Source organism: Patagioenas fasciata, chromosome 8, assembly GCF_037038585.1.
Source record: "Patagioenas fasciata isolate bPatFas1 chromosome 8, bPatFas1.hap1, whole genome shotgun sequence".
NCBI classification, from domain to species: domain Eukaryota; kingdom Metazoa; phylum Chordata; class Aves; order Columbiformes; family Columbidae; genus Patagioenas; species Patagioenas fasciata.
This window is the reverse complement of record NC_092527.1, coordinates 10,160,998-10,404,790: the sequence shown is the minus strand read 5'-3', so window position 1 is coordinate 10,404,790 and position 243,793 is coordinate 10,160,998. Positions and strand designations below refer to the sequence as shown.

The window sequence follows — 243,793 nt, the reverse complement described above, 5'->3', positions numbered from 1 at the left end:
ATTGCCATGGCAACAAACACAAGAAAAATGGCTTTATACAAAATAAAGAGTGTTTTTCTCTTAAACATACTCCGTATGAAATAAAATATGCTGCTATGGAATTAATGTATATGCTACCTTGGACAGTGAAAAAGTATCAGTGTCTTCCTGGAATGGTTCTCTGAGATCGTATCAAACATGCAATTGCTTGCAGTGAAGAAATCTATTGTACGCTTATTTAGTACACTATAAACTAGAGCTCTCGTCTTACAGTTTGCTCTAGATGGACTGGAATGCCACAAACTTCAGTGGAGTGTTACGTAGGCAGCAGGATCTGTCTGTGCAGTAGTTTACAGAACTGGAGTCTAAAATGTAATCTCTCCCAAGTAATTTATATTTCAAATGCTTTGCTGCACAAGTTTGTTTTGTATGCTCTACCACTGGAGAGGTTTGTTATTCAAGGGATGTATATAACTCATGGTTCAGATTTCTCCTTTCATTGAATGCAACAACGAATACATTCAGGTTAGACCTGTTTCAAAAATAAGATGGTGTACTCTAGATTGCCCACGAACAAATTCCTCTCTACCTCTTTCTGCATTGGTTACCCCTACAGAGGTCAAGGTAAGGAGAGACCCAAGATGGTCAATATCATTATTTTCAAGAACCAAATCCTTTCATGGTAAAAAATATTTTTCTATTATTGTATACTTTCCCATTTCAAGCCTCAGATTTCACAGTATACAACTAGAGTGACAGTTCTCAAACACTGACAAATAAAACATTCTGTACTTGTTTATTTACCCTCTCCTTTCTCTCCCAAGTCACTCTTAGCCTTCTGACTTCATGTGTTATGTTTGAAGGGTTCAGAGAAGCAAAGATGCCTGTGCCTGTGTTTTACTGGTTCGAATAGAGGAGGAATTCTGGAGCTCGCCTGTGGAACAGAAACCATCCTGCATTCACCAAGCACCTCTCATCTGAATAAGACAATAGTTTATGAAGCTTAAGCTATTTCTTCTTACTGTATGAGCAGGAAAACTATGGATTATCCCCACTTAAATACATATTGAATTTCTGCTACAGACAGGGATTCTGACCTTGGCACCTCGTTCACCACGAGAGTCAGCAGGATCGGTGCTGAAAACAGTCACCTCTTTCCCTAACTTCACTGCTGAGTGGCACATTAAGAAGCACTGGCATCTATTGCTTCAGGTATCACTCTTACCTTTGTTGGTATCAGAAGAATACATTTGAGTGTTTCCAGCGGTGGCATGGGCAGAACTTTCTGCAGCCTCCTCTTCTGAGAAAAGACGAAGCAGTCTGTTTCAGCAAAATATTATGCTTTTATGTGTATGAACAGTTCTGCATGAAGTGTAAAGCTGGTGTGTGGAAATGGATTAGCTGAGGTATCAGGGAGTATTCAGCATGTCTGGACCTGCCAGATCACAAGCTTGTCAAGAGTATCTGGATTGGGTCACACTGTGGAATGTCTTGCCCAGTGTCCTGCCCTGGGCAGCGGCTGATAACAAGGTGGCACGGGACAAAACAAAGGAAACAGCGCACATGGGTGCTAATCCTTCCCACTTGTATCCTCCCGGTCACCTGAAGTTTTGGATTGACCGCACGTAGCAGCTTGTGCGGCCCACATAAGGACATGTCCTCAGACAGCCTTTGGGATCAAGTGCTTGTAAACAAGCGCTGAGGAGGAAGCTGGAGGAGCTGGCACCTTCCCATGGTGGCTCAGACAGGTGCTGGAGCCGTGGGGAGCCAGCTGGCCCCACAGCTCTGCTGGGAAGGGAGGCTCCAGCCCAGCTGACGAGCTGTGCCCCGAGCTGACCCCCTGGCACGCAGCCGGGGCTTGGGGTGCTCCTTTCCACGGCAAATGAGCAGCCTCTGGGGCAGCAAGGCCTGTGCCAGGCGACTTCAATGGCTGAAACAAATGTTTTGATAGGTCCTACAGCAGAATGTAAGTACATGGGGAACACAAGGAAAAGGTGAAGGTGAGGGGCGTACATCCCACCTCGCCCTTCCTGCTGGACTTGGTCACCGTGCTTTGAAGGGAGGAGATGAGCAGGGGAGAAAGGGTGGTTATTGCATTCTTAATTTGGTTATATCTGTTCCTATCTCCGTCGTGTACGGGTCCCACGGGTGTTGCGCAACGGCCGCCTTCGCGCGTCAGCCCACGGGCAGCCGGCACTGCCGCGGGACGGCGGGGGACGAGCCGCCGCGCCCGGGTGGGGAACAGCCGACACCTGTGGGCAGGAGCCGCGGGCTACTCCTGACGGTGGGGCGCTGCCTGCAGCCCCTCGCGGCGCGCAATGTCCCCGGCACCGGACCCAGCCACAGTGAACACCCACCGGGACCATCCCACCCGCTCCTCCTGCCGCCGGGCGGGACCGAACCCGCCAGCCCCGCACCGCCCGCCGCGCCCGGGCCCGCGTGGCCGCCAGGGTGCATGCGCGCAGCCTCCGAGCCAATGGGGCGGGTGGAGGCGGAGCCGCGGCCATTCGGGCCCGGCCGGTGAAGGGGACGCGCCGCAGCCGCCGCGATGGTCTCCTGGATGATTTCGCGGGCTGTCGTGTGAGTACCGGGCTTGGAGGAGCGGGCAGCTCTGGCACTCGGCGGGGCATGGGCACTCCCGGGGCTTCCCGCGGCAGTGCTGGGAGGGAGGCGGCGCCCCTTCCCTCCTTCCCTTCTGTTCCCCTCAGCCGGTGCCTCGCACGCCCGTTGAGCAGACGTTGAGCTGCCGTTGGGCTGCGGGCGGCCCGACGGTCTCTCCGCCCCGGCACGGCTCGGCCTCGCTGCTCCCGCCGCAGGTGGGGAGGCGGGGCGGCTCCCTGCGCTGCGGCGGGGCCCGTACCGTGCGGGGCGGGGAGGCGGGCGGGTGTGTAGGCCGAAGTGCCGTCGTGCTGCGCCGACCGACGGCTTAGAGGTGCCGTGTCAAAGCAAACCGCAGCGCTTCTCGGAATTTAATGGTTTCAAAGCCTTCTGTCGGCCCTCCCCACCCCCCCGAAAGGAGTGAGGTAGCGGGAGCGGTGTTCCTGCCCAGGAGCGGCCCTGGCCTGGCTGCGGTTGAGCTCTCCTTGTGCTCCCAGAACCAGCACCGGGCTCTCGGTGGGCACAGGTGTGTGCTGGTTGCACCCCGTGTCTCTCGCTCTAAGTGCGTGTTTCCTATGGGTACAGAGCCAAGAAGGTCAGGCTGCTGGTGCCTGTCGCACATACGTCGTGAGCCTTGCTTATAAATTGATCCAAATTAATGCGTACGATCTAGTTGGTAACTGTTTTTAACTTGTGGCAAAGCAGAGAGAGCTAGGAGGACTTTACAGTGTGAAATGGAGGTCCTTGGTAAGTATAGGTCATCAGCAGATGAAGAGAGAGACTGGACTGTTATCGTGTACCCATGTTTCTAATGCTGAGTTTTTGGCAGCCAAAGGGGCAAACTTACTTAGATGAAAAGTGTCATCTTGCATGTTGTCCTAGTACAGCTTCCAGTCACTTTCTTAGGTGTTGTACTGTTCCTTCGTGAAACTGAGGAGTAATTTTGCTCTTTTGAATGTGAACAATATTTTGTAATAAATGTTGAGTAATCGAGCAACTGAGTCGTCCTCATGCTCCTTGCTGAGTAGCTCTGTGTCTGTGGGGACCTCAGTGCTTAGTCGGTCGCTCGAGTTGAGATTTGCTGTGTGTACCTCTTTGCTGGGCAAATGAAGTGAATCTGCTCACACAGCAGTGCAACAAACATCTGAATTAGTGCAAAGTATGTAGCAGGAGTGTGTAACCCAAAGCAGGGCATAATAGAATTCCCCCGTTTTGTTGGTGACAAACATCTTCCTTAAGCCATCTGCCATAACTTCATCTGAAGCCTTCTCATGCTGCCATGTGTATTTTCCTGCTGTGCTCTGGTCACCTAGATAAGTAGCAGTCCTTGTCCTTCTCCCCGTCCTCCCTGAGAATTGTCAGGTAACTGAAACTTGCAAAGTAGATCGTGTTCCAGGGTTGGCAAAGGGTGACACTGGTTTGGAATAGAGAGGCTGTGGGAAGAGTTGCTGTTTGTGCACTCTGTCAGCGTGGTCTTCCCAGGGGCAAGTATGCAGCACTAGAGGGGAGAGGCATATGTTTACTGTCTGTATGTCACATGTAGTTGCTGAACCTGCTTCTGCTTTGTTATGTAAAAGCGCCAACCGGAGAATTTTTATTTTAACAGCAACTTGGACTGTGTCGGTTGTAAGGGTAATGTCAGCGATGTTGAGCACCTCGATTTCTAATGATCGAATTCTTGTGAAGTTAGTTATGAATTGCTAAGGGTAGCATTTGCGTTTTGAGGATTAAGTCCTCTATGGGCCTAACCAATAGCACAGGGAATGAAGAGAATAGCTGCTGCTATTCATAGATTTATTGCAAGAGGGGATAAAGGAAAGTGTATTGTGCGGTTCTACGTAGTTTGGTTTTCTGGTTGATATTGGTCACTCATTTGTGTGCCCTAATTATTTTTGCTAAAAAGGGAGTCCTTAATAATATTTATAAATCCTCTCCACCTTCTTGTGTCCTTGTTTCCTGGCTGTGGGACTTAAATAGTTTGCCAGTGTTCATCTTCCCAGGAATGAGAACTTGGACGGCTTCAAGACTATTGTTTAACTTTGCTTAATAGAGCAAAATTCACATGGAAAAGGAAGGTAGAAAGCACAGGAGTCATTGTGATGTGATATATTTTACTTTCAATGGTCTTGAGACTGTTCTTCTTGTCCTCTTCTCTCAGTGCCCATTATGCTGTCTTCCTCTATTCACTTTGTTTTGCTTCCTGGTCTCATTCCAGGCATACCTGTTCCAGTAGTTTTGTTTCTCTGACTTGCGTGTCACGAGTTCGGAAGGCGAATACTGCATTTCCCTTAAATGCCATGAGAAGGATGGAAATATTTTTAACCACTACGTAGCTGCTAAGACCTGAGGTTCCCTCTTATGTAGTGTTTCAATTTTGGTGTGGTCACTTTTTGTTGGATATGAGAGCCATGGATATTCTACATAGTCTGTAGTAAGCTGAGGAAGCCGTGTTTGGGCAGCCATCAGGACTACTTGTTGTCTTGACTGGTGATTAGAAGGAGCAGCAGTTGTTGTAGCTGCAGCAGAATTCTCTTCAGACTGGCCTACTATATTTCAGGACCAAAAGAGAAGCAAAATATTAATTTGTGGGTGTGTCACAGTGCCCTCTGCTGACTTTTGACGTGTTGGACTTGTTATGACACGCATATCCCAAGCAAACTGACTTCTGATTCAGTCTGAGAGTTTGCAATTTGGGATTAATCAACTCCTCTAAAATAATTTGGTTAAAGCTTTAAGGAACCTAGGGAATGGAACTAGTAGAGAATTAGAATTCTTAATTGCATGTGAATTGTCTTGAAGAGTCAGGCACAGGAAACAGGGAGTGGTTCAAACTCGCTGTTCTACATAATAGTCTTTGGCAAAACTTCGTTTTAATGAAATATTTTCCCTTACTATATACATACTATTATACTTAAGCATCTAAACATGTGAAATACATTATGCTAAATGCATGTCCTCTCTTTTCTGTCAAGAAGACGACTTGAAGCACATCATTAAAACATCTTTTAAAGTTTTGTGTCTATGCGGTGCTGCTGTAGTATGCATAGGTCATTATTAATTGTAAAATGCACTGGCTACTGAAACAGTGTTCAGAATGAATGCTGCAGGGTTTTTCCTTTTTTTTTTATTTTTTATTTTTCTAAAACCAACAAGAGGATAGTAATTTCTTTCAGAGTCTCAGAAGACTTCCTAAAGTGGGTACACCTTGTCAAGCCCTTAGTCTGTAATGGTGGGAATAGCTTTCTAAATTTGTGGCTGCCCATCTTGTAAGCTTCTAGTAGAGCCTGTGCCTGACTTCTAGTCTGCTTTGATTGCTCATGCTTCTCATTTGTAAGGTCTGAGCAATTGTGTACACATCAGTTGCTGAGACAGTATTTAATAGTAAACACATTGAGCACTTGTCAGTCACAGCCTGGTATGGATGAGATCAGATTATCCTCTTGTGCCAAGCAAAGATGTGAAGCATCCTGAAAACAAAGTAGATGGCCATTTTGTATTTGCAATCTGTTAAAGCAGACTGTCTGCTGTAATCTGTTAACTTTTTTCCCCTCCTCACTTAAAAATGAAAGTTCCCCCATCTGTGTTGCTTTGCAACACTCTCTCTACCCTCCTGCCTAAGTACATGCTTTGTTTTCAATAAAGTTGGTCAGCAGTCATGACTGTTGAAAGTGAGAGTCGCAGTGGTCCACAGGATGTCTTTGTCTTGGGTACTAGTAGTTACTTTTCTGTCCGCTTGTACTTGCAGTACTTGCCTTCCCTACCCCCTTTTTAAAGCCTTGTGAGGAACAAAAGATGTATGAGTAAAGGATTCAGCAAGCATTCCTTGGTTCTGATACTGGATTATAACTGTAACTACATTAAGGGGAACAAAGACTGTTTGGGACACACAAGAGGTGACCTGGAGGTAGGTAGAATTAGTCTCTTTCAGCTTTTACTACTTCACAGGTTGGAGCTGTTTCTTTCATGGTTGTTTCCAAGGCATTTTCTTACTCTACTTTTAATACTTTTGTTGTTGTGGTTTGATGTTTCCAGATGTGCAGTTGCCCCCAGAATTACTAGACATCTGAGAACGAGTGGCTGAAGCCATAGCTTCAGTATTGAATGAACTGTTATCAGGAATATCTGGCTTAGTGTGGTGGTGATGTTTTATGGAACTGTGTATGCTTTGTTTGTAAACCTGGATTGTGTCTTGCTCTTGGAATAATTTTTTTTTAATTAAAAGCAATAAGTACAGAAATTTTCACCCTCTTGTTTGCTAATCAACATGCTGTCAAACATGTTGTCTTGAAACAGGTGTAATTAAGTAATGATACCACCACATGCTGTATGGAAGGAATAGTTGCACAGGGCCTCATCTTCCAGTCAGAAGGGCTTATTTATGGGAGAGTTTCTTTGACTCTTTGTAGCCTGCTCTTCTCCTGGCAACATAGTTCTAGCTGAAGTTTCAGGGACGTTGAATGCTGTTGGATGCTGAATGCCTTCTGATATCCTTCCAGTTTAAAGGCCTATAAATTGCTGCTGCACCTGTGGGGAAAAAGGACTTCTTGTCGTAGTGTTAGTGACTGGGATGGAGAGATGTGCTGAAATGCCTGTCTCGCCACAGAACCGCAAAGATTCAGTCATCATGTATCAGTTATCCTTGGCATTTCACGTTATGCTTAGACAGATCTCGCTGGCCTGTTGCTGAGAGGGGCCATCCTGTCCTTCATGCTCTCCTCGTTCTCCACTTTCCACAGGGTCCACAAATTGTGTGGCAACACAGAATCACAGAATGTTAAGGATTGGAAGGGACCTCAAGAGATCATGTAGTCCAATCGCCCTGCCGGAGCAGGAACACTTAGTGTGACTCTGATTGTTTGTCAACCCAAATGAAAAATAGTGTGCTTGAAAGAGGTTAATCTTCTGTTAGTTGCAGCGAATTGTACTGGCTCATGCTGCTGTTGTGTAGTTGCTAGGTAAGTGCTGTGTTGAGAATGAAAAGCTGCAGGACAAAACCAGCATTGTTTTTGGCATCAGTGTGTTACTAGGCTGGTTAAAGCGTACTCTGAAACTGCATTCTTCACTTGCATGTTGCTGCTTATTCTTCCTTGTAGTAAAAGTAGTTCCAGTAATAACAGTGCAGCTGTTCTAATCAAACAAGATGTCAGATTTTTTTAAAGGATCTTAAATTTTTATAGCTTGAAATCTGTAAGCATATGTAAGTCTAGGGATTAAGTGTATTGTCTGTGTGAAAGTTTAAAATCATTTACATAATTGAACAATGTAGTCATCAGAGCACTTCTACAGTTCAACTTCTCAGTTTGGCAATCCTAATATGTACAGCAAAAAGTGTCTGCTTGCTGAACTTGACTTGTAATACCTATTCTGTAAGTTAGTTCAATGCAAAAGGCCTACCTCTGACAATTAGAAGCATCCCCACTCCCTGCCTGGCACACCTTTCTTTAAATCCGTATTTGCTATGCAGTCTAGCTGCTCTTTTCTCTCACGTGTTTGTGGGATTGCGTAGATGCAGAGCGTGCATGGTCGGTGTTCACAGCCTATGGCAGGCGGGTGGACTAAAGCTTCCTCAAAACAGATGGAGCACAGCTAGGGCTGTACTGTGGAGTCTGACATTCTTACTTAATGATCTTGGCATGTGCTCTGCTACAAAACGTGCTGAAATCCACATCTGTGTGCTATGCGTTGTAGATAAAGATATACCAAGAACTGCACGGTCTGGCACAAAAGGATGTTTCTAATTAAAATAAACAGTCTCCACTCCTGCATGTTCCACAAACCAATGTCTGCTTCAACTGAGCGTATTTTAGGCTCTTGAGCATTTCTGCAACCTAGATGAAATGGCTTGTCTTCCCTACTTATTTTGTATGTAGAGCCAACTCTTGATATGCTCATATAAGGTTGAGGAAGATCCCAAACCAAAACCTGATATTTAAAAAAAGAGTTGCCTCGGCTCAATACGTTTTCATCTTTGATAAGAAATTAAAAAAAAAGAAGTAAAAACATATCTAGCAAAACTCTCTGTTCTGATGCTTCATGTGTAAAAAAGCGTTCTGATCCTTTTTATTCTGCTTTTGAAACGTTGGAATTTCAAAATCTGTACTATTATGTGAAAAGTATGAGGTTTTTAGAGATGAAAATACTACAGCTGAAAACGATGCGATCTCTGTGGATCTTTAGAATTTTGAAGACCTGCCAAACTGGATTGTAACAATTTACTACTGGACAAATGAGGTGTGTAGAGTCTAGGTGGGAAAAATTATTGGAGGTTTTTGCTGACCTGTCTGCCTTTAAGCATGACTGGCCTCGGTGGCACTAAATAACCAATCTGATGAGATGCTTTTGAACGTGGGGGAAATAAAATACCCCATAGTGGCTAACTCTGTATTGAGCCTTTTGCCAGCCAGCACTGTTACTTTCCAGTTCAGTTTATCACTGACAAAATAGTAGGGTGTTATTTCTGTCTGTTGTGTTTTATAGCTAGTCTGCAAGCATTGACATGGAAGTGGGTTTAACTAAATGAATGTTTTCTCTGTGATTATCATATTTGAAATATTGCTTACGTATCCTAAGGACAGTTGGAACTGGCATTAGATGTTGAAAACTAAGTGCAATTTCCTTCAGAAGTCTTTAATCCAGCATTTAAATGCAAGGGTTAACAAAGTTATTTTTTTCCTGAAGTGAGAAGTCTGACATAGTGCTTTACTTTCTTCTGCTAATAAAGCTGTTGGAACTTGCAGCGCTTAAAGGGGAAACTCTGAAAACAGTTTGTGCTTGTGCCTTCCTACCACTGCCTGGTTTTGTTATTTTGTTCCCCCACCCTGTTTTTTAACTCATTGGTCAAAGCCATGGAAAGGAGAGTGTGGAAAATGGTCACTAGCCTAGAGATATCTTGATTGGTTTTGATAGTATAGTAACGTTGCCTTAAATTGTAATGTTAAAAGCAAATTAATTATTTGGATTTGTGCTCTCATTATTTGCTTTTGTCTGCTATTTTTTTTTTCCTAGACTAGTACTTTGTCCTATAACGCGTGATTTCCCTTATGCCTAAAAACAGGTCTAGTGTTGCTCAGTTAAAGTGTATTTACTATTAGACTGTTTTAAAAGCCAGAGAAGAAGCTGACCTATTCACATTTTTCAGTAGCAAACAGCTTAAAGTTTACTTGGAAGACAATATAACCACAGAAACATAAAATACATGTTTTCAATGACTGCCTTGGCAGTCTCTAATTTGCCATGGATGCAGTATTAGCAGTGTTGGTTTTACCATTCTACATATAGAACTTTGAGTGCTAGTTTTTTTGAATAAAAGTTAACCTAGATTGCTCGAGACAAAATTGAATTTCCATTTGTATAAAGAGGATAATGTGGATCAGGCAAACTACTTTGCATTTGCATTTGGCAAATGACCTTTCTGAAAAGGCGCACTTACATTGCCTCTGTATCTTCTGGTTTCTTAGTCTCTTTAGGTATTAACCAGGCAGGCATATCTGTGTTAACAGAATTCTTCTCTCAAAAATGAACCTTTGGTTAATTAGGATAGTGTGCATTATCTGCTTTTAAGAACAGAACCTACCCCTCAAACTACTTTACTCTAGTGCACTGGGGTTCAGAAGGGAGGAAATGAAGGTATCTTTTAGCATGGCTTTTTTTGACATTAAGTTACTAATACAACTACATGAATAAGTTTGGTAGAGATTCTGCACATTGTCAGTTTTTGACTTGTTGTGTAACGGCATATTCACAGAGTTCTCTAAGTACCAGTTATAATTGAGGAAACACGTATACATAGGAATGACAAGTCCAGATGTTATCTCAACAGTATCTGCCAAATGCAAATTTAATAGAAGAAGCCTTTTCCTGTGCATAATGGGGAAGTTTGGTATTTGATTGCTTTGGGAGGCTTCAGAAATACTTCTCTGAGTCATAAGATAGATTTTTTTTTTTTTTTTAAATTAAAGACCTAAGACAAAAATTAAGATGTAAATAACTGCTGATGATTAAAATTAAAGCTGTCCGGGGAAGAGAATAAGACGGGCTGTTTTTTTACTTCAAGAATTGCTGTTGTGTGGTTGCACTTCTTTCTTTGCACAAAGTTTTCTCTCTTTGTAGTGTTTTCTTGAGAGAGGCAGGACCTTGAGGCTGGTCTGCAACAACACCCTTAGGTTCTAGGGTGTGTAACGATTAAGTAGGATTTTTCTTGGCCTTTGGGTTATGAACTTCACTTTTTTATCTAAAACCAGCCAGCTAGATTGATGTTCCATATAGTGTGGCCTGCAGCAGTGTTGTACACTTGCTAAAATTTTCATTTAAAACCAACCCACATGATTAATGTATGGTTACATGCACTGTGGTTTGCAGCAATGTTGGACACTTTTTTTTTTTCATTTAAAACCAACCCACATGATTAATGTATGGTTACATGCAGTGTGGTTTGTCTTTCACTTGAAATGGCTCAAAAATAAAATGTGGTTTTCCTTTGAATAAGCAAAAGCAATTCTTAGTTGGGACCACTCCTATTTTAAATGGTAGTTTCCTATAGCCAGTTATTTTGATGCTCCAAAAATGCTGGGAGAAGGTCCTGTCTTAGAGTAGCAAGCAATGGCATGATTGTGGATTTTAACTCGTGAGATTCTTCAAAGTCCCGAGCAGACCAATGTAAGGTGAAGAAGCAAAGGTGACAAGGTAAGAATCTGAGTGGAAAGACATTTTTTGTTAACTATATGGCATTCTGAGGTATTAGAGGAAATGAGTGTAGACTGTGAGTGATGGGGGAGGCCAGGATGGGGAAACTCCAAAGTAGTGGCTGTCTTTAAAGCACCTTTCAAAGCTGAAGAAAGTTTTAGATTCCAAAAATGGTTGAGAATGAGCATGACTTTATAGTCTTGAAAGAATGTAAACTTATTTTCCTGCAACATTGAAAATAAGTACACAATACTGAACTTCCGTAGTTTGAATGTTGGAGATGTCAGGTCACTTTTTCTTTATGCAGCTGCTGATAGAATAGAGAAAATATGATTGAACACTTTGATACAAATGTTTCTTCCCATCTTATGCAGCTGAGACTCAGATGTTTTTATTGTGCAATTATTCATGGGCTTCCTATCATGACTTCCATAGCCTGATTGAAGGTAATGTAACTTAGGGTAAATATGTCCAAGTTAATGCTAACAAAGAAAAAGTTGGCCTCGGATCCTTTCACACAATGACAATTTTCTCTTTCCAATCACTGAAAGAGGTTACTGCCACTTAAAATACTGAGTCAGCTTGCTTTGGGAATTAGTCTCACTCCTCAATGTATCTACTTTAAACAATAAGTAGACTCGCTGTAATGAGAATGTGTTTTGTTGGGTTTTTTGAGGGTTTTATTCTGGAGATGTGTTTGTGTATTTCTGACAGCATTTGTTTTAGCTTGTTTCTATCAAATGCAGAAATTTTGTCAGTTAATTAGTATTGTTATTCTTCAGCTATGCTATCTTACTGCTGCTTTTCCAATTTTGGACCGGATAAAAGGTCATCTTCATATGCAAGTCTGATTCTTACCTGGTCATTTCATCAGAATTGGAATCTTTGAGGTCTCAGAGCTGAAGCTCTGACTGTTAAACATTTTAAAAATGTGCAGGAGTTGGCAGTATCGAGATGATAGTATTTGCTTTATTCTTTTATGCCAGCTTTGGTGCTCCAGACATTCATCTTTCTTTGCTTGTCTCAAAATTCACTGTGGCATGGAGCAGAGAAACCTTTAAGAAGTGACCACTGACTTTACATGAGTTAGTCGAAGTTGTTATGATGAGCAATTTTTCAGCGTACCAGTTAGATTGAAATGGAAGGTGTTTGCAAGGTCTCTCCTGGATTTTTCTAGAGTATCCTTGATATGAAGGACTTCATAGCTTTATACAGAAATTAAGACCTAATTAAAAAATTGTAGGAGCTTCCAAAATTATTGTGAAGATACTAGACATGAAACTAGGAGTAGTGTAGGTAAATAGGACAGCAGGTAATTTACTTAAGTTTATCAAAACCAAGAAACTAAGTATCAATTGTATATGTAACTTTAAACCATATTACAAAATTGAACACCTCATTCTTGAATTTGTAATGTTCGTGTTAATCTTGTTCAGCAGTTTATCTGCATTAAATTAGTGATGTCATTTAGGAGCTCATCAGAAGTATCCTAAATTGAGAGGACCATGTTGCTTGTGAACACTGTATGTGTAGATTGTAGTACCTCCAAGAGTAGTAAGTGTAAAGAACTTTTTCAAAAACAAGGAAGCTCATAAATGTGTTTCTCTGTCAATTACCTTTATTATGTAAACTCTTTTAAAGCATAATCACCTAAAATAGAGTTTATGCTAAGCGACAGTTTCTCTGGACATCCAGGTAGGTATCAGCTTTCATCTTTAAACTTAGAGAATAGTTGTGGTCTTACTTGTGTTCTGGCTCGCCTGCTCCACAGCAGTACACTCTGTATTGAAGGCCCTTCCATGTTTGCTCTTAATCATGTGGAAGTGTTATAGATGCATCTTGTTTCAGTTCCTTGGTGTAGGTGGTTGGAAATTATGAGCTCACTTGCTGACTGTTCTGCACACATGTGGAGCTTAGTAAGTCTGTAAACAGGAAATAGTACAGGGATGGTCAGGACGCTATTACAGCAGTGGTTAAACACGTATGTTAAAATAAAGCTGTGAATAGGTAGGCATGCAGAGAAGTGACTAAGAGTTCTATAACAATTTCTGTTCTTACTACGTTGTCTGTTTTGCTTTCCAGTACTAGCTTTGGAATTCTCTGTACTACTGGGTTTGTTGGGCCTTTTGACTGTGTGTTTTGAATAGGATTTGAGAGCTGATGGTTTGATGGTGTATTTTTTGGTTTTTTTTTTTTTTTTTTAATGACATAGTGGTAGTTTTTCCAGGCTTAAACCCTTCTGTTAAAATATGCCCAGGCTATCCAGCAACACAAGAAAATTTGGTCAGTTTTGGACACCATCTCCAAACTTAGGCGTAGATTCTTCTAGTGAGATAGAGATGCAATATCTTCTCCCCAAGGACTTCTGCACTGTATGTTATCTATGCATGAACAAGAGGCGAGTTGTTTCACAAGGCTTGTGTACCAGTAATGGCCTGTCAACTCTGAGAGTGACTAGGAGAGCTGCGATGTAGGGTACTGATGCAGCTTGTCCATGTGAAAGCATCTCTGGGCTGACTCTGTAGTGAGAATAGCCTGGATTTTCCTTTGAGAGTTGCTTTTCAGCAGTACCTTGTTCCAGACTGCCCCAGCCCCCGAGAGAGGGCTGGTGGGACACACATGCAGTAGCTTTGTTGCTGGGAGGGTGGTGCTTGTGTTGGGGGAGTATTGCTGGCTGGTTGAACTGGCCTCATAGGCTGCAAGCTGTATGTAGGTTGTGAGTTGGAAATTCAAGGTTAATTCTCACTGAAGGAAGTAACGCATCTAATGTGTGTTCAGGTATAATTAAGACCACTTTCTGATCTTTATTGTGTTATGAAGGGTCTTGTAATTGCAAGTTAGGACAATTAACAGGCAACCATGAAAATGCTATGAAAGTTTCCAGTGCTTTCAGCTCTTTTTGAGCATAAGGAGAAAAAAAAAAGGGGGGGGGAATTCTGAGCAGTATGCATTTATAGGTGAATTTTGCTTAAGGTAATGGCAGGAAAGGAAAATCCTTATCTTAGACTCAAATTTCTCTGCAGAGAAAATGGTTTAAAGATCAGAATGTTCTCTTGGTGTATAAATCTTGTTTTCCCTGAGAGAACCTGGTGAGCCTGTGCAAGTAAGTGATGAACCTTACTGATGTATCTCGACTCTAAGTATACTAGTACTTCACACAGATTCCAGTACAACATTGCCCTTAAAGAAGATAATTTCTTTCTGATTTTTTTTTTTGTATGCTCTCTTCAGACTTCTTTCAAGATTCAGACAGAGCTGTTTCTGTGTTGAGAGAACTTGAAGAGTATCTGGTAACAGGTTCCATATTTTGAGTGAGTCAATGAAGTAGAATTCTACAAATGCAAGTGGATAGGATAAACATATTGGAGACTGGAGCTCTGCTTTGGAAGAAAGGCTCAATTATCTCCTATCAGTCTGCTTGCAATTGTTATATTTAGGGCTTCAATAAATGTTCCTGACATAGGAGAGTCCCACTTTCTAGTGGGATTTGTTGGGAGGTCACTTTTCCTATTAAAACCTTAGGGTGATTTTTTTGATTGCTTGAGTAATTGCATTACTTTTGGTGATGATGTGATTTGGAAGAATCTGGCAGCTGCTTTGGAGAATTCCAGCTTGCTAAGTTGGAAGGTTAATAGCCTTGCTATGCTCAAGAATGTGCTTTATTAAGATCTGTCAGTGCTTCTGGGTGTATTCTTTAACTGTTAAGACTTTTTCTCTATGGCTTTCGTGGATATTGTCTATATAAGAATGCTGTGAAGATTTTAACAGACCTGTTTCTTCTGATCGCATTCCTTCCTTTTGGTAACCGTAATCTGCTAAAGAAGTTGCTGAATTCGAAGTTTGCTACTGTTAGCAGACATGTTATCTAAATGCCATTTATGGGATGTTCCCTGCTTCTTGCCCAAGGTGGGGAGTGGAACAAAAGATAGGATATAACTTGGTGTGAGGTTCAGGAGCTTACCTGCATGCCCTCCTGTCCCTGTAACAGACTAGCATTTTGGTCCAAGTGTATCTTTGTAATTGCTTGAATACATAGTCTTAATGTAGATTGTTGTGGTTAGTGTTGTATATCTGAATGTTGTCTGGTAACAAAATGGAACTAAATTCTGTCAGGTGCTGGATAGGAAGACTGTTTGTGTAGTGCTTTTCAAAAACATTCAGGACAAAAATGCCAGTGTGAACTTTTGTTTGTCTGGACATGTAAAAAACTAGGAGATAGCTGGCTTAGTCTATAACTTACTACCCAATTGTAACCCCCCGGCATGTTGGTGGGCATGACTGAGCATCTTGCTTTTTCCATTTAATTGCAGGGTTTTTTCCTGAATAGATTTTTTACAGATACTTGTTATGCCTTCTTTTGAGCATGAGGGTACCACACAGAGATACGTAGTAGTTAGAACTTAGTTCATAACTCATTAGCCTTACTGGTTTACACCTTAAAAAAAAAAAAAAAGGGGAAAAAATCCAAACTGCGGATCCTTTATGGGAATGGCATACAAGTGTATGAGTAGCATACAGTCTAAGCAAAAATGGTTATGCTTTTCTGGTGTGTGCTGATTGAAACCTCAGTGGACACATTGTTAAGGAGTACGGCCATATCTGCCTTTTTGGAGCCAAGAATAGCCAGCCAAGCACTTGAGCATTGTTCTTCAGACTGGATTTCATTCTGCTGTTTAGTTTCCATTAGAAAACTTCCCTTCAAAAGAAATCTTGCTCAAACTAAACTTGCTACCCATAACATGGAATAGTAATTTTAGTTCATATAGAAGCAACATAATACTAACAACATGAGATGTAGCTTCTGCATAGCTGCTGCAGTGCAGTTAAGGATTTCAAACCATGTAGAGAGCTGGGAGTCAGCTGGTGTCTGACCGGCTCACAGGAAAGCTTGTGAGTGTATGTGGCAGGAGTGGAAGGTACTCCTGTTATAACTTGCGGGTAAAGAGGATTATTGGGAAGGGGAACTGGGCATGGGGAGCAAAGTGAGGAAGTGTATCAGATATTTATATTTGCTTCTATGGTTTTGTGTAAGTGGGGAGGATTCTTTTATTCCTCCACCTGCCAAATGCTTTCAAGTGATCCTTCAGGATGTAGACCCGTATTTCCACCGTAGACGCACACGGAAACAAATGTCTGGCTCTGCAGCAGTCTGTGCCAGACCGTCAGTCTGTCGGTGGGTGGACAAATTGGTGTCATCCCTGTTATCAGACTTGTGAAAGAAAGGGAGCTTAGCACATGGCAAAGTATCCTGCATGGCTTTTACTCTAAGGGAACACTTGTGGGCCTTGTCTTTCTGCATTTCAGAGGAACAAAAGAATGAAGTGCCAAACGCTATTCCTTGCTCCCAGCAATTCTTTGTCCATGTTCTTTCAAGGTCCCTTCCAATCCCTAACATTCTGTGATTAATTCACGGTTGGTTTAATGGCATAGTGTTGTGGGAGTCTGGCTGCAGGTAGTCTTTTTGAGCGACTTGGTGGCTTTTGTTTGTATGTTTTAATTTTTTTTTTAAACATTACATTCAGAGTTGTTTACTGTGCAGATCAAATACCCTCAGTGCAGAACAATGTGAGTACAGGTGACTTTTTTTTCATTTATCAGTCAAATGCAAACTCTCTTGAGAAATGAATTTTCATATAGTTGTGTGCTTTAAAGCTATTCAGATTGTAAGACCGTAGATAATGTGATAGAGGCAGTAGGTTATATTTGTTTTAATACAGCTATATGGATACACAAATATATTACTTTATTCAGATTTCAAGGCTTTTTTTCTTTTTTAGCTTTGTCTTTTGATCTTGATCTCCTAGTATATTTGAGAAACTTTTCTCTGTCTGTAGAGGAAGCGGCTGTACCAAAAAGGAATGCTACATTCATTGCTGAGTATAGCTGAAAAACTGAAATAGCTGTAGGTGTACAACTGGCAGTAAAATGACGTTGGTAGGTAGGATTATCCATATACCTACTAGTAAAATAGAGTAAATGACATCACACTCGGCTGAAATCTGTTTCCATCTGTGGAAACTGGCTGTGTTTTTGTCTGCTACATTAGTGCAGTGTGCTGACATCCTGTGTGAAATACAAACTGCACTTCATAAACGTAACACTTAAGCTTCTAAATTTGCAAAACCTTGGAATAATTGGGCAGATCTTTGAAGTGTATTGTGTAGTTACTGTAGAATTACACACTTATGCATAGCAGTAGGTGTTGCTAACAGCTTGAGGTTTTGCAGGATATTGATGCAAACATGGAAACTATTAGAAAATGCTCATCTGTTGTAGCTCTGTGTCAAGTGATACTGATTGTGCCCAGGCTCCCTGCTGCCCCTGTTCTATATGCTGCTGCTTCAGTCAGCTCCAGTGATCTCTTTTATGCCTGGATACTAATCTATCATGTATAGATCGAGGCTAGAAGTGAATTTGCTGACCTTCAGCTACACTCACTGGCGACAAGTTGGCTTTTCTACTGTTAAATTGCCTGGTAGCTGTCACTAAGATTAGATGACTTTGCCCGTGTGAAGGGAGTTTGTGATGCCAGAGTTGGCAGCATCACTTTGCCGCACTTAAAATGTCATCTCTGACTGGAAGGCGACTGCTTCCTATTGTTACTGGCTCAAAGTGCTGGTGTTCTTCAGTTTAGTCCTATCGACTCACTTCTAGTGAACAAGTGGCAGTTTCTCTAACTCTTCAATGTTACAGCAGTATTGAACGCTAATAAGTAATGAGATATTGTGGTGCAGAGTTTCTTCTCCTTTGGTTTAAAAAGTGTGTTCTAGAGGAATTCTTAAAAATAAAGAAGTGAGTACCAAAAGAGGGATTTTTCCAACTCCTGATATCACCAGTATTGAGTAACATAAAGATTCACTAGTGGGGGAGAACTAGCTTCTGTTATTGTGTTTGCCTTGCGCTACTGTTCTCATTTAACTTGAGGTTGTCTTTAGCTTTATGGTCTTACTGTAATAAACTTTTTGCTTGAAGATCAATTGTTTCCAAAGCAGTGTTCTCAAAATTCTGTTTTGTCCCAATTCTTGTTTCTACCAGATTTTAGGTAAATTGCTGTTTAAATTAAAAAATATGTTGTGGGTGTTTTTTAAGTAGATGTGGTGCTACTTGACAGAAAACTGAGTGGAAAAGGATAGACCAAAAATCTGTTAAGTGAAAGATGCAAACTGTTTCTCTTTCATATGCTTTATAGCAAGAAATTTGCATGTGTGGGCTACTAGCAGCTATTTAAATAACTTTCGACTATTTTTTGAGAATCTGGGAGAGGTGCATAGCCAACCAGTAACTGCTGGCATATAAAAAAGCAGCCATCTGACACCTCGTCGTGGTTATGATGTTTAGGAACCTCTTCGGTGTTTCTTCTTTGAACAAAGAAATTTCTGCCCCTATAAAGTCTGTGTTGTGTTATTAGGATTAACGAGACTTTCCTTATCTCTGATACTTAATGGTTGTAATTTCAACCACAAGAACAGGGAAAGGTGGGAACCGCTAGCGCCGATGAGTTACTGAACAGGGTGTTCTACAGGGACAAAAATGAGAGGAAGAGCTATTGTCTGCAGAACTTCATCAAAATGAAGGGTGCTTGGCCTCATATTTCTTCTGTTTCCAGGTCTCCTGTTATTTGGGTGAGGTGAGGCTTTTAACTTGTGCAGTCAGGCTTTTCTCCTAGTTGGGAATAAAACCATTCTGGGTTTTTTTTTGCTGTTGCTCTTCTTGGCTTGAGAATGAAAGGTCTTTGGATTGTAGCAGAGCTGTATTTGGACAGGCTTCTACAGATTAGTATGCTGGACTGGAATTCATGTAGTCTGGACTCTTTCAAAAGGCATTTCAACATCTGAAACGTGTAGGTAAGCTCTGCTGCATTGGAGTAGCAGCTTGCCTATACATATTAAAAGAGCTTCAGTATCCATATTCTGTTAAATCCAGGTCAGCATGAATTGTGAAATTCTGAGGATCTAGATCCAGGTTTTAAACTACTGCTATAGTACAGCAGTTCTGCTTTAAGTGATCTGCACTATACCATCCCTTCCTGCTGCAGAGGAATCTGATCTCATGAAGACCCGCTTGAAGTGCCTCTGCAGCTATCAGCCATTAACAATTCTGTGGTATGCATAAAGGCTGAATGTACACAAAGATTGCAGACATGCCCCAGAAGATTTGTTCATATCTAGTCTTGTGTTGTGGAAATTAACAAAGCCTAGAAGAGAGCTGTACATGCTTAACTAGCTTTGACTCTTACTTATAATCAGGTAGTAAATATTTTTGTCCTAAATGCAATTAAAACCAATTATTTCACTTTGAGCCTTCTTTGTTTTTTTTTTAAAGATAAAAAAATATATGGTTCAATGTTTGAGGATTTTTCTTAAGGTGAGTTTTATAATTAAATTATGAGGAAAATATTGGGAAAATATATACATATTACACACTGGGGAGAGGATGGGGATGTAGATGTGAGATTTATACATTAGACTGTGTCTGGCTTTGGGCTTTTTAGTGCAAGAATGATGTTTCTTTGAGAAAGTTCAGTGAAGGTCACCAAGATGGTCACAACACATGTCTTGTGAGGGGACTCTGAATGAACTGGGCTCGTTCAGCAAGAATAGAGAAAGCTTTGGGCAGACTTGTTGGCAGTCTTGCATAACTTTTGGAGGTTGCAAGCGGCAGGCCCATTCTCTTGCTGTGCTATTCAGTCAAGAGAGACAATGGTCATAAACTTCTGGTTCTGACTGGATATAACTAAGACTGTGCACTAGGAGGCTTGTTAAGCATTGGAACAGGTTGCCCAGAGAGGATGTGAAATCTCTTTGTAAGTCTCCAAGACCTGACTGGCTGCAGCCTGAAGCAGCCTGGTCCAAATCTGATGCTGACTTTGGTTTGAGCAGGAGATTGGACTAGATGACTTCACAAGGCCCCTTTCAAACATGAAGGGTTCTGCAATTATGCCTGCATAATTTTGTTCTTCTCTCTCACTTGTGGTGTTTATAGCTTAACATCAGTACCTCTGCCAGTATCCCCTTGTCCCTCCACCAGACTTCCTTCCATGGGTAGCTGTGTGTTTGTCTTCTGCTAAAGATGGAGAAACTCTGTGTGGTAGCTGTGATGTTGAAGAAAGTGCCTTTGCTGTTAACAATTCTATGTATTTTTTCACTTACGTACTCTATGCTAACTGTTGGAGATGACTTAAGTACTCTAAATTTGCTTCCTACCAAGCAGAAGACTTCTGCCTACATAGCAGAGTGCTGCTTGGAAGTTGGTGAATATCAAACAGATTGGATTGAAACTTACATTGATGTCTTGTATACTAGGAAGGTTTTGTGGTAGTCTTTGCAAACAACATCTTGTAGAAGATGAAGGCTCTTGGAATAGTTGCTTAAAAACAAACAAAAAAGTAAATTGGGCTGCAAGTTCTTAGAATTCTTTCCTGGGTCTAACAGTAAAGCTTGGTAGTGTTGTGCAGTCTTCCGCAGTGGCTTTGTAGGTAGAACCACTTATTTAAAGCTACCTGACACAACTATAAAATCTTTAATTTTAATTGATTATTTACTTGGGCAAACTTCAACCATCTGAGTTGAAATTTTACATGCCAGATCTGTTCCAGGTGGGCTCTTATTAAAAGAAACAGATGGTGTGTCGTCCTCTGCCCAACTGTGAGAAGTTAAATTACATAAGAGTTCTGAACTGTCTTAGAATATCTCTGGATATCCCTACAAGCATGAATTTCTCCCACATAACCATCCTGAGCAAGTTTTAAGTGATGCTGCAGAGATGTAACCAGACTTCTCTCTAATTGCTGCTTTAGGCCAGCTGGAACAGGCTTTACCAAGCCTAACAACCTGGTGAAATAAAATTATGGAGCTGTTGTGTTTGTCAAGGAGACGACAACTATTGCTGTTCAGCTTCTCAAAGAAGTAGTGTGCTGGTCTGTGACCAAGACTCTTCCTAGAACATGTTGTGTTGTAATAAGTTGTATTAGGGCAAACCTTTTTTCTGGTCCTGCTCTCAGCACGTATTGCTTGGCACCCTCTCACCCTGCTCTGCACCTTACTTTTGATGAATTCTAGCAGAAATTGACCAAAACTGGATTAATTCCCACTTGCTTGCATTTCCATGTGTTGCTGTTGCAGAGTTCTAGCAAAAGGAGGTGGAATTATGTAACTCATCTTGTCTTAAAATTGCTTTTGAAGAATCTTGTAGTAATCTGATAAAAGTAGATGATTCTCATTGCCAACCAATAGTTGTTAGAGGCTCTTTAAGTGTGACAGCGCTGCCAATGCGGAAACAGTCTTTTGATATGGACAGACTGCAGGACTGGTTTTACTGGTAGCTGAACCAGAAGAGCTACTAGTTTTACGTTATCTGTCAGAGGGAGTCTTATGAAACTGTTTGTCTTCAGGGCGTCCAGCCTTCACTGTTCCGTGGTGTTCTATTTTCGTGTATTGCTATACTTCCTCCAAGAAACCTATAACATTATGATTTTTTTCCAAGTTAGAGAATGGGATTTTTTTCAAGTTGGCTGCATTGCTCTAATGATGTATTATAAACGTTTTGTCATCCACAGTATACCAGATTCTGAACGCTCTCTTTATTTTCCAATAGGCTGCTGTTTGGGATGCTGTATCCTGCATATTATTCATACAAAGCTGTGAAGACAAAAAATGTGAAGGAATATGTAAGTAGCATGCTGAATTAAATGCCTCAGACATACAACTGTGAAATTCTCGTAATAAATTTTCATACTAAAAGTGCAATAAACTCCATGAAAGCTTGATTCAACTCTTACTGTTAGCGACAACACCTGTGTGAATCTAGTGTTAATCCTGTGATTTTGTGATAAAGTTAAGGCTTCTCAGACATTTCACAGACCTTGCTGAAATGTGTCCAACGCACTATTCTGTATACAGATATTTTTAGGGTGATTTTTAAACATAAACCTTACAAGTGTTGGCTGCATTTCAGTGAAGTTTCCAAAATAATGCACTTTTGGGCTGGGGGTAGAAAAAAGGTTTTCTGATTCTTTCAACACCTGCAGCATAAGCAATGAGTAATAGATTTTCAGTGACCACTTGAACACTAGCAGCAGTTTAATTGCCATTCTATGGAGCTTGACAGGGCAGTCAAAATCTGCCCGAGAAAAGGGTAGCTCTGGTTAATCTATCGTTCCCCAAAGATGAGAAAAAAATGTAACAAGGGAAGGAAAAGATTTGGTTAAGGTGATGTGGAGGAAAGAAGCGGAACAGACAGAAGAGGAAAAAATGTTGCTACTGCAGTTTAGAATTAATCTGTTAAATTAGGTACTTTTTAGTGTGAGCAATGATTACCACAAGAATGTTACCCAGCTGCAGCCACAAGGAGCATTGGTCACTTCCCTGTTTTAAGAGGCAGCCTGACTTGATTTTGGCAATTAACCTGTATTCTCTCCTGAACCTTGTTCTTAACTTGGCTGCCTGACTCAGGATGGAGTCAGCGCTGTCATTTACTCCAACTCAGCAGCCGTAGCTGTGACCTAATGCTGCTCTCTGCATGGATGCTGTCTCCACTTTGTACTTGGTTTTAGTAGTAGAATGCAGTCGGTGTTATTCCTCCCCTTGTATATCTTAGGTTTAGTCTGAGCACCCCATCAAGGCTCCAAAGCGGACATCGTATTCATACTGCTTCTCTTTTCTGTGAACGAGCTGATGAGAGCTTATTCGTGCATACAGAGCCAGTGCCTGCCAGAGCTAAGCTTCTGGGAGAAAAAAATCATCAAAAATAGAAGAATTTCCTCTGTCTTATGCTTACTTTTACCCTGTCAGGGAAGTATATAATGCAGAGAATTTATAATCTGCTTTTCTTCCATGCTCCCTCAAAAAGAATCCACAGGCTAAGTAGAGGATAGCAGTTTCAAACTCTAATAGAAGAGATCACTTCAATTAAAAAAGGTTACCATTGCCTCCTGCAATATGTTTTCTAGAAAAAGAAAAGTAATATTTGTAGAATGTTGTGATTGTCTGGTTAGCTATGACTTAGCTGTGTTTCTTGGGCATCCTTTTTTAGAGATGCCTGTCATTTACACAAGACTTTCAGTAGGAGCTGTAACCATATTTTTCCAGCTGTGTATTTTCATTTGGTGTGAAAACACTGCTTTTCAGTCATCTGTGATCTTTGAGCAGTCCCTGAACTTGCAGTTGCACACAAAGTACTCATGGGCCTGAGATGAATGGGACTCATCACAGGGACTTTTTCCTGGGCAGGGAATGACATTGATTCATTAGTGAATAACCACTCAATTGCTGATTGGGTTGAGTGTCCAGATAGATCTTAGGAACAGTCCATTGTTTTCATCTACCCAGCTGGGGTCATTTTCTTTCACGGAGAGGGTGTAGGTTTAACTGGAAGCCCTCCAAATGGCTCAGCTCTGCTGCCAGTCACATCATGGCCTGAGCACAGCTTCCTTTCCAGGGCTGTGTGGCTCTGGAGCCATCTGCTTTTGTTTGCTGGATTGAAAGAGCTTTGTAACAGTGCACATTTTTTACTTAACCACTACTTCCACCAGTAAAAAACAAAAACCCCAAGAAAACCGCCAAACCAAGACAACAACCAAGACCAAAAAACAACCACCAGAAAGTACAGATGTCTTGACCTGCTGTGTAGGTCGTGATGCAACAAATTGTTCAAAGATTATTTCTGGGGAAAAAAAGTGTTGCTGTTGGTTTTGGTAATTTAAAAGACTTATGGACCTTGATCCTAGAAATTAGGATCTGTGCCTTTGAGGAGTTTTATTTGTTCTTGTAATTACCCTGGTTTAATGGAGTTGACTATGGTCTTTGAGGAGTTTTTTCACTGTGTTACACCAAAGTGCTTGTAATAAGCATCTGAAATGTAGTTTAGAAGTCTGAAGGACCAGTCTTCTCAAATCCTGGCTTCAAAATCCTGACTTGAAAGGATGTGCTTCAGCCAAAGCCAACAAAGATGAGCTTAACACTTGGATGATAGGAAAAAAGCTCAACAAAGCGAATCTGTAATCACCCTTTTAACATAAAAAGCAAAACTCAATCAAAGCTTCTGTAACTTCATCTTTAAGAGTTAAGTAGATGATAGTCTTCTGAGCAGTGTCAAATATGACCTTTTATTTTTCTTCTCATCTGGTATGAAAACCACTGTAAGTCACTCAGGTTCATTGTCAAGGATACCTTTGGTACCTAATGCATTAGTGGTACTAGAATATAATCTGTGGTTTTGAGCATCTTTGCCCAGAGCTCAGCAGCACTCCTGGCAGATCTCGGGTACCCTTCTGCAGAGCATTTCTTGCTGTTCCTAGCAGCCCAAGAGAAACTCCACTTCTGCTGTTTTTCCAAACTGGGTGAATAGATGTTGATTAAAGACCGAATAGTCTGGATAAAATATATTGGAAAAAAAATCAGCGTTGCCTGGCATATTAAAAATTGCATTGCATCATACTTAGGGTGATAGGGCAAGGGTGGATGTTATTTGTGTTTTTATTCAGGTGTTGACTCTGGTTCATGGAAGGGTCACCAGTCTAAATAGTCACATGGCCTGTCAGAGATGACTTCAGCTGTTGTGTAGGTTTGTCTTAGTTTATTCAAGCCTGAAATATCTAAATCCTCTGAGAGACTGAAGTGAAGAATGTCATCACATGACTGACTCGCTTTTGAAATTGAAATGCAGAAAGGCATTTAAGATAAATGGGTCTCACGTTGTGACAAAGGAAGCGCTTTTAAAGCATAATGCACAGCTATAAGGCAGGCAGCAGTGTAGCATTAGCTTTTGAGTATTTATTTAAGTCCACATAAAAAAAAAAAATTGCTTTAAAAGTTAAAAGACTAAATCTGAGCCACATCCTCTTTAGGAAAGTATATATATTCCTCCTTTTGAAAGAGGGTACATGAATTTAGGACTCGAACTAGTGTCTAACAAATGTGGTGTTTAATGCTTTATGGACATGCCAGAAGAGTTAATAGTCTGTGTATCACAGATGAAATGAGGTTACTGCATCTGTTTGGAGGTGATGTTTTTCTTCTCTTTTATTTCTTTTTTAAACCTGTGGGGGTTTTTTCTAGCATAGATAGTGCTGGAATTTAAAAAACATGTGGGTGTTCAGCATGAATAACCAGTGGTGGTTTGCACTGACCTATATTGGAATTTGACCACTGATAAAGAAGACAAATGCATGGAACTATTTGTATAGCATTTATTCTGAAAGATTTAATCAGTTTAGATAACCAAATTTGAACAAATGTTCAAGAAAAATGGGCTACTTAGTTAATTTTTAGAAAACTTGTATTTTAAGAGTATTGTCTGATTTCAAAACTATCATGTATGGTGTAAATCTTAAACAAAAAAGTATATAGGTGTAGACCCTTGAAGCATTAAGATGCTTACATGTGAGCTCTGTTATTAACAAGAATCTTGTCGTTCTTGGCATTAAATTTCCATGAAAATGCTTTTTTCCTGCCCTGCTGTTAATACTGAAAACTAAGCACACACATAGAATTTATCTGCAAAGCATAGCTGAATGAAGTATATTGTGAAATAAAAACAAGGGCTACCTGCCTTAATAATGCTATCATGTGTGATATAAACATACGGATGAGCATTGGAGAGAGTGAAATATCCTTTAGTGCTGTAGTGGGAGTTGCATTTCATCCTAAACGATAATCTACTAACTCTTTGCAGTGTTTTTTTTCTTATCACTAAAGAGTCTAGAGGCAGAATCCAATCTGTGAAGCCAGCCTAGGTGAGGTTGTGACCATGGTGACCCAGCCATTTCACTTAGCTTGTCACAGCTGCCACCAGTTCTATTTATGAACAGAAAACCCTTAGGACCTTCATATATTTTTCACTTGTAGCCCAGTATGTGCAGACTGAGATACTGTTGGAAGTCTTGCTTTGACAGCTCAGAACTGACTGTGTAGTGTATGGTGTATTCTGTGAAAGGTGGAATCTAAATTCTTACTGAAGATGGTGTTTTAATTTTCAGGTTCGCTGGATGATGTATTGGATTGTGTTTGCTCTTTATACAGTTACTGAAACAATAACTGACCTAACAGTCTCTTGGTAAGAGCCTGCTTTTTATGAACTCTGGATGAAACTGTATTTCTTTCTGATGTTCTTTGATTTGTAATGTTTTAATTTTTATAAAGAAGTTGATAGCCCTTTTTTGAGGAAAAGATCTCAGCATATGTGAAGAATAACATCTGTTTCCAAGCTTGCTGTACACTCTCACTCAAAGGACGGACTATAGAACTTCCTACCACCTTTGCTGTAGAAACTGAACAGAGGCATGGAACTCTTAAAAGGGTGGTCTGCAATTTCTCTGTGCAGAAATGTTTAATGCAAAACAAGTATATTAACTGTTTGCATTTCTTAAATGACAGTAGAATCAAAAAAATAAATCCATACGTCTATAACTCATGTAATTTTTGTCTAATATAACTTGGAGGATTCTTCACATCCAATATGTTAATATGTAATTGTGTTATTTGAAGAGATCTCTTTATTATGATTAATTACTGTGCATTTTCTTACTGCAGTTGTTGATTTCATGCAACCTTTAACTTGTCTGTAGGTTTCCACTGTACTACGAACTGAAGATAGCTTTTGTAATTTGGCTCCTTTCTCCATATACTAGAGGGGCAAGTTTAATCTACAGAAAGTTTCTCCACCCACTTCTTTCTTCTAAAGAAAGGGTAAGAAATAACTTCTCATATTTTTAATGCCTTATACTGAAATACTGTTGCTAGATACATGGTAAAAGCAGATCAGTGTGTTACTGGTCTCCAGGCAGCGTGAACCCAAGTTCAGAGACAAGTGCATTTGATTGTCCATGTACGTTCTTCTGTTTAACTGGCATGAGCAGATATTGTACTTCTTCCTATTGACATGAGATAGCTTGGTGTTCTCTGGTCTGTGTGCACTTTGGGGAAGCCAGTTGAGTGGAAGTGATGCAGTTTGACTTTCTACTGAAAGAACATGTGCAGTGTGTATAGAAGCATGAATGCAGTTTTAGCAACAGCTTTGCGTGTTAGCGTTTTTTGTAGCGTAACCTGATAAAAAACTTCTTAGGGTAAGCAACACTGACTTTTCTGGTGTGCAAACTGAAGGATAAGAGGAGAGACTTTGTACGGAGGTTTAAGGGAAGACTAGGCTCCAACAGAAAAGACACAAACAGAAAAGAGCTAAAGGATATTTAGCTTTAGCCAAAGCATGACAGGGCTATGGATGTGCTTAGCTCTTTTTCAGTACCCTGTTTGGATGTGTGGCAAGAGTGATTAGCAAAGGTCTAAAAACCTCACAATACAGAAAATAACATTCATAAAGGTCAGTGCTGGGCTTGGCCTTTATTAGGCAAAACAGGTAGCCGACATGATTGCCACCAATATGAACAATAAGGTCATGTTGACCTTCTGAAGGTTGAACTATAGACTGTTTGCAACTTCATGAGCTAAAGGGATTTTTCCCTGTAGTCTGAGAGCTGTTTTGAACTACCTGGCAGCCTTTATCTCCAACTCCAGGCATTAACCACAGCTGGGGATGAACGTCATTACTGGATTGTCCTTGGTACTTAACTGTGTCAAAGGTCTGGCTTCAGAAGTTCTTTGTCAGCCAAGTCTACCTTTCTAAGGAGCTCTCTGATTTCATCTTAAATGTTTTCTTGAAAAACTTTTGTCTGACAAGTGAAGCTTACTCTCTATAAGGTACTTGCTGGGTAGCTGCCATGTTTCTGAGCTGGAGGAAAGTGATCTGTTTTATCGTCTTGTTTGACCAGACATAATCCTTTTTTAAATGGGAGTCTAAGTGAATGGAACACCAGGATACAAAGGCAAGAGTAATTATTCCATTAAAATTTTTCTTAAAGATTTCTTCAGTCTTCTGTTATTGATGGAAAAACAGTGCTGTGGGGTAACATGCCTCTTATGCATAGCCTTCTAAAATATGTTTTCCTTTTAGGAGATTGATGAGTACATCGTACAAGCCAAAGAAAGAGGCTACGAGACCATGGTGAATTTTGGAAGGCAAGGGTTGAATTTGGCAGCAACTGCTGCAGTGACAGCAGCTGTAAAGGTAACTTCTGCTTGCATTAATTGCTTAATTGATATAGAACAGTGTAATTGTGCTGAGGATTTGCCATTCCTAAACAAAAAGATCAGTTCTGCAAATGTGTTGAAAACCTGGAGCATCATTAATGGGTTGCAGCTCTCTAGTCCTCATATTTATGTTGTTTGTTTAAGATGGCTTGTAGTTATTTCTTGGATGATGAGGATCAGTTTACTCCAAGTCAAAAGATACCATGCAGTTTTCTGTGCAGGCTTTTGGTAAAGATGACCATTGTTTCTTTTCTGTCTCTGTGCTTTCTTGTTGGTAAACAAACTATTTAAAGGATTTCTGGCTTTTCTGCTGTTTTTCTCCAATCAACTTGAGGTAACTCCAAATTTGAAGTAAGGCATGAAAGATTACTACCACAGATAAAAGTTATCTTGACACAATTAACTTGTTTGCAACTTGTTGATTATTAAATTAATACACTAAGCATAAGCTTGCATATCGCTGTTTAGCATACTCTTGCTTTATCATGCAATTTCCATTAAATCATGAAGTAACCTGTGGTTGTTCTCAAATGTTCCTACAAAACTCATGACCTTCAGTTGAATTTCAGAAGGTTCGAGGTCTAGGAGAACAAAATACAAGCTTATAAATAAGTTTCTTAAGTAATTTGTGGCTCACCAAAAGGAGTATAACTTGAGGCAATGTATATCCAACCTAATAGTTTTTTAAACCAAAAGACAAAAAAAGTATGGAAGGAAAGATGCGTATGTTCTACTTAAATGATAATTTTAAGGCTATCCGGATTAATATCTACCTGGGAAGAAATGGAACTCCTGTCTTTGTAGTAATAGGACTGAAAAGCTGAATACTGTTAGTAGATAACAGAAACTGATGTAGAGATCCCTGGCAGTCAAAGTTAAGTAGGTACAGCTAACATTTAACTTAAATTTCTGTGCTTCTATGTGAACTTCTTGCTTTATAAATCAAAAACATTTTGAAAAACTACATTTGCAAATGCTATCTTGAAAAGGGTTGGAAGAAGTCATTAATATCTTCTTTGTTCGTCTTCTCTCTTTAAAAAGATACATGTGGGTGTTAATGTAAAAAAGATGACTTTTTGTTTTAAAATATGGACATAATGAGGCAGAAATACAGAGGATGTGATGCAGTTTGACCACTGGTTCTTTTTTATTATTCAAATTCTTAGTATTGCCTTGAGTCATGAAATAATTTGAAATGAAATAGAGTGTACCTCTTAAGGAATGAAAGTATCTAGGTGATTTAAAGCAAAACAAAATCAAACCAACCCAACAAACAAAACCTCAAAGTACTCTACAAGGAAAAAGTTAAAGAACTGTGCTAAATGCTATAGTGCAAATTCTTTGCCAAACAGCAAGTCATAGTTTATTACAATGTGCCCCTCTAATGATGCTTATGCTCTGTGTGTTTTCCTTATGTCTGGCTGGCCAAGGTTGAATATTTCCGTGTTAATCCTTATGGTGTTACAGAAATATTGTTAAATAAATAACAGAAATATCTCCTCCCACTTTCTTCTGAAATAACGAATAAGTTTTTCCTAAATGTCTGTGCTTAGACTTCATTGCTCTTCAGCTTTGACTGGCAAGATGCCTGCTCTATTTGTTAAAACTTGTTAAACATGCTCATGAATATTTGTACAGAATTAGTTCAGCGCAGATGAGATGCCTGCGCAAAACAACCACCACAATACCAAACACCTAAAATAGGCATGATTTTTGAGCAGTATGGAAGAGGATACTCTCTGAAAATCTTTATTTTGGCATGTTGAACATCTCTTTGGTTTGTCATTCCAAAAAGCTGAGCGTGACTGTTCCATGCAGGCAAATGGAGACAATGCACGTGTTCTTGATTTTTGTTCTGTTTTTCAAGAGTTGACTGCTGCCTCCAGCAGGTGACGAGATTATCCCTTCAGCACGAGCTGGCGGAGCATGCGGTAGGGTTTCAGGAATGGAATCCTATTTGTGGCATCAGTTTTGATGGGAAGGAGAGACGCTTTTGTAGCTTTTTTTTTTAAGGAGCAGGCATGCTTCTTCTGACATATCAGATCCCAAATTAGGAGCAGAGAATGTGGGATGTTAAACACAAGAGGGAGGTCCAAAGAAAGCTTCTGTTCACTAAAGTGACCAAGGCACTGTGTAGTGTCCAAGGCACTACATTGTCTGCTTATGCTGACTTTAAGAAGGTGGTAAAATTGTGTGGAAACTCTGGAGTATTTTCAAGATAAAGTGTGGGAAAGAGTGGTTTTCTCCAAGGGCTGTCAAAGGAATATGAGATTAGTATTAAAAGGCTAGTTGGCTGTGTAGGGGGGCTGGAGGAGCCAGCCAGGTCAGTCTGATGAAATTTGGCATAGATATTTAAACCTGCTCCACTGTAGTTATGCTGAAATGTAATTGGCAGTAGTCATGGCTTATTGCTTACATTGCCATACAGATATTTTTAGCAGGTACTAGTTAACCACTCTTCATATAAAGTTCAATGTTTTGAAATTTGCTAAATACCATACATTAGGAAAACAAACACTTGTAAAATCCTGATTTCAGGAGACTTAAGGATGAAATGCGGCCTAGACCGTCTTTTTTATTTGACTAATAAAAATTTTCTTAGGAGTGTAAAAGAGTCAGCAACAAGATACCTTTAATGCCAGGAAAGTTGTTGGAGGTCTTTCAGCTCAATAGTGTATGAATTTGTGGAAATCATGTCCAAGGCACTAAGTACCACTGATTTTATCTTGTATTCTGATGCATCTGCTTTCCAGATATTCTGAGGTGCCATTTACACCTGTCCATTCCAATTTTTGCCAACACATAAGTTCTGACTTCCCAAGCTACTAGCAAAAACAGTTTTCCGTATCACCACACATGGGATGGCTGCTCATTAAGCTGTGAAATGCACTGTCGTCCTTAATGAGGTCACACAAATATTGTTCATTTGTAAAGTATAATTTGGTGGCGGTGGTAATAATATATTTAGAAGGCTGTTTTTCTGCATGTCTTTCAGTCATCCTGAATCTGCTGCCTCCTTGCTAGTTGCATATTATTCTAATGGCCTTGCTCAGGGCACGGCAGAGGGAGGAGGGATCCCCTAGCCGGCTGTGGCGGTCAGCCGGTGCCCATCTCGGTTCCCCAGCAGTCTTGCTTTCATCCCTCATCCCCGCCGAGTGCCTGGCATGCTGCAGGGGTCAGCCACGGGACAGCAGTCCCGCTCCAGGTCGAGAGGGAACAGGAGTCGTTCCCTGTCAGCCGGCATCAGATCAGGGGGAGAACAGCTGGGAACGCGGGTGCTGCGGCTCCGCGCCCACAAAGTGCTGAGCAGCTCTGCGGACACGCTGCCCATTGAGAACTTGTCCAATGAAGACAAGCGGCTTGTGCAGTGAGCCTGAGCACTGAGAAGAAAGTCCCTGAGGCAGATATACTGTGTGGTGTCTGTTTACAGCAGCTTCCCTGGGTTAAGTATATGGGTTGTAAAAATACATGCCCAGTAACAAAATAGAGAAGGGCATTTCATATATGAGGGTCAGCTGGTGAGATGGCATACTAATAGCTTAGTAGAGCCCGAGGAGTCTCAAAAGGAGTCCCTTAAGTAGGCCAGATTTATCAAACACTAGATTTAGAAACCCATTACAACTTAAATTAGCGCTTCAGGTTGGTCACTGGTAATGAATGTGGTCTCTGGAAAGGGCTTAATATGTTTTAGGAAACACTATTGAATAAATAAGTAGACTAATTTTTCAAGACTTGCATTTAGTTTAAGACAACACAAACTTCACAGTTCATCTCTCTTGAGCGTTCATTTACAAAGAAATTTGAGCGCTGAAGTCCTCTGCTTTTTTTTTTCCTGCATTGTAATTGTAAATTCATGTCTCTCGATCTTTTGTGGTGTAGCTTAGTTGGCAGCCGCTGGGCTGGATGCAGCTTCCTGTATTTCTTCTTTACTGATAAGAACTGTTGAAATGATGGGACAGCAGGGCAGACCTGGCAGCTGCTCTGCCATCTTCTCCGGAATAGCACCCTGGGGACAGGTGGTGGCCGCTGTCATATCCATGGTGTGAGTGTGGAAGCAGAAGATGCCCTTCCAGCTACACCTGCAATTGGATTGCTCTGTCTCCCATTTTGTGGGCAAATATCTTGCTTTCAAGCTGTGGCTTTCAAACAAGATAGCAAAGCTCCTAGTACATTAATAGTCTAAGTGTGAATGTTACTCTCACGTTTCCTGCAGTAGGAGGGTATTTAGTATTTTTCAGTAAAACTTTCATTCTGAGCTGATAGTAATCCAGATTATCGCAGAATGCTTTGTTTTGACAGAAAGCAATTATCTGCTTCTTTGGGGCATGAGGGGTGGAAGAATCTTCCTAAATCTGAAGTGCTGTGCAAGCATAGTGATGTGTGTTAGGCTTTTTTTTAATAATTAAAAAAATGCCACACCCACAGACAGCACCTTGAAATTTTTCCTCCAATTAGTCTATGCAGTGGTGGGAAGCAGAAATCCATCTCAGTTTGGCCAGACTGGATCTTCCTAGGGATGGGCTGGAGGCTGCATCCAGGCAGGAGGAGACTGGGGGGCTGCAGGGGGTACCTGCATGGGACCAGTGTGATGTGTGACCACGACTGTAGAGTACAGCAGTGGTTGTGCAGCCCCCAGTCCTACTGTGACTCTCAGGCTGTGTTCTGCATCTCTTATTTGTATATGTGTCCTTTCAAACTTCATAATATTTGCGGTGTGTAATTTGAGCAAAACTTTCCGTCTTGGAAGCAGTTTTGGAATGAAGGGCCCATTGTATGAATCTGCTGTGTCCTTGCTGAATGAGGCAGTGCTCTGCAGGAGCTCTAGCTTCATTGAGCGTGCAGTTTGGTTAAGGGCACAATGTTATTTTATGGCACATAGCGTGACTTTTTTCCCCTTTGAAAGACAAAATTCTGTATTCAAAAAGGTGCACTGAAAAATAAAGCTAAGCATTGCCAGCTTGGATCTACTCCTCTGTATCTACAGTGGAATAGGAAATACAGGCTTGTAGTGTGTTAGTTATACATTATTCTGTACAATTTCCAAATGTCTTTTTGTGATGCTGAATGAACTTGCTGTGCAACTGTTACGCCATTGTCTTTCTGTACTTTTGCTTCTGGCTAAATCTAGCTGCTGTCACTATTTTATAGTAGATTCTGTCCACAATTAGTGTGGACTTGTGCTGAATTTATGTGGATTCTGCTGAGAACCAACTGGGTCTGTTTTGTGCATTCTTCAGTGTTCAGTGGTTGAGACCTGAGCCCACTTGTGTCACTTCAAGCAGTGGATGCAGATCGATCAACAGCCTTGTGTTGTAGCAGACACTGTAAGCTGTTACTTGTCAAAAGCAGCAGCCCTGTCCCTGCAGTTCTCTACTGTCCTACCAGCTGACTGTTTGCTCTCAGGCATAACTGCTTCCTCATCTGGTTTGCTGTGCAAATGCTTTTCAATACAAGAACTGGAGTGGTGGAAGGGCAGGCCTGCCTTAAGCCATTTTAGGGAATAAAATTTGATGTCAGAATTTCTACAACAGTTGATACACAGACTGCAGTGTTAGTAGTGCATCCTAACTCAAAGACAAGCTGTAGTTGTGTTCTTGAGAACTGTCAGTCATCCTACATGTACGCAGGAATAACTAGAAAACTAAAGGCTCCTACTTCTCTCATAAGGAACTCTTTCTTCATTATTATTTACTGGCAATGTATGAATGGAGTTGTAAGTTGCCTGCGTAGCACATTTAGTTTTATATGTTGTACTAATGACTAGTCAACAGAAAATGAATATTAGGTTTCAGCCACTTATCCCCTCCTCCTGCTGCCCCCAGCTTTGGTGGCTGTGCAAGCTTAAGGAGTATCACTCTACTGTCTCTTCACTTTACATGGCTATTTTTAGCATGAAATAGTTTAGTGTGCTCATCTACCATCTGCAACCAGTTGTTGCCATGAGAGTGAGAACAAATGGCTGTAGCCAGTGGTGCAAGAACTGTTTTACGCTGGTGCTGCTGCAGAGAAAGGTGTGTGGAATTGTACCCAGATTTCTGCTACTGTTAGCTAGCATAATGCTCAATGAGGAATTTTACCTGAAAACTTCATTTGTAAGAATGAAACCATTTTGAACCCTTGCTTGAAGTGGGATTCATGCACAGGCTTATCAACCTTCCTCTGAAACAGTTATTTTTTGCCTTGTATGCCAGAGAGGGAAGAATTAAATGTTATTTTAACATGACATTGAGTAATGTGCTTGTCCTTTCAGTTGCTTATACAATAAATTAAACTTCAGTGCTTTAATAATATCATCTGGTGTAAGATGAAAGAGCTGCTTGACAACCCTCCTTTCCAAAGGGTAACTTTCTGTATGTCCCATGTAGAAAAGATGTAGAGACAATCAGAGAAGGAATACTAATGATCAGTTGTGATCAACTGTCCTTGTGTGTAGCATTAGCTTTTGGGTTTGTTTTATAGCAGTAAAGCTACATGAGTAAGAGAGCCTGGCAGCCTGTAGTCCAGGCAGGACTGCTTTGGTTTGTGGTTTCAAGTTTCTGTCAACTACAGCTTTTGTAGTGCTGCCAGTTTCTCAGTTACTTGAGTTCATGTTACAGACTGTATTTTTAACAGCTTTTTCCTTCCATAAGAATACTCAAATTTGTAGAGGGTAAAATACAAAATAGCGGAAATCTTTATCTTCAACCACATTTCTTGAAACACAAGTGTTAAAGCTACTGTCATGTTACCTAGCACTGCTTTGTTTGAAGTGAATTGAGCATTTCTGATTTTTTTTTTTCCATTTAAACACTTCCCCTTGCCCAAAAAGCCTTTATTTGCTCAGATTAAAGGAGTGAAATGAGACATTTGTAATGAAATCATTAGCTTCCCTGTAACTTTATCTAGGAGCAATATACAGTTAAGCTTGGGTAAAAGCAACACTTAAAGCAAATGCGAATCTACTGCATGCTAATGTTCAGTGAATTTTGTAGTGCAACAAGGATGCATGGCCTTAAACATCTGAACCCAAGCTGAACAGCAAAGTTACATCTCTGCTTTGTTTTTAAAGATGTTGTTGTTGTATTTCAGAGTCAAGGTGCGATAACTGAGAAACTGCGAAGTTTCAGTATGCATGATTTGACTTCTATACAAGGAGACGAGCCAGTAGGACAGAGAGCCTGTCAGTCCTTACCAGAAGCAAAAAAGAAAACCAGAGCCTCTGCAAGTGACTCTTCAGGTAAGTATCTATTTTTTATAGCTAAAAGAACAATTCACCAAAGGCAAAAGTGGGAAAACAGAAATACATTTATCCCATTTAGGAAGAATTCTAGTGCACTTGAACACAGTTGACTTGAACAAAATATGACAGTTGAAAAATACTCCCTGAATTATTTTCTTCTTGCAGCCACTAATCGTGTGGTCGTACTGTACTCATTACTCCTACCTTTGCCAATTAGCAATGACAATTCCTTGCCAAAGTAAAGCTTAATTGGAAGTAAAAAAATATGTTAAGTGGTGTTTCTGTGACAAATGTATGAAAAATGAAACATGAAAATTCATGGAAGCTCAATAAATAGGAAGAGAAAATGAAAAAATTAATTCAGGAGGTCTGTAATGATAGTTCAAGATGTAAAATTGCATGTGGTGATAGGAATAATGAAAGCATTAAATTGTCATAATGGACTCATGCACATCAACACTGAAAAGATTGTGTAGTGACCAATATATGTTTTTGCAGAGATTTTATTATTAGTCTTATTATTTTATTATTACATATATTATCAGCATCACTTTGCCCTTGCACCTATGATGCTTGAAGGAAGGTTTCAGTCGAAGGTTGTCAATTGCACCTTTTAAAGTGGTGAAGCTACAAGGTAAAGAAATAGCTCTGGTCTATTTATTTTCTTTTCACTTAAGCCTGTCAGTGCTTCTGAGGGGTGGTGCTTGGAGAGTACGAGAAATTTCAGGAATTGCATCAAGTCCATGGTGTTTGTGAGGAATCAATGTCCACCTGAGTGGCCCTAAGCTGAATTGCTCATTTTGCCCAGGGGATTCTGTGCTGCTCAATGTAAACACAGGGGGTGCTGTGAGAGAGCCCATGAAATCATCACCAGTTGCATTAGGGCTGATGTCACTGGAGCTGTTGGGCAGGGGCTATTTCTCAGTAAGAGAGCAGTAGTTATCTCTCTGAAATAGCTTGAAAATGCTCAAGATTCCATTTAAAAAAAAAAAAAAAGTCGGGTACAGTTTATACTATGTGAATAATCACCAGTAGTGAGATTCAATCTCGCATGTCAAAATGCTTTCTTAGAGCTAGTTTAACTTATTTGTTTCTATTCCTGGACCCAAACCTAGTGTACACCTCTCCTGTTTTCTTTATTTTCTTCAGCATTAGAGATTTTAAAAAGGAACAAACCACAGGTACAGATTTAGGAACACTATGCAGTGATATTTCATTGCACTTAGCAGAATGTTATTTTTTGTGATCTGAGCTTGGGAGTTTTTGTGCAGATCAGTTGAAAAGCCCTAGTTGTAGAAGGACACTGATCATAGGATGGCTGAGTATGGTTGCTGTGAAAAAAGCAAATGTGATTTTGATGCATCAGAAGAGGTGTTACAAATAGACACAAGGAAGTATTGGTGTCACTGCAAACAGAAACTATATGAGTAACAGATGTGATTCACATATTTTGTACTGAAAAAGATGAATTGAAACTCTGTTGGAGGCAGAGACACGTTGCCTCTAGAGTGGCAGAAGAGGCAAGTCTGCCTTAAGGAGCTGTGGAGTAGGTGAGTGTGATTCTAATTTCAGAGGGAGAAGATGGAGTGACCAAAGTAAAATAATCTAATTAAGCCTAAATATTGCCTTAAGATGAGATGTACATTGATCATGAATAAAGTTGCGTTTAGAGGCTAAAAGGTGTCCCTGCGTGTTAGAGCTTGTATGTTCTGGAATGGCCATATAAAAGGAGAGCTTGGCAGGGAGGAAGAATTGGATTACATTTGGGGGTTTCTGATAGATAGGGCTGTGGTGGGGATTCAGGGCTTTTGGACACCAAGGATCTCTTCAGGACGTGTTTTTAGGCTCTTTGCGCCCTCTCGTGAGTAGCTTTGGTAATAATCTTGGCCTTGTTTTTGCAGGGATGTAAACAGCCCTTGATAGTGTTTTGGTATTGTATCGATCTGAAAGGAATTTTGACACTAAATATGCAAAGATATGCAAGTATGACCCTATGAATACTAGAATGATTTGGGTTGGGAGGGACTTTTAAAGGTCATATAGTCTAACTCCCTTCTCATGGGGCTTGTGGCCAAAAACCCTAAGTATTTCTCAGGATGACCACTGAGGTCTCAGCAGTTCAGTGTAAAGCAGAAAATGGTAGCAGACTGATGGTTTAATTTTGGACAACTGGGGAACCACTGCATTACATACCTACGGACCAAAGTGGCTTGTTACTTACGAAGGGCAGAGTTAGAGGTGACAAGCTCCTGGCAGACGGGGTGTTTAGCTGTTCTGAAACAGCTGGCAGACTGGTTAAAAGAATAAAGGATGTGTGTTAGAGATGAAACTCATGGCTTTCTTGGAAATCTAAAAGTTACAGCTACTTCTTATTAAAGATTTTTGTAAAACTGTTTTTTAAAGGTTACAAAAATCCACTGGAAAAAAATCCTGGGGATGATAGAACAGATGAAGAGATGGAGGGGACACATTCAGAGGATGAAGCATTTGCTCAGAGAGGCCTTCGAAGAACTCAGAGCATGAAATCTGTGAAAAGTATTAAAGGCCGTAAAGAGGCAAGTATAATCTTAGTTAAGTATTGAGTTTGTTTTTAACAGTGTACTTTGACTTTTTTATTAGTGCAGAATTTTTTTTTTCTTCATCTTAGATGGGTTTTCAACAATAGTTGGGTTGTAGAATGCTAAATGGAGGAGGAAGTATGTGATAATATCTAAGCTTGGAGCTTTTGTACTGTGGGGTTTTTAAGGGAAGTATGTGAATGAAATAAACGGACGAAAAAGGGAGAAGGAGAGATGAAATAAAGTCTGTGCTTGTAATACAAATTCTGACACCACTAAGCCCAACTGCTCACCTTAAGGGGTCTAGATAGTGGTATTGTCATCTGCATTGGTGTGTCTTGGTTTTGCACATTTAAACATCTGGTGTTTAATGGATTAAAGAAGATTCAGAATGTTTTAGTTCCCATAGACATATGGCCTGCTTTGACTTGTAATGCACAAAGAGAAGATTGTATGTATGATTCAAAGTGCTTTATACTTGCATGTGTCATAAAATTTAAAGAAAAGGACAAATGTCTATGGGATCTCACAGAAGTTGTTGCATGATTCTGGGAAACCAGTTGAGACCATGCTTGCCCAGTTCTGTTGAAACTAGATCTCATTCAGTTGTAGATTCTCTTAGTGAATCTGTGGAGTGTCCAAAGCACATTTAAAGATGTGCTAGATTGGATTAGTGGAATGTAAGCACTATTTCTGCCTAAAGTGATCTCAGCTCCTTCTTAAGTTATGTTTTTTTTTTTCCTCATCAGATACGGTATGGATCACTGAAATACAGAGTAAAGAAGAGGCCCGCTGTGTACTTCTGAGTGTATTGCGCAATGCCTGCAAGACAAACTGCTGTATTATAATGACTTGAATTGAGTGTGTCGAGTGTTAAAGACCTGTGTATGATTCATATAATGAGTAGATACGAATAGATATGGTAGGACTTGGTTTTATGAACCTAAATGGTCAGATAAAATATTACTCTGCTTTTCTATAATTGCTTATTGTTTAGACTTAAATCTTTGTCAAGTTATAGTAGGAATTTCAGCACTCCTTAAATGGGAATTAAATGAGTAATAGGAAACAGCCTTTTACCACAGCTACCAAACAGACCGAAATAATTACAACTCCAATTGAATTAACAGAAGTTGTAAGTACTTGGAGCTTGTGAAAATTGAACCCATAGTGTCTCCAGGTTTACACAGAACAGTAGGTATACTTTAAATATTTTTTTCTCAACTACAATTCCTGAAAAGGCCTGTGTGTAATTTAAAAATGTACAGTTTAAAGGACAGTGGATGATGCTGGGGAAGGAAAAGGAAAGATGATGTAGATATGGTACATCTTTAGGATGATCTTCTTGCATCATATTGTCAAGCTTAACAAATTTATATAACACTAATAGGTGCAAACTGAGGGTACATTTAGCACTTTATGCAAAACTGTATAGTTTTGCACATTCTTACTGATTTACAGCTGCACACGTCATTTTAGTGACTTCTTAGGTTAGACTTATCTTTTGAATTCCAGCAATTCTTGTATTTAATGATCTTTTTTTAATTAATCTTGATTGCTTAAGAACACTTAGGATGCTGTAGATAACTGCTACTAACACTTAATATTATCAGGTGCCTTTCTATGTACTACAAGGCTGTGTGGGGTTTTTTTTATCTGTATTGCTGGTTTGGTTTTTGTTGCTTTGTTTAGGTCTCTCTCCTTCACCTACAGAGATGTAACATGATTTAATTCAGGTTTTGGTTAAAATGGTGGTAACTAAAACTTATAGCAATTCCAGTGATAGACCTCAGGGATCTGATCAGCCCATCAGCTGTGTATTAGAAGTCATGCTGAGATGAAGGCATGTATGATAGATTATTCAGGCCCTGGTTTGGTTTTGCTCTGCATTGCTTTAAGAATGAATATATATATATTAGAACATGTATGTGTGTATATTTCATATCAGATGTGGATTCTAAAGTTGGCTGTGTAGTAGTTTCTTTTATTGCTCAAGGTCTATACTAAAATATTTACATACAGATAGCTTTTTCTAAAAGTCTAGTTGATTTAGTCAGCCATTTTATAACGTAGAGTCCACGGCATCACTCTCTGCACAGAGATTAATTTTGGAATACCATTCAATGCAGGGACTTGTCAAAATGACTTTTTGAAGTCCGCTTTGGTTCTATTTTCTGCAATTCTGAGAATTAGGCTGACTTCAGTTTTCCGTCTGTCCATATTTCTATTGTGCATTCAGGGAGAAAACATCCACTTCTTGTAGATAGTATTTTATTACTTGGCATGGGGAGAAAGGCTGTTACTTTTGGAAGGAAAGCGGCGTGATCCCTCTTCTCCTCGGATCTCAGACTCCAGTCCTTAGACCTTCCCCCAGGTATGAGAGCCAGCTGCAAGTCTACTGCAGCACTTTTAAACATATTCTTAAGGCTTGGGCCTGCTGCAGTTCTTTTTCTTTCTATTACAGCAATAGCGGGGTCATGGCTGGTAGGCCTGCTTGATGGCCTGTTGATAAATACTGGGTTCGAAGTTGTCTTCTGGAGACTTTGGGCCAGGGTTTGAATTGTGTGGATAAACATGCAGCTGGTCTGTATTGGCATTGTGTTACTTGCTATTGTAGGCGTTTGCAAGCAAAGTGCAAAGCCTTGGTCAAATACAACAATGCTGATGGCGCAGTGCTTCTGGCATCTCTGAGGAAGTTAAATCCTTTATGAAGAAGTTGCAGCAGTTGGTATGTGATTAAAAGGCGAAAGCTTGTATTACTTTACTCAAATATGCAGTTTCATACCAGAAAACAGGAAGGCTGCTCTCTTCCAAATGAGGGTAGTGCAAAAATCGTATTCTCTAACCAAAACTGCACCTTGTGATGCAGCTTCTTTATGGAGCTGTCTGAGGGGGAGGCAGTGATCAGAAGGACTGCTTCCCCGGAGCATGGCTCATCTCTTGTGCCTCAGGAATGCTTGTGCTTGTCATCTGCTTCCCTGAGCGCAGGGAAAGGTTGGCTATGTGTTCAGGTATATAAGACATTAGAGGAAACTGAGGCTTTTGTATTTGCATCTCACCCCTCTTTGAAAATTAGACTAACCTGGGCCTTGGTTGGAATCTCTAATTCTTACTTTCCAGTTGAGCATCCTCCTTGAGCACTTGCTGCCACATCGTGCTTTAACTCATCATGTTTGTTTTATCAGCGAGCATGGCAATGAAATTGCCATCTTCTTACAAATCAGAATACTGCATGAAGGAGCAGGATAAAGCTCTTCTTTCAGAGTTACAGTTCCTGATACAAGTTCACGGTAGATCCTATTTTGGGGGTTGTGTTATTTTCACATTGCCAGGGCTAGAGATCATTTGAGTAGTTCAGGCTCTACCACACTTACCATGGTCAGTAAGTTGCTCTTCTACTTGTGATGTACTTGAGGCTATACATTCTGGCAAATTTAATTTGCTAATTAAGTAGTGACAGAGGCTAAATAAACTCTCCTTTTTCTGAACTATGCATGGAACTAGGCAAGCTGGCAGAATTATTCATGTTCATTACTGTTTGCATATAAATGTACTTGCGTTCTCTCAGATATTATCTAAAGTGATAAAACTTCCAGTGTTTTTCTAGCTGTTGTTTTCCATCTAATATCCTACTGTAAAATTATTTTCGTGACAGTTCGATTTTGCTCTTGGAATTAATCTTGGAACTGGTTCACTATTTTTTTTAATTCCTTGCTGTTCACTGTTAGCTGATGCTCAGCAGGGTACAATGGCATGATTAGCTTTCATCCCACTGATATGTACTTCTCTCTGCTTGCTGAATTTAGTTTAGTTTGGCTTTGAAATATTACACAATCTTTTAAACTTTGTGTATAGGGAATTTTCAAACTTCTTTTGCCTTAGCAACTACCAAAGTGATCTGTCTAGCTCTTGCCAGTACACTCACTGGAAAAATGGTAAACAAAAATCAAAATTTAACTTAACATTCTTTTTGGTTTGGTTAGGTGTAGTTCACATCAAATTATATCATCTTATGAAGAAAGTGTTTCCTGAGAACTGACTGACTGACTGCTACCAGTAGGACTAATTTAGTTAAACTTAGAGGTTTAAGGTACTTTAAAAGATAATTGTTTTGTTCAATCATATAAAGGTTTCAAGCCTTTCTAAAATATAGCTGAACTGACTCAGATTTCTTAGCAAGAGCCTGCTGTACATGCTAAAGTACAAAATTTGAGATGAGTATTAAATTGATGGTCTCAGTTGCAAATAACCATAGGCCAGACTGATTACAAGGTAACTGCCAATATTAGCTACTTAATGCTGATTGCTTTGCTATGTGAATTAACTGAATATTACACAAAATAATTTTTGCAAACTATAATTAATTTTAAAATGAACAGAAGATAATTTTGGTTAAACTGAATGGTGGAGTAAATGCTATAGATGCATTTAACATGCCGTTCATGACAACAGATGCATTTTATTTTGGTGTTGCTTTCATTCATGGGAAGTTGGTATCTTAAAGTATTTTTCTACAAAAATGTGTATGTGCAAAGGCAATACTTTAACATTTTTCAAGGACTGATGTTTTTAAATGCTACAGACCAGAGACTGTCTACATTGAGACTGAAGTTAGTAGCTTTAAAAAAATGCAATGTAAGCTTTAATTTTTATATTGTAATAATAACTTGCTGTCAACTTGTTTACATATTTGTAGGAGGGAAAGCTTCATGATGCATTGACTTATCTTGATACTATCTTTAATAAATGCTGCTTTGAGCAGGATGCAGTGGCTATTTTATTACCTGAATTGTGGATAACAAACCAGTCACTATGTAATTTGTATTGTTATTATAATGATTCTAGTATTGGAACAAGCTATCTGAATTTTGAAGACACTTAGAAAACTGTTCAAAGTATGGCTGAACTGTCATTGAGGCTTTGCCATGGAGACTTAAATGAAACTTCCTCTGCTAAAGGCAAGTTGAAAATGCTGTAGTGTTACCTATTTTGATTCAGTGGACTGTTTGGAGTAAACTCAAAATAAGATGCTTAGTCTCCCCAAAGAGTATGGCTTCCTGGAGAGTGTTTGTGCCAACAAACAGACTTTGCTTTCTATTTCCTAGTCAAAGAGAGTTGTTCTGGTAACCAGGAGGAGATGCACAGGGAAACCTGGGCCTTTTCTTTTTCAAACCTCACATCAAGTAAGCTGACGTCACCCCTAGCAAAACCTAAGCAAAAAAACTCAATAACCACATTTGCTGGACCTTTTTCACAAGGCTTCCTGACTTATTGCCTCAAAGGAAACAATTTATTGATATGGCTAATTGAGGAGAAATACTTAAACTGCTGTTAATTGCTACTATCTCCTAAGCATTATGAAAGCACATCCCAGAAGCCCAGACTGGGGACCTTGCAGTGGTTCAATTCCTAATGTCAGAACAGTTCATACAGTACAAATCCCTACCTGCTGAAGAAACTGTGGATGTCAGAAAACAATGCTGATTTTTCTTTTTCCTTGTTCACCTAATGCTTAGCAGGTAGCAGGAGCATTTGTGAATGTGGACTAAAAGCTGTCTTCCTGCTGTTTAACATGATGTTGGTGAGACCTGCTCAGGGAATGATCATCTGGTGATTGTAAAATAGTGCTGGTACGTATGTCCTAGGCTAAAATGTTCATGATGAAGTGGATGCAGCAATGGTGACTTTTCTATTTTTTTTTTTTTTAAGAGAACTTAGGTGTTGTGTATTTTCCACACTAATGTGGGAAAACAGATGATGGAACATGAGGGGGAAACCTAATAGGTAGTAGACTTCCAAAATTATTTAAATCCTTTCTGTAGCTCTATTCAGGAACAAAACGGGAGCCTGTCTTATTTGTGTCTGCCTGCCTTTGCCAAGGTTCAGCAACAGGTCGCTCTGTTTGAATTAGGGTAGGAAGCATGAAAGCAGCTGGAGGAGAGACTCTAAGGACTTCAGATAAAACCTAGGATTTCACCACTCCCCACTAATGTGTGGTGACTACATGGATGAGGAGGCTCCGAAATTTAGAAAGTCCTTTTTAGCTGCGCTGCCCCAGATCCAAGGTAAGCAGCACTTTGACCCTCACTTAGCTCTTTCAGGGCAACATCCCTAGTACATTGTAGCACTCACTGCTTTCTCAGTGAGCTGTGCTGTGCCATCCAGTCTTGCCACTAATTTTAGTTTTCCTGGACTAAGAATATTAACACAAGGTCATCCTAACTTAGCACCTCAATGGAGAGAATTTCTTGGTATGGCTAACTGGGGAGAAAGGCTTAAAAAAACAAACCTAAAGCAAAACAAAACCCCTGTATAAACCTAGTGTAATAATAAAGCTGCATCTTCCTAAGTAATGCTAGGAGAAAAGCAAGCATAACCACGTATATTATTAAAGAAGTCCATTAACTGTGGTTTTGTCAATGCCCTTTTCCCCAGGCCTAATTAATAATAGTTTTCATTCTTAATACTAGAATTTCTAAGTTCACCGGAGTTTCTGATGTTGTCCATAGGATGTGGAGCTTTTAGGTGGTACTCTGTGAACTGGATGAAAGCCACAGGGTGAACAGTGCATTTATGGTAGTTTAATTTGGTTTATTGACTCAGCAAGCAGAGCCGAACTTGTTCTGTAGGTGCCCGATTACCAGATTTGGCCAGAGACAGCAGTCTAAAGAGAAGACTGCAGAGTAAAATCAAACTTTGATAGTAGCCTGCAATTATCTAGGCTAGATTAAATCCTGGTGAAAAATCCTGCATCTCTTAAACTCAAGGTCATGGAAGGAGGAGAGCTGCTCCCATTTGACACAGCTCCGGAGCAACTGCTGCGCTGTTCTGCTCCCCCCTGGGGTGACTCCTGCCGCTCTGCTTTGGGTGCTTTTTTGCGGAAGAGATGTGGCCATATCCCGTCGTATCCTACCTTGAGCAACCTTGTGTCTGGGTAGCCTTTCCATCCTGGAGTAGCGGTGAGGCGGTTCCCACCCCGCCTGCTGGTGCTCTGTGCTCAGCTCGCACGCTGGTTCTCCTGGATCGCTTTTTTCAAGCTGAATTAAGGAATCTGTCGAGCGCAGGGCTGCGGAGCCGCCTGTCCCCGGTCGGGCCGCAGGTGGTTCGGGGCCGGCGGGCGGGGCGGGGCGGGGGCGCCAGCTCAGCGCGGCGGGCGGGCCATGGCGCTGGGGCTGGAGGAGGCCTTCGGGGCGGCGGGGGAGTTCGGCGGCGGGCAGCGGCGCCTCACCGCCTTCCTGGTGCTGCTGCAGGTGAGCCGGGGCGGCGGCGGGAGGCGCTGCGGGCCGAGCCGGGGGCAGAGGCAGCGGGCAGCGGGGCCGGCCGAGCAGGGTGCGCCCGGCGTCCCCCGTGCAAGCCGCCCCGCTCCGCACGGCTCTCCCGCTTCCGCGTCTTCTGGTTCCTGTTAGCGTGCTTGGGGCTGCTCGGGTTTGTTTTTCCGTGTCCTGGGGAAGCGCCGGGGGCTCCCGGTGGGGGGCTGCACCGCACACGCACTGTTCCCCGGGGTGTCCGTGCGGACCCCGCTTCCTGACCCGGCCGGCAGCGGGACGGGACTGCCGGGCCGGTGGGGGCCGGGGATCGTGTCCCCCAGCCCGTCCGCCTCGGAGCGCCTGCTGCTCACTGGTCTTGGTCCCTGCGCCTTGGCCGTGTGCTCCAGGTAGCAGCTCTTACGGAGGACTGCAAAGCATCCCTCCCCTGCTGCTCCTCTGGCAAACATCGCTCAGAACCCCGCTCATCATGGGCGCTACAAAATGGATTTGGTGGGTTTTGTTCCTTTTGCAGGTTGTTTCTCAAACCTCTTTCCAACCTCAGTGCAGTCATATGCTTAACTTTTCAAAGTTTATGATCTGTTTTCCTTTTTTGTATGCACATCTTCCACTTTTTGAAAAGTGCCTTTTGAGCTTCTGCTGAGCGGAAGGAAGCGGAGTATAACCACAGCAACTGTTTTTTGTTTTTTAATTTGTTTGGGTTTTTTTGTTTTGTGTGTGTGTTTTTTTTAAATGTATCTTTGTGAAAAGTGATATGCAGGGTGCTGTCTTTAAATAGTGTCCACATCCAAACACGTATCTCTGTCACTCCTTTTATTTCTTCATAGCAGGCTTCCTCCTGTTAGTGCAGTTCTACATTTTGAATTAAAACACGGTTGTGAGGGAGGGAGATTGTGCTGATTGCAGGTTTTTTGTTTATAACTTGTTTCTGCAAGAACATCCAAGGTACGCACAGCATAAAATGACGCATTAAAACAAGGTCTAACCAAATCCACCATGAAAAGACTTGTGGCCCAATGAAGGAAGTTATTCTAGATTCAAGACTTTTCCGTCAATGATAATGTGATGAAAATCATTAATATGTGGATATGCTTGAAAATAACATTATTTTAAGCTGGAAAAAAGAAAATCACATGCGAAGCCCAGAAAGTCAAAACAACTTTAAGCCCGTATTAATGAATAAATATTCTTATAAAGGTTTCTTTAAAAAAACAAAACAAAACAAACCCATACATTTCTACGCATTCTAGTTTTCCTACTGATCAGGTTAAGGTTTTAGTCTCTGCAATGGAAAGAAATAGCAAATACTTGAAAAATATAATCTTAGTTGTTTTTTTCTCACTTGTCACTGCAGGTTGTATTCTTTGAGTATAGTAAGCAATTTTTTAAATTACAATAATAATCTTAGTCCAAGTGTTAGATCTCGGCTATGAAACTAGAAGTTCTTAATATCTTCCTTTCCTGTGCCTGGCTGTGAAACAGCAAGAACAAACTGAATGACTTTTCAATGGGAAGGAAGGCGTCAAGACGGCACTGTCACTGAAAGTGTCCCAGTGCCTCTGGAGTGGTGCTTGCTGCTCCCAGCTGCCCTGATGGTCGCATCTGGGGATTGAAACACCGTACACTGATTGCATTTGCTTTGTCATGCTGGGTAAAGGGAGATTGTTAATCGTTAGTGTTTAATGAAAAGCTTAGAGCAGGAGTGTCAAACTCATCTTCACAGTCATTTTAGGACTGGATAAATGCAACTACTACATTTATCCAGTCCTAAAATGACATTCAGACCTTTGAAGTTGACTGGGAGGCTGATGTGGCCCCTGGTGAAAATGAGTTTTGATGCTCCTGGCTTAGAGTATTCCAATAGGTCTCCTTGGGATTGTTTACGGTGAATGATTGTGTCTTATTTTAAGGTATATGTGGCTTGTCAGTCGATGCTTATTGTTCTTGTGGGAGCTGTGCCTGAGTATCACATAGACCAAGAAGGAACTCCAGGGAGCAGAACTGAACTTGCCAAGCGTGTCCATTTTGCAGACAACTTCACATCGATAGTAACCGAGGCAAGTACTCCTGTTGTGCCTAACCATTTCTTCTTTTCTTGGGATTTACGCCACTACTGTGGGACTTGGTGCTTGTAAAAGCTGAGAAGGGCTTACTGTAACGTTTTGCTTATACTATTAAAAATTATTGGAACCCGCCCATCTGGCTTTTTATTTTATTATTATTTTTAAATCTGAAAGTATATGGTTAGTTTAGCTTTCCTAGTGTAAATCTAACATTTATTAGCTTAGGTTAAATTTTATTTTGTTTCCAATTTTCTTTACCTTCAGATGTTTTAGAAAGTCATTACTAATGGATTAGAATTTACTACAGTTTGTAAGCGTGGAGTTTAGAACGCACTCCTCCTAGTGTCTATTTTCGACCACAAAAGGTTCGATTTGTTGCGTCTGCACAATCTGCTGTGCCATGTAAGCTTTACAGTGAGTTGCATTAGTTTCTCACAGAAGAGGTTAAAACTAGTATGAGAATGAAACTCACGCACCACATGTCTGGGCATTTCAATGTGCGCTGAGAGCGGGCAATGGAACAGCTTGAAGTTCGAGCGGGACAGAAGTGTGACCCTTCCTCCTCACGCCTTGTGAATTCCTTGCAAAAGGCTGCGTCTGCTTTTTGCTGGTCCCGGGGCTGCAGTCGCTCAGGCGAGCGCCAGTGAGCTCAGCGTGGCTGCTGGTGCCAGAACGAAGGTTGCGTGGGTGACTTGGCTCGGAGTGGGAACCGTCGCGGTTCTGCCGATGGAATCCTTGCAGCGGTTGTCAGTAACCTCGTCTAAGACAGGGGAGCGCTTAGTGTAGCCACTGCCAAATTTGTGCTTCCTTCCCATTATCCCAAATGTGACTGTGTAACGTTTCTAGTGGAAAAATGGAGTGCCTAGACATAAGAAGGAATGAGGCAATATTGGATCATATCCTCTGTCAGGAACAGATTTTTTTGATTAGCCTGTTTTCGAAGATCACCCTTCTGTTTCAGTCTTTTGGCAGGCTGAGTTGTATGGGATAGTGCTTAATTTCTCATCAGAAATCAGCAAAATTTAACAAATACTGTGTTTTTTAAACATAGCAGTCAGTGTCCCCATTTCCAAAATACGTAGCAGTTCTCAAGACTCATCAAAACAAATTTGTGTTCTCATTCATCTCAGTAACTTTATTTTAAGTTGTTGTTTTTTTTTTTTTTTTTAATTGTTAACAGTAATTTCATGGAATCTTGAGATGCTGACAAACGTTTTGCTGTATGGTAGTGGTCTGGTAACTTAATCAAAATGCCATGTGGATTTAAAGAGCTGAGATGTCTGCTTTGGTGATAACAAAATCGGCGATGTTTTTGTTGGCAAGCTACAGCTAATTTTGACAAATACTTAACAAGTTCCTTTTGTGCAAATAAAGTATATAGACGCATTCTTTTAGGAGTTACATTCTTCACAGATTATTATATCAGACTTGTTAAAATCTGAGCGTCTTCCAGTGACACGCTAAGCAGCACAAGTAGCAGTTTCAAAAGCAATCTGCTCTCTTGTTCTGTCCTGAGAGAGGAAGCTGCTTTTGTCAAGTTTATTTCCTTTATTTTGGTGATGGAACTTAAACTGTACATATTTTCAGTTCTGTTCAGATTTGGCAGGGGAGCTGTTCCGCTCTGGAACTCAACAAAACTTCAGTGCAGCTCTTTGGTTCTGCTTCAAGAACTAATCAGTGTAATTAATGTTGGTGTAGCTAAGGCTTTGTAAATAATAACTCAGGCTTGGTTAATGGGAAATATAGCTGTTGGAATTCTTGGTCTGGTATCAACTCAGGCCCCTGCTTTATTTAACAGGTGATGATGCTTAGGAAGGTGAATTCAGGAATGTCTTATGTTTGGTGTAGAACTGGTCCTTTACCTTTGAGAAGCTGCTTTTTTTTACAACCATATCCAAGAGCATAAAGTTGTTTTGTGTCTTGAATCAACATGAAACACCAGGCAGACGAGGACTGTGAGTTTGAAATCTGTGTGCTGTGGAGCGCTAGCACGGAGAACAGCTTACGCCAGTGGTGCTCTGTGACTTGGAGAGCGCGTGCTGTAATATTTTTATACTTGAAGTTTCCCGAGGATTCGTGCCCAGGCATATTTAATTGTCCAAGTCTCCTCAGAAAGCTAAACTATAAGTTTTGGGGCTGTGTCTTTCTCCAGTGTAATAGAGTAGAATCTACTACCTAGCACGCTATAGTAGAAACCAGCTGCAAATGCTGCTGCAGTGGAGTTTTACCTTCCCAGAGTATCCAAAAGTCCCCCAAAACTGTGCTGGAACGCTGGCCACATGGGGCTAACAAAGGTGTCCTGGTAACATGTTAAATCTTGTCCTGCTCCTGCAAACCCGTGTCTTGCAAGCCACTGGGTGGGTAGAGCTCGGGTAACTCTTGGGTAACGGGGCAGATGGAGCTGTGTCTTCTCAGTACTTTGCCACTATTTTAGTTCAGATTGAGGAGAAGCATATGTTTCTTAAGATTGCTGTAATTAAAAGCTTCAGTAAATTCCTCATATTCTTTGGCGATCTGTATATATTCAAGGCAGACGTGTCAGGGCTGAGCTCCTAGTGTGCTGTGTTGGATTTTGGGCATGGGCCTCTTCTCCTAGGCTTTTTTTCTTTTTCAGCCTTCTGCTTCTTAAAGGAAAAGGCAAATGGGATTAGGATCCTTCTTCCTTTCCCCAAAGGACATACTGCACATGTCAGTTAAAGTCGGCATGATGCTCACCCACTTTTTTGAAAGTAAATTTTCCAGTAAATACACTGGGAATTACTTTAAATACTCAAATAATGATTTATTAATTCTTTGGGTAAAGCTTTGCATTGAATTAGTTCAATTATTTTCCTGCAAAAGCACTTCAGATTTTCTTTTTGCAATTCTTTCCCAAGTTCCTGATGTTTGTAATCTCAACACTGCATTTGAGTGCTGTCTCTCCTTGTTGGCAGCAGGGTTGTGCACAAGCTGCCTGTGTGCCTTGCCCTCTCAGGAAATAGTATAAGTTTCATTCCAATTTCAACCAGCTGTCAGTTCAGTTTCTTTTCTGACAGTTTTTGATTCTGCTGCCTCAGCTTTTGAATGAGGCAGAAAGTACGTTTGATAAAGAAACACAGCTCTTATTTCTAACTTCTGTTTGCTTATAAATGCATGTGCACAATACGATACTAAACTATCAATAAGTCAATGAGCAGGTCTTAGAGTTTTTATAAAACAAGGACATCTTTCCATAGTCCCTTCCTGCTTCCGTTCAGCAATTCAACGTGTGTCTGAGAAGGAAGGGCACCAGGGATCACTCACGGTCCAGCAAACACAGCTGCACAGCATTAACTTTCTATGGACTGCAATAGTCAACATGCTTTGTTCTTGTTAGTGAATAATTTTTATTACCTGTTCATTGAAATAGTTAAGCTTGTTCAATATTGCCATGGCTAAGCTGTTAACAATTCAGACTTTCCTTGTTTTAATACCTTAAGTTGCCTTGCTTGGGAATTGGAGTGCGACTAATTATAGTTACCAAGTTGAAAGCTTATAATGTATTATAATGAAATTTCTTGAAGGGGGGAGAAAGTAGAGATGTGAGAGTCTGTTAGGAAAAAACACGACTGTTGTTGGCTTACCTGTCAAGCTTAGAACAAAACTTTAATTGGATATGAAATAAGAAATGGGAAATGGCAAGAGAAGAATTTTGATAGATTTTTATTATTTTTGAGAAAGCTAGTGACTTGATGTTAATGCTTTTAACAATAAGGAAATTATCTTTTTGACAGTGGTACCTGATTGAACAAGAAGCCTACAAAGTGAGCCTTGCATCATCCCTGTTTTTTGCTGGATTGCTTATTGGAAATATCACATTTGGTCCCTTGTCAGATAAACTGGGCAGGAAACCAGTGTATATCTCAGGTAAGATTGGTTAAAAGGTTTTTCTTAAGCATTCGATGTGGATAACGACATCCGTGTGTCCTGCCTGGAGGCTGCCCTTGGGCCAGGCTGCTGCCTCCATCTTGTGGAGTCAACAGACTGTGCAAGTGGAGTAGAGCAGCACTAAAGTTTGTTAGTATGAGTGTGCTGGGCTTAGTGGTCACTCGGATATCAACACAAGATGGAAAATAACCTGGGTTTGCTATGGCTATCACTATATGAGTGCAGTGTTCCACACATCGCATCACTACATTGTCTCCAATAAAAATAATTCTCTTTTGGGGAAGAAGAGGTGTGGGGAAGATGATTACCCAAACATCTTTCAAGTGGGCAACTCGTATCCTGGTGTGTTGTTTTCTAGCTGCGTTTGCAGCCAAAGGGTCTTTTTGTTTAATGATAACATTGTCTCAAGGAAACATTATCTTTGGCATTACACACCTCAAGTGTGTGACTTGAAGATGATTGTAATTTTCATATGGTGACTTCAGAAAGCCAAACGTGAGAGATTAGAGACAAAAGTACTATAAACTACTTATTACAGTCTGTAACTGTGCTCCCTGCCTTTCTTCTGCATTCAAGCAGCATAGCGTAAGTACTAACTACATTCTATTCTCTCTCTACAGGTCTATTTTTTGATGTCGTTTTTGGGTATGTCACAGCATTAGCTCCAAATTATGACATATTTGCAGTTTCACGTTTTTTTGTTGGAATTGTGAATGGTGGAATGGCTCTTGTGTCTTTTGTCCTGACACAAGAATATGTAGGAAAATCATTTTGGTCATTTACAGGTGGGATTTGGGAATATTTAATCATTATTACTGTGCAATATATTGTTCTGACTATCAATACCTTTCATTTTAAATTCTTATGTTTGTACCAAGTAAACTCAGTTTATAGTATAAGTCAAATAAGTTTGATATATCGAAGTTCTAAATTTTGTGGAAAAGGTGCCCGAGAAGGAAGAAGGAATCGAGTTTGTTTGATAAATAGCAAAACTGAGGTTTTAAAAGGTGTACATAGATTCCTAAAACTTCTCAGTTTGTACCCTGCTGAACTTCTGGACAATGCTCTATGGTATTTTGGGCAGGTATCGGTGAAAATATTCTTCAAAATTTCCTTGCACCACAAAATGTCTTGATGCCTGGATGTGTTTTTTTTCTACTGTGGAATGTTCTGACCATCCAGTATTTTTTAAAGTCCTTTTTCATGTGCCTCTGCCAAGGCTTAAAATGCATGTTAACGCTTGCACGTCAATCTCTTGTAAAGCTGGAGTGGCTCAGACTGTAACACCCTTTTGGCTGGCGCGACATGGGGAAAAGCTTGGTCCAAATGCTGACTTTGGCTGTGAGCACCTTTCTCTCTCTCATCTACCTCATTCTGCTATTTTTCTGATTTTTTCTCTGGACTCCTGGGGTTGTATCAGACAGTTGCAGTTTAGTTATGGCTTTCCACTTTTTTTTTAAGTACTGAATTTTCTTTTCCTGAGTACACTTTTTTGACTCACACCCTCTCTCTCCCCCCACCGCCATCCTTCCCTCTTGCCCTGTTGTTATCCCTACTCTTCCCAGCCTTTCTCCCTGCAGAGCCAGCCGTCTGATGGACCAGAGAGCATGTCGTGTGTCCATTCCCTGTCGCTCTAGGTGCTTTGTTCTAGTTCTGCTCAGCTGTTGGGAAAGAGGGGCTGAAGGCGAGGGTTTGTGTTTGAGCAGCTCTGCTACATGCTGGCTGGGAGCTGGGCTTTGTGTGCGATGGCTGAGGGTTTCTGGGTTAGTACAAGATCTCCTGTGTTAGGCTGCAGAGGATTTGTTGTTAGGCTTTTGGAATTCAAGTTAACCCCATATTTTTAACATTTTTATTTATGCTTGTTCATCAGAAGCCTGCTGTAATATACCTCTGGCTTGCAGCTGTTTTTTTACTGGACTCAGTCCTTGTGTTTTTATAGCTTTCTTCTCATTTCTGTTTCAGCCTCTCACCTCTATTCAAGATTACCTTAATTGATCTAAAAAAATTGCTCTTGACACTTTCCCTTCCTGTCCTCAGGTTTTCTCTTTAGTCTGTAAGTTCCTGTTCATTTTTTGTTTTCTATGTACCACCTTTTCTTTTTGAAAGGGGAAAAAAAAACCCAAACCCTCCATATGTTACGAAAAGTTATTTTTCATTAGGACTGCATAATATATTTAAGTCAGCTAATTCACAAATGCTGTAAAGATACTTGAAAGAGTTTATTGCTATTTTATTTAGGTGTATCACGGGCTAGGAATTTCAAGCTTCTGCTTAAGAAATGTTTTTACCTTTTGTCAGTGGTTTCTGTAGTCACTTTTTTGGTCTTGTATTTTCAGGTTCGTTAACTAATTTGACATTTGCGGTTGGCATTGCTGTTTATGCTTTACTGGGTTACTGTGTAAGAGAATGGCGCTACCTTGCCTTGGTATCGAACACTCCAGGAGTCATCTTCCTCCTCCTTTCTTTGTAAGTGATTCACGTGCATTGTAATGCTAAGAAAAATATACATTGATTTTTAACAGGTACTTTTTTCTTGTCATCATTCAAGAAAGTGGTACAAACAGGGATGATATTTTTCTGTATAGTTTTGTGAACCAGGAAAGAAAAGAATTGTATTGCGAAGGAAGAAACGGCTTTAAATGAAGCGGGTCAGGGTTACCCAGAAGACAAGCCCGTGTTTGTGCGTGCTGTTCCAGCTGTGGTGGCCAGCGTTGCAAAGAGCAGCTGTGTGCCAGCTGTTGAACACGTCTCGGTTCCAGACCTGCCTGGGAAGGGGAGGGAAGGGAAACCCTGCCAGAGGCTGCAAGCGGAGCCTCGGCCAGGAACACTGCCTGCTGCCAAGGACGGGCTTCAGCGCTTGCACGGCTTTGGAAGGGCTCCCAGAGGGGTTGTTGTGGAGTTGCCTTTCGTGAGACACATGCAAAGGGAATTAAGTGAGAGCACTTTGGATTGCCTTTTTAGCATGGTACGCTATGTATCTGCTTGCTTTTGAAGTCTTGCATGTCCATTCCTAGCACTATCGGGTGCTCCTGTTTAGAATTCCAACACAGACGTGTTCATAAAAATTATTATGAAATGCATTGGTATGTACGGAATTAAAAGTACAAGCCTTGTCTGCCCCACGGTGTTACAAAATATTCTTTTAACATATCAAGTAGTACACTTTGTGTAATTCTGATTATTAGTTAAGAGCTGTAGAAGAAATAATTAGTGTAGGAGGTTGTCTACACAGTAACACAAGCTATGTCTAACATCCAGCATAGGTGTGGAAAACACTTCTGATTTTTATTTCTATTTTTAAAATTTCAGTTATTTTTTAGATAGATCAGTTCTTGAAATAGGTTCAGCTAAAGAATACACAAAAACCCGCTCTTGCTGTAGTCAAGAAATACGAAGTCTCTGGCTTGAGGAAAGAATTTCTGCATAATGTATTTTCCTTTTTGGTGTTCTGTTTCTGGTGGAAATACAGTTAATTTCCCTAAATACTAAAAATACTGAGATCCTCTGAAGTAATGAAAGTTTACTTTGGTTATAGGATATGTATCTCTGTTAGGAGTATCAGAGAAAATAAAGGTTCAGCAAAAAAATACTCCATTCTTTGTTTTATGACTTGTGTAAAAGCAGCAGCACACTCTGCAACCTAAAAAAAACCCAAACAAAACCCAACCAAACAAAAAACCAATACCCCAGAGGAATCATGAACTAAAGTTGTCATAAGCAAGGATATTCTGATTATACTTGGGAACAAGAGATTTAAAACTTACTCAGTAGTCATGAGCTTGTACTGGAGCTTGACAGGTGATTCCCCAGAAAGGTTTTTTTTGCTCTTGTCTCAACTCAACTGAGAGCTCTTCCCATAATGGACAAACTTGAAATAAATTTTGTGAAAACCAAGTTTTGTCCTGGCTGTTCAGCTAACTGGGATTTGAGATGCTCCCTGGACAGTGCTAGTGAAACATTTCCTAAGAAGGCAGTTCAGCAGAAGTCAAGATTTAGATTTCAACTCCTCTTGCATGACTGCATGCTCTGTCAAGCATCTCCAACAGGTTAACTGTATTTATTATTGGAGTATGTAGACTTTAATATGCAGAGCAGTGCAAATAGAACGTTCTCTGAATTTTGTATTGGTACATTTTTGGTTTTAGGTATTAATTTGCAGAACTGGAAGATTGACTTCAGCGCTTTGTTCTTAAGAATGAACTTGTGGTCATTGATTTTGTGTTCTTTCCTGTAAGCATGCTCCCGGAGTCACCACGCTGGCTGTATTCCCAAGGGAAGACGGCAGAAGCCGAAGATGTGTTGCAGTATATTGCACTTGGTAATGGAAAAGAGAGATTGAATCTAAAATTAAAACCAAGTGTGGGAACTTTGAGAAAGGATGAGTCGGCACCTGGTATCCTGAACTTAGTAAAACACGCGGTCCTTCGGTGGCGAACCATCATATTGATGTACATCTGGTACGTAATAACAAGATGCTGTGAATCAGTCAGACATGAGGAAACAATTGAGATTTCCATCCTTTTCTTTTAAAAATCCTGTCCTCAAAAACTAAATCGTAGATTTGTCAGTTAATGGCAGTGAATAATGATCTAAAATGATGTGTTGTGAAGTTGATGTTTCGTTATTATTGCTGATGCGTTTTATTTTCAGTGTGTTACTTAGAAACGGCTTCAAAACCTAATAAGAAATAATAAACCTAATAAGAAATAATTTGGTGAGAACATAATATTTACGTTGACTGAAATGAAAAGCTGAAGCTGAAATTAATGAGAATGTGTTTTTGAATCAGTCTTACAGAGAAAAGGTCTACATGGATTAGACAATGACAGCTGGAATAAGAATAAGCATTAAGAGCCCAAAAGCACATTATGCCAGTTCAGTGGAGGAAGACTGTGGCCAAGATAAGATGCTGATTGCATAGGTTTATGTTAGGTGGCTGTCTTAAAAAGTGGTACAAGTTGGAAAAAAATCACCTTGAAGTGTAGGAGGATGTAACATAATATATTGGCAATAAATGGCAGCAGAGAGGGACCCCTGGGGTGGGGAGGGTGCTGTGTTTGTTGTTGCAGCAGCTGTTAGAAATGGGCTTGAGCTAAAAATCTGTTAGGGGAACAGCTCTTTTCCAAAATGCCAAGGTCACGTCTTCCCTTTAAAGTTCAATATCATTTGAGGTGATTATCAGGATGTAGATTAGGAAAATCAGTAGTTTGTGTGGGGTAGGCAGAGATGTGCATGACATGGGACAACCATCAGGAATGTCTTTGCTAAGTAGGACCTTTCAGAAGTTTCTTAGACTCTTGAGTTGCAGGTAGGTAAATATAATGACTGTGATGAGAAATTATGCTACGAGGCATTCTTACATTTTGGAAGAAGAGGCCACAGCACTGTTTTCCCCTCTCAAACCCTGTTGGAGATAAATGTGCGCAGAACTGTTGGAGTGGGGTCACCCAGCTCCTCATTGCTGTTGCTCAGGAGCCTTTAGATGCGAGACAGGACAAACTTCTGCCTGGATCAGGCAAAACTGTCCTGCCTCACTTGGCCCAGACTCTGCTTGGGCACCAAGGTAACAACTAGGGCATAGGCAAAATGTCTTGCTGTAACATGCAGTGGCCTTTCCAGCCCAGTGTTTTATGGGTCAGGAGTGTGAGGGCTTAGTTCTTTCCAAGGAAGTGATGATGGGTTTGTTCGGGAGCCTTCGCTGAGTTTGGGGAAGATGCTCTCTGTTAAGCAGTGGATGTACGCATCATTTTCTTTCATAGGTTTGCTTTTCAACAGCTAAGTATCATCTAATACAGTTAGGCTTATTAGATTTGCTAAATAACCTAGAAAAAAACACTAAGGTAATACAAAATCCTGAACGTTATACTAGGCATATATATGACCATTTGCTTTCTTTCAGTAAGTTACTTTGTTTAATTAAATAAGTTGTAAGAGTTCTCCTAGCATGCAATTCAACATTGCTCATCCATAACTTGGCATAATTTGCCTTTTAAATACTTTCTTAGCCCTAAAGACTAGTTATGTTAGTAATACAACTTACGTGGTTATTTTTAGGTATGTCTGCAGCTTTGTATACTATGGACTAACTTTAAATGCTGGTGAATTAAGAGGAAATCTGTATTTAAATGTGGCTCTTTCTGGTCTTGTAGAAGTTCCAGCATTTCCTCTCTGCATGTTTTTTATTGAGAAACCCTGGTAAGAAAAACTTATTTTCTAGTTTTCTGCATATATTTGTAGCTAGCCTAGAAAAATATTAACATTTTTCTCAGTACAGCTGATTCTTTGGGGATTTGGTCTGCTGCAGGGTTTCTGCAGTCGATAGAGAAATGGGACTCCGATTTTTCAGTTTTGTTCATCGTTTGAATTATTCAAGACGTGAGCATTTCAATGATTAATGTTATTTTTTAAAGTTTAGTCTATAGGGAAAAAATGTGAGTAACGTAGTTATTTAAGTAACTATAGCTTGTATATGTCTCTTAGATATATTATTCAGAATGACGTATTTTTGTACTGCCTACCAACTTCACTTGAATGCATTTTTTGACAATGTTAATTTTTACTTTAAACTCTTCAAAGAGGACTTCAAAGTGAGAGCCGTTCGGTTTGTGTTAAGGCACGAGTGATGGATGTCCCATGCTCTCACTCTTTCTGGTGTGTTTGGTGGCTACCCTTTATGTGGGTTCTCATTTCCAAAGGCCAAACAGTCTGGCAACCCAGAGCTGCTCAGGGTTTGGTCTCGCCTTCTGTTTGAGTGGCTTTGTAGTGGTACCTCGGTCTCGCTGAGATCGGTGGTGAAAGTCCCGCTTTGTTCAGGCAGCTGAGGATGTCGCCTTTTGGATTTTTGGGCAGCAAAAAACTGTCAGCTCGGTCAAGCTAAAAACCAAAATAACTAACGAATCTTCACCCCAAGCCTAAAAAACCTGAGTCAAGAGCATGTATTTAAACCATAAACTGCGCAAGTTCTTTTCTATGTGTTTTTTTGCATTGTAATTTGAGATTTACAATTCGTTTGACAAGTTGTTTCCTGAAGTAAGGATATATGTAGCTTCAGGTACTTAAGGCAAAACAGAATGTGACAAGCCAGCTACTCTGTTTTCATTCTGGTTTAGTGAGTAGCATGGTTAAATTATAGCGTGGTGGTGGTTGTTGCAAAAACATTTAGAAGATTTTAGAAACAAGCATTGTATGTTACAGATAAGCTGTAGTTTTACTAGTATAGGGTAGTAGTTAGAAATAGCTGTGAGAGTTGATGAAGTAACAGGCATGTATAGTATTCCTGCATGCCTACAAATTGTTACTGAGTATTGTTGTTTGTGGTCCTTTGCAGATAATTATGAAATATTTAAATATGGCAGATGTGAAAATGGGCTGGTGATTTTCTATCCTTTTGCCTTTTAAAATAAAATACTAAGCGGTAGAAAAAACCCTTGCTTACTTCTGGTTGTGTACTATTAGATGGAAAAGCATACAAAACACTTTGTGGTATGTCATAACTCTATATTCATTCAGAGTTGTAAAAGAGAAATACAGATTAAGAAGCATTAGAATTACATTTTCATGACCAGTATTAATTTGATCTTTGTGTGTATGCTCTGTAATACCCTTTTGGTGACAGGACCCATTGCCTTGCTCGGTACAGAGAACAAAAAGACTGTGAGTAGATGGGATCTTCTCAAGGCTACAAAGTCAATACTGTAAAAATTAAAACTTGGCTAGAAATACAAAAGCATTTGTGGGAGGACTTTGGTATGCAGAACTAGGAAAATAATGCAAGATTTGAAGCATTTTCCACAGTATAGTAGATTTATAACTGTAATTGATGCTCCCGTGTACTTTAGATAGTATTTTGCAGACAAATGTAAAAAATACTGAAGGACTTGGTTTCCATCCTTCGTCTTGGTGCTCTTTTCCTTCTAGGTCTGGAAGACGTAAAACTATGACGTGTTTTCTGATATTTGCAGGATTTTCCTGTATATTTACTATGTTTTTACCAACAAATGCTGGTAAGTATGTCCTGCTGCTACAGTAGATGTTTGTTAATTCAGATGAACGCTGACAAAGCAACCAAAGGAGTATTTTGTGACCGAGTCTGCCATGGCCTAAAGCCATACTCAATTGTACCTCTCTTTTTTCTGTCTTTTCCTGCTCAGGGAGCCAAGGTCTTGTCTATATTGCTTTTAACTTCTTGCTGGCATAATTTGACCCTGTTAATTGACTAAGTTTGACTGCAAGCTCTTGGCTTTTGGAAGGTCAGACCAAGCTATCGTGTTCTGTCTCAAATAATGACACTACATCCATGTATATGCTATTAAGCCGGTTAACTTAACATACTGGATTTACTAGCCACACCGCAGTGCTGTGTAATGTTGGTTTCATTGGATCTTGAGAGTGTGGGATGCCAAGCTTAGTTTTACTTTTGTTTTGGTGGCATGTAATATTTATGCGAATGGGAACTAAGATTTTCCTGAATTATAAGTGTAATTCATAATTTAAAAGAAAATGCCAAAAAACCCCAAAACAACAACCAAACAAGCAAAACACCAACCAGACAAAATCCCCAAACAAACACACTAAAAAGCTTTAAAAAATTATGTCGTACTTGAAAATTAGAAATGGATGTCAGAACTGTAATATGGAAATCAGAGGGATTGCAAGAAGCTTTCTGCCTTTCTCAGTCTCATGCTGTGTATTGCTGCCCTGTGCAGTTGAGAGGACAGTTCATGGTAACAGTGGAGTATCATCAAGTGTCTTTCTCATCTCAAAAGATGTTTTTGCTAATATAGTCAGTGACATTCATATATGTGTGGGTTTGTATTTCAGCTTTTATTTCCATTTCAAGTACAGTTTTTCTGTATTAATATTTATTTTGGCTGCTGAAAACTTTTGTCTCTATGACACTAACAAACAGAAGTGGCTGCTTTCTGCTTGTATTTTATCTTTATATTGCTTCAGTAGAAATGTTTGCACTTTAACAGTGTTTTGACCCAGGAGCAGCAGCGGTGTGATTCTAAGGTAGCCTTCTATAGATTGTGTTTATCCTTAACAGTTACAAATGCTGTCTGGCATCCGTTTCAAATTGATCTCAGAGAAGTCTCGGGAAGAAAAACAGAAAGAGATAAAAAATGGCCTGTAATCCTGTTTGCCATGCTTGTGTTAATTCGAATCCTCAGATGTTTTGTTGCTCTCTTATTGAGACCATTTCTTCCTTTGTTCTAACAGATACGCTCTTTTGGCTTCTTTTTATGTATTTTAAAACAGAATGAAAGAAAAACAGTAGTCACTAGCTGGGATAGGGTAGTAATTCCTGAAGAGTTGCTATATTTGAGGAAATCTTCTGTCTTTCTCTAGTTGAGTTGACTTTAGTCCCATTAAGACATCTTCCTTTCCACTGTGATGAGAGTAAAGCTGGTTCTTGGCCCAGAGTGATCTGTGTCAATAAGCAAAAGAAATTCAGCTCAAAGCATGATGAAGATGAGTCACTTCACTGGATGAAATGAGAGTTGTTGCCTCTCTAATCTGACCTTCCTATTACTAAGGAAAACACTGATGTTTGTCTAAGTCTGCATTTGCAGAGTGATTGACAAAGCCCTGATTTTATTACGAGGGATTTAAGATTTTAAACAAATATTGGGCACTCACCTCTCATGTGTAACCTTTGCTCAGTTTCTAAATAACTCTGCTAGCTTGTGAATGAGAATCTGATCCAAGTCATCTCCCCTGTGAAATAAGCCAAGAGCAGTTTGGTTACTAAAGATGTGTACTGAATTTGAAACTAAAACGTCTCTCAATGATTGAGTAAAAACTGAGATATCCCTCAGCTCTCTCTTTCCTTATCACTTAGAATTCATCATTTAATTTGTGTGAGTATCAGATTGGAAGCTGGTGAGGGCGAGTGGCAGCAGAGGGGGAATGGAGCTGTCATCTTTTATTCCAAAAGCTGCTGTAAAGCACAAACACACCTTCTGCGTTTTGTCTGCTTTACACTATAGCAAGTATTGCTTTCTGGTCTAGGGGTAGCTAGATTTTAACATTCGTTTAGGTTTATCTGCTTGTGCTGAACACATAATAACACAAAATAACTTTTTGTGATTTCATTGGTAACGCTCTCAAGAAGAAAGGAAAATTTGCAGTTTATTACATCGGTCTCAGCTTTAATGGCATCAAAACTTGTAACTCCTGCTCTAGAAGCTCTTAAACATCAGCACTGTTTGTTACCATTTCCCCCATTTTACTTCCTTAAATTCAAAAGATAAATTAGTGGAAGATAATTCTTTATCAAGAAAACTCAAATGCATGAATTTAGTAAGAACTTATGACTTTTGTCTTTTATCAAAATTTGAAACAGTTTCCCCGACTGAACTGTTTCAGGCAGAATTGTGTGCAGACCATTGCTACTGGACGTTCAGGTGAAAGGGTGTTGGGCAAAATACGGACATGCTTGGCTGGACCTAGTGAGTGACCTATAAATGGTCACCAGAATCCCTGCAGGAGAAGGTGCATTTCTGCTTAATGGCATTTTGCTTTATATATGTAAAGAAAATAATGAAATGTTGTGCAAGAATTGCTAAAATAGGTTCCAAGACTCTGAGGAAAATATAACAACTGTGTCTGGGCTTACTTACAGAAGGAAGCTGATGTGCAGTGAATTTCCAGTGTGCTTCTAATGCCGCAGCAATTCCCCACCTGGCCAGTCTTCAGCCTCCCCTGAGGGAGGGAACCTGTTCTTCAAATTCCCTCCTCAGCTTCGGAGTGCTAATTTCTCTGTCTAGACAGACTCTTCCTTCTGAAGACCAAAACTTCCCAAGTACGCTTGTGCTGCATTTCTAATACATGGATATGCAATGTTCAATTTCAGTCTCCCCGGGATAGAAATGGCAAGTTTTAAAGCACATTTGAGAATTACATAGCTCTTCTTCATCGCTTTGTGTTCGGATGGTGGAAGAAAAGGGATGTCCCAGTGTTCTGACAGGGCCCAGGACAAGGTTCAAACCTCTGCCTCTGGAAACTGTGTGTAATATTCCAGTTCTTACTGAGCAAAAGGAGAACTTGGATGAAAATGTTGCAGCTGTTTTGCATGAATTACAGAAATAACTGCAAAAATGCATCACGCTTAAAAGAAAATAAATTAAGTTTCTGGATTTCAGTTTATGTACAAATTCTGCTTCAGCTGAAATAGAATCTGACTTGATCAGATGAATAGAACTGAAAATATTTGAGGAGAAAATTAAAAGCAATTGAGAAGCAATCAGACTTTCCTGTTACTTAATCAACATCATTTGATCCAAACTGAAACATGCGTGACTCAGTGCTGAGGAAGAGAACCTGAAACACAGCTGCTCATAGCATTCATTCTTTTTTCACACTTTAAAAAATATATTAAATTCTCTATTTATTAGAACAAATGGTGTGCACATAGCCATATCCAAAATGAGGGTAATGAAAGGCAGGTTTCTTTTGGACTTGGAAAGAGCCACACATCAGGTTTGCCAGCTGGGCTGTGTTAGCGTTTGTTCTTTCCAGCTAAAGAGCTGCTGCTCTTTAAGTCCCAACAAGGTGTCCTTGGGGAACAAATAAACTCTTGAGATGAATCAAGTTTTATGGTTTAAATCTAATAAATAAGTCAAGGAGAGTGTATTGTCTCTGTGCTCCTCAAAAGATGGAGTTACCTGGTAAGGTATTCTGACTGCTAGAGCAGTGAGTGTTTTACATTTTGCCCCCAAATGGGGCAGATTTTATTGATCCTAACTATTACTTTGTGTATCTATTCTTATGCCAGCTCTTAAAAGAAGAACTGAGATAATTGGCTTGTTCTTGTAGTTGAAAATCATAGAGATAAAACATTGGTTTTGTGTGCCAGTCTCTTAAAGTGGGCTGGATGCTTTCCACATTGTGTAAAAGGAGTAAGAAAACAGACTATTTATGCTTACAGCTTGTTTGTTTGTTTGTTTCCTGCAAGGTCTGCTCCTCAGTCCCACTTCGTTGGCTTTGTGTGGAAAAATGATGGTCAGCGCTGCCTTCAACATTGTGTATATTTATACATCTGAACTATATCCAACAGTACTGAGGTAACTGAACAGAGCTTCTGGGTAAATGAAAACACTTTTCATGCACAGCGATGCTGATTGCGGCTGTGCTTTTGGTATTTATCCGTAATTATTTTTACCTGAAATACTAATATGGGTTCTTTCTGTAATTAAGGCAGCTCGCTGGGGCTTGAAAGGCCTTCTCCTATTAGGCACAGGTTTTGTACCAACGCACATTCCTGGGCTATTTGTGGCATCTTCTTCTAGGTCTGAATCCAGAATAAAAATAGGAAAACCAGCTTCTTACACTGTAATGCTAGGTGCTGTATTTCTCATTTCTACTATTGATTTTTGGGTGTAAAATTACAGGGTGCAAAAGCAAACATAATGATGTGATGGAAGTGTATGCTAACTTAATCACAGACTATGCAGTAGGGACTGTTTACAGTCCTGTATACTTAACTCTTCCATATGATTGTATTTTTACCTCCTGAAAAACAAGTGGTTTTCTGTATCTTTGTGATTTAGTTAAATATTTGTAACGCAACTGATTTTAATAGTTTCTGTATGGCAGTAATTTGCTTTATAACATTTAATTCATGAACAAGTGGGCTAAAACCTTAGTTTATTTTTCATAGTTCTCATTGGCACTGTGAGTTTAGTCTCTCTCCTGCTGTCCCAAGAGAAACCTGAGATAGGAAAATACAATATGACGTAGTCTTCTTCTCCCCCCCACCTTGGCTGCACGTGGTTTTCTGAATGGTACTTGAAGTACATGTTCAAAATTGGAGCCGTACTGAACTAGATGCTCAAGAATAGCAACTGCACAACCAAAACTACTGCAAAAACTGAGCCCTCTTTTGAGAGAACAGGCAAGCTGAAAGCTGCTGTGGAGTAGCAAGCTGTCCTGGCTGGTAGATGAGTCCTGTGGCACCATAGAGGTAATTGGGATGGTGACCTAAATCACCTGATTCCAGGACAGTGAGGGCTTTGGGGAAAAAAATAATAAAAATGTGTGCGACTCCTCAGATTGACTTTTTTATTTTGCTTTGAAATTCACAATTTCCCATATGTTACGGAGGTATAAAAGCTAGACTGTGAATGCAGGTTTTGCAGTAGAACTTGTGAGGACGGAGGTGGATTGACTGTTTCTAGCTACTGAGCTTGTGATTCTTGGCAAACGTTTAGGTTTAATATACAAGTCCCAAGCACGCTGACTGAAATTGGATGTGGGGGTTTGTTTGCATTCTCCCTCTCCAAACTTTGGTGTTCTTTAGGGTCTCTTTTACTAGTGGGTGGTTTCTGTTTTTTTGTTGATCTCTTCCCTCTGCTTTTCTGGAGTTGAGAATCAAGACAATTAAATCTGAAAATGGTTAATTTCTCAGCTTTTCCTTGTCTCACTGTGTGCTCGTGTTTCATGTTACCTTGTGTTCTGAAGTCCCGCTGATGTTTGATGCCAAGCATGGGACAGCTCATACATAGCAGTAATGGCAGTAGTGTCTCAGTGTGCTTGAAACTATTTGTGCTTAGGAAGATAAAAAAAAATCGAGTGAAGTGCTACTTCATTTGAGAATCTACACTAAAACGTGTCAAAGATGCAGAGGAGAAAACAGTAAAGACCGTTTAGAAAAATAGCAACTTTATTAGACAACTTGTTTAATGATATGGCAAATGGCTACATTAAATCACATGAAAATTCCTTATGTGACACTTAACACAGTTAGTTTACTTGATAACTCTGTGGCACTTCAATTGCGAATATTACAGTTTACACAGGAGAAGCGGTGAGGGCAAGAGTTGAACTTAAAGCAAAGCACCAGCACCATCTGGTGGGCTTAGCGGGGCTGTGCTGTGACCCTGCCATTGCTCTGACAGCAGAGCCGAGGCCTTCGTACTATCTGGTCAGACGTGGACCCTTTAAACGCACTGGAGAAGAGGTGGAATAAACTCTTTTTCCTTTAATTTTTCTGCAAAACATCCCATTGGAAAAAAAAAGTAATGTCTTGGGTATTACTGTGCCTTGTTTAAACCTACTTACTACTTTAGGCATGAGCACTGTTAGGCATATATATTTTTTAGGGTAATTGTTACATGGAGGAATGACAAATACATCTCATGCTTGAAATGGAGAGGTGCTGCCAGCTGGGGGGCATATACCTGCTTTGGGCTTTTTTCCTTTTTGATGGGCCTTTAAAATACCTGCTGGGGAACAAAAAAGTCAAAAATAGAAAAACATCGCTACTGTTGCATTTTGGACAAAAAGGAAGGTTGTCTTTGGAAACAAAATGTAATCATAGCTCTAGTAATATAGATGTAAAAACAAACTGATTTTTTTTTCATGACAAAATGTTTGGGAAATGGTGGCATCCTTGTCTGGGATGGATAGAATCAGAGGGGGGCCTAGGATAGTATAGGAACCCTGATCTCCTTATTTTTACTTAATTCAGTGCTGGTAATAGATGCTTCTTTCAAATACTTGCCCTTTCGATCTCTGTTTTTCTTCGCAAGGAACTCTGCATCGTCCTTTCTGTTGATCCCCAGTCCCTGGTGAGCATTAGTGCCACCTGAGAGCTGCGGCAGAGAAACTTTTGCATCTGCCCCGGGCTGTTTGGTGGCACTACATGTGCAGCCAGTCGGGTTTTATAGAGCTGGGGCTGTAAGGTAAGAGAGGTGGCGGGCAGTTAGCTGTCGGCAGCGCAGCACCTCGAGAATACTTACTGATGCTTCCTGGGTGATGATGTGATTTTCCTCATGGATACCATGACATTGTCTTGCATAACCCAAACTCTGCTGGATTCTCGATTAATAATATCCTAAAGACTTTAAAAAACGGCTTACATTTTGCATTGGAATTGAAGGTAAAGAATTTGCATTTAGGATCCCCTTTTCCCCTGCTCCTCTCAGCAGAAAAAAAGGCAGCCAGCGAACCTCTGGGCATTGAGAGCCTTAGGATCTGTGGGAGGGATGCTTTGAAACAAATTGTTCACACACGGGCTTGTATCTCTCATCTCTTTAGGGATTTTGTTGACAGAGGAGGCGCTTTGCCTTGTCTTACGGGATTTGGGTCAACGTTACTTCAATGTGAGGAAGGCGTGGGTTGCTCTTTCCCTTTTCTGCTGAGAGAACAGGTGGTTTTGTTTATTTTTACAGCAAAGTCACTGGCTCCTGATCAGCTCCTTCCATCAGCCGTTCCCCTTAACCTGTGCAAAGGGCCATTAGGAAGGGACGCGGGCGTGGGTGGTTTTGGTGTAGTACTGACCCATATCACCTCTGTGCTTGTCATCTTTAATCCTGGCACTGTCTTCCTGCCTTCGGAGGAGGAAAATGAAACAGAGCAAGCGGGAGCAGCGCAGCTCAGTGGTGTGACCGAGGGTGATGATGAGTAAGAGGAAGCAACTGAGACACATAGGGAGGGAGAACAGCCCCCATGAGCCAGTTCTTGCCATCTCACTGACAACTGGTGGTGCCAATGTCAGTCTCTGAAGGGACTGTAAAATACTATGTTTAGGAGTGAGAGAGAGATGGAAGATTTTGGCATTTGATCAGGAAATGAAAGGCACAGGATTTTTGTAACTTTCTTTGAAAAAGCTCTTTGAAAGGGATCCTGCTGTTCTAGCCCACGCTTTGATTATCTCAGCCTCGATGAGATTGTTTTAAACATGTCTGAAAATTGAAGGGAGCACAGAATTCAGCCTCTCAAAAACATCTGGCTAGATGTGTCACTAGAGCTTCATACTGGCAAGTAGTTCTGTTTTTAAAAACTGTTACATAAAGACTTGGTAACTTATATATACTTTTTTAAAGCTGGTTTTGGGAATGCCACCCCATGTTCATGCATGATTCAGTCGTGTATTCTGAAACTACAAATCTTCCATCCTTTGTTTGAAACAGAAACGCTGGCTTGGGCGTCTGTTCCATGTCTTGCAGATTTGGGGGCATTTTGGCTCCATTTGTGCCATCTATGGTAAGATTATTTTCTGCTTTTTTATGTAACTCAGCTTGATTATGTTCTCTCAAATCACTTTGCTGCTTTTGGTACCACATGTGTCTATATTCCTTTAAAAAAATTTGATTTATGAAAAATTAAATGAAGTTTATTCAATTCCAATAATTAATGAACAAGATGTGTAAAAAAATACCTGGTGTTTTATCATTTTTGGAAATAATCTAATGTCCTGTGTTGTGTTAATATTTCCTCTCTAAGTGAAATGTTTGTCATATAATACATTTTGTACTAAGACTCCTTCAGTATCTGAGTTCTTTTAGGCATGTAAACAAAGTTTTTGTGTGAAGCTCTTTCTGTGAAATGACATCTATTGGGTTTCTCTGTTCTACCAATACATGGATAATTGAACAGGTTGCTGGAGTAAGAAGTTGTAGTCTGTAGGTTTTGACTGCAGTTCACATGGATCATATATTTCAAGATCAGGACACAATGTTTGCTTTTTACTATGGATTTTTAATTTTAGAAATCTCTTAGTCCTTCCGTGCCGTTCGTGGTGTTTGGAATCAGTGGACTGTCAGCAGGATTCCTGACCCTCCTCCTGCCAGAAACACTCAATAAGCCAATTGCTGAGAGCATTGAAGATCTCCAGAGTACCAAATACCAGCTGCTTAAAAATGAAGAAGCAGAGTAATTGATATTTTTTTACTGTCACTTTGCATTATTTTCCCTGTATCTTATGCGAGCTGTCATTTAGTGCGTGTTGTTTAGATTGTGCGCGAACGAATGTGTGTGTGAAGTTTTTAAAGCCATCTTTCTCTTGCATTCAGTGGAGATTACATTTATTCTTTTATTGGCCCTCAAAGATGACAAGGATAGCAGGTTGCACCTGTATGTATTAAATTACATGTAAAAGAATACTGTTTTGTTTTACTAAAAGAGAACAAATTTTAGAAAGGCAATCTCAAATAGCAACATCCCTGTGCTTTTACAGTAAAACAGCTGGGTATGTTTATCATATATTGGATTGTGCTTTTCCTCATGTTTTGTAGGGGAACATAATCTAAGATTAATATACATCTGAGAAACTGTTCTGTCCTTCAGTAGTCAATAGAGCCATTTGAAGTGTGTTCCTGTTGTTGGTATTCACTAAATAAAACCTTTGAAGTTGGAAATGAAAGTTCTGTTTGTTTCAACAGGTAATAAACTAGAAAATGTCAAGTACAGCCCCTAATTTGGGAATAACTTCCCAGAAAAATGAGTTTTAAAAGATGAGAAGAAAAAGAATTCCTATAAGAAAGGAGTCAGTAGCTTAGCACTAAACAGGCTTAGTGTAGATATAAGAGAATATATGTTTTTCTTGATATGCTAGTTTGTTAATTATTTGATGATCATTGTACTTAATTGATTTAATCATACTACACACACTATTATGCTTTGGTTTTATGCCTAATACATCGTAATACTGCATTCAGTTGGAATGGAAAAAAAATTGAGCTTTTCAAATAACATTTCACTTCTAATATTAAAAAAAATCAATGAATTCTGGTTTTCAGGTTTAATATTAGCCTATGGAATAGCACAAGAAAAATAAGACATGTAAACTGTTTTTCAAGCATCATTTTTCTGTCTGACAGGCAAACCAGTTAGAAGAAAACACTCAAGTTCCGGAAGGCCTGTCTGTGGTGGAAGATGAAGCCCCCATTGAGAAGGTGCTGTAGCAGTTGAAGGGCAGAGTCGTGCTCTCTATATGCGACTGGAAATATCGGAGACTCAGGGAAGCAAATTGAGAAGATGCAAGAACTTGACCAAAGCTTGCGAGAAAAGGGGTGGCAAATCTGTGTGTTAATTTAATGACTTAACAAAAGCACACTTCGGACCTCTGGACTTCTCTACGGCTTCTGAAAATGAAGTATTAATTTATTTTACAAAATGTAATTTCTAGCTTCAGATTAAACTATAATATTGTAATTGAAGTGATGTGTGTAATTTAAAATTTAGATGGCCTTATATATTCAGGCAAGCTGTAATCGTGCAAAGTAACAGCACACTGTATATGCTAATTTTCTCTACAGGGGTTTTTACTTCTAAATTACAGTATACCTCACAGAGTGAAGAGACCAAAGATTTTTATGGGTTGTCGGCCTTAGTATGTCTAGCATAAGAAACCTGAACATGAGATCTGAAAGGAGTATAAATGGATTTTACTGTGGGAGTAAGTAATTTTTTTACTGCAGTTGTACATGAAAAGATACATGAAGTTAAAAATAATACTATATTGGAAAAATATTCGGCCCTTAAGAGGTGATGTTAAAGGAGAGGGTGAGTAACCTCTTAGATAAAGATTAAGTTCTAGCTGTAGATGTGGAACTAGAAATTACTGAACATGAGTCATATTGTATAATATATGTAATAATGTGTAATCCAGTACATTTCACATATGAATTGGATATTCTTCCATTGGGGAGGTGTTGTTGGTTAACAGTTAATATCATTACAATGGAATAAATGTACCGCAAATATTATAGTTTTTTGATGGCCAACACAATTTTGTTATTAAAAAGAAAGTTATTGAACATCTGTATTATGAGTGCTGCTTTCCCCAGGATGTTTACCCAGGCTTTTTGAAAAAGACTGGTATCCTGTTGATTTTTGCCCTTTATCTAATGCATCTGATAGGAAAAGGTTACTGAAGGGCCTCTGTATTTTGAGCAAGTTCCATGATTAAATAATAGTTCTGCAAATGAGCAGACGCCCCTGCAAGCGTGTGTGTGCAGACAGCTGATGGAATATGCTGCGAACTTTTATCTTCTGATCATTTATTTATTAACCATTTTTGTAATATTTCACTTCCATGATGATTGGAATTGAGTTTGTGGTTGTGGCGTTTTGTTGCGTGGTGTTTGTTTTTGGTTTTGTTTTCTTTTTCCTGAGTAATATGAATGTCTTCCATTATGTTAATATTTCTAACCATGGTGACTGTTTATACCTCTTCAAAGCATAATTGGGTCAGCAGGGATATGGTAAAGACCAAATTTTGTTACTGTTGACTTAATTTTTTTGTTGTTGTTACAAGATACAAAATTTAACAAGAAATAGAATGATATAAAGTTGTATTCCCAAAGCAGAGACAAGATGCAGGAACAGGCCGATTGTAAAGGTACCATTACGTGATGGAGTCTGTTTCTCCCTCCTGCCCCATGTGTTGGGCTGTATTAGTGCATTTTTCTCTGCCTTTTATGCCACCATTATGTGACAATCAGGAGAAAAAGATCATTTACATTTTGAACATGCTTATTTCTGCTTTCTTTTTATCTGGAATTAATGAAGTCTCTGCCTAGGGTGACTCCAGTACATTTGGGGGATTGATGACCAGAAGGCGGTGTGTCCCAAAACAAAGTTAATGATCTTTTCAGCAGCCCTGTTGTGACTCCCGGTACCTTCAGTGCTTTTTATGAGCATAGGCCAGTGTGGAAGCCGGTTTGGTGCTTCATCTCCAAGATCCAAAAGAGAATATGCACAGAAACATCAACTTCCATTTTTGCTTCTTGTATTTTCAATTCAATTTAACTTAGCACCTTGTTTGACTTTTTACTTTAGATATCCTTGCTGCGTTTTGCTATTGCGGGATAAAAAGATACTATTTGGAAAAAATAAATGTTTTTCCAGTTTTATGTTTAGAAATAAGGAAATTATTTGCAGCTTTATTAGAAATATTTTCAGTTGGACTAGTGTGATCAGTGCATTATACCTCAAAAGGTCCTAGAGTTAAAAAAACAGCTGTGTGATTCATTACTGTATATGTCATGGCAAATCAGACAAGGCAGCATTTTTGGTCAAGTAACTGCTTTTTTAGAGCAGGTATCTTCCCTTAAAGCTTTCGACTTCGTAGAATTAGCAATTCTTCACTTAGAGCAACTCTTTTTCCCATTATTTTTAATGAAGACAAAGCAGGTTTGGGGAGGAATGCCCTAATAAATTCTTTGCTTGGTGTTGGGACTCTTATCTACTGCTTTCGGTTTCTCTGTAAAAAGAACAAAGGGAGTTAATTTAAGTGGCTTAATTATACACATAGGGTCACAATCCCCATCCTTAAGTATCACTTCTAGCTCTTCCCCTGTGCTTTGTTTTTGTGTAGAGATTTGATTATAACATTGCATCTGCACTGTTCATCTGTTTCTGTTTTAGAACAACATCTTTAGCGCTTTAACACTTAGTTGTGAAATTGCCTTTATTTCTTTATCAATTTTTAAACTGATTTGAAGTCTTTTTACTCCAGCACTGGAGAAGACTCTGCTGCTTTCTGGATTTTATCATGTCTCAGCTGCAAATATCAAGGCTTGAGGGGGAAAAAATAAGAGTGGGCCTCTTTGCACTGTCCTTACACAGAATCACAGAATGTCAGGGATTGGAAGGGACCTCGAAAGCTCATCCAGTCCAATCCCCGTGTCAGAACAGGAACACCCAGATGAGGTTACACAGGAAGGCGTCCAGGTGGGTTTTGAATGTCTGCAGAGGAGACTCCACAAGCCCCCTGGGCAGCCTGGTCCAGGCTCTGGCACCCTCACTGAGAAGAAGTTTATTCTCGTATTTAAGTGTGTTCCAGTTTGTACCCATTACCCCTTGTCCTACTGCTGGTTGTCACTGAGAAGAGCCTGGCTCCATCCTCCTGACACTCACCCTTTATATATTTGTAAACATTAATGAGGTCACCCCTCAGTCTCCTCTTCTCCAAGCTAAATAGACCCAGCTCCCTCAGCCTTTCCTCATAAGGGAGATGCTCCACTCCCTTCATCATCTTTGTTGCCCTACGCTGGACTCTTTCCAGCAGTTCCCTGTCCTTCTGGAACTGAGGGGCCCAGAACTGGACACAATATTCCAGGTGTGGTCTCCCCAGGGCGGAGTAGAGGGGCAGGAGAACCTCTCTGACCTACTGACCACCTTCTAATACACCCCAGGTACCATTGGCCTTCCTGGCCACAAGGGCCCAGTGCTGGCTCATGGTCATCCTGCTGTCCACCAGGACCCCCAGGTCCCTTTCCCCTACACTGCTCTCTAATAGGTCATTCCCCAACTTATACTGGAACCAGCGGTTGTTCCTACCCAGATGCAAGACTTTACACTTGTTATATTTCATTAGATTTTTCCCCACCCAACTTTCCAGCCTGTCCAGGTCTCTCTGGATGGCAGCACAGCCTTCTGGCGTGTCAGCTACTCCTCCCAGTTTGGTGTCATCAGCAAACCTGCTGACAGTCACTCTATTCCCTCGTCCAAATCATTGATGAATACATGGAATAATACAGGCCCCAGTACTGACCCCTGAGGCACTGCACTAGATACAGGCCTCCAACTAGACTCTGCCCCATTGATCCTTAGATACTTCTGTTGTTCAGAAAGGAAATCTGAACTGATTTCAGTATTTTCACTGCTTTCAGCGTTTCATCTTTAATCTTACTGTATTTTTCCCTAAGGAGTGCTGGGGTTTTTTTCCGTCTTAGGCGCTAAGAGCGCTGGGCAGAGGCAAAGCTTGAACAGTCACTTATGCCGCCTACATTTTAATGCTGTTTCCTTATCATTAGGCAATATTTATCCTTTAATTCCTGGCTAGGTTTGCTTAAGCCCCAGTCTTCACCTTGTTAGAGGAAGAATATCAGCTGTAAATATAAATATTCAAAAATATTTTCTTGTTGCTCCTCCAGTTCATGCTATCCCTTGTATTTTGTTCCATGGCCCTCCTGGTGACTGTCTCAGCATGGAGAAGCAACAGGGATTTGTCTGAATCTGCAGTCCCCTGGCTGGCACATGTCCTCTGCTTTATTTTGTCATCAGCCGGTGATGACACATCCCTACACCCACGCACCGTGTTAAAAACCGGGTCAGGTATGAAGGCAGGGCTCGAGTTCCTTTTTCCAGACAGTAAACTTTGCCCAGTATTCATGTCAACCTCATCTCAGTGATCTTTTTCATTATCCCCTTTGATATTTCATCAAAGCTGTTTGCTCCTTTGTTGGAGCACTGTATGTTATTGCTTGAAGTGAAGGCTACAGATTCATTTTTAGACTTTATCCTTTTTAATCCGTGCAGAGTGAAGTACAAATAAACCTTTGCTTTGTTGACTGATACCCTTGCAGCTAAGCAGCAGGGAAAGGAGTAGGTGAACTTTTCACACCACCATCTGTAACCAGCTGGTTCTGCCATCCAGTGTTTAACTTGCCTGAGGCAAATAATTGTATTGTGTCTTACAGCATGCAAGAGATCTAATTTTTTTCCATGCAGCAAGTTATCAGTAGTTCATTGGAAAGGTCATCTTTCTTTTTATCCCTTGCTACAGGAGATGTAAGATTTCCTAGAGTATTTTTTTCATAGATGCAATCCTTCCATTACAGTGAAATTTGTGAAAATAGTGGACAGATGTACAGCTACAGGCAAACTATATGTAAATCTGGGATGATCCTTTCTTGTAGTAGCAGAATTTCTTTGTACCAAGATGTCCAAATCCGTGAAGAAACGTGTGGGCTGTAGCGTGCAGTGGGAGTTGTGTTTGTCCCCGCCTGAGGAGGGTGGCAGACCACAGCGGCTGCGGATTTTTGTGAGGGAAAGGGAGTGGGAATGTGGCTGAAAAGCAGATGAGGTTTGGGGATCAAACTGTTTCCAACTCCTGCACGCGTGTGGCATGACCCCGAATTGCACCAGGCTCATTTTAACTTGATATTAAAAAGTTACAGTACTTTCTATGCTCGATACACTCCTGTTCCTCTGAGCCGTCTCCTCGTTTAGGAAACAAACTGATATTGGGGTGAATAAACCAGAAAACAAGCACGTTGCAGCAATTTTGATAGCTCATGAAAACACAGTCTGGCTCTGTGTGGACTGGTGTGACAGTGTGGCTTTTACCCTAAGTGTGAAACGCTGCTTAAGTGACATCGTCTTGTGTAACAGCAGCCTGGTTGTGCCAATGACAAGGTAAGGCTGAACAGCCCGGATGACTCTTCAGTAATTTTTTAACAACGTCTGTCACTTGGGCTTTAAATTTCTATACCGGGCTTTTGTCTGCAAGGTAGTAGTACTGCCAGCAATCAGTTGGCTTTATTTAATTGTCCTTGTCATGAAAGGCTCCAGGGAAAAACATGTTTCTTGTTTAAATTCTTTTTTGAAGAGATTCTGCATGTGCAACGCCTCATTTCTTGTTTGCCGCAGCCTCGCTCACATGATTTTCTACTTTCCTCTGCACTTTCTCCCCTGCTGTCCCATCCACAGTGATCATAGGCCTGACTGAATTCTCATCTCCCTCTACTGACACCAGAAGGAAAAGAGAGGCTGCAGTATATTGCAGACACGCCTAAGGAAGCTACAGTCCGTGTACACAAAATGGAGTTGCTCCAGATATGTCCGGGTTGAAAGAAATTGCTATTTCTTTTCACCATCCCCTATCTCATGGTTAGTCAGGTTTAGAATTAAACGTTGGTGTCACTATTCAGTGACAGCTGGCTCTGAAGATGGCTGCAAGAAGCCCGGCAGCAGCGATGTTACACCCAGCTCCTTCCACCTGCTTTCTGCTGCACCTCCCGACTTATTTAATCCATTTCAAACCATTATGAAATCCTTATATGATAGAGATGCAATTGCTCGCACAAATGTTCAATCCTTTTTTGATGCCGCCTAATCTCTTGGTTTCAAGGCTACAATAGGACAGTTCATCAGTCTATCGTTGCGTTGTGTGTTTCCTTTTATTGTTTTAGATTTGCTGCCTCTCTGTTCCGCTGAAGATATAAATGGGAACAACGACAGCAAACAGGAATGCTTGACCTAAGGATACACCCTCCAGTTTAATGCTGTATTTTTGTATTGTCTGGTTTCTCTTATTTCTGTGGATGGACGCTTTTCCAGGGCCTCTTGTTTTTATGTATGTCTGCGTGCCTTGAAATGGGCAAGCAAACTGGTAAGCAAAGTGCTTGTGTAAGGAAACTCTCAGCAGGGGCCTGGTTTTACTTGTGCTGAGACCTGTGGGTAAACCACCAGCCGTGGCCTCTGTGAATGCGCTGATTAAAAACCCCACACAGGTAAAAATTAGCTTTGGAAATATAAAAGCAAGGAAAAACAATGACTTATGCAGCAGTCATCTCTGTTGAAGAATGTATCACAGAAAAGTAAAACTGGCAGCAGCAGGGATCCTGCAGTCATGGTCTTAACAAATTGCTATGGATCTGAACTGGCTATTTATTATCTGTAATCCTATTGGTCTACTAGGAATGAAGGAAAATAATTACTAATGACAGATTTTAGTTAGAGTTAATTTATTAGTGGTGGAACTAATTGCATGTTCCAGGTGTTCATCAGTTTAGCAAGACAACATTTAACTATCAAATGTTCCAATTACAATGTGGTTAATTAAACATGATTAAACTGGGTTTGCAAACACGCAACTAATTATATATAATTACACTTGTAGTGGGTTTATGGTATGCATCATGCAAGATATATGTGGTTTTTAAAAACTGCTTCTTGTCAGAGAGACTACCTTATGCTTATATGTTAATATATAGGTATTGATAGCTTGCTGTGTTTTTAAGCCAGAAATCAACTATGGAAAAGTTGTAGTGAGATTCTAATTTAGCAGAGCAGTTAAGAACCATTAAAAAAGGCAGAGGGGAGAGTGGAATCTGCTCAGAATTCACAACAGAATTCAGGAAGTCTTGTGTGAATTGGTAAAAGCTGGTAGTACTTGGCTATTTGAATTCTTCTGCTATTAAAGGCGCACTGACTGGTTCTCAGCCCGACTCAGGGGCAGGGCGTGGGGAGAAAGCTCATCAGTGCGCACACCAGCGCTGCAGTCGCAGCCAGTGCCTTGAAAGAGCGGGCATTGCTGCATGAAGTGCCTGCGGTGGCGCACGATTTACACCAGGCCTCTTGGGCCGCAGCCCCGCCCCGCGCGCCACCGGTGGCGCCCACAAGATGGCGCTCGGGGGCTGGTGATGTCGCCTCACAGGAGACAACACGCCAAGGTAACTGAACTCGTTCCCGCCGCTTTCCGCTGGTGAAGTGTTCTGTTGATGTTTGTCCCGGATAGTGTAAACGTCTGTGCCGACTTCATAACTTAAAAGCTGTGGCGTGGTTAAAGTCTTTGGTGTTTGTGGTGAGTTATTATCCCTTTGAGCGCCTGGCGGCTTTGTTGCGTACCAAGCCTCTGGGACTGCCCTTTAGGTTTAATTCAGGTCCTAATGGACGCACATGGAATAGAAAACATTCAAGTAAGTGCTGGCTGTAGATAAATGTTACAGGGAGAGTTATATCGAGGCTGCTTTCTAATTTGGTGTGACCAGGTGGTTTGCATTCTGGAGAAAGCAGGTCTTTCTTGCTTAAAAACCTGTTTGCAGTGATAGCGCACACACCACGGCCATGGGTTCTGCCCTAATGAATTTACTGTTCGCTGTCTGTGTGAGATTTGCAGAGCACACTTTGGTGTTTTGTTTTGTTTTTGTTAAACTTTTTAGTTCGTTCTTACATGCCTGAGTGTTCATGGGAATATAATACTTGTTTACCAGAGTAATGTGTCTCTGGTATCCATATGAATATAGTGAAGTATGTTTATGTTCCGTCCCTCTTCCCTTGCATACAATTGCGTGGCCATACAATTGGAAATCTGCAATAGTGCCAGGCAGCAATTGGAAATCCACAGTAATATCAGGCATCTCAGGTAAGAAACCATGCCCTCTCTTCCCTAGTCATCTGTGACCATTAGCCTAATCACTAGTAATGAAACTAAATGAAAGTCAGTAACAATTGCAAATAACTTTAAATTGTGATTTTTATTTGAAGCCTGTTCTATCCTGACACAGATATTTTCTGTTCTCCCTTTTTTGTGTGCCACATGTACCAGAAAGGGAGAAGAGTTCTTCCTCTAATTGAAATTCATCTTATACAGACATCTAGTGCCAGTAGGATATACTGGAAATACTAAAACTGCAATGGATTTATAACTCTCCTGAGGTGTTTTCCTGAACCAGGAGATCAGATTTCTGTCCTGCATTGAAAGTGAATTTTGCATTGAATTTTCCTGTCCTTCTCAATACGATCAGCTGAGCTGTCACATGCAGCACTGAGAAGCAGCATGGCTGTGCTAGGTGAGCAATCCAACCTGGCAAGGCCTCTCACCTGGGGAGAAGACACCTTTCCTCACATGCTGTGGACAATCCAGAGATGGCCTTTGGATGGAGCAGGTTTTGCTCTTGCCCCCTGGCCTTGCTGGGCTCCTGTTGGTTTCCCTACTAGTTGATAGAGAATTTACATTTAAATAACTTATTCCAGGGACAGTTTGTTGCCCAAAGAAACTAATGATGCATGTGACTGTGGCTGAGAGGTTGAAGTGTTACAATGTTAGGATTCAGCAGCCCTGAATTGGTGCTGTTCTGTGAGGAAATGGGAAAATGAGAAGAAGGAGGTTAGTGCTCCCCTGGCACCTTCATATTATTGTTGTGAAAAACTCAAACAGAAAAAAATAACATCGCTGGGGATAGCCACATACTCTGATTTCCCTGCAGCCATCTCCTGTATGTCTGTCTGTCTGTCTGTTTTTAGGCTGGTGAGTGACTCCGAGATGAGCTGGAGTTAGTGCCCGCAGGCTTTGTGAGCCTGGGTGCAGGATGAATGCTTGTGGGTGGCTGTGTGGCTGCCCGTGACACGCACAGTGTCTGCGATGGTCTCCACAGGAGTGTGGTGTACATGGGGCGTAGGGACTTCTGTGGTGCCTGCTGATGTGCTCCTGAACCGGGATGTGGCCCACTGGGGTTCCTGGTAGCCCCCTGCTTGTTGCTGTACTAGCCATGGAGGTCTGGAAATGGCATTAAAAAATTTAGTCTTTTTTTTTTTCTTTTCATGAGCAACAAATTACAATGAAATGAAAGAGGATTAAAATAAGATATTGTACTGTGTGTTTTAGGCGGTTTTATACTTCTCTCTGACAAGGAGGCTCAAACAGAGCAAAATAATATTGAGTAAGTCTTTACTTAAGTGCTCTTGAAAGTTAATCAATCCACTTGTGCCTTAAACAATGTTAGTTTTTCAGTTCAGAGGGTCTGGGGAAAAATTCACCAGGCTTCCCTGGCTTTAAAAAGGGAGCAGGGCTGGAAGCAAACTAAGATGAGCTTGTTTGCTGTGTCTTGATGGGATTAAGATGGGGTGCTGTACTGTCACTCAGATGATGTTTTCTGTGTATTTAATTGACCATTGCAGTTTGCAAACAACCCATTAGCTAATGTATTTATGCTTCGGGAGGCTAATGCTGAGTGGTGATGGTCTCTTCATCTTGCATTTGTTACATAAAAATTTAATGTAATTTGAAGGAGTTTGGGAAAAGAACAGCAAAAAGGCAGGAAGGTGAGTTTTCTCTTTGTGCTTGTTAATACAGATCTATAATTTGAAGGCTTTGAAGAGCATTAAAATGCATCAACTTCTAATGGAACTGCAAGGGAAAACAAATTTAATCCCTGACTTAATCTGCCACTGAAACTTTGTTCTTAAAAGTTGAAAAGGGATGTAAAAGCCCTTCTGAGCTTCAGAGCACCCCTGGTGCTGTACCTCACCTCTGACCACATCACAGCAGGGCTGGGCAGGGAGAAGGGTGACAGTAATTAGCAGATGCCTGTGTGTGACAGCTGGATTAGTGTTTTTAATCTTGCTCATTTACAGTGTGCAATACCCTTTCCTTCCCCCCTCCTGGAGAAGCTGTCTCCCTGTTTCTGTGAGCTTTGGTGGTGAGGTGCAGATGCTGATGCTTGCTGCTGCCTTCTGGGTGAGATCTTTGCCTTCAGGTTGCTAAGACCAGCTTAGCAGTGGAGCAAGCACAAGGTTATGCTTGCCAAAGCCTGCTAAAATGGTGAGGAGGGAAAAAAAATACAAAAAACTGCATGAAAATCTTCAAGAAATTGCAGTGAAGCTGCTTAATGACTGAGGAAAGGGCTAACTAAAAGATGAAAGAAAATTACTTGGAAACACAAAGTGAATTGCTACAAAATGGATATTTATGCATGAGCAGGTTTGTGAAGTCTTGCTCTCTGTTTCAAGTATGCGGTTAATGAACAAAACCTTGGATGGTTCTGTTCAGTTGTAATTATTGCATGATTTGTCTGTGTGGTGAGAGGAGAGAGAAAAAAAATAAAATAAAGGTAGCTGAGCATAGCAGGTGGTGAAGGTGAGCAGGGGGGTGTGGGGCAGCTTGGCCTCTCCTGCACCAAGCAGAGGGTGCTTTTGCCCTCCATGTCTCAAAGGAGATCGTGCCACCTACGTACGTGAGCAACGCTGCTTCATAATTACTCCTAAAATAATGAGATGTGTGATCGCACGCCCAAGAGAGCATCTGCAGACTGTACGGGTGTGCGTTAATCCTTATTTTTGTGTTGGGGGATATGTGGGGTGCCCAGGGCGGGCAGCAGGGCTGAGGGTCTCTGGGGGGAAAGGCCAGGGCTGCCCTGGGCACAGCTGGTTCTGGTGGCCCCTCGCTGGGCCCTGCTGAGCCCCTTGGCCCCACGGGGACACCTGGGAGGCAAACAGTGTGGGGAGAGGCAGAGGGGTCTGGAGTGAAGAAGGGAAAGTGAGGTGGGGAAAAGGAGCAAGGGAGAGCGATTTAGTTTTGTTTCTCATCACCCAACCTAGTTTAATTGCTAAGAAATTAAATTAATTTTATCCAAGTTGAATCTGTTTCACCTGTGACAGTAATCAGTAAGGGATCTCCCTGCCTGTATCCATCTTTGTGTCCTGACCCACCAGGCTTTTCACTGTGTTTTCTCCCCTTGCTGAGGAGGGGCAGTGAGGAGAGCAGTTGGGTGGGCATCTGGCAGCCAGCCATGGTCACCCTGCTACAGAGAAATACTCGTCAGCCTCTGAAACATAACTGGTGGGGTTTAGAAGAAGAGGTTCTGGTACTGACTGCTGCTGGGACCTTGTGCTCTCCAGCATGTGTGTGGTCATGGGGAGCGTCCTGGAGGCACTGTTCCCCAGGTGCGTCAGGAATCAAAATGCAAATTGTACCATCCAGGACCCCATACACACACTTAAACATTAAATTGTCTTCCCTGAAGCAATGACTGGATCACTTACATATATATTAATGATTTTAAACAAGAATTTTTGCTGCTTGTTAATTTTATTTATTTATTTGCAACAGGTGGTTTGGGGACAGCATTGTGTTAGCTTGGACAGGCGAGAGCCACAAGGAATAGGGTAGAGCTGCAAGGAAGATGGTGCGGCAGAAGAGACGATGGCCCTGCTGAAATTCATGCCACACTGGCAAGACCAGAGAAAGAAATCGAGAAGCACATAGATGCTGTTTGCCATCAGGGTTTGCATATTTTAATATACAAAATTTGCTTACATAATGGGCAGCAAACACTGGAAGGCCAGAGCTTTAACCTGGCAGGTCTCTGGGCTGCATCCCTGCTGGGTTTGGTGGCATTTTCTTAGATTTTTGGTGGGGTGTGTAGGTAAGAGCAAGATGCGTCCTGCTCTCACACAAGAAGCACAAAGCAGTTAAATATTAATTGTGGAAAGGCCAGTCCTCTTTGTTGCCTGGTTTGAAATGACACCCCAGTTTTGTACCCAGGGATGTGCAGCAGCTTCTGCTTGGAAATGGAGATGCTTAATCCCAAAGCGCATTTTATGGGAACTGCAGATGGCAGTAGGGGATAAGGTTTACAGAAAAAAAAAAAATTCCTTTCTCCACAGTAGCTTGGCATATGGCAAAAATTTGAATCTCTGTAAAGAAGCCTTTTCTTAAAGCCAACACTTTGTATTTTGAAGGACTCGTCAGCTCCTTTTAGGTGTAATGTTTTCAATAGCTCTGACACTTCCTGCTCCCTTTGGGATGCGCTGCACTGCTTTGCCCTGGGCTGGGTTTATGGTGGTTGTTTTGCAGCATTGGCATGGATCTGTAAATGCTCATTTAATTCTGCTTTTATTACTGGCTATGTAACTTAAGTGTATGTTAGTTACATTTACCACAATTGAAATCATGTCCATTTGAATTTAAGAAACAGGTGAATTGCTGTACATTAGCTACAGGACTTGCAAGTCCTGTGTGTTACACAGAAAGATCTTGAACAGATCTGAATGATCTTAAATACAGGAGATTTTATTAATCTTGGTTTGGTTTCTAGTCACCGAGAAAAATCTTAATTAAAGGATTTGCAAAGAAATAATGAGCAGACTGTTGTCCCTCATACTCTGTGTATTTTTGACTTAGGGGTTATCTGTCATCTAGAGCTTTCTCATTTAGGATGCACACATTTATTTGTCTGGTTCAGTCAGAATAAAGAATGTACTTATGTTTATTAGATGCCATGGGGAACTTGAGAGAGACAATGCACTGAAATAAAGGTGCATTTGTGTGGTTCAGGCAGCTCATTGTATAAACAGATGCACGCACATGTGCTGTCTATGCGCTGGGATCAGCCAGCAGTGTGTGTGGTTTTCTGTTTTTGAAGTTACGCTGTGCTGGATGATGATTAAGCTGGTAAAACTTTGCAAAACAACCAAGGTGGTTATTTCCGAGCTCTGAAGTGAGGCTGAGTACAGAAGAATTGGTTTCTAAAACGTACTAATTGTTGTTACTGATAAAGTTGTACTATAGTACAAGTGAAAATCCTAGAGGGGCTTATTCTGATACTGGTGGGGTCAGTTCAGAATCTGGAGTGAAGTTTCTTGGTAGCATGTTTTCCAATTAAAAAGCAATAGCAAAGTACTTAAATGCATTGCTGGGAATTAAATACTGCTCTAGAGCTAATTGCTTTTGTTGGTAGTTTTTCAGATGTACACCAGAAAGAAGACAGGTTGGACTGTGAAGGACTCATCTGTGTTTTAAAAGCCTACCCTGGCATGAAACTCTCCCATGTTGTTTTCTACCTTGTGCTTCTTCCTTGGCACTAAGCACTGATTACAAGACATATGTGCACATTTGCTCCTGGTTGGAGCAGGAGTGTCAGTGAATCTCTGTACAGGAGCCAGCGCTGTTAGAGAGCACGTCCCGGCCTCCCGAAGGGAAATACTAACATACAGTATGATGTAGAACTGCATTACCTATTAAAAAGCAATTATTTAGGGCATGTAGAAAAGAGAGCATATTATAAATTAAACAAAGAACAAGATGCATTTTAGTAACTTCCTGAGTAATGGGAGATCTCAGACTGTGTGCATGTAGGGTTTTACTGTCAGTATGCTGTTCTCAGGGAGGATCCTGGGCAGGGGGCTCAGGAGGGACAGAGGTGTTCTGTGCACGTAATCAATCACAATTTAAGGAGAATTAGCTCAAGCTGCACTCATGCATCCTTCCTATTCCCTTATCACAAACATTTGTCTGAATTTATTTGGCTGAACGTCTGATGAAAGCAAATGTCAGGGTTGCATTGCCTACCCTGAGTGCTGAATTTGGCTTGTGTGCAGGATCACGACTGTACTTGTCCAATCAAGGGAGAGCTGAAGCGCACCTTAACAATTATAATCAAAGCCACACAGCTCAAATTATGAATGTTTGATCCTCAGATCTTATAATCAACCCAGAGAAGAAACACCCCAGAAGCTATTTTATTGAATAAATTTAAATAATGCATTAATTTTAGAAAATAATTGCATATGAGCAAATGGCTAAGTTAATCAAAGTATTAATTTGTTCAGCTCTTAGGGATATGTAAAAACTTAAATAATGTGTAAATATCACATTTGGCATGTGCATACTTAACACTAAATATGAGTTAGATGTAGTGCACACATAGCTGAATAGAGACTATGTAAATGTGCTTTAATGATGCTTAATGGGGGACTGATATACATCGGGTTTGGAAATGGTATAGGAAATTGCACAATTCCAGTTTTGATGCACAGGTTGTTGTGTATTTCCCTCATGACCCAGCTCTTGGTGCAGAATTCCAGTCAATGTCATGGACGGAGACATGCTGGTAACACGCTGGCTTTTGGCAAAACTTTTTGCATATAGTAAATTAAATGCAGAGTATGTCCGTATTTATGAAGTGTCCCAAACTGTGCAACTCAGCTGGAAAAAGATGTCCACACCAGTTTGTGGTTTGCAGGACTCACGCAGCCCAAACAGGTTGGGGTGGAACTTCCCAGGGGCCCCCTTGGGAGCTGCAGTCTTTTCTGGGAGTGAACTAGGAAGATGAGAACATTAAATAGCTTGTGGTGGTCTGTTGGCAGATATTTTGGGCTGGCAGAAAACTCCAGTGGCCTTCACTGTAGCTGGGCCACCCCTTGTGGGCCGTCAGGGTTTGCAGCATTTGTGTCTGTGCCGAGCAGACGGCGGCTGCAGCAGGGAGCGTGGTGATATCATGCCAGTGCAAATGATAGTGCAGAAAGCCGATATTTAAAGTTGAAGTTAATGCGCCTGTGATCCTACTGTGCCTGCTTTGTATATGTGATATATTCATGGGGAAAAGTACTGTGCTCTTTCCTAGATTGACAGGAGGTTTTCATTTCTTACAATGTACCAGTCCTGATCTGATTTAGCTATTTCTACCCTGGCATGTGGCAGTGGTGTGGTATATTAACAGTCTCGCAGCAGTCTTCAGTGGGCTCAATAAAATTAATGTGATTATTAGTCAAATACTGGCTGACGATTTTCTTAGGCTGGGCTCTGACAAGAGTTGTGGTTGGGAAATTATGGTTTTCTTTTGTTATTTCATTTCACTTAATATTGATGTGTGGGGTGATGTATATGGTGGTTATTTTTTTTTTAAATAGGCTCTTTATCCTGACTTACTCAGAGACTGGAGTCTGGTATTTGTATTAAATATTGTATCAAGTGATTTGCAGTAGCTGTGGGGTTTAGTGGGATGAGAGCTATTTGTTTTTTACACAGAAACCTGTGGTTCCTTTTGTTAGGGCTTTGGATTGCTTTTATACTCTGTTATCACAGGAGAAATGCAAATGCTACTGAAAAATTATATTTTGATTACAGACACAGGTAGCAAAGAAGCATTGCAGAAGAAGTTAGGTTTGTCAGCTTTTTCTTCTTTTTTAAATATGGAAATTATATTCTACTGCCCTCCTGCTGAGAAAATAGCAGGCAGAAGCTTGGATGAGAAATGTACCATTGCAACCGCTGTCAGCCTGAGCTTTAGCGGTCCAGCCTTGTAGGAAGTTAGAGGGGAAGGCATCCCAGGGCTGGCACGTCTTTTTGAGGATTTCTGCGGTGGTGTGCAAAAACCAGACTGGGAATGGGCTGAATGTGGAGAAGCCAATGTGTGATTTTTTTTTTTGTACCCAGATTAGCAGCGATGCTGTGGCAGCTGGCGCAGCGGGAAGGCTGTGTATGAGCAGGACAAGGAGGGGAAGCAGCTGAGGTGCTTGCAAGGGGCTGCTTGTCCCATAAGGAGAAGCCAGCAGGGGCTCTTCCTGCCGGCAGTCTCCAAACTGGAGCTCCCAGTGGCTTTCCCTTCGTTTTGGTGATGGCTCTGACTCCCTGCCCAGCCCCATGGTAGTGCTGGGGAAAACTCATGGAATCGTAGAATGGCCTGAGTTGGAAGGGACCCACAAGGGTCATCGAGTCCAACTCTTCTCCCTGCAGCCTCATCGTGCTCCCTGCACACATGCTCTTCTGTTCCTCCTTGGCTTATTTATCTTAACTCATTAAAGTACATTTATGCATTTATTGCTGTTTCCCCCTAGGAGGGGGTGACCCTGTCCTTGGGCAAGGCTGTGCTCTCTGGGAGCACCTGACACTGTCTGGATGTGATGCTGGTTGGTCTTCACTGGCTGGTCTGCCTTTCTTCATCCTTGGTGGCTTCTCAAATATGCATCCTTTGGATTTTCTGTCACCAGGTAATCTGATCGATATGATGAATGGCTGCCAAAATTCAGGGGGGCCCTTGAAGCTGATACACAAAGTACATTACATTATTCACTGACCTGTTGCACCTTAGGTTATTTCCTTGCTCATGAAGAACAGCTATTTAATTCTGTCCTTCTGCAGCTCCTGAAGAAGAGCAGGGAGGAGTAATCAGAGCATTTTGTGGAGGAAAAAGACCCTTTCCAGCCAGCTGAAAGACACGCAAACTCCATTTCATCTCAGCTTATAAAACAGCACTAGAAGAGTGCTATAGTTCTGCTTTTCATGTTATCTAGTACATCAGGAACAGAAAGCAGTGCATTTAATGTTACATATTTAAATGTGTTGGCATTTATCTATTCAGCCATGTTTACTAGAGTAATTACAGGTTAGATTAGGTGTGATGCTTGGTGACCTTTAAGGAAGGGACCAAAACAAAGGGCAAAACAAGTTTTACAGATGCTAGGCAGAACAAAACCTTCAACTACTTGCCATGATCTCAGTATGTATCAGGAAAGTAAAAGACTTGATGCAGACAGAAGAGATTCTTATAGGTCTCGGTAAAAAATTCAGATAAAGCAAAAACCACCACACCAACAAAATAAACCACAGTTGTCTCTGTGATAGCGAGGGGGAAAATGGTTGCAATCCTTCAGTTATGGTTTTTGAAAACATAGAATAATCAGTGCTAGCAGCAAAAATAGGATTCTGCTGATATTTTTCAATTTTGTCTCAACTGTTAAACCCTGATTAGATTAAATACGAGTTTGTTATTTAAACGTGAAAATAATTTATGGCAGCACAAGATAGAAATTGGAACTCAAAATATTAATGTTGGCTATTTATCTACTGGTTGCCTCCCATGCAAGCCATTAATTTGAGCACTCAGGTGTTTTCATGCTTACTGTGGGAAGCTTTTATGTTATTTGCATAGAGAAATTGCTTATTTCCAAATTATGTCTCACAGACTGAAGATATTTCCCCGGCGTGGTGTTGCTGCCGTTGCCTGCGGAGCCTGCCTGGGGAGAGCCTGTGTGCCCGTCCTGCTGGCGGCTCCCCTGGCCCTATCCTGGCATGACCACGAATCCTCTTCCCATCAGGTGGTTTTGTGGAGCATAAGGAAAGCAGCTGGTGGCCTCTTTGGTCCCAGTTTGGGGCAGCTTGTGCTCCAAAGGCAGTATGCTTTGCTCGTTGGGTGAGTGTGAAACCTTGGCAAATCGAGCAGCTGGAGAAACTGCTGCTGGTTTCAGTAGGGCTGGGTTCGGGTGCTCCAGCAGGGAGGTGTCAGTGCCCCGCTGAGGATGGGCATTTGCCAACCATGGCAGCTTTGGGATGGCTCTCTTTCAGAATGGAAGAAATTTGCCCAAATGCCAGTGTTGCCACGAGTGATCCCCTGAGTTTTTCCTTGATTTGATTTTGGATATTTGCTTCATTTTGTCTCCCCTGAGCATCCATATGTATGAGAGAGATTTTATTAATTTCCCTCCATCAAATTCAGACTCCTCTCAGCACAGGTCCTGTGCCTGTGTGTCCCCATTTGAATTGCTTTAATAACAGAGTGACAAAAGAAAAATTTTGCCTGGGCAACAGAACTATCATGTAGATTTTAACTTTAATATTACTTCTAGAATGTTTTCCCTATGTCACCTGTGGTGGGCTGTAATTGCATCTTCCCTTTTACCGGGAGCACCTGGAACTGCTCTGTCACTAATATCATTGGTGTCATTTCTTTCCTAAAGGAAAAACTAAGGCTGATTCTCCTTTAGATGAGAGTCAACTTCTGTCATATCTGTGGTTATGCAAAGCTGTGTAGACTCACCCTGGGATTTTGCAGACTCTCATCTGTGACCTGTTGCATTTCCATGGCACTATTGCGTATGTTCCCAGACCTGTTTTGTTTTTCCAGGGGACCAAACAACTGCTCGCCCCCTGATGTTCCTGTTGAGGCTTGGCTGAGGAAGGACAGTGAACTGCAGGACAGCAGTAGCTTGATATCTGTGTTACAGGTCATAGAGTCTCTCTTCCTTTTTGTCAAGCAGGTTCTAGTTTCTCAAAAATACTTAATAATAAAAAATTACTTTGGATTGCTTGAGCATTACACTTTCTGAAATACCGTTTGACAAAAAAGTGGGTTCAGTGATGCCCGTGTACATTACACTTTGAAAACCAGTTCTGTAATAATTCTTGGTTGGTAGTTTTCTTTTGTTGCTTATTCTGGGTATGCTGATTTGTCCAAACACCCTCAGCTGAAGATTATGGGCATTGCAGTAGCAAAGCCTAGCAATTATATTCCCTTTTCTGTGCCAGCCTGGAGGCTAATCCCCGTGTCCTTTTGTTTCTCTTCCTTTGTTCCCTGCTAGAAAGGAAAATGCCTCGACCTGTCGCCTTGGCTTTACATTTTTAAAGTTTTGTGTGTTTTTCTAGAGATTGCCAGAATTTTCCATAGGGGACAGGCACCACATCATGTCAGCAGGACTTCTGTCCTGAGGCAGGCGCTGAACTAATGTATTTCACATGAATGAGAGGCACATGCAGAGAGGGAGAGCAGATCAATGTTTAATTATGCAAATAGTCTTCTAGGCTTTAATATTAAAATGGAATAAACCTGTCATAATAGCTATGCTGGGGACAGGCTGTGAGTGAGCTGCTGTGCCCGGGTGCTGCACTACTGGCGGAGACACGGTGGGTCAGGGTCTGGTTGGGGGGTCCCAGCATCGCTGGAGAGCTGCACCCGGCTTCTGCTGGCCAAGGGAGAGATGAAGTTTCTGGTGAAAACTCAGTATAGCTGTGTCTGGCTGTAGTAAAGCTTTGTGGAGTGTTATTTAAAGTTCTCTCAGTATGAATTCAGGCTCTGTGTGGCTCACCTGATGGTCCCCATGAAGACACTTGTGTCTAGTGCTCTCCTGGCAGCTGCAGCTGCAGTGACTTGCGTGGTGAGGACTGTGAAGTGAGAGGCACTGCGCTCTGATGAGCCTGTGTTCTGCAGGGCTTTTGTAATGAGGAGGCCATTTAGTTGTGCTGGCCTTGATGAGCTTGTGTGGGAATCTAAGTGTGAAGTTTTCTCTTGGAAAGTGCTTCTCCAGTAGGGTGGGAGCTAGCTCCCTTCCTTGAGGGCCTTCCCTGTGGTTTGTGAGCACTGCCCACGCAGCCAGCAAGCTGCCTGGAGCATTGGGATACCAGTGCAGAAGTGTTACCATGGTGGAAGAAAGCTGCACCCATTTGCAAAATTTGACATGCTTTAAAACATTGTTTCTTTTCACTCTTCAATATGGTAGCTTCTCAGTCTTAATTCAAATCTTTGTAGCAACATTCGCACTTGTGCTCATTTTATCCATCTGTTTTAGCATCCCTGTGTTTCACCTAGTTGCTGGAGGGCCCCAGGAGGAAGGAGGCTCAGCACGCAGGCAGTGTGTGCTTCCTGCAGGGTTGAGACTACCTGACCATTTGAGGGTGTTCAGATCCAGAGGAAAGGTAAAAGCTGTGCAGTGCAGAGAAGTTTTAAGGGAACAGAGACATACAGCATGTTTCAGAAAGATGGACCCGGTTAGAAATCACTATTGCTTTGAAACACGCTTTATATTTTTCTCTTTAATCTCTCTTTTCCCTTTTTTTCCAGCAGGGAGTCCCCCCAGCCATTGGTGCTTGCATCCAGTGCAGTGGCAAGCCATACAGTTAATGTGGCTGGTGCGATTCTCTTTCAGAGGGTGGTGTTGAAGCTGTGTGGCTCTGCCTTTTCTGTGCCAATTTTTGGGATGTTCTCTGCTTTTGTTGTTTTCCCTGTTTCTTTTTTACACCCTGCTGCATCCTCATGTGGGTGAGCAGAAGTGCTCACCTGTGAGATGCTCCAGGAGGCATCATAGGGAGGGCACATTTCTTCTGATACCCTGCTTGCCTGGTAGTTGTGTTGTTCAGCATGACTCTTACCTGGCGTAGTTAAGATAATGCAGGAGGAAGAGGAATACTGCCTGCTGTTGTGTTAGATTAGGTAATGATTTTCTAGCTCTCACAAGCTATATCAGGTTTGTTTCAGTGCCCACACAGTGCTTTGATTCGCTATCAAAAGAAAGTCTTGAATTATGCAAAGAGTAAGGTATAAGCAGCAGAGCTACTGCTGAGCATGGTTTTACTTTGCTTCTGTTGAATATTCATGGTAATCAAAGATCACACAACTTTGTTTTCTGGAGTTAAAAATATTGTTTGATAGCCTGGACAATTCTAACCTGCACAATAGCTATTGATACAAATATCAAATAGGGAGTGAACAGAGGGACTGAGAACATGAGTCATGTTAATATTTTGGGTATATCTGACAAAAACAAGCACTTCAAAATGTTAATTTTTATTCTTTGCCAGTTCTTAATTCAAAAGTCTTTGCTTTAATACAGTGTGAAGGCATTTTCATCAGCAAACTGAGACAGCGGAGTCTAATTGCCATCTACCTTGTTTCTGAGTTATTTGTTATGAGAAGAGCTGTCATGAGGTGCATGGTATGGTGGAGAGGCAGAAAATGAGAATATTCATCACTGCAGGTTTGTAGAACTGTCTCACGTTTTGATGCTTGCTCAGGGAGGGGAGGCTCTTTGCATGATGACCACCCAGAAAATGTGTCCAGTGGTGAAGGAGGATGGTTAGAGGTGAAACAGGGCCAGTGTCAGCCTGTTTGCTTCTATGATATGGCAAGGGACCCGCTTTTCCCTTTGAGGTCTGCATGTTTCATTGTTAGGGTTCTGTGGTAGGGAGAGAAGGTAATTGAATACATTTTGGGCTGCGACAATGAGCTCTTCCCTCTAAAAGAATCATGTTTTGCAGTTTTCACTCTCAGCTTGCTTGACAGGATGATAAAAGGTAGCATGGTGTGCGTGCCTTGTTAAATAGGCACTTTCCTTCCAAAGGTGGGTAGATAATTTTAAAAATGCTCTGCTTGAGAAAGGCAATGAGAGAGCTGTGCAAGCTCAATGTGCTGATATAGGCAGTGGGACTGATCTTTAATCAGGAGGCAGGCAGGATGTGAGAGTTGGATTTCTGGGTGTCCCTGCCTGTTGGGCCTCAGGTGTGGGACAGGCTCTGAGGCTTTTGAAGCTGCCAGTGAAGCACACCGTGAAATCACTGCTCCTGACTCAGCCTGGGGTCCCAGTGCTAGGGAGCAGCTGCATATGGTGGGGCTTGAAGAGGGCTCTGAACACCAATGACAGCAGGGAACTGCCTGTTAATTTAAGGGATGTTGATCTTTCCTAGTGGTATTGTGCTAAGCAGTAGTGTGCCGATGAAGAATAAAGAGGGCAGCACTGGCAGCCTGTTTCCTTGGTGCCATTGAGGGTGGGTGAGGGCCAAGGGAAGGATAAGGGATTATATTTATTTCTGGTGCTTGGTGGTAGCTGAAAGCTTAGACTGCAACTCCGATGCATCAGCAGATGGATGTATGTGAAGATGAAGAAGAATATAGATGTTAGTGGTGCAAGCATATGGAGAAAGCAGAGAGGCTGGGAAGGCATGAACAGATGGAATGCAGAAAAATAGTGAGCAAGGTGGAAGGGGAGGAAGAGCCTTTCTGCCAGATGCATCCCAGTTTCCCTGCCCAAGAGAGGCTGTTTCCCAGCAAGGAGCTCGGGTACCTGCAGATGGCAGCTATGACACAGGAGATGGAGTTTTTGAGGTCTCCGGCAGCAAAATAAAGACCAGTATGAATCAAAAGGGAGAAAACAGCCACATTTCTTAGTCTGTGTCTGTGCTGAATGTTCCCTCTTGCAAAAGTGCTTCCTGACGGGCAGACCAGGGGCTGTGGGGATGTTGTGATGCCTCTGTGTCAGGGTTTAATAGGAGCCACTACTACATCCTCATAATCCACTTAGTTAAAACAGCTGAGAAATCAGAGGGGGAGTATCAGGCACTGCTTCCCAGCTGGCTGATGATGGTAGTGTGGAGAATGAGACCTTGAGAACTATAAATGCTTGAAGGAAAAGCCCCTGCAGGGTTTTGCTGTTCAAACCTAAATCTTTCCAGCCTGTCACTGGGTGCAGTGTAGTCCTGTTGTTGATGGTGCAGCGCTGAGCCCAGGCAATGAAACAGGTTACTTGAAAAAGCTGAAGGGAAAAAAAAAATGGTTAATAACTTTAATAGGACAGTGGCAAAAGCTGTTAACTGAAATATCATCAAATAGTGCGATGAGTGAAGGATCACCTGGCAAACCATCTTTCATCCCACCAGCATCTCTCTCGCACTTTTCCTCTTTACTGTTCTGCTTTTATGTTCCCTTTGGGATCATGCAAACAACAGGCAATCAGGCAAGGATTTGCAGGGCAGATTAGTGTTGTGTAAGTGTGGTGTTGTTGTTGTGTTTTTGTTGGTTTTTTTTTAATTTCCTATAGCATAATAGAATAATGCCAATACTTTTTTTCTAAAGTGCCTCAATCCTTGTTGCTCTTTCTGTGGATCACTGAGAATAGAAGTGATGTGACTGCTGCACTTTGTGTGGTGCATTCAAATATATTTAAACGCATTCTGATGTTGCAAACTCATGATAAAACAGCCAGGAAATGCTAAAAGAAGGCTGTTTGGGGAAACATTTTGGATTTTGCAGACTGTTTGCAGGTAAAGCAACGTAGCTGGTTAGCCATCCAAAATTGTCAGCAAGTCAGTATCAGGCTCACTATAAAGCTGAGCGCTAAGGTAGACTTGGCAACACGGAGGGAGGATCACCTGCTTGGCTCTTCTCCCATGCATGTCTGTGCTGGACTCTGCACTCACCACTGCTTGTGGTGAAGTGGCTATTGTGTTTCCTTGACTTCTGTGGTCGGTTGGTGTCCCCTGCTTAGGTCTTAGCAGCCCACACTGTATGTGGCTGCTCTCCCCTGTGTGGTGTGATGTGTGTGCTCAACACTGGCATTGCGAGAGTGTTGGGAATAATGCATGAGGTATCTGCACCAACAACAAACTCCTCTGTCCATCCAGATGGACTACTCTCCAATCATCTCTTCCATTTCGAAAAGTATTAAGTCTGGCAACTGTTGCCTTTGGAACTTCTGATGATCAGAAACACCAGGTGCATTTTTGTATCATCAGGAAGTTAACAGTAAAAGTTGCTCTAGAGCTTCTCGGTTTTGTTGTGGTACCTGAGCAAAGGGATTTTTGGGAAGACCTGCAGTAAGCTGCCTTACATGTGCTCTGTGTGGCTCTTAGAGTGAATGGCAGAGAGGAGCAGAGCTCAGCCTTGCCACTTGAAAGCTTTAAGTGTCTCACAATAACCTGAATTTATAGCTATTTGGAAAGGATGCAACAGAGCAGAGCAAGTTGGGGAACCCCTGCTGGAGACAGAAATTCGACTTCAAGTAGCAGGCACAGCTCTTGCTGTGGTTGCTAGTGAGGAGCTCACAGCCTATATTATTTGATGGCTAAAAGCATCTTACAGCTGTTTAAACTTACAGCAGTTTGAGAGGAATGCAACAGAGTGGAACAAATTGTCTGTACGGGTGGTATGCGCCCATGCGAACCTGGGCTGTGCGTCCTGGATGAGCAAGTGTGCCCCTGTGGGGTTTGTCATCTCCAGGGCCACCTACCAGCAGCTGAGCTTGTCCCAGCAATCCTGAGCTGCAGGATTGGGACTTGGACAGTGAACAATGTGATTGTAAAAACAACAGCTTTAAGCAGAGGACATTGGCATTTGGAAAATGAAGAAGTAGGAACTCAACCAAAAATGCTTTTCTCCGGGGGAACGACGTGCCAAGGAACTGCTCTTGCATGAAATATCACCCCTGAGGAGCTCTTATCTAGGGCTGAAGATGTAGCTGTCAGGTTAAATGAGTGTGTCTGGGTCTGAGACAGTCTCCTTGCTGCAGGTGTGTGTGCAAGTCCCTTACGAGTCAGGACATATCCATTGGGCACGACAGGTAACAGCCAATGGCTTACCAAAGTGTGGAGTGCTACCTAGGGTGAGCTTAGCTAGGACATCTTGGAAGCAAAAGCATGCTGTAAGAACACATTTTAACTGAGACTTTAATTCCCTGGACTGACCATAGTGGAAGTGGCTTTAAAGGTATGATGAAGGGATTGTTTTTGTTGTTGTTGTTGGGAACACAGTTCTCTGCCAGCACACCCGGTAAAGTGCAGGGTCTTGGCTTTCCCTCCTGTTCTTTATGCTGATCTACTGCTTCAGAATGAAATCAAGGTGCTCTGTATAGTACTTTGGCCTTAAACCTTTGCAAACATTCAGCAATGCTTTAAAAAAAATGCAAACAAACAAGAAAAAAAAACACACAGTGATATGTGGTTTTTCCAATGTACCTTGAGAACTGGCGAGCGCATATTTTCAGTGTTTTCGAGCTCTTTATGGATCAGAGGTTCCAGAGATGTATCCAGGTTTAAATGAGGCTGAGATTGTCTTTTACGCATGTGGCCTAAGAAACCTGAATTTAAAGCAGGTATAGCACTGCAGCACCGGCAGTGAATCTGAGAGCTGGAAACACATCCAGGGAGCATCGTTCTCCCACCGCTCCCCTGTACAAAACGGCTACTCTTAATAGGAGAGAAATGCGAAAGCTTCTGCAGTAACCCCGGTTCATTCTCTGTATGGAAAAGGAGTACAGGGTGCCAGGAAAAGGCAGTTTAAGGGATCTCCACTGCTTATTGGTTCTGCTGCCTCTTGTGATTTTATTGGCATCATGGCATTTGGTGCTAATGCCACAGCTCTGGGGGAAATCTGAGTCTGTCAGTGTCTTGATACCTCTCAGGTGTGTGATCCTGTGGGAAAGTGGAAAGCTAAACATGAGATACAACTGCAAGTTAAGCAACATTTGGGGATGAAGGAGGGGGAAGCATTTCTGCAAAACATTTTTGAGGTTTAGGGACTTGGTTTGTGAACTCTGGTTTGATGACACACTTGCCAATAGGTCCAAAAAGAGTTTTATCTTTGTTTTCATTGCGATTTTGACTTGGGTGCAATTAGTCATCTGCTGTAAGTCTAAATCAGTGTTGTCATCTGGCCAATTTTTCTGTTTTGTTTCTACTACAGAGCTCTTTTTCTCTTCTCAAAGGTGGTATAAAAATGGTATGTACATCCTGAAAACTGAAAGAGTTAGCAGTACTTTGTGGAGAGCTGTTCAGTTGATGTGCTCGTGGCACACAGGAACTTAGGGGTCAAAGTTCTTCTAGAGGTGCTGAGGGCTATGGTCCTGCTGAAAGGTTAGTGAGAAATTCAACTATGCGTTTGTCAGAACACATAAAACTTGCAAAGACTGCAAATATGTGATGTCTGGGCTTTGGTGTTGACTAAGCACAGTGCAAATACAGGTTGGTACAAAAGTTGGAAACAAGAGGTTAGGTATGAAAAACTAAACCAAACCCAAGATGATGGAAAAGAGAAAAATGTCCTGGCAAAAAATATCTCTTTAATTGTTCGCTGACAAAAAAGACAACTTCCAGAAGAAATTGTCTCCCCAGATGCAACTGTGGAAAGAAACCTCATTACTGAACCAAAATCGCACAGATATTGTTGGCCGATAATAATGTATTAAGTATAAAATATATAAAAAGTCAGAAGAAGCTATGCTGTATTTTCTTCAGATTGTGACTCGCTTCCACAGATACTGGATGTTTACCTGGCTAGTGCCAGCAGGACTTAAATATATTTGCTTTTTGCAAATGAAATATTTGACTTGAAGGTAAAGGCTCAGGTTTATGAAGCTTTTCACTGCCAACAAAATGCCTGGGTGCCAAAGGGGCTGACTGCTCACTGGTCCTAGGGTGCAGGTAAAGCTGCTTTCTGAATGTCAGAGAAGATTCTGACTCTCAGGCATTGGCTGATGCTTCATCATTTTGGCATTTTGCTGAATATCGGCAGCAGGCAGGGAAGGGGCTTCTTGTGTCCCTGTCTGAGATGCACAACTGTGATTTCTGCTCTCCATCCGAGGTATGTGCCTGTGCAGGCAGCTGGACAGGAGCTTTCCCTCTGCAGACAGTGGCTCTCTGAGGTGTGCAGAGAATGATGTCTCTGCAGCCTTGTTTTCAGCTGTAGGCAGGTCTGGCTTTGTTTTTCAGGGGAGGCAAGGTGGCTTTCCTGCTGGGAGGGTCTTTCACTGCTGCCCTGTTCTGCTGGTATGCTGAGGTCAGTGAGTGTCCCCAGTTACAAGCAGAGGACCCTCAGTGGGACTGTGGGCTGGAGATGTGCTGCTTTTTTGCCCCTTCTGCCCCTGCTCTGAAGATCTGATAGAATAAATGCCTATGAGAAAGGATTTTTGCCCTGCTTCAGTGCAGTGATGAGTGACTGAGAAGCAGCAGTACCAGGGAGTATGAATGCAATTTTCTTTTGCATGATTTGGCTGAAGATCAGAAATGTGCTTCAGTGAATAGGAACATCGTTGATTAAAACAGCATGACGGTTGCTGCCATATTACAGCGGTATCTTGCAGTGTTGGTAGCTCAGATCTATCTTTTCTTCTTAACTTAAAGTTTAAACTCTGAAAAGAACGTAGGAATTTAAAAATCACCCTTATGCAGAACTTGAAGTACAAGCCAGACTGAGAGAGAAGCTATGGAAATGCATATTTGCTTTTCATTCACGGTTTTGTATCCAGCTGAAAGAGCTCTATGCAGCTTTAAATGCTGTTGCATCTCATCTGTAGCTGAATATAAACTGATGGTAACAGATTAGGTGTCAGGTATCTTGTGAGGGCAACTACCTGACAGTGACATATTATTAACAGCAGTTTAAATGATTGCACTTGTTTCGGAACAAAAAATGGAGTCCTGTCTATTTTTAACTGGAATTTCTGAACTATCTGATAGGAACTTGGTACTGGGGAGGCCTCTAAAGAAATAAATATTTTCTTCATGATGATCATGCTGCCATGGTCATGATGATTGTGTTTTATTTTTAGGTGGTGGTGTCAAACCAGAGCAATTGGTGGTTTCCTGGCACCACAGCACCCACCCCAGCAGAAGCCAGGGGACGGGGAGGAGCAGCATTTAGCAATACTCAGCAGTGGCTCTCACCACACCAGAGTGATTCACTCCCTAGCTTCTCTGTTAACCTGGTGGGTGGATCTACTACCACAGATGTCTTTGCTGCAGCAGCAGGACTGTCAGTGAGCTGCACTGGGACCAGATTTTGTGAAATAACAGACTAAAATGTGATGAGATTTTTACAGTAATGTTCGTGCTGCAAGGATCCAAAGGTCAGGGAGGAAAATTGCAATACCAACTTCAATTAGTAACTGAGAGTGGGAATGACTATCATTATGTGCCAGACTGTCCCTCCAAGCCATGTGAGAAGCCACTGCTCTTCTCCGCTGGCAGGTAGCGGAGCTGCCGTGGCTGCTGCGGGGCCAGGAGCAGCAGGAGGATGCTGCACAGTAAAATGAAAGCAGAGAGCCGGCGGCCTTCCTCTGCGAAGGATCTGTCATCCCATCATTCGTTCCCTGTCCTGATTCACCAGAGGCTGAATGTGAGGATCTTTGTTCACTGGGTTTTTGTTGCAGTGAGTTTGTTTTGTTTTGCTTTGGTTTGGAGTTTTTTAGGGGAGTTGAGAACTGACTAAGGGAGTCAGAAAAGATCTAGTGATTCAAAGAATCTTTTTTCAGTTGTTCATGCTGGAAAGTTCTTGTTGTTCTTTTTGTTTGTTTCCTTCGTCCCACCCCCACTCCACACCTCCAGGATGGCAGGAGATCCTGTGGCACTTTGTGCCAGCCCTTCAAGAGCTGGGAACTTGCTTGGGAGAAGGCTCAGGAATGGTGTGAAGATCTGCTGTAGAAATCCAGATGCATAGTTCAGGTGCACAGTAGGGATCAGGGATATAGTGTAAAGGATCCACAGAGGGATGTGCTTGACTGATGAGTGTTTCCTCCCACCACAGTGCTATGAAGGACCTTTGTGCCCAGGGCTTGTACCCTAAGGGACAGTCATCCCCTCCTGCATGGAGACCCCCTGGACATGCACCCTTACACCATTAACTTTGCACTGTCTGGACCAGACCCCCTTTCCTGTTTTTAGGAGGACCCCAAATTGTAAAACATTTTTGGCTTGTTTTCCTTCCTTGCGTGATGGGGACAGACCATGTCCTTACAGTGTTGCTTGGCAAGGAGACTTGGACTTGTCCTCTATGGGCTGGGCATTAACTGTACTGCCAAATGACTTCCTAGAGCTGGCTGCAATGAAGAGCTGTGCTGTCAAGCTAAGGTGGAAATAACAGAGCTACAGCTGGATGTCTCCTTCCCAGAAGCTGCAGCAGCAGAAGAGAGTGAGAAAAATGAGAGATAATTACAGACTGCTTTGCAATTATGGCAGGGAATTTAAATTGCCTGGTATAAAAGGAATGATTAGACAATGTTAATTGCTCATGACAGTGGTGTCTTTTAAAATCAAAACAGAGATTTTTTTTTTTTTTCTTCCTTTTTCTTCAAAATTTCTCAGGAAGTTTTTGGTGATGTTGGACTTTCCATTGCAGAATAATCTGAACATTGCTGCAGTGTCCTAATGATAAGACTTTTCCAAGCACTCAGCTTTAGAAATATTCTGTGGAGAGATGTTCATGTTCTGGGCACCAAACTGAGAAGAAAATAAAAGGGGGGGGGAGGGAAGTCCTCCTTCCTCCCCAGAGAATTAATTCTTCATAACTTTCGGAATCATAGTTAAAAATGTCAAATCTCTTCCCCTTAAGTTTGAAAGATGGAAGAAAGATTTGAAAATAAACATGGAAGAACACCTGGTTTGCAGGAAATTTTATGGAGAAAAGAGTTATCAAAAGCAGCTTGGTAATGCAATTTTTTTTTTTTTTTTTTTTTTTGCTATTGCCATTTTAATTTGTGTATTTTTTGTTAAAAATGCTTTCATGTATAAAATTTACATCTTGTAAGTCAAGGCTCAAATAGGCCAATATTAAGGATGGAAATGTTTATTTACTGACATACTGGGGACAGACTTTTTAGTAGGGCCTGTGGTGATAGGACAAGGGGATGATGGTTTTAAACTAGAAGAAGGGAGATTCAGACTAGATATAAGGAAGACATTTTTTACAGTGAGAGTGGGTAAAACAGTGGCCCAGGTTGCCCAGAGAGGTGTTGATGCCCCATCCCTGGAGACATCCCAGGCCAGGCTGGACGGGGCTCTGAGCAACCTGGACTGGATGAGCTTTGAAAGTCCCTTCCAACCAAAACCATTCTATGATTCCATGCTAACAAGTTTGGAACAATGTCATCTGGTTCTGAACTCAGCAGAGAGGAGTGAAACATCGCTGGAGTTGGGGTGCTATTTGTTTTCCATTAAGTATTTTGTTAGAACAATGTTCATTTGAATCTTGCTTTTCTTACTGTGGTTTTGTACAGGCATTCATCTGCCTCTTCCAGTGTTTAATATTCACATGCTGGAAGAGTAATTTAAATAGGTAATAGATACAGAGTGTAACCATTAAATCTTGTTCATAACAATGCAAACTATTGGATGGTGACAACTGCAAATATACGCCTGGCTTTGCAGGATGCCAACTCCTTGGCTTGGGACACAGAGCTCACCTTAAGTGACAGTAAACATTTTTATATTTAGAAGTTCACTGCTGAGCCAGACGAAGACAAAGAGCTGCAGCATTTCTTTTGTGGTTTTTGTGTTTTATTTTTTTTTTCCTCTCTTTGTTTTATGTAGAGGCCTTATGCGGACTGACGGCAGTCCTGGAGAGAGATCCAGGCTTGCTCAAGTGGGATACGCATGCAGCTTTTAATCAGAAACGACAGCTATAAAGCAGCACTTGTGCAGTACCTCTGAGACCTGTACCCTTGCTGGTGCTCACACTTATATGGAGGACGAGGTGAGCAGGATGCCTAGCAATAAGAGAATGATAACATTTGAAATTGCTGGAAGAAATGCAGGCATTTGTTTTTAAAGAGAGTTATTTCTGTCTATGTTTTTCTTCATTTCTGTCTTTTCTGTTCCTTCAGATAAGCTACATTGTCAAAAGGATGAGCTGTGAAGTGGGTTAAATGAGGTTTTCCTCTGAGGGGAAAAAACTGGAAGTGTCTTGGACCCATATTTTGTAGTTAAATGGATTATAGCTGTAAAAAATGGGCTGTAGCTAGACAATGAGTAAGGCTGGGTCACAAACTGGAGAAGCTGTGGGTGATTGAAGAAATCTGGAGGGTTTTTTGTGTTTGTGGTGTGTCTGTTTTTTAAGACTTTCTGGAGAGCTGAATAGCTTCAAGAGTAATGTCAGGTTGTTTTGGGGTCAAAAAAGAAAAGCTGAATTGCCACTGGAGGAATGTGTGGGGTTTGCTGTGTCTGGAAGAGCTCGTGAGCAGCGCTGGAGGTGCAGCGTGGTGTGGACACCCCAGAGGTGCAGCGCTCTGGGCAGGGGGGTGAGGGTGTCACCCCGACCTGGCTGTCGGTGTAATTCTGTGCTTGTGGGCGAGCTGCATGTGTCTAGGTGTCAGTCACACCTTCACTCTCATACCGTTTTAATGTTACCATATTTTAATTTGTCTCCCATTATTAATTAATGAATTGGATTGCCTTCAAATCAGGTCATTGTTTTTTCCCAGTACTGAACTGAAAACCATGACCAGGTCCTGTATCGAATGATACTTTATGCTGGGAAGTCATTGGAATGATTTGTGCACCCACCTTTGTGCTCATCCATTAGGGGAGGACTTCATCTGTTCTGTGCTTTGGGAAATGGGTATGCATTTATTTATCTGTTTAATTGGATTTTTGTGTGAGTGGGCTTTGTTAATGTTGCTGTATCACAAACTTTGCTGGCTTGCCATAGAAATCTTCCCAAAAAGAGTTAACATCTATTTCTGAACAAGATCCTCCAGACCAGACCCATCCTGAACAGTTGCGATGACCTGGGAAGTGGTTGTAGCCTCAGATGGGGTTGGCATTACAATCACAATAACTCAGCTATCATATTATCAAATTCTCCAACTGCCTGAATTGCTGATATCTCTTCTAAGCTTTCTCTAAGTGAAACTTCTGAGTCCCTGATGTAAGAAAAGCCTCTTAGTTATCTTTTTGGCAACTTCCATCAAAATTTCTCACTAAACTTCACAGCGTCCAGCTGCCTACTTGGCACTAGCTTTAGGGAGATGAGCCAGCACTAATACCAGCCCCATCAGGGTCCACGCCTGCCCTTGGGCTGCGGTGGCCAGTGTGATGCTGGTGGTGCTTCTGGTCCAGGAATGGACCCTTCCCATAAACACAAAAACAGGGTGTGAGTCAGCTGGCATGCTCAGCTCATGCTGCTGCAAATAAGCTCAGCTTTTCTGAAGGCTGGGCCCAAAGTGACAGCTTTTCCATTGCTGCAGGGACTTGACAGTCAATAGTAAAGATTGTAAAGTAACAGAAGTCCATAGTAAAGATTTCATCCTTGTGAAGCTCCCAAACAGTGACCTGTGTGAGGAGTCCCTGCTCTAGCCTGAAGTTACTGAAGAGCAGAAAGAAAATGTGTTAGCATTTAGAGGGTAACAATTTTCTGATATATATTGGTTGCATGAGCTAAAACCAAGAGGTACTGAATGCTTATCTGGGAAGTACAGCAGAAAATTGAACTTAAAGGGGATTTGGGAGAACTTCTGTTGGAAGAAATAAGTTCTGTTTTTATCTATGCAGTTTTCTGAAAATAAATGTACCCACACTCAGTGTTCCTTGAACTTTTATTCCCTTTTTTATTTCTATTCATTGTGGAAACTGGAAAACAGAAACTAATTTATTATCCTTGTTTAGCCAAAAGGACTTTCTAGAGGGAAGAAATGTTAAGAAATGTCTGATGTGCAAAGCCAGCAGGATTTAGCCTGAACTAGGACAGGGTTTTTCTGGCCTGGCATAGGCCTGGCCATTTCTCCCTCCCAAGGGTTTAACAGAGGGCTGAGATTTACCTGAACTCAAAGTTGAATCAGAACTGGATTTTGCCCAAACCAGGAAACAAGATTTGTAATTGTCTCAATAGATACAGTGTGATATAGCATAGAGGATACGGAAAACACAGCAATGGTTTGTGCTGATGTTATATAGAAGGAAGAAGAAACGTAAGCTGAGAGAAAACTTATTGGATAATGGAAATATCCAGTCATGATCTTACTGTTTGCAGTAGGGTAAACTGCAGCTACTCAGAACAAACATAAATGTCAGAAACCTAAGAGAGAGATGAGATCACCCAAAGGTTAGGTACAAAACCAAAGCAGCCTCAGTGGATTGAAATAAGCAGTCCTCATATCAAACGTTAAAACCTTTCTCTTCTGTCAGTTCAGTGCTAAATGGAAACAGTAAAACCAAATGCTAAAGTGAATGAAATAAAGCAGTGTATGTTTGGCTGCTTATTGCTGACAACTGGCCCTGGCAAAAAGGCTGAAATGGTTTAATGGGGCTGAGCAGGCTGCTGCATTCCTACAGTATTTGCAGTTCATGAGATTACTGGATTGTTGTGTAATGTATAAAAAGCTAATATTGTAGCTACAATACCAAGATGTCTGGTCAAGCCAGATGTGGAAAGATAAGATCAGAATGGAGGTATGGGACTGGTATATGGGGATGTATATTTCAGAGATTTTGTCCATTTACTCTACTGCTTGCAGAGAATAGAGACGATTTATTGCGGAGTCCAAAAATGCCATTAGTATGCTACATTTGAAATGCATACCCTAATCTTATTTACCATTGTCCTGTGTGAGGAATTTTAATTATTTTCTAATTTTTAAAGGAAAAATACCTCCCAGGGGTAAAAGACAAACAAAAGGAATAATGCTGCAGTAAACTAGCTTTCTTAGACATAAGCTTTCAGCAGTGACAAAAGACAAAATGTGGAAATGTGTGAGCAACATTCATTTTTTACTATGTTACCTTGTGGAAGCAGTATACAAGAGCTATTAATATTTTATTACAGAGATCTGTAACTGTGTTTGCAGTTGACTGATCTGACTGTATGACAAGAATTAAGCTGACAAAGAGGCATTTCTCAAGTAGAGGCCTGGCTTGCTTGTTTGTGTGTTTTCACGGCCAGTTGTGACTCTGTGTCAGCCAAGCCCCTATGCTGTTCTGCAGGGTTTTCCTTTGCACACCATTGTTCTTTATGTGCACATTGTGTGTGGTGAGGTGCTCAGAACAGAGAGCAATGTGCAGCCAAGCGCAGACGATGACGTTCTCTGCCAGCCCGCCTCTCGGAAGCCATGGTGTGTAGATGTGTTACTCTTCCTCAGTTCATGGTGGCTGGTTGGTGTGGAGTTGGTTTTGGTTTTCCCCTTGGTTGCTTGGCTTTTTTTACAGTAATACTTAATAGGCCTGATCCAGCTGAAAGTTCCCCACAACAAAAAGCCTCCTTTTACTTATCATTTTATGGAAGATGAGCAGAAACCTCAAGATCCTGAGTACATGGGTCCTGTTCGCTAGTTGCTCGAGGCTGGTGTGCTGGCTCGGGGCGCAGTGGGGCTGTGAAGCGTGTGGGCAGAGGTGATCTGTGCTCTGCTCCGGCTCTGTGACCCTGCGCATGGACGGTGGCTTTCTGTGTTTGGTTTTTTGTTTCTTCATTTTTCCAAAATTATATGATCTTAGGATAGATAAATAGATATATTTGTGTGAGTAGTCATGTTCAAGTCAGTGGGACCAAGAATAGCTCTTCTGGTGAGACTAGAGCTGATGTTTGCTAAGAGTAACTATGGTCGTGTAATTATGAAATTTTGTTGCTAACTGAGCGTGCCATATACACACTTTCATTTTTACTATGTTAATTTTCACTGTTTTGAGCTATCTTCTAACACAGTTGTCTGGTTCAAAAAATTTCCCCAAAGAAGCCTTTCATAATTTTCTCTGCTGCCTTTTTGAATCTTTATATAGGAAGAACCAGCATTCAGTCCCAAGCCCTTGGGATACAGTGAATTTCTCTGGCTCTGTATCACTGCTTTTCCAAGGATGAGAGTGCTAGATGGCTCATTCGAAAAACAGCAGCTGACAATTGCACTTAGTTTCAGACGGTGTTAAACTTCTGTTCCTCATTTACTTGAGTCTGTTGAAGATGTGTTTGATGTGAAAGACCTAATTCTGGTACAGTCCTGTTCTTGTAAGGTTTAGACTGTGCTGATGCAGAGACTTTGTCGCATACATAACAAGTTATTCCAATAATAATAGAAGAAAATAACTTTGAAAGAAACGCCACATATGCATGCTTAGAAATACTTGTATTAAGTTGAGGCAGATTGCTACAAGTTTCAAATGTCAAAGAAAATATCACAAGCTCAGCAAAACCAGATATATGCATATTTACCACAGGCCAAATAAGACCATCATGGAAACCTTTGAAGGGAGTTTTGTGTTGGGACACCTTTCTGTTGTAATGTCTCCTCTGTCAGTGTGGGGCCACTCTCAGACCTGAAGTTCACTGAGATGAGAAAGTTGAGACCACTCAGTTCTTGGAGAGCCCCTTTTTTCTCAGTATGTGTAGTGCTCCCCAAAATGAGCCCCAGTAGTAGTGATAATATTGCTCTGAGCTCAGAGGTGAATTTTGGTCTAAGTCAGGTTCACCTAGCTGTCTTTAAATAGTCCTGTGGAGACAAATGCTTAATGCAATGTAAGAAATAACATGTTAAGGGACTTTGAATCTTCACTTAGCCAGATACATTCCTGCTAACTGATCTGGCTGAGGGGAAAGGAGGACACTTGCATGAATAAGGCTGTCAGAAGATCTCTGACTTGCCTTAAAACCTGCTTCCTTGCCTGTAGGAACACAGGGGAAAGAAGAGTTAGGGTTTGAGAAAATACAGCAGCAACCCATCATGCCCAATGTGACCTTGGAAAGCAATTTATGCCCAAAAGTGCAAAGAATTTTAATGGTGATTACACAGAAATAGATGCATTGGGGCTGCAGTAGTTCTGTGCTTCACTTTTCCATCTTCTAATTGGGGGAAGTGGTAGTTCCTTATCTGTATTTCCCCCCTTCTAGGGTGTAGAGTGGTGAAAAACATTAGAGGTTGTAAAGTGCTTGAATGCTGGAAAATGTGGCTTCTCTGCATACCACTGATGTATTTCTAATGCCATAGTTGCTCTTAATAGGAATGTCTTCTCGTCATATGCCTCTTGCTTCATGGGCTCTTCACAGAATCCAGTACTTATCATTGGTTAAAGTTACTGTGATTTGATGTAAAACAGCCAAGCACCACTACTGTACTGAGACAGAACGAAGGCAACTGCTGGTGACAAACACTTCAAGGACACCAAGGTCATCTTGTTGTTGAAATGTAATCTAGCGCTGTGACACTGCTTTCCTTCAGGCTGTACTAAGTGTTGGGGCACAGCAGCCTTTGGCTGTTCACTTTCCAGCACTAGAGAAATACTGGTTTATATTTCACCTTTTGCAGTGTATGTTCCACTGTTCACTGGGGAAAACTATCAAAGGTGTGTACAAGAGAATCTGTATTAATATCTGGGCAGGAGGTGGGTTTGTGTGGGCTTTTGGACCTCTGTAGGAGTAACCTGGAGCATCCAGGGCAGCCTCCAGATGGATGAACACGGTGGCCAAAATCTGTGACTCAGTTTATATAAGGTTAAAATTGTGGTGTGTGCAGTACTCTGGTGCTGTTTCTTTTTTGCACATTGCAGCAGTATATTGTGCAAGTGAATTACCAAAATATCCTGGAGCCCACCCACAACTTCAGCTGAGAAAGGATTGTTTTCATCCTTTCCGCCCCCCCCACCCCCCCATCCTGCTGAGTCTACTCCCCCACAACTTAGTGGAGCAGGGATGTTTCTTCCTCTCCTGGCATAATGCAGCATGGCTCAGGAATATAGAACCAATTTGTCTGTGTGACAATATGAAAACTTGACAGAATTATAAAAATAGATTTATTTTTTTTTCCATGTAAGTGTGTATTATACTCTTCTCATCTGGATAAATACACAAAACTCAATGTAAATGCCCCTCAACATAAAGTGAAAGTGAGAGTTGGTTCCTTTAGGCATGGAATTATTCATTTTTAACTTTATACTGGTGCATGAAATTGCATGCAATTTGAGGGCTGATAAGGTATTTGTTTTTCCTTTAGACTGTAAATGCAACAGAGTTTTCAGACACTATTAACTCCTTTAAAAAACAATTCTCAGTGAATTTTGCACTTTTGAAGCATGCCAGAAAATTTATTCTCAAAACGGACACCATGTAATACTTGCTTATAGAAATCAAATGACATATTGGGAAGCTATAATAACAATTGCAGCACACAAAGGCAGGGCTTCATATTTTTCTAGTCTCTTCTCACCCAATGGTGGTGATTACAACTCTTCTTTCTCCCCTTGGGAGTACAATTCAGGGTGACCTTGTGACACTATATTTTTCCTGGGCTGCCACAGGGTAAGAAATTGTGTCATCCGATGGAGGTGCTTCAGAATTTCTCCAAATCCAAATACTGTCCAGGCATATGTTTTGTTCTGTTATCTCCCTTTCTCCTCAGCCACCCTCAATCCATGTTGTACTTATACATGAATTACATCCAGTTTGCAAAAATATTGACTACTACAGAATAGCCCTAGTTAGTAAGCAGAACCACCAGGCTGGAGAGAAGTGGGATTTTTCCCCTTCTTCTCTGTAGTGTTGATAACTTATTGATTCCAATTCCAGCTGTATAAGGTGATTTTCTGTGTGTGTTTTTCATGCATCAGTCTGAGCTCGGGTCCTGAGGCCGATAATTCCCTGCTTTGCCATCCGTCAGTGTCAGTGGCCATACAGATACAGTTTTGGGGGCAGTTGTTCACAGGGGCCATGCTGGCAGACGTGGGGGGCTGTGCTGCATCCCCTTCCCTCTCCTCAAATGGTTACAGCTGCAGAGGCCATTCCCCCCTGCTGCCTACCAATGCCTTCCGACCTTGCCTGCTGGGTGTGTGCAAATAGTTTGGGTTTGAGTCTTTTTATTGCCCAGTATGTAATTTCTTTCATTGACAGGCTACCACATTCCCCTGTACCACTCCTAGCATGGTGACTGCTCAGGATTTGACCCAGAGCAGGTGTATTTATTCTTCTCACAGCATCTCCTGTTAAATTTGATGGAGCAGAGCTTGCTTCTGGTCGTCAGCACAGGGAAACACTTGTCACAGAGAGCTCTGGTGGTACAAAGCCAGTGGAGTTCAGTCTCTTTTCCTGCCATCTCCCAGCTTGCGTCTGCTTCTGGCCTTGCGAAATGGCAGACAGATTCCCTTTGTGCTCCCACGTGTATTTAAGACCTATGACCCATGCCGTGGAGAACCCCACAGAGAAATAAACTTGGCGCTGACCCACTTCTCAGGAGTCCTCTCCTCTCCAGAGAGAGATTTCCACAGCCTTCCACGTGTCTCACTGCTGTGAGCAGGACATTTGTTGCTAGGTAAAAGCCCTTTTGCCATTTTGCAGTTCTGGAGTCCACCTGAAAGACTCAGATTCAGGAGTCTAACCCTAACCCACACATGGCAGCACTGGCATGCCAAGCCAGGATAGACCTTCCTACGTCCTCCTAAAGATGCAACAACAAAATAGCCCAAGCAGCAGAGATGCACTTTTGCATCACCTGTTGGGAAAGCTGGTACCTGCAGCGCTTGTAACCATGATGCACATTGGGCTGTGAGTTCTGTGGTGTGTAGGTAATGCCTGGGAGGTATCACTGCAACCAATATGAGAGTGCAGCATAGTCCTTGGCCTCTCAGCTGAGCTGCTCAATTTTTAGTCCTGCAGCCGGCAGCGATAGTAAAAACGGTGGGTTTGCGCCACTGACAGTGGCAGTGATTTCTCATTCCTTGGATTCAATGAAAACCTGACAGTTCCTTCACTGGTGTAGTTAACATTTTCTCAATTGCGCATCACTGTGCATGTGATCAGAATCTGGCTCCTCTGAATTAGACACTGGTCTGTTTCAGCAGCAAATTTTGCTAGGCAGGCATCAGTTGACCTAACCCATTTTCAACATGGCAATCTAGAGGCAAAAGGCACTTCTGTATACTTTGCCTATACCCTGAATCATGTCTGCTTGTTCTCCTTGTAGTTGTGCTATATGATTTTAGTAGAAGTACTATAGCTGAAGCATTTACACTCAGCTCCAAACATTCTTTGAATATTCTTATAAGAAACGGTTGCTTTAGAGGAAAATAGAGCACAAATTATTACCGGTCTGGAGCTGACATGGAGATTTGGCACTCCATCTGGAGTGCTTCCTTTCAAGAGGTGTTTTCTATAAATTCTGCCCTGTTCCTGATGAACAGACAGTCTCTGTTGTTAGTCTCAAACCGTACGCTTGTCAGACGTGATAAAGGCAAAGGAATATATACAGTGTGCGTTGGCTGATTGCACATTGTCTAGAGCTGCAGAACTTTCCTGTGCTGTTATTGCTTTCAGGTGATTTATTTGTGCAATTTCTTGGGGGAAGTCATCTGCACGTTTCAAATTGCATAGTGTTATGATCGTAGGGATTTATTCTCACTGTGTAAATGGGGACTATCAGTGTCATCTGTGAAACTACACTAAGATAGTACAGAAAAATAATCAGGACCGCTTTCAGAACATGGACCTCAGCAGGATGACTGCAGGTTTCTATTAACATGCCTGGCATATAATAATGTGACTGGAGAGCAGTCGATAGTGTATCTAACAAGAAGTATTACTTTTGGATAAAAATTGTTGAATGTTAGGGGCAATGAATAGAAGGTTTTAGAGGTGTCGTGTGTAGAATTTCCCATATCTCTTGAAAATAAATGTCTTATTTTCATGCTAAGTACTGTCTTTTTCATTCTCTACAGGAAATACTTCAACTGTCATGGAAATAAGTAGGGAAGATAATTATAGTTTCTTACTCATTTTTGTCCCCAGAGGAACGAGAACAACTTTTCTTTTAAGACTATTCTTACTGTAATTGAACCAGGGTAATTACTATGCAAACAGTACCTCCTTTTCTCATAGCTGCAAGAAATTTGTGATCTCATTATTTGTTTGCTTGTTTGCTTTCCACTGCCTGCAAGTCACTGGCCAGATTAAGCAAAGCTTAGTCTGGTGGACCTTTCGATAGTTTGGACAATACATTCCATATGCATTGGTGCGGTCCTGCCTGCAGGAAAGGCTGGGCAGTTTAACCAGCCAGCTTGTTGCTCTCTGATAATTTGTTATTCCTTGGCTGTGAGAAATACGAATAAGCACCTTTCTGGCTGATGTGGTGGAGCAGGCTGTGTGGCTCAAGCTCTCTTTTGTTGGTTGGAAGAAACCATAAGGTATTTGCTGTATAAATCTGTTTTTTCTTTGTGCTGAAATTGCATGCAGTGGTGTTGAACTTTTTCCTTAAACAAAATCGATGGTGACTTGTCCAGCTTTTGTATAATGGGTGAAGCTCTCTAAAATCTCTGGGCTGTGGGATAGAAAACATTTCTAGACACAAACCAACAGTGCTTAGCGTGGGGAAAAACACATCATTCTGTTTTTGAGGCATGTGTACAGGTAGAGACAGCGAAATCACCAGGTCACATGGACACATTAGAAGAAGTTAATTCTTTTCTCTTTCAGTCCACAGCCTAGAAATATGGTGCAGCGATATGAGGAAGCAACTTCTTTTAGTTTTCCAAAATAGCGGTTTGAATTGTGTTTCCCTCGCGCATCCAGCTGCAAGTTGTGCCCTGGAGCTGCCCGTGAGGCGGCTGCGGGGAGCAGCTCCTGTGGCTGCAGCCCCTGGCTGTCCCGCTGCTGGCTCCTTCTGAGGAACAAGCTCCATATTGAACACGCTGCAGCAGATGACCTTCCCTCACCGCTGCCTTTCTTTTAGGATGGACAGCATTGCTGGAGTGCTTTTTTTTTTCTCTTGAGCTGACACAGCATGTTTTATTTACTGCAGGAAGCAGAAATAATCTGCGTCACTTTTGGTCTGACTACCTCAAATTACATTCACCCCCTTTTTGTTTTGTTGGCTTGTTGGTCGTGGAAGTGCAATCTCCTACTGTTTTGTCTTCGTTGCTGTATAAATTACTGAATATTGCCATGTTTCATCAGTTCAGAGCCAGGCAGTTGTTGTGGTTGTAGCAAGCAGGTGTTCTGCACTTTTGTTTCCTTTACTTTCAACATAAGAGTTTGTATTTTCTGCTGACTGTGAAAAATGACAGGGACACATGGGATTCTCTGAATGCTGGATACGTGACTGTTTTGACCCAGGTAATGAATTCAAATGGATATATTCTATTTATAAAAGAATTACCTGCCAAAGGACCTGCACTGGAGCCCAGTTTGGGGTCATGGTAGAACCGCAGAAACAGCCCTCGGGAGAGGTCTGTCACTTACAGTCAAGTACCTGAAACTAAACAAAGTCCAAAGAACTAGCATTTAGGGTTACTTATTATTTCTCTTCATCACTTTTGGCAGTATCTTTTTCAGTCCTACAGGTTTCTGAAATGATACAAAGAAATAAAGTGAGCAGAAGAAATAGCTTTATTTATAAAAACTGAAGGTGTGAATATCCTTACTTTTGTACTACCATACGCACAAGATCTTTCTGTTCCCTGGTGTCTCCACAGATCCTCTCTCAGCTGAGCCCCCCTCACTCTGCCCCAAGGAAAGGATGAGGCCTTGAGCTCCTACTTCGCTCACCAGAGCAACCAGAAGTCTTTGAAAGAATGGGGAAAACACACTGTGTCCTCCTTAAGTATCTGCTAGTGTTGAGCATGTGCTTGTGAGTTCAGCCTGGACGTGAGGTGTTCTTTTGCTCTACACCTGTGTGTTCTGCACTGTGTGTTCCCTGTCACTCTGTTTTCTGCACCTAATATCCCTGTTTCCACAAGGTGAGAAATTGTTTTTCCTTACACGTTTTCAAGTGTGCTGATCCCCAACTCAGCTTGTCTGTAGCGAGTCAATATTTGTGACAGATAAAGCAAATTCCATCCTGCGTGACATGTGCACTGAAGAGAAAGAAGCAGTATCTCCAGATCTGTGTTACTCTAGATTAACTCAAACCACAGCCTTCTTGACTGGTTCAAGTCCCATCCCAGATGAGGAATGGACAGTTTATGAACTGTCTGCACCCAACTTATTCGGGCCTTCCTAGCAACAGAGTTGCAGAAAATTCAGCATTTTCCTTGACTGAGTTGCTAAGCTTCAGTCCACCTATACCATCAAAAATGTGTATCCTAGTTCCTTTAGCAACTTTAAGCTTATTTTTTTAATGACTAAAACCCCCACATCTTATTTGCTCTCCAGTCCCTCAGGCTTCTCAGCAATTCCTTCCATATCCTTTTTCTTAATCAGTGTAATTTTGCTGGTTCCTCCACAGAAAATTTGGTCTCACTGTAACCTCATAGACCTTAAAATAAACCAGCCACCCTTAGGTCCATTTCCCTCTCTCCATCCTGTCGTCTTTCACCCTAAAAGAACTGCTTTCTGGTGTTTTACTGTGGATACTTTCTAGTTTGTCCTTATTGCTGAGCTGAAACACTTCCAGCACTGACAGACCTTTACTGGAGATCTAACTACTTTTTTTTTTTTTTTCCCTGTGATGTGCTATCTCTGAAATCTCATGTATGGAGGGATCTATGCACACTCAGCAAATGCAAGCTAAGGTTGTTGCATTTTGGACAACTGTGGAAATTCAGTTAGCAAAATTCAGTCTTTTGCCCTTTCCTTGCTACGGGTCACTTTATTTCTCTTTTTTTTCTTCTCCAGGCACTGAAGACAAGACTGTGCTCTGTCTTTGTCATGGCCCAGCCTGCAATGTGAGTGTTGTTTCGGTGTCCCCCTTGTCCTCCCATCTTATGTCTAAGGCGTCTGTACTTTACTGTCTGTTCTGTGCAGCAGCATCTCTATGTCTGCAGAACTAACGTTCTGACTGGGGTTCCATCACCTCATGTTTGGAGTTACGTAGGAGAACACTCACACTCCATTTATATTTGTTAAAATGCTGCTACTGCCCAATGAGCTGCTGACTCATTTCTGCCCTGAAGATGGTGCCAATCTCTCTCGTTCTCCTGCTTCACCTTCTCTTACGTTTCTTGCCCAGGGTGAGCAAAGCTCCCTGTGACTCTGGTGGTGCCTCCTGGGCTGATGTTGCGGTTTCTCTGGGCAGCGATGCCCGGGTGACAGCGGACACCCCAGTGTGCTGCCTTGCTCTGGCTTGTGTCTGTGCCCTGGTGCTGCTGTCTTCTGGGAACTGCTATTTGAGGGGACAAAGCTCACTTTGCTCTTATCGCCCCAAAATTAAGCCTTGATAGCGATGCACTACTATAATATGAACAATGCAGCTTGCTCCTCATGAAGATTCTGCGTTATCTATATGCATAAGCTGCTCCTATACAAATTGTTTAGACTGAAAGTATCTACATTTTATAGATGTTAATTCTATAAATCAAATTGTTTTCACAGATCACACCTTCCTTTTATTGCTCTTTGTTATTTGAGGGCATATGGTAGCTTTCTGTAAAATGTTGCCTTAATTGCCTTTTGGATATACCCTATAAATCCTGACAAATGCTTTTAAAGGCAAAAACAAAGGCATATTTTTCTTCTATCAGAGCTTGCTCAACAAACTGCCTGTACCTTTTCCATGGGGCCTTGCAAAATGGTGTTATGTCAAGAAGAATAATGCTATTTAATTTACGAACCATTAATATTTATTGCACATGCAATCACATTTTGTGTGCAAGAGCTGGACAGCAGCTAATAAAATTGGAAAGAGGTTATATATTTACCAGGGCTACCCAGATAATTCATATGGGGTAATTTTTGATTAATTTATTTCTTTGTGTTGTCAAATTACTTGGTAGTGGCCAATTTTTTTTTTTTAACTTATTTGCTAGCTCATAATGAATTGCTCAATAATTACTACAAATAATTCAACTCCTTTATTATTAGGGATTTATAAGTTTGTTGCGGAAGACTTGTTTAAACCACTATGGTATTAAGCAATCAGATCTCAATCTTATTTCTGAATGGAGATCTGCTTATTTCTCACAAAGATGGGACTGGGTACTCCTTATACTGTATCCTGTGGAAGCACATCCAGAGACCTCAGTGTGTAATGCTGCTGCCCCAACCCACTCACCGGACTCCTCAGGGTGAGAAATTTGTATTGCAAACACATGTACCAGTGCTGAGTTTTACAGGGAGCCTGCTGCAAACTGTGTGTGGAATACTGGCCCGAGCAAGGGCTCTGGTGCCACACTGTCATCTTTGGAAAACAATAGTATTAATTTTGGGACATAAATTAGGTGTATCTGCAAGTCTTTATAGAACAGGTTGCCTGAAAATAAGTTTTAACAAGGTTTTAACATTCAGGTTGTGTTGGTTTCTACTGGTACGTGTCTACTCTTTTCAGTTTCTCATGAAGAATACTACTATTTTCTTGCATCAAGTTCTGGTTGCAATATAAGTTTTATTTTCTCAAGTGTTATATGTGACTTACTTTAGAATTAGCTGCTTTTAAGAAGGTTCCAGCCAACAGATGACTCTGGGAGATGCTCACAGATACATGTGTGTACGGGTGGCAGGAATCTACCTAGAAAGGGTCAGAATCATGGCCAGTTTTGTTTAATGTTTGGAGTCTGTCTGTTTTTAAAATATTGTGATACTTGCATCTGTAACAGAGTGGAATCTGTGACTGTATCACCGAAGAGATTAATAGAGGAATATTATACCTAATGCACCGATACAAATACAAATTTGATTCCTACACAAATTGGAAACCTGGAAAGCAGCAATATTGCAGCCAATTAAGAGTCACAGTTAGCAGCGCACTAGTTGGAGCTGAAGTGCTGCAGTGATGTATTGACGTAAGAACATGGAGATAATGGAAGGTTTCACTACATGCCTGTGTTATACAAAGGGATTGATCGTGATTGGATCTAGGGTATTATTTTGATGAATTATTCCGAGTAAGATATTCACAGAACAAGAGGAACTTCAGGGCTGGTGAAGCATAACAATCCTATTAGCTGGTTTGAGAAGATCTGATGTAGCTTTGTCTTCTGAATTCAGTCAGTGGAGCCTGGGAGGGTGGAGTTGGCTGCTCGGGCCGTGGCCCAGGTGACAAGGTGACAAGCAGTCCTGGCAGGAGGCAAGTTGGGCCATGCAGAAGACTCCTCCCAGCCCATCCTGGGGTTCCTCTGTGCTCATGTCCTGGTAGACAAAGTTCTTGCACATTGGAAACCAGGCACAAATGTCTGAATGTATGCAGGGGAAATCAGTATGCACAAGTAACGGAGCAGATTTTAACCACTTTTCAGACTCCAATTATACGATCTTGAGAAACTCTTCTTAAATGCATGGAGAATGTTCCCTGAGTAAGGGCAGCCAGGAAGAACCTCTTTCAGTTTTTCTTTCAGCACACTGGGGCTGGAAGAGATTCTGGTAAAACCTGGCATTGCTAGCAATAATAAACTTCAGCATGTGTGGCAGAGCAGGGTACCCCGCTTGTATTTTGAAGTTGCACTGAAATGATGGTAGTTACAAACTTTTGCATAGTGTCCCTGTCCATGAATGAAGTCAGAGCTTTTAAAGAAAAAAAATGAAGAAAAATTAGGAATATGTTGTCTTTTAACTCCTGGAAGACGTGTCCATTCTTGTGTGGAGCTGGCACAGATTTGTCAGTGAATTTTGAACAAGGAAAGCAGGCAAAGCAATGCAATGTAGTTACTGGCAACTTCCACACTAACATTTTAATGGGCTGATTTTTCTGATGTGGGCAAGCAGAAGCAGCAGCAGCATTGTATTTGTTTCCATACGGGTGCATCAGAAGCACAAAGCTGTGCTTTTGAGTTATGAGGAAACATCAACATTAATAAACAGGCAGGTCAAGAAACAATACAAAGGATTTTGTTATTCCTTCAACATTTGTCACTAGATGCAGCCCTTCAATAAATCTTGCTGTGAGCAATAGTTTTTAAAGTCTTGCTTAGATATGACAGCAGTAAAAGTCCCTTGTGAACTCTGAAAAGGCAATCTTAATCCAGCTGCTGGTGTTTAGGGCTACACAAGATGAAAAGTTCTGTAAATGACAGAATCTATCTTCTAATAGATTTGACAAATGCAGGGGCTGAACCTGTGAACGATGGGAGCTTTTTTATTGACTTGCCAAAAGCAATGGCTTTTGTAACTTGTGCAACTGAAATAAACACTAAAAGCATGCAGTGATGCAAGTCGCTGAGTAATCATGTATCCTTCCAGTGAGCAGTAAATACCTTTTTGGGAACTAAATACTATGTTCAAGAAGAACAAAGCATAAAGACGACACAATAAACTTCAAAGTAAATCTGCCTCCTGGGTATTGAGCACCCGGCAGCAGTTCTGTGTGACTGTGGGCAGGCTGCCTAGCTCAGGCTCCTCAGTGTCTTCATCTGAACCAGCTTGTTTGTAGGATCCTTCAGAGCGCTGGATGAGGGATTATTACTCATGTTGGGAGTATTTTTAGGAACTCACTAATTGTTGCGGTCTTGGTAGGTTGATCTCTGTGCTTGCTCAGTAAAAAAAGTTTGTGCGCTTTTTCTACAAAGCCTCCATAGAAGACAGGTGCTCATCATCCAGCACTAGTAGTTTTGCTGTAGTATATGTATGTATGTATATTTTTTACTGTCCCAAAATAAGCAGCCCTTTTAATTACTGTTTTAAGAACAGTGTTATAAAGGTAATATGATTTACCACTCTAGTGTGACTGCAGGAGCGTGGGGGCACGGGCTGCGTTACCTGCCGTCACACTGACTGTGGCCACTGAGCTTCAGAAGCAATGGGGTGACAGCAAAGCCTCCAGCTGAGGAATGTAAAAATTCCTTGGGCAAACATTAATCTTTCAAGGGCACACACTCTATTGGTAGCCAAGCAGAGGAATCCCCCTTTCTCTAGCAAAATAAATCTACTTTGAGTAACTAAAGTCCGCACTTAAACCTTAATAACACAATCCGTGGTATTTTTTGAGAGAGCCAGGTGCTCCCACACATGCCTTTCTAGCTAGAATTGGGGCACTGGAAAGATTACATCTCATCATTTTGCAAATCTCTAATTATATTAACTGTTTGCTATACATTGATGTTAGGTCAGCATACCGAAAGCAACGCCACAAATACAAACTGCAGTGTTTCTGTTCAGCAGATACCCACGGCTGCTTACCGGAAAAAATGATCTGAATCGCTGATCACTGGGCACGTTTAACTCCAGCCAAAGCCCATACTGCCTGTCGCATTCCCCTGCAGAGGGCTCAGCAATCTGCAATCTTGGTAATGAGTCTTTGCCCTCAATGCAGTGTAATTTTTTTTTTTTTTGGTGCTAAAAGCTTGGGTGTAAAATACTAGCTACACAAGTTTCACTCTTGTTTGTTCCCCCCATGCTTTTTCCCTTAATTGTCCCTGCCTTTTAAAAAATTCCCCTTTATTCTTTCTCCTTGCTAGTTTAGGATTTTGCAGCAGCAGAGGAGATTTTGTTGTAGTGATTATGAAGGGTATTTTCCATACAGGTATCAATGAATGTAATGGCACTACACAAGTGGCACTTTATTTTCTAGATGATCTAGCTGCTTTCTGGTCTTCGCATTCAGTAGTTCGTTTGGGACCCTACAGCAGCGAGCTGGAGGAAAGGGACGGGATGGTAAATTCAGCAGAGGAGGAGACTTTGAGGTAAAATGCTGTAGCTTGCTCTGAGCTGGGGAGACAAAAGTCATTGCCCAGCTGCAGTAGGCAACACAAGGATGGTGTGACTATCCCTCAGACAAGGCAGGGAGCCGTTCAGCATGTGGCCATCACCACACGTTCAGCTGTAGCAGCAAATTTTGGTCCCAGGACCATTTCTGCTTGACTGGCGGCGCTGTCCGTCCGGTTGCAAGTTCCTGGTGCCAGGATGAGCCTTGGAACTGGAACCGGAACTGATGTGCAAACAGCACACACGGGCTTGGGCTTGCAGCCTACCACCTACATTTTGTCTTGTATCTCTTTGTCCCTACGGAGAAGGAAAGAATTGCTGCTGCTGAGCATGGAGAGAGGAGAGTGGGGAGTGTGTGTGGAAGAGTTTCTGAATTTTGGTCCCACTGGCAGAGACCGTGCCATGCTGTAGCAGTCTTGTGCTCTGTTCCTTCTTAGGCTGGAACCCAGGTGGCCTGGGGGGTACACATGCAAAGAAAAAGGTGAGAGGGAGGGCATGGGGTATGCGGTGTTCTTCCCTTGGTAAAGAAGTGACAAGCATGATTATTTATTAATTCTGCTATATTATAGACATATGTGACTGCAGACTTGCAAAAGATATTAAATTTGCAAAGTCAGGCTCTTGGAATGCTTGTGCAACCTTGATGCAGCTTCTCTGTGCATGTGGTTAGGAAATGGCCTTTAATTACACAACCACAAAGTTGAGGGAAGCATCAGAGTGGGAAGAATGAATAATGAACATGAGTTGCAAGCTGTTTCTTGAGGCAGATAATGAAAAAAAATGAAGAATGAGGGTGTAGTCAAAAGAACGAAGCAAGGACATGCTGAATAGACCAGAGGTCTGGGTTGGATATAGCTGGAGATTGCAGGGCATAAGATGATGCCTTCCTGATGAGGGTCACGTGAATGGTGCACCAGAGAGCTGGATTTGCTCAGTGCCTCTGTTGGTGTATTCTTAGGGAACTAATTGTGTGAACTAACCACTTTTCTCATAATGTGCCCAGGTGGCCAAAAAGACCAACAGCATCCTGGCTTGTATCAGGAATAGTGTGGCCAGCAGGACTAGGGAAGTGATTGTGTCTCTGTGCTTGGCCCTGGTGGGGCCCCACCTGGAATACTACGTTTAGTTTTGGGCCCCTCACAACAAGAAAGACATTGAGGTGCTGGAGAGAGTTCAGAGAAGGGCAACGAAGCTGGTGAGGGGTCTGGAGCACAAGTCTGATGAGGAGCAGCAAAGGGAACTGGGGCTGTTTAGCCTGGAGGAGACTGAGGGGAGACCTTATCGCTGTCTACAACTGCCTGAAAAGACATTGTACCATGAAGGATGTTGGTCTCTTCTCTCATGTAACAAGTGATAGGACAAAAAGACATGGCCTCAAGTTGTGCCAGGGAAGGCTCAGGTTGGATATTAGGAAAAAATTCTTCATGGAAAGGGTTGTCAGGCATTGGAACAGGCTGCCCAGGGAACTGGTTGAGTCACCATCCCTGGAGGTGCTTAAAGGATGTATCGATGAGGTTCTTAGGGACATGGTTTAGTGCCAGAGTTAGGTTAATGGTGTGACTCGATGATCTTGAGGGTCTTTTCCAACCAAATGATTCTATGATTGTATAATCTTTTCCAGGCTGCATCATTATAGACCCTGGGCTCTGATTTGCAGAAGCACTGACTTGCAGCTGCAGATAAAGTCAGTGGTAAATGGACTTGGAACCGATAGCCATGATGTTGCATTAGCTGTTTCAAAAACTCAGGTGTGAGGCATCTCATCTGGGCTCACAAAGTTCCTGGGTGATATTGATATTATTTTCTCTTTGCCTAGAAATGTCGGGGACTGGGAGGGAAAGTCTCTTCTCTGCAAACAAATGGTATTTATTTCACACCACCTCTAACATTCATGAAATGCTGATATAATCCTGACAGGTGCTATAAAATCCCCTGAGGAAATTTATAATTCTGTCTTCAGAGCAAACTTTGAACAACAAGCAGTACATATGTCTTGGTGGGCAAGGAGTGTACGGCTTAAGTGGGAATACAAAAAAAAGTTGGGCCAATGTGGACTTTCCAAAGATATTAAACCAAAAGGCTGTTGAGGTTTAGGTTTAATCATAGAAAAAAGAAGTGGGCTGCTATGTAGAAAGGGGGTGAGCAGTGTGCTACTTGATGCATTGTCCCAAGCTAAATGGGCCCTTCACCTCAGTTTTTCAGTTAAGAGGATGATTTTGAAGGAGAAAAGGCCAAGTGAGTTGCATAAGTGAATGCATGGAAATATGAATAACAAGCCAGAAGCTGTAAGCAAGGGAAAATTCGGCAAATTTTAACCACAGCACTCTGTGGGCCAGTCATGTAACCTGGAGCAGGTACTTGCTGCAGGCTGGCTGAGGCTGATCAGGTGCTATATGGCTGGAAAGTGGTAAAGAAACAATTGGCAAGCAGGGGCAGAGGGAAAGCAGAATGTAGCCAGCAGGCACTGGCAGAAGCACAAGTGTAGGAACCTGCTGGGAGGGCGAGCCAGTGGTGGGACGATCAGCACTTGGGCATGGAGAACAGAGCTGAGCCGCTGGGGTGAATGGCTGTGGCAGTTCCCTGTGGCCGTACTCTTGGTTTAGATTCAAGAAGGCAAACTGGTGCTTTGCTGATCCTCTGCGGAGGGGGTGGCATTTGCTTCCGGCTTTTGTCTGCAGAAATGTCTGATTGTCTCTGCTGGGCATTTTCCCACACTGTTGACTGTTGGCAGCACTTACAAAGTCTGTACACTGTCCTTTCAAAATGAGAAGGACATGGGGTGTTCTTCATCATTTAAAAGTGTGTTGTTTGGTTTTGTTGCTTGCTTGCTTGTTTTTCAACACAGGAGGAATAATTGGAGCATTTGGCTTAACCTGTTCATGCAGTGCACTCATTTGTATCCTTCCAGCATGTCCCCTCTGATTCATATTCTTACTAAAATAAGCAGTCCCAGTTGTGCCTGTTTTCAGGCAGTTTCACTGGAAGAGCCATGGTCCTTTGTGAAACTCTTGGGTTCATTCAGATAAATAGTATTTTTCTTTATATGCAGATAATTTTCTGGGACATTAATGGTTTGAATGGGTTGAATTTCATGAAGTTATCACTTAAGGATTTCACATGGAAAAAAGGAGAAAAAATGGACTGGTCTGGATAAATTTGGGAGCAGTTAGTCCAGCTTTGGCCCCAGGAAAGGTTCTGGGACAAATTATTAAACAGCTAATTTATCCGCTGCTGGAGATGATGATGTGATTAAAAAAAACCACCTTTGGGTTTGTGAAGAACAAATCACATTAGACTCATCAGATTTCTTCCTTGGGCTGGATAATAGACACAATACATAGTGAGGCTATATAATTTGACTTCTCTTAAGTTTGTGACTTTTTTCTCATGGTATCTTTACATACTACACAGGGAAATATGTCCAGCGTGAAGACACTGCACAGAATAGTGGAAACCACTCAAAACTAGTTGTAGTTCACTGCCTGAGTGAGAGGGCATTTAAAGCGGGGCTGAGCCCACCTGCGTCTATTCAGTATTTTCAATAAAGACTCAGGTAATGAAATGGAGGTTATATTGGTCAAACACACAGAGGACATCGAGCTATTATGCTGTAAAGATGATGGAAGACAAAACTGGAATTCAAAAGGGCCTTGTTAATTTGAAAGGAAGTACTAAATCAACAAGACAAGGTTCAGCTTTTCAAAGTCGTCTACCTAGGGAAGATAAGGGACAAGCTGGAATGAAAAATGGAGAATGTTTGCTGCCCAGGCAGTGTGAACAGCAGGAAGAGATCTTGCAGTGGACAACAGCTGAATATATGTCAGCAATACTGTGTTCTTGCAAAAACATATTTCTTTGTTTAATAAGGATGTGGCCAAATTGGAGGTAGCTCAAGGCAGAGTTTAGAAAGCATGGAATGTAAGTTGAAAGAAGTGGTTATGTTTTAAATCAAAGAAAACAGACAGGGTAACAGGACACCTGTTTGCAACAGATTTTGTACAGTGGTTGCCAGCTAATTGCTCTCCTTTTATACTTGGAACAGAACAGTGAAACATCAGTGTAATGTTTAAGAAAGAAATTCGGGTTAGAGGTTAGGAAAAGGTGATGTAAAATGGGGACAGATCCCTCAGAAAGGCACTGGACTTCTCTTCTGGAGGTGTTGAAGGCTGGCTGGATGTTTGTTAGGAGTGGGAGATGTACTCAGCCTCTCCATGTGTACACAGGACTGGAAAGCATAGCGTCTCAAGTACCAATTTGACCCTACTTTTCTCACTGTACTTTTCCTCCATGCCCCAAGTAAATTAGTCTTTTTTTTTTTTTTTTTAAACCTTTTGAATAAAATCAGTTAACAGACTGAACTTCCTACCTGCATTTGTGAACTGTATGTTAGTGTCTTCCTTTCCAGAACTGTTATTCTTGTGGTGCTCTGATAGCTTTTTCTATATTCTGTCTGAAATCTTGCTCACTTGGGATCTTTTATCTGTGGGATGGCTGTTCCAGGTAGAACACTGAAAACGTGCTCTGGGAGACAATTTGAACTGTTTGATCCCGTGATGAGCTAAGACAAACCTCAATAAAGCTGGAGTGAGCAACTGGTGTCGATGGGAGATGCCTTGTGAAACGAGTGGCAGAAGATAAGTGGATGTGCAAGGTTTTAGTTCTGCCATCCAAAAGAGCTTTTGTTTTCAGGTTAGCAAGTCTAAGAGAAAGGGAAGGCTTGTATTGAAATAATGCATGAGAAAAGCAAGGTACATCACCAAACTGGGGCGTGATAGGGAGCAGAAGCTAGAGAGACATGTCATTGGGTTTGTGCCACTGAAGGAGTCGCCTGCTTTGTCTGTCTGTGGGCTGGGCAAGGTGTCAAGCTGTGAGTAATGACAGGCTCTGATGTTTGATCCTGTGATCATGGGAACAGAACTTCAGCCATCCTATGGAAGTAAACATGATTTCAGCTGAAAATTACTTGTCTCCATCATGATGTCTTCCTCCTAATCAAAACAAGTGTCAGGATCCTGAATTTTGGTAAATTGTCTGAATTAAAGATGATTAAGTGCTACAAAATCTCAGTTTAAAAGAAATACTGCTCACAGAAATGAAAAGTTAGCTGATACAATTATTCCTTCCTCATGGTGGTAACAGATACTGCATCTTTCTTTAACAGCATGCTCCAAACAAGCAAGCAAGCCACTGTCCTTCTCACCAGATGCAAACTTTTGCTTGAGGATTTAAATATTTTTATTTCATTTCTACTCCGAACCAATGAAGTACTAGAATACTAACATTCTTTCAGTCTTGTAAAGGACTGTAATGAAGGTGCACAAAGCTCAGGCAATACAAAGTTATTTAAATCTCAGAGGTCCATTGGAAGGCAGTTGTTTTCAAGCTGTGTTTTTTTTTTTTTCTTCTTCTAATGGAAATAAATGTTCTTATGATGGAAGAAACAAAGATTTCTCTCATTGATCAGGTTTTATATTCAGTGTCTTTGATATCACAAATAAAAAGATATTTCTAGGTATGTTTAGGTAGAGCTCCCATTCTACTGTTCAGTCTTTCATGACTGCTTTCTTGCGAGCAGATCAGTTTGTAACATGGACCAACACTGTTTCTTCTCCTATGAACTGTAATGGTTTTCCTTTTCTTCTGCCATGAACTATAATGGTTTTGTTGTTCAGTGAACAATCAGATGCTGGATTTTTTCACTCTGGATATGTCTTGTTTGGTACATTGCACGACAGAATCAAAGCTGATAGGGTGTTTTAAGGAGGTGATTTTAGAACTGCTGTTGTGTTTGAAGGACCGTGGAGCCATTTGCAGACTGTCTGTGCCCCATGGAATCAGCATTTCCTGAGTCAGGGGTAAAATATTTTTGTTTAGAGCAAAGGGTAAATAAAATGTTTTCTATGATAGCAACACAGAGATGCAGAACAAGTCTTGACACATTAGTGAAGTGGTTGTTCTGCTCTTTCAGAAATAGCATAGGGAATAAAAAGAAGAAAAAACTGACCTTTTGCCAATGATAATGCATTCGTGGGTCTGTTTGTACAGCTCAGTATGCAGTGCCTTTATAAAATTCTTACATATGAGTGACACATGTCAGATGAGGCTCTTAAGGGATATCTGGCATCATATATACAACAATTACATGTTTGATTGCACAGAATATAGAATCAAATGATGCCAGCAGTTCCTGTTAATGTCAAAAGATAAAATCAAGCCCAACTCCCAAGCGTATTTCACAGACACTCTAGAGCTGTCATTCTATGATATCCCCTCTTTGTCTTTGGTTCCTTTTCCTTCTAACATAAATGTTTCTTCTAGTTTTAGTCCTTGGTTGTCTATTTTCGAGTAGTATAATCAAGGTGATATTAAGTTGTAAAGCTCTGTATATTGGTCCCATATGGTCCATAAACTCGCAGGCTGCTGGATGTGACCCACAGGCACATCCAGAGTTGACTTTTGGGTTTCTCCTACGGCTGCTGATCACAGGCAACAGGTACCTGGGGTGGCACGGGTGTGCTGTTGGTGTGGTGGGGTTGACACTTGTGTTCTCTGTGGCAAAACCAGGTATCAGCACCTGCATTCCTGTGGTCTGTCAGCACCTTCTCTGTGATGAAATGTGTGACTTCTCAGCAAAGAATGCATAAAGTTGCTTAAAAATATTGGAAGGGCCAGACTGATTTACTGTCATGTCTTACAGTGACAGTTACTGGTACGTGAGAAATGATCTTGGAACTAGAATCAAATCAAAGAACACACATACTTCCAAAAATATGGTAGAGACTTACTGCTTCTTGATATCTGGGGGAAAGGTGTGTGCATCTATTTATGCATCCATATGTCAGAAGATAAACGTCTGGAGAGAGCTGCTTATATGTGCTTTCTATTTTGCATCGTGAGTATTTGCTAATTACTTACCTTTTGCACAACTGCAGAAGTGTTAGTCATGTTCCAGTGTGTGTGAAATACAACCAGTGTCTACCAAGAAAGGAGGAGATAGAGCATTGTACTGGTTTGAGGATGTGTGTCAAGCCCTTGAGCTGGAAAAATCTAGAAAAGGCAGAATATCCAGATAGTAGATTTGCGAAGACAGATCCAACAGTTTATTTTCCATTACTGATTTTTAACCTCATTATTTGGCATCAGGGTCTACCTAGTGATTATTTCTTTCTTGTTCCCAATACTTAGAGAATTTGACGTGCCCCACCCTTGAAGGAAGCTTTTAAAATCAACTATATCATCCCCCAAAGTGTTTTTTTGGGGGATTTCCAGTAGTTGTTTTTTCTAACAGTGACATTTCTGTTCAGTCCTCATCTGTGGCAGGCACCCAGACAACCTCTCTGCTGTCCTTTTTGTTCTGTAGCAGTCTGACAGCGGTATCTGCTTCCCAGAGTTTGGTTAGATTGACATTCATGAGCAGAAGGTATGCATTTCACCTTCACAGTGCCCTCCCCAAAATCAGCATGATGTTGTGCCATATACATAATTTATCACTTATCCCGTGACAGTAAAACTACACAAGGATGTCTCTAACATTATCCAGGGTGACAAGAGAATGATATTTTTTCTGTGTCTCTATTTCCATCACAGTGCTTATCACCATGCAGACGCTTTGTCCATGAAAATCACCCGACCTGTTTGATAACCTGTGCTGGAACATTGACCAAAGATCAAATTAAAGGATCTTTTAAGGCCCACTTATCTGCCATCTCTTATTTCAACTTGCTAATGACTTCAGTGTGACAAATGGCAGAAAACCACCCAGACAAAGGTGTAGAGATGGCATTGCTCACTGGTAGCACATTGATTTTTCTCATTTTTAATGCCCAGATCCTGATTGTGGGAATGATCCTCCTTCCTCTGAGGTCAGAGGGACAACGTTCACTGGCTGCCTGGGTCTTCTCCCAAAAGCAGAAACGGGATGAGCTTGTACACTTTGAACCATTCTCCTGAAATGTGCCATGATTTGGTGCCTGTCTCTCCTTTCTGCCACACCACAGCACTGATGTAGGGTTTTGCAGGGAAGGGGAGATCAGCGATGCAATATGGTAGGGCAAGTGTGATGTCCTTTACTGAAATGTATATATACCAGTCCTGGAAGAGAGAGGGATGTAAACAGCAGTCCTGTCTCCCATGCTTTCTTAATCGAAGCTCACAAACCAATTCCTGTTTCCCAGGAAACTGCTGGGTCACAATAATTACTTAATTATTCCAAGATAGGAGTGTGAAGCTCTTGAGCTCTGCCTCTGTTCTTTCAAAGGGACATCATGTGAAAAGCAAAAAATTGTATGGAGGTTATCTTTAGAGATGAAAACCATCTGTCTTTTAAACATAGCTTTTGAATGAGATTATATATATATTTTTAATACCAGGTAACAAACCTCCAGAAAATAGGTTAAACTGAAATAGCTTCTTTAGATTTTTCTACTAAAATAATATTGGAGAAAATAGATGATTTTTGGATAAAATGTTTCTTGTTTCAGTTTTGTAGTAGTTACAAAAACATAACCGCATAATTTTATAGAAAACAAAAATTGAAATAACGTTTCTGTAATGACTCTTTCTGAAATGTTTAATAGTTTGGGTTTTTTCTACATTCCCTTCTTCCTCTTTTTTTCCTATGGTGAGTGAAAACTCATGTGTTCTTTTGTATGACTGAAATACGCAATTTTAATTGAAAGAAAGCGTACAGGTTCTTTTCTGCATGTTGCTCTTTGCATGATTGACTATAACATTGCTTTTTCAATGGCAGTTGTTTGAAGAAAATTTTAAGAACTACTTCTCCTTGAGAGTGTCTCATATTTGGTTGCCTATTAGATTTCTTTATTATTATGTCACATTGGAAATTGCTGTGTTTTACTGAAAGAGAAAGAAAAGCTAACGTGTTGTTTTGTAAACTGCAAAGGTGATCATTTTTAAGTAAGTTCAAGTAGAGTCATTCAGAGGTAAGAAATTTGCTGTTAACTGCAATGTAATTGAAAAAAATAATCCAGTGCTTATTGAGAATGCCTCATTCAGATTGAGTCAATTATTATTAGCCAATTGCCAGAAAGGGTTTTGCAAATTGAACTGCGTTAAATAATTGTAATATGATTTTGTAAACCTTAGTTTCAGCACCCATCGCAGTGTAACAAATTACACCACTGGGAAAGTAAATACATAGTTATGCTTCAGTGGCTGTAAAGTGTGTCTGTGCTCTGATTGAGACCGTTCCATTTAAGAGCAACAATTTTCGTGTTTTGGAGTTCACATAGTTTGCCTGTATTGTCTGTGACAGAGAGGAGAAGATGTCCCTAAGGTCACTTTGATTTTGTTGCATTAAGGTAAAGGCCTGTGAAAATGGATTAAGAATGGTGCTTAAATTGCAAAAGCATCACTGTAAAGTGTATTGGAAGTGAAAATGGCTTTTTGTTCGTATGTCAGTTATTGTGCCCATTAGACACTATATTGGTTTGAAAAAAACCCAAAAGCCCGTTGGTGAATTGTGGTGGATACATATGAATCACTTATTTTCTTTCCTATTGCATTATGTATCGTTCTGCTTGGAGCGTGGCATTAGCATTATTGTCTTGAAAATAACATTTTCTTCCATTCTATTTCATTTTAATAAAGAAATGAAAAAATATTATTTGCACTTAAGCTGAAAAATATAGGTATATTCCTGCGCATCAACTTATTTAACCTAATTTAAGTACAAATACTTCTTACAAAATTCACCAACCACAATATTAAATGTGTACAAAGGCAAAATACAGATCGATGGGGAAGATTTTCAATGGCATATGTCAGTTGGCATTTCCTTTTCTTTTTGGAAATCTCCTCTGCTTCATTGTGGTAGTTCTAAGTTAATTCATTGTTACCCTATGAAGCAGAGCACTCTAAACATTATCTGCTGAGCACTGGCAAATTGGAGAGCCAAAGTGGTTCTGAATTTTTCTTTTTTTATCCACTGATGTGTTCAAGGCTTTGAACCACCTTTCAGCTCTTCCATAAGCATAAATTATGAGTTATTTGCTGTGGCATACAGTGATGGTCAGTGATTGTCTGGTGCTGTGGGGTTTGTCTCGTGGCAGCACGGAGAGTGATTCAGACAGAGCTGGAACCCAGAGGGCTGATCCACAGGGAGCCAGCGAGGTCCCTCTTTAACATTTGGGGACACAACCCTGGAGAGGCTCTTGCTAGAAGAAGGAGGAAGCTTCCAAGGACCAGTTCCTGGGGCTCAGAGAGGCCAAAGAGGGTTTGTAATTGGGGATTTCCATGGCAACAGGCCTGGGGAAGCTGCCAAGGTAAAAAGGGAAGCTCGAGAACAGAAAATGCCTGGGAGAGGCAGCAGGAGTAGCTGATGAAAGCTGTCCCAAGGGTTGGTGCAGGGTCTTGGAGGAACACATGGTCTTGAGCTGCTGACTTGACACCCTACTAGGGGTATGCAGAAAGCTGGGAGAGGGGCTTTGGTGGTGCTGAAAGGAGGGAGGTGGCTGGAGGCCCACGTGGATATGCAGAGCTGCAAAAGGGGTGACAGTGCCAGTCGCTGAAACCTTAGAAGCCAGCTGTGCCTCAGACCTGAAGCTGTGGTGCCCAAATCTCTCTGTGAGCCAGTCTCTGGGGTGTCAAGCCTTTTGTGAGGATGCTTGGGTGGAAAGTTTCAGTTGTCCTCAGGGGAGAAGAAGTGCCCTTTAGCTCAAAATTTCAGTATAAAGGGTAAATCAGCACCATGCATCTCTGGGTCCTAAGTGGTAGACATCAGATGGAGCTGCTCTTTTAACAGGAGTAGGCATTGTATTAATGTGAAAGATCATTTTTTACCTGTTTTTAATTATTTAACAAGAACTGATGGGATGAAGAAAAAAGATTGAGTGCAGTAAGTATAGAGCTTAAAGATTTCCCTGGAAATGCTTTAATATTTGATGCAGAGATTGTTTTTATGAGCAAATGCATGGTCGCAGCAGGTATTAACTAAAATGGCCTGAGAAGGGAATGTGATTTCCCACTCGCTCCCCCCCGCCATCCTCCAGCCTGGCAGATGTGCTGCTCACAGCCAGTTACATTGAGCGGCTGTGGAAATCCACAGCACAGCTCCTCTTCCATCCTCCTCTCAGATGTGGGTTGCATTTCTCCACGATCGCTGCAGCAATGGGTTTAGCCTCTGGGAGCAGAGTTTGCCTCCATAATTTATTTCTCTATTTCCAATTTCACACTGCAAACTTCCCGAGCACGGTTCCTGGACAGGGCTGGCTCGCTGTGAGCTCGCTGGTGATGGATGCCTTGGGGCGGTCGGGAGGAAGGGGAGGAAACATGCTGCGCCCCCACAGCTGAGAATGTGATGGAGAGCCTGTGCGCGGGGGACCGCTGTCACCCTTTTGCCCCAAATAAACCTCATCCCACAGCCCAGCTGTGGAGGGGTCACGCTAGTCACTCGTGGGTAGCACGTCTGCAGGGGAGCGAGCCCAGAGCTGCCTGGTCACCGTGGCGGCCCTGCGGTGGGGGAGAGGTGGCCACCCACAGCTCCCTGGGGACTGCTGCACCAGCCGGGGACTCTGAGTGCTGCTTTGGGGGTGTGAAAGGACAACTTCTCTCTTTTGGGCTGGCTGATTGCAGTGTGTCCTGCAGCCCTTGGCTCTGCAGGGTGCACCAGGCAGGAGTGCATGCAGCCGCCATTTGTCTGAGGTGGCCATTGGCGTTGATGCCCCACACATGGCGGCTGTTCACCTGGGGCAGCCATTTGCTTGCTGAGCCTCCTGTGTGGTGGCCGTTTACCTGAGGCAAATAATTGCCTGAGGCTCCCCATGTGTGGTGGCCATTTGTCCCAGGCGACCGTTTGCCTGAGGCTCTTTGTGTGTGGTGGCCATGAGGTGGCTGTTTGCCTGAGGTGCCCATGCACAGCGGCCATTTTCCTGGGGTGACCAGTGTCCTGTTTTTAATCCCTGAGGGGACAGTGTGTCCTGTGGGCTGTGACTTGGGACTCATGAGAGGAGAACAGTGCTGCTAATGATCTGAGAGCAGGAACTGCTGACAGCTAAGAAACTTGTATTGTTTTCTTTTGTTTTAATTTCAGATCAGGTCATGATTTTGCTAAGCACCCAAAACACACAGGGAATGAGAAACTTCTATTCCTTTTCCTTTTTTTTTTTTTCTTCCTGTAATGGAAAGAACCAAACTAATCTAAAGCAATTCTGTGTTTTTCTAACAGGCTTATGCTTAATTTGACAAGTTAGACTTGAATCAAATGATTCCCAGAGTGATAAAGGAGTGAGGATTACCTCATAATGGTAAAATAATGACAATGGTTAAAAAGGAAAGTAACGTAAAGCAATTTAGAATCAAAGTCATCAAATTAAACACAACTTAAGAAAAACACTGAGCTATGCTTTGAAAGTACTGCTTTTTACAAATCTTGTGTTTCTTTGTATATGAAGACAAACAGACATTTTGTTGAATGGAGATGCTGTTATTATACTTGTCTCATTTGCCTGTGGTTTAATATAAATTTCAATCACATGCACAAAAAGTTGTAAATAAATAAATGTGCATCCTTATTTTTGATCTTTTTAAGAACTCGGATCAGGCAGCGTGAAAACCCTTTGATTGCATGAGGAGGGAAGAAATCACTGAGGAGAGCAGAGAGAATAAAGTATGAGGCTTCAGTAAATAAGACAGAAGAGAGAGGAGGAAAGGCACGTGTCCAGAGGCCTTTGCAAGTCTGGGAACTAGTGATCAAGAAGAAGATAGAAGTGCATAACTGTGTAAGAAAAGAGACAATGGCCAGAGGAGAAAGCAATGAAGAAAATAAGGTGAAGAACGGTGCTGAGTGTTGCAGTGTCACAGCAGAGTCAGGCTCTCCCGTGGTGTGTGGGAGAGGTGAATTTGGGTGCACCATGCTCTGGCTCCTACAGTCCTCCCAAAAAGCCAAGCAAAATGTCAACCACAATGCCTTCACTTCTCTGCTTGGCAAGATATTTATAATTGATTTGTTGTAAGGTTTGTCTCTGTTCTCCAAGACTGCTTCCCCCTGTGTCTGGTCTAGTCTGGATTTGCTTGTATGTGGGACTGCCCTTGAAGGCTTCTCCCAAACAGGTGCAGAGCAGGTGGCTGGTTGCTTGGTTGGTCTGCATCGCTGGAATTGAGAGTACCAGCTTTCCAGGCTGTGTGCTTTAGCTGTACTTACTGCTGTGAGCAACATTAAAGAATAACGCATCTGTTTGGACAATATAACATTCTTATCCTTGTCTGGCATAAAGTGATTTGTAAACATCAGCAAAAACCGAGAGCTCTTTGCAGTGCAAGGGCTGCCTCGCTACCATTTTCCAAGAAAAAGAGATAGCAAGACTCCCACTGTGATGGGGGAAGATGATGCCTCACTGCTCCCTGGGGAACGCTGTGATATTCTCAGCTGGCAGAGCACCGTCATTTGCTGCGGGGGGGACCTGCCTCCTCCAGCTCCCATGGAGGTCCAAAATGCAGTCACCTCATGCAGAATCTCAATAATTAACATGAGCTGAAAAACAAGCAGGAAATAAACTCATCTTTACTCTTTCAGACACGTGGTCTTATCTAATACCTGGGTAGTTTCATCTGAATTTGGGTGAGATTTTCAAAAAACTCTTTAATCAGTTACTGTTTCTGTGCATTTAGGCAATTTCTCTCTCTGGTTTTACCTAACCTTGTGGATGCCTCTGGGAGGGCAAAGAAATCCTTCTAAATCATGATCACCACAATTATGCAATTGAACTTTCTTTTATACAGTAGTTGTTGCAAATGCTGTGTTGAAAAAAAGGCATTTCTTTCACTACAACAAGCTCTCAAGTCAAGTTCTGTTATCCAAGTTCATAACATTAGTTCTGTTGTACTGATGTGTGTTTGTGGGGAAAAGTAAGAAAGAATAATAAGAATTCTGTGATGATTGACTAGTTTGAGACAGCTTTGGTCTTGGCCATCATAAAAGAGAATATCCAGAGCAGTAATATGCAAAACTTGACATTTGTTTATGATGAAAGAAAATTGAGGGTAGGGAAACACATTTGCAATATAAGCCAGAGAGTATTGTAATAGTGTGATTATTGTTTTTTTAAAAGCTCATAGACTTCACCTGTGATACACATTTTGAAGAAGCTTAATGTGAACTTACAGTCTCAGAATAGCAAATGAGCTTTCCGAGCAAAGCCGTGGGCAGTGGATGTAGCAGTGGTTTGGAAAGCGCACTGAGAAACTCTTGTGGCACTGGAGTTAAGGAGAGAAGAGTTTTACCTACTTTGGTTTTTTCCTGCTGTCCACAGTATGAATTGTAGATGTGACATCAACAAGGAAGTTCCCATTGCTGGCTATAAACTGCTGAAGTCGCCTCTAATGTCAGCACCCTTAGACAATTTTGCAGCCCCCTGGGAATGCAGGCCACCGTGTCACCTCGTGATCCTTCATCACGTTTGAGAAAAGCACTGTTGACAGATGGGTATCTGATCATTTGAAGATATTAGGAACAGGGAACCTGCCATTTCTTTTCTTATTTCAGAAGTTTATCATTCTTACTATTAAAAGCATTATCCAATTTCAATTTGCCTCACTTTTTTTTGGTTGGTTGTTTTTATTGTCATTTTGTCTTGTTACACATATTCTGCAGGATTTAAGAGCCGTGATAAGATGTATTTTCTCCTTTAAAGTACTATCAAGGCAGCTTTTTTACTTTTTATTCTTTGTCCCTTGGTTTGATTCCTCACGCCTCTTCTGTGCATACTTCTCTATTTTCAGTGTCCTTAAAACGTGAGAAGTCCAGGTGCAGTATTTTGTTATGGTTCTCAACAGTACCTCAGAGATGAGCAGAACCACTTCCTGCTCTCTTGTTCCTTCTCTTTTGTGCAAACAAGGATCAAACTGGAACTTGGCCCTTACTTCAGAGTGGCTGCTGTGCGAGGAAGATCCCTCACTGTGCAGGTGTGGATGACAATCTTTAGTCATTGGTTTCTAATTTTATATTGAGATGCACACTTAGTTTTTTTGTATGTAGGCTCAGCATAACAATCATCTGGGTGTATTTTGAATGAATACCCTCTTCGCTTTGCTATTTATCGTTCTGATGGTGTTTGCTGGTAGTTTTATTTGCAGGGATGTAATATTTACCTCCAGACTGTAAATAGTGCCTTGTCAATGGGACTGATTTCTGTTGAGCCACGGTTACCTCTAACAAATGTGTTTTTCTTCTCTTTTTTTTCAACACTTACATCATTTAGTCAGTGTTTAATCCATTAACCATATAGTTTATGGCCTTTAAAAACCTTACAGAATTCTGAGTATATTGCATTTCTGTTCTTGTCTTTATCAGCCAAAGTTGTAACCCTATCAAAGAAAGAGGTATCTTTGACTCTACTGGAGCAGCATGGAAAACAGGCTACAAAGACATTTGGAACATCTGTTTCGCTTGAGAATTAAAATGTTATGGAATAATTTAAGTAAAAAGACTTTAAAGCTATACAGTCCTTTAGCGTTTTCAGATAGCCATTCAGGTTTATGTTGGCATCTTTTCTAAGTGTACCGTGCATGTAGTTTATGGAAATTTGCATGGTTTCTTTGGAAACTTCACATGTCTGGGCCTCTTGGTTGAATTTTTATTTAAACCTGGGGGATAAGAGCAATGTGTAGCACCAGCTTGACCTGTTTTCAGTAAATTCATTTCCTCTACAAAATACGACAAGTTTGCATTTTTAAAAAACCAGCACTGTTGTCCCGTGTTGCAGTCTCATTCCTCATGACGCTGGAAAATTAGAATGAGTAAATTTGTTTTTCCTTGCAAATATTCTTTTTTCTATCCATTAAGCACCCGAAGGCGCAAACTGACCTGGATTTGCGTTTTACTTCTTTGCTTTCTTCTTTCTCATAAATCTCTTCTGTACAGGTATTGAAAAAATTGAGAACGTTTTTTATGAAATAAATTAACTAGTTGCAGGTTTGTTTTAAGTCCCCATATACAAAACCAAACCAACCAACCAAACACCCCTCCCCCAAAAAATTGAACCAGAAACAAAAAACCCATGAACAACAACCAAAAAAAAAAAAAAGAAAGAAAAAAAAAAAGAAAATAAAAGCAAACACACACAACCCACACACAAAACAACCACCAAACCAACAAAACAAAAAAAATCTGCAACATGAAGGAGTTCAAGTATGGGAGGCTGACAGCACGGTCATAAGGTAGCTTTTCTCTCACCTGCGTTTATTTGGTGTTAAGGTAAAATAACGTGAATTCTTTCTAAGTCTCCTGTCCCTTTTGTTCCTTCAGCAATTAGAGGCTTAAGGCTTCAGAAGAAAAAAATTGTTTCTGAAAAGTCAGAATGTACAGACAATACGAGGGCAATGTCAGGGAAATAAGGACTTTGTTTCCTTTGCATGTCTTTGTTCATGTGATTTATTAACTGTGATTTTGTTTTTAATCACTTGTGGCTTTTTTCCCTGCTTATATTTGGGTTTTTTGTTATCTGTGCAGTGTAAGTAGCTAGAATGCTACCACTGGTAGTTCTGTTGCCTGCTGAATACTTTCTTTCTTCTGAGCTGAAAGTGCTTCAGCTGTGCAGCTGCCAGAGAACCGGGTGATCCCATCCTCATTGTGCAGAGGAAAACATCTCTTTCAGTTTATTTTACATGTCTATCCAGGCCATGGCTAACTTCTATGGAAATGAGGTTGTTTGTGGGCACACTACAGCTACAGCTTCAGCAGCAGTACAGTGCAAAACAAAGTGAAAAGTGGGAAAAGCAATTAGTGTGCAAGTTGATTATCTCTAATGTTTAGGAATTGAATTGTTTTTACTTGTTCTTTATAAAAGTCTTTGGCTAGAAAACCAAAATCATGCAGAGAATGTACACTAATTCTGTCAGTGGCAAAATGTTTTCAGCTTAAAATACTGGAAATAAGATCAAGAAATGAGCACTTCCAAGCCCTAAAAAAGCCTCTTTCTCCTTTATCATGAAGTCTTTAATTGTGGTACGTAGGACCAAATGTTTAGTCTTAAATATAACAATATGCATTTTTGATATATGAGAAATGAATGAGAGAAGAATAAGATATTCAGGTAAACACTAGCATTTACTTTAGCATGAAATCAACCACAGGAGATAGAAACATAATCCTTGATCCTACAGAGCTCAAATGACTGGTTCTTTATCCAGCATAGCACTTAAGCACATACTCTGAGCATTTCCATAGTTCTGCTGAGATCTGTGAGGAATATTCATGAACTTAGAGCAATGACAGAAATGCTTTGTTAATTCACGGATAAAATGCTTTTAACTTTGCAGGGACAAGTCTTTCTGCCTTTTTATTATTTTTTTTTTTTTAATTTAGCTATTATAATGTAGACTTTGCTGATCTCATAGGACTCTATTTTTATATGTATGTTTTATTGGATTAAAAGCAAAAGGACGATGATTTTCCTTTCTAGAGAAAAAGTAATACTTTCCCACATGTATTGTTACACTGACTTTCCAGGCAGAGAGGAGCACCAGGGGAATTGTTAGTGTGCACATTAACTCTAAAATCTGCTTGCAACCACAGATTTTTTTAATGCATTTTAGTCTAATCCTGCTCTGTGCTTTTTGACAACACTGGAGGGTCAGTCGTGTCTCAGCGACTGCCTGACATTGCAGGTCCCAGCCTCTTTTGCACACACCAGCCAAGCTGTATTTTCATTTCCGTGTTGATGTAGTAGAGGCTGTATATACATCATTGCACTAGGTGTGGTAGGGCTATGGTTTGTGCTAAATGTGGTGGGTGGCAGACTGATGGTGTGCCAGGTGATACATCAATATGGCAAAATATGGTTATTAGCCAGAGGTATCTTAGCATTGCATACCATGTTAACAGAGGTATGTTGCTTCTGGTGGCCAAGCAGGCTCACCCAGCGTCCTCTTGACTTGACATTGCTGCATACATATACACCAAGACAAAAGGAAGGCCTGAGGAGCATAACGTGTTGGCTGGGAGCTGTGTATCATTACCTCAGGGAGATATTTCTTTCTGCAGTGTTTTTCTTCACCTGTGCGGTGTCACAATGCAAAGCGGGGAGTGGGAGCTGAGGGAAGGAAGGGCTGGTCTTCCCATTTCACAGAATGAGGTGTGGAAAAATTAGCCCAATGTTACAAATAACGTCTGTTGTAGATCTGAGAATGGAAGACTTAGGAGTCCCAAGGTGGCATCTTGGCCATGGACTATTGTGTTGGAGAATGTGTGCTGCCTCTGCCTCGCACTGGAAGGAACAGGGCTGAAACCACTTGCACGCACAGGTCTACATCTTCCTCTGCTCTAGTGAGGTGCTGCACTTCACTGCTACTTCCTGGAGCCCTGCAAGGTCAGACTACAGGAGAATTGCACCTGACAAGGATAAATGGTGTAGAAATGACTCTCTGTTTACTGAATGGCACAGAATCCAAATGGTTTCCACAAAAATAGTTCAGAATTTCTATGGTAAATTGGGTAAAAGAATGCAACTTCCTGTACTGTTTTGGGATGGTCCGAAAATATGCAAAATACAGCCCTTCCTTTTGATCACGGTGGCTTTTTCCATAAAGATTTGATTTCTTGACTGCTTTATAGTATTAGTGGACAATCTACAAAAATCAGAGACTGGGCAGATGTGAGAATATACTGTCTGAAAGCAATTGGTAGCTGTTGAAATCTATGGGAAAAACAGCTCAGATAGAGAAGACTGTATCTCAGAATGGACAGGGAAGTAAATTCCCCATTTTCACTGGTTTAGTATCCAGTGGTGCCTGTGGAGATGGTCTGATTCTCCTGCTTTCAGTCCTGTTTAGTAACAAGTGGGTGTGAAGAACAGCTGGTGACTTAAGACAAACATGTAAGTTAATAGGGTGCTATTGAGTTTTACAAATGTACTCAAGAAGTGAAGCAATAAAAGATTTCAAGGTTTGGACCAAGCAATTACTTTGGGACTTGCAGAATGTATTTCAGACTGGTTATCTGTGTATGCTGTATCTGTTTCAGAGATTAAAATGTCAATGTTTTATAATGCTGATTCTTATCAGACCCGTAAGTGTTAGGTGATCGTTGTATTGCTTTATGTAAGGGACGTCAGAAGGCTTGTAAATTGTTATAGGCTGAAATTTGGAAAATGTTCTGAGTCAGAAGTTCAAAGCCTTGTTTTGACCCCTATAGTAAACACATGTTATTTCAAGTAAGATGAATTAAGCTGGAGAAAAGGGAGCAAAGAGATCAGAACACACTGCAAGCTTGTTCAGAGTAGCTGTTTCAGTCCACACAGGTGTATCAGCCAAAGGTCACTGGAGCAGCAAAAGGAACACCGACCCCTGTGGATCCAGGCATGTACTTGGAAATGGGGAGCTTGCTCTTTAGCATCCATTTGTTTTTCCTTTCATCTTCTTTAATGGTGTTTTATGATTATCTGACATGAATATTTTAAAGCAATTCTAAGAAGAAACACAGTGTCATGACTGATGTCCCAGCGTGTGCTTAACTTAGCATATGGTTTATGTTTCCTTGGAGTTTCTTTATTAGCTCATGAAGGAAGGTAGTGGTACTTCTGTGCATATACAATTCAGAAGGTTTAAATTCTGTCTTTTTTGAAGTAAAAGTATAGAATAGTGTGTTCAATTGTCGTTTCCTTTAGAGCTGGTGGGCCTGCTCTTTTTGGGTTTTGTTTTGTTTCTTTTTCTTCTTCAACAAGTCAGTGAAAATTGAAATAGGCTAAAGTGTGCCAAACTATAAAACATATATGGACACTTATTGATAGCAGTCCCTGTGCTCTATTCAGTCACAAAGATAATAGAAATGCTTCACAATATAACCTGAAGATTTTTTTCTGACCCTTTGCCATTTAGGAATTGCCCAGCCTCTGTGGTGGATGTTCATTTATCTTTCCCATTTCTCTGTAGGTTTTATATTACCTTTTTTTTTTTTTGTACAAAACATAGTACCCTTTATGTGTATAATGGATATTTTTGACAGTTTCATATATATATTGAAATCTTTCCATGGGGAAATGATCTAGTATAATGGGTTTTATGTTGGTAGGATCAAAAATTGAGCATATACTTTTGATCTGCTTTGTAACCAACCCCATGAAAAGAATTCTCCTCAAAATGTCAGAAACCTACATTTTAAGTGCTATATTTTGTTTCATTTTCACCACAGATTTTTAACTGGAAAGGGGGGCTAAAGAATTCTATTACTTACAGCATCCTTGCGGTAGGTGACATTTAGCTTTGTCTAGAGGAGTTGTGCAAGATGTGCTAAATAGGGAGAGTAAAACAGAGGAAGAAAAGTGCAGGCAGGTGCATGTGGTGTTACCCAAAGCTGTGCTTGGTGATCTGGGTTGTGCAGTGGGGACACGCTGAGCGTCCTGTTGTGTCTGTGCAGGGTCAGACTGACCTCACTGTGACCACACGTAGCTCATAAGGTTCTGCTGCTCTTCAGGTGAGATGAGAGCCTGCTTTCAAAACAAGAGAACTTCTCCTTGCAAACTACAATCACAAATGCTTTCACTTTGCATGCTCACTTTCTGCTAGATTGCCTGCAATCCAGAAATGATCCATAAGGAAAAGAAAGATTTTCCCTGGGGATGTTCAGGGTAGTACAAAGTACTACTCTAGTGGAAGGCAAAAAAAAGGCTTGATTTTGCCACTGTGGTTTTAGTGCTCACTGGGTTTGAAGTCTGCAGAAGGTCTAACATGTCTGAATATTTGGCCCTTTGCTGTGTGTCACTTGAATAAATGAAAGCTCTTGTTAGGAAAAAAGGGACCAATCTCAGCAAGTAAATGACCGAAAAAATGGGATGAAAAATCAGGCTCTGTTTTCTTTTTTCGTTTTTTTTTTTTCCAGTGCTCTCCAGGGAGTGAAGCAGTTGCAGAGGAGGACTGGCCAGTGAACATGGGGGTTGTGAAGCAGTTGCAGAGGGGGACTGGCCAGTGAACATGGGGGTTGTGAAGCAGTTGCAGAGGGGGACTGGCCAGTGAACATGGGGGTTGTGAAGCAGTTGCAGAGGAGGACTGGCCAGTGAACATGGGGGTTGTGAAGCAGTTGCAGAGGGGGACTGGCCAGTGAACATGGGGGTTTTTTGCTTGGGTGGTGTTTTTTTCTTTTTCGCTTTTCTCTGCCTCTGCAGATCCAGGTGCTACTTCTCCACTTGAGGTCTTTCAGCTTCCTTCTAGCAATGGCAGTTATGCTGGTTAGCACTTAACTGCTTTATTTCAGGTAAAAAAAAAGTGAAAATCTTATTTAGTCCTTTCCAGGCAGCTGCTGCTGAAGAAGCAGAACCATTTGTTACTATTGCTGGAGCATATACAGGAGAATTACACCAGGTTTTGTGCATAATTAGAGGTCTGTGAAGGGACAGGACCTTGAGGAACGTGGGGACAGTCATGCCTTGTTGACCAGGGCAGAGAGTGTTTAGCTCTGCCCTTGTACTTGAGGCTGACTAACAGCAAGAGAGCAGAAACGTTTTCTTAGTGGCAGCATGAAACAAATGCTGCAGTGACATGGACTTGGGACAGAAACAAATGGGCTGACAGCGATGTGCAAGTCTGCTGTGCCTTCTAAATGTGCATGTAACACTTGGAAGTGTTCGATTGTATACGCAGGAATATACTTTGCCTGGGGTTTGAACTGCGAAGTGTCCCCTCCTCTGCAGCGTGCCAGCTCTGGTTGTGCAGCCCTGCTGGGCCCGCACTGGGAGCAGTGTCCCCTCTGCCAGCACAGCGCTGGGGCTAATGGGGCAGCAGGCTTGGGGGCACACCGGGGAGTGGGGCACTGGTACCAGTGATTCAGCAAAGGGACATAAGCCCCTGGCAGCGCAGTCCGTGCCTATAAGCATCAGCAGGGTTTTTTATAACAGAGGTGTTTAAAACTGGGTCATCTCCTGCCATCTGACTCTTCTTTGTCTTTTAAACTGTGTTCGCAGTGTCTGACACTTGTCACTGTGTGACTAGTCAAAACATAGTCATTAGAGGTGAGCGATTTGAACTGGGAGAAAGAACTGGTTATTTTAGAATCATTTGAGAGACAATTCTGCCATTTAAATTTAGCAGCCGTAAGAACTGAGACACAGCTTCTTTAATGCAGTGGTGAGTTTTGGGAACTACAACTAATCCTTGTGGGTGGTGGCACACAAACTCTAGTATGAAACGTGTTGATGCATCTTGAACATCTTGGAGCTCACTTGAGCAAACATGTATATGCATTAAAAATAAATCAGTCTCTCCCCAAACAAAAAAAACTGTAGCGTGAACAAGCTGGGTGATGGAGTAATATGGTACAAAGTTATACTTGGCCCCTGAGGTGTCCTGTAAAGTCTACTTGTTTTAATACTTCATGTTTAGCAATGCGAATGTTCCAGAAAGTAGATCTAAGGCATGCTACATCACCATGTTGGCTTTTTGTACTTTGCACTGGTATTTCCACCTGCCCCCCCCCTCCCCCGGTGAGATAACTGTACTTCCCAATCTTGTCAGTGCATATATATATATGTAATTCTGTGCAAAGATCTAATCACATGCCTGTTTGCAGTGCCAGAGCTTTAATACCTGTCAGCTTTTTCATGCACTGACCCACAGTGCTTCACAGAACTAGAGGCATCCTATGGTGAGTTAATTTATTTCTGCCTTGGTTCTTAGTTACTAGAAATTAAAGGGAAAAGAGATAGGAAAAGAGATGAGAAAGAGAGAAAACCAAGAAAGGCATTTCAGGCAGTAGAAAGTACCTAGGGTCACACTTGGCATCATAAAATAGATGTCTGTGAAAGATTCAGTATTTTGTGGTCAGGCAGAGAATTGGGAGGGGCAAGACAATGTGATAGAGGAAGAAAGGAACATTCAGTGCTGGAGATACCAGAGAGGATGATGAAATACTAATCCACTGATAGTCGGATCTGTGAATCTGACCTAATTTTTGTTCTTAGAATAAAAGTAATTTTGCTGCTAGTTATTTTTGGTATGATAAAGTAGTAGGTTTAAAGGAGAGAGGGAGATCTCTCTCCTACTTTTCCTCCTGAAATACCGATGTATCAATATGACCTCAGTATGCTTTCAGGTTTCTCCTGGGACCATTCGCTTTATATACTATAACCTAAGAAGTAGCTTATTTCTGTGTGTGGTGTAGAGTTAAATGTCATGCTTTGTGAACATTTAGATCTTGAATTTTGTTGCAATACGTTAACAACTTAGAAATTATGCAGTGAAAAACAATGGTGGGGGGTTGTGTTTAGAGATATAGCCAAAGAATTCCTAACTGTTGTGCTGGTTGTTGCTGCGAGGGAACTTGACTAAAGATAAGGTATACCCTTTCTTTCTCAGTGACAAGGATTTAGGGTTCTGCCACTAAAAGTCAATCTAGATCAGAGGATGTGACCCAAAAACTTGTCAGCCTTACTTGTGATGGTAAAAGAATTCCATTTCTTGTTGTCAGCTTTTCATTACTGTGTGTCACAAAAATTGTTCACTTCAAATCTCCCATGTTCTCTGAGCTGAATTAAATTGCCTGGGTTCTGATTTGATATAATATTTGCTCTCTGTTTGCTAGATGGACCCAAACTGTTGTCATATTTTATCCTCTGAAGGAAGTTAAAGGGAAAAAATAAGTGAATGTGCTTTTTATAATGAGAGGGAAGAAAGTGCACATCACATGACAACAGAAAGCAATAGCAGGAAAGAGCAATTTCGCCCGACTTCAAGAAAGAAACCTCAAAATAACAGGAATGTTGTCATTAAAGGGAAAATCATCTCTAATCTTACTTTGTCTGTCATCTTCCACTGCAGAGCTTTCATCAGTAGCCTTCCACGTCCTATCTTATTTTAAAAACAAGAATTAACATACAATAAATTAATAACATACTATTTTATGTTGAATTGAATAGTTGCGTCAGCCGCTCAGATGTAAGCACTGCCTGGCTTTGATGGAGGTGTCGTTCAGTTGCTCCTCGTGGAAGATCAATGGCCAAAGATACATTCTGTTGGTCAGTGGGTTCATGACATCCCAGTAGGACAGTCCCACTTCACTACGGCTGACAAATTCATCTTGACTTATTGAAATATGGTTCAAATCCAACAACAGCTGGGAAATGATAAGACATTTAGAGGAGGTGACTTCTGAAGGAAGGGGGTTTGTTTCTGCTAGAGAGGACTGGCAGAGGAGTGGGACTTGGGGGGAGCAGGGGTTACATTTATCGATACATAAGCAGTTGTTAGAAATGGATTAATAATTGCTGTGTTACTGCTAGGCTAAGGAGCAATGCATTGAACTTGTGATGCTATTTAGTTTGTTACAGGGTAAAATGCACTAATTTTAATGCTAGATTTGGAAGGGTTAAAGAGCTTTGGAGATGTTGTATGACCCCTTAGGGGTTTTTAGGAGCATGTCAGACGAGCATCTGGTGATGTCAACTTATTTGATCCTGCATCAGTGATGGAGTCTCAAGAAGTCATTTCCAGCTCATAGTTCTACGATTCAGATTATATGTACATCACAAAGGGTTGAAAAGTATGAATTGTGTGAAAAACAATTGTGATTCTTGGGAGGACTGTGATTTAATGCCCTCCTCCTCACCCTCCATTGTATGAGAACCCATGCTTGTCCTTAATGGGAGCTTTTCTACTAATATTACAGAAGAAATCTACTGGAATTAATGATGCAGTGGAGGATGTTGTTTCCCCATTCCTTTAGCCCTTCATGTGCTTATGCAGGAGAACTCTTTAAATGTAGAGAGATGTGGGGTGTCTTAAGCCTCACCTCTTCTCTCTTCAAGGTGATGAAGGAGCAGAAAACCTTATGCAGGTGCCACTCCCAAACAGAATTTGCCATGCTTTGCCTGACGAGGACGTGCCCAAACTGCCTTTTTATTCTCTTCATTCAGAAATTGTTTGCCCCTTAGTGGTTCAGTGACTAGCAGTGCAAAATCATGAAAATCTTTTTTTCTGATTGAAAAAACCAGGGCACTTTGAGCAAGCTGTCCCCTGAAGGCTTATGGAAAACCAAAGCCTAAGGCGGTAGCAGTTTTCCACATAAGTGTGTCAAGACATTAAAAGTTCCCCGCATCTCTGAGAAGTCAGACTTCTCTGACTTTAAATATTTAAGTCCACCTTTTCCCTCACGACTTTGGCCTTAAATTTGTCCTTCTAGTCTTCAGAAGAACATTCTCACCTTTCCCTGAAAGACAAAACCCGCCTTATGAGATTTCCATGCATAACTTCAAGCAATTTACATAGAAATGTCAAGGTAAAGCTTGCGATTGCTTTACCTTGGGGGCTCACATATGGTAAACAAAATACAATAGGAGTAGGGTAGTAAAATATGAGTGTTCATTAGCTCAAATAAGGATTTTCTATCTCACTAGTAAAAATAAAAATATATGTTTAAATTAGTGATTTTATTAATTATTACCTGGCATAAAATGACAGCTGTAGAATGCGTGGAGTTGAAGATAACTTAGTTGGCCTGTTTTGAAGCAAATTAATATTAACAATCTGTCCATTTTTCCATCTAATTAAGCAATAATGATCAAAGCTCAGTGCTTTTCTTGGAGATTAATGAAAAATCAACAGTGTGAAGTGAAAGCGAGGACCATTAGCCATAGCAAATTGTTACGAATCCAGAAAACACACTGGGCTGAATAATTCAGTTTGGTTTATGATTATTTAAATACTGCTTTTTCCTTTATTTGTTAGAAAACAAACTGATATTAATACATGCTAAATAGTGCAGGATTTAACATTTTCATGGTACGCAACCAAAACCAGAGTAGGCTCAGGTTCCAGCCAGTGTCAGCTCTCAGAACATCATAATGACTGTTTCTGGCACTGTTACCTAAAGTCTCTACTTCTCACTCTTTTCACCACATGGATTCCAGGATTCGTTACCGGTGCTTAGTTGCGTTGCTCTCGCTCGTGAAATTACCCTCCTGCTGGGTGTTTAAAGCAAAACGAGCATGTGGCATTGGTGGGATTCAGTCCCTACATTGCTGCCTTGGTGCCTGGTAAAGGCAACAAATCAGCACTTTCACTCTACTTGTGCACAGTGGGAGAGATGTTTCTGAGACAATATTTTTCTTTTTTGAGTTGCTTTTTGTTATTAATATTTTCAGATTGAAGAGTGGACAGCAAAAAAATTCAGCAGAAACTGGCCATCTGTGTCTTTGCTCCCAGGGAATTTACTAGATCTTTGAAGATGTGTCTTATTCAGGCTCTGAGTTGAATCTGGCACTTGCTGCAGTCAGCAGCGTAACTGCTATTGAGTTCTCTGGTGCAAAATCAAGATGAAAGCTCTTCCTTTCTCTCTTTTTTCTTTCTTACAATAGCACAAATCAGAAGTAATTTAGTTGAAATCAGTGGAATTACATCTCTGAGAGGTGACTCAAACCATGCCACACTCGCTCTACTACACTCCACCATGGGAATACTCCTGTTTCAATTAGACATGCTATGAGAGAAACCTTTTTCGCCAAGGCTTCTAAAGTGAAGATACTTACTGAGATTTTAAAACTGTTCTGTAATGTTTTATTTAAGTTTTAGCTATGGGAGGTAAACAAACACCCTTTGCTCCATAGTTTGTTGTCTCGGTACTAACCGGACACCAATATTAGACATTTGCACTAATCTCCTTTTTTCGACATTCCTTTGCACTGACTGCAAGAGACAGCTTTAGTAACTCTGTGAGAGCCAGAAAAGAACAATATCTGCAGACAGCTGTAGTGGGAAAGATGTAAGTATCTCTGATTCTAAAAGGTCTGGTTTTCACTTAAAAATGCTAAACTCTTATATGTCCTGCTTATTTCTCCTGTGCATAGACAGATTGGTTTGTAAAGGTTTGAGAAATTAAAGAGAAGCCTGTTTATTTCTTTAAAACTATGGTTCTATTTGAAGGCCAGAATAAATCAATAAACTCATTCAGAATGGTTTCCTGCAGAACACAAAGAAGCATGTTGCTGGGCCAGATGGGTGGATTACAGGGTGAAGGGTTTTGTTTTCTGTGCTTCTCTTTCTTCCTGAATGAATTCTTCATTGCAATTCCTGGTTCTTTATATTTTGGTTGGAGATCGAGACAACGGAAACAATCTGTAACTTATTGAAAACCAGCCAACAAACTGATGCCTCAGTTATTTCGGTAAATGTTACCTTTGTTCTGATCTTTAAGTGTATTAGTGGAACAGAACATCGGTTTTGGCAATACTAAAAGCAAGACAATAGAAAAGTCATGTTTTTTCCTGCAGCAGTTTGCATACTACACAATGGGATCCTGCAGACATTTATGAATAGTTGTATGTGAAGATGCTAGAAGACTTGAAACATAGGCCGGTCTTGCCTTTCATCACAGTGTGGATACTGAGTCTCATTAATAATCACATAACATTATATGCTGTGTGGTTTTGTTTTGTTGTACAGCTTCCTAATACATTGATTTTTGCACATAGTCTTTTGTGGCAGTCAATCCTGACAGTGTCCCTTTAAGATTTAATTTCTGTTCCTTGTGGCTTTTTAATGCAGCATAAAGCAATTGCTAAGAGGTTTGACAAGTGTCTGCTGGAAGCGTCTGGAATCGCAGAAGTAAGCAGTAGCATTTTACTTCAGGTTTCTAATCCATTTGTAGAAGCCTACACGCTGTCATCCTGCACTTTTAAAGAGGAAACGAAAAGCCGAGCCAAATCAGTAGCTGCTTTGCGGTGCTGATAAGGCAGAAGTGAGAAGCTCAGGGAAGTCTGCATGTGTCCTGGGTCAGGTGCTTGATTAGTGGGATCTGGAAGCAGCTGTGTAGTGTGTCTCCCAGTGTAGTGATGCACAGTCTTGCTGCTTTACTTGCTGTAAGCATTGCTAACATCAGAAAAGTCCACAGAAGCAATTAATGGCAAAACAAATCATCTGTAGTAAAGCAAACCTCTGTCTTGTGCCAGTGCGGAACTCCAGTGTGGCACGTGTTTTCTCGCAAAGTGTTGAGAAAAAACAGGATTGTGGGGCAGCCAGGTCTCGCTGCATTGCAGGGATCCTGCTAGGGCATGAGAGCGCCTGACAGATGTGCACATGCTGGCCAAAGTGTAGTGCTACCAACCAGCAGGGTTTGATGAGCACAAGAAGCTTCTCTCTCTCTCTCTAGCGCGGAATAACACTGAGAGAACCTGGATAGTGCCCTGACAAGAAAATCTGTCACCCTCCCCTGTTTTGTTTGTTTCCTTCATCTTAACTGCTGTACTACTGCAACCCTGCCAGATGTGGTGGCTGTGGTGACAATGCAAATTTGTCACACAGCTTCACAAAAAGACAGCTGGTTTATGCTCACTCTTCACCCTAGTTACCCCACATACGTTCTGTGTGTGATGTGGCTCATAGAAGACATAGTTTCTGAACAAAAGAGAACACACAGACTACTCTGTGTGTGATGTGGCTCATAGAAGACATAGTTTCTGAACAAAAGAGAACACACAGACTACTCTGTTTTGTCTGTGAGTCACTGAACTCAATCAAATTATGACAAGCAAGGGTTAAAGCAACTGCTCTTGCATGTAACACATGTACAGAAACTCCAGCTGTTTACCTGTAGCATCCGATGTGATGTGCAGGGAAAATGCAGTGGAATCAGAGCAACGCTGCTGTCAGCTTTCTAAAGGCACTAATGCTGCTGTGAGTGCCCCTACCACTGTTGGGGCGGTGGAGAAACCAGGTCACAGGAAACACTGCAGAGACCGCAGCCTTGTAAAGGGAGATAAAATCTGTTATTGCACTGAGAGACAAGCCTGAGCAGTCCTGGTGTAGCTGCCTGTTAACCCAGGTTATGCAGTGAATCCTGGCATAGCCCTTCCTTCTGGGTCCTGAGAGTTTTAACTTGGCTTTTTGAACCCTTAGACTGGCTGCATTTTAACTACAGTTAATTAGGCCATTGGGTCACTCTCAGGGCATAACTGCTAGGTCCAAAGCACTTCGCCTTTTCTGTCACTGGAGCTTTCTGCAGTAACAGCTCCAGAGAACATTGTGCCACAGAAATGCTCATCTTCCCTTCACCACCACAACTGTCGTCTCTCAGCACTCCTTGGAGTCAAGTCAGAGATTCGTGCCCCTTGTGTAAAACACCATGACATGTTCCCTTTCAGACTCCTCTCAACTCAGTGGAAAAGCAATGCAAGTACTACTCTGTCCCTAAGCTACTATTTTGCAATTGTTGCACAGTGAGGCGGGAGGAGGAGTTGGTATTTGGCTGTCTAAAACTTTGGTATGTGTGCAGCTCATTGGTGAGAATGAATAAGCTATCACTGAAATCTGTGATTTAAATACAGTTGAGATGATGTCTTCTCTGCTGTGGTATCCACTCTGTTATGTGATGGCAAGACACATTTCATTTTGAAATTTGTAATTTTCTAGTGCTGTTGGTAATACAACTGCTCACTGAGACATTCGCTGTGTTGGGAAAAACAGAGACAAATGTGCTTCATTCCTCATTCTTTATCTTGCTATGAAATATAAAGACAAATTTATCCAGCTACTTCAAACAAAATCATTCTCTCTTGTCGAGTCCTGCAGAATCCTTTTCCCATTGTTAAGTTTTACTGCAGCAGTTTCCACACCAGGAATTTAATCTAAGTTATTAAGCAGTTCTGTTTTTACTCATTTAAAAAAGGAAAAAAAAAAGTGGCTAATCCTTCTCTTGTTACTCACAGTAAGTGAAATGAATGTTAGATGACAGTATTATGACTGCTGTGAGGGTCTAGGCTGCTAGGAAAGCTGTGCTGTTATTTTAATACCTACTAAAGCTATAGAAAAACCTATTAAAACTATAGAATAGAAATATTAGAACGTGATCAGCATATCCATACCACATGTAGCACTAGCTCTTCATTTGAGCCCTCTTCTACATTGAAACAGAAATTAGCCAGAAAAAACAGCTTTCGGGCCTTGCCTGTGATGACTGCTCACACTAAACTGCTATAGAGATCCTGGTAGGTATAACACCGGGTCAGACTGCGTGGATTATATTGGGTAAAAGGACTACTTGGCATTTATTTTTTTATATCTGTTGACGATGAGCCTTTCAAACTTTCTCCTCAGGATTAAGGGAAGAATAAAATAGAAATTATTTTCATTACTCTTTGAATGAGGAATGGTAAAGGTCTTTCCAAAAGCTTCATTAAGTTTAAAGCAAATGTTTAGAAGTTCTGTAGGTGAACATTACAGAAGTTATTTTTCAATGAGTTTGAAAATGAGGGTGCTATCTCAGGCCATTACGCAAATCTGAGAAGTCAATTTTTTTTCATTTATTTTGCCCTTTGCCAGGTGTGACCTGTTGCTATTAAATCAATGACTACAGTAAAACCTCTTTTTACTCAGGTCAAGATCAGCTTCATTTTTAGGAATGTCAGGCTTCCTAGTTTGGAAAAAGGCCATTTATACCAGTTGTTCTTTTAGAGCAAATATTAATGAACACTTTGATGTGGCAATTTTAGGTGTGTGTGTGTTTTTTTAAATTCATTTTATGGTTAAAAGTGATTATATTAGAAATGAACAGTTTTCTTTTACACTTCCATGGGGAATTCAACACAGCCTACAAATCTTGGAGTCATTTGGGGCATTTCAGAGTTAATAATCTGCCAGGAGCTCACTTGTCAACATTTGACTCCAGCTTCCCTGGCTGGAACCTGAACAAGTTTAAAAGATAAGGGTAGATGCTGGAAGTAAAACGCATTTGTTTCAGATGGTTCTGTGCTTGGGAGAGGCCACTGCTGGTGGCCAACTCGGGGCAGGTGGGGCTGCAGTTTGGGAGGAGGATGCCCACGGTCCCTGTGCTGGGTGCCTGGGTCTGAGGCCAAGTGCTGGGATTTGCATCACCCGATTATTGCAGGTCTTTAGGGAGTGTAGTTCTTTGCTTTGCTGACTGGGATAACACTTCAGCCTTGCTGTTATCTGTGGCTCTTTCCAGAAATTTAAATGTGACTTCCGAATGTTATTTTAAATGTTAATTTTTGTGACTGGGAGATGCCTTGCCATCCCTCTTGACCCCATTTTCCCCAGCAGTAAAATACAATATTGCTGAGTGCATTTGGGTTGTTAGTTAACAGTTGTATATTTATAAATGGTCTGCATGCTATGGTGAAGCTAAGGCTGAATTTGCTGTATGGTCCATTGCCACAAACTCAAAGAAACAAGGTCAAGTCTGGGAGAATGCCATGGCAATCAATGTGTTACCCAGGGAGGAATATCAGACAGACTTATGACTGCATTGGAGGTGAAACTCGAGGGAATGCTATAGACGAGACAAAAGAGATTTTACGAGTGATCCTGTGTGGCAGGAACCCTCCCTTGGGCAGAAATGGCCTCAGTGGAGGACTGCTAGAGACTTGTCAGGGCAAGGAAAGAACTGATTCCCTCTCCCTCCATGTGCAAGGTCATCACTCAGTGCACAACTCTCTGGGGCATTGAAGCAGCTGATGTTACCGGTGCCGCTGGCTGTGGAAGGATCCTGGCTTTGCTCCGGCCGAGCAGGGTGTTCGCTGCTCGGTCCTGCTGTGCCTGCGCAGCCCCCAGGCTGCTAACGCATTTGAAGAAGGGGTTGCAGCATGGGATGTTTGTGTAAGTTGATGGCAAGGGAAAGGACAGCTTCGCAAAGGCCTTGAAAGTGAAAACAAGTAGCATACGTTTGTGCTAGAGAAGTGGGAACAAGTAGAGAGAAAGTGTGATGTGAGTCAGTGACAGGTGAGGAGAAGAGTCTTTGCATGTATCAAACAAGGAAGGGGTTGTCTCCAGTGCGCAGATGAATGCTGAACGAGAACTTGGGTGAGGATTTTGACTATGTGATCTTGCAGGTTGGCACCTCAGAGATGGTACACAGGAAGAATTTGCAACTTGTAGATGTAGTCTGAGTACAAAGACTTTCTGCAAGCTCTTGATCTGAGCTCTGCCTTTAAAGCCTCTTTAAATAACACCCACAAAGCTGGTCTGCTGTGGCTTTTGCTGGAAGGTGAATTACTCTCTTCGGCTGCCATGCCCGGTTCCTTTGACACTGCCGCTGGCTGTTACGTGATATCACCATAGTCTGTTCTCGGCGCTCCACCAGAAAGAACTAAATCAACTCTGAATGAGTTTCCCTTACCCTTAAGGAGAATCAATGTTCACAGCAGGGAACTACAGCTATATGAGTCATTTTTCTCTATAAAAATGGCCAGAAAGATTGGCTGGTGATGAAAGGGGTGTGTGTCGCAGTATTCAGGACGCTGCAAATGCCCGGAGAGAAGAGACCTCAGTGCTGTGATTTTGCTACTGAAATCTATCCTCTTGTTTTCATCTTAAAAAGCAGCATGTGCTTTGCATATGTCTTCTGTTCATTTTTCCAGGAGAGAAGTGTAAGAGTTATGGGCTGATTGATCATGTGCAGACCGTAAGATCTTTCCTAAGCGTGAAGTGCCACCGCATGTCCCGGTGGTCTGTCACACACCACACTCATGTTAAACTCTTACCTCAAGCTAAGTGTTTAGTCCATTATCAGCCCTTCTAAACAGCGTAACACAAAAGGAAGGAACAGGCATGCACACAGTGATCACAGAACTATTAAAGATATTGTCAGGAGTGACAGCTGGCTTTTAGATTGCACTGAATGGCGAGAGCGTGAAGATGGTGTTCACTGACTGCAGTCAGAAAGTCGTGTACAGGAGGATTTACCTTTGCTTCCTGCATTGACTGTAGGGGAGAATGTCTGTCTTGGTCCCAGCACAAGAACTACTCCAATTTCTGCGCTCCAGAGAGCAGAAATTCTCCTGTCAACAGTAAAGCGTTGGCAAAGCCACAAGACTGCAGTCTTTTTTCTGTTCTTTCCACGTAAACCAGCAAACTGTGTGTTGGGGAAGGAGCATGTGGGAAGATGTGCATTGATGCTACTTTTAATGTCCACGCAACCAACGCAGCCGTTTAAATCAACTGAGGATCTCATACAATAGGCTGGCCATATGGAGTTTCAGGAAAATACTTTTACTGCCCATTTAGACACTTTATAGCACAGACTCTTAATGCACAAGTTCTGCATTTGCAAATCTTGTGTTCTTGCTTAAGAGCAACTGAAATGACCCTTGTTTTTTGGAATGCAGAAAGAGGCTGCACACATAACTGTTTGCTTGATTAGCTAAATTAAACTTCTTCCCTGGCTACCTGACTGTACCTGCAGTACAGTTTGCTAAGCATGTTTTTAGTAGTTATTCAGTACCTGCATTTGTTCAAAAGAAGCATTGCCTATAGGAAGGGGAAAATATATTCCTTAGGCTGTTTTAATCCTGTTTCAATTTCTCTGCCAAATTTTGGTTAGGGATCTGCACAAACAAGTTCTTGATGGCAGAGAAGATAAATGGGAGATCGCAGTCCTGATCCAGGCAGTCTTGGGTAACGCTGTGCTTCAATGTCAGCTGCTGATAGTATCCAGAGGCCGGAGATGGGCAGCTCTTGGCTTTTCATTGAACGGGACAGTTACGGATAAACTACAATTCTGCTGGCGATATCAGCATCTGCTGTTCTTTCTACTTGAATGTATTCCTTTCTGTCTTGTCAAGTGTGGGTGCCTGAAACTAATGATGTTTCCTTGAGGTTCACTTTTCTCTTTTTCTAGTTGAGAGTTTTCTTCTATTTGCCTTGTTTCAAGGCCATATGCTTTCAAAAAGTGTTCCTCAATGAATTAAACTTTGTGAGCTTGGGGGGATTGTCGACATACAAGTCTACTAATATATCGAATTTATTGTTATCTCTGATTGTGAACTTTGTCTGAATAGTGCTCATCAGGTGAGAAATCACTAAGTGTATTGAATCTATCTTAAGGAAACAAAGACTCTTAAGTAGCAACCTTTCTTAATCACGAGATGCAACCAGGGCACATAGCCTTTTTTATTGTGACCGTGGATCTAAACTGATCAGCAGCTGAAATGAGACCCTTGTTCCCTTGTATTGAAAGCTTCAATTGATTCTGTACACTCGGTTTTTTACTACACAAACCAGCTTTGTAATTTCCTCAGTTACTTATCTCTCTTTTCAGGTCATTGGTGGGTTTTTTTGTTGTTTTCCTCTTTTTTCTTCTTCCTCTCCCGCTGTGTCCACACCTCACAACACCAGAGGCTACAAGCTCAAGGGAGACATGGAGACAAATATCGATGTGCATCTAGAAGTGCAGGATGCAGTCCTGAAGCTTTTCACCCTCTTCTTGCTTGGATAAATCTTCAGTTTTATGAAGTTAGTTAGCTCAAGGTGTAGCCCTGAAGCATTACAGCATGAAGTCATTAGTCATGGACAGAATCCTGACATCCTTCTCTCATGCTGCAGATGATAAAGCTGCTTCTTGCTTAGGGAGCTTTGTGCAACAAGAGTCAATGTGCCGTTTCTTTATTTCTCACAAGTGCCCAAGAAGACTGGTAAGACCCTTCTGTGGTGCTTATCTTAGGGTAAGATAAGCTTTCTTAGGAGGGAAAAAGGAGAGACTGGGTAGTTCTTGGTGCTCTGGAATGCTACCAAAGCATATTGCAGATGCCCTTCTGAACAAAACATGTATATGACTGTCTTACTGTTGCCTCTGAAATGAGTGTTGCAGTGGTCCCCTGGCCCTGCTAACGTGGTGGTGCAGGACATCTTTCAGGAACACTGGCAACTCATGTTGTGGAGGAGATGAATCCAGTGGGTGCAGAGACCCCCCCAGGGACCTGTGCTCTTTAAACCTTGGACTGCAACGTATAGGCCAAGTGCTGAGGAGAGCGCTCGTATTGCCTGTGGGCTGTCTAAGAGCTTTCCTGAGCCTTCCTGTGCCGCCTTCACCCCAAAACCTTGCTGTTTTTTTACGTTTTTATGTCCTTTCCTTCTGTGTGTGTGGGTCTTGGAAATGCTTGTCTCACATAGGTCTATATACCCACTCATGGCCTGTAAGTGCGTTGACTTTCTGCTGTTGTCCAGTTCCCAAGGCTGGCTTCTGCAGCCACTGGCCATGCTGGGGCATGAGACAGGATGGTGTTTTTTGAAACTGTTTGCAGAACTGAAGCTCCTTTTTCTATATAGATAAATCAATATGCTTGCTTTTTTTTGGAAGTGGGAATTACGAATGTATTACCCTTAGGTATGTTACAGTTCTTCCTTGATTTCTTGCTAAAATACTGTAATAAAGGATAGACTTGTTATTGTGCTTATTTTGAGGAACTATCTAAATGGTAGATCTCAATTAGTGGTGTCTGGTACAGATTCCTTTTCTTCCCACAGCCTTTATAATGATCTAATAGCTTAGAGTAACTTTTAAAGAGGGCGGCAGCTGCTCAAGGCTGCCAGAGCAGTGTAAGAGAGGTGTGAAAAGACTTCAGAATTAGTTTACGATATGCTTTTCTTATATAATCCCATGTTAACCCCCTTTTCCTTACATCATTTTAGTCCATATCCAGACAAGTGGAGTGTTTCTGAAGTGCAAGCTTCAGTTGCTAAGGAAGGTAAGAATAACAGACACTGTCGGCATCCAGGCTGAAAGCAAAGCATCCCTTTTATGATGTTGCTAATAAAATCATATGAAAGAGGGACTGAGAGACAGGAAGAGTTTATGTTGAACACCGAGTTCTTACCTGAAGCTGATGCTCCCTTGGGCTCTATGTTTGTTTTTTTCTTGAAGTCAGAAGTTGCTAATAATCCACAGGGTTTCTGGTCTTTAGTGTTTGTTTTAAAGGCAAGATAAGCAGTTAAATCTATAAACTGTTAATCTTCCTGCAAAACATTGTGTACTTCCTTTGCCAGTAGCAGCAGAATAAATGCTTGGGAAGAGGCATGGGCCATGTACAGGTCCTGTCAGAGGCAGAGGGTGGTGAATGCCAGAAATGACACAGCCGATGGCTTTGTCATTGCTTCACGTCATAGTCTGCACTTGCAAAACAACCACTTTGAGCTCTATTACGGAATCACTGGTAAATCCACAAGAGCTTGTTTTTCAGTACTATCAAGACAGAAGTGAAACACCTGAAGTCAGCTGGCTGTAGCATGGTGGTTCTTTAATCACTGCTGTCTTTTTTAAGTTCTGCCTGAAATTCCACAGTTGAGAACACCACTACAGAAGCATTTTTCATATGATACTTTTCCAGCTTGGCCCTGGGCTCACAGTCCACTGGCATTGTGTAATTAATTAGTAATTCATAGATTGATTCTTGTATGTTCTACTGGAATTTAAACATGTGCTAAGTACATCACAGTTATAACATAAAATTTGGTCACGTGGGTCTTTTTGGAAACTCAAGAAGCTAACACTCCAGATAGGTGCTAAGTGAGATTTTTCAAATCATGTTGGATGTAAGTCCTGTTTGAAAACAGTTCTGAAAATCCCATTAGCACTTACCTGTCTCTTTCACACTTACTCGCTATTTAAAATGTGTCCTATGGGCTGTCATTTATACTTGGAAATTACCCGACCATACATCGGCAGGGTTAGCACTGTAGGGTGAGAGCAGATGAACAAGGACTGCAAATATTCAGTATTTTTTAATTACAGGTGATACAGAGATTATTAGAGGCTTTTTGGAATCAAGTTCTAATGGAGGTCTTCAGTTTTCATTATTATGTTATTTCATTAGTTCTTAATCTCTGGGAGACAAGTGATTCCTGATGTAAGATTAATTGCTATGGTGCTTCATACTTTCACCTAATTCTGGACTGTGCCTTTAGAAGCATGAAGAGAAAAACCCTTGTGCCATTGACTTGAATGGAGCCAAAGTTTAATCCTTGCTACAGGGAGCAACTTTATGCTTGAGCCCAATAAGAATATCCTTGGTAACTAGTGTATGTTGTTGCAGTCACTGGTATTTATTCATCTAAAACCATCAGAGCTCTGATAATAGAAAGCTAAGCTTTAATTTTCAACTCTGATCCATTAAATTATGCTGATACATCATCTTCTGGGAGTGCTTATGAGGTATAATTTAATCATTTTTTTTCCCATCTACAGATTATATAATAGGTAAATTACAATTGAAGCATTGAGGTGAAGTTGTCTTTTGCTATAATTAACTGAAATGATTGTGCAGTATTTACAATTACTTTTTTTCACATAATGCTGGTGGTATCTGGAGCCTTGTTTATGAATTTCAGTTCTATGTTATTCATACACTGAGAGAAATGCATAATTTAATAATATATTCTCTCATGCTCTGTTTTCCAATTTCATGACTTAATCCCTATGAAACCCTATTAGTTGTGCTCTCAATGAATATTTATCTCACATTCACTTTATTTTGGCCTTTATCCTAGTGACAAAGGTTCCTGTAGCAGCATGTGTAAAACCAGGATATGGCAAACGGGGTGCCATATCTTTCACTTAGATACCTAGAGTTAAAATACCAACTCCACAGCTGACGTAGCAAGATGAGATCTGCATTCTGTAGCAGTGCAGAAGTTCTCCTCAAGTCAAAAGTAGTCAGATCTTCCTACAAAAGGACTGAGGCAACCTCAAGTCAAGAGTCACAGATGTCATTAGATTAGGGAAAACAGAGCCTACAACTAGTGTTGATCATCAAATCCTGAATTCCACCACTTTTGAATATCAAGTCATCTCTTACTGCTGCTTTATGTATATATGAGACCGCAGGATTATGACTTTCACATGTAAAGAGATATGAAGTCACAGAAGTTGCATCAGGGAGGTTTAAATTGGTTATTAGGAAAACTTTCTTCCCAGAAAGGGTTGTCAGGCAGTGGAACAGGCTGCCCAGGGAACTGGTGGAGTCACCGTCCCTGGAGCTGTTGAAAAGGCGTGTACATGTGGCATTTAGGGACTTGGTTTAGAGGTGGACTTGGCAGTGTCAGGTTTAGAGTTGGACTTGATCATCTCAAGGATCTTTTCCAACCTAAATGATTCTATGAAAAAAGCCTGAAATCATGTAACTCGTAGGTCGTGTTTCTTGGTGTCCCATGTTCTCGGAGTGACTTGTATTCTTCCCATGTGTGCTGTTTTGGGAGAGACTGAGCGTAACAAAGGTAGATTCATGAAGAAACTATTTTGAAGGCATGCAACATTCTGAGGATCTTTGGGTACTTCTGAAGCTGGATCTGGAATTACTGTCGTCTAAATCAAGTGCTGGTTTCTCCAGGATCTCACCTAAGCCTTCCGCTGTGCTCCAGCAGAGGTTACGGGGAATGACATCGGTTGCTTCTGCTACTTTTAACGCACCGTTCATTATTTTGTGATGTGAAGTGCAAGTGACAAATGTAAAGGCTGAAGTCTCTAAGGTCTTTGGCTTTGGTTTCTGCAGCATCTGTGCATGGCGTCTCTCTAGTACTGTAATTGCACAGAATCATGTTTAAAAATGCTTCAGTGCTCTCTCTGAATTGGTAGTATAAAAGAAATAAAGTACAAACCTGTCATTTTCTGACCATACAGGACAGTCAGAAGCTGTGAGCTCACTTGCATGTCTCATAGGGATGGCTGTGACAAAGTGACACGTTTCCATTTCAGTCTTCCCAGCTCTGAATATAGTCCAGTGGCCATTATTACAGTGTGTTTTCCTCTTTTTAGACTTTCATTTATTTCTTTAATAGATGTATCATTTTCCACCAGGCAAGGGTTACTTTATGGACTTTGCATTTTTAGTTTGTTTTCATTGTTTGATTTTCTGCAGTGCACAGATTTAAAACATCAATATATGAATTGTGCATAATGGTTTGATGAAAACTTGGGCCTGGAACTCACACTCTTTGTCCTCTGGCGTCTTTCCCTACTCCACCAACAGGCACCTGGGCCAGAGCGCTAACCCTGTTTTTTGGAGAGTGGCAAAAACCTGAGCTGAGATGCCGCTTAGAGCAGTTACGGAGCCAGCTGCATGTAGGGTCACTTTCAGAAATCCCTGCTGACAGGGAGCTGAATGGGAAGGTGCCAGCAGCTCTGGGATTAAAATGTGACAGTGCTCTTCTTTTGCTCAGAAAGGAGCTCTGTGGCCTTTCACCCAACATGGAGGGAATATGTTTTTAAACAAGATTCTGGGAGTCCATTGACTTTCAGCCAAGAATGAAGGTGATAAATGCCTCTCCTACTTATTTCAATTTTATTGCACAGAAAAACGTTTTATGCTTGAATTTTCTGGCACAGTTCCTGTGGCTTTTGAGAAAGGGTAATAACTCATTCTAGAGCTTATTTAATGCTGATGGAACTGCTGGATTTTAAAGAAATTTCCCATTGTCAGGTTGTTCCACAGTTGTCTGTTGTAGGCTTTTGCGTTGAGCCGAAGGGCACTGCCTGCTCTTGGCTACAGGTGTTTCAATTAAATTCTGCATTGTCCTGGAGTAATAGTGGGTGAAAAGTTGATTATCCATTTTAGAATAATAAACTGGGGCTGAGATCTCGGATCTCTTGAAATGAATGTGTAGCTTGTCATTAACTTCACGGGGGACATGATTTCTTCATTTTACTGGGGCTTATTTGGCATAGTCACATTGTTAAAATGAAAAACAGAGTTTGGTGGTGTAATTAAAGTAACTTAGAGTGCTGAGATCTACAGAGAGGTGGCCCCTCCTGTCATAGAGTGGTACAAACTGGATTTCCATTGTTTCAAGCTAAGAAAGTGCCTTTTTGCCCAAGTCCTCTAAGTTCTCTTATGGAGCTTGCTCTGAGTTTGCTGTGACTCGTGATTCTTCTCATCTTCAATGCTAACTGGTGCAAAATTGGTATTATTTTATTATACCTATTCACGTAATCTAAGGAAATGGCTGACAACATTTGACAAAGATATGTGGGGTTTTTTTTCCTCTTTATGAATAATTTAAATTCCTTAATTGAAGCACTGCGTTTTTTTCTTGAGGCAGGTAAATGAGCTCCTCAAGGAAGAATGGTACCACTTGTGTACCATGCCATCATTGAAGTGTTCTTCAGTCCTGCCATTTAAATTTGGAAGGAAATCCATTCCCTAAAGAAATAAAAAGGGCAGGATTGGTGGCCAAAAAGTCAGGGTGAATTAGTCACCAGAAAAATCTTTTATTCATGGAATTAATAAATAAGGGATAACTGCAAAAGACGTGCTGCTGGGTTTTGTCACAAAAATGAAATAAAAGGAATTGTAAACTTGGCTTCCTGACAAAACGTCAGTTCCAGTTTAAACAATGCATATTTTAAAATCGAATGCAAAATCTGCTCATCAGTTTTGTTCTCTTCGGAGTTTGTTTGTGTCTTCTGTGGATATTTTTAGATCTGGAGTCTTCCTTTATCAGAATATCCATGGAGAGCTGTGCTCCGTGCAGAAAGTTTGGTCTACAGAATCCTTTGCATTTGCAGCTGGTCTTGTGCCCCCTTCCCTGGCTGGAGCAGACCCTGGACCGGTGGGGTCCCAAACGCACAGGAGTGTGGGCAGCAGGCATCCCTAGAGACTTAGGCAGCCCTGCTTCCCTCTCTCCTTTATTGAATACTACTGGTAGTGATGAAATTTCTGCCTTTTGACTTCAGAAACTGGACTGTCAGAAGTCTGGGGTTTTAGACAAAGCTCAGCCTTGAATGTGACAGTTTACTTTTTGCTTGCTCATTTTTTGTCTTTGCCTAAAAAGCATCTCTCTGGATATTGCACATTTTCAATCCCTGTGGCCTGATAAAGCTTGTTCTGAGAAATAGTTGAAGGGAAAAAGAACAAAAGGATCTTTTATTTCTTTTTTTTTCTTTTTTTTTTTTTTTTTTTACAGAAACATGTACAAAAAGCACTCATTTTTAATTTCCTTTTTCCTGTTTAAAACCAAACCAACAAAACCAGCAACAACAACAAACCAAAACACACAAAACAACAACAGACTTTAACCATTACAATCACGTTTTGTTGTAAGAGTGCTTTAAAAGCAGTTCACTAAGCTGGGAGACTTCGAGGAGCCTGTGAAGCGTCACTTTTGGGCTGAGAGACACAGGGTCTCAAGCAGTAAGAATGAACACTTGCCCTTGCAAATAGTATGGAAATGGGGCCAATTTGTTCCCCTGCCACTTGAGGAGAGCTCTTTGAGTGGATCAGAGGATCTGGTAGCATTCACTCAAGTGTCCAAACCCTGACTTCCCTTTCATGTGAGACAGGAGTAACTCTGTTACCTAATTCCTGTCATGTAAAGTCATTTTTAGCAAGAGAAGAGTCAGACCTAGAGTCTATAAAACATGAAAGATCTTTAGGTTCAAAGACTTGTACTGGAAGTAAGCTCTAATACTTTTCAGTAACATCCCCAACTCTCTTTATTTTTCATGATGCCACAGTACAGTTCTTGGATTTTGTTTCCTAGGATACATATAGCATAAGTTCGTTAGCATACAAGTAGTTTAGAAATGGCATACACAGTATGCATAATGATAAATCAATGTTCATTCTGTGCTTCCAATCTTACTTTAAAGATTTGAAATGAGAAAAATTAAATTTTACAATTCCAGCTTTATCCACTAGACAATGGCACCAGCATAGCATGTGACCTCCTAACTATATTACTCTGAATCAGTCTCAGTTGAATTTAACAATATAATCTCTGCTGTAGTTTTGTAAATACAGCAGGCAGTGAATTTGCTCTGCTCTGTGCTTGCTGAGCATCCACCCAGGCCCCAGCCTCTACTCATTATGGCTTGATTTTTTTCTTGTATCAGTTTGACCTGATGTAATTACAGTGCCTTCAAAAGACTGTCTCCTCATATTATATGAGCAGGATGTGAATTAGCCCTAAAAATATAATTTAGGACAGATAGAATCCAAATTCAGTACCACTATGTAATTAACATATCTTCGTATTCCTGCCGAAAGGATTCTGTTCAGAATGAATTTTTGTTAGGTTATTGTATCACAACAGTCAAGGTGAAATGTCACCTGTGTTATCTCTTACAGTAGACAAGCTGTATTTTATTGTCAAAACTTGAATCAGCTCTGCTGTCTGAAAAGGTAGTGATCTGTTGTAACGTGATTCTGTCACTGGTGTCCTGCTCTAGGAGGTGCCACCAATCTGGGTGTTCTCCCAGCTCAGGTCACCCAGCTGCCTGCCGTGGTGCTGTGAAATCCGGGACGATGGAATCTTTGAGTACAGGACCACCAGCTGCTGATTTATTCACCACCAGGCTGCAGCAGCTCCAGTGGGTTTCGCTTCATACAACATGAGATGTCAAACACCGGAAGGGGTTTAACAAAGATTTTATTTTTTTTCTTTTTTAAATTCCCGCTCACAGAATCCAGGAAACCTTCAGGATTGTGGGGCAAAAGCACCACCCTTCATCTGGTCTTACCCTCTTTTTAGACCTCTTGTCTTTGAAGTCAAAGCCTCCCCAGCCTCTGCTTTTTTTCTGTCAAGTTCTCCCCTTACAAGGACAGAATTGGCTACGTTTGGTTTGGAAGAACACAGCTTGGTCGACTGTGGCCTTTGTGCTCTTCTCAGGGTGACATGACTAGAATTAGGCCTATCTAGCTCTATCGTCCTCATGTTTGCTATGTAAGTTTCTGTAGAAAAGAATAGTTCAAAGACTTTCTGGCAGAAACCTTGTCGGAGCAGCTGGCAGTAATTTTGGGTCAGTGGTCCTCAATTCCTTTCTTGCAAAAAGGCACAGCTTTTTCCATATTTGTAATGGCTATTGTGAATAACGAGTGATCTGGTCCTTTCAACTAAATTATAAAGTTGATAATTGCGCTGTTATGTTTATATTAACCAGCATTCCCTTCTCTTTACTCCAGATGAAAAGCCAAGGTGATTTGCACACCACTGGAACCTTTGGCCTTTCCTGTGTGCTGTCTTCTGCTTTTATCTTCCCAGTTCCAGAGAGCTGATAGTTAAAGAGAAAGTCACTTGGCGATGAGCTCTGAGTTGGAGGGGTTGTTGACCCATTTGCCAGCTTTCCTTCTGCCTTCCCTGGCTTGGAGACAGAAGAGGCTGATGGATGTGTGTGCATTCAAAAGTTAAGGCTTCTCAGGATGCCAGTGAACAGGTGGTAACATTTGGCTTTGTGTTCCGAGATTTGGCTTTTGAGCAAAAAGTTCATTAGGAAGTGCCTCAAAATGTCTTCATTTTTGTTACTTATGTTACTCCAAAAAATGGCCAGGTGTATTTTCTTAATGCTGTCAAATGTTTCCCAACTACTAACCAAGGCAGTTTCTTCTTACAGGTTAAACCTGTGTTTATACTGCAAAGGTTGGGGAATGACGGGTTTATACTGCAAAGGTTGGGGAATGACCTATTAGAGAGCAGTGTAGGGGAAAGGGACCTGGGGGTCCTGGTGGACAACAGGATGACCATGAGCCAGCACTGTGCCCTTGTGGCCAGGAAGGCCAATGGCATCCTTGGGTGTATTACAAGGGGGGTGGTCAGTAGATCGAGAGAGGTCCTCCTTCCCCTCTACTCTGCCCTGGTGAGACCCCATCTGGAATATTGTGTCCAGTTCTGGGCCCCTCAGTTCAAGAAGGACAGGGAACTGCTGGAGAGGGTCCAGCGTAGGGCTACAAAGATGATTAAGGGAGTGGAGCATCTCCCTTATGAGGAAAGGCTGAGGGAGCTGGGGCTCTTTAGTTTGGAGAAGAGGAGACTGAGGGGTGACCTTATTAATGTTTATAAATATATAAAGGGTGAGTGCCACGAGGATGGAGTCAGGCTCTTCTCAGTGGCAAACAATGATAGGACAAGGGGCAATGGGATCAAGCTGGAACACAAGAGGTTCCACTTAAATTTGAGAAAGAACTTCTTCTCAGCGACGGTAACAGAGCACTGGCCCAGGCTGCCCAGGAAGGTTGTGGAGTCTCCTTCCCTGGAGACATTCAAAACCCGCCTGGACATGTTCCTGTGCGACCTCACCTAGGCGTTCCTGCTCCAGCAGGGGGATTGGACTAGATGATCTTTTGAGGTCCCTTCCAATCCCAAACATACTGTGATACTGTGATAGAGAGAGAACATGGCTGGCAGGGCTGTGTGCTGTGTCTCAGTCAGAGAACAGTTTTGTTTGAATTAAAAAATATTACCAAGTATATGGATTTTTGATAGGAAGGCATCTGCAACTTCAGCAGCTGCGGAAAAAAAAATGTTATGGCTGTCCATAAATGCAGAATGACACTACTTTTGAAAGAGACCCTTCCAGTCAACCTCCACTGTTGGTGGTTTTCTACAGATCTGTGCTTCCAAAGTGGTGAAACAGAGCTCATTATTCCTCCACTTTAAATTACCTTGTTCGTGTATAATTAAGGTGAAAAATGAGTTTAATAAAGTGAGTGTAATGACTGAGATTGAGGTCTGTGTTAGATGGGACAGGTACTGAGATTCTTTTCTCTAGATTTGTATATAAGAGTAAATGTCTGAAGAACATACGTCTCTTTTCTGACTTAGAAGTCCTAATTTGGTTAAACTGGCCTTCATGCCATATTTTTCCTAGAATTATTTCCTACAAGAGATCAAACTTGAGAAATATTCCTGCTGAAGATTTTAAGTTTCTTACTTTAAATTCTGGAAAGAATACTTCTTTGAAAATATTTTTTCAAAATCTTAAGTTAGCATATTCATTCCTTTAATAAGCAGTTCAGCTTAGTTACCTTTTAGGTGATATACATCCCACTTGGACTGTTCCCTTGAGTGTTTGGCCCTCTGATACAGGCTCAGTCAAGTAAAGAACCGTTTTAATTAATTGTCCTTGAGGGTGTGGCTTTGTGTTTGCTTATCACTTAATTTATTTGTCCTAGTAGTGATTTGGTGGCAGCAGCTACAAGTAGGGTACATGAAAGGTGGTTGTGCCTGGTTCCCCCCTCCAGGTTCTGGAGTAAAATAGCTGTTTTTCACAGTAGAGTATGAACAGGAGCAGAGAAATATTGTTGAATAGGACAAAGAGTTTTCTGCCCATCCAAGTCTGCCACTGTGCCTGACCCATTGGACACAGTTTCTTAATTAGTTTGTATGTGTGAAAGCTCTAGAAAGACATTTTCTTTGTCTAAACCAGAATAACAAAAAGCAACTCATACTGTACTTCCACAGAAAAATTCCGATAGAAAGAATTTTGTGTTAGAAATGCACTTTTGGAAGCTGATTCCTGAGATGTCTTTTCAATGCAAATGCCAGGTTGCTTAAAATGTTTGGGAAGAATTCAGCCATCATATTTTTCTAGTCCGTTTAATCTAGATCTAGTAATTATTTAACCCTTGAAGTAGCACAACTAAAATAGAAGTGGCAGCTCAGCTGAAGTTATCCAACAAGAATGTTCTCAGGTTTAATCACTGGGCTATTTTACCAGTTCACATTGTGGGCATTTTTGGAAATGCCATAGTATCATTAGCCTGTTAGGAAAGTGTTCAGAGACACTCAAGTTAGTCAAGATGAAAAAAAAACTTCCAAACATTAAGGAAGACTAGGCCTTGCTCAGTAAACCGTAAACCCGCATGCATGTTTACTGCTGCAGTACTGCCTTCCTCTGCTATTAAAAGCCTGATTTTCACACCCAGTAGGATGAGAAGTGCAAGGATTAGGTAAACGCAACGTATCTTTGTTTTCATCTCACTGCATCTTATGATTCAGGTCTTCCAAGTCCAGCACCGTTGTTGCTTACAGGGTGGCCTTTTCAAAAGCAGGAAGGGAAACATCATCAAATGACATGAGGGAAGTTCACAGAACTATAAAAGCACTTTAACAAAGGCAAATGCTTTGTATGTGCCATTCCCTTTCTGCCCAAACGTAAATTAAGTGTGCATTTCAGATTGTTGGTACTCCATGCATCTCACATTATTATGTAGAAGGGGAAGCTAAGTTAGTCCATTACAATGATTCATATTCTGTCTGAGGAACACAAACATTTTCTGATGAGACTGGGGACTGGAGCATATTAATGCAGTTGAAATTTTCCAGCTCCCAAAATAGACAGAAAAAAAAAATGTTACAAGGAATAAAACTAGAATAGCTAATATTTCTGTCTGTACAAGTGCAGTAAAATGGCAAGTGCTCTGCATCTCTGCTGCCTGGCACTGCATTCTGTCTGTTTTTTATCAGCTGAGCTGTGCAGGACACATCCGAGCAGAAGGTGCTGGCTCTCGGTGCTGTGCTCCTGCGGCCGCTCTGGTTCCTGCGGGCAGGAGAGGTCTTGTGTCAACCGTACTGTCCATTGAATGCAAAGCAGAGAAGTGAGATTTTTAATGCTTTTGGTCATTGGAAGATCCTCTTGCACCTTTTTGAGGATTAACAGAAAGTGATCATGACATTTAGGGCAAGCTTCAGTAATATTCACCTGGTAAAGAGAAGTGGGTACAGGAAGTTCAGCTTTATGCAACAGCTTGTCTGCACCCCTATGCTTTCCCCTACCACATTTGGCTGCTGCAGCTGCACAGCCCTACTCCCATCAGATCAGGGCTCTGTCCACCTCGAGTGGTTTAATTACATTTCTTCTTTAAATCACAGTAATTAGTTGAGGTTTCCTAGGAGGCTCAGAGGTACACCATTGAGCGTTTTTTCTGTGCATTGTTGCTTATTTTTTCTCTGAGTCTGCTGCACTGTGTAGATGTGCCTAGTGAAAAAGCTCTTGCAACACATCAGGGAGACAGATGTATTTCATTTGTGATTTCAGTGATTTCCATATATGAGAGGATCCTTAGAGATGTCTGTGCATGAAATGAATGCAGCTGCTCAGGTTGCCTAAAAGAACAAGCATACGGAAAATAAATAAGCCACTAAGATGCTCTCGTTTTCTGACTATTCTCACTGATGTGAGCCTCCATCTGTCTGCCCAGTCCAGAACCTTCACTGTCATTTACCACAAATACCTCTCCACCTTCTGCCAAATACTTGTTCTTTCCACATTGTGACAGGTCACTACAAAGTGCAGGCTGTCTGTAAGGAAACCCCAGACCACTGCTCCCACATCAGCCTGGTTCCCTGCTCTGCAAACCACCCAGGTGAGGGTGAAGAACTGAATCCAAGCAGAGGAAGAAGGTAAGTCACCCTGGACAACACTCTGGTTTCTGCTGATCTCGACTGCATGGGCTGTCCCAGATCAAAGCTTAAGATTTCAGGCTGTTATACAGAGATAGCACAAGATTTTTCCATACCCTTTATGATAGGGTCTTGAAATTCTAAGACTGGCTAATATAGAATCCCTAGGAAAAAAACGCCTTTTTCTACGTTCCTGATGCATCTTACAGTGCCACTGCTCAAGTGGTTTAGAAAAGCACAAAAGTGCAGGAAATATGAGTATCCAGGTGGCTTGAACCATGGCCAGGAGGTTTCTGTTGGCAAATTTACCATATTTTTTCTGAAGTGACCTCAGAATCTGGCCCGTCATTTTTTGTCAAGTACTTGGGGGTTAAAAGGTATCCTGTACTTTTTGGTAAAGTACTCAGCCTTGAATTCTCAAAGGGTGTCTGAAATCACCCCAAAGACAACATGAGCTCAGACAGTGACTTTTATCTGTGTGCTTCTGTATCATATCATCTGTTCGTGGGTCAGACGGTGCCTTATCCAGGCAGGTGCAAAATGCATCACTACATATATGATGGAAGGGCTGCAGGTTCCTCTTTGTGCTGCATGTGTTGCTGCTAACATATGTAGATGTAACTGAATTTGCTGCTCTGACAAAGGAGGGTGCAGCGGTGGAAGAACATAGCAAGGATCCCTTTATTTCTCAATCTGTCTGTCCCTCCCTTCCCGCATGCTCTGTCAGATTTGCTTGGTGCAGGGTTGGACGACCCAACGCTGCTTTGTTGAAGAGCTGGGCAAATGCTTCTCCAGGGCAGCCGGCAGCTCCAGATGGGACTGAGCGCCATCATTAGACACAGTCAACACAATAACTGGAGTCATAATACAGGTGTGTGTTGCAGCAGCTGCTGTCACCGAGACTTTGTGCCAGCAGTGTTGAGCTGGGAATGTGTAAAATTTTTGTATCTGTGGGAATTTTATGCCTTCTTCTCATATATCTGGCTGCTGGAGAGCGGTTGGCAGCTTAGCGTGGTTTTGGCGTGTCTCAGACAGGTGGTTCCTTTTGTTCTTCTGCAGAGGTGGCTCCAGTGGTACTAAAGCATCACGTTCATCTTCCTGTGCTAGATTTTGCTTTTGTCGCTTCTCAAGCAGCGAGGAATTTGTTGTGATTTAACCTTGAACCTGAAAAGTTTTTTCCAGCTCAAAGGCTCGAAAACTTCTAACTGAAAAATCTGTCACTTTCAATTCATCTGAGAAAGAACTAAAGCAATCCAACAAGTTCACTTTTCTTTGCTAAATACTGAGTTAAGTCAGTGATTTCAGAAACGTTTCTCTCGACAAGGGACAGCAATGCTCTAGAGGGCAGGCTTTGCCTGTATTAGAAAGTGGCATTTCCAGCTAAAGCCCAAATTCAGTCTGCCCTAATAACATTTCAACTACTTAGCTTTCTTTTTATTCATAAATCAGACAAATCAATAATTGTTTAAAATGTGAAGGCTTTAATTTGCTGGCACTACATGAGAAGTAAAGGCAGCATTAAATTAAAGATGCTACTGTGATGAGGTCATGATGTCTGTAAATATGCAGGTCACCTTTTCAGTGGTGTGGGCTTTTCTTTCCCATTGGTATTAAATAGGTTTTTTGTTGAAAATTAGAAAAGACCAGTGTCTAGAAATCCAGTTATTTTAGTGTTTCTTGTTGAGCTGTTTGCAGTTTCAGAGAGAACAACATTTTTAGAGCATGTGTTGCTGTATAATAAAAGCAGTTGTAAAGAATCTGCTGGGAGGTCTCTGACAGTCTCCTTAGCAGTGGTGTTTGTCATAATTGGTGGTGAAAAATTCTTAGGTGAAATACGTTGTCTTATCCCACAAGGTTTGGGTTAACATTTATGGGTACATACTTACAGACTGACAGACAGCTGGGAGGCTTCAAAAAATCTTTTGTTATTGATGTTTATAATGAAGATATTGGTGTGTTCTGAAATGGTGCAACTGCGCTGTGATCAGTGGAGCTGGTGCAATGGGCCTTTCCTAGAGGATCTTCTCAGGAGCCTGGTGTCACAACCTGGGTGTGACAGGCAGGTGGGCTCACCTGTAATGAGATCAGCAGCACTTTGGCACAGGGCACAACGGCATTTCTCCTCCTGGCCTCTGAAGGTGCGGATCCACTTCTGGTCAGTTCTGCACTCACCTGGCGTGTACCAACATGCACTCAGTTGCCAAAATGAGTCTCCTGGGTGAGTGATCCTGGAGAAAAAGGAGTCCGCAAGAAGGTGAAAGGAAGCTGACTTTATTCAGGGTTTTATGATTGCTTTTATTTCCGACATATAAAAGCTAAAGGGAAAAAAACACACTAAGATAAAAAGTAAGGAAGAGATCTATATTGCTGAATAAAATCTTACCGTCTTTTTTGTTGCTGCTGGGCTGGTCAGTAAGGGTAGGGAAATGATCATCCTTGTGTGTGGCTGTGCGTTTCAACCAAGTGAGGAGGTTGAGGTCTGTGAAAAGAAGGTGAGAGACAGTGTATAATTTAAACATCAGTTTGAAATGCCTGTCTCCTCGTTACGATGTGTTTATATAGCAATTTCGCTTTTCTCTCTCTTTTGCGCTCTCTCTGGTTTTTTTTTTGTCAGACCTTTACAGCTCACCTTTTAAAGCATTCACAGTCTTTGGACATGGGGTGAAATGATTAATAGCCTGTATTGATTTTTTAAAATGAGGAGATACAGTAGCATGAAGCAGGGAACAGCAGACTTAACTTTTCCATTATATTTTTACTCCTGGAGAGGGTGCTTGGAAATGACTATTTCTAGTGAATGTCAGTGAGTTTCTGAATATTAACAGTCTTTTCTTGTGTTTCTTTTAAGGTTGATAAATGCTTCCTTTTTTTTTTTTTTTTTTTTTTTATTTCTCCTTCTCAATTATTGATTCCGTTAGGAACTGATCATATTAAATGGGATTTTAAAACAAAATGTCAGAAGAAATAGATTAATTGTCTGTCTGTCTGTACATGATTACCAAATGAACTGTACATTAGTATGGTGGAGCAATGGAGCATACAGATAGAAAAATCATTTTTAAGGGATCTGTGAAATTTAGAAAGCCAATTACTATTCTGCCAATGGAGAATTTTCCACTAAACATGTCCTAGTAAAAGTTTAAATGCCTATTAATTAATGTTTAACTGGTTCTTAATGGCAGTGAAGTCTAGTGACAGTGTGACTTCCACATGAAAATTAGTCTGATGTTGGCTCTCTGGAACGAGGAGATACATCACTGTTAATATGATAGCCCATTTATTACCCTGGTGTCTTAATTCCGCTGCATTCAAGGGCAGTGAAGTGAGAATATCATAATCAGTTTGGGTAGGAATTTAAATTAGAGGCACATCAACATGGTGGCTGTGCACCGGCCCGAAGGTCGTGGAGAAAGGCAAGAGGAGCTTCAGGAACCGGGCGCTGGGTGAAGCTGCTGACCCGGCCTCTCCAGCCACCACCGCTGGGACCAAACCCTGACCCGGGCTGGGGAGGGGCCTCTTGCTTCATCAGGTGTCACTGTCACCAAGGGTGTATGTGGGGCACCTAAAAGACCCTCCACTGCAGTCTCTTCTACAGTTCTACGTGGAGCAAAAGTGTCTGCTAGATTTTTCTCCACCTGACCCATCTTTGTTGCAATCAACATTGCCAGTGAACCACTAGACATATGCAATGCTGCTGATCTTGCTGCAGACCTACATTCCTGTCTTTATCCCTGTCCACACCTTTCCAAACAAGATGTCTGTTGCTGATGAGAGGGAGCTTTGTCTCAGAGGGGCCTGAGTGTCACCAGCAGGAACGGGGAACAGCGCAGCCATGTTCCCGTCTGCTGCCTGGATTCAGGTAGCCCATCTTACCCTGAGACTGCAGGAGCCAACACAAGCCCAAGCTGACCTCCAGCAGCCACCTCTTTTTAAGGCATAGGATGCAACCTTAGTGGGCCTAAGAGTGCACTGGGGTGTATGTAAAGATGTTGTGTCCTGTCAATATGAACTGATTGGTTTGGTGCTGCAGTACCTTATAGGACAGTTTCTGCTCTCTGTATGATTCAGGAAGGAATTTGGTCAGTACAGTGTTTTAAAAATAAACTGTGAGATAAGCAGGGGTTTTGGTTGGGGTTTTTTTCTTGCCTCAGGTATTTTAACTTACAAAGTCTAGCATGTTATTTCAGAGGTACTGGTGACCTGATATTCTGGCCTACTCAGAATGATTTTCCGCTCATGACCTGACGTCTGTGATTTCCGGTTATTTTTGTTTCTAAGCTGCTGAGATAAAGACCAGAAAGAGCCAAACTCTGTCTCCTCAGATGTGGCTGCAGGGAGAGTACTAAAACCTCAAAATAATGATCTTGAAAAATCCTATCCTGTTCTGCCTTAGCTTTGAAATTCCTACGAAGTTGAGGGTCTTAAAGGGAATTCAGTGTTGCTCCCATGAACCACTATCTGTGTTAGAAATGTGCATGGTAACTGCATCTGTGGATCAGCTGTCAAAAACAGTCAACAATAAGACTTGTCTCAGGTTTCCTCTGCTTTCTTCTTTGTAGGCTCTGATTGTGAAATAACAGTGTAAGAACGAGTGCTCCTGTAAAATTGCATTTGACTGCGAAAGATGAATTGTTTGTGTAAAGGATTGTAGAACTGTACTGAACACCTTTGATTCAAAGTACTACGCATGGATGCTTGAAATATGACCAGTAATTAATGCAGTGAAAATTGAGGATTTCAGTATTACCAGTGTTGTGTTCTGGAAAAGATGTTCAGAAGATGAAGCTTAACAGTCTGTGAAATTTTTTTCTTTTAACTTTTAGAAAGGTTGCCCTTAAAACTTTGCTTCTGAGATCGACAAAATGGTTTGGGTTGAATTAAGATGGACCCACTGTTTCCCTCCAAGCATGAAATAACACAATCTCACTTTTTCCTTGCTGTTACATTTTCACCCTCTTTACAGTATGCGTGTTAGTCTTGGTCTCATGGGAGATACTTCTTCAGTTTGATTAATATACCTTTATTCAGTATCGCCAGAGAGATGTTCAGAGTTCAAAAGCCAATGCTGAATAATTTGAACAGGCCCTACAAACTGAAATTTTAGATACAATGAGTACTAAGTTTGTGTTCTCTGCCATTTTACTTGAGGTATTTTAGGGTGTGTTTCTTCTGGCATGCGCAGGTTCTACACATGTAAGTTTTAGTAAAAGCTCAAATCCTCAGGCATTCTCTTAAGTCTGGTACTGGTGCTTTACCATGGATTACATTATGCTTGATATTCTTTTTAAGTCACAGAAATTTACAGTGCTGTCAATAGTCTACAATACACCCTGGCTATCTGGGCTACGTACATGTGAGAAGCGTGTTGTCGTTAGAGAACTATGGTTGGTCTTGTTCTGGAAAAAGAAGGTACAGGAAGCAATGGAGAAAAGGTGTTTGGTTTTCAGATGAAGGAAATGAAGAGACACAGTGGTAGTAAGTGTTGGGGAAGAAACTATTGCTTTAAATATTTCTTGGAGCAGATCTCTCACACCTCTGTAGTTGGGAAAGAGCAGTAGCACTCAGATTCTAATCCAGATGCTTTGGGCTTTTCTGTAAGGCAAAATAATGAGCGAAGTCCTGTAACTGGTTGGCTAAAATGACACTGTGACTCCTTTGTGCTGCTGGAACTATGCTGTGCATCAAGGCCTTTGGAGAAGGAAATGGTAAACACCCAAGGATGGTTTAATCTTATGAGGAAGGTGTAATAAGTGTCAGCGACTGAATGCTGAAGTCAGATTCAGAGAAGAAATTAGACAACCATGTTACAGCGTGTTTACAAAAGTGGAGCTGGACTAAGTGCCTGTGCGTTCCCTGCATGCAGGGGTGACCGTGGTTCAGCCAAAAGCTGCTCACACCAGTTCTCAGACACGGACTTTCGTCTTGGTCAGCCGAAGAGAGGGCTGTAATTAACTGCGATAAAGATGTGTGAACCAGCTTAGAAAGAAGGGCAAAATTATTGGAAATCTCATCTAATTGGACTATGTCTTGCCATGCAAGATTCTAAGAAATCTTATTCTGTACAGTTAAAATTAAGCTCTTTTTTAGTCCCGTAATAGACTGCATTAATATAATATCACAGGTGTGCTGGAGCTGAGCACTAGGGTATTCAATCTAGCTGTGTTGTACAGGCATCACTGCAGTGCTTGTAGAACTGGTAAGTCTCTGATATTTTGTCAGTTATTTTTAACAAATATCAGAATGGAAATTGGTTATCAGTCTTAATAAAATAACTGATTGTGCAATCTACATCAAGGCAGTTTTAATAAAATACCTAATCCTTACATGTACATAATTAGATTTACATATTCACATCACTGCAATTAGAAGTTGGTATTTAAAGGGCACACTTCCTGTTGACATGCTTTTAATCACTCTTCTCAAGTTTGCTTTTTCAAATTGCAGAGTTAAGATAAACGTGCTCATTTGTTTCCCCACCCCAGCCCCCAGGCATGTCATGTTTTTTCCTCTGCAATTAAATTTATATATTTAGTTTGACTTGTGCTAATCTGTAAAATAGATACATAAAAAAGGGGGTAATCCCATTCAGCACTGAAGGCTTTCAAACCTTTAAAACAGTGAGTTTCTTTAAGTGTTGAAATGTTCTGGCAACAGCAACACTGTGAATACAACTTAAGCTTCCTCTCTTCTCAGCCATGTGCTTTTGCTCGCTAAAGCAAAGACTTTACTGCAGTCTTGAACGGATAAAGATCATGGACTGCAAACTGCCTCGTCAGCTTCTGACCCTGCACACACTTCCACAGCCCCTTTGGTCAAATTTGTGAGAGTGGTTCGGTGAAAGGCATTTGCAAAGTCAATAGGGATTACTGCCAAAATCAGAGAGAAGCGTACCTGTGATTTGTATAAACCCCAGGTCGTGCAGTGGCAGCTGCAGTTGCAGTGTGTCCAGCAGTGAGCTGTGCTGCGTGTGCCGTGGCGCTTCACGTCCGCGGGTGCCGCGGCTGTCGCTGTAGTCTTGGCCTGGTTTGGTGCACAGACCTGTGGGTCCGTCTGCTTCGGTCTTCTGCCAGAAGGGTGAATCTGCCCCGCGTCCGTGGTGCGTTACACTTCCCTCTGCCTCCCCAGAACACACTTCTTTCCCAAAGGCGCCATGGAGCCCACGCTGCGTGTCCTCCTCCAGAAATGCTTCTGCAGTTCTGCTCGTGCTGAATGGCAACTGCATTTGGTGAAAGTTTATGATTTTGCAATTTAGTAGCCTGTATTCTTAGATATATTTAGGAAGGTTGTTGCTTCAGAGCCCTGAACTTTTAAAAATTATATAAAGGCTTAGCATTATATAAAGAGATGGAAAAGAAAAAGTTAAGCTAGTGACTAGGATGAGATTAATAATTCAGAACATTGAAATGAAAGGTGAAAATCACACAGGCAATAAGTTAATGCTCATGTTCTGCTGACCATACACGTTCCGATATGAAATGCTTTCTCATCAACTGGCGAAAATAGTAATGGCTGCAGTGTCCCTGTGGTACAGCTGCCCTTCTTTCACTCAGGCAGCCACTGAGGATAGGTTTAGCTGTCTTTTTAGGAGCATGTAGAGAATGGTATTTGTTTTCCATGTGCCACTAAAAATAAACTGCATATTTATTTATTTATTTATTTATATTCTAGTCCTCCCTTCTGCTCTCCTGAGTTAACCTCTGGTTGCCTGTGTATATAAGCCTGTTGGCCTGCCTTTGTTGCTGTTTCCTCTGTCTTCCTTTTTCTTTTTTTTTCTATCCATTTATCCTTTTCTCTTTTCCCATCAGTTTGTTTTTCCTTTTCCCCCATTTTCTCGTTTTTCTCTTCTACATTTTTTCCATTTTTCTTATTTTCCCATTTTCTGTTTCCTTTTCCTCCTCCTAATATATATATATATATATATATGTGGGTTTTTTTAGTGCCTTTTTTTTTCTTTTCCCTTTTTCCTGTTCAGTAAGTGGTGCACAGCCTTTGAGCCTTTGGCCAGGTGGGGACCAGGTAATCTGCTGTGGAGACACTGAAAGGTCTTTCTGTGTCCAGGCATGTGTCTGCAGAGGGGCTGAAGCCCGGGTCCCAGTAGCCCGTGCCCGATGGATGGGGAACAGGAGGCTGAAGCAGCTGCCAGGGTTCTGTTGGTGAGCCGGGTCCCGCAGGGGCTGCAGGGATGGCAGCCGGGGTAAACCACCCTGCAGACCCCAGCTCAGAGCTCAGCTCTCACTTTTTGGTAGGGATAATGATTTTTCTATTGCGATCCTGAGTGCAGGTTGGAGCAATAAATGTCCAGCTTCCCCTATCCCCGACCTGTAGCAACATTCACAGATTCTCTGGTTAAAATCATCCAGAGCTGTTGTGCCCATCTCTGCATATGTGTGCATCTCTGCATATGTGTGCAGCTCAGCAGACAGAGATACCAATTCAGAACTACTTTATTTTTTTTTCCCTGTTGTTACATGCTTCGCTAGGGAGTCACCTTTCTCCTCTTGTGAAATGTTTTACTGCAATGTGCTGACTGAGAAGCTCTTCCTGCCATGCAGGAAAGTGAGAAAAAAAGTTTAGGAAGAACAAGTACTTGTGTAGGAAGTCTATGATATACCTCAATTTATTCGTGGCCACCTATAAAAGGCTGGCCTGTAGCACCTCTGACTGTTATCAGTGCTTCTACAACCCCAGTGTTGCCCCAGCCCAGGGTGGGAATTGGGCTGACGGGCATTTCCCTGCCAGATGTGGAGTACTGCAGATGTGAACGTAGAGGGAGCAGGTTGGATTGATTTATTCCCACGTGTGCTGCCTGAATGCTGCATCCTGTTGGCAAAGCAGAGACCAGGTGGTTTTTAACATTGACTTGGCAAAGTCCAGGACTTGTGGCTTTGGAGAGAAGAGGATGGTGTGGTCTGAAGTGCAACTCACAGCAGCTTCATGGAACGGTGACCTTTGGAGGACAGCTTGGCGCTCACTCCTTAGAGAACATGGGAATGAGTTACTTCCTACCAAACAAAGTATCTGTAGTGTTCTTTCATGGCTTGGTCCCTTTTCCTTATCACCAGGGAAAACAGATTTCATAGTTGACTAAGCACCAGTTTTCACTCTAGTTTGAGTATAATTTCACAGCACACACTGATACAGCGTGATTAGTTTTTCATAGGTGCTCAGTTCTGAATATGATATTCTGAAATACTAACATCAAAGATGGATCCCAAATCAATATTTCTATAACATACTAATGGAGGTCTGCTGAGATGGTGCTGGTTATGTAGGTGCTTTGGATAAGAACAGTTTAGAATCACCAAATAGCATGTGAGGTGGGGAATTGCAATTGAAAATTAAAGCTGCTGTGAGAGGTGTTACATTTTATAGAAATGTGACTGTTTCAATACCTCTATTATACTTCATAAGTGTGAAGTAAAATGAAAAATGAAAGTTAAATGAAATAATGTGTTACTGGTGTCTCCAGTAGCACATTTCAGAAATTGCCTTTCTTGACCTGAGCAACATCTGATGAGTCTGATCTGATTACATGCAGTGAATTTGATGTGCCTAATTCAAATCGTAATGAACTTCAGTCCACATTACAGTGATATGAAAAGTTTGATACATTTGGCAGCCTTCTCTTTACAAAAGGTTCCCACAATGGAACAAGCAGAAAACGGCCTCGGAAGCACAAATACCCTGACTAGCACCTGGCTCTGCCACTAATTGAGAAATAACTACTTACTTTTGGACCAGAAAACTAGCATGGAGTTAACACTGGTGCCTTAACTTAATTGTAACTGCTGGCAATGTGGTTATCTAACTTATTCCTACCGGTTTTTGTTACTGCAAAGCATCTTTTAAATGTAGCGTTACCCGACTGCTTTTGCTGCTGAGGGGTGGAAATCAGTATTTCCTATTTCTCACCATTGGCTTGGTGTCAGATTGATGAGGACCTTGTAAGCGGTTATCACCACTTCAGAGGAGTGTCAAAATGCAAGGACAGGAGGGATCAGTCATCGGCACAAGGCAAATTCATTCATGAGGAGGAACTGTTTTAAGTAGACTTTCATGCCAATAGAGCAATAACAGGTAAAAGTGTTCATGCAATTTATTCAAAGAATTTTGTGATAACTGTCAAGTTATTCAACAGTTTTCTCTCATGATCATTTACTTCACGTACCTTGACTTGGCAAAGCCTTTAGGAAGACATTTAATCAGAAGGATGCAAATGGTGCTGCTCTTTTCAAGGGGAAATCGGCACTTAGGAATAGCAAATATTTTCTGAAATGTTGAGACCTATTGGTGCTGGTTATGTGAGTTATGCAGGCTTCATTTATTTATTTTTTTTTTCCTGCATTGCAGTTGGAGAAATTTGCTGCAACTTTTCAAATATTCCCTAAGCAGGGCTGTGCAAATCATTCCAGAGAAGCTGCTGCTGGGTGACGTGAAAGAAAAATGTTTCTGGTTCCATGCCAAAGCAGAAATCCTAGGGAACGAGGAGAGGAGGAGTTTTTTGATTGAATAAAACTTTTTATTAATCACTAAATATTTTTTTTTTAAATTGAATGTGTTAAGTCTGGTCCCAAAATAACACTTCAAATTAAAAATCAAAATGCTTCATTTAGAAAAATGTCATAATATATATATTTTTTTTCCTGACGTGCCTATTGCACGTTGCAAGTTTGCAGAAGTTTTGGTTTCTCCAAACTGCCTTCCACAGAGAATGAGCTGTTTATAAGAAAAAGAATTTGTCTTTCTATCATGATTTCTTTAATAGAGTTAGCCAAATGTTGCAAATACTTAGCAAGTGCTACTTATAGTCTTTGTTTCCTATCCAGAGTGATGGAAACAGGTTTTTCCTTTGAGTGTGCAAGGTTGACGCCGTAACTCTGGTCATACGTACTATGTGATTCATACGGCATTTTTCCCTTCCATGAATTGAAGAATTGCAAAAGGAGGCTAAAGACTTAAATTCAGCCTAATTTCTACCTCATTTTTTGTACATCATGTTTCCTACTGGATGACCATAGATCTTCAGAAACATTTACCAGGAAAAATGTTTTACAAAGTAATTTAGGGGAAAATTAGACAATCTGAGTATGGGCTTAAGTGTCTTTACCTCCATGTTACAAACAGGTTAGCTCAAACATATAATGAAACAACTTGCCGAAGTGGCGATCTAAGTAGGTGGAGAAGTGAAGAGCAGCAGCTGGTTGTCCAGGCTGCACTCCCTGCTCCCCCCCGCAGGGTTACACCTGCATTTCACACAGAACGCAGCTGAAATACATTCAGTTCTCTGTTTCCTCCTGCCTGTTTCTGTGTCTTTACCAGAGGGCACCATGTGGGCCTTCAGAGCTGTAAGTGCTTCAGGCTGTTCCAGTTTGGATATTATGGTGGTCATATTTTTGATTGTGGAACCATGGCGATATTTAGAAATCAAATGTGTGCCTTGTCTGTCTTTATAACCATCTGGGTTCAGGGTGCCCAGATACAAATGAAATGGAAAAAGGCCTCTGTGGCATAGATCCCTCCCGACACTGACTGTACGAGTAGAAAGACACCTAGACAGAAGGTAAGAGAAGTCTCTCTTAATTTTTTTAACTTCACTGATGTAAAGCCTAATGAGGTGATTTTAATTTATTTGGCTACCAGCAACGGTATTTAAATGAAGCACATAATTTGTTAAATACTAACAAATATGCTTCAGGCTGTAAAGCTAATGTAATTTTTTGCTTCACTGGTAGCCTTGAAGGCATTTGATTTCCCCCTGCCCAGACTTGAGCTTCATCTGTAAGCAGGCCATACCAGCAGATTTGATCAAGCATTTTTGTTTGTTACATTTCAAGATATGGCATTCTAATTTCTTCTTTAGCCTACTGGACCCTTCCTTGAGCCCATTCCAAAGCCCTTGCTGCCCGTCCATCTGCCATTGCCGACATGTGTCTGTGCAGGAGCACCGAGCGAGCTGTGCTGGCTGCTCAGCCCTTGTTCCAGTGAACCCCTTGTCACTTGTGTATCGTTCTGCTGCTCCCTTTGTTTCTCACATTGCGTTCAGCTTAGGCAGTGGAAGGGTTTCTGACAACTGGACACTGAAAGCTCCTCTAATCATTTTGTCAAACAGAAGGCTATAGATTTTAGGACCTTATCACAGCTTTCATTGCGAGTACTTGTGTGCATCCTGCATCTAAATGTTCCTCATCTGTTCTTGGCCTTGGCCCTGTGATTTGTGAGACAGAGCGGGCAGCATGGAGTCCTCTGGAAGCATCACAAGCTAAATGCTCACACTATGTCACGCTTACTTCCTTGCTTGGGGAAGAATGTGGGATATTTCGATACATAATGGGTTCTATGTATAATTTATTATTTCAGAGTATTTTACCAAGGGTGTGTTGTTATTTTGGGGGAGGGAGGAAGGGGGGTATTGTTCGGTTATTTTGCAGGCAGAATGATGTATGAAGCTTCAGAGAGCTATTTTAACCATCTGATACACATGAAAATGGACTAAGGGGTAATTTGAATGATAGATTTTTTGTGTGTGTGTGAGAATTCTTTCAATATGAAGCCACATAAATATTGGGGTCTTTTATAATGACTGTAGTTGCAGAGATTTTGATGGACATTTTTAATACACCAAAGTAAATTGCTGTTAGAGTGAAAAATGAAATGTTTTCCAGCTAAAGGACGTTGAAATGAATGTGCGTCTGTGGAGATACTGGGAACGGTTGTTAGTGAGCAAGACCAGTCTTCAAAGACCAAAGAAATGTTGATTGTAATAGCTGTGTTCAGTAAAAAATAAAAAGGCAACATTACAAATTTTCAAGTAATATACAGAGTTAATACAATGTTCTTGCAGGAACATTTTGCCAGGAAAAAGGAGAAATATTATTTTATTCCAGATAGGGGGAGGAAAAGCATTATTTGACTCACAAATCTTCTGGAAGAATGGTTATATTCTCTGTCAAATATATGCAAATTAAACCGTATTTTAAATCTTTTCACTGGTTGCTGCTGGGTGGAACATGTCTCGAGGGCCATCCAAGGAAGGGTAACATTCGATAAACACACATGGCTCTGGGCAAGCTCTGTGCATCCCCACAGAGCCATGATGCCAGTGAGATTTCTGCCATGCTCCATGGTTTTTCCTCCTCCTTCGGGCTCCAAGTCAAATCCATTTGAAATCAGTGGGGATATCTCTGTGGACTTGAAAGAGCTCTGGATGAAGCACTGTGGAGGAAATGCCGGTCAGGAAGTACTGATCTGAGCCTCACTGCGTTTTGCTTTGCTTTTTCCTTGCTGTAATTCCGGAAAAGAACATGCCGTATTCCATGTGTTCTCAAGGAGCCCTGGGCCATGAGCCACCAGAGCCTGGCACCGTGTCCCTGGGCTGCCAGAAGAGGAAGGAGCGCAGTTGTTCTTCTGTTCTCCCTTGGTGGCTGGCTCCAGAACTTCTTTTCCTTTCTCATTATATGGTGCAGTGCGAGAAAGTATAATATCTGGCATCTTAATAATATTAATTTTATGGTGATCTTGTTTTCAGCTGTGAGATGAACCTGGTTTCTCTACCCACACACAATGTGCGTTTGTGTGTGCAGATAAATTTAAGTTATAAATTTTAAATTATAAATTTTCTTCAGAATTTAAAGTTACTATGAGTGGGAATGAGAGGCAGAAACAGTGGATGTCCCCATCCTGCTATAGGGATAACTGCTATTGCTTAGCAATTTTTGCAGCTAGTGGAAGGACAAAAGATTCCTCGGAATCATGTTGCTGAAAATGGGATCAATTTTGGAGCCAAAATAGTCTACTTAAAATTCTTCCCTCTGGGCGCAAATGGGTGCTTTTCCAGACAGGGCTTTGGACGTTTGAAAACCGGGGCCCAGATATTCAACCCGCTTCCCTCCCTGGTGCTGTCCCTCCCAGACTCCAGCTTCGTGCCCTTTTCGCTGCCTTCCCTTTCTGATAATGGAGCCTGGAACATGGAGCTTGCAAAGGCTCGGGGCAGGCTGGGGCGGCTGTGATATGGGGCTTAGATCCTCTGATGGGGGGAACCTGGGGCAGAGTGAACGTCTTCCAAAGAGCAGTGCAGCAAGGCTGGACTTCACTTGTCAAAATAAGCAGCAAGGCTCTTCTGGAAACACAGTCTTCGTCTCTTCCAGCAAAACCTCTCTTTTGCTGACTTTCAATGTCTATATCTCTGATGACCTTCCTGTAGCACAGAAATTCTGCTTCAGGCAGATTTTTGCAGAACAAAATTCTTGTAATCCTCTCTTGCGGTAGAGGAAAATACATTTTGTAATGAAATGTTTTCTGGAGTCTCAAACACCTCTCCCACATCTCCTTTCACACCTGAGTGCTGCAAGAAGATGCATATTGCAAAGCAAGTTTGCAGTTAGTAGCTAAATATATTTGTGAGATAAGCAATTTCACTGAAAAGATAACTCTCCCATTCCTTACCCCAGAGAAAAAGAAACAAAAGCTCACCTTATCCAAAGTACTTAAAGCCTCTAATACAGCATAGGGTGAAGTTCGAAAGAAGATAAACGAGGGAAATTTCATATTAATCGTGTAAAACACCATTGCTTGTGGGTGATCTTCGCTACTTGCTGCTACTTTTTGTGGTGTTTCCTAATATTCGAGCCCTTGCCACTGATCAGAGGGGAGCTGGGGGTTCCTGTGGAGACCGGCACTGGCAGCCCCTGCGTGTTGTGGGAGAAGGCTGCCAAGATCCCAAGGTAACAGCTGGATAAATCTGATGTATCTAAAATTGATACTGAAGACCAGGAGATGCGCTTACATCTGGTACGTGACCACTAATGGTTTTTATTAATCATGAACCCTCCAAATGGTTTTATACATTCAGCCACAGGGGAAAAGAGAAAAAGTGTGAATCTAGTATTTAACTCCACAGTGAAAGAAGCTGAACTGGAAAATTCCAGTTACCCATTTTTTGCTATTATATGAGCTGCAAATTTGCCCAACAGGTAGCTGATAACTTACTTAGTAACTCCAGGATGCTCCAGGTTTCCATGGTGGCAGACTATCAAGAAAAAAATGTGAACTGACGTTTTCCACCCCTGCAGTTCTGCGGCTCCTTGAAACAGAGGAGTTTGCTCATGAATTGCATCTCAAGCCAGAGGCTGGGAAAGTTGGAAAACAGACCATCTTCCCAAGCAACTTGCTGTTCCTGCCCAGAGGTGGGGAAGGGACAGAGGATGAAGTCGGGCTGTCATGCTTCCTTTGTGCCAAAGGAGGTTTAATCTGACGACAGATCTACCAGGGACATGGCATTTTTGTGCACCAAGTTCTTTGCACTTTACCTATGTTGATCATGGTTTGTCCCTTACACGTCTAAAGAGCAAGACTCTGGAAACACTAGCAAAAATAATATTTTTACAACAGAGCCATCTTAACATGAAAAATGCTCATTTGGAAAGAGGACACTGTACAAAAATTCATAAAGACGCGATCATTTTTTGTCTGGTATGAGCAGAGCAAAAATAACATTTTCAAATATGATATATTGAAATCTCATGGGGTAAAACAAAAGGAGTCAATTAATCGTGCAATAGCAGGGAACAAAGCAAATATACAGAATCCCTATGGATATTTAATTTCATAAGCAGGGTTATATTCCTTGGAACTCTAAGTCAAAGGTTTTGAAGCATCCATATCAGAAGACACTGACCTAGAGTAATAGTGTGATTGATAAGATGAAAGAAAATGGAAAGAACTGGTAGTTTCTCCTTTCAACAAGGAAATAGACATTAGTGTTCTCAATAGGATTACAAGCTAGAAACAGGTACAACAAGCATATTGGCCTGATGCTGCGGCCTGCGTGTGGTGTTCAGACTTGCACCTGCTTTTAGGGCAGGCTCAAATGAGGAACTCCCTTACCATCACATTTTACTCCCGCACTGAGAGTCTGTCTTTAATTAAAATGTAAGTAAAGCTTATAAAGCGATGGGTACGAGGAGAAGCAAACACAGTGGGTTTATGAATTAACGTAAATTCGATATCCTAATTCAGATTTTCATCTATAGCCAGAGTGGGATTGAAATCTACTTGAGAGGCAGGGTCCTCAGCTTCTGTCCAAAGCTGTTTGTCCAGGGCTGGGCTCTGCCCGCGCCACCCTTCTGCAGCGACTCCCCTGCAGCCGCTGCTGCCGTCCTTCCCAGAGAAGAGGGGTGATGTGGATCTGTCATCCAGATCCTGCAGTGCTCAGCCAGACCCTTCAGAAGAAGAAAATATCTGTAGAATTATGAAAAACGCTTCCCAGCCCCCTGAGGGAGTGACTGGGGAGCACATTTGTCTCTTAGAATCCCTCTTCTTCTTAAGGTGGCTGAATGCAGCTGCAGGCGGCCTCATTGCAGGGTGCATAACCAGCCTTCCTTGAATGCTCACACCAGACACCTGACATCTTACTGGGATTAAAACATTAAAAGAATGTCATTGTTACTAGTTTGGGGGCAGAATTTTACATTTGGACTATAGGCGTAACCACATATGTATTCAATTTGGATTACATTTATCACATGCTTTTAAGCTCTCTGCCAATAGGTAGTTTAGGAGTGGATACGATAAAATGATCAAAGGAAAGTGTAGCATGTTGAATTTAAATTGAAACTTTTGCATAAAAGTATAGAATTTGCCTTATGAGGTACATGTGGAACTGCATGTTATTTAGCAAATAAAATGATGTATTTTTCATGTGAATTTTCACAGCTGGTCCATTAAGAGCACGAGGAGCAGCAGTGTAAGAGACTTCAATAACAGCAAGGGCTTACTTTCTCCCCTGGCGGGGCAAGTCCGTTCTCCTCTAAGTGCCTTCCCTTATCCTGGCCTTCCCTGCTCCCTTGTGTCACTTGTGTCACTGCTGGAACAACACCCAAAATGCAAAGGAGATTAATCGACCAAACCTTTTTTTTCAGTTTATTCTTTGAAAGAGCCATGGTGTGAAAATGATTTACCTCTGTCAGCTCATTCTCTTAGCTGATCTGGGCTGTCATGTGTGTTAAGCCTTTCAGTAAATCAACTTAAATATTTAACATTTCACCTTAGTATCTGCAAGAGGAAGGTCTTGCTTTTATTTTAATGTCAATATATTTGGCTTACACAGGCCTTTTAAATGATTCACAGCATATCTTAACAAGCCTGTTGAACAGAATATAATAATAATAAAACAAACCTATTTTTCATTGATGGAGATTACCAGCTGTTTTCATTGGAAATGATGAAACAATGAAGGGCTTAGAAAGATTTAAAACAAAAGTATTACCTAATTATCTGTATGCATATGAAATTCTATCATCAGGTTTGCAGATGAGGCAAACAAAGCTTCCATCTTCTGGTTGTGGAATTATGTGGGTATTGCAATTTACCTTCTATTACTTTAGCAGGGACTGAATTGGAGCCATCTGCAGTTCTACTATATAAGCATGAGAGAGATTGCAAGAGCTGTATTTTCACATCTCTTTGATACAATAATGGAATTTTGTGATATAAAAAAAGAAAAAGAAAAGTATGATTCTGAGAGAAACGAGAAGATTGATTGGGGAATTTGGTTAACGCTTGGATAAGCAATTTTAAATTCTGGATTTTCAGTAATAGGTAGAAGTGTGGAACTGCACACAACTTGAGAAAACCCATCTGAGCTGAGGCTTTTGTTCAAAAGGTTTGAGAAAAAAAATTAACTGTGAGTGGGCATCTGCAATAGAAGGAGAGGAAATGGAAGGGCCAGTTATCTCAGCTGAAGAAGAGATTATGCATCAGCATCGATCAGTTCCCTAAAGAAGCCCTGACATTTTTGACTTGTGCTGTGCATTTAAATGGGTGAAGGAGCACAAATGAAGTTAGGTTTTATATCCGCCCGTGTGTGCGCACTTTAAATGCAGTTGTACCATTCAATTAAGCCTGATGGTTCAATTTTAATTCCCAGATTGTGGCATTTCGTATTTGGGAAAGAGAATATAATTCTGAGCATAAGAATTAGATGGCTCTGATGCAAATAGCTTTTTGAAACAGGTGTGGGTTTTTTTATTTATTTTATTTTTAAAGATAAAAATAAGGAATTTTCTATACAGGTAAGACACAAGGAGGAAATCCCCCACAGCAGAGGTGTTACAAAACATCCCTGTTACAGAGCCCGGAACACAAAGTCATTGTCTTATTCCTCCCCCAGATGTGGTGGGGATAAGATCCTGCAAACAGGTCTGGCTTTGAGAGGGTGTATCCAACCCTGCATCTCCCTGGCAACATAAATGTATTTATACGTGTAATCCTTGGGGCTAGAGAGGGACGTATTACACCTGTTTAAGCCTCACATCATTTTGTTTGTAGATCTAAAGCCCCTAACTCGTAGTCTGAGAGGAAGGATGTTGTTGTGGTTTGGGCAGCTCCGAGCCATTTCTGTGTCCTTCTGGGTCTTTGGCACCTGCTGGAACCCAATGGCCAAAGAGTCTCCAGCAGCCTGGGGGGTGAGAGGGGTGATGAGGGAGAGCTCAGGCTGCTCCACAGGGACACCAGTCTGAATTGACGCTTTCCTGAAGTTCTGATGCTGTGAAGTGCCTGTATGAAACCGAGACTCCTCTCAGGATTTAAATCTAGAGGTGTCTTCAGTACAGAGATGCTTTGCTCCACCTGGCTGGAATAAATGGCAGGCAGAAGGGATTCATGTCCTGTTTGCCACAGCTGGTTCTCACAGCAACAGGGCAGCACATCTACAGCTTTTTAACATTTCTCAAGGCCAAACTGAGTGATAGAATGAAAGACAAAACAAGAAATCTGCATAACCGGAGGTATTGATAGAAGCTAGAAGGATTCACTGATACGTTTCCTTCTGTGTAAGATGTGATAAAACTGCATTTTTAAATCAGCAAGATATTCTCACGTAATGTCCATGTTTTTTCTTCTGCTCTAGTTTAGCTATGTTATTCAGGATGATCTCAAACGACACACCTGCCAAAATTTGTTCTAAAATATAGGGGGCTGTCATGACATACACCCAGTTTAGCTGAGAATAATTCAGAAGAGATGTTCCAGTGCATTTCTGTGTGTGGTGAACTGTTTGTCATTTTCAGTTTTAATGCAGGTGCTAGCAGAGTACGGACCTGGAGATAAGTGGTTTAAACAGGGCATTGAATAGGTCTGAACCAAAGAGTTTCATAAATATTCAAGCAAACACTGCTGCTCTTGAAGCCTGTGGTTAAATCTGCCAAACCCTGTAGCTTCAGCAAAACTGTGCAGTTGGGCTCAGTATGAACCTTGTGATGTTTTCAGATCCTCTGTTGCCATTTTGTAAAATCTGCGAGTTGTTTAAAGGACGATTTCAATAACAAACCATAATAATCTGTGAAGAAAATATGATTGAACTGGCAATATTAGCCCATATTTAGTTAGGTCAAAGGGGAAAAAAAGGATTTAAGAGAGAATGAGATGGCAGAATAGAGAAAGAAGGAACCAGAGGCTACCAAAAAAAAAGTAATTTCTTGTTGTCCATTTCTGAGGGGAATATGGGAAGAAATTATATCCTTAGGTTCGAGCAAAGATGATTTACATTAACTGTTAGGAAGAATTTTCAAATGCAAATTTCTGAAGGGTCTAAAATACACAACTGCTTCATTCCTGTCCCTGAGAGACCAGAGTGGGGAGAAATGTCTGCCAAGAACAATCTCTGTGTTTGCATGATCTCCTTGTCTGTTGTTCTCCTACTGTGGCGTTTTCCTTGGAAGGAAGTGATCTGACTCATCAAGTGAATATTCAATTAGAACCAAGGGGTTCACCCGGTCTGTAATTCATCTGCAATCTATATTTATATCTTTGCTATTATTTAGTTTACTCAGTGGAAGAGCTACACCATTATTTTCTGCTGCTCCATAAATATAGATGAGAAACAGTTTTGTTGGTATTTAAATAAGGTAAGCAGGAGAAGAAATTCAACTCAGAGCACATTGCTACATCTAATGGCTAAATCAGACTTTTGTAAGGAAATATGGCTGAACTGATGTGGCTTCTTGCTGGTTTGGTGTTTTTTTCTTTTTTTTTTGAAATGTGCAAAAATTAAAAGGAAAAAAAGGAAGAGAGATGAGAGACAAAATAGATGGAGTATTTAGACATGAGAACTATTTCAGTATTTGAGCTCAAATTCTTTTAAAGTACAGAGTACTGAGCCTGCGTCTGTGGATTCTTCAGTAATAAATTGTCTCTGGATGTGCCAGTCAAGACAAGGGCTTGTAGATGTGTGTTGTTAACATGAGCTCTCCTCTTGCAAAGAATTGTGTGTGCTGAACTTCACTTATATGCAAATGTCAGCTGGGTGTTTGCAGATGGTAGATCTCAGGCCAGATCTGAACAGAATTTGTAATAGGTCGTAGTATTTATTGCTAGGGATTCCAATGGGGAGATTGTATTTGGTCTCGATTCACAGATGTCTAACTCTCTCATGTGGAAGTGTTCACCAAGATGAGAAACACCTCACTGTAGTTTCTATTCCAAAAAACCTAGCAAATCAGCAAGATTTTTTTTTTTTGTAATGAGTATTTTATTCTTAATATGCTGATCTGTAGGACTCTCTAGATTAGTTTAATTTAGGTATTTAAAAAAAATAATTTTTAAAACCACCTTTTTTTTTTGACAATGAAATGTGAGAGTAAATCTATACACTGAGAATGCTTAACAATTAGTGGAAAGGAGATGTGATACAGATACTCCTTTGTTTGCAAATCATGATGTTCTGTTTTTGGAGGAGGGGCTCTCTCCTGGCTTTCTCTGTTAGCGATATCTGGGTCCTTCCTGGCAGTGTGTGCATCAGCAACGGCTCCCGGGGAGACCTGGGCTGGTGCCACAAGTGCCACGTTCTGTGTGCTCCTCTGGTGCTCCCGTCACAAGTAACACGTGTCACCACAGCTGGAAATCAGACCTGTGTACATGTTAACCCCAGTTTTCTTCACTGACTTGAGAAAATGGGACAGCACTGTTTTCAGGCTTTCTGTTGAAGGAGCTTGAATCGTAAGCATTTCGAAGATGTCTGGTTGTTTTTTTCCCCCCTGTTTTTTAGCTCTACCTTTTAAATTTTTACTGGTTTGCAATTGAACTTGCTTCCTGATTTATGTTTGCTAATTCATAACCATTCCCAGAAATTTCTGAGAAAGATTTGCATATTTGTATGTGATAACATTGTACAAATACTAGTTGTTTTCACAAAATTACAGTGTCTGATGGGCATTGCTGTTCAATATTCAGTGCCGACAGATCTGTAAAACGTTAATGGTTTGCACGCGCCAACATTGGAATTTCTTTTCTGTACATTATCGTAAACCTAAACTCTTGAAAGTTGAAGGCTTGTTCTATCAGGGAGACAGCACGGAGGTGGAGGTGTTCACATCTATGAGAACAGATTGACTAGAGTAAATGAGTTTTGAAAACAGACTCTGAAGTAACTCATAAAAAATATCAACCAAGAAAAGCCTGATTTAGTAAAATAACCCCTTCCAGCCGTCATAGCACAAGCTGTTGCTTTTATGGCCTTCTGCTGTTGTATTTATTTTGTGCCATTTACATTGCTCATTGCTCTCACCCTTTGGAGGGAAAAATCTCTCTGAGGTTGGAAGACTAATTATGAATTACCAAATTGTTTAAATCAAACAACAGTAAGTAAGCACGAGGCACCACAAAATATTCTCAGTTCATGTTTACTATAGTAATGTGACTAAAAGGATTTATGATGATACAATACAACCACTGGCCATGATGTACACTAATAGTAAATTCCAGTCCTTTCTTAGGCTCTGAACTCCAGGGCCTGGAGCTCTTCATTTTTCTGACTTTCACCACAAGGTTTTCTCACAGACGTGCCTGCCTTGCAGAGCGTGGGGTGACCAAGCGCTTGGTTCAGATGGGTCTGTAAATAACTTTACGTACCAGGACACAGAAGGGACTCTCTGCTTTTATAGAAAAGCAGATGAAACTGATACCTGATGGAAGCAAATTAGGGTATTTAGTACAACACAAGCTGAAGAGTTCTCTCTTTCCCCCACAGCTCATCCAACACTCATATGGTGGCAGTGCAGCTTCTGCAGCCCCCAGCTCACCCCTCCCTGAGCACCAGCGGCTGCAGTTGCCCCCGGGCAGCTCCTGCTGATGCATTAATCACTCTGCTTTTAGGATTGTGCAGGTGGGAAGGTTATTCCTAAGAATTTTAGAAGGAAGTCACAGTTATAACGTGGATGCCTATTTATTTGTGTCCTAGTTACATCTCTTCCAAGTGTTTCTGTGAGACAGATTGTTTGAGGGTGCAAGAGCCTTCCCTGGGGGTGTGTGTTTATCAGTGTAATGCCTGGACTCTGGATCCTGCAAAAAGATCCATACTGATCCATACCATAGAATTAGGCCTTTTAAGTTCTGTTAGGTCTTTTTTAAATGCTTTGACCTGAGAAATTATTATGGTGTACATTGAGAATAAATCACTAAATAGGTACTTTCCTATGACATATTTTAAAACAGGCAAGATAGCCTCAATAAATCTGGTCAACTAAATCAGAAATTGGTCTTAGGTTTGGTTTGCTGAAGACTTTGAGGCTGGCTTTCGGTAGCAGTTCAGACCGTGGTAGCACTAGCTTAAATTGCATGTCCTTAACTCATGTTTATTAAATGAAATGTGAAATTCACTTAGAAGCCACATCAAACTTAACTGCCTCCTTATAACAGCAAAACTTCTACAGTAGTAAAACAATTGATTTTCTTGTCTCGGTTAATATTGTTCTAGTTTATAGAAAAATAGAATAAATTATCTATTAAAAATAAAGCAGACTTTGAAGAAAATTAACCTTCCAATAAATAAATACATAATTTACAAAACTATTTGAAGTGCTTAAGTAGGAGAAAAATACCTAATCCACAAGAAAACAAAAACTGTGGAAAACATTTGAAGGTAGAGAGAACATTAAAGACGCAAACGGAAATGTTGATTTTTGTATGATACAAATTTAACCATAAATGCAAAGGCAGACCAACCTAGGGTAATAATAATGCCATTTCCACATAATTACTTAGTGAGCTGGACTGAAGAGTGAGCACTGCTTAGCGCAAAGGCTGCTGGGACTGTTATTAAATCATTTTCCTCCAGTTAAAGAACATGAGCATTGTCTTGTGGGTATGAGGAAAAAAAAAAAAAGTGGATTTTCCATTTCGGAATGACAATAAATCTGCTCTTAAACATATTCCAGCCTGCACTTTTAAACACTTTAAAGAGAAATTGGGTTGTTTGGAAGGTTTTAGAAAAGTGAATGCATACATTTATGTCAGGCTGAATTCTAGCTGCTTACAAAAGGAGTAAAAGATATGGTCTAAAAATGGTATTTATTTTACAGTGACATCAAGACATTTCTGGCAGATAAAATGGCTATTTCAGATAATAAGACAGAGCTAGATAAAATGTGTTGAAAATCATGCTGATAGCATAAGCTTCAATTGGCAATATTTTTTGAGAGCTTTGTGAGTGGTAGAAGAAATATTGAAAAATACAGGAGGAGTAAAAAAATCTACCTTAAATCTACAACTGCATAAATAGGATCAATATTAGACACAAAGGAGACTTTAAGAGTGAAGTACCTAAATGAAACAGTCAAATGGAGGATCATTGTGTTCTTTTGCAAACCTCTGCAAGGAGGTTCACTGGTACAATACGGCACAAAAAGACTAAAGTAAAGCAGAGCAATGGTTGTGCATAATCTGTAGACACTGTGCCTCATTATTTAAGATGGGATGTTGTTCCAGAAGTCCCTTACAGAAAATAAAACTATTTGTTTCCTTGAAGCATTTTGGTAGATGCTTTCAAATCCAAGGGACCTTCCAAAATGTGAAAGAAGTGGGGAACAAACACAGATACTTTGGAAACTTTTGGGGGAGTTAGGAATCAAAGTCAGAAAGCTTGCGAAGTGCTGTTATTTATTATTCACGGATGATAACTCAACTACTTGTAGATGATTGTGATCAACTCCTGATAAATATCACAGCGATCCAGACGTGTAAATGAAGGCAATTATTTGAGGAGGATGACTGACCTTTCTGTTGAGTAGGTCAGTGAGCAACTGAGTTTAGATTGGCAGCTTGCTTGGTTTTGCGGATAGTGAAATGCCAAAGCAGTAATGTGGTGGGCAGAGTCCTATGTGCCTTATTACTTTGCCCATAAGGTCACATAGCCTTTGCATGCAGAGATAAAATATATACAGAATAACTTAGTCATGTAGAATGTTACTTTGTTTCTCTTGCTTCTGAGGGTAAACTGTGAAACTTAATCCGATATACTTATATTTGTTAGACAGATAGCTCAACTTTGCTATCTAGACCAGATTTTAGCAACATTGAAATGAAAACTTCAGTGTATTTTAATGGTGTGATAGCAGCAGATTTAACTACACCACCTCTTTTCAGCCTTTGCCAAGAATATCTTTCAAGGCTGGCCTCTTCTCCCACAGGCTTCAGAATATTATTTGCAATTCTGTGATTCTCAGTGAGTTTGCTAATATATTTTTCTCAAGGAGAACCTTGGTGTTCCTGCGGGAGATTTTGCTCCGGAAGCTGTGTCCAGGCAAATGACATGAATGTTACCAAATGGCAGCCTTATAACAGTGCAGTATTTAACTACTTGTATGAAGGTAGCGTGCAGAAAAGAGAACTAAAAGGAACCAAGGGCGTACCTTCATCCAAGCCTTAGGCTTTTGATTTTCCTCACGGCTCTGTCAGGCCTAACTGATTACAATATTCCTGCCTCTGACTAAGCTGGGATTCACTTAGTTTGCCGCAGAACCAAACTCCTTTTCTTCATGTCAATGGTCAGGGTTTCATCTAGCCTAGTGTCTTGTGTATTACGGAGATACACAGCTTCCTACCAGGAAATCCTCTTCTCTTCCACCAAGGGCTTTGAATACCTTGGGCAGAGGAACAACTTCAAAGGTGTCGTTCGTTTGATGGGGTTTTGATTTTGAAAGGCATTGCCTGACTTTCTGTGGATTTTCAGTGAACTGGTGCAGATACATAAGTTCCTTTGAACACTATGAGCAAAAAACGTAATCAAGTGAAAGAAATAGATTCTACTTGTGGTGTATAATGGGCATTTCCCGTGGTCCTTGAAGAAACAGTTTCAAAATACGAAGAACAGTGTTTTGTGTCTGTGTTACTTTCTTCCCCCTCCGTTGCTGGCACATTGTACACGTTCTGATAAACCTGTGTAGCCTAGCGCAGATGCTAGCAGATTTTCATGTGCTTTCTCTTCCATCTTAATGGAAAAGTCCTGTATTGATTTAAAGAACTGTCAGTGGAGGGAAACAGAGCCCTATCTCAAGAAAGAACCAGCAAGGACGTACATCATTGCTGTGCATCCTGTGCTCAGCCATGCCAAAACACTGAGCAATAGCAGGACATAAAAACACATCAAATAAAGGTCAGGGTATTCTGAAATAAAACCAGAAAAGGCTCTGTCATCAGCGTTGTCATGTTTAGACACTCACTTTGGCTACTTCTGAAAGCTTATTCTAAAACTAGTTGTCTTACCACCAGCTTCTTAAAAAATAATGTCGGTATTTGGAAAACCACTTGGCTAAGTCCAGGTTCTAAGCTTTTAAAAATCCTGTGGTTCCTTGAGTTTGAGAAGCCATGAAATCGTGCGTAAGTCACCAATTAACCTTTTTTTTTTTTAATGGCTAAAAGATCAGATATATTTGAATGTCATTCAAGCCAGTTATGTTATTCTCAAACAAATGAACTGAAGCTGTTGGTGGGTCTGACTTTGCCCAAGTCTTTTAGCTACCAAATCCACCTCCCTTTGTTTTTTTCTCTATAACATACCAAATATATAGTGTTTCCTTATTGCTGTTATCACATTTTCATGTGCTTCGTGCCACACAGGAAAGATTAGTTTTGTATCAGTTTATATAATCTTAATGAGAGGGTTGTAATAAACAGGAAATCTTCTGGGGAGTCTTTTGAGTTTTTAGTGTAATCATTACAGATAGAGATACTCAATAAACTGCATAAAATTGTACAAGGTGTTTTTTTTAGGCTATAGTTGTTTCCAAAGCTGCTGGGTCTTGTTCCATGAATATTAAGTTGAATGAAACTGTATAGGAAGAGGTTAACATCTATGCTGTTTTTTTTCAGTGAATCAGAGTTGTTACTATTGCCTGAATTGACACAAGGCCAAGGGTACATGAAGAGGGTAGTAAATGCAAAACTTGCTACTCCCCACACAAAGTCTGGAATTGGTTCAGCGTGATGTGACATTTTAGTTGCATTTGGCAGCAGTTTGTTTCCCGTTCCTCATTTAGACACATGTCCGACTCTCAGATCTTCATTTTCAGTTCTTTGTGACTGATTGAAAGCTCCCAAATGTGCAGCACTGCTGCCTTAGCTCCAGGAGAACAGAGAACTCCACAGTCATCTCTTCATAGGGAGACGAGTGTGTCGGAAATGTGTTTTGCGTGTTTTGAAAAAATTCTTCTTTGGAGGCAGATTTGCAAATTAATCTGTCATAAATACCATCTTATTTATAAACTGTAGAACTGAAAACATGATAATCCAATTATGGTATTTAATGTATTATTGTTGAAAGATTGCGCTGTAACTCCTGTTCTGTACCAGAAGCAACGTTCTCTAAGTAGGTTATTCCTTGATGATCGAGTATTTCAAGTTAATTAATCTGATGAACTGTCAACAAATTAGCTTCTCTTGTGTCTCTGTCTTTTTACATGAGACAAAGATGTAGCTCTTCCTGAAATAAAAACTCTACTTAACAAGAGTATGGCTTGAAGGCAAATTGACGGAAACAATGCACAAACCATTCGTTGATGTTAAATTTATGTATTCAGTCGAATCTTGAAAAGAAAATTATGTGCTGTTGAATCTTGGAATATTAAAATATTTTAAGTGGCACACATTTCATCTTTGGCCGAACAATCCAGTATACAATGCAGGGTCGAATTCTGTCCTTGGATTTTCGCGTGAGCAAGTTTTGATAGTTTCTCATGTGCAAAGTGGCTTGAGGACTAAACAAAGAAATGCAGCTGGACAAACCCAGAAGCAACTATTCCCAGACCTGTGTGACAAGGTAGGAAAAGAAACAATGATTACAAGCTCGTCTTTTCGAAAAGGCATCTGGTCTCCACCTCATTGTTTTACTGTGCTGGATTATTTGCTTTGGACAGTCTAACACAACCAGTATCTTCTGCTTCCTTCTGTCAAAACCCAATTCATTTTTTTCAGCAAGAGCTTGAGCCACTGTATTCCATGTGTTTGTCATCTCCACGGATCACTTTTGTAATTCATTCACCCTGCGCAGGCTTACTTAAGCTCAGAATGAAGCCATAATTCACAAATAGTGTGGTAAACCACATCCTTGGGCAGTGGCAGCGTAGAAAGCCTATTATACAGGTGCTTTATCACATCTGCTATGCTGGGTTCTGAGAGGAAAAAACAATTCCTGTGATAGATTAAGTCTATCCCAATAAGGGCTTCATAAATCAGTGCTACCAAAAGCAGGATTGGCTCTGAATGCCTGCTGAGATCCAGGAAAGGCTGTAGCCTGGCAGATAATTTACAAAGAAAGAGAAATGCCCTTAATGCAACTGAGAGAAAAGACCAATCCAGTGTAGGGAAATGGCTCTAGTAACCTCTCCTTGCCATAGGATTCCCTCACTCGTTCCCTCATCATGCCGTTCCTCCAACAGCAAAAGCAAAAGGAAACCCCCAGCATCCCCCGCCATGCTCAGAAAAGAAGTTTGAGGTTCAACTGCGAGACCTCACTGACTTTGGGGAGAAGTCTCAAACCACTGTGAACCAGTCAAAGGCACTTAGGAGGATGGACATGATAAATTTTGTTAGGCAATTATCGTAGTATGCTTGACCTTGGGGTTGAGGTTTTGATGAAGGTTTAGCAGTATTATTCCTTTATTGGAATTTTTTGGCCAGTTTTATAAGTGTATCACCCAACTCATACCTGCAGCAGGAAGGATGTACCTCCCTACTCTCTATTATTTTAGTGCAAAAATTGTAACTGAGTGTGTGAATGACACAATAACTTTTCAGACAAGGTTGGTGGCAGATTATCTGCCAAGATCCTGACAAGTAAGCAACTTCCAGGAGGACAGGTAAATCAATCTTCCACAAGGTTATGATGATTTAAGATGCATGAGTGAGAACAGGAACATTAGAGAGCAATGAGGGTGTGCTGAGGTCTCGTGTGGGGGATGCCACTCCATTCTGAGTATCCCCTTCTCCTAGACCCAGCCCACTGTTTTCGCATGGCCTGGCTCTGCTCAGAATTAAAAGGTATAATAGAGGATTCTGAGTAATACTCTATCCCCTGGGACAGGATATACAACTGGATGCTATTTTGACTCTACTGACAGATTTCTTTTCAGTAGGAAAGAAATATATACGCTGCACTGTCAACACATATTCTCATCTAAACAGTGTACTTGTCAGATAATGCTGTAGGAGTAAACCTTTGGATTTTTACTGAATTAATCAATAAGAGATAGATGAACTTGGCCTTATTTAGCAGAGTAAACATAAAGCTAACAAGTAAGATAAAGAAAAGAAAATCAGACAATGCTGGATTATATGAGCTCAAACCTATTGTAAAGAAGCTTCTATGCGTGGTCACAGTTAAATCCCAGATGGCTGCTGCTTTGAAGTGGTAATTTGTTTCTTTCTGGCCCGAGAGATGGCATGGAGTTGTGATGTTGCCATCCCCATCACAAGCACTACCTGGGTGTTTTGCCCCCCAGTTACCCGTTCTTGTAGAACTGAGCGCGGTTTTACCTGTCACACCTCCTGCAGTTACAACACGTGGGTAGTCAGTGTAAATGTGATCATTCACAGTCAGTGGCACAAAGTCCATGTGGAGGCCGGTTATGAGCGATGTATCCCAAGGGTTGGTGTTGGTGCCAATATTGTTCAATATCTTTATTAATAACGCAGATGGCGGGATGGAGTGCACACTCAGCGAGTTTGCAGACAGTAACTGGAAGGAGTGTCTGGTGCACCAGCTGGTTGTTCAGAGGGACTTGCAGCATCTTCTGCCAGGCTCCCCCGTACGAGGGATGCATGGGCATACTGGAAGGAGTCTAACAAAGGGGCAGAAAGATGGTTAAGAGACTTGAGCATTGATCGTACAAGGAGAGGCTGTAAGAGCTGGGGTTCGTCAGCCTGGGGAGGAGAAGGCTCAGGAGGATCTTAGCAATGTGTACAAATACCTCATGGGAGGGTGAACAGCCAGACTGTTCCCAGTGGTGCCCAGTGACAGGGCAAGAGGCAGTGGGCACAAACTGAAACAGAGGGCAATCTGTTTAAACATGAGAAAAGTTGTCTTGCTGTGAGGGCAGTCAAACACGGTAACGGGTTGCCAAAGTGATTCTGTGACCTAGATACAATCAGAAAAATTCTCACTGTAAGGACCACCCCACAGAATTGTGCTTTTATAATAAGAATAATGCTACAGGAGATATTCTAGTCTCCTGCTTTTTTGGAATAACCCACCTATTCTGTTGCTTCCTCTCAAAAAGAATCCCTGATGGAAGCCGTGGTGATCAGCAGGAGCATACCGTGACGGGAGCGGCCGGTTTTGTCTGCGAGTAGTCCTGTTGCTCTCATAATTGTGATGCTAGCCAAGGTAGCTCTAACCTAGTTTTTTGAGGTATATTGCTCCCACTGCTTGATAACCATGGACAGGTTATTCATAATTCATTGGGGTGTCTGTTTTTAAAGCACTTGATGACCTGTCAGATTTACCCCCTGAGATGGTAGATATCTAACACTCTCTGTCTCTCCTAAAAAGAAATTATTTGTAAATTATCATATTTTGGAAAGGAGTGATAATACACCTTTACACAATTCTGAGATTTGCAGATTTACCAAAATCGCTGGGGATGATCAGTGAACTTTAATTTCAATTTAGCATTTGTTGCTTGCTGCACAGTTGAAAACTTTACACCATCATTATTACAGAACACTCTCCCTCCCCCTATTCTTTATTGGTGGTGTTTATTGACATGTATGCAAAAGCAGTCTGTGTTTGTTTGTTTTTAAGGGAAAGTCTTTTCAAGGGCCTTCCCTTCCTTCTGACTTTACTCAGTATTTACCACATCTCTGCTCCTTGGATGTCTGTATCCTGTCTTAATGTAGTCAAACACACACAAATGTTCCGTCATTTCTCTAAGATACCTTTCCATTAGATGATATGGTAAATAGCTTGCAAATTTGGTTTGGCACTGAGGTCTCCTTTTGTTTATCTTGAATATGATTTTGTACATAAAGTTGCAGCTGAGAACTTGGCAGGATTTTGAAAAGCAGGACTTTGAATCCTGAGGTGCAGAAACCTTAGAGGACCTTGTCCAAAATCGCTTGCTCATAGTTGTCCAGGACGTGTGGGAGCACTCCGGGTTCTAGCATTGCTCTGTGTGTTTGTTAAACTACCCTTTCATTGCCCAGGCCAGTTTGTGAGGAAGTTGTAATATAAAATACTGTTGGCACAAACAGCGATCTGTGCGATCATTTGGCTTTTATTTCCAGTAAAGCAAGCAGACTATCATTAGTAACAAGCATATGTCTTTTAAAAAAATAATTGACTTTATAACTATGGTGGAAGGCTGGCATGGATATTATTCATATATCACAAATATTCAGATGGTGCCTTCAAATATGAAAACATCTTTGACACGGCAAGTTACAGAATTTTAAGAATGAGCTTTAGTTGGTGAGAAATTCCCACTGAGACAAATGCAAGAATGCAGTAGTAGACAGGGCGAGGATCTGTGTCCTTTCATCTCCCAGCCTCTGGTCCAGGAGAAGTGGGCATCTTTTAACCAGCTCCAGCGATGTTTTGCCATGCAGGCACTTGTCTGTATTTACAGTGAATTCCGAGTGTGCTTCCACTGCCGGTCCAAGCAAACTGTTCCCCCGAGAGCTGGCTCTGGGCAGAAGCACTGGGACATGGCTCTGCAGACTGGCGCAGCAATACAGCGAAGGGAACGAACAACCCTGCGGTTTCCAGTCCCGCTCTGCTGGGCGCGGTGGCCTTCCTGGCTTGGATGTTCTCGGGACGTTCTGCCCGTGCTCCAGGTGTGTTGCAGGTGTGCGGCCTGCTCGCTGCGGTCAGCTCACGCAGTGGCACCACCTGGCCAGGACCGCTGGGAATTCACGGTTGCTGTTTGGTTCCTCTTTGACACAGGCAAACCACAACTGACCCTGAAGGCAGTACCCTCACCTGCCCATGCATGTGTGGAGTTTATGGATGTTGCATGTGGTTAGAGTCACTGCGTCTTCATGCTCTTCACCTGTTGGGAAGAAAAGCAGTAAAATCAAATCTCTTAATTACACATAAATACCCACTTCTGAAATAACGTTTTTTTGGTAGTAATTTATAATAATCGATCAAATCTATTCCCTCTGTGTTGAAACTGGTGATAATTCATATGTATAGTTGCTTTCATTATACTCCAAATGCCTGAATAGTTGAAGAACAGCTCAGGAAGGCTTTCAAGTTGGTTTATGTCTTTTGTTTTATAGTTACCACGGATGAAAATTTCTGTTTATGATTTCAGAGAGTAGTCCTATGGACTGTCACCGTGTTCCCACTCTTCCACATAATTACTTGCCTTAAGATATTGCTTTCAGAGCAAGGGAGAAATTTCCAATATCTGCAGAATTAACTCTTTGATTTCTGCTGAGCCTCACACATTTCAAATGTCAGTCTGGGAGATAGTGCTACAAATTGTACCTGAGCTACCCCCACTCTTGGAACTGCAACTACTGTTGTCTGCCTGTAGGAAGAGAGCTGCCTCTGCTGGAGCCAGATGCAGATCCGCATTTCAAGTGTTTCTGTAATATCCATCTTGTATGCTGGTGGCACGCTAGAATAAATTGGTCTGGTTCATGCACAGATTTACTTCTTAATGAAAAAAGTTTAATTGAGAAGATCAGTGTTAAAGTTATTTAAAAACCTGTAACATATTGTTGTAGAATTATTAGTGCTAAAAAGCTTGTTATGTGTTCAAGCCTGCTAGCATGAATAGTGGTGCGTGAACCTATGTTATGTTTGCTCATAATATTCTTTGCTGACATGAAAAACATGTAACAGCTATGAAAGCTGACCAACTTTTATGTTTATGGAGTTTGCCTCTATCTTTGTCGTTCCTTTGCTGGTTTTTAGCCAAAATTGGGAGAGAGGATGAAAGGCTGAGAAAGTAAGTACTTACATAGGGCCCAGGGGACTGCATTCACTTGGAATGTGAAAGCAGGGAAAGCCATGCCTCTCTGGCTCGTTTTGCATAGTTTCTCCTCCATATCCAGGTACAATACATTTTCAGTCTTAATTGTTCATATTATCTCTAGTGGCTGTCTTCCAAATTGTTTCCTCTTAAACTGCCACATTATCAGTTGAGGATTTCCTTTGTTATGTTTAGTACTTTCAGATTCTGATGTCTCATGTGGAGAAATAATGTTTATAAAGTAGACATTAGGAAAAATCTGATAGTGACAGATAGCTTGGGGGAGCTGTGAGGTCTCCAGGAAGGGACATGTGTGGCGACAGGTTAAACAAGCATCTCTCTGGATGTGTTTCCAAACCATCTCTCCTGGTCAGGGTGGTGTCAGGCACCAGATGACCTAATGCTCCCTCCTAGCCCTTCTTTCCTCTTATTCTGTACTACATGTTATGCATTTTACATGCTTACGAGCTCCAGGTTGCATCCAAAAGTGGATCTTTCTGGCAGTGGGGATTTGTGGTTTGTTTTGTTTTTTAACAGCATGGCTTTTACTTCACTCGAGAGTTTAAAATGTTATTCATGTTTTCAGTGGAGATGGATAACTAAACAAAAAATTAATCACATTCATAATTGCTGTAAATTTAGTTTGTTCCACTGACGTGTGGGCACTAATCCCAATTTCACTCCATAAACCAGTATTACATATGCACCAAAACATTCATTAAAGACAGTGATAAAGGTAACACACTTTTCAAGCGAGTAGGTAATGGAAGTGGGCAGTTTTGGAGGTTGACAATGCTAGAGATGCAAAACTATTTGCCTGTAATTTTTAGTATGCTATCAGATGGGCTGTGCATAGGTATTTGAACTTTTTGAAGTGACCAATTATACCATCCTTAGAAATTAAATGTGATGTTTAAGAAAGTTACTGAGTGTTAATGGATTTCTTCATTTGATTTTTATATACTGGGTTTCATTCTAAAGCAATTCAGGAAAACAACAGAGAAAACTATAAGCATTTTGCGAATATTAAGATGGAGTTCCAGAAGAACTAATGAGTATGTAATTGGAAACACAAATTTGCATACAAATTTGAACATGATATTTCAGAGCTTGCAAACATCAAAGTGTATTAAAATGACAAGCTATCCATGTCAATGTACAGTTTTTATTTTAAATGGGTGAAAGAATAAAATATAAAGGTTTTACTTGTGAAATGGCTAATTATATCAAATTGCTTTAGGCAAAAGGCAACATTAAGTCATCATGACATGCATTTGCTTTGCATTTTTTCCTGTTATTGTATGCGATTTCTGTGTACCTTGGGGTCAGAGAAGTGAAACATGTGTCAGGCATATTAAGATAATAGAGAGTCACAGCTTTCAGTCTCGCAGATAACAGAGGCATCTCTAGACAAATGCTCACGTATGGATCATTTTGATTTGATCTTTGTCTGCTGCAGGTGGAGAAACACGGAGCAGAATGGATCCAGGGTTGTAGTGTGGTGCTTGTGTGCTGTCGCGCTAAGCTGCTGCCGCCGCACTCGGCTGTATGAGCTCACTCAGGGATTTCTGCACCCTATTTCATCACTACCTGCCTCTTCCTTGCTATATTCCGCTTTGCGTCAGGACTGTACTAAATCCTTCATTACTAGAGTCCTCTCCCACGGCCTTCACTTGGGAGCTAGAAAGGCTGTTCTGTTGGGCTAGTAAAACACGTGAGTGGCATGTGAAATGAGTAAGTGGTAGGATCTTGTTCTTGCCCATCACTTAGATGTGCAAAGTCATCACCTGTGTAGTTGACAAGAGGTTAAAAAAAAAAAAAAAAGGCTTGTGGGCTTGTGCAGAAAAGTAAAGAATAAATAGTGATGGCATTTTAAAGACAGGGGAGAACGTCAGATAGATCTGTCACATCTGCGGAAGACACCAAGTCGCAGCAAGCGTTCTTATTAATGTGTGAATTTTCTGCAGTCTTTAAATGCAGCTGCACCTGAGAGTTCAGCAGGTTTAGTGGTATAATGCATGGCAGCGATTTAGCAGGACTGTAAGAAAGGTGTGGATCAGTGCTCTTCTCTTGACTTGAATTCCAAACACAAATGTGTCGGAGAAATTCAATACTAATGCAGCAAGATTCTTACATATCCACTTGGTCTACCTCCTGAACTTTGGCACTGAGACTTTGTGAGGGATGCTGTATATGTATATATGTATACATATATAATAAGCAGCACTTAGTGCTGAGGATCAGCCTGACTGTGAAGGCCACACAATGCCAGCTCCTTTCTGCACCTCTCTTGCAGGAGGCAATAATACAAAATGAAGCTGATGGCATAAACAGCTGCCGCAAAACAACTCTTTCAGCAATATGGATGTAGGATAAAGTGAGCACTGGCTCAAATTATAAGGACCAAGAAGACTTTGCCAGCATAGAAAGTTGGTGGATTTTAAACTGCCTCCATTCCTATCAGTGACATGCGGGGTTTAGCTGCAGTAGAAGGTAGTTTTCTGTTGTTTTGCTCTGGTGGTCCTATCTAGGGCTTTTAAACCCTGTAGGACTTCAGGAAGCAAAATGCTAAGTACCAGGTTAATTTGTTAAGCTAATATACCTAATTTTATCGCAGAACTAGAGTGAATCTCAGTATGTGCTTAGAGCTCAGGCCAGGTGAGGTTGGCTTCTCAAGTAAAATCATGCTGCTTGTGCTTGAATTAGATGAAACCAATAGCAGGAATCATGCAAGGCAGTGTTTTCAGGGTAAAACTTAATAGCCTTCAAAGATCTTCAGAGTGCTTTGCATAAACTACCAATCTTGTACACTTTTTATTAATACTTAATTTTCAAACAACAAAAGCCTTACAAAATATCAGTTAATATATGATTTACTGAGTTAAAAAAGAGTCAGCATTTGGTAGAAGAAAGCAGCTGCTGCTATTCTTGGCTCATGTATGTTGTGTTGCTCTTTATTCTGCCTCTATGCTAAATGTGGGAACTACTGTCCTGTAAATCTTCATGGCACTGTGTCCATCAGGGCCTCCAGTGCAGTGCAGAGTAATATTGTAAATAATTTATAGATCGAAGCAATTATGTGTTACTGTTTTAAAGGGGGGGAAAAAAATAGTAGCCATTCGACATGTAGAACAGGCAGCTTTGCCAGATTTATCTCCGCAGGTTTCCTCAGCGTGTTGCTCCCAGTGACAACAGGCACTGGATGGCTGGAGAGGAGTGAGAGATTCCCTCAGGACGCTGCTCCGCTGTGGAACAGCAGTTCCCCCTCCAAAGGCGCCCGCTTGCCGCAATGACCATGCAGGTCATGCCATAAACCACCCGCGGCACCAATACAAACATCCCGATGTCTGTGGCACAGAGCCGAAATAAATGTTTTTCTGCCATGAGCTGTAACACAAAATGGCCGAGATGGGGAAAAGCGCACAGTTTAGCTGAACATCTCCAAGCAATCTCTGCCAATGAAATATGCTGAGGAAACTGTTTGAAAGGCATGGAAGTATCAATCTTTGGGAATTTTAAAAAGACTAGATAAAATACTGCAAAATATATGGAATAGAGAAATGTTGTCCTGTCAAGGTGACAGATAACCAAATGTATTTCTCTCATCTCCAGGCTTCTGGGACATGCTCTGTTATTTTCTATATTTAGTCTATCATAGGCTATCAAAGCGGCACAGAATTATTATTTGTTTTCACTGGTGAGAGACAAGCTAAGTGCTTCTCAGAGCTGCCCCTGCCCTTCGTATAGCCGTGGTAGCAGGTAATTTTTAGTAGCTGCTTCTGGACATTTTCACTGAAATGTTCCATGGGATCAATGTGAATGTCTTCTTTTGTTTGAACTGTGCATATAAATTGGCCACTGTGTTCCCTAATCCTTTACTAAAGGTCTCCTGGAACTTTTAAGCAGCACAAAAATGGCGAGTTTGAGGGTGGTTTGTAGGTTTTGTTGTTTTGTGCATGTGTGTGTTCTTTTTTTTTCCTCCAAAGTGGGAAAGTGTTGTCATTGTAACCTTGCGGGATGTTGATCAGGATTCGTGGGATCTGGTTTGTAACTTCAAGGGGCATTGCAATGACCAGAAACAATCCCGTCTAGAATAACACTTCCTGATGTCTAAAGAGCACGCCGTTTTGAAACTAGAGATGTTCTCCTTCCAATTTTTAAAGGTTTATTTTCCCATGATCTCCCAGATTTAGGAAGGTCAGGTGTGAGCGTCTCATGTGCATGCTGAGTCTAAGACACTCCCTGCCATCATTAATGAATGCTCAAAACCCAACTCTTCTCACAAGGAGTCACGAAATATCTCTGGTGTTTGGGTTGCATCTCCCCATTGCTTTGTGGACTTATTTAGGAGGTTGTTATAAACAAGCAAGCTCTCTGAGCCCTGGCAGTTTGTATACCTAGGTCTTGGTGCATGACAAATTACAAGGATGTTGAAAGTTTCTCTTGTGTCTAGGTTAATATTGATGCTAAACATTACCTATAGCCTCTTCTTACTTTTTTTTTTTTTATAATGAGATTGTTGCTAAGATGGCTGATGAAGATTATCTGCCTCCTTTTATGTGCATGACTACTGTCACCTACTTAAAAAAAAAGTAATTAAGGTAACACCTTTTATAGTATAACATCTATTACAAAATGCAAGAGGTGTCTGTCAGTAAGCCAGACACCTGGGAGGATCATTTTAAAACAGATGGTAAAGAAACAATTTAGCCAAGAAGTCAAAATCACGGTATAATACTGGAAAATATCGCCCGATGTTTATTATTACAGTGGTTATGACCCCCAATCATTTGTGCATTCATAGTTATTTGTGCTCACTCTTTTGAATGCAGTATTCATTATGGAAAGGTGCTTTCTGGCATATGTGAGTGCAACAGAAAGTTGCTGCGACATGAATTAGTCCATTTTGGTGCAAATGAACCACTGACTTTCGCTGTTGCTGTGTTTGCTGTCTTGCATATTCTGCATATAGAGTGATCTGCTATTGAGGAACAGATGTTGTGTGTTGAAAATGGGTGTGCAGAAAGGCATAACTTCTTCCTAGTACAACTTCAGGTGTTGAATTAGAGATATTTGCATATACAAATCAATCCATTTGCTGTGTTTGCTTTAAAAAGTGCTCAGTATGTTTTCCTAGGTCAGGGGATAGGACTAAGTTGAGACGTCTCAGTTTTCTCTCGGTATTTGCCCTGGGAAATCTCCTAGTGAAGGGTAAGTAGCGATATTATTTGTCAGTCTCAGGGTGATGGGAACCATCTTGGTTTGGGATTTGATATCTTTTATACCTGGTACTTACAGCGCATCTTAGGGGTCAGACTGAGCAAGTAGTGTGGAGATAGGATGGTAAACTCTTCCCCACGAACAAGGTGCTTGTTGTGTCTTATCTTTATCTCCGTTCAGAACTTGATATTTATCAGCTTGTCCCCTACTACCACCTCACCTCCAGGGAGCTGGTTTTCTTTTAATAATTTATTTTCCAAACTAGTGGAAAAAAAAGCTTAAGAAAGTCACTTCTTGATCATGTTGCCAGTCTTCACAATGAATAGGAGTCGAAGGGATTTGGCACCTTAGTGAAATAATTTTTTAAGCGTTTTCCTGTTTAGAGATTACTTGATGAACATAATTTTGAAATCTCAGAATCAAAAATGGACATTCCACGTGTTTTTGTTAATGTTAGATCAACTGATGACTGATTAAAAAAATTGTTTGCAAGAGGTCCTGCTCTTCCGACTCATTTTTGGGATACCTGGTGAGGTTCAGGACGTTTAATTTATGTCAATTATCTGTGATCTGAAGACTTTATGCAAGGAATGAGGACCACTGTCCTCATAAATTCTACAATTCATGAGATAACTGAATTTTTAAGAATACATTAGAAGATTTTGCCTCGATCTTTTATTTGCTACGTCTGCCTCATCTATGAATCTGGAAACAGTGCTAAGCATGAATATACACTAGTAGTATGAAAGTATATGGTGAAATTAAATTTACAGTTGAATTCTGCCAAATAGGGGGTGTTTGCAGTATCTTGCTTACTAACAATCAATTTATTTTATATGACAGGAAGTTATTCTAGTAACTTTTATACTTCAAATTATATTCTGGGCTATATTTTTGAAGGTTTTCCAGGATTCATTTTTAGCTGTGTATGACAGTTTTTACAGTGCTGTGTAAAGTTAGTTTATTTTATGATATGCGAAATATGGATTATGGAAACTGCCCTTCAGGGCTAAAAGAAATCCCACCAGCTTTCAAAGCAGAGCTTCTAATTACTATCAACCCCTGACTACAGATAAACTTGAACTTTTATTTCCATTGGACTGTTAATCTTCTATTAAGAAAATAACTATGGAAATGAAAGTGAACATGAGGAAGATATAACTCTGGATGAGAAAGTAATAATGTTTAATGTGTATTGAATTACATATACGCAGTCAAGTCCTTTGCCATACTGAGGCTAGAACACTTAGGCTGAAAGAAGAAACTCATAGGGATAAAATGATTGAGAGGTGTGGAAAAAGCAGGAAATGATGGTAAAGTGGCCTTTGAGCTAACAGCCATGCTTGTTTCCCTCTTTCAAGTTTTATAACCAGTGTCTAGAATCAGCAGACAAGTTGTTGGGCCATGTTTTGCTTGCATTAAAGCTCAAAAGAGCTCGTTACGAGATCGTGTCAATCATATACTGCCATAGTGATGAAGTAGGAACATTAGAATATCCATTGACAAATTAATGGACAATGAGTGCTACATATTAGCTAATCAGGTATAGCTAATACTACTAACTCATTTCATTACCACCATCCCAACAGTCCGAGCCTGGCAACCAAAACAGAGGATGCAGCTCAGACCTGCAATCTGAGATAATAATGTGTGGCTGGTTTGGCTGTTAAAAATGGAGAGAAATGTTCCATTTGGATATTGAGAGTACAGAATTAGGGAAGAATAAATACGCTAAAAGGTTATTTACAGATAGTAAGACAAATTTGCAACAGTAAAACTTAATACGGAAATTATCCCTCCTAGCCATCTTTTCAGCTCCTACGCAGTGGTTTGAACAGTACTTACACACTTGTATTACATAGGAAAAGTGATTTCTTTTTACAGGGAGAGCTCTGCCCACTTTCTGTCCTTTCCCTTTCTGTCAAGTGGCTGAGACTAGGTGTTTCTAGACTAATTGCTCCACGTGGACCACTGGTCTCTTCCAGTGTGGGAGTTCACAGTGATAAATGCGTGTAGGTGTCCAGGGCTCCCTACATCAGGCACTGAAACGTGATTAGAGATCAGGAAATATCCGCAGCACCTTTCAGCTGTTGTTCTCACATCCTGCTTTTCAATGCATGCTTTTAAAAGACAGCACAAGAACAACTTAGAGGCCTGTGATTCCACTGGAGAAAAGCCATTTCCTCATTTGGATCTCCATTTTTTGCCTCTTGGACACCACCTGATTGCAGGCAAAGATGTCTGAGTTCACGCCTGACTTGTCATGGCCAAATCCTTAGAGGAAAAACCCAGATCTTTCTTGCTTTATCATTTTTAGATACATGCTGTGACAAGTCTCCATTCATTTTCCAGGAAGGTACTTGTTCTTGTCTTGCAGAATGAAACTGGGAATTGAAGTTTCAGCTGCAACTCCAGAAGGTGAAAGTGAAAGAAGTGTTTTAGAAATGACATCTTCCAAGCAAGAGCCCTTCTGAGCCAATTATCTGGTGCAAATATTACTATTGGTTACTAGGAAAGTCAAAACTATACTTTGGCTTTTTGTTTTGAAAGTGCTATGAAATTATCACTCTCATTGGAAGAGCAAATAGAAATCTGTTCTGTGGGTGAGGGAAATAGACCTATTAAAATATTCTTTTTCCTCAGTTGCCATTTATTCCCAGGAACATTATTTTGATAAGCAACCATTTGCCGTATTTAGTTTAACAACCAGTTTCAGCCCAAATCAGTGAGCTTGTTTTCACAGGGAGACCTGGCTTCTTGAGTGTAAAAGCTGCGTGTTTTGCCTCCGTCAGGATTGCAGGTTTTAGCCCTAGCTCTAATTATTAAACACAATCCTGTTTTAGTGTACCATCGTTTTTACTTGCAGTGAAAACTTAGTGCTGTAAAAGTAATATTTTTTGAATTAATTAAAAAAGTAAAACATCACCTAGTTTAAATGAGTCACAGTAGCTTACTTAGGGTGGATTATTATCTTGCATTTCACCTTTATATCATCTTAATGTTATTTCTGTCCTAGGCAGTGTAATAAGCTACTCCATTTAAATAAGCTCATTGCTTGAATATTGGAAAGAAAATTGAGTAAAAGTCATTTAAAAAGTCAAATTTAGAGCAGCTCATACTTACCCTTATACGTACCTGGCCTGATATAATGAAACTGGATTCTCAGAAATTACATGCTAGTAAGAAAAGGGAGAGCCACTTGTTTCTGGAATATTTTTGCAATTGATCCCAATGTGGTGCTGTTATTCCATGAGCTCCAGACTAACAGCTCCAAGTAGTTAAGAAGCCCTGGATGAAAATTTTCCGTCCAAATTGGCAAATGGTCATCTGGCTAAATTCAACTGTGAGAATCCTGTTGACACTTTTGATCCAGCCCAGGTAAAAAGCAGGTTTGCCTAACTGGGTTCTTGCCAGGCAGCAGCCTGCAAGATGAACAGGCTGTCTGGGATCTCCATGGGCAACTCTGCCTTTCCCGTGCCCTGGGGGTGTTGTAAACCACCCGCTCTCTGTAGGTAAATTGGCAAATCCCGGTCCGGCTGACTTGCTGTCTGGCTCCGTCCTTGCCTGGCCTCTTACAGTTCCCCTTGTCTTCCTGTATGGTGATGAAGATTGTGAATGTATTTCCATTCTGTACAAAACTTTATGTTTACATCATTAGTATTAAAAATGATTTTCATAATGAGAACTCTGCTGTAGAATGGAAATTCCAGTTCCTACCAGTAAAAGGGTTAGAATGATCCAGGGCCCTTGTGGCCTTTTTTGTGCTATACAATATGTTTAAATGTATCGAATTAGGAAAGCTGTTAAGTGCTTACGCACTTTAGGAAAGTATTCAATCAATAGGGAACAAATCAGTGTCCACCAAGAGCAAATAAACTGAAAATGAAAGGATATTCTCCCTGTAGATTGTTTTTGGGGTCACTTGTGACAAAAGGTGGTGCAGCATTTGCAGATGGAAATGTTCTTCCTGAGCTGGATGTGCTTTGCAGTGTTCGACTGGGATTTCTTATATACCTGGAGGGGTTTCTGTCAATGCAGGGGGTGTGAGCAGCTGTGCGACTGTAATCCTGGGACAGCCTCTCCGGAGGTTTTTCCCGTCAAAGTCTGAGCCCTTCAGCAGGAATACCCAGTTGGCATCTTGCATTGGAAGTGTTAAGGAGCAATAAATATTAATATAAGTGTCATAGTTCTTATTGTGCTTGTAAAGGACAAAAATTAAATCTAAATGAAGGTGAAAAAGCCCAGATCATAGTGAAGAAAACTCCGCTGGAGTCTCCTCGTGCTCTGTCCCCCAGCCACTCCATGGGAAATGGGACTTGTCTCCACTCTCCACTTGTGTGAGTATCTCATCCAAATGCTGAACCTGCTCACCAGCTCCAGGCTGCCACAGCTCTCCCACAGGAGAGGCTCACCCTCAAAAAGTTAATACATTGTTTTCTAGCTGTTAAAGAAGTTCTACACCACTTGTCGTCAGCTCACATACGATCATGCTTAATTCTCAGCCTACGAGTAGGCTTCTCATAGGCATCATTTTGTTCTCATGTATATACAACACAGCTCAAAAGGTTCCCTCTCTTCCTTGGTGTCTGCCCAGAGAAGTGGTTGAGTCACTGTTCCTGGAGGTGTTTAAAAGACGTGTAGATGAGGTTCTTAGGGACATGGCTTAGAGGTGGACTTGGCAGTGTCAGGTTAATGGTTGGACTCCATGATCTTAATGGTCTTTTCCAACCAAAATGGTTTTATGATTCCTTGTCTCGGTACTGATCCAGCAAACCCGTGCCCTGCAGACCTTGCGTATCGGCTTGTGTTACTCAAAGACAGGTATGTCTCAAGATTAGACAAGAAGTTCACCTAGCAATTAATGTTCTGCAGTCTGGTGTGATTGCTGACCAAGGGGTTTTAAAATGTTTTCCTTCTCAGTGAGCTATATGAGTTATTGCTGTTTTTCTTCATTGCTGAAACAAGCATAAGAAAATACATTAGTTCTGGAAATTGTGAGAGGAAGTAGAGATGCTGATTGACTGATATTTTGATAACCTGTCTAGAAAAATTGTTTTTGGAAGATGATGACACAACAAGGTAGCACAAGTTTTGCAGATTTCAATGAAATCACCTCTATAAGGGCCTCTCTCTCCTTTTTGCAATCATGCTAAATTTGATCGTGCTGCACTGATTATAAACTAGACCAAACTCCACGGTTATTAACATTCCAGTCGGGATATATACTGAGTGATGATGTTGCTGAGAGGTATAATTTTGAAACCGAGTCAAATTGCTGGCTGTGTAACAAGACTGTCTCTGTGTGTCCCTCACAATTATACGTGTAGGTGAGTGTACACTTACACTCCCAAGTGAGTGTGCACATACCAAAGCCCCAGGTACACATGTATGAAAATGAAAATATCCAGTTCTGTTCAAAACTGGACTCCAGTGTGAATTTTACCATCTGACAAACAGACTTGTTCCTCAGCTTTTTTGAGGTTGACCTTTGCTCTGCTGTACAGTCTGATGGAGCGGAGAGTAATCTGGATCTCCTGCCTGCCAGATCACTTCTCTCCGGATCATAGTCACTATGATCTTCTACACATTGTATAACAAATTGTTGTAGAAATTAGTGCATCTGTGCAAAAAATTTGCTTTGAAAACATGTTCCACCTCTCTCTAAAAATTACCACTGACTTTTACAAAAAGCTATGGTTTGTCCCATTTAAATTGTTCCTTGTAGAAAGGGGTTAGAAGAAATACAACTCAGGTTGACTATTTTACATTCTAATGGGAAAAAGCATGGGAGCAAGGAAGGGTTTGTGACTCAAAATGTTTTGTTTGTCAGCATGATCTCAGCTCTTTTGTCCAAAACGTTCCGTGTTTGACACAAACATAAGTGTGACCTGCTAGAGAATGTTCTGCCAGACGGGTATAACTGTGGCTGTAAGCTCAATGTGAGAAGCAGAAGGAGAAAGAGGAGCCACTGAGATGTGGCTGTAGCTACTGCCCTTTTTATAGGAAAACTGAGAATGGGATTGTGATGATGAAATGATAAAAGATATTAGCAACATTCAAGCATATGTAGTCAGTGTGAGGAGACAGTAAGCCACCCAGGAAAATGCAGCTGTTAAAGTAATAGAATAATTTGTGTTGGAAGTGACATCAGCTGGTCCAACCATCTGATCAAAGCAGGACCAACTTCAAAGCGAGGTCCATCTGGCTTGTACTTGGGTGCCCAAACTGACAGCTGTGGTCTCACAGGGCTCAAACAGGGCGAATAACCTCTTCTCTTTATCTGCTGGATACTCTCCAAATTCTGCAGCCCAGATCTTAAGTTAGTTCCTGCAGCTCCCAGCGTCTCCAAACACCCAGGAGGACCTGGAGCAGTGGCACAGCCTCTGGAAAAAGAAGTTTGTTGTAGTGAGAGCTTGCTTGGGATGGCAGTGGCCTAAGCAAGACTACAGGCCAAAAGTTTCTTTTTCAGCATCTGTGAGTTTCCTTCTTGCTCTGGCTTATGCCCCAAGCTTCTACTGACATGATTTCTCTCACTTTTCTTTCCTCCCTTCCTTCCTTTCTTCCTTCTTTTTTTAATCCTCCTTAAAAATGCTGGGGGCTATTGTGTTATGCTGCTTTAGTCTTTGCACCTATACACGTTGCATGTAGGGACACACCGACCATTATATAATACACTGTGGTTCCTTTCTAAAGCTCTGGCAATGCAAAGCAACCATAAGCCCTCCTATCTCCTAAGTTACAACAGGTTCATGACTGCTTTAGTCCATGCTGTGCACAGAGGACACACAGGTTTGCAGCGACTCCTGTTCTTAATTCTTCAGAGTCTGAGAGTTCACCACGAGGCAGATGCGCAGAGATTCATTCTGATCCTGTTTGCACCTCGGTAAGTCAGGAGTAACTTTCAGGCAGTAAATTGAATTATGTTGTGGTTGGGGGTGAGAGGATAGAACAGATTACATTTGCCCTTTTTAATAGGCATTTACTTTAAAAAAATATTTAATTTAGAAGGGAATTAGAATTCGTCTTTGAGCTGTTTTTCTACCCATCTTTATTATTTGCTTTTCCTTTGTTTGCTTCCAATACATGATGTTTTCTTTCTTAATCACTTGCTAGCATGGTAATTTTTCTTAAAATGTATTCAGATCACAACAATTTCCTGGCAAAGAAAAGCATAAAATTCACTGCCCTTGAAATCTGCATCCGTATGGAGGAAAATATATCCTTTCATATTTCACTGTCAGAAAAGAATAATAGCAATGGAGTTATACTCAGGTATTAAACCTTGAAATATTCAAAAGAGGAACAAAATCATATATAAAGGATGCTGATTTTTCTCGCAGTTATGCAGCACGTATATTATTTAACTGACAATGTTCAGATAATAATTTGTTATAAAAACCTGCGTGCATTTCAGAATAATGTAGGAGGATGACACTGAGCAGACTGTCGTTACCGTCCATATGGCTGTGGGCTCAGGCTCCCTAGCACAGTCTCCTGGCCACATAGGCTGGAGAGAAAGCTGGTCACATTTCCAAGTCCATCTCACTTTCTGTGCTCTGAATCCTGGTTTAAGATGGAAAATGACTTCTCAAAATATTGCGTAAATGTAAATATAAATACTTAGTGCATACTTTGTAATTCTGTGCTTCAAGCTGTTCTTCTATAGTTTGCATACATTACACAGAGTGGCAGAAATTCAGAAATCATGTGGGCATCAGTATTGTGCAGAGCATCTGTAGATCCTGTAGATAATACAATTATTATTTCATATACCTACATGGGAACAGCAGGACAGAGCTCAGAACCTGTTGATTTGTGTGAACAGGACCTACAAGCTTTCTCTGCCGTCTCTTGGCTTTGGGAATGTCAGCTTCACATGAGCTGCAAAATGATTGCTCCTGAACAGGAAACTGGCTGGGAACTCAATCTGTTCATTTCTATAAATGAGCTTTCTGAAAGTTGAATCTTTCTCATCTTGTTTAATGTTATGGAACTGGATATGTTAGTATATTATGTATTAGCAGAGTTATAGTGTCAAGAAGAAATCTTGCAGCCCAATTGCTCATTCATTAAGTGACAGAATTTGGGAAATTCTTGTATATTTTGCAACCAGTGGAATTTCTTGGTGCCTTCCCACAAATAAAATTCCCCCAATTGCTGTTTTTATTTATTTTTGCCTAGCAAGACTACTTGTATACAGTGGCATCCCTATTTCTTTTTAAACACAGGTTTAGCCTGTCATCCACATTCTGTATGGTAGGATTGTAACTGAGATGTTTTTCTTTCATGGAAATGCTTCTTCATTCAAAAGAGATTCCCTGGGAGATGTACCAGGATATACTGACGCTCACTGGGTCCAGTGAATACCTATGTGAGGACAGAAGAAAGACAAGGCTGTATCAGAGATTTGCTATTTCCCTTTTACCATAGTCACGAATTCCTTCTGTGTCCTTTTTTTTAGGATTCAGCATTACTTGAGTAGCCTTTTAGCTACCTCTGAAAGCCAGCAGGTTCCAAGTTCTTTCCCTTCACCTGGATGTTAGGGATCTGGAGGAAAATCCCTTCAAGCTAAATAGTTCATGCGATGCAAGAGTTCATTGCGCTGCAGATGGACTCCAGCAGCACTGTGGAGCTGCTTGAGCTGAAAGCTGTGCAAACTTCCCTTGTAGAAAATTAAAAATATACATTATCCAGTTAAGCAAGATGTGGGAACCTTATCATCCTCTGTTGGACAACTACTATTAAGTATGTATTTTCCTCACTTTTTTTCCTATAAACATTTAACTGGATGATTGTCTGATTACTATTAACGTGTCGTGGGGCAGCTGTTCTCAGTGTATGATCTCATTGCCGATGTCTCTGAGGAAACTGAATGTTCTTAGAGAGCGTGTACATGATGTCTATGTGTTCTCTGCTGACTCCATTATTTTGTTCCACCTCAGATGCATCTCTCTTCTTTTTCCAAATACACACCCTGTCTTGCCTTGGTAAGACCCTGGGCCTGGTTTGTACCAGTGACAGCGGGAATGGTGATACCAGTCATCTTTTGCTCCTCATTTCACAGGGACCATGTGGGCCCCAGGGTGACCATATTATATGTCTCTGAAGCCAAAACCTGTTGTGTTTCTGTTGACACTGCCAGTTCCTTGACTGTTTTCCTGTCAGCCATCACTGGTTGGCATCTATGCTTCTGTAGCATCCTGCTATCACAGTGAAGATTTGGGCCTGCTTCTGGGTGCGGACAGTCAGTCAGTCTTGGGTGGGTTCTGTCTTGGCTACTTTTTACTTTGTGTCTGCTTTTTAGCACATACCATTAGTAAGAACCCTCGGGCTTGACTCTTTGGCTCTTTCTTTCTTTGCCATTACATCTGAGCACCTGATTCATGTAAGTAGCATGTTAGCAGATGGCAGATATTCTTTTCCTGTCAAACAGATAACCTGAAAAAATAGTCAGCTTTTATGAAAAAAGGGCCAGAAGCCCATTCCTAGGCTGTAATTTATCAAAGTATATCTCATTTCTGTTTACACCAGCTACTCACATGGACCCCAGTCTTTAATGGCCGTGCCCTGCACATTCACTGTGCTAGTTCAGAGCAAATGACAAGGCGACAGTTTCTTGGGCTGCCTTATTTTTCTTTGAAGAAAAGGATAATCACCATTTATCTAAAGAGGTCTGTGAGCCAGTGCTGTGTCCACTGAATGTGTAAACAGCTGCCCAGATAGCCTGTTTTTCCTCCTCTCTCTGATGTACAGCAATCTGAGTATGATAGAGGAAAAGAACTGAGGGGCATAAGAAAGGTCAATGAAGATTTTGCTTTGAATGTGGTATTAGTTCTATTGTACTTGGATACTGCACACTGGAAAAATGCTCACAAGATAAGTGGAAAAGTACTTGGTTTGTTATGATGTTTCAGGCAGACAAGCCAATCCTGCTTTAGATAAGCAGCAAATCTAATTGGCTGCATACACTGAAACTGGAGCTGTATCACAGAAATCCAATATGTACATTTGACTCTTCCTAGTTTCCCCTTGAAAAAAATTCACTATTTCTCTGACAAATGCATAGATTTCAGTAGTGTTCTTCTGATGTTGTCAACTTAGATAAATGTGTCTGGCAAGTACCATAAATACAGCATTTTGCTTGAGGTATTCTTACAGGGAGTTCCATTAAATGTGTACAGCCATAGGGTAAAATTAATCTGAAATTAATAATGTAGAGCACTGCAAGAGGACTAGCAAGTGTACTACAAAAATGGGATCTAAAAATCTCACCAACTACATTTTTAACAATGTACTCAGAAGGAGTGAGCAAACATTAGACATGCAAAAAATGTTTGCCAAGTCTGCTGCAAGAAGTGTAGACAGCTAAAAGATGTCAACAGGGAATATTGTCATAACACTAAGAGTAACGTGTTATCTAGTGCCTAACACTGAACACCATGTAAACAATTAATCACAGAACAGAAACTACTGAAAACAAGCAGTAGCATGCAAGTTGCATTCACAGGCTTGCACTAATCAAGGAAGTTGTATTTATTGCTTCCAATGGCTAAATCTTTTTAACCTTTTTTGACATGATAAGTCAGCATCTTAAGCACCTGCATCATGCTGATGTTTGTTTGTGTGAGATCTGATTTCTGGAGGGAGAGTGAATACAAATGTTTAGTTTTCTGCGGTGGGATGAACCTTGTAAAGAGACAAGAGTAATGAGAAATATGATTGCTAAACCTTAGGGTGCAATGCTGTTGTTGATAACATATAGTCTCATATGCACACATGTATAAGATAGTCATAATGCAAAGGCAGCCATTTCACTTGACAACTTTATCACCATCTTCTACACTCAGTCACTGAGTGACACCCATGGAAGTTTCAGGTATTTCCTAAAATGCCAAGGCATTATTTAGTTATGGTACGAGAACTGATAGCAGGGGGTTTCAGTGTCCCAGTATTGGGAAAATAACTCTATGTGCATGGAACAGGTTTCACAGTATGTCATCTTATAAATCTCGTGTATTTTACACCTTGCCTATACCTTGCAAGTATTTCCATCCATGGAAATCAAGCATTTTGTTACTTAATTAAATAAGATCAGGACTCTCTCATTGCCATAAACACATCAAAAGTGGCCTGTTTTTTCTTCTAAGCTTCTGATGCCAAAGCAGGTGTCAGCCTGAGACACAGGTCTGAGTGTTCTCTGGAAGTCCTACCTGAAGAGACAAGTGTTATAAGCTTTGTTATTGAAACTTTTATCTTGCCACTTGTATGAAATGGCTTAACGGTAAGTAATTGTATTTTTGCTCCGGGCAAAAGTTGCTTCTATTTTGATAGATATCTCACAAGAGTCAGTACGTAAGCTAGTTGATCTTGTTCACGTTTGGAACTCAAGGGGAAGTTGAACCTATCTTTGTTTTGTCTAAAAAGTTCTCAGAGGCATGAAAGATTAATCTCTCATTAACATTTGCCTGCAGCTATTTCTAAAAGGAATTAGCTGGTTTCTGGGAAATTAATTAATCCTAAAGGAATGATCAAGTCTTCTTAGCTTTGTGGGTTTTATACAGGACTGGATCGTTACTGAAAGACACAGTATGTCAGCAGCAAAGATGTAAAGGGGTAAGTTCAGATCAACGAAACTTGACCTTTTCAGCTTCACAGCTCTGTAGAACTCCTAAAAGACTCATTTTCATAAGTCACAAAGTGACTATTACACCATGAAGAGCAGCAGTAAATGTCCTGATATTTCTGGTATTTAAACTAGTTTCTTGTATTGAAAAGATCCATGTAGAAAGACACTGCAGTCCATATAATAATTGAATATCAAGGCAGTCAGGCCAGTCTGCGGGACCATTTTGTGCCTCTTCTACTTCTAAATTCTCCAGTCAGCCATGTCCATCGCTGAATTTACTGCCAAAGACAAGGTGCTGAGTTTTCAATGCATTTCTGTTGAGACCTCACCCTTCAGATCTCTTCAGAATTACAAACTACTGCTTTAGAGACACTCAAGTCTCTACCCCAATTTGTATTGCAAATTTCTTCTCATGGCGTTAAAGTTGTTATAAATCACTGTCCGTAGCATTTCTGTTGTGTTTGTTAAGACAACTGAACTAATGCTGCTGCTGCTCCAGAACAGACACCTCTCTCTGGTAAGTGTTTTTTAAAGACCTGTAATAATGGATCTGAGTGCTAACACTTAAAGGGATGAATGTCATTGCTCCCTACACAGGGATGTGACATGAAGTAGCAAACATAAGGGAGGAACAGAGGAAGCGTGTGAGGAAAAACTGAGAACTCACAAAAAAGGGGAAAAAGATGAGATGTACTAGAATAGGATACATGCAAACAATTTTCCGTACTTAGAAGGGAGTAATTACCACAGAATCACAGAACGTTAGGGATTAGAAGGGACCTCAAAAGCTCATCCAGTGCAATCCCCCCACCGGAGCAGGAACACCCAGCTGAGGTTCCACAGGAAGGTGTCCAGGTGGGTTTTGAATGTCTGCAGAGAAGGAGACTCCACAACCTCCCTGGGCAGCCTGGGCCAGTGCTCTGTCACCCTCACTGAGAAGAAGTTTCTTCTCAAGTTTAAGTGGAACCTCCTGTGTTCCAGTTTGTACCCATTACCCCTTGTCCTATCATTGGTTGTCACTGAGAAGAGCCTGGCTCCATCCTCCTGACACTCACCCTTGATATATCTGAGGTCCCCCCTCAGTCTCCTCTTCTCGAAGCTAAAGAGACCCAGCTCCCTCAGCCTTTCCTTACAGGGGAGGTGCTCCACTCCATCATCTTCGTTGCCCTGCACTGGACTCTCTCCAGCAGTTCCCTGTCCTTCTGGAACTGAGGGGCCCAGAACTGGACACAATATTCCAGGTGTGATCTCACCAGGGCAGAGTAGAGGGGCAGGAGAACCCCTCTTGACCTACTGACCACCGCCCTTGTAATACACCCCAGGATGCCATTGGCCTTCCTGGCCACAAGGGCCCAGTGCTGGCTCATGGTCATCCTGCTGTCCACCAGGACCCCCAGGTGCCTTTCCCCTACACTGCTCTCTAATAGGTCATTCCCCAACTTATACTGGAACCTGGGGTTGTTCCTACCCAGATTCAAGACTCTACACTTTCCCTTGTTATATTTCATTAAATTTTTCACTACCCAACTCTCCAGCCTGTCCAGGTCTCTGGATGGCAGCAGAGCCTTCTGGCGTGTCAGCCACTCCTCCAATTAATTGCACAACTAATCATTAGTGCAATGATTTGAAGATGTTAGTGGCTCACAAACTGGATGTGAGTCAACAATGTCATGCCATCAAGAAAAAGGTGATCATCCCAGTGAGGGTGTATGAGCAAGACGAGAGTTTGCAAAACACGATGAGGCAGTTTCTGCTTTATTTCACCCTGCCAGGGCCTCAGTCAGAGCAGTATCCAGCTCGTGGGCACGTGTGTTAAGAAAGATGCGGGCTAGTTTTCAGAGATCGCGGAAGACAGCAGCAAGATTGATTAAGGGTATCAAAAACATGATCACTGAGGAACGGAGCTTTAGTTAGAGGAGGAGAAAATGGAGGGGAGATATGAAATTATTTTACAGCTGTCTGTGAGATAGCTGCAGAGAGGTGAATCTTCTCCATCTCTCCTACTGTTACAATAAAACATAATAGGCTTAGCAGGTGAGATATGGGATTAGAATCCAGGAAAGCTTGATAAGAACTGGAGTGATTAAATGCTGGAACAGATCACGGGATTTTGGGGATGTTGCGGCATTGCTGCTGGTTGTCTTTGAGCTAGTAGGACAGATCATCAGAAATTGCTTCAGGAGCGGCTGATCCTACCTTTTGGCAGGAGGGTATCTGAGATGACCTCCTGAGATCAATTCCAGCAGTACTGTCTATAGTATTATCAACTACACAGGGATGAGAAGGATCTGGTCTATCCCATCAGCTCCGTGTTAGTGGAAAAAGCTGGACACATGCACGTACTTGGGGGTTCCTCAGTCATTAGAGCTGCACAAGGGTGGATTAATTCAGCTTTCCCATTGGTTGTTGCCTGCCTTGCTGCTTGGATGAGATCCCTTGGTCACCCACAGGAGGCTGGAGCAGGATTTCTGTACAATCAACATCTGACCAGGGTTTAACATTAAAAAAACATGGATATTGCCTCATGTGCAGCTAATACCATGTAGCAAGGCAAGCTTTTCAACTTTCTCCCACATTTGCTTGTTTATTTCCCATGCTCTTCCAGGATCTCTGATGTGAAGCTAATTTCATGGTTTACACTGTACAGGCTCTGTAGCAGGAACAAACTTTTGTTCTGAGTTTTCACAGCACCTAGTACAATAGGACTTCACAGTAACACAACAAAAAACAACAGTAATAATGGCATGGAGGGAGTTGTTCCATCACAAAGGAGTTTCTTTCTGTAGCTTTCTTGTGGCTCTGTGTTTCTCACATTGAATGACAGCACAGAGAAAGAGCAATCTCTAAGCAAGCCTATCAAACTGACAGCTTCTTACTCCTATTCACTGCAGGGCAGTCACATGCCAGATATGAAAAAGAGTGCTTTAAAAACACCAAAATGAACAATAACATCTGTAAGGCATGAACAGCAAAGGCAGTAAACAAAACCAAATGAAGCAGAACACACCAAGGGTGTTAATTTTTTATTATTTGTTCCCCTTAAGGTGTAAATAATTTCTTAGATGATTGACACATAGAACTGAATTAATCTGAAAATCTTATTATTTGCATATTTTGAAAGCTGTTGGCTATACATAAGCCTGGGGAAGTTACATAACTGTCACCCAGAGTTGCACATTCAAGTATTTGTCAAATAAGTTTAGCAAAATCATGTTTCGTAATGCTTCTCCAAGATGTAGTTCATAATTCTACAAGAATGGCATAATTCTACAAGCCTGTTATTCCTCTCTATATTTTGAGAGCATCGATATTTACCTCCAAAGTCTAAATACAGCAACCTGAATACCCAAGAGAACAACAGTCACAATTAATTCTCTTGTAGTTCATTAGTGCTTCTATTTTGATGTGGTTTAACCTGGCAGGCAGCTTAACACCACACAGCCGTTCGCTCACACTCCCCCTGCGGAATGGAGAGAGAAACAGAAAAAAGGTAAAACTTGTCAGTTGAGATAGAGTTGAATAGGGCAGAAAAAGAAGGGAAGATAATAATAATACTGGTAATAATAATGATTAAAGAATATACAAAACAAGTGATGCACAGTGTGGTTGCTCACCACCCGCTGACTGATGCTCAGCCTGAGCCTGAGCAGCATCTGCCACACCCCTGTCAGCTCCCCACAGTTTGTTCAGCATTATGCCACATGGTGTGGGGTGTCCCTTTGGCCAGCTGGGGCCAGCTGTCCCAGCCGTGTCCCCTCCCAGCTCCGTGTCACCCCCAGCCCCTCGCTGGCAGGGCAGCATGAGAAGCAGAAAAGTCCTTGACTTGGTGTGAATATTGCTTAGCAAAAGCTAAAACATTGTTCTCATCCTAAATCCAAACCACAGCACTATCCCAGCTACTGGGAAGAAAATTAACTCTGTCCTAGCCGAAACCAGGATGAATTTTTAAACATTTTGATCTTAAAATTGATTCTTTGATCTTGAAGACGGAGTTTTCTTCTGTAAGAAAGGGCAATCCAGTGGTGCAAGCGCAAAAGGCTCAAGCTTGAAAGCATCACTGTCATTTTCTCCATTTTGAGCTTTTGCCCCAGGCTCCCAGTTTCAGGTCTAAGTTGTACAAAAAGGGGAATTAAATACCTGTGACTTCGCTCTTTTGAACATCCATTTGTGTGTGACTGTCACTGAGCATTCTGTTACAAACCACTACTCCTTGCCGCTAGCTTGGAATCCAGAAGTGGGAATCCTGCCCTAAATACACATTAAAAGGTTCAGTATTAACACAAGACCTGTAATAAATGTCCAGCAACAAAAGCAACACAACTGGCATCTCCAGAGAGCTGACTCACTGTAGGAGGAGCCCCTTTTATGGTGTTTTGAGAAATTAAAGCCTGTTATTCCACCAGCTGTTAGCAAATGTGGCATCTATCCTCCTTCTATTGTCTGGCTTGAGTCTGTGTCTGAGGCAGGGAGCAGAAAGGAGCAATTTTGTTAGGTGATTTAGGAGGTTCTGACCCAGCAATAGCTTCTGCTGGCATTGCTCTCCGTACACTCAGGTGGCTGATGGGGATAGTGTTTACATAATAAAAAGAACACATAAAAATGAGTACAGTAAATGTAGGCCCCCCGGCACCGTAGCATCGCTTCAACGCTACTACTTTTATTCCTTGAATGGAACTCAATGCACAGCAAGAGACGTGGGGGGCTGTGTGTGCCCCTGTGCGCACAGCAGTCACAGTTGTTCAGAAACAAAGGCTTGTTGGTTTGTTTTGCTCCTCTTCCAGTAGCTGTGATGGATAGGCCTGCAATTTCCACATTCACTACTGTTTCTTTAAATTGTTTTGTTCATGTGCTCAGCGGGGATGTGGGGAGAACAGGTGTGTACTTGATAGACTACTGGTACTTAAGTGGTGATCTGGGAAGTGTTAGGTTTATGTTTTCTCCTTTTTCTTATGAGCAGTCTTGCTTTTTTTCACCACTTCTCTAATGCCTTTTATTTCATTTTTAATACTAGCTTGTTTCAATTTCTTCATGCATCTGTTTCTTAATTTCGGTTCTTTTTAACTTCTTCCCCTGATGAAGGTTACTCATCTATGTACATATTGCCATTTAAGACTGAATTCTTTTAATGAGTGTTTGGCTTCTCTTTGATAGAACATAAGGATATCTGTGTCTGTGTAACCCATGTCTCCTTAGTGTCCATCTCAGTGATGGGGAGAGTGTAGGCCCTCAGAGAACAAGACCATGTTCAGCCAGTCTAAGTTTCAGAAACCTGTCACCCCTTCTCCTGCTTCCTCTGGAATCTCATTATTTTGGGGGCTCTTTTGGGATGTCCAACTGGGAAAAAATAACAGATTTGACAGATCACACTTGCCTTACTTGTGTATTCTTCTTCACAAGCTCTGCCATGTTCTCTTGAGAAGATGGGGTGAAGTGGGACCCACTGGGCCAGTGGATATAATGTGACAGTGGAGAGCCAATGAGCATGGCTGGGGGCAGAGGCTCGTGGAACACCAAGCAGGGAGTCAAGAGGCTCTATCTCCTGCAAAAAAGCTGCAGGATTGCCAGGAGAGGCACTGAGTGGCTGGGCAGACCTCCTTGGGACTGAAAAGGTCTGGCGATAGAGTGTGCTGCTACTCAGAAAGGTACTGTGTTGGTTAAAAACAAAGACACACAAAAGAGCTCTGTGTAAATCCTTCATTTAATGTCCTTTCTAGTTGCTTTGAGCTTTCTCCATTTTAAAGGTTTAATTCAGACAAAATCAAGCTTTTTGGCATTTAAGTCTTTTTTGGGCAAGTATACTCTAGAGGAGGTCCAAATGGATCTACCTCGGAGCACGGGCCAGCTTGCATTCTGTCAGCTCTCGTGCTAAACAAGGTACTCCCACTCAAGCAGGTACTTGTTCAGATGTGCCACACAGGTCTATGCAGTTTTCCCCCCAGATAATGTCCTTTGTCATTTTATTGCCTCTGGGGATTTCCCTGCATTGCCACCATGCTAGCAGTCCACAGGCCATCTCCTGTCTTCTGTCTGGAATCTCTATAGGCAATGAGCTGTTGGGTTTTGATTTGGGTCTCTGTAGTCCTTAATCTCTTGGTTTCTCCATCAAGCCCTCATTAAGTGATACACATTCTAATTGCTTTCAGTTATACCATAGGTTTGTTAAAAATCCCATGCTGTTCACACATATTGTGTCTTATACATGGAAGTGTATAGCAGAACTCCTTCCTCACTGCAAACACCGTGGACAGTTTCAAGCATAATGAGGTGTTACAGATGCTTCCCCTCAGCCAACAGATGGGTTCTGTATTTTGCATCAAAAGAAAGTCCTAAACCCAGGATTACACTAAGTAGCAAGTTGATAATATTTATCAGAGTTGCTTTCACTGGCTTAGGTAGTTTGCTGAATCCAGGCTCAAAGGACATTAAATACTGATAACACTGAAGTGTGGCTGAAGGTTGAGAATTTGTGTATGTAAGTCTGCATGTTGGTTTGGGCATTGCTTGTTGTATATTCAGGACATGTTCATATCTAGAAGATGAATGCTGGACGAATTTTCTGATAGGAAGAAATGTCTTGTTTCAAGTAAGCAAGAAAAGACAAGAAATATACCTTCAAGCTAACTCATCAAGTTTTAGCTAAACAGTTTAATCTTCAATCTAACAATTTTACATGGTATAAGCACAGTTCCTGAAGAGCAAAACCAGACAATTAGGTAAATCTGTTATCTTCCACAAGTAAAGCAGGTGTCCAATAGTGTCAATGCTTTAAACATAAAAGTTACATACAGGCTTTTCCTAATGATTTGAATGCTTTGTCTGTAAAAAGTGTCAGCATAGAAGAACAAATTTGTATTGTGATACAATCAAAAACCTGAAAACTCCCCAGAGATTCCCAGTCGTCCCAAGAAAGAGCTAAGAAGTTACCTAGGGATTTTCTTACTTCTATCAGTCTTATTATATCTGTCAGTGTTCAAGGAGAGTATGGATGATGCTTTGTCAGATGATTTAGTTTTAGGTAGTCCTGCAAGGAGCAGGGAGTTGGGGTTGATGATCCTCATCGGTCCCTTCCAACTTGAGATACTCTATGATTCTATGAAAATACAGCTTGGGTGACTAAGACACGAAATACGCTTTAACGTTCTTATGTTGAATTGTGGCCTCAATGAACTTCTTTATATATAAAGACCATTCTAAAACTTTAATTTTCAAAACTTTGTAGTTATATAAAAATATAGAAAAATGTTTATTTAAAGTTTATCCATTTCTCATGATCTTGTGTCTACTATGGTATAATTAAAGTACAAATGAAAGTTTTAAGTGTAGGGAGTAATTTTAATAGCAGCTGCCTTTCAGTCATAGTCGTGTTTCAAATCTCTTCAGATCTTAAGTTAATAATACTGAAAATCCTGTAGGTCACATTTATAAAATTACAATGCAAAAACATTAGTAGGCAAAATATAATGTGCATAATTGAAGCAAGTTAAGTGATAGTAAGAATGCCTTGAACAAATAGCTATGAGGGACACGTCCTTGTACATAACCATTAGTGTAACTCCATAAGCCTACTCAATTAGACTTAATTACAGTACTGCATAAGTCAACACAGAAGCTGTGAGATGGGAAAAGAGACGTTTTACATAGTGCTGTAGGGATCGTTGTATTTATGCAAGACATTGACATGGCTTTACTCTAAAGGGCTAATTGAAACAATTGGTTTTGACTACACTAGCAATATGGAAACAGAGCAGCTGGAACGACGGCAAGTGCCGTAGGACTGCTCAGGAATCAGAGCTGTCATCCATTCTGATTTGCACATGTCATATCAAAAGCATCCTAACGCCTTGCTCAAAACTTTTTATTCAAAGAAACACACATACACCCAACCCCAAGTCTCATCAGAATATTTTAATTTCACCACGAATAAAACATTGCACAATCCTGTCAACATGGCTGGAAGAAAGCAATGATAAATTATTGCGACCCTGAATCACCTAGCTGGGAAAGGGTTAGAGCTTGACATTGATAATCACTTACACTGACATAAATCTTAAGAGATTTTGTGACAGTTAGTGCTGTTACTCCAGTGAAGAGCTGGTCTGATACCAAAATTAGGTCTACAGTTTATCAAAACCACCAAGGGCAGAGTAGGGTCGCAAATACTGGAGTGAAAAGAACTTTTTGTAAAGTTAACTGTGAAACATAAAACGTTCTCTCCACGCTCTGTTTTTCCGAATACAATAATTGCTAAATACAATCATTTTCTAGAGACAACAGCAAGGCTTCCAACAGTCTCCCACAGTATTGCTCTGTCCAGGTTAGGACATCACAGTCCGGGTGGGTGGACAACCAACTGGTCGCTCAGGCTCAGAAGGCAGCGAGTGGTTAATGGGACGTGATCTACTCAGAGGCCCATGAGGAGTGTCCCACAGGGCCACCAACTGATCCTGTCCTTCCCAGCATCTTTGTCAGTCAGCTGGAGGAGGCAACAGAACGCAGGCTAATTGGATCTGCAGATGGGGAGCACAGGGGCACGCAAGAGAACGAGAGCAAATGCCAAGTCCTGCAGGCGGGAAGGAAGAACCTGCAGCACTGATGGAGGCTGGGGGCTGCCGGCCTGGGGAGCAGCTCTGCTGCAAGAGGCCTCAGCAAGCTGAACGGGATTTTAGCTACATTTTGACAATTCTGGGCTGTACAAACCACAGCAGAGCCAACAGACTGAGGGAAGCACTTGATGCTTGTGAGACCACATCTGGATGCTCTGTCCAGTTTTGGACCATCAATGCAGGAATGATGCTGATAAACCAAAGCAAGTTCAGGAGAAGGCCACCAAGATGTTTAGGGGCTGGAGAATTTGTCCTGTAAGGAGAGGCCAAGGAAATGGGGCATGTTCTGCGTGGAGTTGGGAAGGTTTTGGAGGCACCAAACACCAGCCTGCTGGAACCCAGGAGAAGATTACAAAGAACGCAGTGCCTATTTCACAGTGGTATCCAGTGGGAGGACAAGAGGCAATGGGCATAAACTGGAACAAGAGAGGTTCAGCCTGGCTGAAACAAAAACCTCTTTCCCCAGAAGGACGAGGCAGCAGTGAAGCAGGTTACCCAGAGAGAGCTGTGCTGTCTCCATCCTTGAAAGTTTCCATGATGCAACTAGATAAAACCCTGAGCAACTTGGTCTGATACAACAGCTGACCCTTCTTTGAGCAGAAGGTTAGACTGGAGCCCTTCTGAGGTCCCTTACAAACTGGGTTACTTCGTGGTTCTGTGATTTCATGATGATTTTCAAAACTAGCTTTTCAGAGTGTTTCCATAGTCCTCACTTTCAGGAGCTTATTCAGAGAATTAATGCGGAGGATAACAGTGGAGCAGATCAAGATTTTTGACAAAATGTTGAGAATAACTTGAGGTACAAGATGGACATAATGACTCAGGAGAGTCACGCAGAGACGCCAAAGGACACAGTGCTGCCTCTGAACTGTAAAATCACTCTCCTTTCCCCTCCTGTTTACATTGCCCCTCACAGCCCTGGACACGAACCTTCTCCATGGGAAGAGCTATGAGATATGAAGGTTCTGCGGAAAGAAAAGGCTTAAGGGGATCCTGATTTATTAGGACAAAGAATACCTTACACACACGATACTGATTACTGCTAATTAATGCAGTGAAGGGGACAAAAGACATAAATTTCACTAGAATTGCTGTTTGCAGGAAGGGTGATATCTGATCCAAAAAAAGGGATAAAGACCTTTTCTGTGCTGAAAGCTTTAAGTGAATCATTATAGAAGCATCTTTAACTCAAAGTAACCATCAATTCCACATCTTGGGCCAGCTCCTCATGTGGTGTAAAGTAATATGGATCTACTGACTCCTGTGGGGTAAATCTGATACATGCCAGTGGAGCAAGAAGACCTAGATCCCCTTCTAGGCAGAAGGAGCACACAAATGTTCATATACCTGATAAAAAAGCTTGGAAATATCCTATCTGAAAGTAGAATATTACCAAAGACCTTTCTCACATAGAAGGGCAACAGATTAAGAAGTCAGTTTCAGGGCTGAGGAAAAGAAAAAGCTTTTTATATGTTTGCAATTTGCGAGGCTGCAGATGGCTAGTGGGACATCCTGGCCTCTCTCTTTCTTTCTGGCTGGAGGAACCAAACTCAGGAATAAGTTCCATGGATTTTAGGAGACTTAGAAAAGCAACTAATGTGGTCTGGTTTATTTATTATACTTGTCAGGCATTTGTGCAATGTGAAATCAGATCAGCGTGGATACTTCAGATCTGGTTTGCACGCTCTAGTTACGCAATTTATTTGCTCCACGCCTATAACCAAAGCACACAGAATGCACTGTACTGGAGGGGAAGGCAAAACTAAGAAGTCTTGATTTTATCTGTGACTCTATAAAGAAAGTATTCCCGAGCTGCATCTCTGCAAATAAAATCATATTTTAGGTTATGGCATGCATCCAGCTTTTTATGGTAACTTTTAAATCTCGCACCTCCGCTCTGGTCATTGCGCTGATCTCCAGGGCCTTACCCAGCGGTGCTCAATAGATCAGACTCTGCTCATCAGAAGCTGCTGGAACTGGAGCCTTGGTGTCTTCCACGGCTGCCTCAGCCCCAGGAAAGGGTTTGTTTGGAGCACTTGAGCCTCTCCCGGTTCAGAGTGAAGTAACGTATGGATATATGGAACAGGGGCAAACTAGGACTCTTTTTCAATCTTTCTCGATTCTGACCAAAGAGAATTGTTTTGTGAAGTGTTAAGAGTCAGGCTCTTCTACTTTAAAGGCAATGATTTACGTATATATTTATGATTGTTTTTCAGAAAGCTTAGATTTATTTGTTGAAATACAGCTTAATAGGAATCCATGAATAGAGATTTTCATCAGATTGTTTTCCATTCAGACTCAATGCATTTAGCCATAAATCACTCCTCCAAAAATATGTAATTGGTCTTTTATACTGAAGAGAAAATATGTTATTTACTCACAGTTACACTAAAGATCATCAGTAACTGAGGTTCAATTAAGATGTAAATGTAAAGTGTCAGTAGTAGAGTTCAAAAACTAGTCTTTTATGGAATACATCAACATTTCAAAGTTTTAAAACAATACTGTAGAATATGAGTCAGTGAGCTTATCCTGAAGCCTCACCCTGCTTAGTAAACTAAGACATTTAAAATCCCGACTGGCCGTGGCCCTGGGCAACCTGCTCAAGCTGGCGCTGCTTTCAGCAGGGTGGCTGGGTTTGCCAGGCTCCAAGGCATCATCTGTTCTTTGATTCTGCACATTCTTGAAACATACCTTTCTGGTGCTATTCTTTCCTTGTAAGTAAGCTCTTGTCACAAGTTTTTGTATAAATTGGAATTACGTGAAAGCCTCTGCTTAAATTATTTTCAGCAAATAACTTGAACTGGCTTGTCTTTGAGGATATGCTATAGCTACCTATGTGGTGTTTTTGTTAAAGCAAATAATCTTTCATGAAGTTTCTTGAACTGCAGTCATCTTAAAGGGAATATTATATATGCAGTAATATCCAGGTGTTCTTGCCAAAGCTAGACAGCAATTTCTCTTGCTGATGGAGCACTCCATCGTGAGAACAACGAGACAGATTCTGCACTGTTTTGTACCTGGCAGAGCTCCATTGACTTCATTAGGTGGATTTATCCTGAGTGTTGTAGATTTTCAAATGTTAGAGGAATATGACATAAAAAGGCATCTGGATTTGAAAAATTAAAACATGAAAGTGACTAGCTCTGGCCCCCTAAAAACAAAGTCATAATGCTGGGATATCTGTTCCAAATGTAGGAGGCTGGATTTACTAAATTAACCCCCAAATGGGATTAGGATTGTAAGCATTTCAGAACTGTTTAGAACTGACAATACTTTTTAAATTATGTGCAAGAAGGAATTTTTAATGGCATTTTGTACAAGTATTCCTCCTAGCAAAACAGAAACTAATTTGTTTGTAGTTTTGTTCAGTTTCCCAAAATAAACAAAAATAGACCTGATAAAAGCCAGGCCAGAAAGTTTAAACTACTTTCTTAACCTTTCCCAAGTGACACTCTGGTTGGGCAAAATCTGTTATTGCCTCGGTGCCACGTGTGTGGTGGCGAGCGCCCTGCATGACAAGGTTGTCAGCGTTCTTTTGTCTGCTGGGTGTTGCTGCCAGCAGGCAGTCCTGGGGATTCGCACAAGCGCTGCAGTTTTTGTGATGTCTGTCGCAACGTGATACATGCCCGTGGGTCCACAAACTGGCGATGCTCCGCTGTCCTTTCTCCCACTTTGATCCAGAGAAAAGAGACAAAGAGTGGAAATGAAAAGCTGGAAGAACCGGCAGAGAGGAGAAGAATTAGCAGATGGAGAAAAGAAAGTAGGAATAAAAAGTCAAATGGTCATCCAAAGAGTGAAACAGAGATAAAGATCCTGAGGTAAAGGGGCCTACAAAGAACTTTTTCTTTAGGATATTTTTACAGACTCACTGTTACTCTGGTTTTGCTGTGGAGAAGCAGCGTATCTTTTCACACTGTGTGCATGCATCCTCTCTCCCCATATCAATTTTTAAACTCCTTGACCAGTTTAAATCAAATTTTCTAGAAGCGTGATCGCTATAGATTTAATCAACGTGAATGACAGTGTAGGAGAGGAGGAAAATCTCTTCCTCTTCAGGAGTGGAGAGGAAGATGTAGCACAAACACACACTATGTTACCTGGAGAATCCACGCTGAAAAGTGATGAGTACCTGAACCTCGGAAAAGCGCCAGGAAGAGCTTATACACCAGCCTATCAACTATGAAACCCTAGTAAGTAGGAAACAAGGTTTTGTTAGTTCTGAAACTTTTGGATTTCCTTAGGTGTTTTATTTTAGAGAAAAACTAACTAAAGAATAAGAAAGATTGTAAGAGCTAGTGCACTAGCTAATAGCTATTTTTATTAGCTTTGCTAAATTTAGAATCAGGCTTCCAAATGGCTCTATGATGGGGTGAAAACAAGAGTTGTGATAAACAGAAAGCTGGAGAACTGAGCCTTCCCACTGAGAAAACTGAGCAAAATTTCAGGAGTGGTTATGTAAGTAAACACTGCCATGCCACATCAGGAAGTAGGCCTGGTGTAAGATAATAATAAGATAAGTCCCTCAAAGTAGATGCATTAAAGGAGAATAACACCTACAATAAAATGGGGTAATCCCCATGGTCACCCTGCCTGGAACCTGGATATCTCCCAGTCAGTGTCAGCTGCCGTCTTCAGTTGTGTAAATCACACGTGCTTTGCACAAACCACAGCTTGAAATGAATATCTGCAGCAGAGTTTGTAAATACTCTTCTATGCTGCCCAGTTTTATAAGAAAAAAACCCCAAACCTCTTACTGATAGTTATCAACAAGTTTTACTAGCTCAGTAAGCCATTTCTGAAAGAAGATGCCTTAGACTGATAAACAGCTTCAGAAAATGAACCTTTTAAAACAAATATAGAAAGGTAAATTTTAGATCATTCTAAGGAAAGAAAAGAGAAAGGAAACCTCAAAAGTAAGGCCCTTTAATTAGCCTATTCTTAGAAACAAATGTGTACCTTTTAGGATTAGGGGTGTGTGCATGGAAAAAGTACAACTGTTGGAGACAAAAATTTTACTGTCTTATTCACCTTACAGTTGCAGTTTCTACTGGAAAACCTGATGCCTTGAAGTGGAGCTTTGAAATATTCCATGTTTTAACACCCAAGAGATTTTATGAATGTAACCCCTATTCTCTAGTTGAATGGAATTGCTTTGTGAAAACAGTGTGTTCCTTCCCTAGCCAAGTAACTTGTAATTATTTTCAACTTTTAAGTCATACAGCCTATGAGCCTAACAGGAATGACAGATTAACATCAGCTCACACTATTTACTATAAATATTTTTTTCTATTTAACATAATTTTGATTGCCATATTTTTTTCTAACATCAAAGCTCATAACATCATGTGTTCCTTATCTCACATTTCACTGAAAGTGGAAGCAGAGAGACAACATTCGTACCAAATACAATTTCTTATATATTTTTGCTGTAGGGTCCAATTGTCGTCAACTTATTTAGATTGGCATAGCCACATTGACCTCAGTGGAACTGAGTATATTCAGCCAAAGTGAGAATCTAGTCCATGAAGTCCTTTCTTTCTCTGTGTGGCTATGCAAACTACTTCTTTTATTACAGCACACTCGTTTTTCTTATGTGGAATTCAAAAGGCTTTATCACTTTGTTCTCAAGCATCCCATCTTAAGAGCTTTAATATCAAACAGACTGTTTTAGAATAATACATTCAACACTGAAACCTTTCACCTTATTAGATAAAGATACGGCATAAATAGCATTATACAACAGCCCCCTTTATTCTTGTAACAAACCCATTCTCCTTTCCCAGGCTATTTGTACCATATAGCATATAGCCACTGTAGATGGCCACCAGAATTTTATGGACTATATTGTGTGAAGAATACATTCTTGTTAAGGCTTGATCATGTAATGGCAAAATGACTGCTGTGGAATTGATGATATATAACACAGCTAGTTAAAATAGAAAAACAGTGAGAAATCTTTTCCTTCCTGTCATGTGAGGTTTTGTGGAGAGAGCTTGACTAAATAAAAATAATTTGGAATTCACTGTAAAAACAATCTTTTTTTTCCACAATAGTCAGCATTCCAAAACCAAATATATTGCAGTTCTAGAAAATTACAAAATATTTTATTTTGCTTCATGCCTCATTAGCAAAATTGCCTGTTCATTTTTCCTACTAGAATCCACATTGTGGGTGCTAACAGTAATAATAATAACAGGAGCACAGAGACAGTTTTAGCTATTATGTGGTGAGGGCAAGCCCAAAGGTTAGAAAAATGGTGTTTTGACAGGTATGCTGAGTATTTTTGATATCTGCTCCATTAAGAAAATAATTGGATCAATTTTTTTTTTTTTTTGCTCAGGTATTTTCGGCAAAGCAGCAACAACTTCAGAAGAGATTAATTTAGATTATCATAGAACTCTGTCTGTGTTTCTCCCTCAGGAATCTTAAATTCTGACCCTGTGCGTGATTTAAGTCCAGTGATGTTGAAAAGAATGATGTAGGGTAGAGACTGTAAACTTTGTTTTATAACTATTGCAGTGGAAGAAAGTAGATATAATCGCTGTGCATTACAGAACATCATAGTTCATTGACTCTATGCTTTAAAATAATGCCTATAAAAGAAGACCAATTACAAAGCAGAACATTTCACAAGACATAAAAAACAGTTGAAAGAATATTTTTTTCACTTAGTATGAGTATGTCTGGCATTTCAAATGACTGGAAAAGTTGTCTGAATGTAATTTGTTATCTCTACACACTTGCTTTAAACCACAGATACAGTGCTTTATTTTGGAAACTGAGAATAATACCAACACTAGAGGCATGCACTCATATTGAGGAAACAGTATTTTTATTAATGCAAACTTTAGACAAATGGTCGTTAGGGCTGAACTGATTTTGATCTACTCATGCTGCTTATTGTTGCATTTTGTTAGTTGCGGATTGGTATTTTCAAATGGACCTAAAGGAGTTAAGCATCTTAAATCCAACTGAAATTTAGTGGCAAATGGGTATTTAGTTACCTTGGGCCCCTTAGAAATTCCTAGCTAGAAACATGTCAGCTTCCTCGGTTTTTAGAATACATAAATACAGTTGACATTTGCCAGTTTTTAAGGTAGAAAAAGGCTGGTTCGCTGCCCTCCTGCCATGCAGGAACACAAAGAACCAGGTCAAACTGGGCGCAGAGTGGCTGTTGAGGCTCACCGGGGAGCGTGCAGGCTGGGGCTGAGCCACCCGTGCGACTGCCTGCCCTGGTGTCAGGAGGGTCAGGGTATATTTGGGATATCCGGATCACTCCCTGATCATTTTTGCAAGCTAACGCGAGCCAGTTTGCTGCCTCTGGTAAAGCCCTGGCACAGCAGAGCAGCTGGAGCAAAGCATGTGCCACTTACCAAAGAACATGGGCATGAATGCACGTCCTCCAGAGCCAACAGGAGAATTGCCCAGAGAGGCTGTGGAGTCTCCTCTGGAGATATTAAAAACCTGCCTGGACACGTTCCTGTGCACCCTGCTATGGATGAACCTGCTTTAGCAGGTGGGTTGGACTAGATGATCTCCAGAGATCCCTTCTAACCCCAACCATTCTGTGATTCTGTGAGGGCACGTGAGGACCAGGCCCTTGGGAGAACGTCCTGACATCATTATTAGCGGGTTTCTGTAGTGATGTTTTCTCACGTTTATGATGCGTTGCTATTGGTCTGCTCTCCAAGGGTGCGTGTTTGTTAGTTTTCAAATGAGATTCATATAAAAATTACAATCATAGACGTCAGAGGCTGAGCTACCCACTATAGAAACAAAGCCACTCTAGAAGCCTGATTTCTTGGTCTTTGAAATAAATTTGAATGTATAAATAGTCGATAAGCTCTGTTTCATTTTCAGAGTGTTTTGTAGACTGAACTTGTTACTGTGTTTAAGAATACCGTGTTAATTAGCTTGTACAAACCTGGAATCTCAGGTTGCACGCTGGCAAATTAACCCTCTAGGAAACCCAAAGTATTGCCATGGCTTGGAAGTGATAATCTAGATGTTTTCATGTGTTTTTTCTGGCTACATGAGAGTCTATTCCCCCCAGGAATCCCACTGTCCTGGTTCTCAGTACCCCAGCAGGGTGTGGATTATGTGAGGATTTCTTTTCTGGTAGTTTAGCATGGTCTGTGTTGGAAGTATGCAGTAATCAGATTAAAAGATGGCGACTTTCATGCTGCTGCCCAACTTTGTAATTATTGGCCCCTAAGTCAAAAAAAAGTTACTCTGAAAATGATTTTTTTTTTTCCCAAAAGATCGTGACATTTCAAAATAACATGATCTTGTCATATTTTTAGTGAGAAAAAAATTCTTACGTTTCAAATTTTTCTGGCATTTTGATGTGTCGTGTCAGGGTATATCAGTCACATCCTGGCCGCATGCAGCAGTGTGATTGACAGGACTGGAGGAGCACACAGCTGTTCTCTATCTAAATAAGATATATTCAAAGAGATGCGAACCCATCTGCTTCTCATGTTTGTAAATGAGGTTCACCCCACACCTGCACATCTTCCTCAGCTGTCACTAAAGCCACTCGCCCCCATCCATTCCCTGGTCACAGGATCTCCAGAGCCTGCTGGAGGTGCAGGACCCGGCTGCTCGGACCCTCCGTGCCCGCGGGTGCAGCACTCCCCACTTGCAGAGCACAGCTCCCTGCTGCTTCAGAAACATTCCTGCTGCTGGAAACACCATCGCCTGGGGCCGTCACGTCAAAATATCCCAGACCAGCCAGACTTGAGGGATGGTGTGAAGGAAAAGCCAACCTATGCTTTTATTTCTAACTTCAGTCTTACAAACAAGATGTTTTTATTTTCCACTTTCAATGAGGCTTTCAAAACCTGTTGTGCTCCTGCTCTGTGTTGCGATGGGCCTGGAAGAACGGTGCTCGCCTGGCTTCACTTATGGTTCTGGCTACTCCTTTCTCTTCCTGGAGCTGTGAGATGGGGAAGAGGAGGAGCCTGACAGAACTGATGCTTAAAAGGCATCTTAGACTCTCCTCCCCCCTGCAAGGCAGCTGCCCTTTTGCACCTGGGAAAGTTAAAACGAGGCCCTGGCACTCGGGGTGTCACTTGTTTCTCTGGTTGGGTGCTTTGTTGTTACAAGCTGGTTTCCCGCACTTTGCGCCTCACTTGGCTGTGGCCCCACTGGGCTCCCTGGTGCGGGTGGGCGGCTGCAGCTGCACCGTGCACGTGTTCCTCAGCCACTGACCGCGTTTAACTCCTGTCGCTGAACCAGCAGCACTTTGGGGTAAAACTAACAAAAAAAAACCCCAAAAAACAAAGAGGAAGGTGTTCAGCAACTTGGCTGCTTTTCTCAGGGGAAAATGGTGGCTGCCAGCAGGTGGGCCTCGGCTGGGCTTTGCTGCTGGGTCCCTCATGCAGCTCGGCCTCTAGCAGCACCTCAGCAGCAAAGCAAGAAATGGCAGGAGGGGGATTTTTTTTATTTTTTTCCCCTCCCTGTGTAAAAAGAGCACTCAGAAAGGCTGAAGGTGGGGGCAGTGTGGGAAGGACTGCGTGTCTCTGGGCCGAGGGAGGCACGGGAAGGGTGGCGGTACTGAGCAGAGCCAGTGGCCGGGCCTTCCTCAGGCTCCATGTTTGGACCCCATGCTGCAAGGACCAAGGTGTCTCTTGAAAATAACGCGAAGTGGCTGCCAAGTGTGCAGGCAGCAGTGAGCAGAGCAGAGGTGCAGCTGTGGCTGGCCTCAGGGCCCGCAAAACCTGCACAGGGCCAGCCTGTGTTGTAGAAAATACCTGGGGTTCTACCTCAGGTTTGTACTTTAAAAGGGTGTTTGGATCTCTTGAAAGCAGGTTGTCTGGAAAGTGTTATTATCTGTCAAGAAGTTAAGCTTACTCCTTTGACTTCTGAGTTTTTATAAAAGGAGCTTTTTTCTTTTTTTCCACTCAGACACGCAGCTTTAAAGGTTGGGATTCTGTGAGCAAACACAAATCCACTAAAATACCCTGAGTTATATTCAAATGGATTCTCTGAGCTTTCTCTTAAGGCTGAATTTGAAAAGGGGGATCTGACAAAACTAAACACATGCACCCAGGCTATTGGCAGTATTTGGAGAGGGAGAAAAAGGCCAATTTCTGAACTGGCTTTGTTGATTAAAATAGAGCTCCAGTGATTTGTATCCACTGAGGACCTGGCCTGATATGATGAAAAGGTAAAACACAGGCTTAACGTCTTGAAATCCTTCAGAAATATTTTCCCTTCCATATTCAGTTTGCAATAATTTTGCGCCTCCCCCCCCCCCCATCCCGAAAAATCAGTCAATTGTGAAAAGCTCATTTTCTAACCCCCCCCCCCCGTCTCTGTGGTACGTTAAGTAATATCCTGACAATTTTACATTGTATAGTATATTGAAGACCAAATGAACAGCAGCCAAGAAGAAAAAATGTGAATGAATGTATTACTTGAAACTAATGGCACTTCTTCAGAGTGCATGATCAATGGTATATTAGCAGAAGTCATTGAGAGAGCAGAAGTGGGATTCAGATTTTGTGCTTCACTGGAATGGGAAGGAAAAACACGGTTTAAATTCCATTTTGCTTTAGTATCTTGTCATTTGCTTAATGGTGTGGAAGATACTTGGTTGGGATGAATGGCACTTGTCAGTTGAATTTTTCATCTAGACGCTTTAAGTTCAGGGTTTTAAGTCATAATTTGCACATCTTACGAAATACTGTCACTTGTACCACCTATAATGAAAAAATCTCAGATACAGTGGTATAATTGTTCTCTGCTTAATCCGACCGTTAACCTTTTATGCTCTTTACAAAATGATGATGAAATGCTAGCATTCTTTCTTATTATAGGTGGAATAAATGAGTGCTGCGTATCAAAGGTATTGAGATTTGGATTATGTTGGCACCCCCACAATGTTAAGTCTCTGGATCCTGCCCTGTATTCTTCCACTAGAACCCTGGGGTGCATATAAAACACAAGTCCGTGGCTGGTCTGGCAGCTGGTAACTCACTGTGCTGTTTTAGGCACTCTGTAAAGCACAGTTAGAGAGTCGTGTGACCCACTTCATCAATTCGCTTTGGCATTTGGTTCAATTGAGCCCTATCTGGAATGGTTCAAAATTAGGTTAAAGCCAATAGTGCTTTTAAGTGCTAATTCAATGGATCTTCAGAATGTCCTTACACTTATATAGATGTCATTGTAAACAGAGCAGCTTTTCTAAATTCTCAGTGGAGATGCAACAGGTAAAAAAAACTCTGTTGTGAGTGATGACCCAAAATTCAGAGCCAGAGTGAGTGACACAAGCCAAGTGTTCCTCTCATGACATCTTCCTTGTTTTCAAAGGACTAAGTACATTGTGGCCATGTCTTTGCACTGTGTCTGTGGCCTCAGTGAAGTTCCATGCCTCTGCTTCTCTCCAGGATAACATCCTGGCTGACTTCCACTGTCTTCAAAGTTGTTTTTATCTCTGGTGTACATGTGACTGTACTTAGTCCCTTTTCTCAGGAAATGCTGGTTATGTGACTGGATTCTGCTCATGATTTTGTCTTCTTTTCAGCTGAGGAGAGAGCTCCATTCTTCCTGCACTGTCAGTGTGAGCCTGTGATCTGCAGAGGTGTCGTGAGCAGAGCCACCAGTTTCTAAAGGTACTTTGCAATTATCTGTACAAGTAACCTACTTAATAACAACTGCTAAGAGACAGAGAGATCTGCCAGTGCATGTTGACATGTAACGTGTAGCAGCCATTTTGTCCTTCAGTCATCAGCAAATATCAGCTGACTTTCGTTTCTTATTAAGAAGAGCAACAGTATGGGTCAGATCACAATGTACTGGCTGGATGCATATAGGCTCTAGCTTATCAAAGCTTGAGGAAAATCAGTGAAGAACTAAGTTTTATATAAAACAGTGGGGGCAGTCTATACGGGAAATGTAGTCTTGTTAATTAATGAGATTCTGGCCAAGTTCAAGTCAGACACATAGAAATCATCTGTAGTGGTCAGGAGCCTTTTATCTCCTTTGTGAAGAATAATGGTTTCCATTCTTTAAATGCAATATATGTTGAGATTTCACTGCAAAGGTAAGTGAATTTTCTTTTGCTTTTTCTATTTTTTTTTTAATTGTAAAATATTTAGCCTGTATATAGAATCCCAGTGAAGGTGAAGAAAGAGCTCTTAACTTTGTGAGGTAGATCCCATGTAGGAAATAAAAGCAACGATTTCATCTAGCTACACTGAAGAACTATGGATACTTAGTCTCTGACAAAATTCTTCCTGGGAATTACCTTTATCCTTACAGGATCAAGTGGTGAATGTGAAAGCTGCATTTCTGAAACTAGGTTTTTGTCCATGCCTTGTTGGGGGTGTGATTGCTTGTAAAGAGGCAGCTGAGGGAGCACTAACAAACACCTGGTCCCAGAAGCAAGAACAGCTTCCATGTTCAGAGTCCGTATCAGCATTGCTATTAACTCCACTGAGCTTCGGCTGTTCCCCTGGTTGTCATTATCTGCTCAAAACTCCACTGCATCACTCAAAACTCCCACTGCATCGCAAGTGTAGAATGTGTTATGAGCAGGGATATTGGATTTCTGTCATCAGAAGCAAAAATGAAATGAGATCACATTGATGAGGGTTGTCATGGTTTGTTTCCTGTGATGCAAAAGCATCAACGTGCTTGTATAAACACCAAATGAAGTAATGTAGTAATTTATTTTTCTTACAATTGCAGTGAATTTCAAAGGATGCTTCATTTTGTTTTGTGGGTTTTTTTGTGGTTTTGTTTGTGTGGTTTTGTTTGGTTGGTTTTGTGTTGTTGTTGTTTTAGTTTTGGGCTTGACCCTGAAAATATTTTTGCTTGTTGAATAACTGCTTATGTAGGTAATTTTGATGGAAAAATTCCCATATGATCCCTGAGTATTCTCTTAGAAAGCAATGTCTTTTCTATTTCACAGCTTAAGTGCAAGGCTATGTGATGCAAAAAAGACCATTCAGTGTTGTAATTCTTTATCTCAGAAATGATTAACTATAGATAACTCAGTTTCATATTTACCCCTAAAGTAAATGATCATTTTCAGTGTGGAAGACGAAGTAGTTCAAACCTAACTTTTACCTCTGGAAATTGAGAAATTCTGAAAAGATAGTTTGAATTGTGTGAGTTTATTCCCCTTCTTGCTTCTTCCATGCCTTTAGCTTAACTCTCATTTTTACTGGCCTTGAAACTTTTTTTTTTTAATTGCTTGGAAAAAAACCCCAAACTGTATCTGGGAAAATCAAGTGGTGTTATATGGGAGGCAGGAAGGAAAGAGAAATATGAATTATTTTGATTCTTCTCTACTTGAGAGATTTAAAGTAAAAGAAAAGCAACTGAAGAGAATTCATAGCTGGATATTTAAGACTGGAAATTCTTAAACAGAAATGAAGCAGATTGAGATGATGGCTTAACTGGGAAGGAGTTCCTTAGCTTTTGTTACTTGGAGACTTTGTAAGTGGGGAACTAAGAGAAGCGCCTAAAGGAATAAGTATTTGTGGTTTTGTTTCTTGTTTTTCTAGAGTGTAATTGCAAATCTAATGTCTTGTTAGTTTTGAAACACTTTTTGTTGTTTTTGTTTTGAAAGTTTTGAAGGCCAGAGCCTTCACTGGACAATCCTTGCACAGCTTCAGTTACAGTATTTTCTAGGTAGTCTGGTTAAAGCGTTAGTGGTGTATGAAAAATTCTTGACTGCTCACAATCCTGACTTTTATTCTCATCCTTTCACACTTGGACTTACTGTAGGTGAGGGCAAGAAAAAACTTAGTTCCTGAGGCATTTCACACAGTTTGTCCTCAGCCTCTGCTACTGAGTTGTTGACAAATTATTTTGTCATTCACCTGGCTGGGTTTGTCGGTCTTTGCAAGCAGTTTAATCCACGCTTGGCTGTCAAAATGCAGTTTCATGTGTCCTGTGCCCACTTGCATCAGTTGTGTAAGTCACTTAGAAACCGAATAATTGAGTTTCAGCTCTCTTCTTCTAAGAGCTGGGAGGCAGTACCCAAGCCCGGAATACTGGTGTTCCTTTTTGTGTCCACATAGCACAGAGTATGACCAAGACTGGACAGAAATGTGTTATTTCATGTTCATATGAAAGATGGCAAACCCCGGTGATGAACAGCATCTTGGTGTTCATTCTTAATAGGCAAAGCGTATACATCTACTTGGCATCACCAGGGAAATGTACAATTCCATGCCCTTACGAACTTCTTAGATCGTCTGCTCAAGTAAGGTCTCAGCTGTCAGCAAGGAACCTGTCATCTGTAAGAATGCAGTAGAAAACCGTCACACATACCAAGGCATGGGAAAGCAACATACTTTATATGGATTTAGTAAATGTAAATCCTGAAAATCAGTTTCTTAAAGAGGTTGAGGAAGATGATAGTGCAGAGTAGTTGTGAGAACCTTTTCATGCTGCTGGTTACAGACAACACTGGCTTAAGCTGGACTCAGGCCAGCAGTATTTGTGCTATTTAGATTTAAACTTGTTGCTATTAGAAAATGACTTGGTGTTATCTGTGGGCTTTATACCTAGCAAATTGTATGCAAATCTGGAGAGGGTGAGGATTGTCAGGCTGTTACGGCTACAGATTTTTCTCGAAGAACAAAAGCATACTGTCATATAGTGGTCTCACACATTTGTGTAGGCACAGGAAATGGCATACTAGGTAATCCCTAATTACATTTACTATTCTAACATTACTTGATGCATCAGAGAGACATGCTTTATTTACAACTTAATTCTTAAAATGTTAATATTTATCCAGTATTAGAAGACATATCTACGCTATTTTATTAATTAACACCCCACCTCTATCAGGCTCGATATGTCAAAGGAATGGTTTATATTGTCATATTAGTAACTTGGCTGCAAGGGATGTGGCTGCCAGGCAGCTGCCTGTGCTGGCAGCTGGAGGGAGCTTGGTCTGTGCCAGAGGGCTGGCCCGCTGCCTGGGGCTGAGGAGGCTGCTCTTGCCTCCTGCCCAGCGGGGCCCCTGGGAGGGCAGCCAGGAGACCTGCGTGTGTGGGGGTGTTTGTGTGCATTGTGCATCCCTCGCAGCTGTGCCTGTACCAGGTTTGCAGGAGCAACCTGCTCAAACCCTGTGTTCTCTCTTGCCAGAGGGAAGGTAAAAGGGAACATTCCAGCCTGCCCCAGGAGGCATGAATGAGGGTTGTTGTTTGGTGGTAGGGTTAGGTGGCTACCTGGAAGAAAGGGGAATGTAGTCCAGGAGAAACTCTGCATCTGGAGACAAAGGTAGAAATCCCATGCCTTAAACAAGAGGGGAAGGAGCTCAGGAAGATATGGAGGGAGGTGTTGTTGCCACCTTAGTCAAAATCATCACTACTGTCTTGTAGAGTCCATTTCCCAACAACTTCATGGGTTTGTTCTCTTAAAAACCTGATGGCGTGTTTCAGGTTTCTTGTTTTCTTCCTTTCAGCCATTTATTTCTTCTCCGGTCACCTCTGCAAATCAGAATATTACCTACATTTCTGAAAGGTGTAGCTTAGGCTCTATCGTCTCCTTTCCAAGTAGTCGAGGAGTATGAGGACAGTAGTTCTTTCAGTAGCAAGAACTCCCAATAAATAAAATTAATTGTTTTGCTTAATACAAATATATTCTCCTATAAAATGGTGCAGATTAACCCACTTGATCACAATGTGCATTTGGCAAAAACACTTGGGAGACTAAACCCCCAAATCCTATTTAAAAGCTTACTTTCTCTTTCAATCCCTTCATATGTAAGAAAACAGAAAATATATCAGCACAGTCTTATCAAAGAATTTTTAGCAGGTCTATAAAGAGTTAGCTAGCTAATTTTTTTTAACCTCACAAATTCTGAGTGGAGTGTATGTTTTAAGACATAGAAGTTTCACAAAATCTGCAAAATGAGTTTGTCTAATTTCAAAACGAAACTGATTTATCTCTCATTGACCAGAGAGAGGATCATGACTTGGAGTGGCAAATAGTTCTTCTCAAGAGACAAGAGCTGTGCTACTCCTGAGTTGTCTGTGCCCAGGGTGGCATCCTGGTCACTGAGCTCTACAGACAGTACTTCTGTGGCTGTGGCAAAGATCACCTTGACAGGTCCTGTCCTAATGAGAGCTTAGCTGTCAGTGTGGCATGTTTCTGTGAAGTGTTTCTGACTGGCAAAACTAGCACTTGCCAATGGAAAAACATTTTTTTTCCAAAGAGTGTCTGCTTCTGTCTTGGAAATATCTCTGGTCCAGAATCTCAGAACACACACACATGGTCATCCTAGGTCTGCTAACCTGTAGGAGGTCGGGGGGTGCTTTTTGAACAATACCTACAGATCTGATGGGGGAGAATATAGCAGGTGAAGCATGGAAATGGGTGCTGTGGGATTCCCACCAAAACCTGCAAAAGGATACTCTGTGTTCGGTATGTTCTTAGATGACAGACCCTGGTTAATGAGGCTGGGGTTGGTAAATGTCTGTTATTGCTGCATTTGCTACGGAAGGAAAGGAATACAGCTGATGCAGCCATCAGCCTTCGTGGTGCTCAGGGAGGAAGTGACAGCATTAGGAAGACTGGGAGGATTTAATATTTCTAGAATGTGATATTTGTTTAAGGTCTTACAACGTTTTTTTCAGAAGGCTGTAAGAGTGGCCTGAGATCAGGGACGTGTTAAGGTGTACAACAGCAGCGATAGTCAAGGAAACTGGGGAGAAGGAAAACATATGGCTTCATTGCGTGCAATCACAGGAAACAAGGGAGCGAAGCTTTCCGAAACAGCTTTTCCTAAACATTTTTCAAGGAATGGGAGGGTCAGTGGAAATCTGAAATACTTTATTGAATTGTTTAACTCCCAGTTCCACCTGCTTACCAGTGCTGGAGACAGTTAACAAAGGTGTTCTGCTGGCAGAACTGCATTTGCCAGAGCCAAAATGATTGGTCTTGGATCTGATTCTTCATTCCTCCCCAACTGAAGTTACTTGGTCTTAAATATTTCTGAGTGAAACATTTAAGTAATGCTTAGAACACTTTTATTCAATCTTTATTAATTACAAAGTCATTTAAAATAATACGATGCAACATAATTGCCCAATATTAATTTTTTTTTTTATTCCCTAGGAAGAGTCAATATGTTATTTTGAATTTTAAAAAACCAAGTGGTTTCACTTAAAAATCTCAAATTGTCCTGCCTTTCTTCACCCCTCTGCAATTACCCTAGATGTATCTGCTAAAGCTAAGTGAAGCTCATTATTTCTGAATTTAAACAAGAAGATTTGTTTTCTGCTTCAGGTATCACTAGACTTTATGGGCAAGTTCTGCTAATCTAGAGGGAAAACCAGAACATAATGGGGAAGCTGTTAACTGCTTTGTTCCAAACAGAGCTTCCCCCTCCAAATAATATTACACAATTTGCAAGCAGGTTTTAAACAAGCTTCTATATAAATTAAACCTCATGGGGCTGGTATCAATTTGTTCCCCTTAATTTGATTTACTCTTTAAATTAGAGGTGGATTGAAGCAATGACCACATACTGGTTAAGTAACATAGAAAAGACCATGCCTGAAATGCAGATCTCTGTTGTTCTTTGAACTATACTATGCCCTTTAAAATATGCTAGTTCAGTTAGACAAACACTGTTATTAACACTACTGATAAGCACAGTCATGAAGATATAAGAAAATACCTCTGCCACTCAATTTAATTTCAGTAAAATTGATTATGTTTGAACGGTCTTTAGTGTTAGAAACCATATTCCTGTGCTATATTCTCTCAAATGATAAACAACCCTTTTTGGCTGTTACTGGTTTATGAAGTTTTATATAATAATTTAATTGACATTGAATAGGCAGTCTGTCAATTTTGCCAGATTCTGAGCTGATGAATACATAGTAGTTCACTGTATAGGCAATATAGCTGGGGACTTACTGTGGTGGTGCTTCAGAAAATGAACATATGGATGCTCAGGAAGTAGGGGTTTTTTTTACTTGAAAGAATTTTCACTGGAAGCAAAAGCTGCCTGAATGTATTGATGCACGCATGTATCTGCTTTTAGGTGGAAAAGTGTCTTGCCTCCCACATTGTCCGACTAGAAGAATTCTTTTCTTTTTTTCCTTTGATATCAAGCACAAGTGCTTTAAAAAAAAAGGAGGGGATGGGGAGGAGGTCTGACAGACGATATCTAAAGTCTGGAAGAAAGTTCATCCATTAAGATCTGTTGAAAAGTGCTGGTGGTAATAAGTGGCAAAATATTTATTGTTTTCTTCAAATATGCTCATGCCTTTCTGTTACACCTCATTTGTTTAGATTAAAGTTAGAATTGCAAAGATATGAAGAATATTTTTCTAGAAAAAATATTTTTAAGTGGACAAAAAGTTGCAGCAATATCTTTTGGACTCGGATGATGAAAACCTAGCCCTGCTCTGGATGTTCAGAGACTTCAACCACACTACAAATCTTTTGATGCACAGAATCATCACCTATTGTATTTCCGATTTTAGTAAATTCTATTATTTTGCCAATTCCATACATTGCATTACCTTCTACACAGAGGAAAAATGACATTTTTAAAAAAAGAAATATGCCTGACTTTTTGTGCACACAATAATCACCAAATTATTCATTTTGCTCATGATAAAATAATGCCAAGCCCTGAAAATGTGCTTTTAGTTCGCTCATGGAGAGCTACTAAAGACTTTAACAGTCTTTGTCTTGGTGTTTTGTTAACCTTGTTTCTATAGTTCTAATTAGGGCACTGCAGACAATTGGTGATGGCGTTATAAAATAAACTTTCAAAGTTGCTGGCTAGTGATTTTCCTGATTAAATATGGATTAGATTCAGAATAAGCTCATAGAAAGATTTTGTTTTCTGACATGCTTAAGTTTATGAAGATGTTATGTCACATTGTGTCTTATCACATTATGTTAATTTAGCCCTGTGTGGGCTTTTGATGTGATGTACTTCATCTCATTATAATATTTTCCAACTTTAGAAAAGTTTATTACCAAGATGCACAACACTTGCCTGATTTGACAAAGCTATTATACCCTAACAGAATGGCAAAATTTTAAAAGCTACCCAGATAAAATCCATTATGTGTGTGTATATACACATATAGGTGTGCCTTAGTTTAAAAGCTAGTTGCAGGAATGGGCTGTACACTTTCCAATAAAAAAGGTCAATGACTCTTCCACTTTCCAGATGGGACCTTAGAAAGACAGGTCAGTCTTTCCAGACTTCTGCAGAGGTCAGGTAAGGTGTCTGAAGTAGAAAAGTCAGCTGTTTTCTTTTTGCAAGTCTAAGGTAATGTATTCTTTTCTCATGTCCTCTGTGCGCATTATTTTCTGTTTGGGTCACTGGCAGCCAGAATTATTTGATCTGAAATTGAGAGACATCTTGCAGGAATAGCCTTTGAAGCCAGTCCTTAGTTAGTTAGTTTTATATAGTACCCATGTGTATCCACAATTAAAAAAAACCCCAAACACTCACAACAAAAAAACCCACACAATAATTAAAGTGACAGAGAAGGGGAATTAATTCACAGCCTGAAGCAAGAACAATCCGTTCTTTTGATTACAGTTTTAGTGTCTGAATCTGAATCCAGCCTGCCCTGGATCTTTCTCTTTTAGCATGCTGTCTGATATCTGAAGGTGAAATTTATCTTCCTTCCTGTTACAGTATTGGCAAAAAGCAGAGATAGGAAAAAGGTATTATATAAAAATGAAATTATTGTATCTTAAGTCTTCTTTTGTAGTATAAACCCGGTCCCCTCCACCCATTCCTCCTCCAAAAAGTCCACCCCTCTCCTCTGTTTTCTGCTGTCATGTTCTTCCGACTTTTAATCCATGCTGAGTCACAACCAGATCCTTGGCAGCTGTGTCCCCACACCCAGCAGTCTGTTCAGAGGTGCAGGGATTAGATACATACTGCAAAAAGAAGAAAATCTTGCAACAAAGGAACAGATTTTAGGAGGCAGTACGCAGAAGCAAGTTTATTTTGTCGTGTGTTGGTGGAATGGGCAAAATCCTTGTATGAACCAAAGTAAGAGTAGGTCCTGGCTTGAGGGCCAGGTGCTCTGGAGCTCTGCTGTAGCAGAGAGTCTGCACGCTGCCTTTCATAGCGCTTACCTGAAAAGCAGCAATGTGACTAAGTACCAGAGGCTTGATTGTAAAGCAGCATAAGTGGAGCGTGGCTGGGGCTGACATTCTGAAAATCTTTTGCAGAGCAAAATCTCTTCATGCGTATTGCTTGTGTTTTGACATTCGTAATCAGCTAATATGAAGTAAAGAACTTCTTCACCATTTTGCCTGCAGGTCATAGAATTATGGAGAGTGGAAATTTATACAAGTTGCAAAGAATATTTAGAAGTTTACAGGTGAGCAGGACTGTAGTGAAAGGATAATGTTTTGCCCAGAGAAGTGAGTGATCTGGGTGTGTGATCAGCAGAGGATCCCTGTTTGTCAGGTTCAAGCACTTCAGCCAGCTGACAGGAGCGTGTGTGTCTCCTCTGGTGACTGCAGAGCTCTTTATCCAGTGATCTGTGTGCGACTGTGCGTGAAAATGAGGGTTGTGTGGGATGCACAGCCGAGCTGGGGAGCATTAATGTTGAGCTGGGGGAAATGACTGAACTGAATCCATCCAGCAAGGGAAGACTTGAGGATATGCAAATACGTGTTTTTTGAGATCTGTATACTTTCTGAAAGTAATGTCTGATATGTTCATGGGTTTATTGGGATGCCCCCCCCCCCAAAAGGCTGCAATATCATCACAAGAACATATAAACCATTTGCTAAAAAATGCTAGAAATGTTTTTAAATTGTTTTCTACTATTACCGTAGACATGGATCACGTGAACACTGAGAACAGAATCAGTTCTAGACATCTTCCCTCTCTCTCCCTGCCATGTTTGCTTCATGTCCATCCTTTCTCTAGTCCCAGGTATTCTCCTTCATGTGTTAGAAGAAATGACAGTAGAAGCTCTTTTGTTGGCTGTTTTGTTCTGTTTTGCTGTCCTTTTCAGTATGTCCATATCATTAATTTCTCCTTAACTTGATCTCTGAGACAGCTCAACTTTCTGTAAGCACAAGTGGGAATGGAGTCAATAGTAACCAGGAAAAACGGAAACTGAAAATCTACAGGTAAACAGGAGCTACTTAGTGGTCAATTGCTGGCCAGTGCCAAGAGCAGACAATAAAATGTGACATGGAAATGGTTGGCAGCACTAAAATATAATCTAAATTCATTTCTAGAGGAAAATGAGGAAGACCAAACAATAGTTTTCAGTGTGAATTACTAATCGTTTCTCTTTCTCTCAGTATATATAGAGTTGAACCTTGAAAACTTTGTCCATATGTTTTTGAGGCAGCAGTAATAGGCAAAAATAGCATTTGAGGCAGATTTATAGTTCCTCATGAAACATGCCATTTGAAGAACATAAATCTAATGGTGTAAATTTGCCTTCCTGTGCCCTTGCCTTCTACCATGATCCTTACAATATCTTACACTTGATGCCTCCATCATGAGCCAGAAATCTGTGCTATGAAGAGAGAGACGCTGAGACGGTGAGAGATTTCTTTTACAGGACACTTTACATGGGTTCCTTCCCCACTTTTGTCACAATACTCTTATTCCTGTGAGCTTTGTGGCAAATAGTATGACTAAGCTGTTTCACCTCCATTGTAACTAATTCCCACCTTGTCAGGTTTTGTTTTTATTGCTTCATATTTTTTGTCTTTTTAAGTGAATGTGTTTTCAGCCTTTCCAAATAAAGGCAGGGCTGGCCTATTGTTCCAGTTTAGAACTGACCTCTGAGGAAACTGTGCTCTGGAGAGATGTTCTTTCCACTCTCCATACTTTGAAGTCTTTCATGCCTGAGGAGCTAATTTCTAAGATGTTTTGAAGCCAGAAACCAGGCCACTGAATGCCTTAAAGATAAAATTTGAGCCTACTCTAATGTTCTGTAGGAAGCCAAAGTAGAGAGCAGGAGTACGTTGTTCCTTCTGGAGTTTTCAAAGGGCTGAAGAATGCACGCCAGCGGTGTTGGATTCCTGAATAAAAGAAACCAAGAGGTCATAGCTGAGGCCAGATTGTTGTTTGCTGAGAGGATGTTTCCAGTCAGTGCAAGAAGCACTGTCAATGTTGGTTTTAAGTGCTACTGTTTTGTGAGAGCTTAGTTTCAACAATAAGTCCAAGAGCTGCTTTTCTCAATGAATTTGTGTCATTGGGACAAAATGCTTTATTGATGTGGATTTTTTTCTTATCTTCTCTGGTAGAGCATTCTTTTTTCACTTTGATTCAACTTGTTAGGTAATCCTGCCTAGGCTGTGAAGTGTCTTGTTAATGTATGGTCATATAGGGCATTTCTCACTGATGGACTTACAGCCTTTCTAGCAAATCACCCCTGACTCCTGTGAACCTTTGTTTGATTAACAGAGTCAAAAGGTTTAGAGAGGTCTGGAAGGGTGAGAATGGGGCTTGCTTATCATCTGTTGACATTAAGAGACCATCTGCTAATACTGATCTGCCTGCAGCCTCTCCTGAACCCAGACTACAGCAAGTACAGAATGCTGGATTCACCTGTGAGCCCTTCATTAGCTTTTATCTAGTTGTCCCATGACATTTAATCAAAATTATATTATGTAATAATTTGGGTGTGATCCTGTTCCTTTTTGAACCTCCGTATATCTATAAACTCTTCCACAGTAAAACTATGTATTATGGTAATAACTTTGTTCCTGCTAATTTTACGTGACTCTACTCTTGTTTTGGAACAGAGAGCGAACAATCATTTCCTTTCATGTTCTGCACATTACTCAACATTTCAGTTTGTGAACGGAAGATTTCTTTACTGTTGTTTCTGAAGTTTTCTATTGATAGAGAAGAATTAATATTATCACATAAGGCACACCACTTGCATTTCATATTCTAAGAGAAAGGCAATATTACATCTTGTTTTTGGTGTCTGCTCAGGCCCGTGATGGGTGAAAAACTCCGCTGGCAGAATGAAGCAGCTTAGCAGAGTTTTTTGATGTCAGATCTTAAAAATGTCTTTGATTGCTTTCTCTGGCTTTGTTATATTCCATACCTTTTCATAAAAGCTGCTTGATTTAGCCATGGAAGTCGTTGTTTTTACTGAGTTCCAAAACTCTGTAGTCCCACAGAACTGGTTCGGCTTTACCCAGGTGCCTGACAGTGGAAGACGCTCTAGCAAGGCTTCCACATAGAATTGGGAAGACATCTGAATTTCTGTGTGTCCAAGATTTCAGAAGTGTGGAAGGGATGGATGTTATCTTTCAGAAGTGAGAGGGGAAACACTGGACTTTTCTAAAGAAAGAAGATTCTAAAAAACAAAGCTGGTATTTAAATTCTGCGCTCCTTAATCCAACTTCTTCATAATGAGTAAACAATTAATTTTCCTGAAGACCTCCAACTAAATGCAAACCCTAAACCCAACCTCTTGTGGGTTTTTTTGTTTTGTTTTGTTTTGTTTTTTGTTTTTTGTTTTTTTTTTTCATACAGAGTGGTGAGTGCTACAGTTCTCCCAGTGAACAAGGGATTAACTCATCTCTTTACATTCAAGCCTCAAAAAT

General features: G+C 41.2%; 2 protein-coding genes and 1 long non-coding RNA gene across 7 annotated transcripts; all 3 read left to right on the top strand.

Moving 5' to 3' along the window:
• The first annotated feature begins 2,460 nt into the window (after positions 1–2,460).
• On the top strand, positions 2,461–42,881 carry REEP3 (receptor accessory protein 3). Its single transcript, XM_065842879.2, has 8 exons — positions 2,461–2,559; positions 21,853–21,925; positions 26,234–26,310; positions 26,822–26,942; positions 28,204–28,317; positions 35,409–35,556; positions 37,963–38,114; positions 38,867–42,881. Exons 1-8 carry the CDS (start codon positions 2,528–2,530, stop codon positions 38,921–38,923), a joined length of 774 nt encoding a protein of 257 aa, XP_065698951.1. The 5' UTR covers positions 2,461–2,527; the 3' UTR covers positions 38,924–42,881.
• A 94-nt stretch (positions 42,882–42,975) lies between these two features.
• On the top strand, positions 42,976–69,893 carry LOC136104200 (solute carrier family 22 member 15-like). Of its 5 annotated transcripts, XM_065842878.2 has the most exons (13): positions 42,976–43,747; positions 44,029–44,182; positions 47,293–47,439; positions 51,198–51,330; positions 51,972–52,136; positions 53,688–53,817; positions 55,587–55,808; positions 57,406–57,546; positions 59,269–59,354; positions 63,308–63,416; positions 67,266–67,338; positions 67,844–68,007; positions 68,955–69,893. In XM_065842878.2, the coding sequence occupies exons 3-13, from the start codon at positions 47,314–47,316 to the stop codon at positions 68,965–68,967; spliced, it is 1,362 nt and encodes a 453-aa protein (XP_065698950.1). In that variant the 5' UTR covers positions 42,976–43,747; positions 44,029–44,182; positions 47,293–47,313; the 3' UTR covers positions 68,968–69,893. The 5 variants fall into 5 exon arrangements, 4 of the variants coding, with proteins under 4 accessions (XP_065698950.1, XP_065698949.1, XP_071667768.1 ...); XR_010651740.2 differs by lacking the exons at positions 42,976–43,747; positions 44,029–44,182 and adding an exon at positions 45,274–45,367 and having other exon boundaries at positions 67,855–68,007; XM_065842877.2 differs by lacking the exons at positions 42,976–43,747; positions 44,029–44,182 and adding an exon at positions 45,274–45,367.
• Positions 69,894–76,264: 6,371 nt separating this feature from the next.
• Positions 76,265–130,172, top strand: LOC139828488 (uncharacterized). The gene is made up of 5 exons (XR_011740164.1): positions 76,265–76,319; positions 98,768–98,930; positions 109,610–109,873; positions 110,751–110,800; positions 128,254–130,172. It is a non-coding gene; the product is annotated as an uncharacterized lncRNA (long non-coding RNA).
• The last annotated feature ends 113,621 nt before the right edge of the window (positions 130,173–243,793 follow it).

Excerpts from the sequence above, each read along its gene's own strand:
- REEP3 (XM_065842879.2), top strand. The coding sequence starts at position 2,528 with ATGGTCTCCTGGATGATTTCGCGGGCTGTCGT. Across the intron at positions 21,926-26,233 it reads CAAAAAATGTGAAGGAATAT|GTTCGCTGGATGATGTATTG; the intron begins GTAAGTAGCATG and ends TTTAATTTTCAG. Across the intron at positions 28,318-35,408 it reads CAGTGACAGCAGCTGTAAAG|AGTCAAGGTGCGATAACTGA; the intron begins GTAACTTCTGCT and ends GTTGTATTTCAG.
- LOC136104200 (XM_065842877.2), top strand. The coding sequence starts at position 45,278 with ATGGCGCTGGGGCTGGAGGAGGCCTTCGGGGCGGCGGGGGAGTTCGGC. Across the intron at positions 51,331-51,971 it reads GAAACCAGTGTATATCTCAG|GTCTATTTTTTGATGTCGTT; the intron begins GTAAGATTGGTT and ends CTCTCTCTACAG. Across the intron at positions 53,818-55,586 it reads ATCTTCCTCCTCCTTTCTTT|CATGCTCCCGGAGTCACCAC; the intron begins GTAAGTGATTCA and ends CTTTCCTGTAAG.